We start from the raw sequence: 280,346 nt of genomic DNA on the forward strand, positions 1-280,346 counted from the left end.
AGAGTTCAATGACTTCCCTGGACAAAAATGCACAGGATAGAACCAGAGTTGTTTCTTGGTCTATTCAATATTCTTTCACCTATATTAAAAAGTCACTGCAGCAGCTTTGCCTCCAGTCTTGCTGTGGGCTTGGTAAATTCTAACACGACACAATAGAATTTTAATGCCCTGTAGACCTCTCATTGTTTTGATACAAGGCAAGTGCCACTAGCCAGCTGAGATGAGGGCCCTGGGTAAAGTAGGGGGCCTCTGGGTATTTAGCAAGGTATACTTGCTAGGCATTTATTATAGTAGTAACACAAATAAATACCTTACAGGAAATTTAGAGAATAAGGAGAAAAAAATATCATCTCACATTATATAATCCTTCGTAGTATTTTGGTGTTTTTTTTTCTTTTTAATTTTTAAAACATTTTTATTTATTTTTGAGACAGAGAGACCGAGTGTGAGTGGGGGAGGGACAGAGATAAAGGGAGACACAGTATCTGAAGCAGGCTCTGGGCTCCAAGGTATCAGCACAGAGCCCAAAGCGGGGTTTGAACTCACCAATGGGAAGATCATGACCTGAGCCCAAGTCAGATGCTTAACCAACTGAGTCATCCTGGCGCCCCTTGGTGTTTTTCTTTGAATCTTATTTCATTCTCTTCCTCTCTCTCTCTCCCCCTTCCCGGCCCACAAACTTGAAACAGTCATAACTATAATGTAAATACACTTAGTTTGTTTTTTAAGTCATATATTTTTCCATTTCATTATCCTAACAGACAACATTTTTAGTAGATGTTTAATTTTATTTTGCGAGAGAGAGAGAGAGAGAGCGAGTCTGTGGGGGGCAGGCGATGTTGGGGGGGGAAAGAGACAGAAAGTGAGAATTTCAAGAAGGTTCCATGTACAGTATGGAGCCCCACTTGGGGCTCAATCCCATAACCCTGGGATCATGGCCTGAGCTAAAATCAAGAGCCAGATACTCAACTGACTGAGCCACCCAGGTACCCCAGTAGATGTTTACTTTTATTTTTATTTGTTTAGTAGATGTTAAATTTTAATATTCATGTACTATTAAATAGGATTTGGAAAATACAGGAAAATAAAAAATTTACTCTTATTTCTCTAACCCAACAGTAAAAGCACTTTTGTTAATTCCAGTGTTTATGCATAGGATTTTGGCTCCTACACAGTTGTAATCATAGATATGTGAATATTCTACTTTATGAATGTCTTCCTATGCTGTTGCACAACTTTGTAAAGATTTTTTAACGATTACATAATATTTCTAAGAAAATCCTGTATGGTTTATTTAACTATATTGTGATATATTCAGCTTGTTTCCAATTCCTTATTTCATGCTTTTTAAAGCTATCGCAAAGCTTTTTATATGTTTGAATCATTTTGTTACAGTGAAATTGCAGAAATAGAAACAGCAGGTCAAAGAGGTTTTCTTGTTTTTGTTATTACAAAAATTTTTTTAAACCTCTTGCTAGGGGTGCCTGGGTGGCTCAGTTGATTGAGCATCTGACTTCTCTCAGGTCATGATCTCACAGTTCGTGAGTTCAAGTCCTGTTTGGGACTCTGTCCTGACAGCTCAGAGCTTGGAGCCTGCTTCAGATTCTGTGTCTCCCTTGCTCTCTGCCCCTCCCCTGCTCACACTCTATCTCTCTAAAAAATAAATAAACATTAAAAAAAAATTTTAATGGAATGCAAGCTGGTGCAGCCACTCTGGAAAACAGTATGGAGGTTCCTCAAAAAACTAAAAATAGAACTACCCTATGACCCAGTAATTGCATGACTAGGCATTTATCCAAGGGATAAAGGTGTGCTATTTTGAAGGGACACATGCACCCCCCTGTTTATAGCAGCACTATCAACAATAGCCAAAGTATGGAAAGAGCCCAAATGTCCATCAATAGATGAATGGATAAAGAAGATGTGATATATATATAAATATATAAATATATATATATTTATATATATATAAATATATTTATATATATATATACATACAATGGAGTATTACTCAGCAATCAGAAAGAATGATTGCCATTTGCAACTATGTGGATGAACTGGAGGGTATTATGCTAAGTGAAATTAGAGAAACACAAAAATCATATGACCTCAATCATATGAGGACTTTAAGAGACAAAGCAGATAAACATAAGGGAAAGGAAACAAAAAGAATATAAAAACAGGGAGGGGGCCAAAACAGAAGAGACTCATAAATATGGAGAACAAACTGAGGGTTACTGGAGGCGTCGTGGGAGGGGGGGATGGGCTAAATGAGTAAGGGGCACTAAGGAATCTACTCCTGAAATCATTGTTGCACTATATGCTAACTAATTTGGTTGTAAACTTTAAAAAATAAAAATTAAAACAAGTTAAAATAAAAAAAAAATTTTAAGCTCTTGCTAAGTTACTTTCCAAAAGTGTTAACCAATTATATTGCCACCTCCAATTTTTGTAGTAATGATGCATCATTGAGAACATTAGATTTTTTTCTTGAGAAGCATGGCATACTTATGACCTTTAAAATTCTAACTTCTTCATTTATAAATGCAAAGTTTCCTGTCAAATTTTATAACTTACCTGCATTGGATATTATGAAAAGTAATGAAAACATAAATATTTGGGATGTTTGAATCTCAATAAATGTCCCTGATCTCTAAGTAAGGATAAAGTTACAGATAAAATATTTAAATCATAGAAACCCTAAAATAAAGCCAAAGTCTATATACTCATGATAAAAAATATCTTTGAAATGTCTTCAGAGCTCTCTTTAGGGATATTATAGAAAGAGATGTTTATTGTTATATGAAACAATCTTAGCTAAATTGCTAGGTTCACCCTAAGACAAAGTTTGATAAATTCTTTTCCATATTCTCTTAGGATTTGAGCCGGATTTGAGCCAGTGACTCTACAATTTAATAGACCTCCTCAAACAGGAAGAGTTGTCAAACTGTAATCAGGGCATAATCAGCAATCTGATCTTAACATAAGTCATTGCAAAAAGAAAAAAGTCTAGACTATGCTTCAATTTAGTCATGAGTAGCATTTCTTAAACAATGAGACGGAATAGAAAATATCAGAGTGTACTGCACATAGTAAGGGAAAATATTGTTTTGTGAAACTCTTTTTCTTGGTTGTATGCCTGGGGTAAGTGTGCGTCTATTGCTGGTTGCAGTAAAACAAACAAAAACAAAACTATTAAAGATAAGCACAGAAGGAAATTTATATCTTTTTTTTAAAATTTTTAAGTTTATTTATTTATTTTGAGAGAGATAGAGACAGCATAAGTGGGGAAGGGGCAGAGAGAGAGGGAGACCAAAAATCCCAAGCAGGCTCTGCACTGTCAACATGGAGCCTGATGCAGGACTCGAATTCATGAAACCATGAGATCATGAGCTAAAACCAAGAGTTTGGACGCTTAACCAACTGAGCCACCCAGGCGCCCTGGAAATTTATATCTTTATTTACCTAGTAAACATGGAAGATCTTAAGTCAATGATCTCAGCTTCTATCTTAAACTGAAAAAAGATTAGTAAACATGAGGTAAGTAGAGGATAAAATGAGTAATGTTAAGAGTAGAAATCAATACAATTAAAAGTAGACAGAAAAATCAATAAAACCAACACCTAATTGGTTGAAAATATCAATAAAATTGCTCGACTGTTAACTATATTGACCAAGATAAAAAATGAAACAAAACAAAAACACAAATCACCAATATCAGGAATGAAAGAGAGGTCATCAGTATAGATCATACATATATTAAAAGGATAACAGTGGACTACTGTGGACAGTTCTGTGCCCTCAAATTGAACAATTAGTCGAAATGGGCAAATTCACTGAAAAACACAAACCACCAAAATTCAGTGAAAAGCACAAATCATTGAAAAACATAAATCACCACATAGAAAACCTTAAAAGAATGTTTGTAAAATTTTGTTTTAAAGATTTTATTTGAAGTTGGTTTTGCAAGATTGTTATATTTCTGTATGAATGTATTTTTGAAATGTTTATTTAGAGAAAGAGGGGAAGAGAGTGCACGTGTGAGTGGGGAAGGGGCAGAGAGAGGAAAAGAGAGAGAATTCCAAGCAGGCTCAACACCGACAGCGCAGAGCCCAACGCAGGGCCCAAAGTCATAAATTGTGAGATCTTGACCTGAGCTGAAATCAAAAGGTGGTTGCTTAAGTGAACGAGCCACCCAGGTGCCCCTGTATGAATGTATTTTTTATTGGAATAATATAAAAGAATTTTTATTTAAAAAAAAAGACAATGGGGTGCCTGGGTGGCTCAGTCGGTTGAGCGACCGACTACAGCTCAGGTCATGATCTCACGGTTTTCGAGTTCAAGCCCCGTGTGGGGCTCTGGGCTCTGTGCTAACAACTCAGAGCCTGGAGCCTGCTTCTGATTCTGTGCCTCCCTCTCTCTCTGCCGCTCCCCCTCTCATGCTGTCTCTCTCTGTCTCAGAAATAAACATTAAAAAAAATTTTTTTAATAAAAATAAAAAAAGACAAGAAATAGAAAACCTGAACAGGTCTAAGTCAGTTAAACAAATTTTATTCATAATTTGAAACTTTCCCTAGAGCAAACTTTGTACCCAGTTAGCTTCACTGGTGAATATCTAAGGAAGCAATAATAGCAATACTTACAGGATATAAAGAAGGAGGAGTCACTTCCCACTTCATTTTATGAGGCCATAAATAATGATATTACTCTGATACCAAAACTAGACTAATATTGCAAGGAAAGAAAACTATACTCCAATATTCCTCACAAACATATATGTAAAAATCCTTAACAAAATATTAGCAAATAGAATCTAGAAATATATAAAAAGGATAATACATCATGACCATTTGGGGTTTATTCCAGGGACACAAATATAGTTTAACATGAAAATATAATCCATGATATTAACAGAATAAAAGAGAAGGACCATATGATTGTCTCAATAACTACTGAAAAATACTTTGGATAAAAATATACATCAATTCATGGTAAAACAAAACAAAACAAAAAACAAACAAACAAACAAACAAACAAAAAACCTCTCAGCAGACTAGAATTAGGTGAGTACTCCTTTTACCTAATAAAGTGCTTTTAAAAAGCCAAAGGACTAGGCAACAAAAGAAAAAAAAATAGACAAATTGGGCTTTGTGATAATTTTTAAAATTTGTACATCAAAAGACACTGAAGAGAGTAAAAAGGCAACCCACAGAATGGGAGAATAGATTTAAAAATCATATCTGATAATGGATTCATATCCAGAATATATAGAGAACTCCTAAAATTCAACAATGAAAAAAGCCTGACTCAAAAATAGGAAACAAGCTTGAATAGACATTTCTCCAAAGAATATATATAAATTTCCAATAAATACATGAAAAGATGCTCAATATTGCTAATCATTGAGAAATGCAAGTCAAAACTACACTGAGATGCCACTTAATTCCCGTTAGGATGGCTACTATCAAAACCCAGAAAATAGGGGTGCCTGGGTGGCTCAGTCGATAGAGTATGCAACTCTTGATCTTGGGGTTGTGAGTTTGAACCCCACAAAGAGGTAGAGTTTACTTAATAAGAAAGAAATAAGGAAAAGAAAAGAAAAAGAAAGAAAAGAAAGGAAAATATCAAGTGTTGGTGAAGATGTAGAGGAATTGGAACCCTTGTGCACTATTGGTGGGAATGTAAAATTGTATAGTTGCTGTGGAAAACATTATGGTGTTCTCAAAAATTTAAAAATAGAATATCAAATCTCCTTCAATTTTACTTCTAGGTATATACCCAAAAGAATGGAAAACAGGGTTTTGAGAAGATATTTGTGCCCCATGTTCATACCAATATTGTTCACAATAGCTTTAACTTTAGTTTTAACATGGAAACAACCCAAGTGTCCATTGACAGATGAATGGATAAGTAAAATGTGATATATTATACAATGGAATAAGATTTAGCTTTAAAAAAAAAAAAAAAGAAATTCTAATACATGTCACCCATGGATGAATCTTGAGGACATTATGCTAAGTGAAATAAGCCAATCACAAAAAACAAATATGCGCTATCTAAAGTAGTCAGAATCATAGAATCAGAAAGTAGATGGTGGTTGCTAGGGGCTGGGGAGAAGAAGGCATGGGGAGTTACTGTTTATAGCTATAGAGTTTCAGTTTTCCAAGATGAAAAGAATTCTAGAGACTGATGGTAGTCATGTTTCTACAACAATATGAATGTATTTAATACCAGTCCCCTGAACATGTAAAATGAACAAGGTGGTAAATTATATATGTATTTTATCACATTTCTTAAAATTGGGGGGAAAACCCTATTACTAACATCACATGTATAATGTTGAAAGCCTGAATGTTTTCCACATATCATTGAGAGCAAAGAAAGAATATATGCTGTCACTACTTTGACATGTAGTTACTAAGTAGTGAAATAAGGCAAGAAAAACAAAAGCATATAGATTAGAAATTGAAAAAGTAAAATTGTATTATTACATGATATGATCAGGTGCATATAAAATACTAAAGAATCTACAAAACGCTACTAGAACCCATAAGTTAATTTAGCAATGTCACAGATACACTGTCAATATACAGAAATGTGAATATACAAAAAATACTATCAAAGAACAATCAGAAATTGAAAATTTAAAAATAGTACCATTTATTACAATGTCCAAAAGCGTGATATCCTTGATATGTTTAATAAAATATGTTCAAGACCAGTGCATATTGAAAACCACAAAATGTTGCTGAGAGAAATTAAAGAAAATGTAAATAATATTTTTTTTCCCTTTTTTCAGGGGGGGATGTTATTCCTTTATTTAGGTCTTAACTTCATACAAGAATATTTTGTAATTTTCAGTATATAAATCTTGTATTTCTTTTGTTAAATTTATATCTAAGTATTTTATTCCTTATACTATCATAGATGGAATTCTTTCTTTTTATTAATCTATTTTTTAAGTTAGTTAACACACTGTAGTCTTGGCTTCAGGAGTAGAACCCAGTGATTCATCCCTTACATATGATAGCCAGTGCTTATCCTGAAAAGTGCCCTCCTTAATGCCTGTCACCCATTTAAGCCACCCCCTCCAGCAACCCTCAGTTCTTTCTTTGTTATTTAAGAGTTTCTTATGGTTTGCCTCTCTCTCTGTTTTTATCTTATTTTCCCTCCCTTCCCCTATGTTCATCTACTGAGTTTCTCAAATTCCACATATGAGTGAAATCATAGGATATTTGCCTTTCTCTGACTGACTTATTTTGCTTAGCATAATACACTATAGTTCCATCCATGTTGTTGCAAATGGCAAAATTTCATTCTTTATCATCACCAAGTAGTATTCCATTGTGTGTGTGGTTTATATCTATAGGTATAGGTATAGTTTATAGATATAGATATAGATATAGATATAGATATAGATATAGATATAGATAGATATACACCACATCTTCTTTATCCATTCATCAGTTGGTGGCCATTTGGGCTCTTTCCATAATTGGCTATTGTTGATAGCACTGCTATAAATATTGGGATGCATGTACCCCTTCAAATCAACATTTTTGTATTCTTTGGATAAAATCCTAGCAGTGCAATTGCTGGGTCATAGGGTAGTTCTATTTTGCTTTTTTGAGGAACTTCCATACTGTTTTCCAGATTGGCTGCACCACTTTGCATTCCCACCAACAGTGCTAAAGGGTTCCTCTTTCTCCATATCCTCACCAACATCTGTTGTTTCCTGAGTTTTTAATTTTAACCATTCTGACTGGTGTGAGGTGGTATCTCCTTGTGGTTTTGATTTGTATTTCTCTGATGATGAGCGATGTTGAGCATCTGTTCATGTGTCTTTTGGCCATCTGGATGTCTTCTTTGGAAAAGTGTCTATTCATGTCTTCTGCTGTTTTCTTCACTGGATTATTTGTTTTTCATGTATTGAGTTTGTTAAGTTCTTTAAAGATTTTGGATACTAATCAGCAAAACAAAAAAGCAACCAATGGAATGGGAGAAGATATTTGCAAATGACACATCACACTTTTTTGTTTCGTTGATTGTTTCCTTTGCTGTGCAGAAGATTTTTGTGTTAATGAGGCCCCAATAGTTCATTTTTGCTTATATTTCCCTTGCTTCCTGAGCAAGATCCAATTTTATTCTCATGCATGTTGCTGTCCAGTTCTCCTAGCACCATTTGCTAAAGAGACTGTCTTTTTTCCATTGGATACTCTTTCCTGCTTTGTTGAAGATTAGTTGGCCATATATTTGTGGATCCATTTCTGGGTTCTCTATTCTATCACATTGATCTGTGTATCTGTTTGTGTGCCAACACCATACTGTCTTGATGATTACAGCTTTGTAATACAGGTTAAAGTCTGGGACTGTGATGTCTTCATCTTTGGTTTTCTTTTTCAACATTACTTTGGCTACTCAGGGTCTTTGGTGGTTGCATACAATTTCAAGATTGTGTGTTCTAGCTCTGTGAAGAATGCTGGTGTTATTTTGATAGGGATTGCATTGGATGTGTAGATTGCTTTGGGTAGTATTGATGTTTTAACAGTATTTGTTCTTCAAATCCACGAGCATGGAATGTTTTTCCATTTCTTTGTGTCTTCTTCAATTTCTTTCAAAAGCTTTGTATGGTTTTCAGCATACAGATCTTTTACCTCTTTGGTTAGGTTTATTTCTAGGTATTTTATGGTTTTTGGTGAAATAGTAAATGAAATCAATTGCTTGATATCTCTTTGTATTGCTTCATTATTGGTATATATCCTGCGACTTTGCTGAATTCAGGTATCAGCTCTAGCAGTTTTTTGGTGGACTTTTGGGTTTTCCATGTAGAGATACTTTCATGTCATCTGTGAACAATGAAAGTTTGACTTCTTTTCCAATCTGGATGCCTTTTATTTTGTTTTGCTGTCTCATTGCTGAGGCTAGGACTTCCAACACTATGTTGAACAACAGTGGTGAGAATGGACATCCCTGTCATGTTCCTGATCTTAGGGGGAAAGCTCTCAGTTTTTCCCCATTGTGAATGATATTAGTTGTGGGCCTTTCATGTATGGCTTTTTATGATATTAGGATATGTTGCTTCATATCCCGGCTTTCTTGAGGGTTTTTATCAATAAAAGACGCTATATTTTGTCAAATGCTTTTTCTGCATCTATTGACAGCATCATGTGGGTCTTCTCTTTTCCTTTTTTTTTTTTAATGTTTATTTATTTATTTATTTATTTATTTATTTATTTAGAGAGCATGAGCACACATGCTCAAGCAAGGGAGGGCGAGAGAGAGAGAGAGAGAGAGAGAGAGAGAGAGAGAATCCCAAGTAGGCTCCACTCTGTCCACCCAGATTCCCATGCAGAGCTTGATTCCATGAACTACAAGATCATGACTTGAGCCCAAATCAAGAGTAGGATGCTTGGGGCACCTGGGTGGCTCAGTTGGTTGAGCCTCCGACTTTGGCTCAGGACATGTTCTCATGGTTTGTGGCTTGAAGCCCTGTGTTGGGCTCCATTCTGACAGTGTGGAACCTGCTTGGGATTCTCTTTCTCCCTCTCTCTCTGCCCCTTCCCTGATCACACTCTCTCTCTCAAAAATAAATGAACATTAAAAAAAAAAGAGTAGGATGCTGAACCTACTAAGCCACTCGGGTGTCCATAAGATGTAAATTAATGGAAAATATACCATGGCAGGCTTAGTATTATTAAGATATCAGTTATTTCCATATTGATCTATAGGTTTATTACAATCACAGTCAAAATCCAAGCAAATTTTTATTTGGAAATTGACAAGGTGATTCCAAAATTTATACGGAAATGCAAAGGACTTAGATTAGCTAAAACAACTTAGAAAAGGAAAAATAAAGGTGGAGGATTTGCACTACATCATTAAAAACATCATCATAACAGTGTGGTCTTGGTTTTAGGTAGTCATAAAATCAATGAAAGAGAATATTGAGCCCAGAAATAGAGCACCACATATAAGCTATTTATTTTTGACAAAGGTGCCATAGTAAATTCAATAGGGGAAAGAACTGTCTTTTGAACAAAATTTTGTAAAAACAACTAGGTATCTATATGAAAAGAGGAAGCCAGTCCTTATCTCATAACACACAAAAACAACTCAAAATGAATCACAGACCTAAATGTAAAAGCTAAAATGATAGGGGTGCCTAGCTGGCTCATTTGGGAGAGTATGTGATTCTTGATCTCAGGATCATGAGTTTGAGCCCCCCATTGCGTATAGAGTTTACTTAAATATAAACTTTTAAAAAGAGCTAAAATTTAAAAAACGACAAAGGAATCATAGAGAATCCTCATGACACTGAGACAGACAAGAATTTCTTAGGAAACAAAATGCCCGAACCATAAAGAAAGAAAACAAAACAAACATGACTTGGATATCATTTAAAATCTAAAAGTTCTGCTCTTTGAAAGATACTTCAGGGGCCCCTGAGTGGCTCAGTTGGCCAAGTGACCGACTCTTGATTTCAGCTCAGGTCATGATCTCAGGCCTAATATTCCCACCAGCGATGTATGAGAGCTCTGGTTGCTCTATATCCTCACCTGTATTTAGTGGTGTTAGTTTTTGTTTGTTTGTTTGTTTGTTTTGTTTTTTAATTTTAGCCACTGCAGTGAGTGTGTGGTGGTATCTTGTGAGCTTAATTTGTAATGAGATTGAGTCATGCATCAGGCTCCCTGCAGGGCATGGAGCCTGCTGAAGATTTTCTCTCTCCCTCTCTCTCTGTCTCACCCCTGCTCATACTCTCTCTCTCTCCCCAATTTTTTAAAAATATAAATAAAGATACTTCAAAGAAAATGAAAAAGCAAGCCACGGACTGGGAAAAAGTATTTGCCATACATATATTTTGACAAAGGATTTGCATTTAGTATATATACAAAAATCTTATAAGTCAGTGAGACAATCTAACTTAAAAATGGACAAAAGATTTGAACAGAAACATCACAAAAGAAGATAATGAATGGCCAGTAAGCACTGTATTATATTATTTATTTATTTATTTATTTATTTATTTATTTATTTATTTCTGAGAGATAGATGGGCTGCGAGGGGGGCGGGGGGAGAGGCAGAGAGAGAGGGAGACCCAAAATCCAAAGCAGGCTCCAGGCTCTGAGCTGTCAGCACAGATCCTGACGCGGGGCTCGAAACCATGAACTGTGAGACCATGACCTGAGCTGAGGTCGGAAGTTTAACTTACTGAGCCACCCAGGCACCCCAGTACCATATATTATTCATTCAGTATTAATTATCAGAGGATACAAATTAAGCTCACAAGATACCATCACACACCCACTGCAGTGGCTAAAATCAAAAACAAAAAAACCCCACAAAAAACCCTAACACTACCAAATATAGGTGAGGATGTGAAGCAACCAGAACTCTCATACATTGCTGACGGGAACGTCAAATGGTACAAACATTTTCAAAAAAGTTCTGGCTATTTCTTCAAAGTTTAATATTCATTTACCATACAATCTAGAAATTCAACTCCTGGGTATTTATGCATCAATAAAGTTGATTTTTTTTCAGTTCTAAGAAAGGCTGACAACATCAAGTGTTGTAGGATATGGAACAACCAGAACTATAAAATGCTTGTAACCACTTTCGACAATGGCTGTCAATTTCTTATAAAGTTATTACCTGCTTCTAGAGATTTATTCCAAGAGTAGTGAAAGCATATACCTACACAAAGACTCAGACACAAATGCTCATGATAGCCTTATTTTTTTAAGGTTTATTAAAAAAATTTTTTTTAATGTTTATTCATTTTTGAGAGAGAGAGAGAGAGAGAGAGAGAGAGAGAGAGAATCCCAAGCAGGTTCCACACCATCAGCACAGAGGTGGATGCAGGGCTTGATCCCAGGAACCGTGAGATCATCATCTGAGCTGAAATCAAGAGTCAGATGCTTAACTGACTGAGTCACCCAGACACCCTGATAGCCTTATTCTTAATAGCCCTAAACTGGAATCCAAAATTCCAACCATAGGCACTTGGATTAAAAAAAAAAAATAGTGGTATATCCTTATAGTGGACTAGTACTTAGCAATAAAAAGGGACAAGCTACAATGTACACAACCTGAACAACTTTCAAATATTTTTGCTGAGCAAAAGAAGCCAGATGCAAGAGTGCATACTGTGTCATTCAACTGAATGAAGCTCTGGTAAAAACAAAACTAATCTATGGTAACACAAAACCGATCAGTGATTGCCTGGGAGTAGAGGTAGGAGTTGAGGATTGACTACAAAGAGGCATAGGGAATTTTTTTCAGGTGAATGGGTGTTCTATATCTTTATTGTGATGGTGGTTATACCAGTGTATACATTTATTGAAACTCACTGAGCTGTACATGCATAAATATTATTGTATATAAACTGTGCCTCAATAATTTATTTTAAAACATTTGGAAGCCACTGTTCTAGTGGGTATAGGGGAAATAATCGTTAGGATTACAATAGTCTGTTAAATGATACCAAAGAACAGAAGCAAATATATGTTGCTAATTGTGAGAAATAAGGGCGATGATTCATTTTCAGAAATACCAAATAAAAGCAGTGCTGTCTAGTTAACAATAGGTTTACAACCTGTTGGGAAATATGTACGAACATACTGATCAATTAATCAACGTTATTGATTGAGTCCCAAACCCTTACACTTCACTTCCTAGTTCTTCTTCCGCTCTCAGTTTCTCATGCTAGGAGATTTGCTTGCTAGAAGATAAATTGTCTGCTTAACTGCCCCAAGTGTACCTATCCATCTGACACCAGCTCTTGCAAGAACATTGATTAAAGCCTCACTTCACTGTGCTCAGAGTCTCGGCATCCTTCCTTTGATTAGGTCGATGGGCCTATTTCTAACACTAATGAAATCAGATAAAATTCAAACAAAATTTAAAAAGAAATAGTAATATATGCACATAGTTATAAAATAAACAGTACAGAAGGGCTTATAATGAAAATGAATATCCCCCTGCCTCATCCTTGACCAGCCTCAGCACTTTTCCCCAGAGGCATGCACTTTTAATATTTTCGTTTCCCATCCCCTTTTTCCTCAATGAACTAGAGAGTAAACTGGTAGATATGATCAGTTCATGAAATGCACTTGTGATGTAAACCAGAAGGGCCAATAACTTACACAGATGCTCCTCATCTCTACATTGCATCAGTAGCCTCTCTGATTTATATGAGAGACTTCCACATTCTGGAGTTCTCGAATTCCCCAGAGTGCGAATTGTTTATAGCTTGAAAGCCACCTGATGGCTAAACCCTTAATGTTCTAAATAAAAGCTTTGTAATGGAAACAAATTCTAATGAAAACATTCCTTAGGAAGAGCCAAAACTGCAAGTTCCAGGAATGAGGGAGATCAGGGAAAAGGCTCTCCTCATTATTGTGTAACTTGTTGAGATGCCATCCATAGTTTGCTTTTTAAGAAGCCATTGAAATAGCAAACTTTGGATAGAGTCAAGAAAACTCTTCCTCAGCCCTTCTTTATGAGAAGTCATAGGTACATAAAAGAAGTAAAACATAAATGAAAAGATTACATGTGTGAGTAGCTCATATTCATACTTGCCTCTAAAATATTGAACACTGCACTGTGGCTGTGAGGCTCACTTACTTCAGTGTTCAACATAGAAGGCTTTATTTCTGCATTCATTAGCGAACATTTTGGAGTACATTTTTAGAGCCAGCCACTGAACTGGCTTTATCTCTTTTAACAGAGATAAAAAGACACATGGGGCACTTGTGTGGCTCAGTCAGTTAAGCGTCGGACTTTGGCTCAAGTCATGAGCTTGCAGTTGGTGAGTTCGGGCCACGCATCAGGCTCTGTGCTGACAGCCCAGAGCCTGGAACCTGCTTCAGATTCTGTGTCTTCCTCTCTCTCTCTGCCCCCCTCGTGCTCTGTCTCTCTCTTTCTCTCTCTCTCAAAACTAAATAATCATGAAAAAAGACACAGTCCCTAGTCTCAAAGGACAAAGTCTAGTGGGAGACATGTACAAATATTATGATTGAAATAATCGTTATGTTCAAGGTGTGCCAGTGCATTGGTGGTGGGGATGGGAGTAGGGGAGACAGAAGAGCCTTGGAGAGGAGATAGCACTTGCCCTGGAACTGAGATGTGTGACAACAGGCTTCTTAAGAGTTAGGGGAAATACGCATTTTGGATAAGAGAACTAAAAGGAACTCACTATTGCAGAGGGGAAAACACATAGGGTATGATAGTGACAGGTAAGGCTGGGAAACAGGGTCTGTGTATCTGTTAAGTTTTTTTGCTCATAAGCAAAAAACCGGACTTGGCTAATGTGAACAAAAAGAGAATTTATTGGAAAGATCCGTGGCTCACAGAATTGACGGGAAAGCGGGCGAAACAGGGTTGGAAATAAGATCAAGAGCAGCTGCAGAACTCTGGGCAGCAGGAACCACTCAACTGTCTGAGTGAATGAGTGCCAGTACATTTTTTCCCCTTCCCTGCATAATTTGACTCAGGACTCAAAATCCTGAGAGAGAATATAATTGACTATATCATACACCCACCCATTTACGTTACCTAGACTTATTGTCCCAGTCAACATTGCCAACACTGGGGAAAAGGTAATTCTCAAAAGAAATCTTAAAAAAAAATTTTTTTAATATATATTTTTGAGAGAGAGGGACAGAGTGCAAGTGGCGGGGGTGGGGGGCAGAGAGAGGGAGACACTGAATCAGAAGCAGGCTCCAGGCTCTGAGCTGTCAGCACAGAGCCCAACGCAGAGCTGTAACTCACAGAGTGAGATCATGACCTGAGCCGAGGTCGGAAGCTTAACCAACTGAGCCACCCAGGCACCCCATTTCCCAAAAGAAATCTTAAGTGCACTGCCAAAGAAAGGGGGAATTGAGGATATATGTTGTTGAATTTAGGTTTTATCCTGTAGAAAATCATTTTATCCCATAGAAAATGGGTTTTATGCCATAGAAAATAGGTTTTATCACATAGAAAACCACTGAGGAATTATGAACAAGAAACTAAATGATCAGGAAAGTAGATTTTAGAACATCCTGGTTTAAATTGGAGGATGGACCGTCACTCTTTATTTCTCTCTTGTACCTCTCCTCAGACGTAAGCAATCACCAGTCTGAATATTTCAAATAAATGTAATCATACACATTGTGGTATTTTGTGACTGGCTTCTTCCATTTAGCGTAATATTCCTAAGGGTCATATATGTTTGTATCATATAGATGTACTATTTATTATTTATTTATTTATTTATTTATTTATTTATTTATTTATAAAGTAAGCTCTAGGCCCAACGTGGGGCTTGAACTTACCACCCCAAGATCAAGAAGTGCATGATGTACTGACTGAGTCAATCAGGTGTCCTGTACCATGTTTTATTTATCCAATCATCAGTTGATGGATATATGGGTTGTTTTTACATTTTGGCTATTGTGAATAATGCTACTATGAACATTTGTATGTAAGGTTTCATGTGGACAGTTTTCATTTCTGATAGGTATGTATACCTAAGGAGTGGAGTTGCTAGATCATATGGTAAGTATATGTTTAAGTTTTTAAGGAACTTTCAGAGTGTTTTTCAAAGTACACCGTTAGCCTCAAATTATTTTAAACATTGCTTTCACTAATATTTTGGATGTATAATTGCTTTTAGGAGATATGCATTTTACAAAAGATTTAATTTTTAAGGAACTTCTACACCCATTGTTGGGCTCGAACTTATAACCCCTGGATCAAGAGTCACAGGCTCTTCCGACTGAGCCAGCCAGATGCCCTAGGAGATACGCATTTTTATAGCATAGTAAAATAAGGTGAACATTCTTGTAGCAACAACCCACATCATGCAAGAGAACTTTGTTAGACATCTCAGAAGATGCCCAACATGTGGCAACTCAATCACAGTCCCTAGCTTCTCTCCAAAAGTAAGGGCCATCCTGATAATTATATTACATCTGTGTCTTTTCCACATAAAGAATTCGGGTTCCTAAGGGCATGAGGGTTGTTAGAATTAGACTATCCTATAACTACTCATTTGCTTTATCAACTTTACACAGGCAGAGGTTTCATAATAGTAATACTAGTACCACTACCACCACCAAATTGTGATTACTAAAATCAAAGAACATTTTTCTGCATGTATTCTCCCTATCTCCCTATTCTTTCTGATAGTGGCATTATATCTACATTTTCCAATCATGTAGCTGTTACATACTATAATCTAACTCTTTCACTTTCCTTTAGTCTTAGTTCTGTAAGAAACCATATGATTAATGTTTACTACCAGCTCTTGTGTCCATGACTCTCTAGTCATTTTGATTGTCTGAAGCTCCTCTAGTAGATTCACTAACAGGAGCTCATGGAAGCAAACTTCCCTGAGTTCGTCCATGATGTAATAGATTTATCTGCCCTTTATATTTACAGCTCAGTTTTCCTGGACATAAAGTCCTTGATTCTTAGTTTCTTTCTCCTAGTGTCTTAATTATGTTATTCCATTTTATTCTGGCACACCATGTTGCTATTAAAATCTAGGTATACTAATCTAATGCTATTTCTAATTTTATGTCACGAGGTCTTCTTGGCTGGCTGCCTAAAGGAATTTTTTTCTCTTTATTTAAAGCTAAATAATTTTACTTGATTATATGTTGATATTGGTTATCCTGGATGACCATTTTGAGATACACAGTGTGCTATTTTTTTTAAGATTTTATTTTTTTATTTTAACGTAATCTCGTCTCCCAATGTGGGGCTTGAACTCATGACCCTGAGATCGAGTTGCATGTTCCACTGACTGAGCCAGTCAGGCTCACCTACAGCATGCTTTTTTTTTTTTTTTTTAAGTAGGCTTCAAGCCCAGGGTGGAGCCCACAGCATGCTTTTTATATATGCGGTTTTAGCTTATTTGTTTTTTTTTATATTTTTTTTAACGTTTATTTATTTTTGAGACAGAGAGAGACAGAGTATGAACGAGGGAGGGTCAGAAAGAGGGAGACACAGAATCTGAAACAGGCTCCAGGCTCTGAGCTGTCAGCACAGAGCCCGACGCGGGGCTCGAACTCACGGACCGCAAGATCATGACCTGAGCTGAAGTCGGCCACTTAACCGACTGAGCCACCCAGGCGCCCCTTATTTGTTTTTTAAATTTCAGGAGTGCTTTCTTGAATTATATTTTTAGTATTTATTCTCTTCCCTTGCTTTGTTTTTATTCTTTAAAGGCTTCTATTTTCTCGGGGCACCTAGATGGCTCATTCAGTTAAGCATCTGACTTTTGGTTTCCACTCAGGTCCTGATCTCATGGTTGTGGGATGGATGGAGCCCCACATCTGTGCTGTCAGCACAGAGACTGCTTAGGATTCCCTCTCTTCCTCTCTCTTTGCCCCTCCACTGTGTGTGCATGTGCATGCACACTCTCTCAAAAATAAATAAACTTCAAAAAAGGCTTCTATTTTCCATGTGTTGGATATTCTTTGCCTGTTGTCGGTATTTGTCATTTTCTCTCAAATCCTTATATTTTCTTCATTTCTTTTTTATTGAAAGACTGTTCCTCCTTTTCACCCTCTTTTTCTTAATACATCACTTGTGTTTATTTGCTTATGTGTTACTTCTACTTTAGTCTTTATTTTTAAAATGATTTATTAAATTGTATTTTTAATTCTCGGGTTCTGTCACCTCATTTCTGAATATTTCTAATTCTTATGTTCTTTATTATCTTGCATAATACTTTCAATGCCTTTTAGCTTGTTATGCAATAGCACTTTTGAGTGTTGATCTGTTTTTGAGTATGTCTCATTGGCATGATTTCATTCAGAGATTATTCTGCTTTTCATTCTCTTTTTTCCTTATAATAAACTTGTATGGGATTTGAGTGGCATGCTTTTTTTTTTTTGCCTATATTTATGTGAAAGTAATTTTCTTAAAATTTTGGTAGGATGCTTGATTCATTTTGTTTTTTAACTTCACAGAGCTCCCTGTTTTCTTGTTTTTGTGTAATGTTAAAACTATTTTGATTTGCTTTCTGAGATTTCCTGGCTCTATTTTCCTGCCCCACTTTTATCTTGACTCCTGTTTTCCCTGTTGACTCCATTTCTAGCAGTTTCTACTCAGGCAGGATGCTGTCCTGGAAGGGAGCCATGGTTGCTTATTTTCTGGAGTATAGGGTCTAGGCTGTTCCAGCCAATATAGACCTTCATATTGTGGGACCCTTACACTCATTTGCTATTGGGTTGGGCAAAACCCTCCTGGTTTCAGCCATTTTTCTCAAATTGCCCCTTACTTTTTTTTTCCTTTTTGAGAGAGAGAGAGGGAGAGAGAGAGAGAAGGAAAGGGAAAAAGAGAATCTTAAGCAGGCTCCACATCCAGAGCAGATTTCAACACTGGCTCGATCCCACAACCATGAGATCATGACCTGAGCTGAAATCAAGAGTTGGATGCTTAACTGACCTAGCCACTCAGGTGCCCCAAGGCCCTTACTTTCTAATGAATAATATTGGCTATTTTAGGGGTTTCTTTTTAGGTCTGTCAGATGTCCCATTGTTCCTTTTTTTTTTTTTTTTTTTTTTTTTTTATGGATCCCAATAGCTCTTGGTGGTTTGTCCTCACCTGCTTGTACAGTTTATAGATACTTTATCGCCAACTTTTGTTGTAAAAATTGCTCAAGGGTTTGAGATTTTGATATTTAATTATTCTGTTTTTTCTGTGGGAATTTAAAACTGTGCCACCACAACCACTGCTGCCACCTTCCCAGAATCTTGGTATATGCTTCTGTCTTCACTGAAAATTCTAATATTGTGGCTTCCTTCATGGGTGCACTCTCTCTCAAATCACTCGCTCTGAGGTTAAGTCAGTTGTCATGTCAGTAGAACCCTCAGGCAGCCCTTTAGAGAGGTCAACCTGACAAAAAAAACTTAGAACTCTGGCCAATAACCTATGGGGGACTGTGTCTTGCCACCAACCACATGAGTAACCTTGGAAGTACATCCTCCCCAGTCAGGCCTTGAGATAACTGCAGCCCCAGTCAAAAGCTTGACTAAAACCTCAGGAGAAACTCTGAACCATAGCTACTCAGCCAAATGGATCCTGGTTTCCTGATCCTCAGAAATTGTAAAATAATAAATGTTTGCTGTTTTAAGCTGCTAAGTTTTGGGGTAATTTGTAATCCAATAATGGGTAACAAATATATTTATGAACAGATGATTCCACTTTGTGGGCTTAGATGTCTCGATGAATTCAGTGATGTTTTTCTAACATCTTACTTTTTTAAAGTTTGTTTATTTGTTTTTGAGAGAGAGAATGTGAGTATGAAAGAGAGCAGAGGAGGGGTAGAGAGACAGGGAGAGAGAGAATCCCAGGCAGGCTCTGTTCATAGTGCAGAGCCCAATGTGGGGCTCAAACTCATGTACGGTGAGATCATGACCTAAGCTGAAACCAGGAATAAGACACTTACCTAACTGAGCCACCTAGGCACCCCTTCTAACATCTTATTATAGACAATTTCAAACATACAGCTGAGTCAAAAGATTTTACGGTAAATACCCATAGACCTACCACCTAGAGTCTATCAACATTTTTTTGTGGCTTTTAATGACATCATATAGAACTTGTAGAGCAGATATTCCATTTATATTTGTTCAAATATTTACAGAATTATGGATTCCAAGTTTGCCACTTTTCTTTTTAAAGCCTTTTTTCTGTTTTTACTTTATTTTTGAGAGAGAGACAAAGTGTGAGCAAGGGAGGGGCAGAGAGAGAGGGAGACACAGAATCTGAAGCAGCCTCCAGGCTCTGAGCTGTCAGCACAGAGTCCAACACGGGGCTCAAACTCACAAACTGTGAGATCATGACCTGAGCCGAAGTCGGACGCTTAACGAATTGAGCCACCCAGGCACCCCCAAGTTTGCCACTTTTCAAGGCAAACTGTTCCCCTTTTTAGACGGTTCTGTTTATTTAAATGTTTTTCCTTATTTTGAGTTGAAATTCACTTTACTGAATTTTTCATCTGTTTATCCTCCCATGGTACAATGGAGAATAAATCCTTTCCTTTTTCCAAGTGGTAGCTCTTTGTTCCTCCAACCTAGGTGTAGTAGAGCATTCTTGCTGTTGATAATCTCTGGACCGCCTCTTAATCCACTGTTAACTTCCCCTCTTCTCCATCAGCTGTGTAATTAATTTCCTGTGTTAAATTTCCTCTGTTTCAAATACTTAGGGTGTTTTCTGTTTACCAGTTAATCCTCACTGATATAGGGTTATACCACATAATTTTTGAAATATGTCATAAGAGGGTACCTGTAGTGCTTGCCACAAGCATGTGTGATTTCTCCCAGAGACAGGAAATGGTATCGTATGGATATATGTTGTCTTATCTGTGCCCTGCCAGCCATGTCATGACTGAGGATATAAAGACACTTTATTTTCAGAGATGCAGCTGGAATTAAATGAGGAAAGCTTGAAATGATGATATTTTAGAAAATGGTTTATTAATGAGTTCTAACTGTTGGAAAGGAAGTGGTCTTGGGGTGATATCCTGTAAATGAGATTAGAAGAAATTTGATAACCAGAGAGGAATTACGAAGTGAAAGTCAGGTAGATGACTGAAAAGCTGAATGTACATTGAAAATCTGCCATCAGTAAGAAGAAAAAAGGGCCCAATCATGATGGAAGGTACACACTAGTAATATCCTATGACTCATTGTTCATATTTAAAGAACAACGGGGAAATCAAAGCATCGTCCATTAGTAGCTCTTCTTATCATGTGACATCAGTTAAGTATAAAATTGTAATTTTCAGGGGTGCCTGGGTGGCTCAGTTCGTTAAGCATCCTACTTTGACTAAGGTCATGATCTTACAGTTCATGGGTTCCATGAACCCGTGTTGGGCTCTGTGCTGTCAGCTCAGAGCTTGGAGCCTGCTTCACATTGTGTGTCTCCCTCTCTCTCTGCCTCTCCCCCATTCACACTCTGTCTCTCTCTGTCTCTCAAAAATGAATACACAGTAAAAAAGTTAAAAAAATAAAAGTTGTAATTTTTCTAAAATCTTAACAATATATCATTTTAATTTTCATTCATCTCTATACTACAGGTGCTGAATGAATAAGAGGAATCAGGGAAGAATGAGGAATAAATACATGAATTTCAAAATGTGTTTCTGGGAATTACCATCATGCAACTATGATCTCAACACTACATAAAATAGTGGAATAAATATTTTAAAAGAAAAATATGTAGCCTCTAAAGGATGAAGGAATTCTGACTAATCAACAGTGAGGAATTATAAATAGTGGACCTTGCCAGATTGATGTGAGTGGTTTTCTGGGGGGTTTTTGGATTATTAATTCCAGGAATAAGAGAAGAGAAGTGGTAGATATTCTAGATTAGGCTATCAGTAAAGCATTTTGATCTAGCATCTTGTGAAATCTCAATTACGAAATTAACTTATAGTGATTTCCAGGTGAGAGGGGTAACTGGAAAATTTCAAAGAAGACTTAGAGGAACAAATGAGCAATGACAGGGAATTTTTAAAAACTTTTTTGTTGTGAAATATACATAGAAGTTTACATAATGAAAACTCACCATTTAAAGAAAAACCTAAAATGAACACCCAGTTCGAGAACTAGAACATTTTCAGTACCATAGAATATTACCTTGTATTCCTTTTCTATCACAATGCCCTCTACATACCCACCTCCAGAGGTTACCGTTATCTTGACCTTTATGGCAAACATGTTCTTGCTTTTCTTTACAGGTTCACTGTCCGACTATGAATTCCCTAATAGGCACGTAGCTTTGCCTGGTTTTGAACTTAATATGCATAGAATCATAAAGTATATGTTCTTTTGTATTGGCCTCTTTTCGTGCAATATTTTTCTGTTGTTATATGTTGTCCGTGGCCATGTCTCATTAGTTTTCACTGCTGTACAGTATTTCATTTTTAATGTATACCACAATTTATCTATTGTTGTGTCTGGAAGGAACAACAGGAATTTCTATGGGTGAAAAGATGATTTCTCAAGTCAATGTTTTTCAGAGTCTGTCTCAGACCTGCCAGCATCACAACCACTGTGTGCTGATTTATAATCCAGATTCTGGGGGTCCTCTCAAGCCCTTCTGAATCAGTCTCTGGAGCGGGGCTCAAGGAATCTGCCCTTGAAGAGCTGAAGTGAGCCTCCTGTAGCAATTTGCTCCACAAACCTAGCATTGTGTGAAGTTTCAACCCACTACAACAAATAGACTTGTGGCTCTATTCTCAGATACTGGTGTTCAGTAAATTTAGGGTGAATCCTGAGAATATATATAGTTAAAAGGTAGGTGCAAATCCTGCAAGCGCAGGGTATATTTGGACATACCATGTTGTCCAGTGTGACCGGCAATGAGAATTTTTTCCCCCAGCAATTTATGAAAATATTCATGGAACCCTTTCATTTACTCTATATCTGACCAGTCTATTATTTATTTACTCTATGCAAGCAGTATGCTCAGTATTGTGAGAGTGGGAAGATAAATTAGACATAGCTTTATGTTTAAAGCTTAAACTAAAAAAAAAATTTTTTTTAACGTTTATTTATTTTTGAGACAGAGAGAGACAGAGCATGAACGGGGGAGGGGCAGAGAGAGAGGGAGACACAGAATCGGAAGCAGGCTCCAGGCTCTGAGCCATCAGCCCAGAGCCCGACGCGGGGCTCGAACTCACGGACCGCGAGATCGTGACCTGAGCCGAAGTCGGACGCTTAACCGACTGAGCCACCCAGGCACCCCTAAAGCTTAAATTTTTAATTAATTATTAATCTCTGTACCCAACTTGGGGCTTGAACTCACAACTTGGAGATTAAGAGTCGCATCCTCTTCCAAGTGAGACAGCCAGGCACCCCTATGTTTATGGCTCTTACAATTGGAAAAATAAGATGTGTGGAAATAATTGTTGTAATGACATGGTCTCAGATTCACATGCTGGGACCTTCTAGAAAGGCCTTAGAATAGGGGAGAGCAGGATGAAGCATGGTGGGCTAGGATGAAGTCCCATCATTGAGTCCAAATAAAATCATTTTGCGGTCAGTCTCTGAAGGTCCCAAAGCAAAGGTTTCAGGACATGGTTACAGGATTTCTCATGAGCAGATACTGGCCAACAAGTAGAAGAGAAAGAATCATATGAGTCAGTGTAAGTAATGCTGCATAAAGGGATAGTTAGAAACTTTGTAAGGGGTCAGAGTGTTGACTGAAAAATAGGTTCCTGGGGCAGGATGCAACCCTGGAAGGAAACTGGAGTGAGAACCAGGGACCCAGGCCAGAGTCTTTGTCTAGACTGGTCATGCACATTGGAGGGGTAAACAGGAAGACTCAATTCAGTGTTCCTGCAGACATCCAAGACTATTCACACCAGGTCAAGGACAACAGACTATATCCTTACTAGAGGAAAAGGAACAGGAACTGTGCCAGGCAAGGTCCTCATTAGTTTGGGGCTGATGGTGCAGAATCTCTAGGTAGCAGACTCTGAGTGCCTACAAATGTCTGGGGCAGGGGCTGGAATAAGCAGGAAACAGTTCATAAGAATGTGATTTGATCCAATTTGACTAGAGTCAATAAGAGAAAAGAAGGAATCGGGAACAGTTTCATGGAGGAGTGAGAATTGGAAAAGAACTTGAGAAATCAATGCTAAGTAGGGAAAATGAAATTTACTGGTCAGGGTTGGTGAGGTCACTTCTGGAGCCCTTCTCAGGATTAGGAATATGTAGCAATTCATCAAAATCTTGGCTCAGTGACAAAGTTAAATATTTTCAATATTTGTATGCAGTTGAATCCTAGAATTTTTTCAGAAATCTGGAACATATGCCATTTGATTCCTGTGACTTTTCCCCTGGTATCTTATTATAAACATGTCAAACATACACACAAACTATTTTACAGTGAACACTGCATCCACCATCTAGATTCTACAATTGCCATCTTATTGTTTGACGTTTTTCAGAGTAAGTTAGAGACAATAGAACACTTTGCCCAAACACTTGAGCATACATAATATTAAGTAGCATTTGGTATTTATGGGGTTTTTTTTTAGATAAAATTTACACACCATGAAATGTATAATCATAAATGTACCATTCAATGAGTTATGACAAATGTTCGTAACTGTGTAACATCAAACTTCTATGAAGGTTCAGAAGATCCTGAACAATTTAGAAAGTTCTCTCATGTCCTTTCTAAGAAACATTACCCCAACTTCCAGAGGAAATCCCTGTTCTGATTTTTTCCATCATAGATTAATTTTGCCTATCCTAGAACTTCATATAAACATATTGTACAACAGGTACTCTTTTGAATAAGTCTTCTTTCATTCAGTATAATGTTTATGAGATTTATCCATGTTGTTCCATGTAGTTCTTTTTTGTTGAAGAATAGCATTTCATTGTATGGTTATACCATAGTTTATGTTTTTTGATTTGAATGGCTTTTGACATAATATCAGATTATAGAAAAGTTAAAAGAATAGCACAGAGAATTCTGGATAGCCTTCACACAGGTTCTCCAAATGTTAACATTTACCTACATTTGCTTTATCTCTTTTCCCCTCCCTGATTTTTTTCTGAATTATGTCAAGTGGTATTTTTGATGCCCCTTTCCTCCTTAATACTTCAGTGTCTATTACCTAAAACAAACAAGAAATTCTCTCATACTAACAGAACATTTAACAACTGAAACTTTATATTTCTTTTCTTTTTTTTTTTTTTTGAGAACATATTCATTCACTTAATCCATAACAGCCTTGTAGGTCGAGTACAATTTTATTATTATTAAAAAAATGTTTTTTTAATGTTTATTTTTGAGAGAGAGGTAGACAGACAGAGTGTGAGCCAGGGAGGGGCAGAGAGAGAGGGAGACAAAATCTGAAGCAGGATCCAGGCTCTGAGCTGTCAGCACAGAGCCGGACGCGGGGCTGGAACCCACAAAGTGCGAGATCATGACCTGAGCCGAAGTTGGATGCTCAACCAACTGAGCCACCCAGGCGCCCCTATTATTATTTTTTTTAAGTTTATGTACTTATTGGGGTGCCTGGGTGTCTTGGTCAGTTGGGCGTCCGACTTTGGCTCAGGTCAGGATCTCACGGTCCGTGCGTTCGAGCCCCACGTCAGGCTCTGTGCTGACAGCTCAGAGCCTGGAGCCTGCTTCGGATTCTGTGTCTCGCTCTCTCTCTGCCCCTCCCCCACTCAAGCTCTGTCTTTGTCTCTCTCAAAAATGTTAAAAAATTAAAAAAAAATGTTTCTGTACTTATTTTTTTTTAGTGTCCTCTGTACCTAACGTGGGGCTCAAACCCATGAGCCTGAGATCAAGAGCTTCATGCTTTTCTGACTGAGCCAGCCAGGAACCCCTGTTTATATTCCATAACATGACTTTCTTTAAGAATATGGGCAAGTTATTTATTTGTTTGTTTATATTTTTATTTTTAAAAATATTTTATTTTTAAGTATTCTATATATCCAACATAGGGCTCAAACTCACAACTCTGAGATCAAGAGTTTCATGCTTTACTGACATAGCCAGCCAGGCACCCCTTTTTATTTATTTATTTATTTATTTATTTTTAAGTAGGCTCAGTGCCCAACGGGGGTTTGAACTCATGACTCCAAGATTAAGAGTCACATACTCTATCAACAGAGCCAGCCAGGTGCCCCTAGGCAAGTTATTATTTTTTTAAGTTTATTTATTTATTTTGAGAGAGAGAGAGAGAGAGACAGCACGCCAGTGTGTGTGTGTGCACCACGTGAGTGGGGGAGGGGCACAGAGAGAGAGAGAGAGAGAGAGAGAGAGAGAGAATCCCAAGCAGGGCTTGTGCTATCAGTGCAGAGCCCGAGGCTCGAACTCACAAACTCTGACATCATGACCTGAGCCAAAGTCAGACACTTAATTTATTGAGCCACCCATGCATCCCCTAGGCAAGTTACTTCTTAATTAAGCTTTTAATGTGAGATAATTATAGAGTTGCATGCGGTTGTAAGGAATAATACAGAGAAATCTTACTCTTTACCCAGTTTGTCCCATTGGTAACATCTTGCAAAACTATAGCATAATATCAAAACGAGGATATTGACATTGATACAGTCAAGATAAGGAATATTTCCATCACCAGAAGGATCCTTCATGTTGCCCTTTTATAGCCACCTTAATTTCATTCCCACCCCTATCTTTTCCTGGAAAGCAGTAATCTGTTCTCTATTTCTATAATTTTGTCATTTCAAGAAATTATATAAATAGAACCATACATTATGTAACCTTTTGGATTAGCTTTTTTTTCACTCAACATAGTTCTCTGGAGATTCATCTAGGTTGTTGCATGCAGCCATAGTTCCTTTTTGCTCAGTAGTATTTCATGGTATGGATCTGTTGAAAGGCATCTGGGTTGTGTTAATTTTTTACTGTTATGCATAAAGCCACTATAAACATTTGTATACAGTTTTCCTGTAATTATAAATCTTTATTTCTCTGGGAGAAATGCCCAGGAGTGCAACTGCGGGGTCTTATGATAGTTACATGTTTAGTTTTTAAAGAAACTGTCATATTATTTTCCAAAGTTGTTATACCATTTTGCATTCCCAGCAGCAATGTATGAGTAATCCATTTTCTTCAAATCTTCAGTATTGCTTGATGTTGTATTTTTTATTTTAGCAGTGTGAGTTGGGTGAGGTGGTATCTCATTATGATTTTATTTTGCACTTCCCTAATGGCTAATGATACTGGATATCTTTTCATGTGTTGTTTGCCATCTGTATATCTTCCTTGTGCAAATGTCTCTTTTGTACACGGATTCTTTGCTTTTGTATTGCTTGCTATTTATATTGTTTCCTACTTAGGGGCGCCTGGCTGGCTTAGTTGGAAGAGCATGCTACTCTTGATCTTGGAGTCATGAGTTCAAGCCCTATGTTGGGTGTAGAGATTACTTAGATAAATAAAAAAAAAAAAGATTGTTTCCTATTTACTGTTTAGTTTGTTGTTCTTATTGTTGTCTCTGTTGTTTAAAGTACGAAGAGCTGGCATTGTTTTTCTGTTTGTTTTGGCACTAGATGTCTTGGATGAGTCATTCAAGGAATATCACGTAGTCCAACCTGATGTAACCTATCCCTTTGTGCACTGATGCAAACACTGGTGGCGCTTAACTGAGGCCTTATATCCAGATCAGATCATGCAGATTTGAACAAAGGTGGCAAGAGTAAGAACCTCGACTGAATATTCATTAGTGTCTTCAATAGAACTGCTGGTGACCCATCTTGCTTTCATAGATGCGACAAGGCAAAAGGCTACTATTGAGTTTTGAGAATTGTTAATGTATTTTAGATACTTGTCCTTTGTCAGATATGTGGTTTGCAAATAAATTCTTCCAGTCTGTAGTATCTTTTTATCCTCTCAACAGGTCTTTCACAGTTTATTTCATCAGTTTATTTTTTTTCATGTTTATTTATTTTTTTAGAGAGATAGAGCAAGCAGGGAGGGGCAGAGAGAGAGGGAGACAGAGAATTCATAGCAGGCTCCACGATGTCATCCTGGAATCTGATGCGGAATCTGATGATATCATGACCTGAGCCAGAGTCAGATGCCTAACCAACTGGGCCACCCAGGCACTCCTCATCAGTTTATTTTTATGGATAATCCTTTTGGTTTCAAGTCTGAAAATTCTTTGCCCAGTCATATATCCCAAAGATTTTCTGCTATAGTTTTCCCTGAGAGTTTTGTAGTTTTACCATTTATTTACATTCAAGTCCACGATCCACTTTGAGTTATTTCATTATGTAATGTGAGACTTAGGTCAAGGTTCATTCTTCTGGCTACGGGCATCCAGTTACTCTAGTTGATTCAAAAGGTTACTTTCTTATATTGATTTGCTTTTGTAATTCAGCTGTTCTTTGTTACCTTGGATTAAGCAATGGTTGCCTAGATATCACATCAAAAGCACAAACCACAAAAGAAAAAATATATATGAATTGGACTTCATCAAAATTAAAACATTTTGTGCTTCATAGGGCATAATGCTAGGTTTATACCTAAGTATTTTTTTTTTCCTTGAGTGATTTAAATGGTATTATATTAAAATTTTTTTAATGTTTATTTTTGAGAGAGAGAGAGAGAGAGAGAGAGAGAGACAGAGAGAGGGAGACAGAGTGTGAGCAGGGGAAGGGCAGAAAGAGAGGGAGACACAGAATTCGAAGCAGGTTCCAGGCTCTGAGCTGTCAGCACAGAGCCCAATGTGGGGCTTGGACCCACAAACTGTGAGATCATGACCTGAGCTGAAGTAGGAAGCTTAACTGACTGAGCCACCCAGGCACCCCCAAATGGTATTGTATTTTAACTTCAGTGTCTACATGGCCATTGCTAGTATATAAAAATGCAGTTTGTTTTTATATGGTTATCTTATATCCTAAGATCTTGCTGACTTCCCATATTGTTTCTTAGGTTTTCTTTGGTAGATTTTTTTTTTTTTTATGCAGACAATCATGTAATCTTGTCATCTGAATATAGGGCAGTTTTCTTTCTTCCTTTACAATTGAAATGCTTCTATTTTTTTTAATGTTTAATTTTGAGAAAGAGAGAGAAAGAGTGAGAGAGAGGGAGGGAGGGTGGGGGAGGGACAGAGAGAGGGAGACAGAGGATCTGAAGTGGGCTCTGTGATGACAGCAGAGAGCCGGATGCAGAGCTTGAGATCTGCGAACCCTGAGATCATGACCTGAGTCAAAGTCAGACATTTAACCTACTGAGCCACCCAGACGTCCCTGGAATGCCTTTTATTTTCCTTACTTGCCTTAGAGTAATTCTAGAACTTCCAGCATTCTGCTGTCTCAAATATTTCCTCTCTATATATTTGGAACATCAGGCAGTGATTGTCTTAGTCCATTTGGACTGCTAATACAAAATACCACAGAGTGGGTGGCTTCTGAACAACAGAAATTTATTTCTCATAGTTCTGGAGAATGGAAGTCCAAGATCAGGGTGCCAGCTTTGTCAAGTTCTCATGAAGATCCTCTTCTTGGGTGCAGATTACTGACTTCTCAATCTGTCTCACATGGTGGAAGAGCTCACATGGCTAGGGAGCTCTGTGGGGTCTTTTTTTTAAGTTTATTTATTTATTTTGAGAGAGTTAGGGAGAGAAAGAGTGGGGAATGGGCAGAGAGACAGGGAGAGAGAGAGGATCCCAAGCAGGCTTCTCGCTGTCAGCAGAGAGCCCAACATGGGGCTCAGACTCACCAACCCTGAGATCATGACCTGAGCCTAAGAGTCAGAGGCTCCACTGACTGAGCTGCCCAGGCACCCCGTGGGGTCTTTTTTTAAAAAGGTACTAATTCCATTCATAGGAGTTATGACCTCACGACCCAATCACCTCCCCAACCCGCCACCTGCTAATACCATTACCATGTGCCTTAGGTTTTCAACATATGAATTTGTAGGGACACAACGTTCAGCCCATAGTAGTAATATAATATAATTTTTGCTTCAACTGTCAAACATAATCATGAGGAATGTACATGACAAACATACCACAAACACTAAATCAAACAAAATCAAGAGGAGAAATAAAGCCTAATGTTATTTACCTGTATTTTTACTTAGCATGTTCTTTTTTCTTTCCTGATGTTCCAAGGTTCCTTCTTCTATAATTTCTTTTCTGTTTAGAGAACTCCTTTAGCCATTCTTTTAGCAGAGGCCTGATGACTACATAGTCTCCTAGTTTTTCTTCATCTGACAATATCTTGATTTCCTCTTCAACCCTGGAAAATATTTTCATGGAGTATGGAATTCTGAGTTGCCACTTCTTTCATCATTAGAAAAATATTGTGCCACTTTCTTCTGGCCTTCATGGTTTCTGATAAGAAATTCACTGTTATTTAGGGGTGCTTGTGTGGCTCAGTGAGTAGACATGTGACTCTTAATCTCAGGGTTGTGAATTTGAGCCCCATGTTGGGTGTAGAGTTTACTTAAAATAAATAAATAAAATTAAAAAAAAAAAACAAAACAGAAATTCACTGTCATTTGAATTATTTTTCCTGAACAGGTAATGTGTCATCTCTGTCATTTTAGTGTTGGCTCTGTCGATTGTCTTTTTTTCATTCAGTTTGAGTTCTTGACTCTTGGTGACTCTCACTTGAGACCTGGACATTTTCATATTATGTCTTTGAGTATGATTCTGGGTCTTATGGCTTCCTTTGACACCACTCCAATAGGAGAAGGGGGCAGTGTCATCTTATTACTGTCAGGGGGAGATAGAAATCCAGGTTCTTCACTTGGTTTCCATTGATATCTGAATGTGGGGACTCCCTGTTATGCTGGTGGGAGGTTTGAGTTCCATATCTCCACGTGGTCTCCACTGATGCCATGGGGTAGGAGTCCTTGCTACCCCTAGATGGGATGAAAGCCCTAGCTCCCTACTTGGCTTTCTTTGCTGCTACCTCAAAGGAGTGTTAGGGCACCTTGTTATAGGCTGTAAGAGTGAAAGTCTAGACAGGCTCCCCAGTCAGCCTTTGCTGGTGTGGATGTGGGTGCTGGGCCATAGTTTTGTTTTTTGTTTTGTGTTTTTTCCTGTGTTATTTGGCTGGAGTAAAGTGGTATTGTGTAAAAATGTTTTGTCTTGCTAGGTGGCCCTTTTTCTGCTTCTTTGGCTAAAAGATTGGGGCTTTTGTTGGGGTTTTTTGGTTTGTACCCATTATTTTCAAGGTTACCAGGGACTTCAGATCCAAATCTGATACACGAGACAAAAAGAAATCCCAGGGATCTGCTACCATGTTGTTCCTGGGGTCCTGGGGTTCCTTGCTGGTTAATCTTCTCTCTACCATTCAGATTCTTATGTTTGTTTTTTATACAGTGTTTAGGGGTTTTAGTTTGTTTTTTATACAGTGTTTAGGGGTTTTAGTTGTAATGAGTAGGAGGAATAGGGAAGTTTGTCTACTCCACCTTCCTGTAAACCCAGTTATTTTTTTGAGCTAATGTCTCTCAATTTTACTTTCTCTGATATTAGATTTAGGTTATGTTAGTTTAGCTGTAGTTCCACAGAAGTGATGCTGAGTTCTTTTCCGTGCATATCATAGCAGAAGGCTCATGCTGTCAATTAACATCACTACCAGTGATGTTATTTTCCCTTGCTTTTGTTCACTTGGCTAAGGTGATGTTTGCCAGACTCCTCCACTCTGAAGTTACTTTTTTGTAGTATTTTCTAGGGACATACTTTGAGACTGTATAAATATCCTCTTACTCTTCAAACTTTCACCTGCTAGTTTTTGCCACATACAGTGATGATACTTGTCTGAATCAATTATTATGATGATTTTCCAATGATGATTTTCTAATCTTATCATTCCTTCCTCATTTATTAATTTACATTTAACCAAAAGAAGAGCTCTCCCTTCTCTACCATTCATTCACTAATTCATTCATTTATCTTTATCTATTCATATCAGCTTATGGAGTCTTATAAATAATAATTCTTTACTATCAGTATTTATTTTGATGCTCAAATTGTCCCAGATTCGGCCCGTGGAATCCCCCTTTAGTTATTCTTAAGTCTCTGTGACATGTCTTTATCCAAAGACAAGATTGGGGCATCTGACTGGTAGAGCATGCAATTCTTGATCTTGGGGTTGGGAGTTGAAGTCCCACATTGGGCAAAAGATTACTTTTAAAAAAGCTAAAAAATTAGGGCACCTGGGTGGCTCAGATGGTTAGGTGTCCAACTTTGGCTCAGGTCATGATGTCACAGTTTGTGGGTTTGAGCCTAGCATTGAGCTCTGTGCTGACAGCTCAGAGCCTGGAGCCTGCTTCAGATTCTGTGTCTCCCTCTTTCTCTGCCCCTCCCCCACTCATACTCTGTCTCTCTCTCTCTGAAAAATAAACATTAAAATTTTTAAAAAGCTAAAAAATTAAATTAAAAAGAACCCCAAAGACAACATGATCACCTACACAGAAAATTCTAGAGAATCTATAAAAAAGCTACTAGAACTGTGAGAATAACAATGTTGTAGGACACAGATTAATATATACTAATCACATTTCTTTTATTTATGTTTATTTATTTTAAGACACAGAGAGAGAGGTAGGGGCAGAGAGAAAGGGAGCAGGAGAACAGAGAATCCCAAGTAGGCTCCACACTGAGAGTGCATGCCAGACACAGGGCTTGGACCCACTAACCATGAGATCTTGACCAGAGCTGAAACCAAGAGTTGGACACTTAACTGACTGATCCACCCAGGTGCTCCCATATTTCTATGTAATAGCAACAAGTAACTGGAAATTAAAGTGTTAAAAATGCCATTTACAAGAGAAAAAATAACATGAAATACTTAGGGATAAATCTAACAGATTTGTATTTTGAAACTACAGTTGATGACAGAAATTAAGGAAGACTTAAATAAATGGAGAGACCTTGTTTATGTGTTGAAGAGTCACTATTGTTAAACTATTAATTCTTCCCAAATTTGGGGGTAGAAATTGGTCAGCTGATTCTAAAATGTATATGAAAAAACAAAGGCTCTCGAATAGCCAAAACAACTGTGAAAAAGAACATAGTTGGACGATTTTACTATCTAATTGTAACATTTATTCTGAAGCTATAATAATCAAGACTGTGTGGTATTGGGGTGCCTGGGAGACTCAGTCAGTTAAGCTTCCAACTTCAGCTCAGGTCATGATCTCACTGTTCGTGGGTTCAAGCCCCATGTCGGGCTCTGCGCTGATGGCTTGGAGCCTGGAGTCTGCTTCAGATTCTGTGTCTCCCTCTCTCTCTGACCCTCCCCTGCTCATACTCTGTCTCTCTCTCAAAAAAATAAATGAACATTAAAAAAAATAAGACTGTGTGGTATTGGTATAAATATATATATCAATGGAAAAAATTGAGTCCAGATACAGACTCACATATACATGGTCAATTCATTGTCAACAAAGATTCTAAGACGATTCAATGGAGAAAGGATAATCTTTTCAGAAAATGGTTGTGAGAACAATTGGACATCCATATGTAAAAAAAAAAAAATGAACCTTGACACTTGCCTTGCAACAGATTATAAAAAGTAACTTAAAAAGGATCACAGACCTAAATCCTTAAAACCTAAGATATAACTTCTATAAGAAAACACAGGAGAAAAATCTTTGTGACATTAAGAAGATATCATAAGGAGGACACAAAAATGCAACTCAGTAGCAAAAGACCTCCAAATAATTCCATTAAAAATGAGTAGGGTTGGGGCGCCTGGGTGGTTAAGTGTCTGATGCCTCACCAACTGCGCCAGCCAGGTCCCCTTCCAGTAGCATTTCTGGTTGAATTGGGGATAAGTGCCAGAGCCAAACTCTAACATGACCTGGATCAAGGCATAGTAGGTCACCTGCAAGGAGTTTCCACTGAAGCAAACATGCTTTGAAGCCTTGGATTGCCTCTACATCCAACTAGTCAAATTGACAATCCTTGTGTCTTTTTTTTCCAGGGGAAGGGCAGATTGTTTTTATCACCGAGTTTGAGTGAAGATTGAGTTTCTAAGTTCGGTCAATATTATAACTAGAGTGTGCTGAAATATACTAGCCAGAATTTTTCCCTTAAAAAAACATTTTCTTACAGAAATGTCTAATATATTTAAAACTATGTAAAATAGGGGTGCCTAGATGCCTGAGTGAGTTAAGCATCTGACTCTTGATTTCGGCTCTTGATATCATGGTTCGTGAGTTTGAGCCCCACATACAGCTCTGCACTGACAGTGCAGGGCCTGCTCCAGATTCTCTCTCTATTCCTCTCTCTCTGTCCCTCCCCTGCTCGTGCTCTCTCTTTCTCTCAAAATAAATAAACAAACAAACTTAAAAAATTATGAAAGATAAAAAACATTGGAAAAAATTTAATAGTATGTAAAATGGTATAATAAACTCCCAGGTACCCATAATTATACTTGCAGAACGTTCTATCATTCTTGTTTCATCTTTTCACTTTTTTCTGAATCTTTTTATTTATTTATTTTTTTTTTTGAGAGAGAGAGACAGAGAGAGTGAGCAGGGGAGGGGCAGAGAGAGAGAGAGAGAGGGAGAGAGAGAATCCCAAGCAGTCTCCATACTGTCATCATGGAGTCCAATGCAGGGCTTGAATTCACGAACCATGAGATCATGACCTGAGCCAAAACCAAGAGTCGGACACTTAACCGACTGAGCCACCCAGGTGCCCCTGAATCATTTTAACACAAATCCTAGGTTAGATAATTTCTCCTGTAAATATTTCAGTATATACCTCTAACAAATAAGGCCTTAAAAATAATCACACAAATTCTTTCATAGAACAAAGACACTTACAAATTAGTTTGTGAGGCCAACATTGCCTTGATATGAAAATCTGAAAAGGACATTGCAAGGAAAGAAAAATACAGACTGATATTCCAAGCTCACCAGTCTGCCTATTCCTTGAGAGAGTAGCCTGGTATTTTATCAGTAGCAATAATCAGAACAGCAATGTCAGCCTGATATGTTCCTGTAATGATGTTTTCTATGAGGATCTTTTGACCTGGGTTATTAAATAAAGTTCAAAATTTCATGAGGGAGATATTGATGATGGTGTCATGTTCATGCTCAGCCTTCAGTGTCTACACCAAGGTGTCTCCACATCACCAGCCTCCTTCTCCAACTCTCAATGGTTCCTTTCTTTCATCACATTTGTAATTGAAGAGATGGTCGCCATATCTAAATCTACCTTCCTGATGACTTTGATATTGATGTGGTTCTTCTAATTTCCCACTTGTTTATTGGATGGCAAACCCATGGCAAAAAACCACTCCTCTTCTGTCATGAATTGGCTCAGTTACCTCCTCTGAAAACTCTTCTGATAAGTCTGTTGGCAGTTACTGATGCCTCCTCTCAGCTTCCCAAATACAAACTTCTTATACTGTACTCGTCATGTTATGCTGTGATTATTTAATCTGATGTTCCCTTATTAGACTATATACCCAGTGTTTGGCACACTGCTTGGCCTACAGCAATTAGCTCAGTAAATATTTGCTGAATGAATAATAAGAATACAAAGCTAGAGGGGTGCCTGTTGGTTAAACCTCTGACTTCAGCTAAGGTCATGATCTCGCAGTTCAAGAGTTTGAGCCCCGCATCAGGCTCTGTGCTGACAGCTCAGAACCTGGAGCCCGCTTCAGATTCTGTGTCTCCCTCTCTCTCTACCCTTTTCCTGATCATGCTCTGTCTCTCTCCCTCTTTCTCAAAAATAAATAAGCATTAAAAAAATAAATTAAGCACAGTAAGAGATTAACAACAACAATAATGATAAAATAGGACAATTATAACAATATACTGTAAAAAAAGTTATTTGAATTTGGTCTCTCTCTAAATACTATACTGTCCTCACCCTCTTGTGATGATGTGAGATGACAAAATGCCTATCTAATGAGATGAAGTGAGGTGAATGACATAGGCATTGTGAAGTATGTAGTTAGGCTACTATTAACCTTCCGAGAATGTGTTAGGAAGATCATTGGCTTCTGGATTGCAGTTGACCTCGGGTAACAAAAACAACAAAGTGAAACCATGGACAAAGTGGGACTATTGTATAATCATTTTTTGAATTATAAAGAGTAAATAATAGATACTTAATCAAACCTCAAACACACCGGACGTGTTAAAGTAATAAATAAGAGTCCTTTAAAAAGATGCTGACAAAGGGAACCTGGGTGGCTCAGTTGAGCATCTGACCCTTGATTTCCACTTAGGTCATGATCTCTCTGTGAGTTTGAGCCCCGCACTGGGCTCCGTGCTGATGGTGTGGAGCCTGCTCGAGATTCTCTCTCTCCCTCTTTCTTTCTGTTCCTCCACTGCTTGTGCTCTCTCTCTCTCAAAAAAATAAATGATGCTGCCTATTTAGACTTCTTTAGTGTATAGTGGTGCCTATATCCCCTTGGCCTTACCTGTACTAAGCTTAATCTTTGGTAATTAGGTAAGTGAAAAATAGTATCTCAATTTAAAAGAAAGTATTTACTTGCTTTTAAGTGAGGTTGAGAATCTTTTCATATATTTATCAACCTTTGATATTTATTTTTCTTTGTCGTTGTTTTTTAAAGATTTTATTTTATTATTATTTTTTTTACATTTATGTATTTTTGATAGAGAGAGACACAAGTCGGGGAGGGGCAGAGAGAGAGGGAGACACAGAATCCGAAGAAGGCTCCAGGCTCCGAGCTGTCAGCACAGAGCTCAACACGGGGCTCAAACTCACAAACTGCAAGATCATGACCTGAGCCAAAGTGGGATGCTTAACCGACTGAGCCACCCAGGTGCTCCCCTAAAGATTTTACTTTTAAGTAATCTCTATATCCAATGTGGTGCTTGAACTCACAACCCCAAGGTCAAGAGTTGCATGCTCTACTGAGTGAGCCAACCAGTCTCCCCTTCTTTTTCTTTTTTAATTACTTCTTTTTAAAGTGTATTCATGTATTTTGAGAGAGAGAGTGCGTGTGTGAGTGAGCACAGGAGGCACAGATAGAGAGGTAGAGAGAGAGAATCTCAAGCAGGCTCCACACTGTCAGCATGGAGCCTGATGTGGGGCTCGATCTCATGACCCATGAGAACATGACCTGAGCTGAAATCAAGAGTCAGATGCTTAACTGACTGAGCCACCCAGACTCTCCTTTAATTGCTATTTTTAAAATTATAGATGTATATTTTTAGGTGGGCTGCATGCTAGGTGTGGAGGCTTGAACCAACATGGGGCTTGAACCAAGTCCCTGAGATCAAGACCTACATTGAGATCTAGAGACAGATGCTTACTGACTGAGCCACCCAGATGCCCCATTAATTATTTTTTTAATTGTGTGTGTGTGCACGTGTAAGTAGGATCTATACCCAGTGTGAAGCTTGAACTCAGGGCCCTGAGATCAAGAGTTGCATGCTCTATGGATTGAGACAATAAGGCACTCCTTTTTGTTGTTTTTTGCAAAGCCACATCTCCAGTGCTAGAACCATGCCTTGCAAATATTAAGCATTCAGCAAACACTTACTGAACAAATGAATGAATTGTGTGTTTTCTTCGTCTCTTCTCCTATTAGGCTGTTACTTTCTAAAATTTGGTACATAAATGCTCCTTGTATATTAAAGAAATTGGCTTCTTTTTGTGACTTATGGTGATTTTTAGGTTAGGTTATATTGTTTTTGTTATATTTATCAGCATTTTTATTTTCTGACTTCTCTATGTCATCCTTTTATGGCAGGCTTAAAAGGGATCCTTCACTCCAAGGTTAAAAATATTAATCAGTGCTTTCTTCTAGCACCTTTATGGTTTTATTTTACCATTTGACACTTATTGTTTTGGCTACCTAGAGGAGCACCCTACATTTTTGGATACTTGTTTTCCCCCTCTACAATCCGATGGTTCTGGAAGTGCCTGTCTGTTTTAACCCACTGCTCCAGTTCAGCCCCTTGGGGATTAGAAGGTCCTTGTACATGTATAGGAATCTTACCCATCATACCATATGTCTTATTATGTTCAGATCGATCACTTGGTTAAGGTGGTTCTGCCAAGCTTCACCATTGTAAATTTACCACCTTTCTCTTTTGTGCTAAAATGTATCTTGGGTGAGACACTTTGAATCTACGTAAATCCTTAAATTTTCACCCACGAATTTAGCATCCATCAGTGGATTTTGTCTGCAAGAGTCACTACTGTAGTGTTTGCTTAATGGCAATTTTTGTTATCTCTCTTACCTTCTACACTTAGTAAATGGAATTCTACTCTAAGAAAGAGTTGTCTTGGGGTGCCTTACTGGCTCAGTCAGAAGATTGTGTGACCCTTGATCTCGAGCCCCGCATTGGGTGTAGAAATTACTAAATAAATATGAAAGACCTATCTCTTCTCCCTCATTCATTTAAATAACCAATTATTGGGGTGCTTGGATAGCTCAGTTAGTTCAGCATCCAAGTCTTGATTTCAGCTCAGGATTGTGGAATTGGGCCCCCTGTCATGCTCTGCAGTAAGTGTGGAGCCTGCTTGGGCTTCTCTTTCTCTCTCTTTCTTTCTCCTCTGTCCCTGTCTGCCCCTCTCCTCCACTCATGCTCTAAAAATGATAAACAAAAAAACCTCAATTACTGTATCAGTATAGATGCACATTAAAAATAATTATCTATAGGTCAGAATGCAATATTATCATTACGTATCTTCTGTTTTGGCTAGTAAGAGCCCTTTCAGGTTGGCTCCTGTTTTTGTGATGTCCTTTTTTGAACATTGTTTTCTGGCACCACAAGATATTCTAGGCTCATCTTGAATCAATCATTTCTCCAAGGTTCTCCTTGTTCTTTTTATTGGAGAATGGTGTTTAGAAATAAGTACCTGTGTACTAGGTATTCTTATTGCTTGTAGATACCTATAGCAGACAGAACTAGCAAATATATTTATTAAATTTTTTTCAAATATATTTATATTAATCCACACATACCCACCAATCCATATTTCTGTACCTGTACATAAATTAAAACCATAAACTTATACTAATACCTCAGATTCCAACAATCTAGCACCACAAGCTTAATTTTAGCTTTGCCCTTTTACTTAGTTAATAACTTTTTTTTCTAACATTGAGGCATTCAGCTCATGATCTACAATCTATTTGTTTAATTCTAGCGTACACATTAGTTTCAAATTGCTAACCTACCCCCCACACCTCTGTGAAAAATAGTACGTGGACCACAGCATTTATGTACAGTTCATTTGGTCTTTTTCTTTTTTAAATGTTTTGTTTGAGGCGCCTGGGTGGCTCCATTGGTTAAAGTGTCCATTTGTTAAGTGCAAAATGATCATTAAAAAATATTATGGGGGTGTCTGGGTGGCTCAGTTGGTTGGGCGTCCGACTTCAGCTGGGGTCATTATCTTGTGGTTCGAGTGTACGAGCCCCATGTCAGGCTCTGTGCTGCCAGTTTGGAGCCTGGAGCTTGTTTCGGATTCTGTGTCTCCCTCTCTGTCTTCCCCTCCCCCACCCGTGCTGTTTCTCTCTCAAAAATAAAATAAAAATAAAACATTAAAAAAATATTCTGTATGTTTTGGGGCACCTGACTTGTTCAGTTGGTAGAACATGTGACCCTTAATCTCAGGGTCATGAGTTCAAGCCCTACATTGGGCATAGAGCCTACTTACTTAAAAAAAATTCTGTATTTTTTATTTTCTAATGTATTTTATTTTTGAATTTTTTAATGTTTATTTATTCTTGTGAGAGAGAGACAGAGCTTGAGCAGCACAGGGGCTGAGAGAGAGGGAGACACAGAATCTCAAGAAGGATCCAGGTTCTGAGCTGTCAGCAGAGAGCAGGACGTGGGGTTCAAACTCACCAACTGTGAGATCATGACCTGAGCCGAAGTCAGACACTTAACCAAATGAGCCACCCAAATGCCCCTCTAATGTATTTTAAACATTACCCTGATAAAATTAAATACTGCATATTGAATGGTTGTGAAAACATTCAAGCCAAAGAGACTCTTCCATTTGTATAGTAAACAAAATGTTACAATGAACTTTAATGTAAAATCATATTTCTGAAAAATATTAAATCTCAATTTAAATCCAAATTACCAAGAAATCGTGGATTAAATTTTATATGATGTACTAAATCTCTGAGGCAAAGAATGTACATACTTTTATTTAAATTTCTTAGTGTTGGGGCGCCTGGGTGGCACAGTCGGTTAAGCGTCCGACTTCAGCCAGGTCACTATCTCGCGGTCCGTGAGTTCGAGCCCCGCGACAGGCTCTGGGCTGATGGCTCGGAGCCTGGAGCCTGTTTCCGATTCTGTGTCTCCCTCTCTCTCTGCCCCTCCCCGGTTCATGCTCTGTCTCTCTCTGTCCCAAAAATAAATAAACGTTGAAAAAAAAATTAAAAAAAAAATTTCTTAGTGTTTATTTATTTTTGAGGAAGAGACAGAGTGTGAGCAAGAGACGGGCAGAGAGAGAAGGAGACACAGATTCCGAAGCAGGCTCCAGGCTCTGAGCTGTCAGCACAGAGCCCCGTGTGGGCTCGAACTTACCAACCACAAGATCATGACCTGAGCTAAAGTTGGACACTTAACCGACTGAGCCACACAGGCACCCCAAGAATGTACATACTTTTAATCAAGAATGTAAGATTGTAGGGATGCCTGGCTGGCTCAGTTGGAAGAGTATGCAACTCTTGATCTTGGGGTTGTGAATTTGAGCCACAAGTTGGGTGTAGAGATTACTAAAAAAAACAAAGTTTTAAAAAATGTAAGACTGCATTAGAGATTGGAAAAAGCTGGACTTTAGTGTGAGAATCACAGATGAAAACAGAGTTGTACTTCAGAGGTTTTAGCACAGATGCAGGGAACAAAATAATGCCCTCTCCCTCAGGATGTCCACAGAACCTGCGAATGTTAGGTTATATTGCAAAGGGTAATTAAGGTTTCAGGTGAATTTAAGGTTGCTAATCAGTTGATTTTATTTTATTTTATTTTTTTAATTTTTTTTTCAACGTTTATTTATTTTTGGGACAGAGAGAGACAGAGCATGAACGGGGGAGGGGCAGAGAGAGAGGGAGACACAGAATCGGAAACAGGCTCCAGGCTCCGAGCCATCAGCCCAGAGCCTGACGCGGGGCTCCAACTCACGGACCGCGAGATCGTGACCTGGCTGAAGTCGGACGCTTAACCGACTGCGCCACCCAGGCGCCCCCAATCAGTTGATTTTAAAACAGGGAGATTAACCTGGATTATCTTGGTGGGCCTGATATAATCACGAGGGTGCTGAAAAAGGGTAAGAGTTGGCTGGATACAATGTGAGAAGAACCCAACCTGCCATTGCTGGCTCTGCAAATGGAGGCTTTGGAACTGCAAGCCAAAGAATGGGAGCAGCCTCTAGAAGGTAGAAAAGGAAGTAATTCTCCCAAAGAGCTTCCAGGAAGTAAGGCAGCCCTGCCAACACCTTGAGATTTTAGCCCATTTTGAGACCTCTATCAGTCTTCTGATCTATAGCACTGTAAGATACTAAGTTCGTGTTATTTTAAGCCACGGCATTTGTGGTAATTAGCACAGCAATAGAAAAGAAATAAAACAGTCAACCCACACTTGAACTTTAAGACTCTACTACCTGCATTTTGGTCCCTCTAGGGGATTACTGACTTTATCCCCTTTATTCTTTTCCTTTTGGTCTATACTACAGTCAGCTCATTGTTACTCAAATATTATCTTAGTTGGTTTTAGGTGTTTAATTTTGGGAGTATGTGAAACATAACTATGGTTTTAAGAATCAGTCCTTTACTGGGGCGCTTGGGTGGCTCAGTTGGTTGAGCGTCTGACTTCAGCTCACGTCCTGATCTCACAGTCTGAGTTTGAGCCCCGCGTCGGGCTCTGTGCTGACAGCTCAGAGCCTGGAGCCTGCTTCGGATTCTGTGTCCCCCTTCCCCCCTCTCTGCCCCTCCTCGGCTCATACTCTGTCTTTCTCTGTCTCAAAAATAAGTAAAAACATTAAAAAAAAAAAAATCAGTCCTTTACAACAGTATTTGCCACTCCCTCCTCAATCCTGCTGCCTTGTTTCCACTCCTCCCCTTATTCCCACCCTCCTCTCCTGCCAGACACCAATTACTTTAGTTTATTAGCCCCACCCCCCCACCCCGCCAATGAGCAAATACTTGCGTTTCCCTACGTCTCCTTCTTTCTTACGGAAAGTACCATACTTTTGCCTTTAAGCAAAATTAACTTTTTTCAAAATTCACTTTTTAAAAGTGCAGTGAATTTAGCACATGTAGAAGTCTACTTAATGACCTTAAGGAAATGCTGTTCTGCTTAAATGCTAAGGGCCAGATCTAAAGGATTTAAAGCATTAAATGTGAGGAAACTGAAATACTGCAGCATAGTTCACTTGTAGGAAAATCTAATCCTTATGTTCAGTTAGGCTTCACTAGGTACTTCTAATCACAGATCCTGTTAACTGAATCTCACTAACTCTAGTAAACGTGGCCAGCACGGGGCTTGCACTGTGGAGCTGGCACAGACATCAGGCTCATTCGGTGGGTGTGAGAACAGAAAGACATTTCCGGTGACAGTTTTATGTGTTCCCAAGTCCTTGATTCCTAAAGATCCACCTAGGCATTTACCTAACGAGGCCACAGCATCGTGATCTTGGTCCCTAAGCCTTAAAGGGAAGCCCAAACCTGTACCGTATTTAAAGAGTGGCTCTACACAGCAGGTACTTTCCCAACCCGCCTACAGTGGCTGCAAACAGGATAAACTATCACACCAGAGCCTAACCCTTCCCTCAAGTGATCTCAGAGTTCGGTGGCCTCTAACAAACTAATCATAAGCACCCTCCCAACTCCTGCCTGCGGAAACAAATACTCCCAGGATCCCAGGCCGTTTCGATTGACGTTACTTCCGGGGAAAGTAACCTTTCTCCGGCGGTTGCAGGACTGGAGAGGTCTCGCGACATTTGCTCCCGCGAGATCTGCTTGCTCACTCTAGCGATGACATCCTCCTCCTCCTCCCCGCCGCCTTTCGGCAATCTTCGCCAGTCCCAGCCCCGACCAATCTGCACTCAGATGGCATGGATCAGGGTCTCCCCCCGAACCCCAGTCCGCTCTGGGCGTCAGGCGGCAGCGGCGGGGTGCGAGCTGCACGAGGCCGACGGCAGCGGCACTGCGAGAGGCCACGGGCTGGCGAAGAACAGTGAGCGTGGGCGGGGCGGGGGTAAGCTAGCTGAGTAGCGGCTCGATTGTTCTGGCCTGGCTATGGCGCCTCTCCTCCCCCCCGCCATGGCTCCCCGTGTCCCTGCTCCGCTCCTCTCAGTGAGTGAAAGTGGCCGCCGCCGCCGCCGGCCCAGCGCCCGCAGCCGCCTCAGCGCCGCCGCCATCTTGGGGTCCCAGGAGCCGCCGAGGGAGCGAGCTAGGAGCGTCCACGCCCAACGCAGTCACCGTCCCACAGCCTCAGAGAGCGAACCGCGGCTCCACCGTCGGCGGGGCGACCCCCCCCTTCGGACCCCGCCCGCACCCCGCCCCCCCTCCGCCGCCGCCGCGGCGGCGGGGCCCGGCGGCCCGAGGTGAGGCGACTTGACGTGGGCGGGCGAACGGAGGGGGATTTGTGTAGGCCCCGTTGCGCCCCTCTCTGCGGGCGACGACTGGGCCGCGTCTTAAAGGGGCCGTCGCCCCCGGCCCTTGGATTTGTTGGGGTTAATAGGGAGGATGGGTGTGGACACTCCCCGTAGGGTTGGGACCTCAGGGACCTGGGCCTCGTCCTTCCCCCTTTTATACCTCTAGAGGCCTGGGGTCACGCGGTGACCTCAGATAGCCGAGGAAGCCCGTGGGGCGCCCACACGTGGGGAGTGTGTTAGACCAGGTGCACGTGGGACCCGGTGGGGCGGTGTCGGGCTAACACGTGTGTGGGTTTGGGGGTGGGGTGGGTCAGGGCGGGGGCTAGGCTCGAGTGGGGACTCCGTGAGGTCTTTATCTGTTCTCTTAAACAAATGAGATCTAAGAGCTTGATAGTGTGTCAGTTTATGGGGAGCAAGTTGGGATGTGGGTGAATGGTGCGTGCTGCTTGTTGGTGTTAGGTGGGGACAGCCTAACACGTGCACATACTTAGGAGTGCGTAGGGGACACCCATTGTGGTCTTTTAGGCTTTTGTAGGGTGTCCAGGCAAGTGTCATCCTATTTTGACATTCCTTCTTGAGCTAGCTGATGAAAACTACTACTTCCGTAATCATCGAGGGTGGAAGCCCCCTACAGTTTAGGAGTGATAGAGCCTAAGAATGCACTCACTATTTTAGTTTGCAGCCAACTGTTCGCAAATTCTTTGATTCATAGATACACTGCCTAGTTTTATGTTCGGGTACTTGTTGGTAGGAATGGGAGATGGAATTAGCAGGTTACTTGTTGGGAGGAATGGGAGAAAATTAGGAGGTTCACTTTGCTAAAATCACAGGTAACCGCTTACTTTTCCAGTCAGTGACTTTCATGATTGCCTTTCCCAAGGAGATTTTCATTCTGGTTTGCTAGTGGTGGCGTTTTATTTTCAGGCAACAGCTTTATTGCAATATAATTCACATATCAAAAGACTCAACCTTTTTAAGTGTACACTTCGGTGATTTTTAATATATTCAGAGTTAATTGTACATCTTTCAACTCTATGTAATTCATCACCCCAAAAAGCCACCTTAGTAGTCACTACCCCATCACCCCTTCCCGCAGCCCTTAGGAGCCACTAATGTATTTTCTGTCGTTGTAGATTTCTCTATTCTGGATACTGGGTATAAAGGGAATCATACAATATGTGTCTTTTTGTGAGTGGCTTCTTTCACTTAACATGCTCTCAATGTTCATCCATGTGGTAGCATGTGTCAGGACTTTATTCCCTTTTGCTGCCAGTAATAATCCATTCCCTTTGTGTTTTATGCTTGAAATTCTCAAGCTCTTCCTATAAATCAACAATTTGAGGTTATTAAATGTGGTAAAAGTCACATACCTTACTAGATAATAAAGCAAATTTGTGTTTTTAAGGGTTAAATTCTATTATTTTAGTTTACTGTGTTCTTTTCCTCTTTATTTTGTTTCAGAAGAATCCAAACTAATTTTCAAAGATCCGTGTCTTTTAATAGGTAACTGTAAAGAGCACAAACGTGATTAGAAAAGCTTATGACTGATAAAAAACAGTTTTGAGTACATCAAGGTGAACATCTGATTACGTCTAAGCAACAGACAATAAACTATGGTGTTATGATTTCACGTAATAAGAGTTTGTCATGGTACTATCAAGGAAAGTTATCATAACAGCTTTTGACCGCTGTTGCTTATGTAGACATGGGGCTAGAGAGGCAATAATAGACATCTTGCTGCCCTCAAGAAGATTAAAACTGGCTTCGAGGTTTAACGTGTCAATATACAAGTTCACACAAAATGTAAATGCTGGGGTACAATGAATTTTCGAGAGTTCAGAATGGGATAGGTTTAATAGGAAATTGAATTTGTGTGGGAAAATGACGTTTTAAAGTTGGCAAATTTTAAAGTTGAATCTTAAGCATAAACATTTTGACATGATAGGCTGTAGCATACAGAGAATGGGAAGAGTTGGTAATACTAAATACTATTATGGGTACTAATCCTAATCTTGAGGGCTCTGGTCCCACCTAATACTATCATCTTTGGAGTTAGGATTTAAACGTATGATGGTCGGGAGAGGGTCACAAACATTCAGACTATGGCTTACATGAAGTTAGAAATTCACTTATAGAAGCATTCGATTCATTTGCTAATCATGATGTGGTAGGTTTGTTAGGGTTGAAAAGATCACAAAGCATAATGCCTGGACTTAATAAGTACATAAGAGAGATTTCCATATATGTTAGGTCAGAAGTAGGAGATCAGTAATTATAAATGTAATTGACAGATATTAAAAAATCATTGGGGGAGTGCCTGGCTGTTTCAGTTGGTTGAGTGTCCAACTTCGGCTCAGGTCAATGATCTTGCGGTTGGGGGTTCAAGCCCCATGTTGGGCTCACTCTTGTCAGCACAGAGTCCACTTTGGATCCTCTGTCCCCCACTCTCTCTCTCTCAAAAACAAACATTTAAAAAAAGTAAAAGTAAATAAATCATTGGAACTAAATGCTATTCATATTTTTAAGGGACTAAAAGACTGTGAATCAGCTGTGTGACGTGATTTTATAAACCTTCACTACCCAAGGATTTGACAGCCTGTGTGACAGTCTATTGAGCAGGGTTCTTAACATTTTTTATGTGCCCTGGACCCCTTTGCAGTCTAAAAAAACCTGTGAACACCTTCTCAGAATATGACATTTAAATGTATAAAATATAGTTCACGTATTTATGATGTAAGAAATATGCTTTTTATTACTGAAACAAATAGTAAAAGTTGGGGTGTGCTGCTTACATTCAGAAATGAAAGAAATGCTATTTTCAGTTACAGTTTAGCAAAAATAAGAATGTGAATTTTTCCCCATCCAAGTTTATGGACCCTAGTTTAAGAAAGCCTTTGTCTTAGAGAGGCCTGGATGCATAGATAAGTGATTTCATGTGGGGCAAACCAGTGGTTTCCATAACAAGAAGTAGGATGCGGACTCTTAAATTCATATTCTCAAGAACATGACTTCTTATGGGAAAAGCAAGTGATAGTTTAGCTAAGGGGAAACCTGGTAACGTGATGGAAAGACATTGTTTTTAGACTAAAAAAAGATTTGGGTTTGAGTCCCACTTAACCACTGGGTAAGCTACTCAACATTTTTGAGTTTCAGTTCTCCTTATCTGTAAAATGGGAATAATAATTTTCACTTCTGAGATTAAATGACATGTTAACTGTAAGACAGCATATTGATGAATGTTGGTTTATTTTTGTCTGTGAGGAAATACGCCAAAAGCTATGACATATTTATTTAAAATTTTTTTTAATGTTTATTTATTTTTGAGAGAGAGAGCATATGCACCAGTGGGGGAGGGACAAAGAGAGAGGGAGACACAGTCCTAAGCAGGCTTCAGTCTCTGAGGGATCAGTACAGAGCCTGATGCGGGACTGGAACTCACGAACTGTGAGATCATGACCTGAGCCGAAATTGGACTCTTAACCCCCTGAGCCACCCAGGTGGCGCATTCATTTAAAAAAATTTTTTTTTTAAGTTTATTTATTTTGAGAGAGAGAGAGCATGAGCACAAGCACGGGAGGGACAAAGAGAAAGAGAGAGAATCCCAAGCAGGCTCCTCCGTGCTGTCAGTGTGGAGCCTGACTTGGGGCTTGAATCCACAAACTGTGATACTGTGACCTGAGCCAAAATCAAGAGTCGGACACTTAACTGACTGAACCACCCTGGCTCCCCTATGATCCCCTATGATACACATTTAGTTTTGATTTGGGAGAAGGGAAACTATGTAGTAGGAACAACCTGTATGGTATATGGGATTGTCTCTGTGTATTCAAGTATAGAGTCATCTTTTGATAATGGTACTAAGGATATTCTTGTAAAAGAACAAATAAGGTACCTTTGGGTTTGTATGTGACAGCTAGCTCTTTTGTGTAAGAGGTTAGTAGCTAAGTAGAATAAACAGGATAAATCTTTCACAGTTTTGTGCAAGAACAGAGAAATGGCTAGTAAACATCAATATGGTAAAAAGGATGTTCAGGTGCTCAGTTTATTCCTGAGAATGTTGCCTGAGTGTTGTCAGAAAGGCCGACAAAATGTTAGTCATTCCCTGGAAAGGCATGAAAAAATAAACGGACTGCGTTATCTTGGTACAAAACCACAGTTACGTCTACTCTTAGACTATAGAATGGATTTCAATTACTGCACTTCAGGAAATAATAAATCAAGGGGTGCCTAACTGGCCCAGTTGGAGGAGCATGTGACTCTTGATCTCAGGGTCGTGAGTTCAAGTCCCACATTGGGTTTAGAGATTACTGAAAAATAAAATGTCAAAATAAACAGGAGGGAAGTTTCCAGAAAATGGCAGTATAAATGATGAAGGCAGTGGTAGGGCTTACATGTGAAGATAAAGAAATTTGACTCCATATTGAAATGATGAAGACTGGGATGGACTATGATTAAATTAAATTGAATTAGATAAAAACATGCATTATAATCCTGGAAAATTAGAATCAGTTTGAAGGATGAATATTGTTTGACAGGTGTATAATGAGTGGTTTGTTTATGAAACTTACTAGCAAGGAAGATGGTTAAGGTTCAAGAACAAACCAGACACAATGTTATGGTTATAAAGCCAGAGACTTTTATGATCCAGTCCTAGTTCATTTCAGGTCAGCAAGCCATTTGATGATGCTTGTACCTAATGGTTTATGTAACTCCTTATTTTATTCATTAGATAAATATTCATTGAACACCTAATGAGTGCTTTTTGATTTTCCCAACAACAATTTGTTGAGCATCTGCCACACTTAAGGGACTGTGGTAGATTCTGGGGATGTACAAGAGAATTAATCCACTTGTATGTGTATGTGTGGAGAGTACAGAGGGGCTCTGCAAAGATAAACACAGGGTTATGCAAACTCTAGGTGCCGTGGGGAAGTATAAACCTACATATTTCTTTTGAGTTGTTGATAGGAATTAGTAGTAGTTTTTTGTCTTTTTTAAAAAAAATACATTCTTTTCATATGTTTAAAGGCCCTGTTCTACCTTGTTAACAGAAGCATTGTAATCCAGTGGCAGTATATTACACCGAGCCCCTTCTAGATCCTAGAGCCAGGTAACCTGAGTTCGAATTTTAACTCTCTTATTAACTGTATGATCTCTGGAAAGCTATTTAAGCCTCACTGTCTTCATCTGTTAAATTAGGAGAGTAATAGTATCTACTTCATAGAGGGTAATTGTGAGAAATAAATGCGTAAATTGCTTAGAATGGTCTCTGGCACATAGTTTCTCCACAAGTGTTAGCTGTAATTACAAGTAACATTCTTTTTTGACAGTTTAATTAGCTTAATCTAAAATTTTAGTTTGTAAAGTGTTGAAATCAGAACTTTTTTGAGTAGGAAGAGTCTCAAATCTTTTTTAAGATAAGGCAGGGAAAAAATACACCAATAAAGAAAATAGTTACAATGCACTAACCTTTGTGTTTATGTAATGAATACCACTAGATGTCAATATTTAAGATAACTCAGAGATGTGGTATTTTGCAACATGACATATTTTAGTTCAGGGTCTAAAATATTTCTGTCCTGCATGTTATTCTAATGTTAGTAATAGTTTGCCTTTTTTAGAATCATTCTTAGAATATAACAGAAGACCAGGCTCTGGGGTAGGGCTCAGGAAAGTTTTTCTGTAAAGGGTCAAATAAATCATATGCTTTGCTGGTCATACCTTCTCTGTTGGAGCCATTCAACTCTGCCCTTCATTTATGGGCACTGACATTTTAATTTCATAGAATTTTCATGTGTCATGAAATAATGATTTTCTTCCCTCACTTATTTAAAAATGTAAAAAACATTCTTATCTATCAGGAATAAGAAAAGGGCAGTGGGCTGGATTTGGTATGCAAGCCATACTGTCCTGACTCCTGCTCTAGAGTCTTTACAACTCTGGCTAGGAGATCTTGTGCAAGTTAGTATAAAGCCTAATGCCATCTATTAAATGGGGATAATAATAGTATCTACTTGATATGGTTCTTAGAAATAAATAAGATAACCTGTTAAGTGCTTAGCACCATCCTTGACACATAGTGTTAATAAATGTTATATATTATTACTTTTTATTAAAAAACTTTTTAAATTTTTATTTATTTTTGAGATATAGATAGCGTGTGAGTGGGGAGGGGCAGAGAGAGACAGCGTGTGAGTGGGGAGGGGCAGAGAGAGAGAGGGAGACACAGAATCCGAAGCAGCTCCAGGCTGTGAGCTGTCAGCACAGAGCCTGATGCGGGGCTCGAACCCGAAACCACAAGATCATGACCTGAGCTGAAGTTGGACTGAGCCACCCAGGTGCCCCTATAAATGTTATATATTATTATCATCTCAGTGAACTCCTCATTTTATAATGAAGCTGTTGGAACCTTGAGAGGATAGCTGATAGTCCTGAAGTCTATCTGTGGCTTGTTGATAGCATTAAACTTACAGTTTTTGACTTCAGCTTCTCTGCCCAACCATGCTGCTTCCTTAGAAGATTGTAGTACTTTGTAATTTATTTTTAAAGTAGGCTCCATACCCTGTGTGGGGCTTGAACTCACTACCCTGACATCAGCAGTTGCATATTCTGACTAAGCCAGCCAGGTGCCCCTGTAGTTAAAGTGCTGCTTGATAAAACTATTATTTTGGATACTGTAATGGTGGATACATGACATTATGCATTTTTCAAATCCCATAGGGCTTTACAGCGCAAAATAAACTTTAATGTGTACAAATAAAACAAAAATCATTTTGGAGGTAGAGAGATCCCAGGAAGGAGTGCAGACTGTGACAAGAGAATTTAATTGTGTTAGAAATATATGAAACAGCCTCACTGAAAATGGAAGGGAGGTGCTGATCTAAGTAAACTTGGAAGTGAGTGGAATCTAAGACAAAAGGAATTGCACATAAGCACTGTAGTCTAATTGATAAAAGTTGTATCCCATGAAGGTGCAGGTTAATTCTGATACTGATATACATGTATATTGCAATTGAACAATTAAGTAAATGGATGGCAAGAGACAGGTTTCTTCTCACTGTTACAGTGTGAATTTACAGATAAGCAAGGGACGGAGGCTAGAATGATTCACGTGGTAATAGATTGGAGTTGGGGACATCAGCATGAACTCATATTTTTAGCTTAACACAGATGGTTACAAATAGTCATGTATGTGTATGTATACATGCTTGGATTTATACCCACATATATTTCTGTGCTGTGTCCGCTGAGAAGGTTGAAGGAAACCCAGTAGCAACACCTAGTACCTAGATCTTCATTTCCAATGCATTTTTTTAAAGATTTTTTTAAAAGTTTATTTTTGAAGGAGAGGGAGGGAGGCAGAGAGAGAGAGAGAGAGAGAGAGAGAGAGAGAGAGAGAGAACAAGTGGGGGAAGGGCAGAGAGAGGAAAACAGGATCTGAAACAGGTTCTGTGCTGACAGCAGACAGGAGCTTAAACTCTTGAACCATGAGATCATAACCTGAGCTGAAGTTGGATGCTTAACTGACTGAGCCAACTAGGTGCCCCGAAATTTTAATTGGTATTTTAATTGGAATTGCATTGACTCCATAGATCAGTTGTGAATAATGTCGTTATTTAATACAAGGAACAAGAGCTCCTTGGAGAAATGACTGATTATAGGACTGGGCAGGAAATATACAAGATGAGCCTGGAACATCTTGTAGTGCCAGAAAGTAGGGAAGTACTCTAACACCCATCACCACAACAACACAATTGCATGATAAGGATAAGTCCCAGGAGCACAGGAGCCTGCTGAGAACTCTCAATGGCCAAAACTGGTACGATTTGAGCAGCAAAGTAAACAAAGCAGCATTGGATTATAACTCATAATATAAAATCAGTATTTCCAAGTCTGTAATGTTGTAAGTAAATGAATAAATGAATATCCTGCTTAGAATACTCCATTAACATAGTGTTATGCCCCAGGAGCCTCTGGTTTGCTTGAGGTCCTTGCGACAATACTGGAGTTTAAGTATGTGAGACTTTGGAGTCAGACTTCTTGGATTTCAGACCTGGCTCTGCCACTTCTGGCTGTGTAAAATGGAAGTTATAATAGTGCCTGTGTCATAAAAGGATTAAATGAATTCATGCAAATATAAAGCGCATGTACGTATAAAATATTTGGCACATAGCTCTCAAAAGAATGTGTATATAGCCTCTTTATTACAGTAGTATTTGATACAAGGTCATAAAATTTGGAATCCCACTTGGAATTGTTTGTAATCAAGTCTCCCTTCCCACCCCCCCAGGCTTCTGTTGAAGAGAGGAAAAAGTCTAACTTCAATTTAACAAGTGTTTTATTGAGCACATAGTTTGATGTAAACATACCTACCTTGTTCTAATTGACTGTAGACTGTATAGTGACTGTGTATACTGTATAATGACTGTATAATGAAGAGAGTGAGAGTAAATGTATTTAGTGTTAATAAAATCATTACACACCTAAGTGACTTAAATGTTTAACGGTTGAAAAGCAAAATTAATTTATAATTTAGTATATATTTCAACTCGTGCTTATTTACAGATGTTTGTCCCTAAGATGAATTACCTGAACTTAGGTTTCTCAGGCTTCTTTGGAGAACATAGTTCCACAGAATTTCTCTGTTAGTGTGTCACTTCCAAAATGAAAATTGACTTTTAGTATAAGAAAACTAAATATTGTGAATTTTGGAAATATTGGCTGTTTATGGACGATGTCTCTTACTTAAAAACAATTTTTTTTTTTTTACATTTATTTGTTTTTGAGAGACAAAGCACAAGCTCGGGAGGGGCAGAGAGAGAAGGAGACACAGAATCCGAAGCAGGCTCCAGGCTCTTAGCTGTCAGCACAGAGCCCGACATGGGCCTTGAACTCACAAACTGTGAGATCATGACCTGAGCCAAAGTCAGACGCTCAACCAACTGAGCCACCCAGGCGCCCCTGGATGTCTTTTACTTTTTATTCTCAATAATGACCTTTTACCATCTCTCCTATGATAATGAAGAATTAACTGTATGGAATCGATAGCTAAATTTTCCCAGCACTTTGTCAGGGATCCCTCTTTTTCATGAGTAACTATTAAGCTAATGCTGTCTTCCCTTTGCTGAGGAATGAACTGAGTTTGTTAAGATTTCTGGGTTGTCGATCTCTGTCCTTTAATTTCTCTCATATGGAAGCATCTTTTTCTCATCTATCTCATTTCTGGAAAAGTAAGTGTCTTCATGGATCTAACTGTAAAAGTTGTTGAAATCACTGGTTCTTCAGTAAGATCTCTTCAGTTTTGTTTTCAAAAAAATTGCTTTTGAGTTTATTTATTTTGGTGGGGAGGGGCAGAGAGCGAGAGAGGGAGGGAGAGAATCTCAAGCAGGCTTTGTGCTGTCAGTATAGAGCCTGACACAGGGCTTGAACACATGAACTGTCAGATCATGACCTGAGCTGAAATCAAGAGTTGGACACTCAACTGACTAAGCCACCCAGGTGCCCCTGTTTTCAAATTTTTAAAGTGATGAATTGTTATTAGTTCAGATTGGGTGTTTTTCACTAGAAGAAAAAAAGAATGCGACTCCTGAGGGACTCAGTCAGTTAAGCATCTGACTTCAGCTCAGTTCATGATCTCATAGTTCCTGAGTTTGAGCTCTGTATTGGGCTCTCTGCTGTCAGCGTGGAGCGTGCTTTGGATCCTCTCTCTCTTTCTCTCTCTCTCAAAATAAACATTAGAAAAAAAAATTTTTTTTAATGTTTTATTTATTTTTTTTTAAGACAGAGAGAGACAGAGCAGTTTAGGGGTGGGGCAGAGAGAGAATGAGACACAGAATTGGAATAGGCTCCAGTCTCTGAGCTGTCAGCGCAGAGCCTGATGCGGGGCTCAAACTCACAAACCGTGAGATCATGACCTGAGCTGAAGTGGGACACTCAACTGACTGAGCCACCCAGGCACCCCAGAAAAAAATTTATTAAGTTACCATGTGGAAAGGTCCATCTGATACCTCAGGAAACATTTCCTCCCTTTTGGATTTTTTGATTAGTAATATATAAACCCTAAATGCTTAATAAATAGGGGTTGAGCTTGTTTGACTAAAGATTCTATTATTTATACTATGGAACTCCATAGAGGCAGTTGCAGTAATAGGCTTTTTTTTTGTTTGTTTTTTTTGTTTTCATTCTGATAAGGTGTTTATTCCCTATCTTGGTGAAGATACTCTTCTAGGAAGTTGAAATCATACTTTTCTAGAAGAAATCAAATGCATTTTAAATTTTTTCTTTTTGGTAACATACTTCATTTTGGCATAATAGTAGTCCAATTTCATTAATGAAGAACACTAGGAAAGGGAAAATGTGGGTAAGCATTTTTCCTTACACTAGACCTGTAGGGTAGGCCAAAATATTTTTTTTGTCTTTTTGGAGATTTATGAAAGGTCTTTCCTTTTTTGGCCAGGGGTTTTTCATTCTATTTAAAATGGAGGTGTTGGGCGCTTGGGTGGCTCAGTCAGTTGACTGACTCTTGATTTCGACTCAGGTCATGATCCTAGGGTTGTGGGATTGAGCCCCACGTTTTCTCTGTGCTGCGTGTGGAGCCTGCTTATGATTCTCTCCCTCCCTCTGCCCCTCACCCTGCTCATGCCGTCTCCCTCTTTACAAAAAAAGTTTAAAATGCAGGTGTTAATTATTTCTGTAACTTTGTGCTTTGGGTAAACTCTGGGCTTGTTAAATTGCTAGACTGTTCTTAGGCTCTTGCAGTGATCCCTTTGAGCAGATTGTTTCTGGCCTGCTTGTAGAGGGCTCTGTCTGCCTCTGTTCCTTGAGGACAAGTCTTCTCATTCAGTTTCTGGTATATGATAACCTCTTAGTGAATATTTGATGGTCTGAAAGGAAAGTTTTGGTTCAACTAGGATTTTATTTAAAAGATTGCTCTGTGATTGATTTACTTCTCATCTGCCATGTGTTAGGGTGACTCAAAATTTATTGTTTAAAGGTGGATACTTGTGAAAGTGAAAGGAGAGGGATTATTAGTAATTTTGCTTAGGGACAAACAGTAGGCATGAACTTCTGTCTTGGACAAACCAGCTAGGAGGTATGGTCACCCAAATCATGAGGCTTCTTTTCTTTGTTTTTGTTATAGCAGTCTCGTGGTGAAGAGTTGGGAATTTGGTGTTAACCAATAATAGATCTGAGTTCTTATTCTAGCTTGGGCAAATTACTTGGCTTAACTAAAATGAGAGTAAGTTTTGGGGAGTGTGAGTGGCTCAGTTGATTGTCTACTTTGGCTCAGGTCATGATCTCTTGGTTTGTGGGTTTGAGCCCGGAGTTGGGCTCTGTGCTGACAGTGTGGAGGCTGCTTGGGATTCTCTCTCTTCCTCTCTCTCTGCCCCTCCCCCACTCACGTTTTGTCGCTGTGTCAAAAATGAACTTAAAAAGTAAAAAAATATTAAAATGAGAATAAGATTTGAATTACTGTGAGGATTAAATGGGCTAGTATTAGGAAAGCATCTGAGACAGAAAAGCCCCCCCATGCTAGTGTGCTCTTATTCAGTGTAGGTCCCTCGTCCTCTCTTCCCATCATTCTGTAACTAGAGTTTTTGCTTTCAACTGAGGCTGGTTTTGAGAGTTTTTGTTTGTTTGTTTGTTTTATATAAATGTTTATTTATTTTTGAGACAGAGACAGAGCATGAACAGGGTTGGGTCAGAGAGAGAGGGAGACACAGAATCCGAAGCAGACTCCAGGCTCCGAGTTGTCAGCACAGAGCCGGACGCGGGGCTGGAACTCAAGGACCGTGAGATCATGACCTGAGCCGAAGTCCGACGCTCAACTGACTGAGCCACCCGGGCTCCCCAAGAGCTTTTATAATGGTTACGATTAACTGGAACATTTCACTGAAACATTTTAGTGAATGCAGAAATGTTTTTCAGTTGAGCCATTGAGCTTATTTTTTGTTGAAATGTATAATATGGTGGGCAGGAAATGACTACCCTACAAAACCGGATTACTCTTTCTCAAAGTGTTCATGAAAAACTTTTTTTTACCAATTATTTTTTTGCAGAATTGCTGAAAGATATTTTAATAGTTTTGATTTAGCAAAATAGTCACTTGGAACCTTTATTTCAGCTTAATGGATTGATACAAATTTTACTGGATAGGTAAAAACTGATTTAAATGAGAATTTCATTCAGTTTCTTATCAATATTTATCCTGTGCAGACTTATGTTTTCTCTTTTGGTATTTGAATTATTTCCCCCCCCGTATTTCTTGATATTTTGCTAATTTTGTCAATTTTACTTGTTTGTGGCTTTTAAAAAAGGAAACCAAAGAGGAGCAGTTTTCATGGACTTTGTGCATTAGTACAGGCATCCACACATTTTAACTCTAAAAACTCAGTAATAAAATGGCAAGTAACCTAAATTAAAAAAATTTTTTTAATGCTTATTTATTTATTTATTAAAAAAAAATTTTTTTTTTCAACGTTTATTTATTTTTGGGACAGAGAGAGAAACAGAGCATGAACGGGGGAGGGGCAGAGAGAGAGGGAGACACAGAATCGGAAACAGGCTCCAGGCTCTGAGCCATCAGCCCAGAGCCCGACGCGGGGCTCGAACTCACGGACTGCGAGATCGTGACCTGGCTGAAGTCGGATGCTTAACCGACTGCGCCACCCAGGCGCCCCAATGCTTATTTATTTTTGAGAGAGAGACAAAGCACAGGCAGGGGAGGGGCAGAGAGAGTGGAAGACACTGAATCAGAAGCAGGCTTCAGGCTCTGAGCTGTCAGCACAGAGCCTGCTGCGAGGCTCGAACACACAAGCCTTGAGATCATGACCTGAGCTGAAGTCAGACGCTCAACCAGCTGAGTCACCACACCCCAACAAGTAACCCAATTTAAGCGTGGAGCCTGTTTAAGATTCTCTGTCTCTCCCTCTGCCCCTCTCCCACACTCTCTCTAAAATTAAAAAAAAAAAAAAAAAAAAATCACCTTGGAGTAGGTAAAAATTTCTTAGGAAACAAAAAGCACTAACCATAAAAGAAAATATTGATAAAGTGACTTCATGAAAATTAAAAACTTCTAAAATTGTTAATCATTCCTTGGTTTTATTGTTTATCAGTTTACAAGAATATTTTTTAAAAAATCAGTCTGTAGAAGGCATTGCAAATACTGTAATATGTAATCAGGCTTAAGGGCCCCATTTGCAACTCCATGCCAAATAAATATACAAATTCCCTTTCACACAAATGTCATAACCTTAATCAGGATTCTCATGGAAGTCTGAGAAGTTCCAAGCCCATCCAGAATTACTCCAAAAGATCCTAGTACATGTTCTCTTTTGCAGTCAGTTAGGATCCAATTTCTAGCCACGTCCCTTAAAAGTATTTTTTTGTGCTCCTCCAGTCCCAGTCTAAGGTAGATACTAAAAGCTCCCATAACATATGCTGTGCTTAACTAGTATCCCTTACTGATAAAATAAAAAGAATGTCTTTCCTAACTCTCTAGTATTTTACGGGAAGCAACAATTTAATATATTCTAAAAGGAGCAAACTAAGTAATCCCCATTTCTCTTAGTTGGTTATGTCTCATTGTGACTGTTCTTAACCCTAGATCTTTCTACATTATCTTCTCATTTGGTAAGTAAGGAATCATATGCAATACCAGATGCAGCTGGAAGTCTTAGTACCAGAATAGTTCCCTCTGGTTTACAGTGTGGATGCCTGTACTAATGCACAGAGTCTATGAAAATACGTATTTGGGATATCACTCCCTCAGCTGATACATGATTTGGAAATCTTTTCTCCCATTTGTGGGTTTTCAGTTTCTTAATAGTTTTGTTTATAGCACTAAAGTTAATTTTGATGAAATCCAGTTTATCTTTTTTTCCTTTTGTTGCTTTTGCTATTGTAGGATATCTAAGAAACCATTACCTCATTCAGGGTTATGAAGATTTATCCCTATGTTTTCCTTCTGTGATCTCTCCCGGGTTAATTTTTGTGTGTAAAGAGATACAAATTCATTTTTTTGCATGTGACTTTTTAATCATAGCACCATTTGTTGAAAAGGCTGTTGTTTTCCCATTGAATTATCCTGACAGCCTTGTTTGTAATCAGTTAACTCTTAATGTAAGGGTTTATTTCTGGACTCTCAATTCTGTTGCATTGATCTGTATGTCTAGCCTTATGTCATACCACAAATCTTAACTATTGCAGCTACGTAGTAAGTTTTGAAATTGGGAACATGAGCCCTCCAGCTTTGTTCTTTATTGTCAAAATTGTTTTGACTATCTTAGGTCCCTTGTATTTCCATATGAATTTTAGGATCAGCTTATCTATTTCTGCAAAAGAGCCAGCTTGGATTTTGATAGGTGTTATATTTAATCTAGTTACATTACCATCTTCAAAATACCAAATCATTTGATCCAAGAACCATGGGATATCTTTTCATTTATGTAGTTCTTTAATTTTTTTCAATAATATCTTGTTTTCAGTACATATATAAGTCTTGTAGTTCTTTGGTTGAATTTATTCCAAAGTATTTTGGCTTTTTTGTTTTGCTTTTTTTTGTTTGTTTTAGTATTTTTAAAGATTTTATTTTTAAGTAATCTCTACAATCAACATTGGGCTCAAACTCACAACCTTGAGATCAAGAGTCGGGTGCTTTACTGTCCAAGCCAACCAGGCACTCCTGTATTTTGTTCTTTTTGATGCTATTGTAAATAGAATTATTTTCTTTATTTTATTTTATAATTGTTGAATGTTAGTATATAGAAATATTATTGATTTTTGTATATTGATCTTGTACCCTATACGATTACTGAGTTTGTTATAATAATATTTTAGTGCATTTCTTAGGATTATCTATTTAGATAAGATCAGGTCATCTATAAATTTTTTTAATGTTTATTTTATTTTTGAAAGAGAGAGAGAGACAGAACATGAGTAGGGTAGGGGTAGAGAGAGAGGGAGACACAGAATCTGAAGCAGGCTCCAGGCTGAGCTGTCAGCAGAGTCCGATGTGGGGCCCGAACCCACAAACTGTCAGATCATGATCTTTGCTGAAGTGGGAAGCCCAAGTGACTGAGTCACCCAGGTGCCCCCAGGTCATCTATAAATAATAGTTCTGCTTCTTTCCAGTCTGGATGCTATTTGTTTTGTTTTGTTTTCCTAATTACTCTGGGTAGAACTCTAAGTAGAATTTTATTTATTTAATTTGATTTTTACTTTATTAAAAATATTTTTTTAATGTTTTATTTATTTTTGAGAGGCAGATACAGAGCCCAAATGGGGAAGGGGCAGAGAGAGGTAGACACCGAATCTGAAGCAGGCTGCAGGCTCCGAGCTGTCAGCACAGAGCCTGATGAGGGGCTTGAACCCACGAACCGTAAGATCATGACCTGAGCTGAAGTCGGATGCTTAACTGACTGAGCCACCCAGGCACCCCTAATTTTATTTTTAAGTACAGTTTTGAATATGAGTTGTGAGAGTAGGCAATCTTGTCTTATTCCTGATTTTAAGGGAGATAGCATTCTTTCACATTAGAATGATGTGAGCGTTTTGTAAGTGCCTTTTATCAGATTGAGAGAGTTCCTTCTATCTCTAATTTATTGAGTGTTTTTATTTTGAAATGGCATTGGCTTCCGTCAAGTCATTTTTGTGTTAATTGAAATGCTTAGGTGGCTTTTATACTTTGTTCTATTAATGTGGTATATACTGCATTGGTTGATGTGTAAATGTTACAGAAACCTTGCATTTGTAGGATAAATTCTACTTGTTAATTATGTGTAATCCTTTTTATATGTTGCTAGAATCATTTGTCAATATTTTATTGAAGATTTTTGTTTCTATAAGGGATATTAGTCTGTAGTTTTCTTATGTCTTTGGGTGGCTTTGGAATCAGGGTAATGCTGGCCACATAGAGTGACATGGCAATTGTCCTTTACTCTTCAGTGATTGGGAAGAGTTTGTGAAGCATTGATACTAATTGATACTAATAAACAAACATATAAATGTTTGATACAATTCACCATTGGTGCCATTTGACCTGGTTGTTTTTTGTTTTTGGTGGGAAGTTGGAAGTATTAAATTTTATATGATTGTCAAATTACTCATTTTCTGTTCTTTTGGTTGGAAATACATAGAAGGATCTTCCATATCTTAAAAATTTTTTTTGTTTTAAATATTTATTTATTTTTGAGAGAGAGATAAAGTAGGAGCGGGGGAGGGGCAGAGAGTGAGGGAAACACAGAATCCAAAGCAGGCTCCAGGCTCTGAGCTGTCTGCACAGAGCCCCACAAGGGGCTTGACCTCTCCAACCACAAGATCCTGACCTGAGCCAAAGTCAGACGCTTAACTGACTGAGCCACCCAGGTGCCTCAGAATCTTCCATATCTTAATCTGCTGTTCCCTCATCAAAGATATAGATATTAAAATTTTTTTTTTCAACGTTTATTTATTTTTGGGACAGAGAGAGACAGAGCATGAATGGGGGAGGGGCAGAGAGAGAGGGAGACACAGAATCGGAAACAGGCTCCAGGCTCTGAGCCATCAGCCCAGAGCCTGACGTGGGGCTCGAACTCACGGACCGCGAGATCGTGACGTGGCTGAAGTCGGACGCCTAACCGACTGCGCCACCCAGGCGCCCCAAAGATATAGATATTTATAACTAATGACTAATACAGTCAGGAGTGACACATTCCTTTTTTTTTTTTTTTTTTAAGTTTCTTTATTTTGAGTTGGGGGGATGGGCAGGGAGAGAGGGAAAGAGAGAATCCCAAGCAGGCTGCATGCTATAAGTGCAGAGTCTGACACATGGCTTGAACTCAGTAGCAGTGAGATCATGACCTGAGCTGAAATCAAGAGTCAGATGCTTAACTGATTGAGCCACCCATGCACCCCCACCTTTTTTTTGGTTTTGTTTTGTTGTTTTTTTTTATAAAGGAGCCACAATATCGTATATTTATCGAACTCCTCCTTTCCTAAAGGTCTTTAGTTTTTTAAAATGTGTCCTTAAAACATTCCTGGGGAGAGCTTAGGCCAGGACAAGTCTCCCCACATTTGGAATAGGGAGCCTGAAACCCACCAAAGTGCATTAGCTGAAAGTCACGACTGTCGGAAGGCAGAGCCCAGAAGTGAGTCTGTATGTCCCACTTGTCAGAGGTCAACTAGCTAAGCCAGTGATTGGTTCCTAGCAATTTGGATTTCCTGGTCCAGTAAAATTTCCAAATAATTTTAGGGACTGACAGATATGCTGGCCCCCTTTTTGTTTTCTTTTTTTCTAAGTAAGGACATTTAACAAAACAAAACACTAATATCACCATTATGGCTTACAATAAAGACATTTTAACTTCCAAATTTTTAGGAAAACTATCCACCTCAGAATAAAGGACTCTTCTTCCCAAGAATTTATAGTTGGAGACAAATTTATTGTGACACTTAACGTGATCTAACACTCAACAAATAATCATTTTTTCCTAAACTCCAATGGCACATTATCTGTATATCTTTTAAGTGACTTCCCAAGTGTATTTTTTTTATTGTTATTTGAGTCTTATCTCTTCTATTAAACTGAATTCTGAAGGAAACAATTTTTTCTACACTGCACTTTAGAGTTCAGCAATTGAATGCCTGAGTGAAAGAAATGTTACTCTTAATGTTCATATGAAAATTATATCTCACTTCTTTTTGGTCTTATTTCCATTTATGAAAATAATACAAAGTTCATTTACTTGGCCTGGTCCTGCTATTTGTGCCATAGTCCTACAAATTATCAGTATAACCTGTGGATCTGATGTAGTAGATCACTTTCAGTCACAACTAGTTTGGGCTGTAGAGTGTCTGAGTTATAGGGGAGCTGAGGTGGGAAATTCAGTTATTTTGTTCCCTTAATGTTTGGCCTTTTGTATAAGCTACAGCCTGTAACCTACAGGCTGTCTTTAGTCCTGCAAATGCTTCATAGCTATAGTTCTGTTCCAAGAGCTATAACTTTATTTGGCCTTTTCTGTATTAGTTTTGGTAAATTTAAGAATTACTTCTTAAAGGCAGATATAATTGAACTCTTTCTTTAAATATTTGACTGAATCATTGATGCCCTATCTAGTCTTCTCTGAGCTATTTTGATTGGTATTTTGCTAAAAAAGTCAAATAAGTTTGGAATGCCTTTTAGAGAGAGATTATGAGCACATTAGCATATTGAAGACTAAAAAATCTTAGGCCTAACTTTAATGCTTTAATATTTTCAGTATTAATGGACATTTAATATATTTTTTAAAGACTTTATTTAAAATTTTTTTATTATATTATTTTTTTTAAGTTCGTTTTATTTGGGAGAGATAGAGTGTGAGTGGGGGAGGGACAAAGAGAGAGGGAGAATCCCAGGCAGGCTCCGTGCTGTCAGTGTAGAGCCCATGCAGGGTTCAAATCCATGAACAGAGAGATCATGACCTGAACTGAAGTCGGACACTCAACTGACAGCCACCCAGACACTGCTAAAGATTTTATTTTTAGTGATCTCTGTACCCACCATGCAGTTCAAACTTCCAACCCTGAGATCAAGAATCGTGCACTGTACTGACTGAGCCAGCCAGGTGTTCCAATATCTTGATCCTAGTATTCAGAGAAGCAAACTTTGGGAAGTGCTTCTCCAAATGATTGGTATGAAACCAATTTTGGGCATGGTCTATAAAGAGGAAATCAGAGGTGAAAATAGATTTAAGCATGCAAAGTTTAAATGGGTAGGTCTTAAGACAAATAATTGTTAATGGCCATCATTGCAGTTTGTAGTACTTTATGAAGTGGTCATTATATATCACGTTCTTACCATTGCTGTTAGACAAAAAGGTAAAAAGCCAACTCTTCTCTCTTTAAAAATTGAAAGAAAAAATTTTTAAACCAAACTAAAAGCTGTTTAGGCTATCATTTGAACAGTGCTTCTTAGCTCATCTCCATCTAGAGATAGGGTGACTTTCTCTCCAAGTAGTTATCTTTGTCAGGCTTATCATTTGGGAGAAGATAAAAATCCTGTCCTCTGGTTAGCATTGGCATTTGGTGCAGGTATCCTTCAGATTCTTGTCTAGCAGTAACACCTTGCTCTCCTCTTACCTCTTACCTCTTATCTAAAGCTTGTCTGAGATTATTTTTATGTGGAATTGCCTAAAAGATTTTTAGTACATGCATTCTCCTGTTCAGCAAGTGTGGATAATGAAGGTTTGAACCCATTCTGCTTAACTTTCTGTTACTTGACTACTTTCGTATCTTTTCATTTGTTTTATTCAAGCTTTCATCCCCAAGTCATGTGTCCAGGATGGAGTAGAGGCCTCATATGGTCATGGACTGTAGATGATCTTTATGTAGAATGTAGCAGAAACAGAGTTTTGGGGGCTCCTGGGTGGCTCAGTTGGCTAAGCATCCAGTTCTCGATTTCGTCTCCAGTCATGATCTAACAGTTCGTGAGTTTGAGCCCTGTGTCAGGCTTCATGCTCTCAGCACAGAGCATGCTTGAGATTCTCTCTCCCTCTCTCTCTCCCCCTTCCCGCTCACACATGCTTTCCTGCTCAATAAATAAATAACAACAACAAAAAGAACTAGAGTTTTGTAGCTTTGACCTTTGATTTTTAATTTGCATGAAAAAGCAAATTAATGTGGTCATTTGTAAATACTAGAACCAAAATAAATTAATGAGATAGGGACTATTTGCTCAAATAGTTTATAGTTTAGGAAGAGAAATAAGGCATGCATGTATACAGTAAGTAGACTGTATTATCATGTAAGTGCCAGGCTTTCAACCATTTAGAACTTCAGAGAAGAGAGAATAGTCTTACTTGGGAATAATCTATGAGTGTTTCCTGCAATGAGATATTTCATTTTGTCTTTGAAGGATTTTGGTTCAACTTGGTAAGACTTTTCCTAGAAACATAATTTGTAGGACAAACGCAAGGCAGCTTCCATAAAGACATTGCAGTAACTAGACAGTGCAAAGCAGTCATTCTGGGATCACACATGGGTACACAGGTGAGGAAATATGATGTATGTGAGTATGATTTAGGAGTAGACACTTTACCATGGATATCAAACTGTAGTCAGGGCTTCTGAAGTATGATCAGAGTCCAGTTGGAGGATAACCAGGTTTAAAGAGCCAGAGTTCAGGGTATGAAGCAGGCCAATCAATGGTGAATTGGCTCTAACAGCATATATTAATAGTCCTTTCAGTCTTTGAAATGGCAGTATGTGGTCAGATAAATTTTAAAGAACACTTGAAGATTGGGATGGGTCTGACAGGAAGTTAAGAGACATCTTCAGGGTATTCTTAACTTGTCTGGAGTGTAAGAAGGTAGTAAAAGATTAAATTGGAAAGGTAAGTTGGAGCCAGATGATAAAGGTCTTTGAATTTCAGGCAGAGGAATTTAGACTTTATTGAATTTTGGAAAGCTGTTGAGGGATAACAACATAATCAGAGCAATGTTTTGGGAATACTGATCTGGCAGTTGCTGTGAGGGTGGATTAGAGCGAGAAGAACCTGGAGGTGGGATGCCAAATTAGGAAGCAGTAATCTAGGTGTGAGATGATAAGAACCTAAATGAAAACAAGGACAGATTCCAGACATCATCCCTAGAGAAGAATTAAGTAGACATGGAGATTGTAAACAGAGAAGTCGAGAGTGATGTAAAAATGATTAACAGATTTTGAGTCTGAATAGCTCACTGTTGTAGAAATAGGAAAGACAGATGAACTAGCTGGTATAGGGGCAGATGAGAAGTTTTGAGTTTGAAGGGTTCAGTGGTATATCAAGGATAGAATCCAACAAGCATCTAGAAATATGGATTGTGTACTTTGTAAGATGGAAGCCAGAAAGTCAGCCATATACAGCGTTATTAATCCAAATTTGGAAGTAGGTGAGATTTTCTAAAGGATAAGGATAGATGACAGAACTGTAGTAGACTCCACATATAGAATAAAGTTTCCATTAAGGAGGTAAGGAAGGATTAGTCCAAGAAGTTGTCAGAGACCTGGAGAGTATCCAGAAGTAAGTGTTAGCCAACAATATTGACTTCTGTTTATCCATTTTGATAAATAGTGCTTTATCAGAGAGAGTGGGTCTTTCATCCTTTTCAGACCCAACTCTCCCTTTTTATGAAAATGCTTTATAGTATTCTCTTTTCTATCCTGAAATGAAATCTTCAGATAATATTTTGTATAAAAGTGTATATAAATTTATATGTAAATATAAATTAAAAAATTTTTAACATTTATTTATTTTTGAGAGACAGAGCATGAGCAGGGGAGGGGCAGAGAGAGGGAGACACAGAATCCGAAGCAGGCTCCAGGCTCTGAGCTGTCAGCACGGAGCCCAATATGGGGCTCGAACTCATGAACCATGAGATCATGACCTGAGCCGAAGTTGGACACTTAACCGACTGAGCCACCCAGGCGCACCTATGTGTATATAAGTTTAAAAGGCAGTATAATGCTCCAATTATACTACATTGGAAAAAATAAAGTAACTTACAATAATATGTGTATTGTATGTATTTTAAAATGTGACTGCATGGGCATGACCCACAGTGGATGACATAATGAAGTAGTCCTGTCTGTGCATCAGTATGTAGAGTCACCTTGACTGAAGAGTTAACAAATGTAGACTGATAGTCTTTTTTTGTGGCTTTTATTTGTGACTCAAATACTACAAGGAAAAAGTACAGAAAAGAATGAACTACAGTGGAATAGAAAAGATTGGAGAGATTTGCTCCTCAAGGCCTTCCAAGAAAGAGAGACTGAGTTTATAATTTTGAGGAAGAGAGAAACTGCAATAGTCTTTGTAGAGAATGAGAAACAATTGATAAGAGGTGGGTTAAACGGTTGTTGAGAAATGTCTTGTGCTCTGTTGAAGTTGGATAACAGCTGGTGGGTCAGGTTAGCATGGCCCTGTTGTTTCTTTGTGGAGAATAAGAGACAAATGTAGGAGATGAAAGTATAGGTTATTAGAGAAGCAGCTGCTTTTTTTTACCCCCAGATTTTAGTTTTAAGTAATTGCTGTACCCAGTGTGGGGCTTGAACTTAACAACCCTGACATCAAGAGTTGCAGGCTCTACTGACTGAGCAAGCCAGGTGCCTCAGAGAAGCCCCTTTTAACAGATGGCCAAGGCATTTGGGTTGAATAGAGAGGCCACCAATCTTAAAGGCGATTAAAAAATAATGGAGGATGGTGTTGATGGATGATTGGCACCACTCTGTGAATGTACTTGATGCCACTGAACACTTAAAAATGATTAAAGTGGTAAATTTTAGGTTATGTATATATATATTTTTTTATTTTTTATTTTTTCAACGTTTATTTATTTTTGGGACAGAGAGAGACAGAGCATGAACGGGGGAGGGGCAGAGAGAGAGGAGACACAGAATCGGAAATAGGCTCCAGGCTCTGAGCCATCAGCCCAGAGCCCGACGCGGGGCTCGAACTCACGGACCGCGAGATTGTGACCTGGCTGAAGTCGGACGCTTAACCGACTGCACCACCCAGGCGCCCCATAGGTTATGTATATTTTACCACAATAAAAGGAATCTAATTGAACACTTTAAAAATATTCCCTTACTTTCCAGGTATCATGATAAGACTACTACTTGTGGAGATGTCAGAAATTTCATACTTGTAGCAACTTCTCTTTTTTAGACTTGTGGAAATAAGAGAGTGCATCATGCTTGATATTTCTGCCATCAATGGTGATATTTTACAAAGTCATTCTGGGAGAATCAGACTACAGGATTGATGCATACTGGGAGTCACATGGGGCCACATATTATTGAGCATTGTAATAGAAGTAACTTTGGTCTTTCTTGGACAAATTGGTTTTGATTCCATGTTCGTGTACAGCTTAGTTACTGAGGAATTTTATTTGAAAATAGTTCTTTTTGAATCACCCAGTATTACTTTGTAGTCATACTTGCAAACCTCCTTAATTAGGACCATTTTCATTATCATAAGGTCAGTTATTTTTTTTAAAGATTTTATTTTTAAGTTATCTCTGTACCCAATGTGGGGCTCCAACTCACAATTCCAAGATCAAGAGTCACATGCTTCAACGACTGAGCTAGCCAGACACAATGAGATCACTTATTTTTTAGTAAAACCTTAGGAAGAGGCCAATTAGCAATTTTATATGCTTTAATTTATAGGTATGTACATCAAGATGAATTACATATATTCTCTTGGAGAATTTTGCTGTATTTTTGAAAGCGTTTCCTTGAAATCTTTTGCAGTGGGTGCATGTTAGTTCCCACAATGAAAAGTAGAACCTATTAAAGCCTTATAAAAAAGAACTTTTAACATTCTTTTCTCTTTGTGTTAACAAAGACTGCTATTTTACATATGAAATTTACCTCATTTAAATGTATAGTTCATTGATTTTAAACAAACTTACAGAATTGTATAACCAACAATACAGCATGTGTTTAGCACATTTCCTCTTTCCCTAAAAAAGAAGTCTCATATCCATTTGCAATCAGTCTCCTTATGCATACACAGCCAACCACTAATGTACTTCCAGACTCCATAGATTTCCTTTGGTGGTTATTTCATGTAAGTGGAATTCTATAATATGTGGTCTTTTCTGTCTGGCCTTTTTTTTTTTTTTTTTTTTAACTCCACATAATGTTTTTGAGGTCCATTCATGTTGTTGTATGTATCAATTGTTCATTCCTTTTTATTGCTGATAATACTCCATTGTGTGGATATGTATTTTGTTTATACACTGGTTGATAAACATTTGGATTGTTTTGCTTTTTGACTATTAGGAATAATGCCACTGAACGTTCACATTAAAAGCTGTGGGTAGACACGTGGTTTTATTTTTCTTGAGTAAATAACTAGGAGTAGAAGTGCTAGGTCATATGGGTAGCTCTATGTTTAAAATTTTAAGAAAGTGCCCAACTGTTTTCTATAGTGGTTATAGTATTTTACTTTAAAAAAAAATGTTTATTTTGAGGGAGAGAGAGCGCAAGTGGTGAAGGGGCAGAGAGAAAGAGAGACAGAGAATCCCAAGCAGGCTCCGCAGTGTCAGCACAGAGTCTGATGCAGGGCTCGAACCCACGAACTGTGAGATCATGACCAGAACCGAAATCAAGGGGCAGATGTTCAACTGACTGAGCCACCCAAGTGCCCCTGTAGTATTACATATTTTAACCAGCAGTGTATGAAGACTTTAGTTTTTCCATATCCTCCCAAACAGTTGTTATAATCTATCTTTTTTATTATAGCCATTCTGGTGAGTATAGTGTTGTTCACTGCCATTTTGATTTGCATTTTTTTGATGTTGAGCATCTTTATGTGCTATTAGCCATTTGTGTATCTTTCTTCGTGAAATGTGTATTCAAAGACTTTTGCCCATTTTTTAGTTGTCTTCTTACTGAGTTGTTGTAGGAGTTCTTTATATATTGTGGCTACAAGTCCGCCCCCCCCCCATTGAAACCTAGTAACACTTCCTGATGTAATTCACCTGAATACAAAGTTTAGATTAAATAGGTTATATAGTGAAGATTTTTGCTATCAGAACAGTTCAGAATCTTAGCTTTATGAGCTTCAAGCCTTGCCACCCTTGTTATAAATTCTGCCAGTGAGATTCTGTTTTGAGTGAACACACAGTAGTTTCAACCTAGCCTCCAAAATGGTTTTCTTCCAACATGCAAACACTATAAACAAATTAATTTGTTGCCTGCCTATTTCAACTAAAAATTATGACCGTTTCTTTTTTTTTTTTTTATTTAAAAGAAAAATTTGTTTTTACATTTATTTATTTTTGAGAGACAGAGACAGAGCACAAGTTGGGGGAGGGATAGAGATAGAAGGAGACACAGAATCTGAAGCAGGCTGCAGGCTCTGACCTGTCATCACAGAGCCCGATGTGGGTCTCGAACTCGCGAACCATGAAATCATGACCTGAGCCGAAGTCGGACACTTAACCGACGGAGCCACCCAGGCGCCCTATTGACCATTTCTTCTTTAATAATTCTAAGTCTAAATTTTAAAAACAATATTGAATTGAACTTTAGGTAAGGCTATTCTATTAACCTGTTATTCTGTGTTAGTGTCTTTGTAATGAAATCAGCTAAAAAATGGTGGTTATTGACAGCTTATATTGGCCATTTATTGACCTTGAACTAAGGACTAATCTGTTTAGCTTAACATAAATCCTAGTTGTTAATGCTTTTACAAAACCCTGCACCTCAGTGAGCAAGAATGGTTTCTAGAAAGATATTTCAAATAATGCAAGTAAAATTTTAAAGTCACCTGTAATCCTTGTGCATTTTGTTTACATTGTCTTGCTTTTTCAAAACGTGTTTATTTATTTTTATACTCTGAAGAATTGGTGCTTTGAAAATATTTGGTTCTTGGGATTGTGTTCTTTTTAACACCAAAGTATAAACCTGAGCAAACTGAGTGGTAGATCCTGTCTGGAGAGACAGTTTGCTGAGATTAAAAAAAGACCGGTTTAGGAACCAGGAAACCTGGCTCTGCAAAAGAGCTCAGTGATTGTGAACAAATTATTTAATCTTTATGGTTTTAGTTTCCTCATCTGTAAAATGACCCAGTTGGACTACATAATCTCTATGATCCCTTCCAACTCTGAATATTTGAACATACACTGTTTGAAAATACTCTGGCGTTTTTAAAAAATTTTAATTTAATTTACTTAGGGCACCAGCAGGGGAGGGGCTGAGAGAGAGAGAGAGAGAGAGAGAGAGAGAGAGAGGAGAGAGAATCCCAAACAGGCTCCATGGTGTCAGTGCAGAGCCCGACATGGGGCTTGATCTCCTGAAAGCAAGATCGCGACCTGAGCCGTGATCAAGAGTTGCACACTTAACTGAGTGAGCCACCCAGGTGCCCCAATACGCTGGTATTTCTTATAAAGCCTTTTCACATATACTTACTGTTTTATTCTTAAAAGATTCCCTGAAGTAGAGAAGGCAGATCTTTAGAGGATACATAGAAAAGTTAGATATCATCTTAAAATTATTATTACTTCTTTTGGATTTCCACAGCAATTTATTGTTCATTAGTTTTACAGCCTTTTCATGAATATTCATGTAATTATTTTTTATATTGAAGTATAGTTGATATACAATGTTATATTAGCGTCAGGTATGCAACATAGTGATTTGACAGTTCTACACGTTACTTAGTGCTCACTCTGTTGGCTGTAGTCACTATCTGTTACTGTTACTAAGTTATTATTGACTGTATTCTCTATGTTATACTTTGCATTTCCATGACTTTATAACTAGATATTTGTATACAAGTCCTTTATCAGATACACAGCTTGCAGATATTTTCTTCTCCTGTGGCTTGTTTTTATCTTTTTGCTAATACTGCTTGAATTCCAAAAGTTTTAAATTTTCGTGGCCTAATTATCAGCATTTTTTTTTTAATGGATTGTGCTTTTGATGTCATATCCAAAGACTTTTTTTTTTTTTATTTTTTTCAACGTTTATTTTTTTGGGGACAGAGAGAGACAGAGCATGAACGGGGGAGGGGCAGAGAGAGAGGGAGACACAGAATCGGAAACAGGCTCCAGGCTCTGAGCCATCAGCCCAGAGCCCGACGCAGGGCTCGAACTCACGGACTGCGAGATCATGACCTGGCTGAAGTTGGACGCTCAACCGACTGCGCCACCCAGGCGCCCCATATCCAAAGACTTTTTGATTAACCAAGATCATGAAGATTTTCTCCTGGTGTTTTTTGGTAGAAAATTTATAGTTTGGGGTTTACTAGGTCTCTGATACATTTGAGTTAATTTTTATGCATAGTGTAAGGTAAAGGTTTAAATTAATCTTTTTGTAAGTGGATATCCAGTTGAAAAGACTGTCTGTTCTTCCATTCAACCACCTTATCACCTTCACTGAAAATTGATTGTAAATGTATAGGTTTATTTCTGGATTTTCAGGTTTGTTCTGTTGGTCTATGTGATATCTTTATGCCATTATCACACTGACCTGATTATTGTGGCTTTTTAATATGTTTTTTTTTAATTTGTTTTTAATCTTTATTTTTGAGAGAGTGAGAGAGAGAGACAGAGTGTGAGCAGGGGAGGAACAGAGAGAGAGGGAGACACAGAATCCGAAGCAGGCTCCAGGCTCCGAGCTGTCAGCACAGAGCTCGACGCAGGGCTCAAACCCACGAACTGTGAGATTATGACCTGAACCGAAGTCACACTTAACCAACTGAACCACCCAGGCACCCTTAATATGTTTTAAAGTCAAGAAGCATAAGTTGTTCAACCCAGTACTTTTTCAAAATTACTCTGGTTATTTTGGTTTCTTTGCATTTCTATATAAATTTAAGAATTATCTTGTCAGGTTCTGAAAAAGAAAAGTGTGATTTTGTTGGAGATTATGTTCAATCTATAGATTAGCTGGGGGAATTTTTTAACATTTCTTCAAGAAGAAAGATTATATTAGGAAACTTCTAAGAACTATAATAAAAAGAGAAGACAACTGCAAGATGTTATGGTTTCCTTTAACACCGTAAGGTAGCAAAAAAAAAAAATGCACAGGCTTTACCTTTGTTTTTCACTCTTATACTCTCTTCCATTTTTCTAAATCATTTCTAACACTTTCAAGAATGTTTATAAGTGTGTAAAATACTCTGCTAATGTATCTGTTCCCTTGTGAATGGAATACCTCACACATGTACAAGTGTAAATAAAAAACGAAAAAGGGAACAGCTGTTTTGAAGGTGATGCTGAGAACAAGTGTCCTCTATGAGGTGTACAGAGAGAGCTTGTGGAGTAGATTTTAGATAATTGTGAATGATTGTTAATTGTAGGACAGAAGTGAAGTAGGTGTAAATTTTAAGGTACTGTTTGAAAGAAGTATATGAATTTTTGTTGTGACACATGACAATATTTCTATACTTTGATGTTCTTATTCTTTAAAAAAATTTTTTTCAATGTTTATTTATTTTTGGGAGACAGAGAGAGTGCAAGCAGGGGAGGGGCAGACAGAGAGGGAGACATGGCTCCAGGCTCCAAGCTGTCAGCACAGAGCCCGACGCGGGGCTTGAACCCATGAAGCTCAGGATCATGACCTGGGTCGAAGTTGGACGTTTAACCAACTGATATGCCGAAGTGCCCCTTGATGTTCTCATTCTTTTCACTTCTGCCTTTGTATTAGGAAACAGTGCGTACTGAGAAACTTTATTAAGATCTTTCTGTAGACTACTATTTTCTTGTCATGTGTTCTAGAAGGTCTGGTTTCTCTTCACATTGATGGCATGTAAGGAAAATAAAAAGAGAATAAACAGTATTCTTATTTTATTGCTTCTGTAGCCGTGAAGTCGGAGACCCTTGTGCATGAAGACAGATTTGTTCTATGGCCTCGGAGTTGGGTGCCGGGGACGATGGCGGCTGCACTGAGCTGGCAAAGCCCCTCTATCTTCAGTACCTGGAGAGGGCCCTCCGGTTGGACCATTTCTTGCGACAGACATCAGCCATCTTCAACAGGAATATTTCTAGGTATGCCATTACATGTTCCCAATGTTTGACCACATTTCTGATTCCCATTATCTCTTTAGTTTTAGCATTTATGTATTTTATGGTTTTTGGTATGTGTGATATTTTTTTCTTCCTTCTTTCAAATAGAACACAATTAACTTATTTAAAGGATCCATTTCTTCTGTCTACTAACCATAAATGAAAATATTCTGCTGGGTCAGCTGTGATTGTAGATTTATCATTCTTTAATTTATAGTGATGAAAGTGAAGATGGACTGGATGACAGTAATCCTTTATTGCCCCAGTCCGGGGATCCCTTAATACAAGTTAAGGAAGAACCTCCAAATTCATTGCTTGGTGAAACTTCTGGAGCAGGCAATTCTGGAATGTTAAACACATACTCACTGAATGGAGTTCTGCAGTCAGGTCAGTGTGGTATGAGGTCCCTCTTTGGACTATCCGTTCTCTTGGGGCAGTCGTCCTTTCATTTTTTGTTGTTCTTTATGTTTCTTCACACAGAATCAAAATCTGACAAAGGGAATTTATATAACTTCTCTAAGTTGAAGAAAAGCAGAAAGTGGCTAAAGGTAAGAGATAAGGCAAATATTTATAATTCAAATAACCTAGTAAAATTACAGATAGAAAGGAAAGTTCTTGACTCATTCTGGCACATTGGCAGAGATTTTTCTAGAGAAGAGTCTTCTATTCTGGGTGTAGTTTTTTGAAGAGATCATGGAGAAAAATGTAGAGGCCTCAATGAAGTTCACTTTAGCAATCATTTCTGAGTATAGAGTACTGTGAAGAGCAAGGAGTAAAAAAAACATGAGATCTTTGCTCTCACTGGCTCACAGTGTCATCAGGGTTATTAATGTCCTTTTCATTAGTTACTGAGTAGTTCAACAAATGGTGATTGAATACATCGTATCTGTCTGATACTGTTGTAGACAGACAGCATTCCTGCCCTGTAGAGCTTACATTCAGATGGGGGGAGGTAGTGAGTAATGTCTGTAAACAAAGAAATAGAAATGGCTTTTTTAAAGAGGTAACATTTCAGGTGATTTCTGAATTATCAGGACTACGTGAATGTTTTACATAAGAGCATTTTTTAAAATTGTTTGAGAGAGAGTGCGGGAGTGGGGAGAGAGAATCCCAAACAAGCTACACATGGTCAGTGCAGAGCCTGACCTGGGGCTCGAACTCATGAACTGTGAGATCATGACCTGCGCTGAAATCAAGAGTCAGATACTTAACCCACTGAACCACCCAGGCACCCCTCAGATAAGAGCATTTCAGTCAGAAGGAACACAATTGCAAACTTCCTGACACAGGATGCAACACAGTATGTTTGGGGGAGAATGAAGGCTAGTATGGCTGGAGCACAATGAGAGGGGATGATAGAAGATGAGGTTCAAGAACCTGATTGTGTAGGGTCTTGTATAACAAACATGTTAAGGAATTTGTATTTTAGTCTGGTAAATTTCTGTGAGTGTTCATAGGCAAGGAAATGGTATAATCTTGTTGATATTCTTACAAGATAACAGTCATTGGCCCAACTGAGTTAGCATTTCTTCTGTTGAAACCAATATTTTCTCTATTGCTTAATTTTCCTGTGAATAGCTCAAAGTAATTTAAAGGTACTCTTTTATTGTTATCACTAAGTCCTTTAAAAGGTTCTAATTTGCTTCATATCAGCGTGGCTCTCGGGAATGCAGAAATCTTTGTTTAGCTTATCACATTTGTAAAAATCGAAATATAATTGATATGCCATAAAATCTACCCATTTAAAGTATATAATTTAGTAATTTTTAGTGTATTCGTAAAGTTTTGTGTAGCCCTTACCCCTAATTCCAGAATATTTTCATCATTCCAAAAAGAAACTGCACTTATTAGCAGTCACTTCCCATTCTCTACTTCCCCCACCCCTGGCAGCCACTAATCTGTTTTCTTTCCCTATGGATTTGCCTATTCTGGACATTTCATATAAGTGAAGTCCATATCATACACAGTCCTTTGTACTTAGCTTATTTCACTTAGCATAGTTTTCAGGGTTCATTCATGTTGTGGCACAGATCAGAACTACTTTCCTTTTCATGGCTGAATAACATTTCATTATCTGGATAATATCAAAATCAATTAATATTTTTTGGGTTGTTTCTCCTTAATTAGCCATCACAGCTTGCTTTCTATATTCCTTTATACCCAATAGATTGTTTCTTTGTTTTTAGTTTTTTTGCCTTCGTATTTGACAGCTAAAATATCTTATGTTAAGTGTAAGTACTTAGTGATATCAAGCTTTGTTGCTGTTTACAGCATTTCCATGTGTTACTGCTCTCGAATTCATGCATACTAGGTTCAGTTGGTACCTTTTTCTTTTCCACTTAGATTGGTAAAGGATAATGTAAGGGAAACTGGAATGACTGTCTTCCAGCTATTTCTGTCCTTGTGTTGGGGAAAAATGCTTGGATTATAAACGGAATTACTTCATAGCGAGAGATTCCATTTCCATTTCCTCCCATTTGCAGAGCATTCTGCTAAGTGATGAGTCCAGTGAGGCAGATTCTCAGAGTGAAGACAATGAAGAAGAAGAAGAAGAGGAAGAACTCAACCTCAGCAGAGAAGAACTTCATAACATGTTGCGGCTGCACAAATATAAGAAACTTCACCAGAATAAGTATAGTAAAGACAAGGAGGTAAAGGTTTCAGGAGAAATCTCAGACCTTCATGTCGGGTATTTAGCCTCTGGTTAACATTCATTGAAGATATGTCAGTATCCATTTTTTTTTTTAATGTTTATTTATTTTTGAGAGAGAACAAGCAGGGGAAGCGTAGAGAGAAGGATCCCAAGTAGGCTCCATGCTGACCATAGAGAGCTCAATATGGGGCTCAAACTCAAACTGAGATTGTGACCTAAGCTGACACTTAACCAACTGAGCTACCCCAGGCGCCCCATACATCATTTTACTTTTATCTATCTATCTATCTATCTATCTATCTATCTATTTTTGTGTTTATTTATTTTTGAGGGAGAGGGAGGCAGACTGCAAGTGGGAGAGGGGCAGAGAGAGAGAGGGAGACACAGAATTGGAAGCAGGCTCCAGTCTCTGAGCTGTCAGCACAGAGCCCGATGCGGGGCCTGAACCCACAAAATGTGAGATCATGACCTGAGCCAAAATCGGCCACCAGGTACCCCTTACTTTTATGTTTAGATCTTGATGGTGATGGTTGTAATAAAAGCTTTATTGAAATGTATTTCATATACTAAAAATATTTACCCTTTTAAAGTGTATAATTCAGTGGTTTTTAGTATATTGATAGAGATGTGTAACTGTTGTCACTATATAATTCCAGAATGTTTTCTCCAGAAAGAAACCCCAATCCCCTTAACTGTTTCCTCTCATTTTCTCCATTCCCCTCAGCCCCAGGCAGCTACTTGTCACTATAAATGTGCCTGTTCTAGACATTTCATGCATATGGAACGATATGTGATCCTTTGTGTCTAGCTTCTTGCTTAGCATGTTTTCAGAGTTCATTCAGTAGCATGTACCTGTACTTTATTCCTTTTTATGGCCAAATAAGATTCCATAGTATGAACGTACTGCATTTACTTATCCACGTATCACTTAATGAATTAATTGGATTGTTTCTACTTTTTGGCTTTTATGAATGATAACTATGAAAAATGAGTTGTTTCCACTTTTGGCTGTTATAAATAATGCTGCCAAGAAGATTTGTATACACGTTTTTGGTGTGGACATATGTTTTCATTTCTCTTGGGTATATACCTAGAAGAGGAATTGCTGGGTTATATGATATGATAACTCTGTGCTTATTTACCCTTTTGAGGAACTGGCAAACTATTTTCCAGAGTGGCTGCACCATTTTAAATTCTTGTGGTTCCTTTTATAATGCAGTTGCTCTTTGGAAGTGTTCCTATCTTTAAAAACTCCCTTTCTTTGCATACTAACATTAGATTAATAATAGTTTTAAGTGGCAACTATTTGAGTGCTGTTACTTTTGATTTTTGTCAGAAGTGTGGCACTTTGTACATAATAAGCAATAGCATATTTGAGGCCCTGAAAGCATTCCAGCAATTATTTACCATCCAAAGTACGTTCAGAAAACTGAATAACATGCTCAAGGTTATAAACCTGCAGAAGTAATAAATAGTAAGATATCTGGCTTTTAGACTTCTTTCTTACTCTCTCTGTCCCTCCCCTGCTCTCTCGCTTTCTGTCTCTTAAAAAAAAAAATGAATAAACGTAGAGTTCCTTCATAAAGTACAGTGCTAGGCATTTGGTGCTTGAAATAGTTTGTCTTTTTTTTTTTTTTTTGTATAGCTGACATACAGTATTATATTTCAGGTGTACAACATAGTGATTCAACGTGTCTATACATTATATTATGGCCACAAGTGTAGCTACCATCTGTTACTGGATAACGGTATTACAATATCATTGACTGATTCCCTGTGTTGGACCTATTATTTCTGTGATTTACTCATTCCATAACTGGAAGCCTATACTTCCCACTCCCTTTTACCCATTTTGCCCAACCCCCATCACCCTCCCCTCTGACAACCATCAGTCTTTTCTCTTTACAAGTCTGATTCTGCTTTTTGTTTTTCAGATTGCAGTTATGAATGAAATCATGTGATATTTGTCTTTTTCAGTCTGACTTAATTCACTGAACATAATGACCTCTAGGTCCATCTATGTTGTCACAGATGGGAAGAGTTTATATATATATCCGCACATACACATACATGCACACATATACATATACATACATACACACACATGTACATATACATATAAATATATATGCCACATTTTTATTTATTCACCTATCAGTGAACACTTAGGTTGCTTCTGTATCTTGGCTACTATAAATAATGCTGCAGTAAACATAGGAATGCATGTATCTTTTTGAATTAGTGTTTTATTTTCTTTGGGTAAATACCCAGTAGTGGAATTATTGGATCGTATGATTCTTGTTTTTATTTTTTTTGAGGACCCTCCATACTGTTTTCCATTGGATGACCAATTTGCATTCCTACCAACAGTTCACAAAGATTCCTTTTTCTCCATGTTCTTGCCAATGCCTATGTCTTGTCTTTTTTAAATTGTTTTTTATATTTTATTTATATTTGATAGAGCACAAGTTGGGGAGGGGCAGAGAGAGAGAGACACAGAATCTGAATCAGGCTCCAGGCTCCAAGCTGTCAGCACAGAGCCTGACGCGGGGCTCGAACTCACAAACCGCAAGATCATGACCTGATGAGCCGAAGTCGGACGCTTAAGCGACTGAGCCACCCAAGCGCCCCCTGTCTTGTCTTTTTGATACTAGCCACTAGCCATTCTGACAGGTGTAGGGTGATAATCTCATTGTGGTTTTGATTTGCATTTCCCTGATGAGTGATGTTGATCTCTCCATATGTCTGTTGGCCATCTGTATGTCTTTCGGTAATTGTTCAAGTTCTGTGCTTATTTTTTAATCATATTGATTGGTTTGGGTTGAGTTGTACAAGTTTTTTATGTATTTTGAATATTAACCCCTTATTGCATATATAATTTGCAAAAATCTTTTCTGACTCATTAGGTTGTCTTTTTGTTTTGTTGATGGTTTCCTTCACTGTGAAAACCTTTTTATTTTGAAGTAGTCCCAATAGTTTATTTCTGCTTTTGTTTTCCTTGTGTTGGGAGGCACATCTAGAAAAATGTTGCTATGGCTGATGTCAAACTACTATGTTTTCCTCTAAGATTTTTATGGTTTTAGGTCTCAAATTTAGGGTTTTTAATCCGTTTTGAGTTTAATTTTGTTTGGAGTGGTAGAGAGTGGTCCAGTTTCATTCTTGTGCATGTAGCTGTCCAGTTTTCCCAGCACCATTTATTGAAGAGACTGTCTTTTCCACACTGTATATTCTTGCCTCCTTCGACATAGATTAGTTGGCCACATAAGGATGGGTTTCTTTCTTAGTTCTCTCTTCTGTATTATTGAAAGTTTTTCTTTAGGTATGCTTTACACCCAACATGGGGCTCCACCTCAGGACCCTGAGATCAAAAGTCATGTGTTCTACCAACTGAACCAGCCAGGCACCTCTTATCTCTGGGTTTTCTATTCTTTTCCATTCGTCTGTATGTCTCTATTTGTGCCAGTACCATACTGTTTTGATTACTAAAGCTTTGTAGTATATCTTGAAATCTGGAATTGTGATACTTCCAACTTTGTTTTTCTTTCTCAAGATTGCTTTGGCTATTTGGGGTGGTTCCGTACAGATTTTAGTGTTATTTTTTCTTTTGTGGAAAACGCTGTTGACATTTTAATAGGGATTGCAGTACTTGGCTTTTTTTTTTTTTTTTTTTTTACTTTATTTATTTATTTTGAGAGAGGGCGAGAGGAAGCAGGATGGGGCAGAGAGAGAGGGAAAGAGAGAATCCCAAGCAGGCTCTGCACTATTCATTGTGGGCCTCGAGCTCATGAACTACAAGATTAGGACCCGAGCTGAAGTCAGATGTTTATCCGACTGAGCTACCTGGCTGCCCCAGATCTTTTTTTTTTTTTTTTTTTTTTAGTTTAATTTAATTATTCTTGAGAGAGAGAGAGAGAGAACGAAAGCGTGAGCAAGGGAGGGGCAGAGAGAGAGAGAAGGAGAGAGAGAATCCCAAGCAGGTTCCACACTATCAGCACACCTGACACGGGGCTTGAACCCACAAACTGAGATCGTGACCTGAGCCAAAATCAAGAGTTGGACACTTAACCAACTGAGCCACCAGGCACCCCTACTTGGTCTTTTTTTAATTGAAGTAAAACATACATATGGGAAACTTTATAGATTTTATTAACTATGCAGTTCTTTTTTTTTTAATTTTTTTTTTTAACGTTTATTTTTGAGACAGAGACAGAGCATGAATGGGGGAGGGTCAGAGAGAGGGAGACACAGAATCCGAAACAGGCTCCAGGCTCTGAGCTGTCAGCACAGAGCCTGACGCGGGGCTTGAACTCACAGACCGCGAGATCATGACCTGAGCCGAAGTCGGCCACTTAACTGACTGAGCCACCCAGGCGCCCCGTTTTTTTTTGTTTTTTTTTTAAATATATGAAATTTATTGTCAAATTGGTTTCCATACAACACCCGGTGCTCATCGCAAAAGATGCCCTCTTCAATACCCATCACCCACCCTCCCCTCCCTCCCACCCCCCATTAGCCTTAACTGTGCAGTTCAATGAATGCTCGTTCAATTTTGACCATTGACAGAGGACCTTGTGATAGTTATCCATGTTACTTTTCTGTCCTAGTTTCAGTTCTTAGACTGGCTGTAATCTAGGAAAGAAATTCAGTAGTGGACTGCTTAATTTTAATTTATATTCATATTTATCCATTGGTAATAGGTAAGACAAAATGAATGTAAGCCTAGCGGGTCAATTGAAATGCAGTGTTTGAAAGAATCTGTCTCTGGAGAGGAAAAAAATTTGATTATTCATGTGTTAGAATTCTGGCAACATAGGCATTATCCATAATATTGGCAGGCTCTCTTAGTGGGAGATAAAGAGTGAAAAGACTTGAAAGAATTGGGATGGTTGGGAATTCTCTGAACCAGATAGTAAACTAAAAGCCAGAATAACAGCTATCAGAACCTTAGTAAATCTTAGGACCTGTTGGTAATAGAAATACAGTTTATTTCTTGTTGATGAATCCATGAGGAGCTCTTTCTGCAGTTAATTGCATCTCTCAAATATGTGTCAGGACCAAATAAATATTCTGGTGGAAATTGAGAAGCATGAAGCGTTTCCCTCTCTTAAGTTATTTTCAGCAACTTGCCATGCACATAGCTGATGAACCCATTTTGTTTTCAAGTAAGGAAATAATTCACTTTGAAGTACTAAATCTTTGTGAGTCTTTTTGTGGGAAGAAGACCATGTTTTAGGAGCTTTGGTTTTTCTCTGGCTCAACTTTTTGTAGTAAAGGTGATTTGAAGGCAGGCTTCGAACACAGACCAACCCTTCTAAGCCTCACCACTGTCTTTGCTTTTGCTTCAGTTGCAGCAGTACCAGTACTACAGTGCAGGCCTCCTGTCCACGTACGACCCTTTCTATGAGCAACAACGGCACCTACTTGGACCCAAAAAAAAGAAATTCAAGGAGGAAAAGAAACTTAAAGGTGAGCATATTGACCTGCCTTCCACATTTACTCTTTAGTTTCAGGGTTGTGTGTAGCCTGTTGGTACATTTGGACTTTGAACATAATGCATGTAGTAGAGACTTGCTGTATCTGAAAAACCCTAGGCTTCCCTATCTAAGTCCTATTATTAACCTTATTTCGTATTTGGTTTATGATCTCTTCTAGAATTATAAAGACATAAAACTACAGATTCCTAGCCAAAGGTTTAAGTCAGTTAGTTTATTCCTTCTTTCTTCTACATACTTTTCCAAATGTTGAAAATGTTCTGGGAGAGGAAGAAGTTGGTTAGGCACAGGGAAGTATGAAGAGCAACCTGAAGTGTTGGGAATAAGTTATGATTGTTGTTGTGTGTGGAAATTCAAAATAGATCACCTCTCTATCTTGTGTAATGCTTATGTGCCTGTTTGCCAGGAAATGTGCTTTCCTCCCTTACTGAGCTCTAAGCAGCTGGAAATCAGAAAGGAGGTAGGAAGGGAAAGTTTTAAACTTTGTGTACAAGTCAGATTTTGTTCACCTAAAGGTATGAACTCTACTCAGAAATTCTTTTAAGCCTTCTCCCCTTTCTCCCACATCCTCCTAGTTTATCTCTGTATTTAAAAAAAAATATTTTGTATGTTTATTTTTGAGAGACAGACCACAAGCAGGGGAGGGGCAGAGAGAGAGGGAGACACAGAATTTGAAGCAGGCTCCAGAGAGCTTAGAGCCTGATGCAGGGCTCGAACCCACGGACCGCGAGATCATGACCTGAACTAAAGTCAAACGCTTAGCCAACTGAGCCACTTACACGCCCCTCTTTGTATTTTCTCATCCTCTGCACCCTCCCCACCCCACCCCACCTCCCAAATTAGTTTTTTGTGCCATGTGTGATTTTCTCTTCACAGGCCATGATGTCCTATCAGTTAGCACATTTTTTCTTTCTTTAGTTTTTTCTTCAATCACTTTACATTGCCACCAAGTAGAAATGTTTCCTTCCTTTTGGCCATTACTTGAGTTCGTGGTACTTTATAAGTCTCCCTTCCTATTGTTGGGTTCAACAGAAATTCAGTTTTTAGGTTTTATTTTGTGTTTCTCTTTCATGTAAACATAGGGAGTATCCAGTATTCTTCCAAGGTAGTGAGATCTTTCTCTTGGAATAGTCATAGGCCCAAATACATAAAGAGGTAAACATTGCCAGCCTCACTTGGAATGAGGAAGGAACCTTGAATTTTTTTAAAGTGATGAGGTTGTTTGTGGCTGTCTTCTGTGGAAGGGCAGAAATGCGACATTCTCAGAGTCTGTTTCCTTTGCAGCCAAGTTAAAAAAAGTGAAGAAAAAAAGGCGAAGGGATGAAGAACTTTCCTCTGAAGAATCTCCTCGTTGCCACCACCACCAGACCAAAGTCTTTGCCAAGTTCTCTCATGATGCACCTCCTCCTGGCACCAAGAAGAAGCACTTATCCATTGAGCAGCTTAATGCTCGTCGTAGAAAAGTATGGCTCAGCATTGTGAAAAAGGAACTACCAAAGGTACGTGAGTGCCTCCAGCATAGATGGCAAGTTTTGTCTCCCTGCCCTCTAAAGAGGAGCTGTTGGAGCTAGATACCTTTACAGTGTTCAGAAAGGAAACTAATCTGATGGAATTAAGATAATGCTGAATAGTACTCTTATTAGTTGACTGTTTTTTTCCAGATTTTGATCAGAATCCACAAGACAATTAGTTGTTCTGTGGTGTTTATTGTCCAAAAAATGGAGGGAAACCTCTCTGAGAAAGGAAAGCAGTTTTCTTACTCATAGCAGTAGAGATTGAACAACAAATTGATAGGTGATAGTAGAGGAAATTAAAATGAAATGGTGGAGTTATGTTTCTTAGAGAATTTATAAATATTTGAATGTTACTGAAGAATCACAGACGTTAGAAAAAATGTGAATGATTCAAGAGAAAGATGTTTAGGCATTCTTTTTGCTATTTTAATTTGGTTTTGGTAATATTTTATTTTGATATAATTTCAAACTTGAAAGTTTCAGGAATCGTACAAGGAATGTCCATATACCCTCGACTCAGTTTGCATTTTACTTAATTAGTTGCCTTATTAATTGAGCGTAGCCTTAATAGAAATATGAGTAAGGTATTTTCTGAATTTAGAAAAACTGATACTAAACTCAAGGAAAAGAATCAATATGCAAGAATTGCCAGAGAACACTGAAAAAGACACATCAATCATTAAAATATACTGTAAAACCTCTATAATTCAACAGTGTAGTACTGCCACATGCATAGGCAAATAGATCAGTGGAATGGTAGACTTAAAAAATTTTTTTTCTAATTTATGTATTTTGAGAGAGAGTGAGCATGTGAGCAAGGGTGGGCAGAGAGAGAGAGAGAGAGAGAGAGAGAGAGAGAATCTCAAGCAGGCTCCACACTGTGTGTGTGTGTGTGTGTGTGTGTGTGTGTGTGTGTGTGTGAGTGAGTGAGAGAGAGAGAGAGAGAGAGAGAGAGAGAGAGAGAACCTCAAGCAGGCTCCACACTGTGTGTGTGTGTGTGTGTGTGTGTGTGTGTGTGTGTGTGTGTGTGTGAAAGAGAGAGAGAGAGAGAGAGAGAGAAAGAATCTCAAGCAGGCTCCACACTGTTAGCACCAAGCCTGACATGGGGCTCGTTCTCATGAACCATGAGATCATGACCTGAGCGCAAAATCAAGAGTCAGACGCTTAACTGACTGAGCCACCCAGGTGCCCCTAGACTAATAGACTTTTTAAAAAATGGTGCTGGAACAACTAGGTAGCCATTTGGAAAAAGATAAAAGTAGATCTGTTTCTCACACATATACTCTGAACATATTAAGGTTCTTAGTATAAAAAATGAAATCATACAAATACTAGAGTAAAAGGATTACATTCCTATTTAACCTTGGCTCAGCAAAAGTATTACTCAACATCCAGAGGCAATGAAAGAAAACATTTGTAAATTTGACTAAATACAAATAAATTTTTTCATGACAAAAGACAGCTGACAAAGTGGGAAAGATTATTTACATTGTTACAAAGGGCTCGTATCTCTAGTATATAAAGAACTTTTGAAAATTGAGAGCCAAAGAACCACAAATTCAGTAGGCAAGTAAAATGACGGGAATAGACAATTCACAAAGAAAGATACAAAAATGGCTCTTAAATATTAAAAAGGTTCAAAGTCTCATAATTAGAGTAGTCTAAAATAACAACCTAGATACCATTTTTCACTTATCACAATGGCAAAAATTGGAAAATATGATAACACATTCTCTCAAGAAGGCTATGGGGAAACAGACACTTTTATACATTGCTGCTAGAAGTGCAAATCAGAGAGCATTATTCTGGAGGGTAAATTGGCAATACCTAATAATCTCCATATGCAGTTACCTTTCAAACCAGCACTTGCACTTCTAGGAATTATCCTGAGGCTAAACCTGCAACTATACAATGTAAACAGAGTTACTCATTACAGCATTATTTTTAATTGCAAAATAAACAACTTTAATGCCTATACATGGGGCTTGAATTGAACTCTGGTAGATATACACAGTGGATTGTTATGCTGCTGTTAAAAAGAAATAATGAGGAAGACCTTTCTGAAGTGACATGGGATAAAGACATAGTGTTAAGTGAGAAAAGCAAAACAAAAACAGGCATCTATAGTATTTACCTCTCATATAAGCAAAAGAGGAATATAAGAAAATACACAAATTCTCATTCATGCAAAAGACATTCAAGAAGGATAAGCCTGAAATTAAAGTGTTGATTTCTTATAGCGGGCAGGTGGTAAAAATGTAGAAAGAAAGGAAGGAATGGGAGCGGATTAGCAGGGATGAGGGGCAGTCTTTGAGTACATTGTTTTGTATGTAGGGCTGACTTTGAAAATTATGGTAATGTTTCATATACTCCTCATATACACTGATAATAAAACAATTGAAACCAGTCAGGGTGTGGGAAGGGAATTAGGTTGAGGGGATATGTGGGCAAAGTGGAATAAAAACAGGAACAAATGGTGTGCTTGGGTAGCTCACTCAGTTGAGTGTCCAACTCTTGGTTTTGGCTCAGGTTCTGGTCTCATGGTTCGTGACTTTGAGCCTAGTGTCCAGGCTCTGTGCTGATACTGTGGAGCCTGCTTTGGATATTCTCTTTCCCAGTTCTCTCTGCCCCTCCCCCACTCGTGCACACACATGGTGTCTCTGAAAATAAATAAAATTAAAAAAAAGTCAAGAACAAATGTTAACTGTATCAGAAATGAGTAATATATAATCAAGTTGCAGAGATTGGGGAAGAAAAGGACTCCCTGAAGTAACTGAGGAAATCAGTATTTTGACTTGATATGTAAGGCTAGAGACCAAAAGAACTGTACGTAAATGCTATGATTGACATAGTAAGTGTTTCTTACAAAAGAATGGGTTAGAATTTTGAAACTACTCTGTGTGTGTACTAGAATTGAACAAATAAGTAAATATGTTGTAGATGACAGCCAGTTTCTCGCTGTTGGAAACATTTAAAGTGAAGCCTTTGAAATATGATTGGAGCCAGAGCTCTCAGTACACACACACACACACACACACACACACACACACACACACACACACACACAGATGGATGTGTACAGAAATATAGTTGTGTGTGTGTGCATAGGTTAGTATGCATATATACTTAATTTCTAGCTAGCTCTTTGCAGAGAGTGCCTAGACGCAGTGATATCCCAGTAACAATTAAGTTATCTAGTTCCCAGATCTTGATTTCTCAATACTTTTTATTCTCTAATAAAGTTAAGGAGGTACTTGAAGAAAGATGGAAGTGGGGGATTGTCAGAAGAACACAGGAGCCAATCTGAAGGGGCTCTTCATCACCAAAGTTAGAATAATTGAGCAATGAAATCGATAATAATAATACTGAATTTTAACACATAGAATAAAAGAAATATCAGTGAGTCCATACTGTTATAAATAATTAAATAAGAAAACAGATAAGGTAGAAGGAACAACTCTTCCTTGCAGTAGAATTCCAGTTAATAGGACAGAAGGAAGTAGAGAATCATCATTAACACAAATACCATGGTAATAATTGTTGCAGACTGGATCCATTGATGAAGGCTAAAATCAGAGGACGAAAGATACAGGAGAACCAGAGCTTGCACATAATGAAAGCATCTCCCCAGCATATACATCTCAGCACAAAAAGAAAGATAGTGATAATCATGGGTAGTTACTACCATGGTAAGGTGGTAGAATCTACTTTAACCAAAAGATCTAAGTAACACTAGTAATAGAAATTTTGATATTGTGAACTTAATTTGATGCCCTGAGAAGAACACGTCGTTTCTGGGGTATTCTTGCCAAAATGTGTAATGTCATTCCAATCATGAGAAAACATCAGAAAATCACAAACTTTGGGGAAATTTTACAAAATAACTGATTAGTGCCTTTCAAAAGTGTCAAGGACATGAGAGAAAGATTGAAGAATGTTATATATGCAGGAAGAGAACTGAGGAGAAAAGCAACTAAATACATTGTGGGATCCTGTTACAGGATCCTGGAACGGGAAAAGGATTTTAGTGGAAAAATTGTTGACGTTCAGATAAGACTTGTAGTTTAATATTTTACCAGTGTTATTTTCCTTTCTTAATAGAGTCAAACCTTGGTTTGCGAGCATAATTTGTTCTGGAAACATGCTTGTAATCCATAGCACTTGTATGTCAAAGTGAATTGCCCCATAAGAAATAATGGTATATGTGCTGCTGAAGCGAGCACAGAAATAACGGAAACTCAGATGATTCGTTCCATAACCCAAAAATATTTGTATAAAATTAACTACAATGCTGTAATATAATACAAAATAATAAAGAAAATACAAAATATAAAGAAAAATAAATTAACCTGCACTTGCCTTTGAAAGCCTTTGTGGCTGGTTTCAGGGAGACAGACAAGGTTATTGTGTAGGACGACTATCACTAATAGAATCACTGCTGTCTCTTGGCTCAGTGGAATCTTTTTCTGCATTGGGGCCATCGTATATGCTTGCATGGATGTTGACTACAGTACAATAATAAACTCATATACTGTATTTAATGTAACTGGCAATTAGACAGCATAGGAAAGGGTCTGTATCTGTAGGCAGCCTGACCTAAAATGAAGCAAAGCATTCCTAAGCGTACTCTTGTTTGGAAAAGCAAAGGACTGTCCATAGGTGCTTTGAAGTGACAAAGAAACTAGTGCCAGGTGTGAGCACCTTCCAGCATTCTAAAAAATTGATGATTTCTGTCAAACACTGTGGCCTGAGACTGAGCATCCGAGAATGGGAGACAATCACCCACAATCCCACAAAGAGAGAGCGAGAGAGAGAAGATCCATTGGCTCACTTATGATCATGTGATGTTCGACATCTCGCACTACTTGTATTGCAAGACATCACTCATTTATCAAGTTAAAATTATTAGAAACGTTTGCTCATTTTTGGCACACTCGTAGAGCAAGTTACTCTCAATCCTGGGTTTTACTGTGATTGTATTCTGTGGGGCACCTGAGTAGTGGCTCATTCAGTTAAGCATCCAACTCTTGTTTGGCTTAGGTCATGATCCTGTATTTCCTGTGGAGCTCCTTGCTGACAGTGGGGAGCCTGCTTGGGATTCTTTGTCTCCCCCTTTGCCCCTCCCCTGCTCATGCTCTCTTTCTCTCAAAATAAATAAATAAATAAACATTTAAAATAATTGTATTCTAGTTATGTAAGATGCTAAATGAGGAAAAGCAGCAGGAGCAATATAAGGGAACTCTGTATTATTTTTTGCTACTTTTCTGTAAGTCTAAAATTGTTTCAAAACAAAATGTTTTAAAATGATATGGCAAGAGTAATGCAAGGAACTGCCATGTATCCTTTACTCATATTTAGCCATGTTTGCTTTGTTTGCTTTTGTTACATAAATGCATACTTTTTTCTCACCCATTTTGAGGGTTAGTTTGACACTTTGTACTGAACTTCGTTGTAATTCAATGTGTGTTTCCTAAGAAAAAAGACATTCTGTCATACAGAACCACAGTACAGTTATAAAGATTATTATCTGATCCACAGACCATATTTAGATTTCATCAGTTGTCTATAAAGGTTGGGGCTTTTTTTTTCCTGATTGAATCCAGGATCCAATCTAGAAGTACATGTTTCATTTAGTTGTCACATCTCTTTAATCTCCTTTAAATCTGACATAGTTTCTCAGCCTTCATTTTTCATAACATTTTTATTTTTGAAGAGTATAGGGCTATTATTTTGTACAGTGTTTCTGAATTTGAGTTATCATTCTTCATGATTAGATTTGGGTTATTCATTTGGGGCAGGATTACCAAAGGAGTGATATATCCTTCTTGGTATGTCACATTGGGAGGCACATGACCCATTGTTCCAATTTGATGGTATTAGCTTCGATCCCTTGGTATGTTTGTGCTTCTTAACAATTACCATCCTCCCCCCCCGTGCCAATTAATATGTATTTTTGGAGAGAAGAACATTCTTGATGAGAGAAGTTATAGGGAAATCCTCTTTGTACCTGGTGAATAGACTTCAAAATGATGCCCATCTAGGGTGCCTGGTTGGCTCAGTGGGTACAGCATGCAACTCTTAATCTCAGGGTCTTGAGTTCAAGCCCTACATTGGGTGTAGAGATTACTTAAAAAAATAAAAATAATTTTTAATTTTTTTAAATGTTTATTTAGTTTTGAAAGAAAGAGAGCACGAGGGGGAGAGGGACAGAGAGAGGGAGACACAGAATCAGAAGTAGGCTCCAGGCTCTGAGCTGTCAGCACAGAGCCCTATGTGGGGCTCAAACTTACGAACTGTGAGATCATGACCTGAGCTGAAGTCGGTCGCTCAACCGACTGAGCCACCCAGGCGCCCCAAATAAAAATAATTTTTAAAACATGATGCCCTTCTTATGATCAAGAATTCCATAGGAATATTTGAGATTCTTGTCTTTTTTTTTTTAATTTTTTAACGTTTTAATTCATTTTTTGAGAGACAGAGAGAAACATTGTGAGCAGAGGAGGAGAGAGAGAAACAGAGACACAGAATCTGAAGCAGGCTCCAGGCTGTCAGCACAGAGCCTGACGCAGGGCTTGAACTCATGGACCATGAGATCATGACCTGAGCCAAAGTTGGCTGCTTAACCGACTGAGCCACCCATGCGCCCCAAGATTCTTGTCTTTTAAGTAGCAATAGCTGCTTAAGCATTAGTAGGAGAAAGTTTTGATAAAGGGTGTAAAAATTCCTGTAAGCAGATCATCTGAGGTGCAAATTTTATAGAAATGGCTTTTAAGCTGTCTAACTTCGTACCCACTGTTTCTTCAGATTTAGTCACTCATGTATGCCTGTGCTATGTCTTCTCCCATGTCAACTGGATGATCATGGGAAATCAGGTTTTTTATTGAGGTTCTTTTGTTTTAACTGAATTGAAAGAATCAGCTCATGACTGGTTTGTTGGGTGCTGAGTCATCTTGTGTTAGGTCTGCCTTAGAATTTTTTGTTAGAGAAGATGAAGCTTAGTGAAGCTTAAGTGTTGGCAGAAATTAATAGTGGCAGCAGATTTGTTTTGGTTGGAGGATAGAAACACAAACTGGAAGGCTAGTTTACCGTTGTAACAATTCCTGTATGTCATTGCCTGCTATCTCAGCTTCTTTGCAGATGGGCTTTGCAAAGCGGTGTGTATTAGTGTGGTGCTAGGGTTTAGGGCATGTTGTTACATTTTCCACTTCAGGCCTGAAATATAACTTAAATTCTTTCTAAAGTATACAGAAGACTCTGTTTAAGGCAGCCACAGCACTAGCTTATTCTTCCTAATGCTGCTTTAGTAGCTTTGTGTGTGGTTCTCAGTTGGTGCATTTGGATGACTTTATTTTTTAACCCTTCAGGAGTTGAATAAAAGACAGTGTCAGTCTACACAATCTTATTTCAAAAGGATTCCTAAATGATATAATTGTTTTTAAATATTTTAGGCCAACAAGCAGAAAGCTTCAGCTCGTAACCTGTTTCTCACCAATAGCCGAAAGGTAAATTGTAGTTTTATATTTCCCGTTTTTTGTTATGTTGGAATATGTCTACGTTTGCTGCTCTTGTCTCTTGTGACCTGGTAGAATACCTTAGGTACTGTAGTAGTACCTAAGAGAACTTCTGAATGTTCTCTGTTTTATAAATAAAATTGCTCTTCCTCACATTTCTGGTATTTGAACCTTTTTGAATGAGACCATAGCCTGCTCTTAATTCCTTCGGCAGTTCATGTGCTCAGTCTCTTTATCTAAGAAATGATGGTTAGTAATATTAATACCTTCCTTTAGAGGGAAGTAACACAACTTCCTTTGAGATCTGTGAGATCAGATGAGGTAATGTTATTGGTTCTGTTTTCCTGGGCTAATCTAATCACCCATCCTCAGTTTCCTCATCTGTAAAATGAGGATGTCTGTACTACCAACTTTGTAGAGTTTATGTGAAGAAATAAATTAGTTTAATGATGTTAGGCTTAGAGTGGTGCCTAGCATATAATAAGCATTAATTGCTACTATTATTAACGTGTATGATAATACTTTGTAGCTTCCCAGCACTTCTCGGGTCATTATACTTTTTTTTTTCTTTCCATCTAAGGTGCCAGTATGTGTATAAATTTTTTATTCCATGTATTACCTCAGGGTCTGTGTCTGGATCTTAGTACTGTGCAGGTACATTAACCACATTGTGGCAAAAGGAGATGTGGTCGTAGAAAGACTGTGTGCACTGAACTGACTGAGGAATGCTGTGGTTTAGAGCTAAGGGAAGACTGGCCGTGGTGTTGGGTCCTTCTCCTTTGTGAGAATGCTGTTGTCATCTGCAGCTCGCCCACCAGTGCATGAAGGAGGTGCGTCGAGCTGCCTTGCAGGCCCAAAAGAACTGTAAGGAGACCTTGCCTCGTGCCCGCCGCCTCACCAAGGAGATGCTTCTGTACTGGAAGAAATACGAGAAGGTGGAGAAGGAACACCGAAAGCGTGCAGAGAAGGAAGCCTTGGAGCAACGCAAGTTGGATGAGGAAATGCGGGAGGTAGGGCAGTAGTATAAAATTTTGAAAACCTTGATTGCTCAGCCATATCAAGGGATTGGTGTATACTACATAAATTGTAAGGTAATGAAATCATTGGAAAAAAACATTTTAAGACATAATTTTGAGGATAGTAATTTTAGTCCACTAAAGCGATTCTGTTTTTATCCCTCAGTAAGGCCCTCTCTCCAGCCTTCACCTCTCTTTGTATGCCAAGTTTTTCTGTTCTTTCTTAGCCTTATTCCTCTTTATATTTCTGGTGGACCAAAAAAAAAGAAAAGAAAAAGGATAGGGATGAACAAAAGAAAACAGCTTACAGCTTATCTTGGCTTGGTTCCAGGTGCTGGCTGCAGTTTCTTCCTTGTTGGAAGAGCGGGGCTGGTTGCCAAATTTAGGGCCAGATAAGAACAATAGACAAACTAGTCCAGTTTGGGGACCCATCCCCCCACTCCTACATGCTTCACTGTTTTAACTTTGAGCCAGTATTCCTCTAAGCCTGATGTTAGTTAATATGTAGGTGAGTAGATTGTTCAGGGAAGCAAGAGGAGAAAGTAGGAGGACAAAGTCATTGTGTTGTCATTGGCAAACCAGTTTGGTTGTGTGCAGGGAAAATTGAGGTCTGAAGAAAGAAGGCAATCAAGGGATGGGAGGATCTTTTCTTTCAGGTATAGGCAGTAAGTACTCGTGTCAAAGCAGAGCTGTGGCCTCTTCTGAGCTCTTGATCTTTTATCTTTTATCTTGTCTTTGAGGGTGAATATGGATTTTGCCAAGTTTCTTAAGTCTCGTGGGTAATTTTTATCTTTGTATGCAAGATAAACATATTAGTGTGTTAGTAAACATTTGATGCTATAGGGAATACTTCCATGTGAATTTATAGGCATTTGAGAGTCATAGGTCTTGAAGTTTTGCAAGCGACCAGACGTATGTATGATCTGAGTTTGTGAAACATTCTCTCAGTTTGGTTGATAATTAACTGATGGGTTTCATTCATGTTTATGTTTTATGTCCTTCTCCGAACCTTTGAAATAAAACTATTTGTGATGGAACTTTATTGTTCCTTTAATTTACTTTGCTCATTTAAACATGTAGTAGTTGACTGTTGTAAAGGAGGTGTTACTCTTTTTTGTTTTAATTTAGAAAGGTTTTCTCGATAGGACTTTAGCTGTAATAAACCTGTATTTATTATGAAAAATAACTCCCATTTTCTCTCAAATTCTCTTTCAGATTTTCTTCTCATTTGAATCTGGCTCAAGTACTATAAAACCTTAAAGAGAAAGTATAGTTTTATATAGCATACCTTAGGACTAGTCTCCTTTCTTGGCTAAATTCCTTGTTATATTTTTGTTTTTCATTTGGGGAGGTGGACCAAGGGTAAATCAACTCTACTTCATATGAATTTTATTATAAAATAGTTAATGCAGAGTAGTGACATGTGCATTTGATCTGTATTCATATTTTATAGATCATCACAGATGAACTATACATTGTTTTTTGGGAGTATTTTCTTCCTTTGTCATCTTATTCTTAAATATCTTCTGGTTGACTTTCAGAATAATTTATAGCCCCTAGTCACTTATTTTCACTTTCGGTGATAAAGAAGATCTTTTGACATGTTTACATTTTTTACAATACTAAAACTGTATACAGGTATCTACCACCTAGGTTATGGAATAAAGCTCATTGGTTGAGTTTAGTTGGTATCTCTGCGCCACTCTAGGAAATTGATATAGTAAAGAAATAAGCATTTTAGAAACAGAAGCTTAATGGAGAAAACATTTCATGTTGTAAATGAGAGCAAAACATATGTTATTAAATATAAGTGAAGACTATTCCTTGCTTTTAGTACCACTGACTTGGTTATAATAAAACTGTGCGTTAACAATTCTTTTCTAAAGGTAAAGAATCTATAAAAGAATTGTGTGCAAACTATATAAGATTTTATGAATTCTGTTGATCACCTCTTGTTGTATGTGATTGATGATTTGACTCTGTTTTCACTTTTAACTTTTTTCCCCTTTAGGCCAAGAGGCAACAACGAAAACTGAACTTCCTAATCACCCAGACAGAGTTGTATGCCCATTTCATGAGTCGTAAACGAGACATGGGTCATGATGGAATCCAGGAAGAAATCTTAAGGAAACTGGAAGACAGTTCTACCCAAAGACAGATTGACATTGGTGGAGGAGTGGTAGTTAACATCACACAGGAGGATTATGGTGAGTCCTGCATCAGGAGGTAGAGGAAGTGGGTACCCTCTATTTTTTCATACCTAAGGTTTCTTGCAAGTTTTGTCTTGATCAGTAAGCAATGATTAGTAAAGGGGAATTTATTGCACTGGAGTAGGGAAAGTATGAATAAAATCAACATACAAAATAACTTTTTTTAATTAAAGAATTTGAAAAGGAAAGGGTGTGTTTATATGATCTTATAAGTTTGGGAATTTTTATATGTTTTGATTTGTTAGTAGGAATGGAGGCTATTGAATCAGAAGAATTCAGTGAACATGTCTCAGCAGAGAAAATCATGTCTCTCTTAACAAGATTCTTGGTGATATAAGTCAAGCATGAGAAAGAGACTGTTCAGTTTTGGTATTTTTGTGTCCACAGGGGGAGGGATGAATTGGGGTGAAGTTTGAGGGTAATTTCACAGAGAATAGTGATAAAGATCATGTTGAGCTCAGAATAAAAAGAATGAGCGTTCCTGTGTGGGTCTTAGGGGTTACACATGTCTTGATTTCTTCTTTGGGGATAATTTCACCCAACAGAAATCTATCACAGTTTTTAATCCCTGTTGTTATGCTTTTCTTTGCTTTGGCATTGCTTTGTGCAAAAAACCGAGGATTGGGAGCCTGGAGTTCAGGTGGTTTCTGTGAGCTGGCTTTAGCTACTGGAGACATGGCACCCCTCTGCCTTCATTGCCACTTCTAAGTCCTAACCTTTGTCATATAATTTGAGCCTTTCTGTTCTCTCACCCTCTGTGAATTTAGGGATGAGTAGGTTGGGGGAGTTAGGGATTGACAGTGTCAATGTGAATTGCATCTTTGAAGGAGATCAGTTAATGACTTGCGATAATCTATAAGTTTTCCTTTTCAGATAGTAACCATTTCAAAGCCCAGGCCCTGAAGAATGCTGAAAATGCTTACCATATTCATCAAGCTCGGGTGAGTCTTACAAGTGAAAAGAACCTATGATGCGCTCTGGAAATACCCCACAACCTTTCATTTGGGTGATTTTCCTTTCGGTTTATTCCTATTTCCAGTGAGAAACACTGGCAGATGTGTGTATATGTATGTGACTATGTGTTGGGTGCGGGCTGTGTCTCCATTTAGAACAATAGGAATAATTGAGGAAGGGTGGAAAATAAGCATTCACTTGTGTGAGCTTTAGGAGTGTGTTGATTGAAGCGAGGATAGTATACCTATTTTTTTGTCCTCTTGAGTAATCATGGGTAATAGAGTGTGAAATGCATCATGGTTGTTTAGTGAAGAAGACCATACTGGTGCTTGTTAAGAGAGCTATACCATTGCCTTAAGAAAACTGCTAAGTTAGGACCTTCTTTCAAACCTTAGTAATAGCTTGCTTATTCATGATGTAGTGATATTTCATGAAATCAGAAGGATATGGCAGTTAGATTGAATTAAAATAAGTAAAGAAAGTAAAGAATATACTGCATAGGAACCCTATTTAACAGGGTCTAGGTCAGGATAGATACAAAGTTGACCTTCTTCCCACCAACCCCAACCAAAGAAATTTTATGTCAGATTTTTAACAAATTCCTTGATGAAGTGAGTAATCATGTAGTATGGCTTAGGTCTGTTCATTATAGGAGAACTTCTAATATAATTGTTAAAATAGTAATGTTTCATATATCATTCTAGATACATAATATATTACGTAATATTATTAGAAATTTTGTTCCAGTTACCACACAATGGATATATTGTCATTATGAATTTGATTTGAATTCCATTTTTCCCTCTTATGTTTTTCTTCTAATATGTTTTTATTTTCCAGACAAGGTCATTTGATGAAGATGCAAAAGAAAGTCGAGCAGCTGCCCTCCGGGCAGCAAACAAGTCTGGTACTGGGTTTGGGGAGAGTTACAGCCTGGCAAACCCATCTATCCGAGCTGGTGAAGATATTCCACAACCTACCATTTTTAATGGCAAATTAAAAGGCTACCAGCTGAAAGGCATGAATTGGTTGGCAAATCTGTATGAGCAGGTGAAGTTTAGAACTGTGTCATACCCACTCTGTTTTGTTACGCGTTTTTCTGATATCATTGGTTCAGAGTATTGCGAAATGAACACAAGATAATGTTTTAAATTTCATCCCTTTTAAAAAGTTTCATTGACTCTGACAAGAGTCAGAAAGATGTTTCTATATTTTTAACCTGCAATTTTGTTTGAGAATATTTGTATCGTGTACATAGTTTGCCTTAAGTGGTCTTGGTAACCTGATTGATTGTGTTTTTTTGCCTGGATTATATTTGCTGGAAAACTGGCTTTGGCCTGTTATTCAACTCATGATATCACCTCAGGTATCATAATTCATAGTTGTAACTGTAGAGTTGACAAAAGGAATCATTACAAGCAGTGGGTAATAGTGCTGAAATGATATTTCTAGTCATTTTTGTTTAAACAAGTCTGATAGTTTGGTTAGTTTTTTGGGACAGTATGTTGAACCCCTGTGTGATGGAATGTAAGAGGTACTGACTATGTGTATTTTTTTTTTCCAGGGCATTAATGGCATTCTTGCAGATGAAATGGGTCTTGGCAAAACAGTACAGAGTATTGCCCTCCTGGCCCATCTGGCTGAGGTGGGTAGATGCAGTCTTTGTCTTCCCCACTCTAGATTCTGGGGTGAGAATCAGCCGTTATCAAGCATTATGTCATGCTCTGTAGCATACCAGGACTATAGGACTTACTCCTTGCCTTCAAGGTCATTACAAGGTGACATAGTATGGTGAAACATTTAGGTTTTCAGCACTGGAACAGTTTTTGAGAGCGTGTGGTTGGAAATAATGCCCCTCACCCCCTGTCCACAATCATTAGAATAATGGCAAAGGAATGGTAGTTAGACCAGAAAACATCTTAACTGTTTACTGAGAATGTAAACTTGAGCATTCACCTCATCTTTTTTGCTTTGACTTCACTTTAATTTTCTGAGGTTTAGTTTCTACTTCTGCAACTTGGGGATAATACCTACTTAGAGGAATTCTATGAGAATTAAGTGAAAATAAGTGTAGAAACATTTTGAGAAAAGCAAAAACTCCAATACTAGTAAAATTGTTATCTAGTATAGGGGAAAGCAGCACATACAAGTCAGGATGTAGTAAGTGCTTTGTCAGTGATATAAATTAGGACCTTTAAGTGGTGGGAGTTGGGAGTAATTGCTTGGTATTTTTTCCCAAGTGTTTTTCTGAGCAGATTCCTTCCATGTGTTGTTATTAACATAGGCTATTACTACTGAATATGCAAATGTGGGATCTAGACACCATTTCTCTTGTTATAAAGTATTATGGATTCTTAAACTGCTCTTGTTAATTATAATTTTGAACTAAATATCTTCAGTTTTTCTGCAGTTAGCTGACCCATTTTTTCTCTTTCAGAGAGAGAACATCTGGGGACCTTTCTTAATAATTTCACCTGCTTCTACACTTAACAATTGGCACCAGGAGTTTACAAGATTTGTTCCTAAATTTAAGGTAAAAATCAATCCAGCAAAAATTTCTTTTGCTCTTTAAACTTTGTGACTTTTCTTTTTCTGCCTTACTTGTTTAAATTGTTTATAAGAATTTTTAGTTTCTTGCATTTTTTTCCAAAATGCTTTGGAATGCATACATTGCATTGTTCCATTTGAAAGTAACTGATGGGAGCAATAAGAGAGCATATTACATCCTTTTGTTTCATAAGTGAGAAAGCCAAAGTCCACTTTGAATGATTTGTTGGTTTAGGCACATGGATTGATGCTCCTGGTCAAACTGCCATAGTAGAAAATATCTACCTTGCTGGTTTAACGTAGATTTTGGCAAATCATACCATCAGGGCACATACCCTATAATTTATGACATTGTCATACCCCCTCCCAATATATGCATAAAGAATGCATTTTCTCATTACTCCAAAGTCAGATCTTTAGCCTGAGTTTAGATAGTAAGAAAAATAGTAAGATCGAGGTCAGAAGTGATCAATAGGGAAGTATGTTGTATCAAGTTGGTTAAGATGTGAACAAGATTTATTAAACAGGTTTTAATTGTGGAAAGTTATTGGGATATAAGAAAGAATGGGTAGAGGTGCCGAGTGGCTCAGTCATGTTCTCAAGGTTTGTGGGTTTGAGCCCTGCATCGGGCTGTGTTCTGACGGCTCAGAGCCTGGAGCCTACTTTGGATTCTGTGTCTCCCTCTTTATCTCTCAGCCCCTCCCCTGCTTGTGCTCGCTTTCTCTCTCTCTCTCTCTCTCAAAAATAAACATTTAAAGAAAAAGAAAGAACAGGTAGGGTTTATTATAGTGTTTGCAAGTAAAAATGGGGAAATTAGGTAACTGTGTGTTCTGTCCCTAAAGTGACATAATGATAATGAAGTTTCATGGTAAAGAGGATTTTATGGAGATTGTATATCAGGAATTATTGAGGGGCACCTGTGTGGCTCAGTCAGTTAACCAGCGGATTCTTGATTTCAGCTCAGGTTATGATCTTGTGGTTCGTGAGATTGAGTCCCACATTGGGCTCCACACTGACAGCGCATGGAGCCTACTTCTGATTCTCTCTCTCCCCCTCTCTGTCCCTCCCCTGCTTGCACTTGCTCTCTCTCAAAATAAGTAAATAAACTTAAAATTTTCTTTAAAAAAAATTATTGATATGATCTGTCTGATTTGGGGTGTCCATAATCATGGGTTCCATTCAATTTAAAGGACACAGGATAGGGTGGATGTGGGAATCTGATGTTTTTCTGGTTTAAGCGTTGCAAGGAATAAGGAGACATGCAGGGTATTCCACTTTGGGATACCTTTGTGGCTATGGCTGCACCTTTTTGCCTCAATTGTAGTTAGAAACTATTTACAAGGCACATTAAGTGTATAGCTTTTAACATGGTAGACTCATTTTTATTTTTAATTTTATTATTTTTTTAAACATTTATTTATTTTTGATAGAAACAGAGAATGAGCGGGGGAGGGGCAGAGAGAGGGAGACACAGAATCTGAAGCAGGCTCCAGGCTCTGAGCTGTCAGCACAGAGCCCGACGCGGGGCTCGAACTCACGGACTGTGAGATCATGACTAGAGCCAAAGTTGGAAGCTTAATTGACTGAGCCACCCAGGTGCCCCGACTCATTTTTATTTCATTTCATTTCACTTATTTTTTAGTTGATTTATTTTGAGAGCCTGTGAGCAGGAGAGGGGCAGAGAGAGAAGGAGAGAGAGAATCAAGCACTGAGAGTGCAGAACCCCATGCCAGGCTCGATTTCACCAACCCCAAGATCATGACCTGAACTAAGATCAAGAGTAGGGTGTCCAACTGACTGACCACCCAGGTACCCCATTGGTTGACTCATTTTTGAATTTGTAAGGAGGAGATGAGATCATTCTAAGGTAGTTTGTTGAATATTTTCTCCAGAGTTGTTTGCTATATGGAATATGGAGCTGCTTTTTTTCTTCATTTATTCATTTTTTTTTTCTTTTCCAGTACATGTTCAACAATCAGGAGTTGAAAAATTCAGTCTTAAAAATTTCTACCAGGGGCGCCTGGGTGGCTCAGTCAGTTAAGCGTCTGACTTCGGCTCAGGTCATGATCCCACAGTCCATGAGTTCGAGCCCTGCATCAGGCTTTGTGCTGACAGCTCAGAGCCTGGAGCCTGCTTCAGATTCTGTGTCTCCCTCTCTCTCTGCCCCTCCCCTGCTCATGCTCTGTCTCAAAAATAAATAAAAACATTAAAAAAAAAAAAATTTCCACCAAACCACTTAAGTTTTCAGTATTAACTTTACTGACCGTTAGATGGCAATGTCAAACTACTTATGTCATTTGATACCTGTCCTTTGATTTTACACCTCTGCCTGGAACCAAGCTTTCATGTTCATGTTGAGCTTATTTTTGAATAAGCCTTTGGGCCTATTTTAGTTGCCACTGTTTTTTTTTTGTCTCATTTTTTAAAAATTGTGATAAAATGCACATATATGGGTGCACCTGGCTCAATCAGTTGCTAAACATCCAACTGGATCTCAGGGTCATGAGTTTGAGCCCCATGTTGGGTGTAAAGTGTGCTGTTTTTTGTTTTTTGTTTCTTTTAATGTTTATTTTTGAGAGAGAGAGCCATAGCGCAAGCAGAGGAGGGTCAGAGAGAGAGAGTCACAGAATCTGAAGCAGGCTCCAGACTAAGCTGTCAGCAGAGTCCAGTGTGGGGCTTAAACTCACGAACTGTGAGATCATGACCTGAGCTGAAGTCGGACGCTTAACCGACTGAGCCACCCAGGCGCCCCTCATCTACAGGTTCTTATTTGAATACCTGTCCTGTTTTCAGTTCTTTTAGTATATATCTAGGAGTGGAATTGCTAATGCATTCTGTATTTTATTGAGAAATCTGGCACCTGTTAATTTTGTTGTTTTTGTTCAGCTTACATGCTAAAAATAGCTTTTCTGTTTTTAAATTGTTGATTTAAAAAGAATATTTCATAACAAATGGGATATGAAATTTAAACACATATAGTTGTTATTTGCTTACAGAAAAGGTTTGATGGTCTCTTCTATATTGATTCATTGCTTCAATTTCCATTGCTCCTTTAGGTTGTCCAGAAATGTGTCCACCTCCCTGCAGAACATAGTTAAATGTAGACTGTACTCAAGTTTATAGTTAGTTTACATTCAAAAGATACTTAGGTGTATGATGATAGCATCTGAATGTTTATTTTACGTGACAGGTATCTGAGCAACACTTGTTTTAAGATTCTAGTATGACCATAGACTTCCTCTTTTTCCCCATGAAATATGATTTATGTTTTTTCTATAATGTACCATTTTCATTCCTGAAAGTGGCTATTTTGTGTGTTTCTGTTTCATTCATTTCTGCTTTTTTTAAAAATTACTTTTGTCTGCTTTTTTGTGAACTTTTTTCTTTTTCTAACATCTTCAGTGGAGCTTAGATGCTTGATTTTCAGCTTTTTCCAGTAAGTGTCCTTAAGAGTATTAATATCTTCTTGTGCATGACTGTAGCTATCCAAAGTTTTGATGTGTCACATTTTCATTAATCTTTAATTCAATATAATTTCTAGCTTATGTTGCAAGTTTTGTTTGATTCATGGCTTAATTAAAAGTAGTTCCTGGGGTGCCTGGGCGGCTGAGTTGGTTAAGCATCCGACTCAGGTCATGATCTCGTGGTTTGTGAGTTCGAGTTGTGCGTCAGGCTCTATGCTGACAGCTCAGAGCTTGGAGCATGCTTCAGATTCTGTCTCCTTCTCTATCTGCCCCTGCCCCTTCTTACACTCCGTCTCTATCTTTCTCAAAAGTAAAAATAAAAAAAATTTTTTTTTTAAAGTGTGGTTCTCAATTTCCAAACAGAGGAATCTTTTTGTTACTAGATATCTTTTTGTTACTAATTTACAGTTTAAACCCACTGTGATAAGAAATTAGGCTTTGTGTGATTTTGATCCATTGAAATCTTTTGAACTTTCCTTTCCCACCATATGGTCAGTGTTTATAAATGTCCTATATCTGTTTGAAAATAATAAGTATTGTGCAGTTGTTGAGTGCAGTGTTCTGTGTGTGTTGGTTAGGTTAGGTTTTTTAAGTTCTTCTGTATCTTTACTGATTTTTTTGGTCTGCCTCTTTAATTACTGACTGAAAGAAGTATGTTAAAATTTGCCACAATTAAGGATTTTTTCATTTCTGTTCTATTTTGCTTCTTTACTTTGAGACTGTGAGTTGTATACAAGTTTACAGTTACTTTGTGTTACTGGTGAATTGAACCTTTTATTATTATGAAATCCCTCTTGTTAAGACTTTTTGCCTTAAATCTGCTCTTCCTGGTATTAAATAGATCAGCTTTCTTCTGGTTTGTATATGGTATCGCTTTTTCATTTAACCATTCTGTTTCCGTTTAAGGTTTTTTCTCCTGCCTTTATTTGGAGCATTTATGCTTTTAATGTAGTTGCTGATACATGGAGTTTAAATCTTCCTTACTGTTTTCTTTCTTCTTCTACAACTTTCCTTTTTATTCTTTCTTGTGTCCTTTGGATTGATTATATTTTACTACTCTTCTCATTCCTTTTTGGAATTACTAATTTCTTTTTGGAATATACTAATTATATATTCATTTTATTCTTTAGTAGATACCCAGGAATCAAGGAACATGTATCCTTGATTAAAAAAGAATTTTTTTTTAACATTTATTTATTGCTGAGAGACCGAGACAGAGCATGAGCAGGGGAGGTGCAGAGAAGGAGGGAGACACAGAAGCAAGCTCCAGGCTCTGAGCTGTCAGCACAGAGCCCGACGTGGGGCTTCAACCCACGAACTGGGAGATGATGACCTGAGCCCAAGTCGGATGCTTAACCAACTGAGCCTCCCAGGTGCCCCGATTTTTTAAAAAGTAGTATAAATTAATACTGTTAACTGCTTTCCAAATAGTAAAAGGGCTTTAGTATACTTTAACTACATTCCCCTTCTCTAGACTTACGTGCTATTGTAAATATTTTATCTTTCAAACCCCACCAAGTATTTTATTATCATCTATACATTTTAAATTTATTTAGATTTATTTATATTACTCACGTATTCAGTGTTTTCGTTGATCTTCATTTCTTCCTGTATATTTTTACTTCGTTGTGGCTGAAAGTTTTCAAAACAACAATAAACATCAAGCTACAGGTCCAAGAAGCACTTTGAAAGGAAATTATACCTAGAGATACAACAGAAAAAGTGAATTTCCCATTCTTTTCTTTCTCCATGCTTTCGTGTAAATATTTCCTTCTGACCTATCATCTATTTCACTGATTCTCTCTTAGATGCATCTAATCTGTTATTAAACCCATAATTGAATTCTTAGTGTTAGTTACTGTATTTTCCAGTTGGGGAAATTCTCTTTGGTATTTATAATTTTTAATACACCACTGAAATTCTCTAGCTTATCTTTTAATTCCAGGAACAAATTAGCATCTTTTTAAAAAGTGTTCTTTTGACATTTCATTGTCAGGATCTCCTCTGTGTTTATTTCTTGTGTCTGTTTCTCATACTGGTTTTTAGTCATATTGTCTAATCTTTCTATATATCTGGGTATATTTTGTAAATTTTGTTTGTTTATGTTTTTATTGTATACCAGACATTATATAGGAATGATTGTAGAGGTCATTGTGGGCTCTGTTTTCTTCTTTCAGATTGTGGATTTATAGGTGTTTGGGGTTGGGCATTTTGTGTTTGTTTTGTTTGTTTTTCCACTAGTAATTGAGGGGGGGAGGCACTAACAATCCAAAAGTCCCCCCTTAAGCTAGTCAGGAATTGAGATGATTCATAGCTGGGATTCAGTACTTGTTAAGGCAAGTCTATATTTAATTGACTTTTACTACCCATGGGTATGTATCCTGTGATTCTTATCTTAAGGCCAGGGAGGTGGGTGGTTATCAGAATCCTTCTTCCTTAAACTACAGTTTTTGTTCTGTAGGCACCGTATCTCTTAAAACAATATTCTGTTTAATTTCTTAGCTTCACAACTGGAACTTCTGGAAATGATCAGCACCTTTTGGAAGGACATGTACCACGTGTTAGGCTTTCCTCTATGGATTTTGTTTCCTGGATCTTGACTCCATAATTCTCCACTGCCTCAGTAGCTTTCTCATGCCTTCAAACCAATGTTTTGTATGTGTGTTTTACTTCAGTCTATAGGAAGAGGGCTAGTGGCAGTGACAGAAGAGGAACTCCTATATTCATTCTTTAGGTTCTTTTTATTTTTATTTATTATTATTATTATTATTATTATTATTTCAGTATATGAAATTTATTGTCAAATTGGTTTCCATACAACACCCAATGCTCATCCCAAAAGGTGCCCTCCTCAATACCCATCACCCACCCTTCCCTCCCTCCCACCCCCCATCAACCCTCAGTTTGTTCTCAGTTTTTAAGAGTCTCTTATGCTTTGGCTCTCTCACACTCTAACCTCTTTTTTTTTTTCCTTCCCCTCCCCCATGGGTTTCTGTTAAAGAGTCTCAGGATCCACATAAGAGTGAAAACATATGGTATCTGTCTTCTCTGTATGGCTTATTTCACTTAGCATAAAACTCTCCAGTTCCATCCACGTTGCTACAAAGGGCCAGATTTCATTCTTTCTCATTGCCACGTAGTACTCCATTGTGTATATAAACCACAATTTTTTTTATCCATTCATCAGTTGATGGACATATAGGCTCTTTCCATAATTTGGCTATTGTTGAGAGTGCTGCTATAAACATTGGGGTACAAGTGCCCCTATGCATCAGTACTCCTGTATCCCTTGGGTAAATTCCTAGCAGTGCTACTGCTGGGTCATAGGGTAGGTGTATTTTTAATTTTTTGAGGAACCTCCACACTGTTTTCCAGAGTGGCTGCACCAATTTGCATTCCCACCAACAGTGCAAGAGGGTTCCCGTTTCTCCACATCCTCTCCAGCATCTATAGTCTCCTGATTTGTTCATTTTGGCCACTCTGACTGGCGTGAGGTGATATCTGCTTTAGGTTCTTTTTAAATCATCTGGGAGCACCCGGCTGGCTCATTCAGAAGAATATAAGACTCTTGATCTTAGAGTCGTGAGTTTGAGCCCAACATTCGGTGTAGACAAAACTTAATAAACTTTAAAAAGTAAAAATAAAAAAAAAATAAAAACATTCTGAATTAACATTTGTGCCGATACTTTTAAGATTATAAGTAGGAAATAATCTGTATAATGGTCCTTTTTCCAGGTGCTACCATACTGGGGAAATCCTCATGATAGAAAAGTTATCAGGAGGTTCTGGAGTCAGGTAACTTTCAGCTTATTATATATATACATACATGCGCCCGTATATACATACATATGCAGTCGTTTCTGCAATTGATCTGAAGAATTTCCTGTGTGTAAAATCTTGCATATAATTCTAGGCACTAAGCCAGTGTACTTTTTTATCTTCTACAACACTTTTCCCATTATATAGACCATTAGCTGGACTTGCAGTCTAGGATTAAGTAAGAACTCTTTAGTAAGCTGAAGACTAATTTTAACATGATCTGTAATTAAGGTGAGTACTTAAAAAAGTTATGGTTTCATTTACTGCACATCTACCATGTAGGAGAAGCACATCTTTAGGACTGTTTTGAACTTCTTAATCTTAAAAATTAGTGTCCATTTCTCATTATCTTATGAATTATTAGGTGTCTATTTTCATTCTTCGCTTCTTGTATTTACAGAAGACCCTCTACACTCAGGATGCCCCTTTCCATGTGGTAATTACCAGCTACCAGCTGGTGGTGCAGGATGTAAAGTATTTCCAGCGGGTCAAGTGGCAGTACATGGTATTGGATGAGGCTCAAGCACTCAAGAGTAGTTCCAGGTAACATGATTAATAGAAACCAAATTCTATAGACTGAGGCCGTACAAATGTATAGATATGTGGTAGAGACATATGATATATACACACATACAGATGAATAAAGGACGGAGAGATTTCAAAACATGGCATGATATGGTCTCTGCATAAGCCATGTATCTGACCAGAAGGCATTTTTCATGGGATGCAAATATTAATGTTTAGAATACAAGGATTTCTCTTCCATTTCTCTATTTAATAATTACTATATCTTAACAAGTCTTTGTTCTTAAGGAACTTTTTTTTTAAGTTTATTAATTTATTTTGAGAGAGAAGGAAAGCATGAGTTAGGGAGGGGCAGAGAGAGAATAAGAGAGAAAGAATCCCAAGCAAGCTTTGCACTATCAGCACAGAGCCCATTGCGGGGCTCAAACCCATGAACAGTGAGATCATTACCTGAGCTGAAGTTGGACACTTAACTGACTGAGCCACCCAGGTGTCTTTTCAAAGGAACTTTTTTGTGGGAGAAGTCTTGTCTGCCCTTTGATTCAGGGATTATTTTAGACAGGACGTCTTAGTAGGAAGTAGAATATTTTATTTTGTAGACTGTAGGTTCTGTCTGTTTTATGCAGGCTGTCCTAGTCCCTGGATGGTTATTAGAGCCACAAGAATCTTTTTCTTGGAAGTTATGTGTTTAAAACATTGTAAGGGTACCTGGGTTTCTCAGTTTGCTAAGCATCAGGTCATGATCTTACAGCTCGTGAGTTCGAGCCCTGCGTTGGGCTCTGTGCTGACAGCTCAGAGCCTGGAGCCTGCTTCGGATTCTGTGTCTCTGTCTCTCTCTGCCCCTCCCCTGCTATTCCCCCCCCCTCAAAAATAAACATTAAAATTTTTTTTTAAATAATAAAAAAAAATACTTTAATACCTTCAAAGTCAAAAGCTGAATAGTAAGTCAGTGCTTGACTTTAAAGCGGTATTACATGTTGCATTTCATGCACTTACTAACTCTTGGTGAGCCCATAAGGCTTTCTTAGAAATCCATGTTAACTGACAGGATGGTACTTCCATTCTCTCATGGGCATTACTTCATATTACACTGTTTTGAAGTAGGATGTGCTTACAGCCAGGAGTGGTAGACTCATTTTGCATTTTCTTCTCACACCTTTCCCCTTTCTCCATTGATCTCTCTAAACTGACGCTGTAAGTGCACAGATTAATAATTATAAAGCTTTTTACTATAGATAAGTACCTTATAAGTAAATGGCTTGTGTCAGCAAACTGACCAAAGATAGTAGAGCACTTTGTCAAGCCAGAAAGGATCCTACCCTGCCTATTTGAGGGCTATTTTTCCTAAACCCTAATACCATGTTTTCAGTATTCAGGAGTTATTTCCTGTCCTCAGCTTTGTTGAATAATATTTTTTAGTATTGTCTAAGGTTGAGTGCTTGATTATTCTGGATGTTCACTAATTTTTTGGAAAGCATTTTTAGAAATACAGGGTCTTCGTAGGGTGAAGAAAGATTTACCGCTCACTTGGAATTTGTAATTCACTTTATTGGACAGTGTTCGTTGGAAGATCCTCTTGCAGTTCCAGTGTCGGAATCGGCTTTTGCTAACTGGGACCCCAATTCAGAACACCATGGCAGAGGTAGGCATTAGTAGAAGCTTCAGTTTTATGTCTGCAATAAACAGAATGGTTCTAAGCACAGAATAGAATTCTTTCCCATGCCCACCTGGAGTGTTACTGCTCTGTACAAATTATAATCCCCACATAAAAGGAAGAATTTGTTGCTTGCCCTAAGTGGGGTTTTTTTGGCATCATTCCTATTTTCTAATTCTCTGGCAGAGGCAGATAATTTATTCTTCTGTAATTATGGAATAAATAATGAACATATTAGGAATGTAGCCCATCTAATGTAGAGATGTTTTTATGATAGAATATTTGAAAAGCTAATATTCTTTGGCACTGAGAGGCACTAAAATTCCTTATTTAGGAAAGGTATATTGATTATCTAGTACAGGGGTTAGAAAACTTTTTGTAAAGAGCCAGATAGTAAATATTTTAAACTTTACAGGCCATATAGTTGCTGTTGCAACTACTTAACTTTGCCATTATAATGTGAAAACAGCCATGGATGATACAGAAATGAATAGGTATGGCTATGTCCCATTAAAACTTTTTATAAAAATAGTTGGCAGGAAAAAAATGTGGTTGGCACAGCGTTGGAACCATAGGCCATTATTTACTGACCCCTGATTAAGAGTTATCTTAAGCAAGTTATGCTACCTCAGATTGTGTTCAGTTGTGAAGTGGATTTTTTAAATACATGAGACTATTTAAAACTTTCCCACTACAAGATCTGAGCAGTACTTGCACTTTTAGACTTTTAGTGTGAAATTAATTGAAAAAATCTCATTTTGCTATAGCATCCTATAGAATTAGGGTTGATTGATGAGGCATGTGCATACATATGCCTTCTTTCTTGCCCACTGACTCACACTTACACCTGCACCTAGACAGACACACACACACACACACACGCAGATTGCACTCTGTCCAAACCCTCATTACATCTTCACCGTCATTTTGTTGTCCTACAGTTAATTTCACTTTTCTTTTGTTTCCAGCTCTGGGCCCTGCTACATTTCATTATGCCAACATTATTTGATTCACATGAGGAATTTAATGAGTGGTTTTCCAAGGACATTGAGAGCCACGCCGAAAACAAATCTGCCATTGATGAGAGTGAGTGCTTTTATGAACTTTCTTTCTATCAGTGTAGGCAACCACATAATTGAATATTTTTTTCTATGCAAAGAATTTTTCTTTCAGTATTCATAGAAGAATCTGAGGAAAAGTTTTTTCTCTTATAAGTTAATTATGTGCTTTGTTCATGTTTAAAAGAGCCAAAAGAACTTATACAGGTGAGGCTGCTGTCCTATTGACTAGGTAGAACAGGCAGAGTTCATAAAATACCACATTTTGGCTTACAGAATCCTCAGTTTCCATATAGATTCTGAAAAATTCATATCGGAATTATATTCTTTATGAAATGAGGTAAGGCTTTTATCCTGTAATAAAAACAGAGGCGTCATTTTTGTTATTTTCTATGTTAGGATTTGTTTCTACTGTTAACATTTTAAACCTTATCTATCGATACTTTTAATCTTGTTGAATAATACCTTTTAAGAGAGTTATGAGGTGTTTATTACATAGATATGAACTGAAATCTACCAAGCATAGAGAAGTCCTAAAGTAATCTCTTACACTACTACTTGATAATTTGCTGACATGCTTTGAAAAAGTTATTTTGGGGAAACACTAGGAGTCCCAGATAGCTTCCATTTGACCTATACGAGAACTCTGTTACTGATAAAATGATCCTAAAACACTCTAAAGGTGAATTCTAGTAAAAATAAAGTATTCCTTGTTGGTCTGAGTAAATGGTAGAAAAATGCATTTGCCCCAATGACTATAGGCAGATGCTGTGAAAATTCAGACCCCTAGGTTTCCCACTTAGGGAAAAGATTAAGTCTCAGTCTCCTTTCAGAGTTTCTTTAAGCTAAAAGGTGTAGGAACAGTTTAGTGAGAGATGATTGTGGTATTTCTTTTGTTTCTGTTAAATCCATATAATGTATTTGTCTGGTGGCCTCCTGGCATTTCAGATCAGCTCTCTCGCTTACACATGATCTTGAAGCCATTTATGCTGAGGAGAATCAAGAAAGATGTGGAAAATGAATTGTCTGACAAGGTAAGAAAAGAAGACTTCATTAGTTTAAGCCTTGACAGGCAACCACCTTAGAGTTCCGGACCAAAAAAAAAAATTCCTTGGTAAATGTTTAGTTGAAGGTAATTAATTTGATTAAGAGAAGACCTTTACACTTGAATGGATCAAGGAATACTTAAAATGAGTCCGACAGCCAAAGCAGGTAATAACTTTTTCTTTTTTTTGTTTCATCTTTTATCGTGGTGAATTTGAAGCATTACAAAAGTAGAAAAACTAGTATAATGAACCTCTGTAACCACCATACAGCTTCAACAATGATCAGCTCATTGCCATTCCCACCTATCTAGATTATTCTGAAACAAGTCCCCCATGTCTTTTATTTCGTTTCAAATATTTTCATATGTGTGTCCAAAAAATTAGTCTTTTTAAAAAACATAACCATATATTATCACCTTTGCTAAAAAAGATAATTATTCCATTATAGTATCATATATCCAGTCATTCCTCAGATATCCCCATTTGTCTTTGTGTATGTGTTTCTCTCCCTCCTTCTCCCTCCAACATCTACTGCTCTCTGTCTCCCACTTTCTCTGGTAAAGAATTAAAGATTTTTGGAATAAGAATCCAAGCAAGGCCCACGCATAGCATTTGGGTGATAGGTGTCTTAAGTAACTTTTAATCCCTCCCTACTTTTTTCCTTTATTGAACTGAGTAACTTATCCTGTAGAATTTTCCACATACAGGATTTTGCTAATTGCATCATTGTGTTGTTGTCTAACATGTTCTGTGGTCTCCTGTATTTCTGCAACCTGAGAGATTTAGAAGTTTCATGTGCTTCAGGTTGTAACATTTTTTCTCATACTAAGCTAACAGTTTTGATTTACTGGGGCACCTGGCTGGCTTATGGCTTAGTCAGTGGAGCATGCGACTCTTGATCTTGAGGTTGTGAGTTTGAGCCCCACGTTGGGTGTAGAGATTACTTAAAAAATGAAATATTAAATTAAAAAAACCTTATTTTGGTTTATATCTTTTTTTGAATCCTTACCAGACTTCTGGTGTGTGTGTGTGTGTGTGTGTGTGTGTGTGTGTGTGTGTGTGTTTAATCTCCTGTGAATTCTTCCCATATTCTCCTTTGTTTTCTTCTCCCAGTTTCCAGTCCATCAGAGTTTTTCCCCATCTTTTATAGATTCCACCTATTCTCATAATTCTACTCTTTATCTACAAGGCATCTTCCAAGGTTCTTGATAACATCAGGTGATTCTCTGTTATTGCCAGAAGTTTGGATTATTTTGAAATTAGTAATGCTCTTTGGAAGATTTTGTGGGGGTGTACACCTTTATTATTATTATTATTATTTTAAGTTTATTTACTTATTTTGAGAGAGTGCAAGCAAGGGAGAGGCAGAGAGAGGGAGAGAAAGAGAATCCTAAGCAGGCTTTTCACCGTTAGTGCAGAGCCCAGTGTGTGGCTTGAACTCACGAACCGTGAGATTATGACCTGAGCTTAAATCAAGAATCGGACGCTTAAGCAGCTGAGCCACCCAGGTGCCTGGGGATGTACACTTTTAAAGACAAATGTATCTTTGTACCTTTGTTTTATTTATTTTTAATAATTCTTGATGTTTGTTTTGTGAAACTGGCTGATTTTAACTAAATAGCAGTGTTGCACAGGTATACCTTATGGAAGGAAAATACTTTTTAAAACAGTGAATCCTTTTATGTATCAGAAAAGGCCTAACAAACTTATAGCAGTGTCATAGTTTCTGTTATTTGGTGGTGAGTAGGGAGGTGATCAGAAGATGTAGTATGGTTCTTAACCACTGTGAATAGTGTTTTTCTCAAAATTTCTTAAATATCAGTATTGTTACTAATCTGTTTTTAGATATTATATTCTTTTATTAAACTCTTAGTGCCTGCTAGCCACTGGTACATAAAGATGTAGTCTCCAGGTTCGATTCAGATTTCCAGGGGAGATGAGCACATAAATAAGTAATATTATGTCTTAAGAGGAACAATGATTGTCTATGTGAAGTATAATGGGAACACAGATAAGGGAGTAGTTCTGTTAGGGAAAGTTAGAGAAGGCATCAGAGTACAGATGACATGTGAGCTAGGTCTGAAATAATGAATTGGCATTTACTAGGAAAATATGGTGAGAAGGAGGGTGCTAGGCCACAGGAGCAATGTGAACAAAGGTAGAATAACATTCAAATATGCAACATGTTTAGCAGACATTATTCAGAGCAGTGTTGCTAAGGTATATAGGAAGACATGGTGATGAGACTGGGACAGGAGGGTTAAGAGTATGGGAGACCTTCTTTGCCTAGTGGCCACTGGAGAATGTTTAATATTTTCATATAGGCAGTAATGTACGTTGAAGGATATCCAGCAGTTGGAATTACCTTACAAGATTCGTATGGAAAGTTTCTTAGAACCAGTAAAGACTGTAGGCAGGAAGATTAGATATGATGAGATTATGCAGTAAGACATTGGGAATGGTCAGAATGGGGGATTTGAGGTTAATTTCCTGTTGGAGTTGAGGGACTTCGGAAATGACAGAACATGAGCATGAGAGAGAGAAAAATCAGAGCTGATTAAAGTTTCTTTTTGGGCAGCTAAGTGAATGATAATGCTGCTAATCAGTTTAATAAATTATGGTAAAGATTTTTTTTTCCTGCCCCCTCTGAGTGGTACTAGTATAGTAGGTAGTTGAAAATATGGGGCTGAAGGGGCGCCTGGGTGGCTCAGTCGGTTAAGCGTCCGACTTCGGCTCAGGTCATGACCTCGCGGTTTGTGAGTACAAGCCCCGCGTCAGGCTCTGTGCTGACCGCTCAGAACCTGGAGCCTGTTTCAGATTCTGTGTCTCCCTCTCTCTCTGACCCTCCCCCATTCATGCTCTGTCTGTCTCTGTCCCAAAAATAAATAAACGTTAAAGAAAATTTTTTTAAAAAAAAAGAAAATATGGGGCTGGGGATGTTTGGAAATATGTTTTTGCAAGTCACTGCAGTGGTCAGAGTTGGTGCTATTTGGAAATGGAAGAGATTGCCCAGGGACAACATGTAGAGTGAGTGACAGGGAAAAGTGTCAAAGAAAGAATATTTTTCTGGATAATTAGCCACATGACAGGCTCATAGAGAGATACTCAGTTTATAGAGGTATGTATATTATCTTTTCAGCCATAATATGGCTTGTATGTGTTTTCAACTTTATGCTGATACTGAATTTTCTTATAGTTTTTCAATATATATATGTCCTTATTGATTTTCAGATTGAGATTCTAATGTATTGCCAACTAACCAGCCGACAGAAGCTGCTATATCAGGCACTCAAGAACAAAATTTCTATTGAAGACTTATTGCAGTCTTCTATGGGCTCTACCCAGCAAGCACAGACCACCACCAGCAGCCTCATGAATCTGGTCATGCAGTTTAGGAAGGTAAGATTTTAGGTCAGCTGCCTTGGAGTTGTCTTCATTAACTCATTTCAAGAAAAAGGCTCTAACTTTGATGCCAAATAAACAAAGCCTGTTAAAAAGAGATGAAATGAGAAAGCATATATTCATAAAGGTAAACATTCAGGCTTTGGGATTCCCCTTGATTCCTAGAGTGATGTGTGTACATGACAGTGGTGTCTTATCGCTTCCCTTCCTCTTAGGTGTGTAATCACCCAGAGTTATTTGAACGACAAGAAACTTGGTCTCCATTTCATATTTCCCTAAAGCCATACCAGATTTCAAAGTTTATCTACCGTCATGGACAGATCAGGGTTTTCAACCATTCACGAGACAGGTGAGCAAAAATACTAATATTAAGGGTGCTTAAGGGTGTTTTTGTAAGTTGGGGTTTTGTGGCTTAGTGCTTTTGGGTTTTACTGGAGAGTGTTTGAGTTCCCTAACAATGAGGTATTTAAGCAAACGGTGGACAGCTATTTATTGATGGATACTGTGATAGTAATCTGTACAATATCAAGGGTTTAACTGGTTGACCTAATGTCTCTAGACACTTCGAGATGCCTTTCTGAATGTGGAACGTGTGTGTGTGTGTGTGTGTGTGTGTGTGTGTGTGTGTGTGTGTGTGTGAATATGTACTTGAACCAAGAGAGGTCACCAAAGTTCTCTGCCTCAGTACTGAGATTATTTTGTGTGTTTTATTTTACACTTGGTGTGGGAAAACTGATTGGATTTCAGATTAATTTACCTTCCTCCCGGAATCAGCAATGACAAATTTGGTAAGGGTGAAGTGGTTGTTAATATAATATGCCAGTTCTATTCAGAAAATACTTGCATGGGTCAGTTCTACACCTGTGAGTGAGAGTAGCCTTAGCTTCTGGATTTTTTAACAAGCTCCCAATGGATGCTTAAGCACATCCACATTTAAGAAGCATGGTTTTAGAAAGTTCATTCTGTAGAAGAACAATATAAGCAGCATTATCAAAATAATTATCAACAATATTTAGTCTAATGAAACTGAAGTTGAGGCACATTTCTTGGGTTTAATTTTTTTTTAATGTTTGTTTATTTTTGAGAGAGTGTGAGTGAGGAGGGTCAGAAGGGAGGGAGACAGAGGATCTGAAATGGGCTCTACGCTGACAGCAGCGATTCCAGTGCAGGGCTCAAACTCAAACCACAAGGTCATGACCTGGGGCGAAGTTGGACGCTTAACTGACTGAATCGCCCAGGCACCCCATCTTGGGTTTAGAATTCTTTGTGTTAACTCCAGGCTTTTTATTCAACTAGATAGGTGGGGAGAAACGGGAAACATAGCAGAACTGTAGCACTGTTTTGTGTAGTATGTGGTAACTTACAGCTTTGAATTGTGATTCCCTGAAATAAAATGAGACGACTTTGAACTTGTATTACCTTTTTATATGAATATTAATTACTTAGTACTTTCTGACATTTATGCCATGATTTCTGTCTGGTAATATGGCAACAAACCTCTTAAAAGTAGAAGCAGTTTCAAATCTAAAAGATTCTCTTTAGTTTTGAACCTCTAGTTAACTTCCCAGTATTTATATTGAGTTTGGATTCATTTTATTTTACTTCACAGGTGGTTAAGGGTTCTTCTTTCTCCATTTGCACCAGACTATATCCAACAGTCTCTCTTTCACAGAAAAGGTGGGTATTTTAATATTTGGGCAGGAAAATATACCAGGGATTTGCCAGAATGCTCTTTGATTTGCTGAGTGACTGATTTGCAACTAGTAATGGTTTTGCCTACTTGCTGGGTCTGTATTTATGAAGTCTTGATAAACTTTAAGTAAATTAGTTGTCTTCATCTGTAGATGCTATGATTTGTGGCTATAACAGGAAGCAATAAAAAATTATTACATTAACCTTCCACCTTTATTTTTTACCTGCCTCTTAAAGACTTTCTTAAACCCTTGAAACTTGACAGAGACAATGCAGGACTATCATTAATGTGACTTAGTTCCTTCCTGCTTAGTCTAAGGGAAAGGAGCAGCTCAGCTTTGAGCATTATCTAGAGTATTAAGGCAAAGGTTCAGAATCTTCAGCTCTGTACTTCTCTTTCTCCTGCCATGATAAAAAGAGAAAAGCAATTAGACAAGCTACCAAAAAGCCGAAAGGTAGCCAGTGAGCCAGCTCCATTCTGCCCCATTGTATGCCATATCTCATAGGTCTGCCTCTCCCACTTGTGATTGTAATACAAAAATATGATGCTGTGACTTACATCGTAGTGGCTGAGACAAAACCTTTGGATATCTTTTCGTTCTTAAATAAAAACTCAGCAGTTCAGTAGGCTTTAGTTGACTTGCTCGCTATTGGGTTTAACTTTGTCCTTTGATATTCCAGGTGTTAATGAAGAAAGCTGTTTCTCCTTCCTTCGCTTTATCGATGTATCGCCAGCAGAAATGGCAAACCTTATGCTTCAGGGACTTTTGGCCAGGTGAGAAGTTTGCTTAATTTGATGACAGGGCAGTTGGGGATAAATAGGGAGAGAGGTTGGAGTGTGAAATTAAACATTTACTATTATATCATCTTAACGAGGCTTTTTTTTTTCTTGTTAAGGGTAAAAATTGTTATAAGGGAGTTCTAATTTTCTTTGGTCATTTAATAATTGCATGATACTTCATAATATACCTTATATAAAAATTATTTAGGCTTCCCCCTCCCCCAAATGCTACCAGAACTTTTTTAAGTCGTCTTAATTTCTAGTTAGTTTAGTATGTTGTATTTGCTTCCACAGGGCAAATAATGGCCATTGAGTCCTTTAGTTAGTAGTGATTGCAGCATAGCCTACCTTAAGTCTTCTGGGAAATTTAGTTCTATATTTTTTTTCTCTGGAATAATGGCTTTCACTTAATGTTATTATTTTGTATTTACATAATAAATAGTGACCTTGTTAGAAAAGACTATTTCCCTGATATGAGGATGTTTTTATAATAGAATTTTTGTGATAAAGTTAAATATTCTTTAAGCGAGGAGCTTTACGGAGGATTTTAGTTTTCATAGTAGCAAACCAAGTTATGCCAAAGATAGAATTTATGGAAGAAAAGTACGAAACAGCTTTATCTGAAAGAAGGAAAGAACTGTTTGTAAATGTTGAAGATTTACAAAAGAGACATGTGAATGAAAGACAAGGTTCCTCGCTGCTATGAACTACCCTCAAACCTCCATGGAGCACTGAATAAGCATGTCTGCTGTGGTTTGTTTCAGATGGTTAGCTCTTTTCCTGTCTCTGAAAGCCTCCTACAGGCTCCATCAGCTGCGCTCCTGGGGAGAGCCAGAAGGGGAAAGCCAGCAGAGATATCTGAGAAACAAGGATTTCCTTCTTGGGGTTAATTTTCCACTCTCCTTTCCCAACCTTTGCAGCTGCCCTTTGTTAAAGGTAAGCACTTATTTCACCATCACTTATCCATGTTAGTACTCCCCTTTCCTTTGCATCACTAAAAGTAATAATAAAGTAAGTGAGGGCCTGATGAACCCAAAATTTCCAGAGGAAGCAGTGTACTGAGTTATAATTTAATATATTGATGGTGTGTGTGTGTGTGTGTGTGTATCATGTGTCTATGCATATGTGTATATTTAATGTGTATTTTGTATATAATTTTATTATAAAGCGCACAGATATTAAATATACAAGTCTTTAAATTTATTCATGTGTATACACTTGTGTAACTACTAAATTATACCTAGATTAAGGTATAGAACATTTCCAGCACCCAGAAGTCTGCCTCAGACATCTTCCCATTTGATACCTCTAGTTCAGAACAAACCAACTATTCTTTCATCATAGGTTATTTTTACCTGTGTTCTTGACCTTAATGTAAATGGAATTACCCAGTATGTGCACTTTTATGTCTAGCTGCTTTCCCTTAATATTGTGTGATTCATCCATGTTGTATTATAGCATTTCTTTTTAATACCATGAAGCATTTTATTGTCTGAATAGACCACAATTTATTAACCTGTACTACTGTTGGTGGATATTTAGGTTGCTTCCATTTTGGGGCTATTGTAAATAAAAGTGCAATGCATATTCTTGTACATGTCTTTTGATAAATGTAAGCACTCATTTCTTTGGGGTTTATATCCAGGAATGAGATTGCTATATCATCAGGTACATATAGGTTTAGATTTAGTAGCCACTGCTAAACAGCAAAATGGTTTTAGAAATTTTTCAAAATGGTTTTAGGAATTTATACTCCCACAAGCAATGTGAGAAGTGTGCTACTGTTCATCATCCTTGCCTGTACCTGATATTGTCAGTCCATTTTGTTCAATTTGCAGTGTGATCTTGTTGTGATTTTAAGTTCCATTTCCATGAAAAATAATGATGTTGAATACCTTTTCATATAATTGTTTTGGCCATTGTAGAATAGTAAGGGAGAAAGTGACAGAACATAAGGGTATACATGTAGGTCCATATCATAAGGGACACCATCAGTTACTGCAAGGATTTGGATTTTATTTTGAATGAAATGGGTAACACTGGAGAATTTTGAGAAGAGATTTATATATTTATATGTTACAGTCCTTCAACAGAAGTAAAAGTTTAGAAGGCATGGCATTATCCTTGTGTCCTCTAGAAAATTTAATGGGTCATTAGTCTTATAGTTAATTGCTACTGAATGCCCGATATTCTTTGGTTGAATATGGTATTTGCCCCCTGTACACTGAAGAACCCATATGATCTCTGTTTCCCCAATTGGTTTCTCAAGCATTGCTCCATGTGCTTTTTTGGACTCTGGAGATAAGACTGGTAATGTAAAACAGACAGTAGAATTAGATTCCGGTCCTACTGGAATAATGTAGTCAGTGGTGGCAGGGTGACTTCTATTAGTGAGATACTGTCTGATAAAGAGTTGCTTAACTTCCTATTGACTGATTTCACCTACGTTTGGTAGTTTTTTATTACTCTAGTTATAAATAGTTGCTAGTTTTATTTTTGGTACAGAAAGCACCATTTTCTTAAGAGTTTATTATGTATTCTTACGTAGATACTTGCATCTTACTTAACACTCACATATGCCTTCCCATATGTGTATTCAAACACACCATAGTGTGTTCAGTGCATGTGTTCATTGAGGTCCTTGTATCAATTAATTTCCTGAGGGGCACCTAGGTCAGTTAAGCATTGAACTCTTGATTTTTGTTCAGGTCATGATCTCATGGTTTGTGAGTTCAAGCTCTGTGTCAGGCTCTGTGCTAAGAGTGTAGAGCCTGCACACGTGCTTTCTCTCTCAAAATAAATAAACTTAAAAACAAAATGTATATTCTGAGAAATTCAGATGTGGGCAGTATGCCTTATGGGAAATTGGTAGTGAAATCTTTAAGTTTATCTAATTGAAGTTAGATTTGCTTTCATTTCCTCTTTAATTTCATGTTGTAAATGAATACTTGCTGCCATAGTGGCTTACTGTGTATACTAACTTGCTGAACCCCAGTAGGTTGCAGGTAGCTGAAAGCTAATTCTTTATGTGTAGAAACACTGTTCTGCTTTCGGTCTCATCATCCTTATCTCCAACACGTATATATTGATATATCAGCCAGGCAGTCTGTTTTGCCAGAGTTTGTTGATCTATTCTAAGAAATTACTGCTTTCAACTAAGCAGAATTATCTTTACGTGGTATCTAGCCTTAAAGGTTAACATAACTTCTGAATTAATTATTTTGTTGAGATTCCATATGTAACAATTAATAAAAATATAATAAAGCTCATTATATCTGTGGCCTTTGAAGTGTGACCACAACTCTGTATTTTTTCTTAATATTTTATATCACCACCTGATAAGCGTATAGATATACAAAATATTACATACACATACATAACTCTTTGTAACGGTATTCACAAAACAATACTTAGCCTTCATGTACAATGTACTGATTTTTTTCTCGTTTTTTTTTTTTTTTAACGTTAGTTAAACCTACTAAAAAATGACATCATGACTCTCACTGCTCACAGTTTGAAAACTACAGCATTACACGGCTCCATAATATTAGAATAGCCAGAGGACTAAGTAAAGAGAGTCACCATGTAGAAGATTCTGGATCATTCTTTTTAATAGTAAGAAAAGAAAGAAACTAACATTTGGAGCTTATGAAGAGTCTCACTTTCTGAATATGGAAGAGAAGACCAGAGGTTGCTCAGAAAGCAGTATGCACATTTCACTGTGTAGTTACCCTGACCTGTAGTTAGCAGTCAAGGTCCATCTCTTGGTATATTCTGGTACGTACCTGTTATATCCCTGGTATTCAAAGATTATATAAATAAAGATAAGTAATTTTTTAAAAGTTTTTAAAATTAAAAATTTTTTAGTGTTTATTTTTGAGAGAGAGAGAGGGAGACAGGATCCCAGGCAGGCTCCACACTGTTAGCACAGAGCCCATTGTGGGGCTCGATCCCACGAACCATGAGATGAGATCATGACCTGAGCTGAAATCAGTAGTCAGATGCTTAACTGACTGAGCCACCTAAGCGCCCCAAAGATAAGTAATTTTGAATGAACCCAGCTGATTCAAACTTGAACAAAGTAGTTCATTATGGGAACTATCCCCCAAGAATGACTTTGTTAGAATATGTCTATTACTACTACTTTCCTGTTTCTCACACTGGCTTCTGTGAACAGATTTTTTTTTATTCAGGAAGCATTTATCTAGAGAACATTGGTTTTGTCTGTTTTGCAAAGCAGAGTAGAGAAGGAAATTTAGGACGCCTAATCTTTTATTTTTATTTAATTATTTTATGTTTAAAAAAAAATTTTTTTTTTTAACGTTTATTTATTTTTGAGACAGCATGAATGGGGGAGGGGCAGAGAGAGAGGGAGACACAGAATCTGAAGCAAGCTCCAGGCTCTGAGCTGTCAGCACAGAGCCCAACACAGGGCTCGAACTCACGGACCGTGAGATCATGACCTGAGCCGAAGTCAGATGCTTAAATGACCGAGCCACCCAGGCGCCCCAATTTTATGTTTATTTTTGAGAGAGAGAGAGAGAGAGAGACCGGAAGAGAGAGAGCGTGAGTTGGGGAGGGGCAGAGAGAAAGGGAGACACAGAATCTGAAGCAGGCTCCAGGCTCTGAGCTGTCAGTGCAGAGTGCACCACGGAGATCAGACTCATGATTTTTGAGATCATGACCCCAGCTGAAGTCAGATGCTCAACCTACTGAGCCTCCCAGGGACCCTGGATGCCTAATCCTTTAGAACAGATGTCCAAAATTCATAAGTTAAGAATATAAAAGTTAAAACTTAAGATGCATAATATTTTAGCATACATACACACACCTACATACACTTTGAGGGGCGCATAGATGGCTTAGTTAAGCGTCTGACTCTTGATTTTTAGCTCAGGTCATGATGTCATGGTTCATGGGATTGAGTCCTGCGTTTGGCTCTGCAGTGACACCATGGCACCTGCTTAGGATCCCCCCCCCCCCCCCAATCTCTGCCTCTCCCTCACTCATGCACATGCTGTCTCTCTCTCAAAATAAATAAACTTTAGGGAAAAAAAATACTTTGAAATTTCATAGTCTACTCTGATCCTGGCAGTTTTCCATTAAAAAAAAAAAAAAGATTGACAAAAATGAGTCTCTTTTCAAAAGATAGCTCATCAAATATTGGATAACAGCATTGAGGTTTAAATGTAATGATTATCTATTGTGCTGATGTTTGAATTTATCAATTGATTTTTAAATACAAAGTCTTGGGCTCTTCTGTGTGGGATAAATACATCATGTGTGGTTTGTGCCTTTCATTCATGATATGACTTGTTTGCTGTTCTTGAGGTTTAAAAAAATACTTCTGGCACGATGGATATAATTTACAAATCTTGTGGAAGATGACTTTATTTAAATAGGGATCTTACTATGGAATCTCAGAATTTTTTATTTTCACAGAAAATAGACTTACAACTGTGTTTACTATTTTCAGTAAATGTCCTAATAGTATAACGTGCGAGGTATTTGCTATAATTCAGATGGTGAATTACAAACTTAGGAAGGGCAAGAAAAGTTTTGAAAGATTATAAAAAGACTGACATAAATGTGGAGTCCATCTTTAAAAGTCGGAGTGGGAGGAAGAAAATTTGGGAGTGACACGCAGTACCCTAACAAAGTTATTAGGGAAGTTAAATTTTTTTTCTAACAAAATTAGTGACTCTTGAACTCAACAATTCTAAGAAAAGCTAACTTGATTCTGAAAAGAGCATTTGCTTTGCTTTAGTAGATAATAAGCCAAATGGATTAGAGAGACAGAAGTAATAGGTGTTGTATGTATAATAAAACTTTTTATGTCTTCTTTTTTGTTGCCTTGGCTGTCCTTCTAGAGATATTAACATGCATATGGGGAAGTGCATAAATCTTAAGTGTACATACAGCTGGATTACTTCACAAAATACTATTGGAACTCTACTCCAGAAGTCTCTTGTGCCTACTTCCTTCCATTCACTCTTCCTCTCCACTGCCTTGACCTCCCCACAAGAGTCACTGTAGGGAAATATTTGGTTGTTATAACTCCTTTTGTGAATATTACTCTATGCAACTTTTAGTGAAAATTCATATGTATTTTGTGGGATATATATCTAGTAGTCAAATTGCTAAATCATGGAGTATGCATATGGTCATCTTTAATAGATAATGTCGAACAATTTTCTAAAACAATTGCACCAATGTTTTCGTTCTCATTAACATTATATGAGAGTTTCTAGTTGCTCCACATCCTTGCCAAAATGTATTAGTTATTGTTTGTTCATTTTAGCTCTTCTTTGTGGTGGTATCTCATTGTGGCTTTAAATTACATTTTTCTTATGAATAATGATATTGAGTATTTTTTCTACTGCTTATTGGCCATTTGGATAACCTCGTTTATGAAATTCTTATTCAAGACATTGCTTATTTTTCTATTAGGGTATCTGTATTTTCTTAGTGACTTGTAGTTCTTTATGTATTGCAGATTTCTTCTCCCCTGCAGCTAACTTTTGCAAACTCAACAGTGTCTTTTGTTAAATAGTTAGCATTTTTGTGTCGTGTTGAAGAAATCTTTGCCTATACAAAGGTCATGAAGATAATCCTGTATGTTTTTCTTCAAAAGTTTTTTCGATGTACCTTTCACATTCAAATCTACAAGGAATTTTGGTAGTTTTTTAGTCTGGTAAAGGTTATCTTTTTTTTTTTTTTTTACATATAGATATCCATATTCATTTGACCCAACTCTATTTTTGAAAAGACCATCCTTACTGCACTCAGCATCGTTTTTGCCAAATCAGTGGCTGTATCTATATGGGTCATTGTTCCATTAGTCCATTTGTCTATCCTTGAACCAGTACCACTCTTTTTTTTTTTTTTTAATTTATTTACTTTTGAGAGAAACAGAGACAGCTTGAGTAGGGGAGGGGCAGAAAGAGAAAGAGAGAGAAAGAATCCCAAGCAGGTTCCATGCTGTCAGCACAGAGTCTGATGCGGGACTCGAAGTCACAAAACCATGAGATCATGACCTGAGCCAAAATCAAGAGTCAGACGCTTAACGGACTGAACCACCCAGGTGCCCCAAACCAGTACCACTCTTTCTTAACCTATAGCTTCATAATAAGTCTTAATAACTGGTAGCACAGATCCTCTAGCTTCGTTTTTCTTCAGTATTGGCTTTGGCTGATCTTGGCTCTTTGCATTTTTATGTAAATGTTATCTTTGTATTATTATTTGTTTACATTGTTATGTAAATTTTAGAATCAGCTCATAAACCTTATTTTTTTGTTTAATGTTTATTTTGAGAGAGAGAGAGAGAACATGAGCAGGGGAGGGGCAGAGTGAGAGGGACAGAGAGAATTCCAAGCAGGCTTTGTGCTGTCAGCTCAAGGCCATCGCGACCACAAGATCACAGCCTGAGCTGAAATCAAGTCGGTTGCTCAACCGACTGAGCCACCCAGGTGCTCCTAGAATCAGCTCATAAATCTTATTTTAAACTCTTTAGCATTGTAGATACACAGGCCACTGTTCTCCAAATGTTTTTTTATTATGTCCCCCTGTTAATTAAACAGACTTAACGCATTTTGCCAATACCTATATATTATTTAAAATGTTATACATGTACCAACATGTTACTGTTATTTACATTGTGAATTTTACATTTGAAGTTTTTTTGGAGACTATTTGGACAGTAAAAGAAGCCTAATTGAGTAAGGAATGGTGATGGAGGGGAAGACCCAGTATTTCCTTGAGGAAATACTCCCTTTTCTTCACAAACCCTTCTCTCTTTCTCTTCATGCTATTTTTAATTGTAGGATACCACGAGCCAATTGGATTGAGTGAAAAGTGTGCATTGATTTGTGTCAGAAGAACTTACTGATTGAATGAATCTCTAGTGGTAGAATGTGATCTTGGCTTAATGGTTAATGCTCCTTTTTTCTGCTGATTCAGGCTACCTTCAGAGTAGCCTCCTCTCAGTGTTAGTCTACACCCGCAGAGATCGCATGTAATCAGTGTTGTTTACCACCCTGTTAGCTCACCTGCTGTGAGCAAGGTGTGTTAACAAGGTTAAAACCTGTTTTCGGGTTTGAAAAATTATTCAGGTATGTAATAAAAACACACACAAACTTAAGGACTTTAAAAACACAAATGAGGGGCGCCTGGGTGGCTCAGTCGGTTGAGCGTCTGACTTCAGCTCAGGTCACTATCTCGCGGTTTGTGAGTTCGAGCCCTGAGTCAGGCTCTGGGCTGATGGCTCAGAGCCTAGAGCCTGCGTCTGATTCTGTGTCTCCCTCTCTCTCTGCCCCTCCCCCATTCATGCTCTGTCTCTCTCTGTCTCAAAAATAAACAGACATTAAAAAAAAAATAAAAATAAAAACAAAACAAATGATTCACTTTAAGAGTGGAAAGAAGACAATTAACTGCCAGATTGATGGTAGATGATTAGTGGTAAAGTTTAGAATGGGAAATCACCTTAGATTGAAATGGACAAAAAGTCGTTATAGAAATTGTATTGTTTTAATTGGATTTTGAGTGATAAGGATCTGGGTGGGAGGAAGAATATTACAAGTTAAAGACTGGAACTAAAATAAAAGACAGTAGTGAGAGAAAGGGCCAGAAAGGTAAATTGTACGAATCTTTGAATGCCAGTCTATTGGGTGTAGATATTAACCTAGGAGACTCAGCCTTTTCTTGGCTTACTTTCTTGATGCTACAGTTATAGCCTAGGGGAAATTAACTTTTGGTGGCTGCTATCAAGCAATGGGAGGGAGTACTCTAATAGCCAGTTTCATGAAGGCCACTTAATCACTCAGATCACTAAGCACACCAGTGAGGGATCTCTGTCATTGGTATTTGATGAAAATTAATCTCAAGAGTGTGGTGTCAAGAAATATTGGACACAGGAGTCCATGTTAAGGAGAATGTTGAACAAAAGTTGTGAGTATCAAGTACTAAGGACTCAACAGAAATGGTTGTAACTAAAAGATTATGAAGCAGGGGTCAAGGGATTCTGATTTATTTCAATATGGAGGAGCATTGTCAGTGAAGGAATCATTTCCAAAACCAGAGTTCAAGAGAAGATCCAGAGAGAATGATAAATTCTATATTAAATGTAAAGCAAACACACAGGAGTAAGATTAGTAAGTCTTTGTTGTTATGAGTGCAGATTGAACACAGAAGCCCGTAGGGATTTACAGGGAGAAAGATGCTGGTTAGGAATTGTGGAAAGTAGGTAATGAAGTGTGACAGTCAAAAAGAAGAATAGGAAGGTATTTCAGGAAGGACACTTGGGTTTAAGGCAGAGTTGCATTGTAGGAGAGAGGAGACTCAGATTTGAAGACTAAAATAGAAAAAGGCAGCAAAGGGAGAGATTGAACATGCAAGAGAGACAATTGATGGGGATGCAAAGTAGTTAAGTATCCTTTTTGTATGGCAGAAAACTCCAGTGAATACTGTTAGGAGCTCTGTAGTTAATAGGAAGGTACTCTCTACCACAAAGAATATTTTACTCTGAAACTAAGCTTAACATGAAAAAAGAAAGTGTTGTTAAGCAGCAGTTCTATCCTTTTATTTTTCATCATTCCTTTTCCTTGCCCAAGTGAGAATGCAGTTTAGCTGTTTGGACATTTTATATAGTAGCCCCTCTTGTGTTTGGGGCCTTGCATTTACGAAGTTAAATGAATGTTTCCTGAATGACTTAGTATTGGTGTGTTGTGTTTGTATTAGTTTTTCCTTTGGAACTTGGTGTGTATTCTCATCTAAGGGAATGTCCTCCAGCCTGAAATTAAGTATGATCTTAACTTCAGTACTTAAAATAGAATTTTGTGAAGAGTTATAACATTTCCTTGGAGGTTGAGAAATGTGGTAGGATTGGTAACTTGTTTGATCATCCATTGATTTTATCAGTGGATACATTGATTGTACATCAGTTATTTTCACCTGCAGTTGTTTTTGATCAGGAGCTTGGGAGCAACTTGGGTTGGTGGTTCTGGCTCAGAAAATCTTAGAAAGTTAAAGTCAAGATGTCAGCTAAGGTTACAGTTATTTGAAAGATTGACTATAGCCATAGGAGCTACTTCCAAGGTAGCTCACTTACATGCCTAGCAAGTTGGTGTTGGCTGTTGGCTCAAGGCCTCAGTTCCTTTCTGTGTCGACTTTTACATGGGGCTGCTTGAGTATCCACATCCCAGATAAGTGATTTCAGAGAGAGAAAGTGCAAGAAGGAGCCACACTGCCTTTTATGACCTAGTTTTGGGAGTTCTGCAAGGAGAGTAAAGTAGGCTTTACCTTTTGAAGAGAAAGATACCAAAGAATTTGTGGACATATCTTAAAATGACCAGAGCCTGTTACTGCTGGGCTGATGCCTTTATATTACTTTTTTCATGATAAAGTTTGTTTTGGTATTCCCAGTTCTGAGATTTTGGCCTGGGCTATTGATGGGTTCAGACTGTGATGTGACATCACGAAAGTTCTTAAATTGTGTTGCTAAGGATGTTGGTTTCGGGCGCCTGGGTGGCTCAGTTTTTTAAACGTCCGACTTTGGCTCAGGTCGTGATCTCGCAGTTTGTGAGTTCAAGCCCCGCATTGGGCTCTGTGCTGACGGCTCAGAGCCTGGAGCCTGCTTCAGATTCTGTGTCTCCCTCTCTCTCTGCCCCTTACCCACTCATGGTCTGTCTCTCTCTCTCTCTCTCTCTCTCTCTCTCTCAGTAATAAATAAATGTTAAGGAAAATTAAAAAAAAAAAATGTTGGTATCTCTCCCTGCTCTCTGTATCACTCATCTTGTCTACAGTTTTATTAGCCACAACAAATGTCAGCTGGGGAAGATACTAAATACATAATGGTATCTGGCTTTCATTTTCAGCAGGAATTCATAGCTCAAATGCCCTAAGTCCTTGTAAGCAAAATTTTTTTTATTGCAAGCTCTGTGTATTCTGTATCTTGCATTTTCATATGATTTGCCAAGTTCTGATTATGGAACTTTATTTGTAAACATAATGGAAAGATGATATTTTTCCAACTCTTCGTTTTGCCTTCGTTTATGGTACTAGAAAATGGAATAAATAGCTTTGTTTCACTATGCAAAGTAAACACAAATTATGTTTTAAAATTTTGATGGAAGTGGGGTGCCTGGCTTGCTCAGTCAGTGAAGTATGTGATCTTGATCTCGGGGTTTTGAGTTCATGCTGCACATTGAGTGTGGAGATTACTTAAATAAAATATTTAAAAACAACAACAGTAAAGTTTTGATAGGAAACATGCAACTTGAATCCAGATTCCATGTTCAAGATCAATTTTAAAGATGAATTTTGGGGTGATTCATTTTTTTTTTTCTTATGTAATCTTTATGCCCACTGTGGGGTTCAAACTCATGACCCTGAGATCAAGGGTTGTGTGCTGTACCAACTGAGCCAGCCAGGCACCCTTGGGATTATTCTTAAGTGGACAGACCTGAAAGAAAAGAGGAGGGAAAATGGTAAAATTGGAAACACGTGTCAGAATTCTTTTTCTTGTGCTCTTCAAATAATTTTACATAAAATTCCTTTGGAGCTACCAAATTAGCTTTGAATTAATTTTCCAACATTCAGCTTTGTCCTCTTAATGCAGAATATTCTTCATTCTCTTTGGTGCCTTCATTTGTTTTATAAAGAGTAGTAATTATTGTTCCAGCAGCCTGTCCTCTGAATATAGCTTCTTGTCATCAGATCCAGGTAAAGGCTTTGTTCTTATTCCTCTAAGGAGACAGATAATGAGCGTTGACTTAGCTACATGTTGTCATCTTGTTCCTAGTAAGCTACATCAGATCCCATACTACTTAGTCATTTAGCAGTCTAACCCAGTCCTTGCCTCTTTCTTTTCCATCATGGATGTGAATGAATCTACATGGTGAGAAGCTCCCCCCCCGCCCCCAGTATGCCTGTAAAACCCTTGTTCTCACTCTGCAGTGAATGTTAAGTTTGAATTCTGTGTTGCAGAGTTCAAGGAAATACCGTTCTCATAATACTGGCTTTGGGATAATATATAAACATGAAGAAACTAAGAACTAGGCTAAGCACACAGATCAGATGACACTTAGGGGTGTTTTAAACAAAGTTTAGGGCCTTTTAAACTCTAACTTGACGCGAATGCTTGTCTGGTATTTCTTTCTCTTGTGATGCTTGTGCAGCAAAAGTCAGCATGGTTCTCTGTGTTCCACTTGATTTTTTTTTTATTTTATTTTTTTAACGTTTATTTATTTTTGAGACAGAGAGAGAGCATGAACGGGAGAGGGTCAGAGAGAGAGGGAGACACGGAATCTGAAACAGGCTCCAGGCTCTGAGCGGTCAGCACAGAGCCCGACGCGGGGCTCGAACTCACGGAGTGTGAGATCGTGACCTGAGCCGAAGTCGGCCGCTTAACCGACTGAGCCACCCAGGCGCCCCCCACTTGATTTTTTTTTATGCACTGCCCTGCTTTACTGGTGAGAATTTTAAGAAGGAATAGTAAGTAATTAGTTCATATTTTTCATAAATTCATTCTCACACACCTCCCTCCTGTGGGCTCTGGCCAGATCTCTTTTCTTGTACAGTTTTGTAGGGTTTAAAGAGTACAAGTCTCACACATATGAGTCTTTTCTCTTTTTAATATTGTTTTGCTTAGAAGAATAAGGACATGGCAGTCATCTTTTGCGGGGGGCAAAATGGATTTTATGCTGTATCCAGTTAAAAGTGATGACTGGCAGAAGTAGAGTACAAGGTATCCCCCGCTTTTCAAAAGCTCAAGCTTATGCCACTTCACTTTTAAGAAAGACCTGCATTCATACCTGTTTCACTTACTAAAAGAAATTGGAAAAGGATTTTTGCTTTTACAAAAAAAGGGCAAAAAGCGGAAATAGCGTTCAGCATTTATTTCACATTACAGAGGTGGTATGCACAGGAGCAGAGTGTGTCACTGCCAGTCTCCTTTCCCGGGAATGATACTCAGCATCAAACCTCCATAGCTCTGAACTGTGTCTATGAGCATCTGTGCTTTATCTCAATTTATTTTGTGCATCTGTTAGCAAGATGTGTTCTAAGGTATCAGAAAAGCTTAATTAAGAGAGGTTATTTTTTGGGCCTGGGAATGCTCAAAAATTTTTCCATAGAGAGTAATGGTAATTGCTTCTTGACTTTATGCCATTTCAACTTGTGAAAGGTTTCACAGGAAGTCTCTTTCGGGTGGCAGGGGAAAACCTGCACCAGTCTTGATTCCATCTCCTATATCAGTTTCAGTGAAACTGTTGTCATGGTAATGGTCTACATAGGCATCATGTGTGTTGGAAGCTTTACATACTCCACAGCTCTGTGAACTAGCTCATCAAACTTAAAGGGCATTTCAGATTTTGCGATTTAAAGTACGTAAAAAAATAAAATATGCGAGAGGATCTAAACATAAAGAATTGTTTTTGAAAAGAGTGGTGTTTAAGTTTTAAACACTGTTCTCTATTAAATGCTTGGAGAGCTTTGACTGCCTATTAAAGAAGAATCCCCCAAACAGGACATTTTCAAAAACTCATCTGCTAAATGTTAATTTGCAGCTACAGTATTTATATCTGTCATTATTTCTTGTATCCTGAAAGCTGCCAGTGCCTCTTGTGGAAAGCCCTGGGAAGCTGTTATATTCACCCTTTTTCTGTACTTTATTTTCTCCCGTTTTGTTTGGTCACTTAAAATATCTGAAAATAGAATCCATGTAGTCTAGCAGTTGATCTATAAACACTACACCCTTTCATTTAAAGTGAGACCTTTTCTCACAGACTCTTAATTATAGAGAATAAACTGATGGTTACCAGCAGGGAGGGAGGCTGGGGGAGGGATGATGGGGATTAAGGAGTTCACTTGTCATAATGAGCTTCCAGTGATTTATGGAATTGTTGAATCACTGTATTGTATCTCTGAATCTAATATAACACTGTATATTAACTAACTGGAATTAAAATAAAAACTTAAAAAGCAAAGAATAAAAAAGTGAGACCTTTTCCTCTGTATGTTTGATGTATTCTTCAAAAACAAAAGCAGAAAATTAAGTTCTGAGTCATGAGGAGCTAATGTTAACATAAATCTTCCTTTTAACTTTAAACAAGAGGTGGAGAATAAAGTATGGCCCCTTGTTAAATGGGTAAGTCTGTATCTGAGGGAAAAGCATCTTTATGTTTTGTGTGCTACACTGTGGCAAGAAGCGTACAGCTGTGGGGTCTTTCTGCCCTACTTATTTCCACTTGAGACTTTTTCACGGTACCAAAAGACTCTACAAAAGCCTGACTTCTCTGCTATGTGCATACTGTGGTTCTGATAGCAAGACACACACAGCTGCTAGTGCCTACAGGTTAATGAAGACACTCAAGAGCATGAGGAAGAGACAACAGCAAAACCTGTGACCACATCATAACCAAATCATGTCTCCCATAGTGTGACATTGTTTCTTTTTATTTGTTTTTGGCCAAAACAGACTAAAGAAGAGATGAACCTTCTTTTTTGTCCCTCTTTCACCTACTCGCCCAAGCATCTTATGCAATGATGTTTAAGGTGTCCTTCGTGTTCTTTGTTAAGCATTAAATTATTTTTGTAGGTGGCAGTGTTTAAGCAGCTGATGTTGTTCTGTGAAGGGAATGTGGGTAATGTGGTTAAGGACTACCTGTGCTAAGAGAGAATTGATGGAACCAGTGTTAAGAGAAAATAACCTGAGTAAAATATACTAGGAGTCGTCAGGTTTCTCTAAAGCTAAGGTTGTGAACGAGCATTTTGAACTAGTTAATTTTTTTTTTAATCTAGAATCAGAAAGCTAAAAATCATCTTACCTTAGTGAATTCCAATGAGAATACCATCTTAACCTAGCTCATATAAGACAAGTAGACATGTTCTAATTTGGGAATGAGCACTCCCAGGAGTAGAATTATCATTAGACTTTTTCCAGAAATATATCACAGATAACATATTGTGTTGAAAGGACTCCCTACAGTGAATGCTGTAACCCTAATAAATAACTACAATGTTGAAGAGAAAATAGTTGAAGGAAATGTTCATTCTTTCATCTTTTACTTTTATATTCTAGGAATGAAGTAAGAAACAGGCTTTGTTGAATTTTGCCATTTGAGAATACTTCAAACGAGGGTGACTTTAAGAGATACCTGACATGGGGTGCCGGGTGGCTCAGTCAGTTAAGCATCTGACTTCAGGTCAGGTCATGATCTCACAGTTTGTGAGTTCCAGCCCCACATCAGGCTCTCTGCGGACAGCTCAGAGCCTGGAACCTGCTTCAGATTCTGTGTCTCCCTCCCTCTGTCTCTCTCTGCCCCTCCCCTGCTTGCTATCTCTCTGTCAAAAATAAACATAGAGAAAGAGAGATCCCTGACACATTGTTTAGTTACTGCTCTGTATTTTTTTTTTTAAGTTTATTTATTTTGAGAGCAAGAATGCACACTCATGGGCCAGTGGCGGGGGGGTGGGGGGAGCGGTGGTGGGACACAGAAGGAGAGCGAATACCAGGCAGGCTCCATGCTGTCAGTGCATAGCCCGACGCAGGGCTCGATCTCATGAACTGTGAGATCATGACCTGTGCCCAAATCAAGAGTCAGATGCTTAACCAACTGAAGCCACCCAGGTGCCTTTAGTTACTGCTCTTTAGAAGTTAGTAAACAATTCAGAAGACTTAAGGTCAGCTACTGCTGCTACCTCAGCCACCTGGGTGGCAGTAGACACCATATCTAGCAACCCTGAACTACTATTGTATTTCGTCGATGTGAACACTAATTACTAGAGTCTTAACCACTTCTCTTCACCCCCTAGGAAGGGCAAGAGGGCTTACCACCAATAATAAAAAATGTGCTTGCAGAAAACAAAATTCAGTACCTTTGTCTATGCATTAGGAATTGGGTTTGTTTTTTGTAAGTGCATGTTCTTAACTATCCAGTGTTTCATATTGGAAGAACAGGGTGATACTCGACATAATAATCTTTGTAATGATCCTCACCCTAGGCATTCAGAAGATAATGGACATAAATATGTAGCAAAGTGGATGAACTTAAAAGATGCTAGCCAACATAAAGCTGAGAACACAGATACTGTTGAAAAACTATCAGAAGGTTAAAATTCTTTTCCGGGTAATGACAGAAACATGAACATCTAGAGAAAAATATCAAATACATCAAAACTGTGTAGGCCCATTGTTATAAAGTATTGTAAAGGCTTCCATACATTGTGGTTAGAAACCACTGGAGATGTCCCAGCTGTACTGAAAACAGTTAAAGCCTTTCAGTTTGTTCAGACCATTATTCTGAAAGTGCTGATTGGTTCATGGAAGCAGATTATGATACACATATCCTGCTAGACAACTTGAGATGATTTCCCTCATACTGATCCTGAAGAGCGCATTTATTTTGACAAAAATTATGAACAAACGTAACTGAGGAAAGAAGCCTTGAAGAGATTTGGTTTTGAAAGCTTTTAGTACTGAAATTATAACTATTATTCTTCTGTAGAGGGTCCTAGTTACTGTTCATCTTGCAGTTTGTTTTCTTGACCTTGTAACAGTGTATAAATTTGACGACTTTGTATATGTATTATCTTCATCTATATGGTTATTTAGGTTACCAACCTGCCTTATCTAAGAAAACTATAAAGAAAAAAAGTGAAGTCATCAAGAATGAAGATCCAAAGATAAAATGTCTAACATTGCACTGAAGATTTGCATCTGCAATAAAGAACACTGAATCCCACTGACACATTCTTTTATGTGAATGTACCAGACTTTTAAAAAGTCTTTCACAGGAATGGCTATAAACTGAAACTTTAACATGAGCTTTTAGTCTGATTAAAGTGTATTGTTATAGTAATATATATGAAGAATTTATGTTTTTAAAATGATGATCTGGTAAAGGTAGTAAAAAATTATTTCCTTTTCCTGAGCACTTGTATTGGTGTCCCCAAATAAAACAGCTCACCTTGCTGGAACTATAATTGACCCTTGAACAGCACGGGTTACAGTTGCTGATCCCCTGCAGTCAAAAATATGCATATAACTTTGGACTCCCCCAAAACTTAACCACTGATAGCCTGCTGTTGACAGGAAGCCTTACCAGTAACACATAATTTGTATGTAATATATGTTATATACCGTATCGTTAAAATAAAGTAAGCTAGAGAAAAGAATGTTAAAATCATAAGGAAGGGTCGCCTGGGTGACCCAGTCAGTTAAGCAACCGACTCAGTGTCAGCTCAGGTCATGATCTCAAGGTTCGGGAGATAGATCCCCATATCATTCTCCATGCTGACAGCACAGAGCCTGCTTGGGATTCTCTCTCTCTGCTCCTCCCCCACTTGCTTGCGTGTTCTCTCTCTCTCTCTCTCTCTCTCTCAAAATAAACTTAAAAAAATTGTAGGAAGGAGAAAATACATTTACAGTACTGTTCTGTTACTGCTGAAAAAAAAATCCATGTATAAGTGGACCCACACAGTTCAAACCCATGTTGTTCAAGGGTCAGCTGTACACTGCATTGTTAGTATACACACATGATGCTAAGCAGATGTACCTTAAAATTTTGGGAAGAAACGTTGGTCATCGTGTGTTTTTTTTTTTAATAATTTTTTTTTTTTAATGTCTGTTTTTGAGAGAACATGAGCTGGGGAGGGACAGAGAGAAAGAGAGAAACAGGATCCGCAGTAGGCTCTGTGCTGAGAACGAAGAGCCTGATGTGGCGCTGGGACTCACGAACTGTGAGATCATGACCTGACCTGAAGTCGGACACTTAACTGCCTGAGCCACCCACACGCCCTGGTCATCATGTTTAACTTAAGACATGAGTTTGCATCCATGGTATAACAAATGAACCAGACTTCCCCCTACATATGCATTGTGTCATCTAATGAACGTTATGTTCTTAACTATTTTATAATTAATAGTATCTTTCCCAGGAAAAGGTAGAATCAGAAGTGCCACTTGCTTATGGTATATTAATAAAGCCATGTTTTAAAATTAGCATGGACTCTGACTATATTATACATTTGGTTCTAAATACTGGTTGTTTATTAGGATTCATAATATTTACTAGAAGAATGTCTTTTAAGTCAGATGTTTAATATGTGACATTTTTTTCCGTTTTGCTTACATTAAACATAATTTGCATTATGGTACTAATTTGCATTTTTGTTTTGTAGTCTCTGGTTTTCAGCAGCCACTGCAAAGCAGTAAGTGGCTACTCAGACCAGGTCATCCATCAGCGGAGATCAGCTACCTCCTCACTTCGTTGCTGCCTGCTCACTGAACTGCCATCTTTTTTGTGTGTGGCCAGTCCACGAGTAAGTGCCACAAGAGGGAAGAAACAAAATAGATGATACTTGAAGAAATAAACCAACTTTTAAGAGATCCATTTCTTAAACACAAGTGTTTAAGCTGTTTGGACCTTGAGAAACATTAATCCTCAGTATTTAGAAAGCATACATGGTCCTGGCTTTGCCAAGGCAACACTCCTCCCTTTAAATTTTGTTGGTTAGAGAACTATTGTATGGTAAATAGGAATGGCTTCTTTGCCTGACCAAGTCTCTCCTGTGTAGTTCCTCTCATTTAGTCAGGAAGGAGCTCTGAACTATCATGGGAGCAAGCCATCTGTCACGTAGGTTATCACCAAACAGCAGGGTCAAGGACAGTGGAATATTTGATAAGGAGAGGGAGCTGTTTGTTACCTGCATTGAGGTTTTTGACGGTTTTTCAAGGGAGGGGGCTACATTGGGAGGGAGATTTGATCTGGCCTTATCGCTTCAGTGCAGTCTCCAAATAACAAAAGGAAACCTAACACTCCAGCATCACGAAACTTCTTCATCTGGTGTCCTCTCACTTTCCTTAGCAGCCCTGCTGAGACTGGTTCACAAGTATGTTCGCCCTAAAAAGTAACTGTTGTGCTGTGTTCACCATTCAGCAGTCCTAGTCTTATTTGCAGATTGGGAGCAGTGTCTGTTATGGTTTCAACATTGATCAACTGTTAGATGCCTCTTAACACCCCATTTATCAAAACTGGGCACTCTGGTGATATCTGACAGCATCACTGCAAAGGCTCCTCTTGGCCCAGTGCAGTGTTTTACTCTGCTTACCTCTTGTGCTCTTTCTTGTCCTTATTTTTTTTTTTTATTTTTTTTAACTTTTTTAATTTATTTTTGAGACAGGGAGAGACAGAGCATGAACAGGGGAAGGTCAGAGAAAGTGAGACACAGAATCTGAAACAGGCTCCAGGCTCTGAGCTGTCAGCACAGAGCCCGACGCAGGGCTCAAACTCACGGACCGCGAGATCATGACCTGAGCCGAAGTCAGCCGCTTAACCAACTGAGCCACCCAGGCGCCCCTTTCTTGTCCTTATTGATCAGAGCCAGACAGAAGCGCTCTTACAACACCAGAAGAAGTATATGAAGGGAGAGGGACAGAGTAGAGATGCACTAGACTCTGGTTAGAGCAGAGGACAAGTATCTGTCTTCCTGGCTCATTTCCTTTTGCTCTGGGGCATCTTCCAGTTAGCACGAAGACTCTTTAAGAGGCTGACATTCATTCATTCTTTATTTCCTCCTTTCTTTCTCTCTCTCTCTCTCTTTCTTCCTTCCTGCCTTCCTTCCTTCCTTCCTCCCTCCCTCCCTCCCTCCCTCTCAGAGCACGAGTCCGGGGGAGGGGCAGAGAGGGGCCTCCAAAGCGGGACGGGCAGCAAGCCCCGCTGGGGGGCTCAGACTCTTAAATGATGAAATCCTCGCCTGAGTCGAAGTCCGACTCTCGACTGACTGAGCCACCCAGGTGCACCAAGAGGCTGACATTTCTTACCCTTCTGTGTTTTCTCTTGTTTTCTGCACTCATCCTAGAAGGCCTACTGGTTTCACAGGCTCTTTAAAGAACGTGGAGCCTTTTGAATCTTCCTTAGTGATATTTTTCTGTCAGTATTTACGTCTGCTTGCATCCTTTATTAAGTTATCAAAGGTCAGAATCTGGCAGAGGGTCCCAAGAAAGTTGATGAGTGGAAACAAGATGGTAGTACTGAGTCGCACTGACTCCTGCCTGCCTTAACTTCTTCCTACTGATCCTGTACTACATGAACTTGATTCCTAGGCCACCGTTAACTTTGATTTATATTGGCTATCTAAATAGAAAATATTTAGATTTTATATGTATCCAGTTCTTCAAAGCATTTTTGGTCTTTGAAGCTTAAGTTGATGTAGGGAAATTCACTTTTTCTACAAAACATCCAAGGTCTGGTGTTTCTATAGAAAGCAGTCTTTAGACTTCATAGTTGTGTAGTTCGTTGCCTTCTCACTCTCCCAATATGATGTATATACTTAGAGACCTAATAAGAGGAAGTCTGGATTTCTGAGAGGGATCTCTAGACATTTTCACTTCTCATATCCCCAATGTTTTATAGAGCCAATTAAAAAGTGAAATGCCTTGGACCATCATTGCATTTATAGGCATGAAGATTCCTCATTTGTTCCACTCAGAGCTGTATAGCTAACTACTCTGAAGAACAACTCCACTCTCCCAACATACTCAAACACGCATACCCAAACTGTACTACTAGAGACTTGTTTTCTGAGGAGCCCAAAATCTAAACTATCATGCCAGATGCTTTTTCCCTAAAGAACAATAAATAATGAGTAGCTTAGAGAAGACCATAGTAGCATAAAGGTGTGGTGGCAGGCAGGGAACAGAAGGAAATTTTTTTTTTTTTATCATTTGGCTGAAGGGCTCCTCCCCAGCACCCTCCTTTCTAGCTCAGCGCCTTTATCTATAATTGTGTGTAGAGTTTCTTCATAAAGTATGTGCTGAACTTGAAATGAGAATAAGTAACACCATGGTTATGAGGACAGGAAGAAGAGTTTTAAATATGTCTGAATATTTTATAAAGTCATACACAAGCTTTTACCTTGATCAGGCCTAGAGTGAATAATCGTGTGATTCCTTAATTATATTGATTTTTAACCCATCTGGGGTAGGGACAGACTGATTTCCTTTGAAGTCTTAACCTTGGCCTTGAGCTTAAACAAATTAATGTCCTTGGCATGTGCTGTGGAAACTTTAGGGTCGGTTCAGGAAGAATTGTGCCATTAAGGAAGGAGTTATAGGATTTCTTTTCTCATTAGCTAAGGAAATAATTCTGCAACGTTAATAAACTAAGACCCTGGAAATCCATCTTACCAAAAAAAAAACTGAAGCGCTTGGAGTGGTCACGCTTCTTAGAGCTAGAGCAGGAATATACATGTCATCAGGAAGGACGCGCTAAATGCTTGAGGAGACAGCCCTTGAAGATCCTATAGTTTAGGAAGTTAATGAAGCAAGAAACAGAGGTTAGCTCATGTGAGACTAAAGGGAGTATGCATTTCCATTTGTGGGGAGTTAAGAATGGTATGTCATGCTTCATCTCCCCCTGTTTCTCAACAGTCAGGAAGGCCACTGGGGTTAGCAGAATGGGTGGAGGCTGTCTAGGATAGAGCTGACTAGGGAAGCACAATTTAATTAGAAGTGGACTTGTTTGCCTCTTTTTGTGCCTCATGAGTTCACGGCTTACGTACTTACAACATGACATTCTGTGATTCTGCATATATCTTGATCCAGGGCTCCTGCCAAAGAAGCTTATTAAAACATTAAAAAATATTTCACTAAGAACTGGGCCCCGCAAACCTCCTAGTTTTCAATCCTGGACTTGGAAGGATGTCAGCAAAATGAAATTGGAAAATAGGTGAAAGTTTATAACTGGAAAAAGTTGTTTTGGTTTTAAACTATAAGAGTGCTGGGTCACCTGAGTAGCTCAGGCAGTTAAGCGTTTGACTTCGACTCAGGTGATGATCTCACGGTCCGTAGGTTCGAGCCCCACATTGGGCTTTGCACCCACAGTGCAGAGCCTGCTTAGGACTCTGTCTCCCTCTCTCTCTGACTCTCACCTGCTTATTCATATTCTCTCTTTCTCTCAAAAATAAACATTTTAAAAAATAATAAACTATAAGAGTGCCAAGGAGTGAGTTCTAGACAGGAAAAACATTCTCCCTGTGTCCTGTTCTCCCCCCATTCCTTCATGCTGAGTTTCTGGCTTTTGAGTTTTCATCTGGAGCATTTGGGCCTGACGTCTTATATATAGTTCCAGTATAAGTCCTGCTTTTCTATAAAATAAACAATAATGATAAAACCAAAAACAGTTATATTTGAGCATAAAATTGGACTGTATGAGTCTCTCATTAGAAAAGACTAAATATGCTCTACTCATCCAAGAGTGTATATAGTATAGAGAATTGGTCATACTTCTGTAGTTCATCCACTGCTGCTTGTACCATTGTTATGAAAGTACAGCTACTACTGATTGTGAGGTTCTGAGACTCATACCCTAGATGGTAGATACCTGCTCTGGTCCAGGATCTGCTGAGCTGCAGCCAGGACAGACCATCGTGGGAGAGATCCAATTTTTATCCACCTGCGTTTTACTCTGTCTTTATTTACCTGTGCTCAGCTTTAGGTGGGAAAAAGGAATAACTTGAACGTAAAAATACCCCTTTTTGAGTGGGCAAAGGTAGTATGAGATTACCAAAACCTGCTCCTAGTACTGTGTGTGAAAGTGATTTATGTGTGAAGTTATCTGGGTTTTGGAGCAGTAGGGGCCCTTCTTGCTCTGACCTTCCCTGTAGTTTGATATGTGGACTGTAGATGGCACTGCTTGCTAGCAAACTCAGTTCAGCTTCATCTGTAAGCCAGAGTAGAGCACTCCTGTGGCTATTAGTAAATGATGCGCTTTCTCTTGTTTATGGTATTCTGTAGTCTTCAGCAGAGGCACCTGCAGCCTCATAGTCAGCTAGCTGACTGTTAATGTAAACCAAGGCAGTATATCTTTTTTGGGTTTTTTTGATGTTTATTTTTTAGAGACCTAGAGTATGAGCAGGGGAGGGGCAGAGAGAGAGAGGGAGTCACAGAACCTGAAGCAGGCTCTAGGCTCTAAGCTGTCAACACAGAGCCCGACATGAGGCTCGAACCCATGAACCATGAGATCATGACCTGAGCCGAAGTTGGACACTTAACTAACTGAGCCACCCAGGCACCCTGGCAGTAGTTCTTAAGGCTTAGCCTGAGGTTCTGTAGTGCTCGTTAGAAACCTAGAGCTTTTGGCTTTTTCCTTAGGTCTTCTGGATTAATATCTGTGCTTTAGATAAACTCCCAAGAAGGTTCTTAGGCATACAAAAACTTGACAACCATTCCATTGCCCTAAAGATTGATGGGCGTGAAAATAGAAAAGTTAATAGTAAGATATATATTTCCTAAATGTCTAACTTCTTGGAAATAATAGCAACAATAGCAACAATGAAAGTAGCTACCTAGGTACAACCAGCGTTTTATGTTCTGGTCTCTCCTATACCTCTGCCCTTGCTTTTTATACCCAGTTTTCCCTCATCTTTTGGTCTAGTTCCAGGGTTTTTCTGAGCAATTTACTGCATATAATGGGGCTTTAGCATTATTTTCAACCTGAACTTGCAGATAATCAGAGCCTCCAAATTTTAACAGACGGTAACTTGGGCTCCTATCGGATGATTTCACAGCTATCTGAATACACAGATGCTTATTAGCAGTGGGAATAGACCCAGATCGCTAAAGGATTATTAAAAAGCTTGTTTCTAAATTAACAGGAGCCTTCTATTCCATTGGGGGGCAGCATTTCAGTGTGGTTGCACCTTGTGGTGTGATAAGATTTTGTGCCTAGCCTCTGTCCTAGCCAAGAAATGAATCCACTACTCTTTGGCAGTTGCTTTCTCCACCTGCCTCTACCGTGTCCCAGCTTATGGCCTAAAAGAAAGGTTCTTTTATTTTCCATTAGGTTTGTCAATTAACAACCTGGTCAGGGAAGAGAGAAAGAAGTATTGGTAAATACAGGAGCTTTGCCACAAAAGCATTAAAGATAACTTCATATGCACTGGGCCCATAACTCTTTAGTTCTTTAGTAATGACTGCGGAGCTCCAGCTCCCTTTCTGATCTCACCATTTTGTGGATGGCTAATAGAACTTCACTGAAAACACTATCCAGCAATGAGGGGAGGTGGCAGAGTAATCAGATCTATACATACACCTGTGATAGAATTATTCCTGACTTGGTATCCCAGTTTTTCTGCAAACTCCAGCACTCTTTGGATCTTTAGTTTGCTGCAGGTTCATGTTGAAGAGGTTGACCTTTTACGTGGACCAGCTCACTAGGTCATTATTAACGGCAGCTTATTTGTCAGAACAAAGAAGTTCAAACCACTAGCCTAAAAATTATCCACATTTGTCTGATTTCAGAGTTGAAGTGTAGGAAATGTGAAAGGTATCTCATGTGGATCTTTCACTGTAGGTTACCGCAGTGCCATTGGATTCTTACTGCAATGACCGAAGTGCAGAATATGAGCGGCGAGTGCTGAAGGAAGGAGGGAGTCTGGCAGCCAAGCAGTGTTTGTTAAATGGGGCCCCTGAACTGGCAACAGATTGGCTAAATCGACGATCCCAGTTCTTCCCAGAGCCAGCTGGAGGACTGTGGAGCATCAGGCCTCAGAATGGCTGGTCTTTCATCAGGATTCCAGGTAAGTTCTCTGTTCTCTTGGAATGTATTCCCAGTTCTGGCAAGTGGGGGAACCAGAGACATACTCCATGTGGTAGTTTCAGATATTTGAAATTCAAAGTTTTGGGCTTGTTTCCTGTTTTGCCTTTAGTAATTTTATAGATAAAAATACTTAAGTAATTTATGACTGAAGAGAGAAATGTTTTCTCGATTTGTGCTTACGTACTCTCCTTTGACAAGCTTGCAACTGAGATAGGAATGCCACCCTTTAAAAGGGGGAGGGGGATAGAAATAAACTTGGTAGGAAAGGTTCCAGGTTGAGTACAGTTGTCTTGTGCTATTGCCAGTAGAGTGAATGAGAATGTCGTCACTCACAGAAAGCCTCGTTGAAGTAGCATAAACAGTGTCCTGCACGGAGCACTAGAGATCTGAATGATAACCAGAAGAAAAACAGTGTGTTCTGTGCCAAAATGCTAGCGGATTCCCAGACCTCCTAGAGTCAAGGTCGAGGGTTGAAAGGAAACTAGGTTTTCATCTTTGCTTTAGTGAGACTACTGTTAAGGAAACTGAACACAGAGTTCATAGGCTTATGTTCTTTGCTTACACCTGCTGGCAAACTGGAATGGTAGTTGAGAGCTACCGTGTTAGTTTTGGTTGTCCAGATTCTCTGATATTTTGAATGTATTCTTCTTACTGGATATGATGGAAGTGAACTAGAGCTAAGCATTCAAAAAGAATCTTCCAAGTGTCAAAGGACTTAGGGTCAGCCTGGTAGGAGCTGTGGGGGTGCTTTGAACTAGAAGATGCCATTTTGAGTTTATGAGAGCAGCATTGTATGTGTCCTCGTAGCAGTCTTAGAACACCTGAAAGCATTGGGTGAAGGTGTACTGTAGGAAAACAAAGGGAAAGCCCAATTGTAAAACAGGCCTGGTTTGTAGTGGGAATAGAGGAATAAAATCTACCGGGTCTGGAAACCATAGAATCCCAGGCAGAAGATGAGCACAGGTGTTGAAAGAAGCAAGACAACACCTTGTTTCTTCTTTCTCCTTCCTTCACTGTGGCTCCTAAGTTCCCAGTACAGGAGTAGAAGGCTTATTGCTGGCGCTGTGGGAATCTCTTGTGGCTTTTCCTGTTCTTTGAAAGAAAAATGGACCTTGTTTAAATTGCAGGAAGTGTCTGAGTTCTTTTCGCATCGATAAAAAGCGCCAGCCTCACTGGCTGTTTACTGTGAGAACCAACCAGCTCCTCACTGACCCCATTGTGCTCTGTAGACTGGCTGGGGCAGGGCAGTGAGGGGTGGGGGTGCAGGGTCACTGAAACCTGTATTTTATCTCTTTTTTCTCTATACTTTTACATTTTCTGTTTCCTTAGGAAGGGTTGGTTCCATTATAGTCCCCGAGAGACCAAAATCTCCTGGATTTCTTTCACACCTTGAATGCATCTCCCTGTTTCACCTGGAGAAAGATGCACAGTCCTTTAAAAATTCTCTCTTGGAAAAAGGAGATATTATTTCATCTGTTACCCTAATTTTACTGCCATGGGATATATTCATTTTCTAAGTAGGCTCTTACACAGCTGTGGTCAGTAAGAACTTGTGTCTAAGTGAATACTATAAGACTGTACTGCAAGATTGTAGAAAATACTGCAGGAAGGTAGGATAGGTCTGTTCAACATGTTTTGAGATCCTGTTTTAAGAGAGGTTTGCCTTGGCACAGTCAGCCTAATTTCTAGGGAATCGTGCTCTTCTTGGCTCTGTGCCCTACTTAGTAACAGGTGGTGCTGTTGTCTAGTGCAGCTTTGGTAGCTTCTAAAAAATTGGGTAATGGATGTCAGGCCCAGAAGGTACCAATGTTTGCAGGGAAAAAAACCCATTTTTTCTGCTTATCTTCTAAGGACAAGTACTGGGGGCTGACTTCTCTGTCTAGGATGCTTAACAGAGAAGGAGAAATATTGTTCATTGCTTAAGTATTTTAAGACTATTGCTGCAGTGTCTTTCTTCTTAGGCCTTTTCTTTCAGAGTGGTCCAAAGAAATCCAGCCCATCTATTTTCAGTCCCCACGTACACAGTAATAGCTAACAACAGGTGCCACTCTTAATTCTTTTGGGTGCATCAGAGTTCTGTCCTTCAGAGTCTGTATACATCTTCATCTCTGAGGCTTCCTAATCTTAGCATCAGTTTGCTCTAGTTAGCAAAGTAAAGTAGATGTAGGAAGCAGGAATGTGTGAGAACCATTGAATCATGATTTTGAGATGAAGCTTCTCAGTATGCAGTCACAAGAGATTTATATATGCTTAAATATTTTGGTTGAGGGAGTGGATGTGAATGGAGAGAGAAGATAAGCAGGCTGCAGAAATCTGATGAGCTTAGCTTGCCCACTCTACTCAATGACTGAAAAATATATGGACTTTGTTTTTTCACCTTCCTGTGCTTTTAATGAAAAAAGAAAAAAAAAAAGAAAGAAAGAAACTATTGTCGAAAGCTGATTGGTAGCTCTGTGGGGAATGTTTAGGAGCTATCAAAATTGAGGGATCCCACGAAATCCAATTAAATGAGAAAGGTAAGGTAATCGTGACAAGAAAACCTTGAGGTTGTTAGGAAAGCGTTGCCGCTTGGTCAGATTTGGAATTTGTACAGGCCTCCTTGTCTGGTGCCAGGGAGAGGGCTTAGCATTCGGCTCTGTCCCAGCTGCAGTCATTTGATTGTGTTGGTAAGGAGACCAACAAAAAGAAGAGCATTTCAATAATCTAAACAGGACCAAACAAAGAGGCTGAACAAAGGTGTGTGCCATAGCTTGGGGGGGAGGGGGGGCGGGGGCGGTGGAGGGAGAGATGTGGCCTGGCAGCATTCCGAAGGTGGGAAAAGGCAAGCTGCAGTGCTGAGGAGTAAACATCCAGGGCCTGTGGCTTTGTAGCAAAAACAGAGTGGTTGATGATTTGTTATGGTGCTGTCAGCACATCCGCTCTTGTTCGGTTTATACAATAATTGTGCACTTGGCAAATAGTGGCGAGAACAGAGAAATCTCCATTCAGAACTCTTGGATTGCTCTCAACAGTCAGCCTCTGCAGTTCTGAGAGGAAAAAACCATGGATTCAAACCCAGAAACTAGGGGTAGACAGCATGTTTTTTTAATAGTTTCCTTTTTTACTTCTGTTGCTTAGTTGTCTATGTAATATGTCTATCCTTGGTCTCTCTCTTGTTGCATCCCAGAGCCACTTCCACATGTACTCTTAACTCTCCCAGCCTCTTAAGCCTCATTTCTTCCCCTCTTACTAGCAGTGATTGTTCGGGGCATGTTTATGGACCAGTCTGCAAACAGGAAATTTTACTTCCTGAAATGTGATGGGAGTTGAATGATACTGAATGGATAAGATGAATATTTGGGAGTTAAGTGTTCTGTAAGGATCTCTGGCTAAAATACTCTTTTTTTTTTTTTTTTTAATGGGAAGAGGAGAGAGAAAGCGCAAGTTAGTGAATAAAAGCAGTTTCTATTTCACAGAAACCCAGTCTTTATTAAATTACAGTTTAGGATAATGACATTTACCAACCAACCTATTTGAAATCATCGAGGAGAAGGAGTTTGGATTTAAACAAAGGGACAGAAGTGGATATGTTTATTTGCATTTCTCAATATTTAAGTGTCTCTGGGGATAGGCAAGAGTAGCCCTTGTTTCTGTACATTCTCATGCTTTTAGGGGGTGTAAACCATATAGCTGTAGAACTAGCAGAAACAGACATCTAGAGATAGGATGAACAAGGAGAAACAGGTCACTTACAGCATGTATGACGTGGGCCTCTTGGATGTCCATGTGTACCCGCTATCCCCTGAATAAGGACATGGAGCAGGGAAGCTTTTGAATGCCTTAGGAGCAGATGTCTGTCAATTGCAAGGGAACCTACACCTCCCTCTTTCAGGATACTGCTTCCCAGAGCACTACTGGATCATGATGTAACAGTGCTTTGGATTCTTCTCTAGAGTACTTTTCTGCTCTCATGGTGATAAGCATCCTGGTTGTAATTTTGGCTGCATACAGCTTTGCAGTGAGTGATTTTGCTGCCTGAATTAAATACAGTTTCCCCCCTCCTCCCTCCCTTTTCTTCTCCCCAGGCAAGGAGAGCCTCATCACTGACAGTGGAAAGCTGTATGCCCTTGATGTCCTCCTGACTCGGCTCAAGTCTCAAGGACATAGGGTCCTTATCTACTCCCAGATGACCAGGATGATAGACCTGCTGGAGGTAGGAGAAGGAACCTTGGGGACCTAGGACACCTTGACATTTCACTTGCAGGAATCACATATCAATGACTCATGTCAGTCCTGCCTGATAGGAACCTAGAATTTGTCTTTGTGATTTTAGTGTCTATAAAGGGAGAAGAAGCAGCTCCTGGCAGATGTGAGAATATACAAAGGACTTTTACCTCCTTCCCTACACAAGTGAAATAGAACACCCCCTACTCCTTCCTTTATTGGGGGACAAATTTCCTAATGTTAAAGTAGATCAGAGCCTAGGAATTACTTAAAAAGTCCTCTGATGGGGAGCCTGGGTGGCTCAGTCAGTTAAGCTTCTGACTTCAGCTCAGGTCATGATCTTGCCTTTTCCGAGTTTGAGCCCCGCATTGGGCTCTGTGCTGACAGCTTGGAGCCTGGAGCCTGCTTTAGATTCTGTGTCTCCCTCTCTCTTTCTGCTCCTTCCTTGATGGTGTGCGCGCTCTGTCTCTCTCTTTCTTTCTGAAAAATGAATAAACATTAAAAAAAAAAAAAAGTCCTCTGAAATTCTATATGGAAAATAAGATTTAGGATTAGTTTTCTAAGTAAAAAGCCAGAGAACAGCAATTCAATCTGAGTTAATGTAGTGGTCTCAACTTGGATACATACTTCATTCTCTTGGAGGAGCTTTAACAAATAGTGATGCCTTGTCCCATCCTCAGAGATTCTTATTTAATAAGTTTGGAATGAGGCCTAGGCATCAGGATATTTCAAAGCTTATGAGGTGATTCTGGTATGCAACCAAAGTTGACAACTGTAGGGTTATGGTGAAAGATACAGCTTGTCTTACTGTATATGGCGGCTTCTGTTTCTTTAGGCTTCCAGGTTGACATTCTCTCTCTGCTTTTTGTCTCAGTGGAGACTAATTACTTAAGAGAGAGGAAGTCATGGAGATCAAACAGGAGAGTGAAAGTGAGGACAAATAATCACAAACTACCAGGATTAGTGTTTAGAGCCAGAAAGTTGGATAGCCACTGGCCAGGAGGCTAAAGCACCTGGATGTAAGTAGTGTATAAATTTTCTCATGTTTTTCCATGGGCTTTACATTGCTAAGGCTGCATATTCTAACCCTGCTACCCCAGGGAGTATTGGACCATGATAATCCCTATCTAGGAATAAGGGACTAGGGAACATATCAGCACAGATGGAATGAAAGGTAGCATAGGGAAGAAGTTTTAGGTTCTTTGGAAGCCAGACCTGGCTTGCTGAATTTTGTCGTAGTATTTTTGTGGTCTTTTTAATAATCTGGCAACATCATTTAACAAGAGACCTAACAAATGATAATTCGAGGTAACTTGAATCACTAAGTCTGGCATTTAATACAGTGTTCAGCCCCTTCATTGCTGTCAACCGGTTGAACTTTCTGGTTTGTCCTATGGAATAGGTCACCTATTTCTATATGATGGAAAAATGTTGGTGGGTGTAAGTCAGTATAACAGAAGTAATTAAGCAGTTGTTTGATGCAGATCTTAACTTATGTTAAGGGTCCTAACAGCAGTAATCCAAAATAAAAGGACTACCTGTATCTTTAATGTTCTGTTCAAAATGATGCCAATAGCCAAAATAAGATGAGTAACTTTACTTTTTTGGGGCTCTTTTAGATAAAGTGCACTTGCCTTCTCCTGAAGAGTCAGGGAAACATAGATGAGGTGTGGTGATACTGTACTGCCGTGAATTATAGAAAAAGTAATATGCTAAAGATTTTTTAGGGAAAATGATGATCTTTTTTCCCCAAGGTTATGCCAGTATGTTATAGAGTCCTAAAAGTTGCTTTTAGGAAAGTGCCAAGGGTAAGTGGGGTAAGCTACCAAAAAATAAGCTAGCTCTAGTAGATGAAGATGATTTAAATGTGGTACAGTCCTATATTGTAGTTCCTCATTCTGTATATTATACACTTATAGGTATTCATAAATATTACTAAAATAAGTGATTCAGAGTATGATAGTGAGTTTTGTTAAGGATGAGTGCTATAAACCCTACCCAATAGAGTCACTTCCTATCTCTCTGTAATGCAGCAGGGCTTTGGGAGTGGTTGGGGGGATGTGGGTATTGTGGGTAGGTTTTGCAAACATGGCAGCTTGAGAACCTCTTCTAAATGTAGTTGCATCTCTGTTTGGGGAATTCTGAATTAGGGAAAACCAAGTTCAAAGCCTGAACTTCATAACTGCTAACATTCCTTAGCTGTATGGGTAACATGCCTCTAGGATGATGAAGCCAGAAAATGTTGCGACTGTTTACATGTTTTACTGAAAAACTAAAATGAAACTCTTATCTGACTTCCTTAATACTATATTATCCTTTTTTCTGTTTATTTGTTTTTATATTATTTTACTCCAGTGAACCACATTCTGTATTTCAGGAGGTTAATCTTCTAAATCTATTTTGTGGGCATAGAACTAAAATGTCCACGATGTTTTATATATGTCTAACCATTTATTGAAATATAATCCTATTGTGAAAAATATATATGATTCTATTGTGGATCTTGGGACAATGCAGGATTAGGTCTATATTTCTTTACCTTTTCAAAGAGTATCATGGGTTTTTAAGTCATTGTCATAATAAAAGTTTCCACTGTAGGGGCTCCTGTGTGGTTCAGCTGGGTAAATGTCCAACTTCAGCTCAGGTCATGGTCTCATGGATTGTGGGTTCCAGCCCCATGTCGGGCTCTGTGCTGATAGCTCAGAGCCTAGAACCAGCTTCAGATTCTGTGTCTCCCTCTCTTCTCCACTCATGTTCTGTCTGTCTCTCAAAAATAAATAAACGTTAAAAAAAAAAAAAAAGGCTTTCACTGTAAACATTAGTTAGAACCACGGATCAGCTTTTTTTTTTAAGTTTATTTATTTATTTTGAGAGAATGCAAGTGGAGGAGGGATAAAGAGAGAGAATCTCAAGTGGGCTCCGCACCGTCACTGCAGAGCCCAATGCAGGCTCGAACGCATGAACCATGAGATCATTACCTGAGCTGAAGTCGGTTGCTTAAACTTAACCGAGTCATCCAGGTGCCCCATAGCCATGTATCAGCTTTAAAACGTGACCTGGCAGGGGCGCCTGGGTGGCTCAGTCGGTTAAGCGTCTGACTTCGGCTCAGGTCATGATCTCACGGTCTGTGAGTTCGAGCCCCGCGTCAGGCTCTGTGCTGACAGCTCAGAGCCTGGAGCCTGCTTCAGATTCTGTGTCTCCCTCTCTCTGACCCTCCCCCGTTCATGCTCTGTCTCTCTCTGTCTCAAAAATAAATAAACATTAAAAAAAAAAAGTTTTAAAAAACGTGACCTGGCACATGAACGCTGAGGATCATATTATAGAAAGGCCCTTCCGATCTTCATAAATGCTTTTTCCCCTTGAGTACACTTGACCTTTTCTCTAAAAAAAAAAAAAGTACCTTGACCTTTGCCTTCCTTCTTCATTCTCAATGTGTTGTAGGTTTTGTTTGGTTAGTTTTAGATTAAACCCCCCCCTCCCCCAGCGTTTTCTTTTTACCATAGCATGTTACACCTTGTATATAAGAGGGAAAGAAAAGCTTTCAGTAGAGCAAGACATGGAAACTCACATTGGGGACATTGAAGCCCTGTTTTCTAACTGTGGAGCACATCAGCATCTCTTTCATCCAACAGCCTCTTTGGGCTTTTTGTTCTGTGCCTTAGCCTTGGCTATCTTTTTTACTGTTTCTAGGACTCAGAAGAACCAAAAGACAGTAAAAATCCACATACTTCTGTATGACCAGGTTTGTATTTTGTGAGAAATACTAGTTCTGGGCACTTAGTATTTGCTCAGTATTTTTTGAAGTGACTGATAGACTCTTTCTCTTGCTCAAAAATCTGACTTTAAGTTTCTTGTGAATATATCAGATCTTATTCCAAGGAGAATTCTATATTCACAAATGTTTTATTCTTTCCCATGGTATCCAAATACCATTTCTGAATAGGGGATAAAAAAGCAGGCTGCTAAATTTCCGGGGCCAGAAGTTTTTAGTGTGCCACAGGCAAAAGTCAAAGCTTTGGATAGGGGAGAATATTTTAGATCACTAAATATTGTGCTATGGATTTATTTTATATTTACTGAATCACCTGTAAGGTCTTTGCTGGTGAGGGTACTGGGGGGAAACAGACATGGCCCCTTTGCAGTTAGGATGATGGCATCCACCTGTATGTCAAACAAAACTTTTCCTGCCACCACCATTTTTACCCTAGTTTGGAAACTTCCCGACCCCCACCACCATATTCTGATAGTTGCCAAAAGCTTTTAACTCACTACAGATGACTTACATCATCTTTGGGTTGTCTCATTTTGAGGTTCATTCCTGTTACATCAAGCAACTGAGTCTGTACTTTAAGGAAATAAGCTTCAGTATTTTCTATGCAATACAAAAGTATTTGGAACGGGTCAGCCAGCTGGTGCTGTATGTGGTGTGATTGTTAAGTATTGTAACCCAGACAAATCTTGAACTGTACCAATACATTAAAATAGTGCAATACAGTATTAAATCCAGATAATCTATAGCTAATGATGACATTTGAGACACTAGGTTGTGTAACTTGCCCAGTCAGCAAGTACCTCCTAGAGGAGGATTCATCCTTGATAAATGTTCTGTCATTTATGAGCTGGCTTCTCTTAGAAGTCCCAAATTACCTTTGGGAGCTGTGATTCTAAACATACTGGGAAGCTGGGTATTCTAAAGCTGCTCCATGGAATGAAAAGCAAATTGGGATCAAGCATTCTGATTACGTTTTAGGAATGATGGAAGGAAATGTGTCAGCTTACAACCACACTATGTTTATTCTGCTTCATTCATTCATTTCTTTTCCGTGCTGACTATGAGCAAGGCATCATGCTAGGCAGATGTGAATGTAAGTTAAATGTGATCTTTGATTTCGAGGAGTGTATCTAGTGGAGGATATATACCACATACAACACACACACACAACTATCAAGTGTACCCTGATACCAGTGGCCAAAATGAAGCATAAGCAGAGCTGAAGATAGCAAAAGGGATACATTTATTTCTAACTGGGTCACTTGAAGAAGGGTTCACATAGATAGTGACATCCGAACTGAACTTAAATAGAATTTCAACCATCAGGGAGAAGGACATTCCAGACTAAGGAAGCCAGGTGTACAAAGGCACAGAGATGGGAAGGCACAAGACATTTGTGGGGACTAGCTCAGTGCGATTGGATCATATGGTGTAGGAGAAAAGGGAATAACACAAGTATTATGAAAGCAGATTATGGTGGGCCTATGTGTCCCTTGTGATTAGTCTTGCTCCAAAAGACTCTTTGTATTAGCTAAGGGAAGGATGGCTGCCATATTTCACTCATTTTGCAATTTGCTTGGACAGTAGAGAGGTTGTAATAGACATTGAGATGAGCCTTACTTTTTGCTGGTGCTAGGCCCCAAAGATGGAAAGGGGCGTGTTCAGAAAAATAAAGTTAGGCCAGGTCTGCAGGTTTGTGAATCATACCAAGTCTTTCCCCCAAATTGTTTTGGGAAAGTGAAATTGGGTTTAAATGAACAGCAGAGGCAACTTTGAAATAGAAAAGACTCAGAATGGAAGATTCATGTTAGGGATATATAAACATTTGCCTTTAGTTTTTCAAATGCCCAGTTATCCTTTCTTTATGATGATAATGGATGGAGGTTATGGACAACATGTTTGAGAACCATATAGAGGCACCTGGGTGGCTCGGTTAAGCATCCGACTTTTTGTTTCAGCTCAGGTCATGATCACACGTTTCCTGGGATTAAGCCCTGCATCAGGCTCTCTGCTGAGAGGCTCTCCCTCAAAAAAAATAAAAACTTTAAAAAAAAAAAAAAAGAACCTTACATGGCTTCTCCCTCACACACCACCACCACCTTTTTCCCCCCTACTGTTCCATGTGAGAAGCAGTACAGGGGTTAAGCCAGAGGCTCTGGCACCAATTAACTTGAGTTCCATTACCCACTGCCTGTGTAACTTTAGAGACTTAACATCTGTAAAATGGGAGGGACGATAATAACACCTACCTTAAAGGCTACTGTAGTGAGAATTAGATACGCAAAACCAGGTAAAATGTATAGCATAGTGATTGTCACTTAGTAAACGTTCGTTAAGTGCTAGCCATCATCATTACCACTACTGCTTCAGGATGAACCTAGTCCCTTTGTGATACTTCTTTGGGTGTGTGAAAGTTTGCTTTTATTTAGTATAGTTTAAAGGAGAGGTACTTGCTGAAGCTATTTTGAGTTATGCCGATACCTCCGCAGCTACTGTTTTATTTTCTTATTTAAAAAAAATTTTTTTAATGTTTATTTATTTTTGACAGAGAGAGAGAGACAGAGCATGAGGGGGGGGGGGGGGGCAGAGAGAAAGGGAGATCCGAATCTGAAGCAGGCTCCAGGCTCTAAGCTGTCAGCACAGAGCCCGACGCGGGGCTCAAACTCATGGACCATGAGATCATGACCTGAGCCGAAGTTGGACGCTCAACCTACTGAGCCACCCAGGTGCCCCTGTAGCCACTGTTTTCAATGTGGCTTTATAGATATGATCCAGAACTGACCTGTCTTCTCGATGTGTATTCTAAGAGTGGTTTTAAAATGGGTGGGGTCGGGTAGAGGACAGAATTCCTAGGTAGAGATGAAGCAGGTGGGGCCCTAGACTCCCCCTTCTTCATCAACCAGAAAAATAATGCATTTTATCTATTTTATATTAGGAGGTTTTCATACAAGATTTTGCTTGGAAAAAACAGTTCCAGGGTTTTTAAGATAGTATAGGATATGATCCACAACAGTGTTTCTCAAACTTAAATGTAATTACAAATAACATATTTAAAAAAATTTTTTAATGTTTATTTTTGAGAGAGAGAGACAGAGAGTGTGAGCAGGGGAAGGGCAGAGAGAGGAAGACACAGAATCCAAAGCAGGCTCCAGGCTCTGAGCTGTCAGCACAGAGCCTAATGTGGGACTCAAACTCCCAAACCGCAAGATCATGGCTTAGGCCAAGGGCGGACGCTTAACCACCTGAGTCACCCAGGCTCCCCAGGTAATACATGTTAAAATACAAATTCTGATTCATTAGTTATAGGATGGATCTCTCAATTCTGCACTTTTTTAAAAGTTTATTTATTTTTGAGAGAGGTGGGGGAGACGGAGGGAGAGAGAATCCTAACCAGGCTCTGCGCAGTCAGCACAGAACTGGATGCAGGACTCAAACTCACAAACCATGAGATCATGACCTGAGCTGAAATTAAGAGGTTGGGTGCTTAACTGACTGAACCACCCAGGCGCCCCCCTCAATTCTGCATTTTTTGTTTGTTTTTTAATGTTTATTTATGGGGGGGGGGGCGAGGTACAGAGAGATAAGAAAGAGAGAATCCCAAGCAGGCTGTGCACTCTGTGCACAGAGCCAGACACAGGACTTGATCCCACAAACTGCAAGATCATGACCTCATCAGAAGAGTGGACACTTAACTGACTGAGCCACCCAGGCACTCCCCTCAATTCTGCATTTTTAACAAACTGCTGGTGTTTCCAAGTGCTGCTTCTCTGAGGACCATGCTGCAATAGCAAGATTCTAAGGGACCATGTTCTGCCTTCTTTTTGTAGTGGTGGTTCTCAGCTGCAGATATAGGTTATCTATTGCACTCATCTTTGGAGCTTTAAAACAAACAAACAAACAAAAAAACCACTCCGGGCCCTAGCCCAGACCTACAGAGTCTGAATTTCTGGGGTGGTTCCAGGCACATGTATTTTTAATCCTGGTTGAGAATCACTGCTCAGATACCAAAAGTACATCTTGTCCATAACCCCTTTGGCTTCTTCAATAGTTTTTAAAAATAGTATCTGCTAGGGGCGCCTGGGTGGCGCAGTCGGTTAAGCGTCCTACTTCAGCCAGGTCACGATCTCGCGGTCCGTGAGTTCGAGCCCCGCGTCGGGCTCTGGGCTGATGGCTCAGAGCCTGGAGCCTGTTTCTGATTCTGTGTCTCCCTCTCTGCCCCTCCCCCCTTCATGCTCTGTCTCTCTCTGTCCCAAAAATAAATAAACGTTGAAAAAAAAAATTAAAAAAAAAAATAGTATCTGCTAGAATTGTATAGCTCTCGAGACTTCCTAAATGTTAAAAGCCATATTTTTTATTTTATTAGTTTAAGCAGTATTAGAATTTACTTTGGTTGGTAGTTAGTGATCCACAAGAATCCACTTGAGAGTACTAATGTTCGTATTTGTTTATAAAGGAGGATACTAAATTATGAGACCTCTGGAAGAGAAAGAAGGTCTATATTTGGTTTCCCTTCTGTCTTTGCTTCTTTTAGTGGAACAAAAAGAATTGCTTTACAAGGCTCTAGGAAATCTAATCATTCTGGTGGATCATTTTCTAAGTCTTTCCTAAATACCAAAAGGAACTTGAGTGAGAGATACCTTGGTGTATACAGAGTACCATGTATAAGGAAGGACTGGATAATGGTTGGTCTTTCTGTCCTGTAGCCCTCTTTAATGCACAGGAGTGCTAAGCATGACATAGTTCCTACAAACCACAACAGTCATCCAACAAGTGGAAATCAGCCAGCAGTGGCCCTCAGACATGGGCATAAAGTACAAAGAGTTGGGGCATGACTGGGAATGTTTAAAATGAATCTTAGAAAACATTGTGATGGGAGTACGTAGGCGGCTCAGTTGATTGAGCATCTGACTCTTGATTTTGGCTTCGGTCATGATCCCAGGGTCATGGGATCGAGCCCCATGTCAGGCTCTACTTGGAGCCTGCTTGAGATTCTCTTTCTCCTCTCCCTCTGCCCCTCTCCCCTGCTCGCATTCTGTCTGTCTGTCTCTCTCTCTCAAATTAAAAAAGAAAAAGAAGAAAACATTTTGATGTAGAGATTGTTAAATGGAAATAGATATATAGCGTGCCTATATATTTTTTGGACGTAGATTTTTTTTTCAAGTAGGCTCCATGCTCAGCACAGAGCCCAGTGTGGGACTTGAACTCACAACTGTGAGATAAAGACTTGAGCTGAGATCAAGAGTCGGTTGCTCAACTAACTGAGCCACTGTGGTGCCCTTGGAGATAGATTTTTTTTAAATAAATTTTCAAAAGTGCTGGAGTTACTTATCAAACCATTTATTGTTAGAATTTGTATTTTGATTTAACAAAATAGAATTCAATTTTATACTAAATCATTAGATGTTGTTAAGATCATAGAAAAACTAACTAAGAATAGAAGTGGGCACAGGTCTTGAAATTAGTGGTTGGAAGAAATGAGGCATTTCTTTCCAGATTATGGATCTTTTCTAAACCACCTAGAATTTTAGACATCTAAAATGGCTTTGGTATAGCCAGAATTCTTGAATGAAGAAAATACTGAATTGCTTTTTTATCTCCGCCTTTATCTTTTAGCTGTTTTTCTGTGGTATAAGGATGTAGACATTCCTGTATTCTTCATTTAACTGCTTTTTCCATGTCCATTTACTTGTTTTGAAGCTGCTTACTGAAATCAGATCTAAACTCATCTAAGCCTTCTGAAATCCCACTGCTCCCCTGGGTGGGAGAGCAAAGGCTTAAAGCAGTAAATGGAAAAGATTCACTTTTTTTGCCTCAGTAACAAGCTCTGTAGTCAGTGTTGGTTTGAATATGGTCTAGGATTAATATCTCTGGTGTTGTGTTGAACTTGATACATAACTGATGTCAACAGCAAGATCTATAAGAATATTTCATTCATCAGTGCTCTCACTGAGGTTAGAAGTTCTGGTTCAGAAGGCAAGATTGCCTGTGCAGAAAGCCTACCTTGTGGTTAAAGTCCAACCTGTGGGATATATGTGTGTATAATCTAGTTATTTGGTTGTTCTGGATGGCAGCATCCCCTGACTGTATTAGCTGCCAAGGTATAGTGAGCCTCTAAAGACTATCATCGTGCTCTCATTTTTTCCTGAATCCCTCCTTATCTAAAACACCCACTACTCTTCTGCCATTAATCCAGTTCCAACAGGGCCGTACCACTAAATATGAACTTGAAGCTCTTCTTTGACTGAATATGTTCTATCCCTCTTTGATTATCAAAGCCCTTGAAGAATCACTTGAGACAAAGAAATAGTAAAAATATATGCAAAGCACAATGAAGATGTGTGCCTCAGTGAGCTTGTCTACTTTGTTGACCAGCCTCACCTCATAGGTACCATAGCCAGAGTCCTCTGCCAAGCCAATACGAAAAAGCCAAGGTTTTTTGTATTCACTTGCTCTAAGAGTAGACTACCACATTCACTACATGAACTGCACCCAACTGTAGCAACCTTGTGTGCTGCAATACCCAGCCAGGTATGATATGAGTTACCTATGAGAATATTGAAATAAAAGAACATTTAACCATAGGAAAGTAATTAATACAGACATCTTCCAAATGTAGAAATAACTAGTCTTTTTCAGTAGGGAAAGTTACTTTAGAACTGATCATTGTTTCATGGTATTTCTTACAAATAAGCAGCTGTGTTGAGTTTTTGATAATGGTTCTTCTACAGATGGACTTTCTGAAGTGTAATCCATATTATTAGGGGTGAAGAAAGAGGAAATCAGTGCTCATTTGGCCATCATCTGTAAGAAGAATTGCAGCTTCTAAGAATGGCAATATGTTCTCTCCATTGCATCTCTTGAAGTTTCTTCTCTATTCTTAAAAGTTGTAATTCCTTTTCTAGATGATGTTAAGAACATTCTCTGCCATGGAAGGTTACCTTGTCTTCTGTTCACTCTGATGCTTAGGCCTCCCTTAACAATGATGCATGCTCTGCTGGGAGAAGGAAACTTAGGCTGTAAATTCAAGGATATTGGTCAGCAAGGATATGTTGGGGAGAAAAGCACTAGGGTGAGTGTTACTTATGGAAAGAAAACTGGATATTCTATAGCTGTGAGAAACATCTGGCTGCTGACTGAAAGGCCATTTTTGTTTGGAAATTTCATTTTGTTTTGTTTTCATGAAACGTACTGAAATCTGCAGGAACAAGATTAGTTTCCAAGTTGAAGCTGAGGGTGGCTGTACTCTTCATGTTACCCTCAATTTTCACATATTGGCAATAAATTCATTTACAAATTAAATTCTTGTACTTTTAAGATTAGTCTCTCATTTTGGATATGATGACTTGCCCCCAGTATGGATGAGGTGGTAGGTAGGTAGATGTTGTGGGAATTAGAATACAGTAATTTGCCTCAGACTTACATGTTTTCACTCTGATTGGCAGGAATACATGGTTTACAAGAAGCATACCTACATGAGGCTTGATGGTTCCTCCAAGATCTCAGAGAGGCGGGACATGGTTGCTGATTTTCAGAACAGGTAATGTTAAGGGGAATTACAGAAATTCGCGTTTGATTTACCTCTAATGCTTAAGATGATGAGTTTAAAAGAAATGTCAGCATATCTCAGGTTGTTAAGCAGTTGTGTTCTGCCATTTTAAGAGGTAGCTTAATCTGTTTATAGTGGTTCAGATCTGTATGTGCGGGAGAGAGAAAAATGAATACTCTAATTCCTTTATTCAAAATATACCTTCTTACCAAATCAGCACCCTTTTCTTTGGTCAATAAAAGAAATGATTTCTGAGTGTAAACCAAGATCCTCCTTTATGTGGAAAATGTATGTGTAGAAAGAAGTCCACAAGGCTATATTCTAAATGTTAACAATGGCTATCAATGGATATTGACTTACAGTTGATTATTAGTTTGTTTTGCTTACCTCTTTTGTGTAAATTTAAAGAAAAATACCTTCCTTTTTCCTGCTTTCCCTCTAGCATTGTAGTAATACATAATACAGTGCAGTATGACAAATTGCAGTGATGTGCAATCTATTCAGCTGGCAGCTCTCAGTTACAGTACTTCTCCCACCTGATAATGAGCCTATGAAATTTCAAGTACTGCCTGCTGGATGCTGATGGCTTACAGAGCCATAATTATCCTAAGTGCAGGTTCTCATGTAATAAGCAGAGTCTGGTTACTGCTCCCTAAAAGCGAAGCTCCACTAGCTACTCATAGGGCTGCTAAACTCCACCCTTATATTTTCTTCCCTAGACCTGGATAACTAAAGAATAGAGTAGATCTTAATGTGCTGCTGTAAATCACAACAGTTGTGCATTTCTGGGCTTTAATTGTTGTAGTCTATTAATACCTAACTTTTGAATTCTTGGGGAAAAAATTAGGCACATAGCCATTTGTATTTAGGTTACTATTTTTAATTTCTTTCATTTCACTTTTAAAGCATGGTTTACTGGGGCGCCTGGGTGGCTCAGTCGGTTGAGCGGCCGACTTCAGCTCAGGTCATGATCTCGCAGCCCGTGAGTTCGAGCCCCGCGTCAGGCTCTGTGCTGACAGCTCAGAGCCTGGAGCCTGTTTCAGATTCTGTCTCTCCCTCTCTCTGACCCTCCCCCGTTCATGCTCTGTCTCTCTCTGTCCCAAAAATAAATAAATGTTAAAAAAAAAAATTTTTTTTTTTAAAAATAAAGCATGGTTTACTTCAAATGTAAAACAATTTTGGGGTGTCTGGGTGGCTCAGTCAGTTGGGAGTCTGACTTCGGCTCGGGTCATGATCTCACAGTTCGTGGGTTCGAGCCCTACATTGGGCTCTGTGCTGACAGCTCAGAGCCTGGAGCCTGCTTTGGTTTCTGTGTCTCCCTCTCTCTCTGCCCCTCCCCTGCTCATGCTCTGTCTCTCTCTCTCAAAAATAAAATAAACATTAAAAAAAGAAATTTTTTTTTAATGTAAAACAACTTAGCATAAAACAAATTCATAGTTCAGCATAGAGTGCCCTGTGATTGAAAATTTTGCTCCTTTATAATGAAGCACAGGTAAGATAAACCCTGTTTTGGTTTACAGTCTGTACTCAGGCCAGTAACTCCTAAATTGAAATTATACATGTGAATTGAAGTGGCTGTTTGGCCGACAGTGGAGGGGAAGATCTGCTTTGGACCTATTTGAGTTTGTTACCTTGGAGCAACTGTGTGTGGCTGGCCTAACCTAGCTTCTTACCTAGCAGAAGCTATGGGCAGATTTTTAAATTGATTATTTGAGACATGTATATCCATAGTACAGCTGACTCTCAAATAACATGGGTTTTAACTCCATAGGTCCACTTATACATGGATTTTTTTGATAAATATGAAACACTACTGTGAATGTATTTTCTCTACCTTATGATTTTCTTAATAACATTTTCTTTTCTCTAGCTTACTTTATTAAGTAAGATTACAAGGTGTAATACACATAACATACAAAATGTGTATTAATCAACTGCTTATATTATCGGTAAGCTTCCAGTCCACAGTAGGCAATTCGTAGTTAATTTTGGGGGGAGTCAAAAGTTATACCCAGATTTTTTACTGTGCCAGGAGGTTGGTGCCCCTAAACCCCCTGCATTGTTCAAGGGTCAACCGTAGTGCCTCTCAACCCCATCATATTGTTAATCGTCCTGTCCTAGAAAAAATTTTTTGCCAGCTAATCTTCATCTTTTCTTGATTCTGAAATCAAATGAAACATACTTTACTTTGTTCTTGCCTACTCCAACGTAAAAGCTTCAACTCTTAGATATATCCCTCTAGTCTTTAATATGTATGTGGTTATATTCACGTTTGGTAACCATATTATAGATATGATTGTGTTCCCCTTAACATTATATCATAAACATCTTTATGTATCATTTAAAAAATCTTTGTAATAAATTTCAGTGACTAATATTTCATTACACTGGATATTTATACTGTATTTCTGTTGTTAAAATGTTGAGTGAGTATCTTTGTTTACAAAACTTTGTCATTTTAGTTTTCTTAATACAAATTCAAACAAGGGAAATTACTGACCATAAGACTATGCTGATTGTTATATTGCCTTGTACAGAGTTCTGATTTAGAGTCCAACCAGAGCTGTAGTATGTTAACATGTAATGATTTGGTCTTCTGAGTTGTAGAGGTACAGCTCTTCTAGCGGACCCAGTGGACGTGAGATCCCAGACACTGTATATTTTATAGTGACCTTCTAGTGAAAAAAATCAGTAGATGTATCTAATTTATTACTTCTAAAATCTTTTATTGAACTTGTGGACAGTTGTTTTAGCACTCGCAGTATCGTGTGATAGTTTTGGAAACCTTAGCTCTAAAAGAAGGGTATTTTCACCATTAACTACTAGATGTGCTTAATAAATACATGACTTTCTTTGGGGAACGTTCCTTGAATTTCCAGACCCTACAACTGTGAGCCAGTAGGAAGCAGTGAGTTTTATTTAGGTTCAACATTTGAGTAACCATCATTTTTAACACCTGCGTCTAATATTAGGCAAAATGAAACAAACAGACGAATGTGTCTTTCCCTGCCTACATTATGAGCTAGACAGATGACAGAGTTGGGATTGCAGCTAGAATATAATCTCCTGCTTCTTGTATATGGAGTCCGAACTGTGCCAATGCTATCAGAAGCTTATCAGACAGACCCCTTCAAATGGGAAAAAATTCTCAACTTGTAAATTTGAGTGGCTGAGGTAGCCCAATATAGAGAAAAAGACAGGTGTTTTTGAAAATGAAGAAGTCTGCCTTGCCAAATATTTTCATTATTATTAATGAAAAGACATCAAAAGAAAAAAAAAAAGTAGTTTCAGCTAGAGAGCCCTGTGGCTCAAAGGTCAGCCAGAGTAAACAAGAACTCCTATAAAAAGCCATTTACATTCCCTTCATACAAGATTTATTTATGAGGGATCCTTCCAGGAAAGAGTCTGACTGAGACTAAAGACTGTTTGGCCAGGATGTCCTGACTGGGCAACATTCAGAACATGTGATCAGTGCATGATCCTAGAAGCCATTCACAAGGTCTTTGCTCTGGAGTGCCTTGGCCTTTGCTTCCCTTCCTCCTACCCCATGACATTTACCAAATAGACCCCCCCATTATCTGATCACTTGGGGTGACCCTTTGGAAAATATGAGAAAAAGTGAGTGTAGCATCAAGTTTTCTTGGTGAGAGTGTTGTAGACTTCCAGTGTTGTCTTTCATTCTGGTTCTTTTTTCATTCAGCAAGTCTTCACTGCAGTCAGTCAGACTACATACCCAGCACTGTTTGGGTATTCTGGTGCAGAGTAGCCTCAGTGGGTCATTAAATGAGAATAAGAGTGAGACCTGAGCATATCTTTGCTACATGATTTCATAGGGTCCTTCACAGACCACCCAAAAGCCTGGTCTCAAAGGCATGTTCCAACAACAGAAACCCTGAGTTGAAATTCTTTTTCAGCCCCCCTAGAGGGCACCCAAACCATCATGATGCTTCAGGGATTCTGTTTTCTTCTGTTTAGTCAGAGTCCCCAAAACGTTAATTCACATTATCAATACTAGATTGTTAAGTTGAAAAGAACTTCTCAGCAGTTTAATTTAGGTGTTTTTGTTTATAAATGATCCAATACTGTTATCCAGAATGAACAATAATTTAACAACCCAAGGTTTCCATAATCCTTATTTTTCCATTACTGTGTGATAAAATGATATTGAATACAGCCAAAAAGTTACCATCTGTGTTATCATTAAAAGGCATCTTATGTTTTCTTTTTTTGAGGTGTCTTTTCCATATATAGTTAATATCCCCCAAAAAAGTGTCTTTTAGCATTATATTTCTAAGTTTTGCTGCTGACTTATTTTTACCTACATTTCCTTCACTGTTTTTCTATACATGGTCCTTGTTTATAAATCATTACCATATCTGGGGAATTATCTCTCTGGCTGTCCAGACTATGGAAATGACCCGTCTTTCTGTCTCTACCCTTTCTTTTTTCTTTTTTCTTTTCTTTTTTTTTTCTTTAATGTTTGTTTATTTTTGAGAGAGAGAGCAAGCAGGGGAGGGACAGAGAGAGGAGAGAGAGAATCCCAAGCAGGCTCCTTGCTGTCAGCACAGAGCCCAACATGGTGCTTGAGCTCATGAGCTGTGAGATCATGACCCCCTGAGTCAAAATCAAAAGTCAGGACGCTTAACTGACTAAGCCACCCAAGTACCCCTTTGCCTCTGCCCTTCCTTATATTGCAGTTCCCAATTGCTTTCTACCTCCCTCCCTGTCTCATCCCTCTTCCTCTGCTTGCTCCCCTTGCTCAGGGTCTGGACTTCTTTAGGAATAACCAAAAGAGTCCTAGCTGTTGGGTGCTTCTATCAGCTCTCACAAGGGTGTTGGAGAGAACCTTCTGACCCCTGCTTCTGTATCCACCAAAGCAGGAGAGAGAAGTATGTGGAAGAGCAGTCCTCTCAGGGCCAGAGGTGGGAAGGACTTTTCTGTAGAGATTAGTACAGCCCTGGAAAGCTCTATCAGTTTTTATTTGCAGCCTCATGGTTATTTTCCTGTGGGCTGTAAGGTGTCAAGCTTCCATTTGTATCATCTCATATCTGTAAGAAAATATGTTTGCAAACTAGCGTGTGCCTTTTAAGTTTTTGATTTGCCCTATATGTGTTAACTATAAAAGAGAACTTCTGGAGCACCTAGGTGCCTCAGTCGGTTAAGCATCCCACTTCAGCTCAGGTCATGATCTTGCAGGTTGTGGGTTCAGACTCCGTGTTGGGCTCTGTGCTGACAGCTCGGAACCTAGAGCCTGCTTCAGATTCTGTGTCTCCCTCTGTCTCTGCCCCTCCCCCACGCTCACTTGCTCACTCTATTTCTCTCTCTCTCTCTCTCTCTCTGTTTCTCAAAAATAACATTAAAAAAAATTTTAAAGAGGACTTTTGTAAATTAAATAAATAAAATTATGAAATAATTAACTTGATAACATAATTCAAGGATAAACTAGTAGAACATTAGTGAGAGTATAGAACTTTTGGAATCCTGCCTTATAACAGGCCTGCAGACATACTTTATTATTATGCCTGCCTCTAGGAACCTTGTATTTACCTAAATACAAATAGTGGACAGATTTCTACTAGGACCAGCACAGCTTAGTGATTAACAAGAAGGCTTATTTCAAAATAGTTCCTTCATTGATACTCATGTTTACTGTTGATATGTCATCACTTAGTCACTTCACCTATATTCAGAGCATCCTCATTTTATAGTCCAGGAAACAGACCTTCAGCAGTTAAATGACTTTACCAAGAAAGAAGAGCCCTTGAGAACATCCTGGTATCACTGTTTGCTTTTTTTTTTTTTTTTGAACCAACAGAATAAAAATTCATTTTATGTTGGAATTTAGTACCTCTATGCCATATCTGAAATTTGAGTCATCTGCTCTTCAGACTGAGCCAGCCAGGCACCCCTATATTACAATATTTTTAATCTGTTCTGTTCCTTTATTTCTTTAATGCGGTCCGATCCACCAAACTGATTTCATGACCACTAATAGGTGTGACCTGCGATTTGAATAACACTTGGTATAAATGAATTTCTAGTTGCACTCTTCATTTTAGTCATGAAGAAAAGGGATTAGCAGCTTGATTTGAAGGACTGGAAAGTTCGCTTACCAGTATAATGCCGTCCTTTTCCCTCAGAAATTTTCTAGAAAATAACTTCGTATGGCAGGAACATGAAAATGCAAGATAATCCTAAAATATATGCAAGAATTGGGTTCAAACTGAGCCCCTAATTGTATGTGCCTACAGAGATAAATCTTGTAGTCCAAGCCTGCTCACTGTGATCTGGCACAGTCCTTGGTCCTAGAAGGTATTCAGTAAATATTTGTTGCGTGAGTGACAGTGGCACCTATTGGTTTATTTGTAATTCTGGGTTTCTTTAAAAGGATGAAGGAGGGGCACCTGGGTGGCTCAGTCGGTTAAGTGTCCGGCTTCGGCTCAGGTCATGATCTCATGGTCCGTGGGTTCGAGCCCTGCGTCGGACTCTGTGCTGACAGCTCAGAGCCTGGAGCCTGCTTCGGATTCTGTGCCTCCCTCTCTCTCTGACCCTCCCCCGTTCATGCTCTGTCTCTCTCTGTCTCAAAAATAAACACTTTGAAAAATAAAATAAAATAAAATAAAATAGAAGGATGAAGGATGTAAAGAAAAACTGAGCAACTACATCTGATGATTTCTGTGTAAGGGCTATGTTGCCATTCATTAAAAAGTGCTTTAATTCTAGCCTGTCTTCATAGATCGATCATAAATTCAGCTTAATACAGAGAAGGCATGACCTGGGTCTTAGTCCTGACCTCAGGTCATTTTTCTGGGACTGACTTTATTCATCTGAAAGTGAGTGCTTTGGGAATTATAATCATTAGTTCCCAAATTACTGGAAGTCATGATTCTCTGGGGAAGCACCAGGGAATGTTGATTTATTTGTCCCCTCTGTATGAACTAGGAATGGTTTGACTTGTTTAAAACACGACTATTACATGACTACTTCCATGATAACTTGTATGTCTGTTACATTTGTTACATCTTTATAAGTATATTGCCTATCATTATTAGTGGGCAGCAGAAGTATATCTGCAGATTGGAAGATGACAACCTCGGTTTGATTTTTATGTTAGAGCACCTTGATACAATGTGTCAAAAAATGTGGGTCAGGCATCAGGCGTAGGTAACCCTTTCTAGCCCTAGATACTGGTCTGTATTCAGAAATCCCTGTCTTTTGTCACATGCCATTTTTCTTTTTCAGTTTTCCCTTTTAACCTGTCTTCTTCCCTTTTCTGCAGGAATGACATCTTTGTGTTCCTGCTGAGCACTCGAGCTGGAGGACTGGGTATCAATCTCACTGCTGCAGATACAGTAAGTAACGAGAGCACAATATATCAGACAGCAGGTTGTCTACTATAAATATGTTGTTCAGTTGGTGTTATTCTTTGCTTTGTGTCACACTTTCTCTTTGCCTCATTATGTTAAAAGACAGTTGCATTTTGCCTAGAACTAGGACATTTTAGCTTTCCTTCTGGACTTTTCTCTCCATTCTCTTAAATTTCTTACACATTCATTCAACAAATATTTAGTGAATGCCAACTATGTGTCCAATACTGTCCTAAACACTTAGAGTATATTAGTGAATAAACAGAGTAAAAAAAAAAAAAAAAAATCTGTCAATCCAGCCAAATTGTTTTAGAAACTATAGCAGCAAATCAGAAATAATTGTTTTGTTACTCTTATGCATTGATTCCACCATGGGAAAAACTCATACTTTTGTATCCCAAACTTTAAAAGAGGGTTGGAAAGCAATGAAATTGGTAATTTAAAAAATAAAGACATTCTATCAAATTATCTATCCTTTCATATCCAGTCTCTTTGGAAGAATACTTCAGTGACTGAAAAGGAAAAAAGCATTGGGGCGCCTGGGTAGCTCAGTTGGTTGAGCATCCGACTTTGGCTCAGGTCATGATCTCACCGTTTTGAGTTTGAGCCCTGCGTCGGGCTGTGTGCTGACAGCTCAGAGCCTGGAGCCTGCTTCAAATTCTGTGTCTCCCTCTCTCTCTGCTCCTCCCCCAACTTGTGCTCTGACTCTCTCTCAAAAATAGATAAAATGTAAATAAATAAATAAAAAGGAAAAGAGCATTCATTTTGAATCTCAGAATTATTCCCAGGATTCAAATATATATATATATATATATATCTACATATATTTTTTTAAATTTTCACTTATTTATTTTTTGAGAATGAGAGAAAGAGAGTACAAGTATGGGGGAGGGCCAGAGAGAGAGGAGAGAGAATCCCAAGCAGACTCTCTTCTATCAGCGCAGAGCCTGACATGGGGCTTGATCTTACGAACTATGAGATCGTGACCTAAGCCAAAATCAGGAGTCAGACACTTAACTGACTGAGCCATCCAGGCACCCCCAAACATATTTTAAAACACTTTCAGTAACCCTGAGACATAAAAATGCATAAATGGGAAATTGTTTTGTAGAAGGCATGACTATAAAAATGTCATTTTATGTGGCTGTGATGCCTCTCTGTGAAATACAGAGCATGAAAATTCCCAGGAATAGAAGGAAGATGCAAACCCTAGAGAGTCCTGGAGAAATGAGGTGTGTGGGGGAAGAGGCTTGAATAGACTCATAAGTTGTAGAACTAGAAGCAGAGCCTGTGTTTCCTAGTCTCCATTCCTAGGCTCTGTCTGCTTTCTCCTTATTAACTATTATACCGTAAAACTGCCTGGCCTCAAGAATGAAAAACAGATTCTGTAACAACACTAAGTAGAATATCAACCATAGGACTCAACTGTACCATCCTTGGCATGTAAACCTTAGCCATTTTACCAAGTTTGGACAAGGCTCCAGGACCAGAGGACCACTGAAAGCCTCGTAGGGTAGATGCTGTATCTAATATGCACATCATCAGCCTCAGTTTTCCTAAAGGAAGGCTGTCGATGGTGGTAGGTGTGTTCTTATGGGTTCTCTGAGGTGGTGGCTCACGTGTGTCATATCAGATAGCAGAAATTTGGCTTTCTCTTTACTCCTTGGTTTTCTGCTCTACCTTGTAAGCATTCCATACAGCCCCAGGTTAGTCATACTTCAATGTAAATGCAGGAGTCACCACTTTCTCCTAGTGGATCTTTTGGACTCCAGTCTCAGCCCTTAGCCCCATATTTATTCTCTTGGTTTATTTATACCCTTCTTGATTAGTCGTGCCACTCCCTTTGCCTAGAACTCTTGAGGGAATCTCCATCATCTACAAGATAAAGGATAAACTCCTTTACGTGGCTTACAAGGCCCTTCATTTTGTGGCTTTTATCTTCCTTTCCAGTCTAATTGCTACATTACTTCCACCTTCCAAAATTTATGTTCCAGAAATAATGATTGACTTGTTTCCTAAACATACCATACTGTATCACACTGATGCATGAACTGGTTCCTCAGCGCCTCATCTTCCACCTGGTAAACTTCTGTTTGTTCTTCAAAACCCCTTTCATGATCAGAGGTTGTTTTATATGCACTGGTATAGCTTCTCTGATAAGGTGATACTTGAACTGAGATCTGAAGAAAGTAAGGAAGCAAGCCAAGTATATATCTGGCAGAAAGAAGAGCATTCCAGGCAGAAGAGATAAGTGCAAAGCCCTGAGGTGAGAACGTGCTTGGCATGATTAGGCAATAGCAAGCGGCCCTTTGTAGATGGGACAGAGCAAATGAGAAGGAGAGGTTGTGAGATAGGTGTTGTGGAGCAGATCCTGTAAGGCACGGTGGGCTGTAGTAAGAATTTTGAGATGGGAGGCCACTGGGAGAATTTGAACAGAGGGGTAACAGGATTTGGCTTGGGTTTTAAATGTGTCCCCCCAACTTTGGGGTTGTGAGGTGGGAAGAGCTATAGGGAGAAAGGTAGAAGCAGGGAATTCAGTTAGGAGTTAGACACAAGATGATGATGACTTGGACAAGGATTAAAGCAGTAGAGATGGGGAAAAATAATAGGAATCTGCATGTATTTTGAAGGCACAGCCGTTGGGGTTGACTCTTACACTGGATGTGGGATGTATAGGAGGTGTCATGGAAAACTCCAGGGGGTTTGACCTAGGCACCTGGAACGATGAAGACACCAATTACTTATTAAGGGAAAGGTGAGAAGGAACAGGTTTGAGTGGGGAAATTAAGAGTTTGGTTTGGGGTATATTCAGGTCAAGATTCTTAACAGACATTAAGGGGCAAAGGCACCCAGGCAGCAGGGTCTGGAGTTCAGTAGAAAGATTGAGGCTAAAGATGTAGTTTTTAAATCATCAGATCCTAGATGATATTTAAGGTAATGACGTTGGATGAGGTCACCTGGGAAGTCTGGTATAAGTTCATGTGATTAAAATGCATTTCCCTTCTCAGCCTGCCGATCTGAGGTTTGGTCTATGGTTTTTAAGGAATAGTTCTTCTAGTTATTTATTTGCATGGTCAGAAAAAACAAAGCAGATTTGAGCGGGGAGATCTGCATTATGCTTCCAGTATTTACACTTTACCCTGTGGAGGTAAGGAGCTCCTGCCGGCCTCAAAGAGCCAAAGTAGGCCTAACCCATAGCTAGAGGAGCAGAAGTAGGAATTCTCTTTTCATCCTAGCAGCCTAGAGAAAAGCTCTGTATATTGAGTTCCCAATTCCAAAATAATTTACATTTAAATTTGAGGGGAGGGCTTGGGGACTCCCTTGTAAACTAGAACCTCCTGTAATACTTCTCAGTAAAATGAGACAAGATTGAAATGAATTTCTAGTTATGCTTTGGGAGCAGTCAAGGTGTGTGTGTGTGTGTGTGTGTGTGTGTGATTAGACAAACAATAGGTTAACTGCTTGCCTGGCATTCTTCCTTTGTCCTGAGATTTATTTAGCTTTGGAAGATCCCCAGAACCATTTATGGACAAGGAAGAGGTTAGTCAGCCTAAAATGTCAGGAAAAACTTAATGTCTTATGATTGAGAATGCATATATAAACATGTTTTTGTAAACAATGGGACTCTGGCCCACTCTGTTAGTAAAAACATGATTTTAGCATGTGATTAATGGCCCTTTAACTGTCTATGTTCTTCGTGTATTCTTTCTGAAGTAGGTGTATCTTTACATTTGACTTTCTTTAGTGAGGAGTTGTTATAAACTGTACTATTTGTTTTGTTCCTGTGTAAGACCTGTTTTAAAGGCTCACATGTAGAGAGAGAAGGGGGAGCTTTTCTCCCTTGGTAGCAGTGTGAGAATTCCTATATGTCCCGTGGGACAAGATGGGACTTCTTTCAGCCCTCCCATTCTCTTGGGTCAGAGTTTCACCCTCCGAGTGTTGGTCCAACTTTTTCTAGTTGTTTCTCTCAGATTTTTCCTGTTTTCTGTTTCACTCCATCATCCCCTGAAACTCCCTGTCATTGACCTATAAAGCCAGGCGCCTCCACCCTCTCTCAGCTCTGACCTTGCCCCTCCCCCATACCTGTCCAGCTTGGAGTGTACAACTTCGTGAAGGTGCTGTCTAGTAATGTATTTCCCCTTAGTCATTGCTGGGTCATGCTTTGTGGCCGTGCATAGACTTGCTTTAATTTTCCCTGGCTAAGTTAGTTCTTATCCTTTAATTGTTGTTTGTTTTTCTCTGGAATGTCTCACTGAGCTCCATAAACCTAATTACCAAATATCGGTGTCATCTTTTTCCCACTCTGGGGGGTATTGTCTCCCCCCCAGCACCCCTCCCTATCACCCCTAGTTCATGTCATGGTTGATTCAGTGTTCATTTTATTGTCAGGTTAGACAATAACCATATTATTGGCTTTGTTTTTAGTTCTCTCATTCTTGTTCTAACCTTAGAGCTTATACATACTTCATACTCTTTTTTTCCTGGGTATTTTTCTTAACAGAATCTTAACTTTATTCTTGTCCTCCCAAATTCCCCACCTCTTTTAACCTATTTAAATGATAATTAGCCACTAAATGTGTAGGGGTTGTTTTGAAGTTAAATTTCAGACCTGTCTCCCATGCTTTAATGTTTTTACTGTTTATGAGTTAAAAAAAAAACAACACAAGTTGAATCAGGTTTGGTTGCCACTGAGACTTCTAGGAAAAAATGTAAATGTGTAAGGAAGCACCTATAAAATGATTCATAAGATTGAATTTCCCATTGTGAATTGATGCTGTACCATTGCCTCAGGCTTAGGTAACTAACTAAAAGTATTATCTTTTGGATGTGACATCAGCTGTCATTTTCCACATATGTAGATATTTTAGGTATGTTGGGCAAGTAGTGTTTCCCCCGAGTCCACTTGGAGTCCTCCTTTTCATTTAACTCTGTCTTCTCTTCCTTATTCTCTCTGAAAGTTTAAAGTAGATTTTCTAGAATTTTGCATATCCTATTGAATCTCTAAAATATCCTGTGATCAGGTTTGCTATGCTCCTTCCTTTACAAATGGCAAGCATTGTGCACTTTGAAATCCTAGGTCTGTGGACACTATGGATTAACAGTAAGTTTTCACACTGATTTTTTTTTTCTTTGGCACACAGTTTGTAGTTTCTCCCCAAGGATTCTTAATGCTAAAAATTACGGGATTATACCTTATGTAAAACCCAGACAAAAGGAGCAGCATAAGAAAGAGCCACAGGAGGTTTTATTATTATAAGCGAGAGCTTTGAAAATGCCAGTGCCTTTTGTCTATCTTCACTCAAAGTCTTAATTCTGCAGAGAATGGCAGAATTGCCTCGTATTTTAAATGAGAGAACAAATAAATTCATTTGGAGTGAATCACTCTTCAGTTTACATTTTTAGGCTTAATCTAGTGTTGATCAGTCCCCTTAGAGATTAGTCTAGTATTCATTGACTAGTATTTGTGGAATTCTACTTGGCAGTGATGGATGGTATCTGTTCTACAGTAAGACTAGATAGGGAGTTTTTTTTGTTTGTTTTTTTAAATAGGCTCCATACCCAGCGTGGGGCTTGAACGCATGACCCTGGGATCAAGAGTCAGATGTTCTACCCACTGAGCCAGCCAGGTGCCCCTAGATACGGAGATTTTTTTACATAATACACATGAAATAATTAGTTACCCATGGAAAATAGTAAATAAGTGGGAACTTGGACCAGGATAGGCAATGCAAGGTATTCTTAATAATGCAAGTTGTGGAAGCAGACTGTTAAGACTGTGAGCTCAGGCTACTCTCTTCCTGATTTATAAGATGAAGGAAACATACAGGTTTTTGTGAAAATTGAGTGAAATATGTATGCACCCTAGTGCCAGATATGTTGTAAGTGCTGAACAGATTTTAGCCATTATTATGTCTACTTGGAATCCATGAGAAATAGGAAAAAGGGACATTGTTACAGGCAAGAGAAATCAGGGAGGCCAGGATGCCTGGCTGACTTATTTAGTAGAGCATGCGATTCTTGATCTCAGGGTTGTGAGTTCAAGCCCCACATTGGGCATGGAGCCTACTTTTAAAAAAAAGGAAAGAAAGAAAGAAATCAGGCCTTCCTGACAGTGGAAAACTTGAACTGAACCTATAAAGGACCAATTCAGAAGTGAGGGATTCCGGGTCAGAAAAGCAACTTGAGCAAAAAGTGGTGCAAACAAACATAAGTGAGGAATGCTGAAGAGACCTGACAAAAGGGAAGGAGCGTGTTTATTTCAGAGAAGAATGGTGATGAAGTTGGCTCAGTATAGCAGGGTCTGACTATTGAGGGGAGTTTGGACTTGGTGTGTTATCACATAACTGGCACAGAGGTAGAGTGGCCTACAGTGGTATCCAAAGTAGACTGAAGAAGAGAGAGACTGAGCCCTAGAAAGCCTGCCGGTCTGACTGCCGCAGTGAGCCAGGCACAGGTGGTGAGGGCCATTGCATGATAGGGACAGTGAACTCTAAAAAGGATTAGTTCATTTCTCAAGAAGCAGGGGCTAGATTTGGTGACTTGCTTCTATATAGATGAGGGCACATGGGAGAGACTAAGGATAATTTGGAACTGGCTTTCTTTCAGGATGCCCCCTGTATTCGATAGTAGCCTTAGGGCTAAGAATTTAGGAGTCTGTTAATTGTAGGGTTACTCATAGGATAGAGGAGAGGGGAGTACATTTTGTTGTCATTTGTGTTTGTTGTTTAGCAAACTAAAAGTAGCTGCCAGGGATCCCTTTTTTTAAACTTTTCTTTGCTGAATTCAAGGGACAGGAAATAGGAGCTAGAGAATGCCAGGAAATCCATGCCTGTCTTTCTTACCATGGTAAGCTTAGTGTTAAAAAGAAGGCTTTCAGGAGCATCTGGCTGGCTTAGTCGGAAGAGCATGGGACTCTTGATCTCAGGGTTGTGAGTTTGAGCCCCACGTTGGGGTTAGAGATTACTTAAATAAAAACTATAAAAAAGGGGGGCAGGGGTGGGCCAGAGAGAGAAGGCTTTCATATCCCTCACCTCCCAGGCCTACCACTTACTTAGGCTATGTGATCTTGGATAAATTCTGTAATTCCTATGTGCCTCAGATTCTTCATCTATAAAATGGGAGTCTTAGTAGTACCTAAGTCATAGTGATTATGGGATTTAAATGAGTTAACACACATAAAGCACCTAGAACAGTGACTGGCAAATGGTAAGCACTAAGGGTTAACTATTAATAGTATCTCTGTTCCCTTTTTTTAAATGTGAAAACCCTGAAAAAAAAGCTAGAGTGTATCTATTTTGCCCCGGGCAAGTGAAGGGATGGCTTGGTTTTATGAGTGGATATTGGCTCATCTTACTATCATAGAAAAATATCTGGCATCAAACTATTGCAGATGACGAGCGAGTGGGTTGCTCTCAGAATCCATGGTTTTTCTGTGAGAATGCCTCAGTCTTTGCTGTATTTTTGTCCTGCCTGTGCAGGTGATTTTTTATGATAGTGACTGGAACCCCACTGTGGACCAACAGGCCATGGACAGGGCCCACCGCTTGGGGCAGACAAAACAGGTTACTGTGTACCGGCTCATCTGTAAAGGCACCATTGAAGAACGCATTCTACAGCGAGCCAAGGAGAAGAGTGAGGTAAGCACAAGGTAGAGGGAGTACTGTACTGGTGAAGAAATTGGAAAGTCCAGTCACATTTACCGGGCTAAGATGCTTGCCTTTCGTTCATCACGAAGGGGCGAAAATTTCTTCTGAATAGAAAATAAAATCAGGGCCGGTACTGCTCTGGCTATTCATTCCTCATTCCTTTCCTATCTAAATGGCTTCTACAGCCTAGATAGGGCTATTGTTCATGTGGCAGCGACATCAGTCATAGCCCTTGTGTTTCACATACTTTCACATTCAGGGGAAGAAGGAGCTCTCATCATAGGACTCCCGATTTGACAGCCTCTAATTTGTATGCCAGATTTGTTAGTTTCCAAAGAAATGATTATTTGGGGTTTGTGTATTTTTTTTTTAATCTTGATTTCAGTATTGGATCTTCTAGCTCTCAATTAGCAGTCCCAAGCAAAAGAAGTTCTCATTGTTCTTTGTGTTGGACAAATAATCTGGATGATCCAGTGAGATGAATGAGAGGAAATGGGGAATCTAAGTGCCAGAGGAGCAGATTGAGAAAGATGTTGCCTTCTTTCTGAATATTTGCCATAAGGGAGTGGGTGCCTGGTAGTGATGTTTCGATCTGCTTTGGTATAGATTCAGCGGATGGTGATTTCTGGTGGGAACTTCAAACCAGATACCTTGAAACCCAAAGAGGTGGTTAGTCTTCTTCTAGATGATGAAGAACTGGAGAAGAAATGTACGTACTCTAAACTAAAGCTCTTTCCTCCCTGCAAAAGATGTTTCTCTATACCCACATATCTGAAAATGGTAGAGGCCCTTGGCTATGCGCCATGGGTAAGCAAAGCCAAAGACTGTATTTGGGGAGAAACATTTTTTATGTTAATAACTTGTATTAAAACCCAAACAAGAATGTGTTATGGAGTAGAAGGCAAAATTTGCATGTATTTTAAAAGTAATGTGACTTTGAATTCATTTACATCAAGGAAGCTGTATCCCTAGACTCCTCAGCAGTGACGAATTTACTCTGTTCTGCCCAAAGAAATGTTTTTGTTTTTGTTTTTGTTTGATGTCTGAAAGAGAATTTATTTCTTCATATTATTTTTGATTTAAATTCAACTTAGTTAACATATGGTATACTGTTGGTTTCAGGAGTAGAATTTAATGATTCATCACTTACATATAACAGTGCTCATCCCAAAAAACTCCCTCCTTAATGGCCATCACCCATTTAGCCCATCCCCCCCACCTCCACTCCTACAATCCTCAGATTTCAGTCTGTGTTTAAGAAACCCTATGTTTTCCCTCCCTTTTGGTTTTTACCTTATTTTTTCTTCCTTCCCATATGTTCATCTGTTTTGTTTCTTAATTCAACATGAGTGAAATCATGATACTTGTTTTTCTGACTGACTTATTTTACATAACAAAATACACTCTACTTACATTCACATGGTTGCCAGTGGCAATATTTCATTCTTTTTCATCGCCAAGTAATATTCCATTGTGTGTATACCATATATAGGTATACCTGTATACATACATACAGGCTTTTTCCATAATTCGGCTATTACTGATAGAGCTGTTATGAACATTGGGGTGCATGTGACCCTTCAAATCAGAATTTTGGTATCCTTTGAATAAATAACTAATAGTGCAATTGCTGAGTCACAGGGTAGTTCTATTTAAATTTTTTTTTTTAATTTTTTTTTTTTTTTAATTTACATCCAAATTAGTTAGCATATACCAAAGAAATGTTTTCATGGAGAAGTTTGAGAACCATACTTCTATAACACTTCTTCCATGTATCTCTGGCTTTGGAGAACAATTGGTTTCAGAATTACCTTATGAGCCCCTGAGTATTTCATAGCATCATACAAGAAAGCATGATGAGGTTCCTTTCTTACAGTGCTCACATTTACCACCACCTTCTAAAAACCTTTCAGTACTCTCCAACCATACTTGATCTGTACAGTGCAGAGATCTTAAAAGTCTGAAAAGAAAAAGAAGAAAGGCAAGGAAAGGCCCACAACATTGAAACCAAATAGTAGTTGGAACCCAAAAAACTGTTAAGAATCCAAGAACTCTGTTCCTTCTCCAAGTTAAAAAAAAAAACCCGTTATCTGTCTTAGAAGTCATACCCTGGAACACAAATATCAGGGGGTATGGCCACCTTAATTTCAGAGAATGAGGATTACAGTTAACACAGGTACTTCATCAGATCTTTACAATTTTCTTGATAGTGAGGCTGCGGCAAGAAGAGAAACGGCAGCAGGAGGAAACCAACCGAGTCAAAGAGCGCAAGCGCAAGCGGGAAAAGTATGCAGAGAAGGTATCTCAAGTTTGAGGTGGCCAACAGGGACCGGTGTGGGGCAGAGTGGTGCTTACAAAAAGGCTTTGGGTACATGGCTTGTCATCTTGGTTACTAGTTGGTATCCAGCTCCAGCAGCTATATGTGATAAGTAACAACAGTTCTATGCTGATTGACATTTGATCCACAGAAATGAAGCCTTGTTAGACCAGTACCCCCTACACAGACCTGCTGTCTCTGTGGTCACATGTAATTATGGAAATCATTTGTTGAGACTGTTACAGAGCAGAAGGCTAAATGTGGGTAAGATGGATCGATCTTACATTATCAGATTCCATAGAATCTTAGGGCCTAAGATGTCATTATGTCCAATCCTACCATAATTCTGCTAGTGTTCCATTCAATGTCATCTGCTGTTAGCAAAATAAATCACTGCCCGATCTGTTCATCTCTTTTTGTCCAATTTATGCCAAAAATTCAGGCTGTGTTTTGTCTCCCTTTTGACATTTCCCACTTGAGCCCACTAGGCTAGCTGCTAACTGGGATGTAGTTCCCCTACATTTCTCCCAATCTTGCTGTTTCTACCAGAATATTATTTCAGTGATCTTTTTTTTCTTAATATTTTATTTATTTTTTGAGAGAGCATAAGTGGGGCAGGGGCAGAGAATATGAAGTGGGCTCTGCACTGGCAGGCTAACAGCAGCAAGCTGTCTGTGGGGCTCAGACTCATGAACCATGAGATCATTACCTGAGCCAAAATCAGATGCTTAACCAACTGAGCCACCCAGGTGCCCCTGTTTCAGTGATCTTTATTCCTGGTCTTTATTGACAAGTAAATCGAAGTGAGGCCTTCAGGATTTATTCTAGTTGCAGGAGTCAGCCCATTGGTTCTGACTAGGTTCTCAGAGTTACACCAAGGATTGTTGGTTCGGAACCACTTTGCTACCTTCCAGAAAGTGCTTCCTAATTTTTTCTAGTGGGCCTGGCTTACCATTGGGTAAGCCCTTCATCAGCCCTTGTTGAGCCCCTTGTCTTGAGCAAGATAGCTGCCATGAGCTTCAGACATCTTGATAGCTCTGGGCCCTCAAGTCCAACAGTTGTCCATGCTTCATTTCCCTGAACTGTTTGGTTTGTCTGAAGCATATTGTCTGGCCACATGTTTAAATTCGTTCTGTCTTAAGTGGAGGTTGACTTCTTCCCCTTATCCAAGCTTGTATTGGGCCTTAGGTCCCTTTTCCTTCTTTTGTAAAATCTACACCCTCAGTTGTACCTTCTGCTAAGCAGAACTATTTTTTTTATTTAAAACAATTTTTTTAAGTTTATTCATTTTTGAGAGAGAGAGACAGAGCATGAGCAGGGGAGGGGCAGAGAGAGAAAGGGAGACATAGAATCTGAGCTGTCAGCACAGAGCCTGATGCAGGGCTTGAACTCATGAACTGCAAGATCATGGCCTGAGCCAAAGTAGGACGCTTAACTGATTGAGCTACCCAGGCACCCCTAAGCAAAACTATTTCTAACCTGAAGGTTAGAAAGTACTTACTAAATATAGTATTCACTATATTTACAAAGTTGAAAAATCCAAGAACTATGTATGACTCCACTCTCAAATCTCTAACCCATTACTTACTACTGTTTAGAATTTAAATAGCTTTAACATTCAGAAACAACATCAAAGAAGAAAAGGTGGCTTTCTAATATAAGAGATTGTAGGGTTTTCTGAGTTTGCATCAGAAGCCATCCCCACTCTGAGCACAGAAGTTTCAGATAAACCCCCAGTGGTAGTATAAACTACGCAATGACATTAACCCTAATATAGATGTAGATACAAATGTAGTTAGATGCAGTGGGTGAATGTGATTCCAGAATTTTCCAAGCACATTCAATGATTTCAGGTCCCTAATCTGTGACAGCACCCTACTGAACTTGGTTCTAGAACTGCTTAATGTAGCTCAACCCATAAGCAATTACATGTAAACTGAGAAAATGACAAAAAAAAAACCAGTTTCTTGGATATGATAACTTTCATTCTCCTTATGCATATTTAAAAAGAAGGCAGAGTAAAAACAGATGTGCAGAAAATACACTAAAGGCACTGGCCTCCCTCTTGTAGGACTGAATCTGTTCAACCCCTCTAAGTGCTACAGCTTGGACATGCCAGAAGCTGACCGTGGAGCTCACCCCCATGGGTGAGGCTTAGTGCGGCTCTGATTCAGTGTAACTGGCCTACTTCTCAACTCCGTATTATTGGGGTAGAATATACATAAACTCTTCTTGAGCTATTCTTTCCTCCTTCCATAGGAGTTTTTTCTTTCCTTAAAAGTATGCTAATTGAAAACAAAAAACAAAACCTGGAAGTTTACAGAGAGGTTTCTATCCTCACTTTCTTTTCCAACTCAGCTTTTCTTTTTGATGCCTGTCTTCATGCTTTTTCCATATTTCATTTGTGTGTTCCCAGAAGAAAAAGGAAGATGAATTGGATGGGAAAAGGAGAAAAGAGGGTGTGAACCTAGTAATTCCATTTGTTCCCTCGGCTGATAACTCCAACCTTTCTGCTGACGGGGACGACTCCTTCATTAGTGTGGACTCGGCCATGCCCAGCCCTTTCAGTGAGGTGAGGCTCCTTTTAGATGCCTTCACAGCAGTAGAGACTGCATCCTGACATTGTAGCCTTTGCTTCTCCTGGAGTTCTCCTGCCTTGGGGAAGGGGGCTGCACATGGAATCCGTAAGGAGGAAAGGAAATGAGGACAAGCTGGCTTCTCTGGAGCCAAGGCAGGGGATTTCACCCTCTGGAGTGAAGCCAGGAAGGAGAGAAATAGCCTAAGAATCACATCCTCACGTGGGTACAAGGGCCATGGGCTGTGGGTACCAGGAATGGTGGTGATCTCAATCCTTCTTCCTCCAGATCTCCATCAGCAGTGAACTGCACACTGGCTCTATCCCCCCCGATGAGAGCAGCAGTGATATGCTGGTGATCGTGGATGACCCAGCCTCTTCAGCCCCCCAGTCTCGAGCCACCAACTCTCCCGCTTCCATAACGGGCTCCGTTTCAGACACCGTGAATGGTGAGTGATCCTGCTGTCTTATATAGCTTGGGCCTGGTCCTCTGCCTCAGGAGAAGCATTGGTTTGGTGCTGGCCAAAGTCCCAGTTCTGTCTGAGATCATGGCATTTTCTACTGTGTAAAGAAGAGTCAAGTGGAGTAAAACCAAAAACTTACAGGCTCATTCTTTCAGTAGCCCTGTCAACTGAAAGTGAGAAAGAACTTGATAAAGATTTCAGACTTGTTTGTTTTCTAGTCAGCCCTGTCTTTCATATTTCACCTTCATTTTTGTTAGTTTTTAATTAAAGTTTGCTTTTCTGGGCCTTTCCAGTGTTGGTTCTGTGGGGCCCAGTGTTGTTGCTGTTTCTCGAGGAGTTCTAGATTTAAATCTTAGGAGTAAAAATTGACTCTCCAGGGCAGGAGCATGTTGAGGTGTGCACATGAATCACAGAGAGCACGCCCCTGAGGTTCATTTAGTAATGAACTAGTTTTAGCTGTTTAGAATTCTTACTAACTCTGTGACTCCTTGGCCCAGCCACTAAATGGGGACAGAGACCTCCCTGGAAGTCCTGAGATACCCTGAGAGCCAGCCCTCCCTGTTAGGGGAAAATTCTGTTAACATCACATGTTGACTTTTTTACCTCTTGGTCCATTTGTTCCCACAGGAATTTCCATTCAGGAAATGCCAGCCGCAGGACGTGGTCACTCAGCGCGAAGCCGAGGCCGCCCCAAAGGTTCAGGAAGCACAGCCAAAGGAGCAGGGAAAGGCCGGAGCCGGAAGTCCACTGCAGGCAGTGCTGCCGCTATGGCAGGAGCCAAAGCAGGGGCTGCGGCAGCATCCGCAGCCGCCTATGCTGCATACGGGTACAACGTGTCTAAAGGTGCGGAGGCCTCAGGGGACAAGGGTGAGCTGCAGGCTCCATTCTGGTGAGGGCCAGTCTGGAGGGTCTATTAAGCATTCTGCTGGGAGAGCAGGTAGGGCACTCCCAGGCCAGAAAGCTCCTTCCCAAAGGCCACCTTGGGTTCTGCTTCTGCACTGAGCAGTCCTGACTCTCCCCTTGCCCTCGTGACTTAGTACAGTTTCACCTTTGAAGTGGAAGTAACTATGAAAGGAGAGAGTTGTATTTCTGGACTATACTATTTTAAACCATCAGAATTCTTCCTGCTTTGAGAACTCATTTTTTTCCCCAAGACCAGCATTTCACGTTTCAGTAGTCCAGGCCAGCATAGTTAACATTTACCTAAGTATGTGTGCTCCATCACTCGTGCTTCGTGTGCATGGACCCCACTCTGGAGTCTACGGTAGAAGTGAGAAGGGAAGTTTTCCATGGAATACATTTAAACAGCAGTGCACAGCAGTATGCTTGTACTGAGTGACAAAAGAGGGGAGGCCTTCATTGTAGTTGTAGCCCGGAAAAAGGAGGAGCCATGGGCCTGAATATGAAGTTGCCAATCTGTAATTCAGAAAGAAGGATGACAAAGATTTGGGCCTATCAGGGGTCACAAAGCAGGTCAGTCAGGCTGTGCTTAAGAGGAGCAGTAGCAGTCAAGAGTGGAAAAACAGGGCAAGACCTGGTGGGGATGGGCTTATGAAGTGTGTGATGAGGGGCTCTGGAAAGAGTGAGAAAGAAAGTGGCTGTGGTGAGCATGACACGTGGAGGATGATTATAACCATAGCTGGTAGGACATCTCTGACTGACTGCTTGACCTCTCTCCCCAGTCACAACCTAGGCTTCATGTTTAGCTGATAGTGTTGTTGTAGCAGATATGGGCATTAGCTTATTAGTGAGTGTTAGCTGCCCTCCCCCACTTCTTCCTCCTGCAGGAATCTCTGCTTTCACGTATTTTCTTCATTCAACAAATATGAAGTATAATAGGCTGGTCCAGCAGTTCTTAACCTTTTGCCAGCTCATCACATCCTTGAAAAACAACAGTCATACCAGCAGCCAAGGCTGCCATGGCAGGCTGTCTCACCCACAGATGGGCAGAGCATAACACCCATCAGACTTTCTTCTGGAGACCTGGTCTGAGAAGAGGCAGGAGGGGTAAATGAGGCAGCAGGGGTAGAGTTCACAAGAAAAACAACAGTGCTTGGTAACTGGGAATGGACTGATTCACAGATCTCCTGCAGCTCCACTGTGGATAGGAAGAGACAGCCGTCTGCCCACCGAGTGCTTAATACGCTTTTTTAGGAAAGTAAAATCAGTCCACAAGAAACAATTGACACATATTAGACACTGTGTTATCAGGTGTAAGTGGATTTGGCTCATATGAAGGAAAAAGAGTTGTCACCCACGGAACCATCACTGAAGAGGAGCAGTTTCAACTGGGTCCTTGAAACTGCAGGTCTTGGGGGAGTAGAGGACATCTTGTGAAGTTAAGAAAGAAGTAGCTATTCACAAGCGGTGTCCCAAGAAGGAAGAAGGAATGTGTAAGAGAATACATTAGCACCTAGGAAGTTACATACCATCCTGTAGCCTTGGTTTGCCCACATTGTGTAACGTGTGCTGTGTCCTTGAGCACCAAGGAGACATCTTGTCCTTGTGGATGAGATGATGTGGAGAAGGCTGGGTAGGTATCATTTTTCTCTTAAAAACACATCCCTCTTACTGAAAAGACAGTTGACAGGAATGCAAGTAAGAGGTTGTGCTAAGAAGAGGTTGGCAAGGAGTGGCAGGGAGAGGAGTCCTCCACAGCCTCACCTCCAGCCCAGACTAACCAAGGTCAGGCTCCAAGGCAGCTCAGACAGGCCAGCTATCTATACACTACTTGTCTCTTTCTCCATTCCCACAGGAATCTCGGCCAGCAGTCCTCTGCAGACGTCCCTTGTTCGGCCTGCTGGCCTTGCTGACTTTGGACCTTCAAGCGCCTCTTCTCCCTTGAGTTCCCCTTTAAGCAAAGGAAATAATGTTCCCGGGACTCCCAAGAGCCTCCACTTGACCAGCAGCCTAGCCCCAGATTCCCTGGTCCGGAAACAGGGCAAAGGCACCAACCCCTCTGGAGGACGGTAACTACCTGAACCCTCTAGCTTCTTTCAACCAAACGAGGGGCTAGAGTCCTGGCCCGCAAGTGGTCTTTAGATGGCTTGCCCAGTGCAGCATCTTACATCCCAGGTCAGAGGGCAGAGATGACCAGTTGCAGCAAGGGAAGGACAGGCAGGTGCTTGGTGTGAGCACTTTTCTCACCTGTGTCTCAAGAGGAGTGCTATGGGGTGGCCTATAGGAAGAAGGCCCAAGGACAGAGATCGGCCCTGCAGCATCTCAAATGAACTTTACAGCCACGTCTTAAACCTCGCACTGGGGAAGAGCCTGACATAGATCCCCTTTAGATGCTCAGGCACACAGTCTCCATCCCCATTCACTCTTGGGCTCTGGCCATATCCCTTGCAAAAGCTGTGCAAGTGCTGTGAAGAACCTTCCATAGTGGAGACCACTCTTAGGGCTGTGATTTCCTGTAGGGCTAAGAAGGGAGGAAATCCTGTATCTGGCATCCTCAGTCTTTGGGCAGCTCCCCATGTCTCCAGACCCCATTTGCCAGAGTGTCAGCACTGAAGAGAACATTGAGTGTGAGAAGGTAGTGGCTTGTGAGGGTGACAGAGGCTAGAGGAGGCATGCCGGAGGCACTTGTTTTCCCAGCATTTCCTCCCCTGTCCTGCATGGTTCACGCCAGAGAACCTTCAGGTCCCACCAGCAACCGTAGCAGCAGCTTCCACCCCAGGACTCCCAGAAGCCAGTAAAGAGACCAGGAGCCACCTCAATCAGCAGGACATCCTCACTGCCCCTCTTGCAACTCCCTTTGCCCTTCCTGAATGCACAGTCTCCCCACCCCTGCCCTTCAGCCCCCTGCTTGGCTGTATGCACTGTCTGTATTGCACTGAGAAAGGAAGGGACAGCAGGAGTGAGGTGGAGAGGATGGAGAAAGGGCAAAGCTCAGCACCAACCCTCCCGGCCCTAGCCCCACCCGCCTGAGCTTGCTTCCCCCCAGAGAGGCAAAGGGGTGGTGTTTGCATGGGAGGTGTTCCTGCCTGCCCCCAGCCTGATGTCCCTGGTGGAGCGGGTGCTTCCGGGAGGGCCAGCCTCTAATTTGCACACCTGAAAATCGCGGAATTGAGTTTAGACAGATTGATTTTTAAAACTTTTTTTTGGAGTAGGGTTGGTAGGGGAATCATTTAATTTAAATCATTGAGATTCCCCTGCCCAAACCCAGACTCTTGTGTACAGAAGCTATTTAGAGGGAATCAGAAAAATGCCAAGCCTTTTTTCTCTTTGAATGTGCTGTCTATTTTTATAACTGAACTTGTATATATGTACAAAGAGAGACACATCTTTCTTTTACTAACTGGAGAAAAAAAATCTTAAATAAAATGGAGTGAGATAATTTTATGTAAATCAGGATGTCTGTGGTCTTTGCAGCTGCCTCGGGGCACAGTAGGGTTCTTAGAGGAATGTGACTGGGTAAGGGGGACACAGAGCCCCAACATCCTTCCTGTGGTTGGAGAGGACAGGTCGTCATTGGGACAATTTAAAAAAATTTTTTTTTTTACACATATTTATTTTTGAGAAACAGAGCACAAGTGGGGGAGGGGCAGAGAGAGAAGGAGACACAGAATCCGAAGCAGGCTCCAGGCTCTGAGCTGTCAGTACAGAGCCTGATGCGGGGCTCGAACCCACAAACCGCGAGATCATGACCTGAGCTGAAGTCGGACGCTCAACCGACTGAGCCACCCAGGTGCCCCATCACCAGTGGCATTTTTAATCAGGCTTAGGAATTTGCCTCCAGCCATCAGAGAGGAGGCTTGACCAGTGCCTGGCATGCTGAGGCCCTTGGAGGGTGAACTCATTATGACTCAGGACCTAGACTCTAAGACTCAGGTGTGGACAGCTTGGCCTGGTTCACCATCAGGTAGTTTCGTGGTGGCAATCTTAATACCGACAGGTTCTTGCTCCAAAATCCGCAAGTGAGAGATGATCCTGGCAGTGTGTAATGTGTAAAATATCCAGCTAATAGGAACAAGTTTATGGTCCCAATATCCAAAACTGTGGCATGTGTACAAAAATACGTATATAAACCCCAGAAACCAGCCCATTGGCAGTTCCAGTACACAATCTATAGATCTGTTAGAAATACTAACAGACTGTGAATACTGACAAACTGTGAATGGAATTCCCATGTTCTCAGAGTTAGCCGTATTTGTAAGAATCATGAAAGAAAATAGAGTGAAATATGTTTCAATGATTCCAAAGACATCCAGGCTTTGAAAACTTACTTCTCTCATCAGTTGGTAAAAGAGCAAGTTCCCAGCCTCGACTGGCAGTTGGTGTTTCTCTGACTGAGCTAAAACACTGATATGCTCTTGCATCACCTCTGAGCAGGGCTCGTGCTGTTCCCAAGTGTGCTGGCCGTGTGGCCTCCCGAGCCTTGGCTCACCCTGCACACCCTTGATCGCAGAGGGCTGGGTACTGAGCAGCTGCTGCTCACCCAGTTACAGGATCAGCTTTTTCGTTTTGTTGATCTCAAGTAGCACTGTTGTGTATGCTCCCTCTTGTTTTCCCTGCTGGTAACTTTGACCAAGGCTTCACACAGAACAAACCAGCATCAGTTTCCCAATTAACCGGTGGTCTCTTGTTGTCACCGCTGTGGCTTCTGGTCAACAAGCCCACTAGGATGGTCCTCTCCAGTTCTCAGCAAGGCCCCCAATGACATTCCTGCTGGAGCCTTGCCAAGGTTGGCAGTGGCCACCTCTCTGGAGACATGACAACTCAGATTCTCTCACAGCTTCGTCCAGATGTGGTAGGCTAGTTGCCCTTGCCTGAAAAAACATGTAAGATTTGGATTAGAGACCTCTAATCTTCTCGATTCCCAAACATGCTGCCATACTCCCCTTTCACCCATTTTTAATCCAGTCCCTAAAGAAACACAGCTAACATTTCATAATGAGAAACACTCACAGCCCTAATGTTCCTCCTCACCTGTCTCTCCCTTCCCTGAGGATAGATGGATGAAACTGGAACCTAAAAAGTGAAGACTCCAAGCTCATTAACCAGTCCCCAAGTTATGACTCATGCTCTGTCTACCCACTTTCTGAAGACTTGTACATCTTCCATGTGAGATAGCCCAGCTCTCAGGAACCCAGGGAGCCAGTACCCTAAAATGGAAAAAGGCTGGGGGAGGGCTCTTGCCTGCTAAAAGAAACATCCCTCAGGAAGCCTAGAAGCCCAGGCCTTAGAGTGCAGATCTGGTGTGGATCACAGTGAGGGCTGTCTCTTTGGCCGAGGTCACTTTGCCACATGAGCCAGCTCTGAGGACCCCAGGTGAGTGAATTTTAAGATCGTGAGTCTGTATGAACAGCCCTGGAAATGGAGGGTGTGCAGTGGGCTTACTATCCCTGTTTCTGTGTGTAGGGACTTGTTGAGGCACCCAGGACTCTGGAGACACACCCAAGGCTTGTTTGTGTCTGTGGTCCTGAGGTTGGGCTGGGCAGGAGGCAGGGCAATGCCGACTGAGCAGTGAGCGGGGTTCTTCACAGCCTTGCCCTGATGTCTGGCAGCATGTTCCATCAGAAAGCCATGCTGGCTTGCAAGTACAGTCCACATGCCCTCACTTGTGCCCCTTGCACCAGACCATCTGTTATTAGAGATCTCTTTAGCTCCTGTCAATGCCAAACAGGGAGCTGAGGTGAGATAGTAGGTTTTAGCGGGTCTCAAAGTTTTAGAGATCCCCAGATGTGCCTCAAGGGCTGCTGTGAGTGAGGAGTAAAGCAGCATGGCCACCCAAATTAACCAGTACAGTGTGGAGTTCAACTATTAGGGAAAGAAAAGGATTTGAAACCTGGATCATCCCTTAAGGCAGTTTTTCCTCAAACTTAATATGCATGAATCACCTTGGGATCTTGAAACGCAGATTGAGTTTTAGAAAGTCCAAGATGAGACCTACAGTCGACTGCATTTCTACTACATCCCAGGTGATGGCCATGCCACCAGTCCTTGGACCACACCTGGAATAACGGGCATTAGAGCACGTTCCACCTCTGCCAGTCCCAAGTAAGCCACCTCTGTGTGTTGCCACCCCAGCCAGGAAACCTTGTGAAGGAAATAACAGCTTTGTTTTTCTCTTACTCCGCCTCATCCACCTAATGACAGAAAATGAAATCCTAATATTTCTAGGAAAATTCAGTCTCATATGAGTTTTCTCCAGTGTTTTGTTTTTTTTAACTGTTAATTCATGATCTTCTCTAACACACTTCCCCTCTGGGTAGCACCTCTGTTAAACATGTTAGGTATGAGAGGTCTCATCTGCTGCTGTTCCTCTGTCTGGTGTGGCTTCCAGCCAGAGGTAGCCTCTTTATTTAAAAAACAAAAATTTTTTGGGGAGCCTGGTGGCGCAGTCGGTTAAGCGTCCGACTTCAGCCAGGTCACGATCTCGCGGTCCGTGAGTTCGAGCCCCACGTCAGGCTCTGGGCTGATGGCTCAGAGCCTGGAGCCTGTTTCCGATTCTGTGTCTCCCTCTCTCTCTGCCCCTCCCCTGTTCATGCTCTGTCTCTCTCTGTCCCAAAAATAAAAAAAAAAAAAGTTGAAAAAAAAATTTTTTTAATACTTATTTTTGAGAGAGAGACAGAATGCGAGTAGGGGAGGGGCAGAGAGAGAGGGAGACAAAGAATCCGAAGCAGCCTCCAGACTCGAAGCTGTCAGCACAGAGCCCGAGGCAGGGCTCGAACCCACAAGCCGTGAGCTCATGACCTGAGCCGAAGTTGGTTGCTTAACCGACTGAACCACCCAGGCGCCCCAAGATATAGCCTCTTTAGTTGCTGGCAGCTGCTGGAGTGTCTGTGATCCCTAGGCTCACTTTCTGCTGCCTTTCTTGTCATGGCCACCAGACTCCTCAGGGTCAGTTAGCTTTCTTAGCTCATTGCTAAACCCTTCTCAAGGATGTGGGGAAATTTGGCCGCTCCCCCAAGCTTCTTAGAGACCGGACCCCTGGCTTTTGGTGAAGCCGTGTGATTTGGGAGGCAGCTGTGGTCAGTGCTGGCTGCCCACGAGCATCTTCACAATGCTCGTTTAGACAACTTAGATGGGGCAGGTGTGCGGAGGGCAGAGTCTGTTGCAGAAAACTCAGGGCCTCTGGCTGCCTTGAAACTGTGTGCGTGGGCACTTGCTCTATCTATGGTGGCAAATGGTGATCAGAAGGACCCCTATGTGGAGGCTTCTGAGGGCTGGGGTGGTAGGAGCTTGGGCTGTTTCAGCCCTCATGGAAACGACCCACCCATTTGTCACCCCACAAGCATCTGGGCCAAATAGTGCTATGGAGATGCCAGTCTCAGGTGACAGTCACCAGGGATGGGTATAAATGGTGGAAGGAAAAGGGAGGAGAGAGGACATGCCTGAGGCCCACTTCCTGGGTGTTGAGGACTGGATGTCTCACTAATCACCAGGCTCCCAGCCTCTTCCTGTGTTCCCATTTCTACTTTGCTTCCGGTCCACAGACTTGGTGGTTCCCCTTTCCTCTCTGAAACTGCCACCTTGGGGGTGCCTGGCTGGCTCAGTCAGTAGAGCATGCAACTCTTGATCTCGGGATTGTGAGTTTGAGCCCCATGTTGGATATGGAAATTAAAATTTGAAATTTTAAACTGCTACCACCCACTCTCTCATTCCACCACCACCCGCTCCCCATAATGGCAAGAGGATGTACCCCTGGTTTTCTCCTAGAAATACTGCCAAAGATAAACCTCTTGCTTTTTTCTATGTTAAGGGTTTTCTTGGTCATCAAAACAAGGACACCAGGTAAAAGCAGAACTGGACATAGGAAGTCACAAAGCTCAAGATGTCTCTCGCAGTTCTCATGGAGCCTTTGGTTCCTAGTTCCTGGCACCTGGGGGAGAGAGACCAGGATTCCAGAGAGAGAGGCCCCCCAACTCTTTCCTTCCTCATAGGTAAGAGTTCCTTCCCAAAAGGCAGGAGAATGTGCTCCTGTGAGCACCCCTGCAGGGCCCATGCCTCTGCTGTCCCATGGGATTTCTGTGTCCTGGGACCCAAAGCTCAAGAATGAAGGCCTGGCCCCAGGGGCTAGAGTGGCCTCTCTGGGTCCAACCTGGACTGGGGATTGGGCCATAGCAATTGGGGATTCCATAGCCTTGGGGATTCCCAAGGCAAAAAGGAAGCTCCTGTGAAAGTTATAGGAGACCATCGCAGTTTTTCTAAGCTCCCCCATTCCCAGCTGGTGATCCCCCAGAGAGCAGCTCTGTGAGAGAATAGCCAGGAGCATTCCAAATGTTTTACCTCCTCCTCCACCATCACAAACCACAAACCCCACCCTAAATCAGGCCTACCTATGGCTGTTCCTTCTACCAGAGAAGAGAGAAGGGGCTTCCTTCCCATTTCCCAGGTATGGGAAGCACCTCGTTTAAAACAAGATAAAAAAAAAAATTTTTAATGTTTGTTTATTTTTAAGAGAGAGGGGGAGACAGGATCCCAAGCAGGCTCTGCACAATAGCGCAGAGCCCAGTGCAGGACTTGAACCCATGAACTGAGATCATAACTTAAGCTGAAGTCGGATGCTTAACCAACTCAGCCACCCAGGCATCCCTAGAACTGTTTTTAAAAGGTTTTATTAATGTCACTGCTTAAAAACACCGTATCTAGTAAACCTGTCTTAACATTTCCCGAGGCCCTGGGTCATGTGAGGATCTTGGTGCCCAGGCTCACTGCAAAGTGACTAATATGTGCACAACATTAAATAGCACCAACAGCTACACTGGCACAATTCTTAAGTCTACTTTGAAGATGGCCTCTGCCCCCTCACTGTTTTTGTGCCCATATGAGGTAGCCCTCTCTCTTCTAACTTTTTCCAAATTCTGGAGGGCTTGAAACCATTTTACCGGATTTGGAACTTCTGAACCAATGAAAAGTACTCTGAAGGAGGAATTGTGGGGTCTTCTAGGAATGATGTAATTGAGCTTCAGTACATGCCTCCTGTTTGGCCTGTTTTCTGGCCCTCCCGAGGGCCTCTAGTAACTGAGCTCTGGATAAGACAAGTGTCTTAGATAAGCATGTTCTGGTTTTTAACCAGTTCACTAAAGCTTGCTGTCTGTATTTTTTCTCTCCTTTTTTTTTTTTTTTTTTAATGTTTATTTATTTTGAGAGAGAGTGGAGAGGAGCAGAGAGAAGAAAGAGAATCTCATGCAGGCTCTGTGCTGTCAGCGCAGAGCCTGACCCCAGGGCTCAATCTCAGGAACTGTGAGATCATGATCTGAGCCGAGATCAAGAGTCAGATGTTTAACCGACTGAGCCATCCAGGCACCCCCTCCCCCTTTTTTTTAATTACCCTTAAAAAGCAAAAAAAAAAAAAAAAAAAAAGTACTGATTAACTTAAATGACAAGGAACGGCTCTGCCAAGGGGTCTAGGCAATAGATTGATGCAGCTCACTCTCAGAAGGCAATGTGAGGAAATACAGTCCGTCATCCTAGGTTAGGAAGAGCAGGGAAAATGAAATGGGTGATCTCAAAGGCCAGTGTCATTGAACCTGATCTTATCTCCTCCTCTCTCCTGTGCCTCATCTTTATGGGAACAGGCTGGTCATCCCTAGGGACTAATTGCAGATGTCCACTGGTTCGGCCATAAATCCTCTGACCAAATAGTATTGTTGCTTATGTTAGTTAGGGTAGCACACACTGCTATAACAGATCCCACATGCAATTGTTCAAGTTAGTTATAAATCCATAGTTTTCTCACAGAAGAGTTTCGATCTGTTGTACACACTAAGGTCCCACGTTCTTTTCATTCTGTTTCTTGCCATCTCCATGCATTGTCCTCATCTTCATGGTCAGTCAGTGCTGGTTTGCAAACACATATGACGGGGAAAGACTGGGGAGGAAGTTAACCTGCTGTCTTAAGGGTTAGACCCGTAAGTGGCTTCTAGCACTTTGTCTAACATTCTCAGAACAAGCTTTAGACCCAAAGACCCACCTAACTGCAAAGGAGGCTGCCATACAATTTAAGAAGAAGAGAACAGATTTGAATGGACAGCTGTTAGTCCTCCAAACGAACACTCCAAAGGAACACTCCAAAGGAAAATGGGCAAAACCATTTATTAAAGATTTATTTATTAAGCACCTTCTATGTGCTGGACCCTGTACATGCATAGAAAATGTACACACACATGTGCAAATGTTAATAATCATACAGGGAAATTTTCAACCTCATTAATCAGCAAAGAAATACAAAATAAAACAATGAGATTCTAAGCTTTTCCTATCAGATTGAGATTTATTAATTTTTTTTATAAATCTTTTTTTAAGTTTATTTACTTATTTTGAGAGCGACCGAGACAGCACAAGCCAGGGAGGGGCAGAGAAATAGGGAGAGAGAAACCCAAGCAGGCTCTGTGCTGTCAGCTTAGAGCCCCATGTGGGGCTCCAGCTCACGAAACGTGAGATCATGACCTGAGCTGAAACCGAGAGTCAGATGCTCAACTGACTGAGCCACCCAGGCGCCCCGGCTGAGATTTATTTTTAAATGGCAGTTGCAGGAGTTGGGGGAGGTTACAAGGAAATGTGCCTTGTTACAAATCCTGGTAGAATCAGAAGCTCATTTACTGTGAGATTCTGTAGTGTAAGCCTCAGGTCACCTCACTTTGTGTGGGCCTTTTTTGCACAGATGGCATGGGGCACTGCTTCAGCCTAGGAGAACCCCTCTGCCTTGGAAGAGGTGGTCCTGGAACTGTTCTTCAACCTCCAATAAAACTCTGCCATTGGTCTTCATCTAGTGTTCAGATCCCACTGTTAACTCCAAGGAGAATGATCTGAACAAGACACTGTTCCACCTTGATCTCGGCTTCTCAGCCAACAAGCCCCCCCAAGGACAGGCATGGTGGGTGGCACCAGAACAGTAAGGCCCTGGCTGACTGGACCATGGGAAACCATGTTTATTGAGATCAGTGAGCAATGCCTAGACTGAACAGGCATCTCTGAGAAAGTTACAGAGGTAGCAATAGGACACCCAAAACTATAAAAAAAAAAAAAAAAGTATATTAAACATGCCATAAAAAAGACATTTCCTTCCTATTTTTTCTATAGAAACTGCAATTGCAATATCATTATTGCTTGAAAAGGCAAAGAATATGCAGCCCTTCATACCCAATGACTATAATAAAACCGATAATAATAAGTGATGAGAATATGGAGAAATCGGAATCATTCATTGTTGGTGGTAAAGTAAAATGCTACAGGTACTTTGGAAAACAGTTTGGCAATTCCTGAAAAAGTTAAACATAGTTACTATGATGGTTGATTTTATGTATCAGTTTGGGCCACAGAATACCCTGACATTTGGGTGTTCCTGTGAGGGTGTTTTTGGATGAGATTAACATTTAAGTCAATAGACTGTGTAAAGCAGACTGCCCTTGCTCAGTAGGTGGGCTTCATTCAATCAGCTGCAGGCCTGCATAGAATAAGGCTCACCCTCCCTCCAGTAAGTGAGAATTCATCCTGACTGACTGCCTTTGAACTGGAATGTTGGCTTTCTCCTGCCTTCAGACTGGAACTGAAATGTTCACTCTTGCTGCTATCTCTTGCACCTGACTCCACCATTGGCTGTCCTGGGTTTTAGCTTGCTGGCTTATCCTGCAGATCTTGGGACTTGTCAGCTTTCATAATCACACGAGCCAATTATGCTAGATCTATCTTATTTATCTCTGTGTAGGTTAGTCAACTAGATAGATAGACAGATAAACCTATTGGTTCTGTATCTCTGGAGAGCCCTAATAATATACTTGGGAATTCCATTCCCAGGTATAAACCCAAGAGAAATGAAAAAATTCACACAAAACCGATACACAAAGGTTCACAGCAGCATTATTCTTAAATAGCAAAAAAGTAGAAGAAACCCAAATGTCCATCAACTGATGAATGGATAAATACAATGTGGTATGTCCATACAGTGCATTATTACCCAGCAATAAAAAAGAGTGAAGTGTTGACACATGCTACAACATGGATGAAGCTTGAAAACGTTATGTCAAGTGAAAGAACCTAAATACCAAAGATCATGTATTACATGATTGTGAAATTTCCAGAATAGGCAAATCTGTAGAGACAGATTTAGCGGTTGCCTAAGGCTGGGGGATTGGGTGGTAACAGGTAAAGGGTGTGAGGTTTCTTTTTGGGCTAATGAAAGTGTTCCAGAGGTGACTGTGATGGTAATTGCATACCTCTGTGAGCCATTGAATTCTACACTTTAAAGGGTGAGTTGTGTGGTTTGTGAATTACATTTCAATAAAGCTTTAAAGTAGGGCAGGGGAGGGGGTGGGGGGGGATGCAGCCAAAAATATAGGGAAAAAGTGAAATTGCTTGTTAACCATTTGTGACTTTTTTACCTACAAATATGGCGGTTTCATATGTTTCAAGCTATTGATAAGTTTAACTATTATAATTTTGAAGTATTTTTCAGGATTTTTTTATTCTTAACATTTACTTTTGTACTTTTTTTTTTTTCCTAATGTTTATTTTTGAGAGAGAAGAGAGTGCAAGCAGGGGAGGGGCAGAGAGTTAGGGAGACGCAGATTCTGAGGCAGGTTCCAGGCTCTGAACTGTCAGCACAGAGCCCTAGGTGGGGCCCAAATTCACAGAACTCTGAGATCATGACTGAGCTGAAGTCGGACACCCAACCAACTGAGCCACCTAGGCACCCCTGTATTCTTTTTCTTAAAGAGAGGTTTTCCCAAATTGCTTAAGCTTTAGGACTCACATACCCAGATCCCAGAGTAGGAATGTAAAGTGATAGAGCCTTATTTATAAGGGACAGTTTGACCATATGTACCATGACTTTTAGAAATATCCATCCTTTGACCCAGCCACTCCACTTTTAGAGATCTATTTTCAGGGGATAATCAAGTTTGCTGTAGGGCAGGGCTCTTCAGTCTTAATGAGCAGTCTCCTGAGTGGGGCTCTTATTAAAATGCAGACTGCCATTCAGTAGGTGTGGGGAGGTCCCTAAGATTTTTGCATTTCCAATTAGTTCCAGATGATGTGGAGCCTGCTGGTTCACAGACCCCAATCTGAGTAGCCAGTCTGCAGAGGACATTTTTTGGCTGCCTAGCCAGCATTTTCCCTTCCTGCTTTTGTGCCAAAACCACAGGGGTAGGCCTAACCCCCACAAACATACCCTGCCACCATGACCCAGGCAAGGATGGGCCAGACCCCAGCCCCAGGGCAATCAGCCTATTTCCCTCCTGCCTAGCTATCTTGTCATAAATTGGCCAGAGGGAAACAGGACCTGAGCCCTCACTCCGCTCTCCCACCTCCTCAGGTGTGAACTTGAAAGCCTATTGCCCCAGGAGCTAAGAAGAAGCCAACCTGAAGGAGAGGCCAGAAATGAAGCAGAAACCCTGAGAGAGCCTTTCCCTGATGCTCCTTTTAATTCTGGATTTTGCCAGTAACTCCTCTTAGGCTAAATTAAGCCCACTTGACTGGATTTTCTGCTATATGCAATTAAAATAAGAGGTTCATAGCAGCATAATCAAACCTTGCAAAAGGTTGGAAACAACTCGAACGGAAACTATAGGATTGGTTATATAAATGTTTGTACATTGATATGGTGGAATATTAGCCATCAGCAATCATATTTTCAAAAATATTTGAGGACATAGGAAAATCCTCACAATTTAATGTTAATTAGGCAAAAAGGTGTAGACACAAGGTAGTAGAACATGATCAATTTTGTCTTTTCACTTACCTATATATATAATAAAGGTTTTTAATAGAGTAGTAAGAGGTTAGACTAGAAGGAAGTAAACTTCCCTGGATGGCAGAATTATGAATTTTTAATGCTTCCTCCCATTCTATATTCCAAACTTCCACTGTGATTATGTGTTCTTTTTATATATAATTATAAGTGCTATTAATAAAAGAAGCAAATGTTTCTTAGGGAAATTCAGGGAAAAAACTCAAAAGCAGTAAGAAATACTTCCCAGAAATGAAAGCTTTCTTACAAGATGTCCCCCTCTTTCATTTGGTTCACGTGATAAAGTGATAAGTACGGTAACGCCCCTGCACATACAATAATGTTTTCAAGGGGACTTTAGAGAAACTGTACTTCACGCAAAGGCATGCGCTATTTCAAATACCATGGGGAAATGGTTTAAGGCAGGTATGTCCTTCTTCATGCCTCAAATTAGATTCTGAGCATTGATAGGGCCCCTATTTCTGTTTGCAAGGCTGATGTTCTGGTTTACCTGGGCATAGGGCCAGCTTTTCCTCTGGGTAGGAAAAGGAGCCCACCACCCAGACAAGTGCTCTTAACCTCTCAGGGCTGTTTCACCACGTCTTAATGCATAGACACCCCCACCCCTTTTTTTTTTCAAATCTGCATTTTATTATCTATTTGAGTTATTTACTTATGAATAAGTAATGAATTTGCATCGTTCAAAATCAAAAACATACAAAAGGGTGTAAGAAGTCTTTCTCATCCCATCCCCTGGCCTCCAGTTCCCCTCCTGGGAGGCAAACTGCGTTGACAGTTTTTGGTGATTCCTTCCAGATATTTCTATGCTTTTTAAAAGACATGATTGTATTCATACTATGTATCTAACTTTGTATGCTTTTTTTCTCACTTAACATTATACGGTAATGTTGAGAGAGTAGTGTAAAGAAAGTAACAGTAGTAAATACTTTTCCTAGATATTCACAGTGACTGCAAATATGCCGTTGAAGAGGGTGAGTCTTCTGGTTGTCCTACTGCTGGACGGTTAGGGGTTTCCCCCCTGAAAGTTCTCTGATTCTGTCCATATGAATCTACCCACCTGGGTTCAGCCAGTAATTGTATTTGGTTTGGACAATGATTGGCTTTTGGCCCCCCTGGGACACAGGGCTCTGGGGTGAGGAGGAGACCCAGGGCCCAACCCAAAGGGATGAGCGGAGTGGTCCCTGGCCTTCAGAGGCTGACTGTGTGGTCCTGGCCAACAGAGGAGATATATTTAGCTGAGTCAGAGGCTGTTGACTGTGTCATGACCCAAGAGGATTGTGCTGTTGGTAAACAAACCAAAATGGAGTGACCTCAGCCAGCCCTCCTTCCTCCTTCCTCTCCCCAACTTGCTGGCAAGGCAGGGCCTGAGAGAGGTAGAGGAGGGCCCTGACCAGGGAGAGGGCTTGTTCAGGGGGGCCTCCTGCCAGGCACCCAGCAGCAAAGTGGCCTGTCTCACTGCCCCAAGTTTGTTTTTGTCATTTCCCTCCTTGTCTTTCTTCACCTGCCTTCCCCAATTCAGCAGAGCCTGGACAGCCCCAGCAGCACTCCATTCCTCCTCTGCCTCCTCCCCCTTTTCCCTTTCTCCCTCCACCTGGTCACCCTGATTTGTCCTCAGTGCTCTGCAAAGTAGCCGAGTTCATTCACGTAGTCATTCATCCATGTCAGCTCATTTATCTGTTTATTTGTCCAGCAACTGTTTTTTTGAGGGCCTGAGAATAAGCCAGGCTCTGTGCTAAGCACCAAGGACATAGCAATGAACAGGAAGGTGCCAGCAATGACCTTTATGGAGCTTACACTCTAGTGGTTAGAGACAATCCAGTACCTAATTAGGTATTGGTGGAAAATAATAGCGTCAAATAGTGAATTAGTTTAACATTAAGAGGATTAAGTAATAAGCAACATTCACAGAGTGCTTTAAAGGGTACAGGTTTTCACCAATAACACACCTAGTCCCAAGAATGTGAAAGGTAGTTATGATTATCCATCCCACTTTAGAGATGAAGAAATGGCAGCTCAGAGATATTCAGTAACCTGGTCAGGGACTCACAAGATACATGGAATCCAGTCCCTCTGACCCCAAGCCCATGTCTGTCCTGAAAAAGGGGAGCCACTGGAACTGGATGGGAATTGGCAGCTCTTGATTTTGCATTTGCTAAGACAGAGGCCCAGAGAGAAGGAAAATGCCTTGGCTAAGACACAGTTTAAAACAGGGATTAGAGGGGTACCTGGGTGGCTCAGTCAAGTTAAGCTCTGGACTTCAGCGCAAGTTGTGAACTTGCAGTTTATGGGTTTGAGCCCTGCATTGGGCTCTCTGCTGTCAGTATGGAGCCTGCTTCAAATCCTTTGGCCCCCTCTTTCTCCGGCCCTCCCCTGCTTGTGCTCTCTGTCTCTCTCAAAAATAAATAAAGAAACTTTGAAAAAATAAGGGGCGCCTGGGTGGCTCATTTGGTTAAGTGTCCGACTTCTGCTCAGGCCATGATCTTGCGGTTAGTGAGTTTGAGCCGTGCATCGGGCTCTGTGCTGACAGCTCGGAGCCTGGAGCCTGCTTCAGATTCTGTGTCTCCCTTTCTCCCTGCCCATCCCCCGCTTGTGCACACATGCACATTTTCTCTCTCTCTCTCCCTCTCTCTCTCAGAAATAATATATGAATAAACTTAAAAAAAAAATTAAAACAGGGACTAGAACCTCTGGATCCCAGGTCAGTGCTTGTTCTTTGCCTCTGAAGAGCTAGCTCTTCAATGCCCTGACCAGGCCCTGGCATTTTCAGGGTAGGGAGTGTCATAGTAGGTCTGTCCCCTTCCCTCCCTTGCACTCCTACCCAGCTCACCCCCTCTTGTGAGGAGACACCCCAAGAGTGCCTTCCCCAGCCCCATCCTCCCCTCACCAGTGCCTGCCCGTCAAGGCTTTTGCTTAACAAATGCAGTGTAAGCACCTACTGTCAGGCTCTGTGGGGTGCTGGAAGGTAGGCAAGAAACAGTGCTATCAAAGCTGCAGGAGAAAAAGTGTCTCTGACACCTGACAGGGACCCACAGTCAGGTCTTGGCAGTTAGGTAGAGGAGGGTCAGGGAAGGCTTCCCAGAGAATGTGACATCTCATGAGCCCTGAAGTCTGAGTGACAATTCCCCAGGCCAGAGCTAGCAGCGCAGGGACTTCCAGGGTGAGGGAACAGAAGGTGCAGGACAAGGTCAGAAATCACCCCTCATGTCACAGGCATGTTGCAGGTTTCTTTCGGGTCAGCTCCCATCTGTTCAGTGTGTGTTGTGCTCCCGGGGCTGCAAGTGGCCTGTGAGCAGGAACTGGGGCTCCCTTCCTGTGGAAACCCCCATGGGCGAGGGCCTGCTCCTGTGGACAGATGACTCAGGCACCCCACGTAAGCAGCTCATCAGCTTTCACCCCCAAGGACTCACCATTCCTCCCAGCCAGAGCCATCAGCATATCTGACACTCCCCACTCCCCGTGTCCTGCACTTCCGACCTGGCGCAGGAGTATGACTAGGCCCAGGAGGGGCTTGCCAGGCTGAAGGCTTTGACTGCAGTGGGTGGGGAGGAGCCCCAGGTGAATATAGTACTGTCCGTTTTCTCCCTGCCCCCACCCATCACCAGTACCCTCAGGCTGTGCCTGTGAAGCAAAGCTCCCCCTCCTGTGGGGACTGGGAACAGCACCCCATGAGCAGCACAAACAGCCCTCTGGCTTAGCGCCCAGAGCAGGGAGGAGGAAGCAAGGGCATAGAAGTTGCCCCCTACCGTGAATGCCCAAGGCTAGCCCTTCTCCTCTTACGTGTTTAGGGTCTGACCTCTCTCAGACAGAGGAAGGGAGAGGGAGAGTGGCCAGGCCAGTATGGCAGCCACCAGCGTGTGGGTCAGCACTGCCCCAGTCAGGTACGTACTAGGCTGACCATGCCCAGCTGGTCTGCCCTTGTCCTTGTGGTTCCCTGTCCCACATTCCTGGGCTGTGCACATAAATATCCAGGTGGAATATTAGTTAGGGGAGGCAGCTTGGCACTTCCCCTTGGTTATGACGGAGGCTTTCACGGGTCTTTCTCTCCAAAAGGACATGTGACATTGCTTTCAGAAGGGTGTCACATTAAACTCCCTTCCCACGTAGGTCCCCTGAGCTCCTATGGGACTGTGTGCTGTGCTGTGTGCTAGGATGCGCAGTTAGAGGGGGCAGACCTGCGAGCAGGGCACACCAATACAACGTGTTGGGTGCAAAACAGAGGTTGTGGGGGGCCCAAGGAGGGGCACCAGCCGCAGCTTCTGGAGGCATGATGCTGGGACTGAATTCTGAAGGATATGAGAAGCATGGGCAAAGTTGTCAGGCAAGGAAAGCAGTGGGAGCAAAGGCTTGGTAGCCACAAATACCATGAAGTGGGGGTGGTGTTGCTGGGGGGGGGGGGGGGGTAGTGCCAAGGCTGCAGAGAAGTTTATCCTGAGGGCCAGGAAGGACTGCTGAGGTTTGTTAGTGCAGAAGGTTGTGGCCAGGGTTGCATTTTACATTATGGAAAATGAATATCCAAGGAGAAAGTGGGAAGGTAGATCAGTTTGGACATAAAAAACAATCATCTAGGGAAGGAGGGCACACATTAGGGCAGTGGTGGTGGGGCGAACATAAGAAGCCCTTAGATCCCAGACAATGGGAAGGTTTGAGGAAGAGGGCTGGGCCCCACATTTAAGTTTGGATGAGAGGGAAACATTCACCCTGGGCTACACCTTACTGTTGGGCCAGTGGCCCAAGGAGGGGCTGAGCAAAGGATCCATAACAAAGCCCAAGAGGACTGAAGCGCCAGGGGAAGGAGCAGAGCATGAGAGGTGAGGGTGCAGTGCTGGGTCCAGGACTAAGGAAGAGAGACGTGCACAGGAGGAAGAGGGTGTGCGGGTGTAGAGCTGCCCTCTCCCTCTTGCAGGGGAAGGACCAGTGACCAGGGAGCAGCTCTGTGGCTGAACCTTCAGGATGTGTCAAGTTCTCTCTCACACCCCAAGAAATGCCCAAGCTGAGGGTAAGGGCAGGTGCAGACCTAAACCAGGAAGGGCAGGCCTGGTGGGGCCTTTGCCTAGGGCAGAGCAGGAAAGGGCATAGGAGAGAGGCCATTCTGGGCTGCTGAGCGAGGGGTGAAGGTCCAGGAATAGGATGAGGAGGGCAAAGGGAAGGCTGATCAGGGGCTTTGGTCAACACCCTCTAACAGCCAGCCAGTAAAGCAAAACTTCTCAGTCCCAGTTTCCACAGCTACCATGCAATTTATTGTCCAAACCTGGATGCTTTTGAGAGTGAAAGTGAATTATTCCAGGACAACAGGAGTAAAGTAGGCCTGGCCTGGGCAGTGGGATGTGTGGTCACCCTAGCCTGGAGCACAAGTCTGGTCCTTGTGCTCCAACTCTGGCCCACAGGGACACCCTCCCTGTGACTGTTGCCTCCCCTAACCTGGCCGGGGCACTGAAGCTGAATTAACACCCTGGAGCACCCCAACCCACCTCGGAGCCAAGCTTGCGGAAAGGCAGGGTCTCCCCCATCCAAGGTCCTTCTCCCCACACCCTCTGCTTTCCTGATGACTCACATGGGTGCCACCACTGTCTGGGGGAAATGGCAACCCCCAGAGGAATGTGGTCCTTCCTGGTGCCCAGTGGGGGACAACCTGGAGAACCCCTAGGAGCCTGTCCACCCTAGAAGGGTGCGTGGAGAGGCCAGAGTGGGGTTCACCCATGTCCCCCTGCCTGTCCATGACCCCCTGGCAAAACCCTGGGATCCCCAGCCTCCTCCCTCCTACTTGTCCCCCATTTCTAACGGGCTGCCAGGAGGTGTCCCCACATTACCAGTTCCTGGTTCTAGCTCAGCCCTCCCCAGCCCCTGCCTGGGTACATAGCAACAGGTACACACCAGGTCTTGCAGCCTTCAAATCATCTTCCCTGACACAACACTTAAACCCAAGCCTGAACACAATACTCCAAGTAGACAAAACAAAAAGAACAAAAAGACCCTTCCGTGGGAGAAAAAACAAAAACATCACTATAGAACTCAACTTCCCTACAAGATAAAGTCTAACACTTCCTCTATGAACTGACTGCAGAGTAGCTCTCAGCCTTGTCGCCAACACTGCAAGGCTTCTTGCACGCGGCCACCTACCAGCTGCTCTCTATCACTTTCCCCTTTGCTTGTGCCATCCCCACACACCCGGAATGCCTCCTCTGCCTGCTGGATTCCTGCAGCTTCTTTAAGGCCCTCCTAGACCTGACCACCTCTGCCCCAACCCAAGTTCCTGGAGTTGCCCTTACCCAGACCAGGTGTGAGGGCACTCCTGTGCCTCCCGTCTTCCACAGCGGGAGCTTGACCTACCATAGACTCAATAAACAGCAGTTGAACTGGCTGATCCTTCCTACTCACTCCTGGTTCTCCAGAAAGGTGCCCTTGGAGATGGACAAGTTGATTCCCGAGTTGCCTGCTAACTCTGAAATCCCTTAATGCTGCAGCCTAGGCCTCGGCACTCAACCATCACTCTGTTTGAATCCCACCAGCAAAAAATAAATAATTTTTTTTTTAATGCCACTATACCAGAAGTCCTAAGAAATGGCCCAGGAATGCCTGTGGATCCCCAAAACCCTCTCAGGGGGACTGCAAGGTCAAAATTATTTTCATAGTCAAACTACGAGGTTATCTGCCTTTTTACTCACATTTCCTCTCAAGTGTAGAGTGGAGTTTTCCATAACTTTATGAAAGGTGGATTTGCAACAAAATGAATGCAGAAACAAATGAGAACCCAGCTGCTTTCATCAAGCAAAAAATTAAGAACATAAAACAGCGCTGTTCTTTTCACTAAATCTGCTTGTTTTGGAAAAGATTCATTTTTCCTTAAAAATGTTAAAGTTTATTTTAAGGAGAGAGTACGCAAGTGGGGGAGGGACAGAGAGGGAGAGAGAATCCCAAGCAGCACCAGAGTTCCAATTCCACAAACTGTGAGATCATGACCTGAGCTGAAATCAAGAGTCAGACCCTTAACAACTAAGCCACCCAGGTGCCCATAAAAATACATTAACATGTAATAGATTGTTTTTATTTTTAGTAATACATTTTACACTTCTCCATTTGAATCTCTAATACACTAAATGTTGCCAAATGTTATATCCCAGGTAAACAACAACCCCTGGGATCCTCAGTTTTTAATTTGTAAAGAAGTCCTGAGACCCTACATCCTCATACCTTCCATCACCCCTCTGTTGCGTCTCTCAGCAATTTCTTTTTTTATTTTTGAGAGAGAGAGACAGAGCGCAAGCAGGGGAGGGTCAGAGAGAGAGGGAGACACAGAATCGCAAGGAGGCTGCAGGCTCCGAGCTGTCAGCACAGAGCCCGATGCGGGGCTCGAACTCACGAACCACAAGATCATGACCTGAGCCCAAGTCAGACACTAACCAGCTGAGCTACCCAGGCACTTTTTTTTTTTTTAATATTTATTTTTGAGAGAGAGCGAGCATGAGTGGAGGAGGGGCAGAGAGAGGGGGGGAAGACAGAGGATCTGAAGTAGGCTCTGTACTGACAGCCCAGAGCCCAATGTGGGGCTCAAACTGAGCCGAAGTCAGACACTTAACTGACTGAGCTACCCAGTGCCCTAGCAATCAATTTCTTCAGTGATCTCCTTCCCCTCCTACAAGGTTCCCCAGCTCTGTGGCTTCATGCCACTCTTCTGAAATTGCTCTGAGGCCACAGAGCACCCTCTGCTATTTCATCTAATGGATGCTCCTCTCTCTTTATTGCCCTGACCATTCAGCAGCATTACCCTGGTTCTTCTATCTCTCCAGCTGCTTGCTCTCCACTTTTCTTGCTTCACTCAAGCCACCAGGGCTGAGCATGGGCCCTGTTCTCTTTTCTCCCCACTTCCAAGGCTTTCAAGTACTGTCTCCGTGTGTATGGCCCCAGATCTCTCACTCCAGCCCATATTTCTCTCTGAATCACAGACCCACATTCCCCAGCTGCCCCCTGAATATCCATGTGGATGCCATTGCCCTACACAGGCACCCCCAGATCAAACACTCATGCAGAGCTGATCTCTACCCCTGCCCTTCCAGACCTACAACTGTACTAGCAGCCCTGGACCTCTACCCCTACCTCGATCTCCCCTTCATCCAGCCACACCCAACCCTGCCAGCCTCATGCCCTGGCGACTGTCAGATCTATCCTTCCTTCTGTCCCCACTGCCTCACCTCAGCTCAGGCCACCTTCATCCTTCCCTAGGCTGTCTTTGGCCTTCCTGCTCCAACCTGACAGAAACCAGGGCTCCTCTTAAGCAGTCTTTTCACTCAGAATTCACAGGAGGCCCCCACCAACCCAGGAGGGATGCCACCTCTACAGCACAGCTAATCAGGCCCAGCCACAGGATGTGGTCCTGCCACCTGTCCAGTCCCGTGTCCAATCCCCCATGCCACTCTGTCCACTCTGTCCCAGCCAGCCTGACCTTTCTTCCTTCTCTTGCACAAGTTGTTCCTTGCCTCTTTTCACCAGAGACCCCTTCTCAGGTTCAGAGCTTGGCCTCATCATTCCCTCCCCCAGAAAGCCTTCCCTGACCACCACCTCCATGTCAGGAGCCCACTCTTGGCCTCCCATCACAGCACATTTCATGCTAAATGGTCCCATTCAGAGTCTCTTAGTACCCTAAGGAGGAAGATTGCTTCACTGCCATATCCCCAGTGCCCAGGTCAGTGTCTGGCATACAGCAGTTTAGTAAATACTTGAATGAATAAGGCTTGAAGAATGGGAGCCCATGTACAGCTGACAGGAAGCCCTCCCCACCCCTGCTCGGTAGAGAGCAGGGCTCTGTTCTGAGCGCCCAAACTGGCTGTCTTGCCCTGCCCTGGCCCAGGAGGCGCTGTCCAAGTCTCCCTGCCACCCGCTGCCCCCTCCTGCTGTGTTGCCCTGACAAACTCCCAGAAGAACTTGGCTGGACTCCACACTTCTCCCATCAATGGTAAGACACGAGGCCACCAACACACCGGGCACAACAGCTGCCCAACTTGGTCAGAGCTGACCCCTCTGGGGACACCCAGACCAATCCAGGGCACCAGCCATAACAGCAGCAGCAGCAAAACATACCACATAGCATCCCAATGTAAACTGATGCTCAGGGGACTGAAGAGTTTTTTGGAGGTCACTAGGCCAGTGAGGCTGGGGTGCAAGCAGGCTCTTCTGCTGCAAGAATGCGGTCACCTGGGCCCTATACCCATTCTGCAGGCCCAGGACTAGAAGCTGAGCCCACTGAGACGTCATTCTGAGACCCTGGGGCTGGGATTTGCACCTGTGGATCAGGGTGGGGAGGAGCAGCCAGGGGCACACAGAGCGGGAACAAGTAGCAGCCAAGAGGGCACCCTGGCAACTCATTCCATTGTGAGCAAGACTCCTGGCAGGTCAAGTTAACAGAGAAAGCACAGATCACACCACAATCCCAGAAGACAACAGTAAACACAATTTTGATCTCAAAATCACAGGGCCACTTAGGTCCTCCAGGCCAGAGTTCTCTGCTATCAGCACTACTCAAGTCATCACCACCCTACTCTAACCCACGTGCTCCTTTAGCAGGAAGCCAGGGGTCCAGTCATGCTGTCACGAAGAGGCAGCAGCTAGAGGAAGACCTGGTGTGACCTCTAAGCCTGCTGGCCTATTTGGGGCAGCTGAGAGCAGGAGCAGGGCACCAGGTCTGTGGGAGGAACACTGCCTACAGGGCTGCCGAGTAGAGCCACATGGGCTGAATTCTGCACGACACTTAGTTGTGAATGGTGCCCGTGAGAGTGCTGTGCCCTGGCTGCTGGTCCTGCCTGCTCAGCCCCCTGGAAGAGAGGGATGGAGACCAAGAGGGAGCCCCTGCCCCTCTCATGAGTCTTCCAGGGCTTTACCGTCTTACTTGCCCCAATGTCCCATCTGAAAAAAGAACCACAATGCAGCACAACACAGATAATAAGAGATCAGTTTATGGGTAACAGTATCGGTCAGACTGAGAAGGTACCAGGCCTTTAGTGAGGAGCTATAGGCCTCAACAGACAAGAAAACAGAGGGACAGGGAAACAAAGCCAGATGGCTAAAAGAGGCCCAGGCAACTGTGCCTGGGCTCCAGATCCAGTTCTGCCCTAGGAATGTGGGAGGAAGAGGAAGAGCAAGACCCGCAGGTGCCTCAGTTCTTGTAAGGCCCCCTTCTCTTCAATCCCTCCTGTCCCTTACCAGCAGGCTGGGACTTTTCACAGGTGGTAGATTTCCAGGGCTAGGAACAGTTGGTCTGGGGATGGGGAGCCAGTGGCCTGGGTGGTATGGGGTTAGCAGCAGCACTGGGGGGAATCTAGTCAGGCACCGCTCAGCAGGGCCCCTATGTCCAGGGCAGGCCCCCCACCCTGCCCACTACACCAACATGGTGCAATAAATAGTTTCAAGTAATAAGTCAGTGTCAGGCAGGAGAACTGGAGACTGCTGGGATAGGCAGGGGCTTAGGGAGAGAAGCTCCCAGCCACCCACCAAGTCCCCTCAGTGACCTCCAGCTGTATCAAGTCCACTGTGTGCCACAGGAGTAGGGATGTGGCCCCATGTCTACGTGGGCACTCCCTGTAGGGGCTCAACCCCTCAGACCAGTGCCAAAGCCTGCTCAGTGGGGCAGAAACAGGGCAGCATGGTGCCCACAGCGTCCACGATGGCTGCCAGGTGCTCATCCTGTGCCTGGGGCCCACAGAGCTGCATGAAGTCTGCCAGGCGTAGCAAGTACTCGAGGTTGTGACCAGAGAAGCCGCGACACGCCAGGATCTGAGTTGCAATGGCCTCTTCAGGCGCAGGGCCCAGGTAACCAGGATTTTGTGGGGTGGCCACATAAGCCAATGCCTTGAGTGGTTGGTCAGGGTTATCTTGGGGGTAGAAGGTGACTTCCTTGGTATCATAGCCACCAAGCACTGCCTCCCGCACGTTCAGGTACTTCAGGGCCTCGCTCACCTGCTCACCTTGAACCTGGTATGCCACACCCCAAGTGCAGCCCTAGGAGGAAACACGGACACCGGGGTCAGTCAAAATAGCTCCTGGCTGGTCCCACCTCAGGTCTGCGCTCTATAAGGCAAGTGGGCAGAGGACTGATGAGTCATCTAGTAGCAATACATCAAGCTCATTCTCCCTTTGTTAACAAGGGCTGACAAGGTGGTCTGCCCCAAGGCAGAAGAGGATTCCTACTCAGAGTGTGGCTTGAGAACCAGTGGTATCATCTGTACACTTAAGTCGAATGTGAGGAATTTAAGGCCCCACCCTGGTCCATTTAAATTGAAATCTGCATTTTAACAAGGTCCTCAGAGGGTTCTTGTGAAAAGCACTGAGCTAGACCACCCTTCCGCTCAGCCAGTGTGGCACCTAATCTAGCCTGCAGCCAAGGACACATAAGCTCTCTTAGACCCTCCATGCTAGGCCCTATGGGGTCTCTCTCTTGACTTGGACACTTACCTCGTGATCTTCAAGTAGGGTCACCACACGGCCAGGCTGAGGAGAAAGGAAAGATTTTTAAAAAGATAAGTTAGGAATCAGCTCTGCCACCGGTCCTAAAGGAAACCCTTATTAACACTGCTGGCCCAGGCCTCAGAGAACCCCACGCATCCAGGGGAAAGTGGAGAGAGTGATGCATGACTACAGGAGAAACAGACACATGGCAGTGGCCCAAAGTGATAAATCAGAAACATTCATCAACATTGTGATCCACAGGATCACAGATTCCAGCCATCACAGTGATCTACTGGGCACAGAAATTTAAGCCACAAAGCCCAAGCACAGGTTTATACACTTCCCCCACCAGCACGGAGGCACCGGCTGCCCAGAGAACCCCAGGGCACTGGTGCCCACTACCCTGCCCCCAACTCCTGCATTCCCCTGAGCATAGTCAGATGCTCACCATCTTGTCGCTGCCCCGATGGAAGGTGTCTCCCTGCCAGAAGCGGCGGCTATAGCCGCGCACGAAACCCACACGGCTGTCACTGTAGGCGAAGTCGGGCCTCCACACGAGAGAGCCGTACCCGAATATCCACAGGGCTTGAGGGTCACCGTCATCCCGGGGGTGCTGCACCGGTGACGAAGTGGGCGGCGAGGCGGGAGGGGTGTTCTGGGCTGTGGACTCCTGCTTCATGGTGCCGGGCACAGGGACGAGCCCGGCGGCCTCCGGGGCTGGTCTCCGGCGCGGGCACGGAAGGACCAACGGACGCGCACACCTGGCCTGGCACCGCTTGGTCGCTCCAGCTACGCTGCCCCTTCGGAGGCGCCTTTTAAACCCTCCGGCCAGGAGGGCCCCCGCCCACCGCGCCAGCTGTCGCGGTGATTGGGGCGGGGCAAGTCCCCCTTTTGACCAATCACTTTCGTGTTTTGCTTCCCGGTTAACCGCGCCGCCCTCTGAGTGGGTAACTGAGGGACCTGCCCCAGACCCAGCTCGCCCGCTGATTGGCTCGGTTCCACCTCTGTAGCAAATCTGGCAGGAGTGATGCAACCGCGGGGGAGGTTTTCCCAGCTCCGGCATGCAGCAAGGGCACCTCGGATTGCGTCAGGCGGCGGGCAGTGGGCACCGACGCGGGCACTGGTCGTCTCTCCGGCAGCCCCTCCTTGGCCTGAGCCCTTCAGCAACCAGGACCGGCGGGTCACAGGTGGGCGTCGCCTCAGCATCCCTGCGGGTGCACCTGGTCGGGTCACAGCCCCTAGTTAGCACGGACTCATTACCAGGGTCTGTGCAGGGCACGTCCCGCAGGAGCTCTATGGGAGGCGTAAGCGCCCGTCTCTGGGGCTCCTCCGCCTGGGAGCACGTCACGTACTCTAGAGAAGCAGTTGGAGACACCTTCTGCATTCCACACAGGTGCCTCACGCGGTTGGCCCGCGTGAGCAAATGGAGAAACTGAGTCACGGGGCTGGCAAGTGGTTCTGCAGAAGCTGCGAGGCTGAGTCAGGCCGGGCGCCGGGAACCTGCGGGCCTCACGTGAGGGGTACGCCCAGGGCCAGTTGTGGAACCCTCTGAGCCCAGGTAGGCTTGGGGTGGAGCACTTGCAACCACCTATGTCACTTTGGTGGTGGTGTCCAGACCTGCGGAGAGAGGCCATAAAGACAGGCCTCTGTCCTTCTCTGCCCTGAGGCGAGAAGTTTAGTTCTGCTCAGACCTGAAACTTTTGCAACAATGACTGGGTTCATCCTTAGGCACAGAAGTTCCAGGACCTTCCGTAAGCGGCAGGCAACGCAGCCAAATTGACGCTCCCATACGACGGTGAGCAGCTACCGGCCTTCTCTCTTGGCTGTTGGCCTCCTGACCCACGGAGGGTCTGCAGGCTGTCTGGGTTGAGCCCCCTCAGCAGGGGCAAAAGGCTGCCCCTGGGCATGTCTCTGGCTGGAAAGGGGGAACAGAGGCAGCAGCAGACCTGCCCCGCCCCCCACACTGCAGAACAGCCTCGGGGAAACTGCTAATGAGGTCCAGGGTGAGCCCTCTGGCAGGCGAAATGGGCAATATTGCTTCTCATTATATTCTAATTAGATGTTTAAACTAAAAATCACCTGCAAACTTACAGTAGTCATTCCAGAAGTGTTTAAGATACACACAAAGGTGTGTAAGTTGCACTTCAGTGTGTAGAGTATGAAGCTAGTCTGTAAAAGCAAAATAAATTACACATTAATATTTGTAAAAGAAGTAATCTGGAAGCATATACCTAAACTGTTAACAGAGCCTGTCACCAGAGAAGAACTTGCAATATAAAATGTAAATGTTTATGAAAAAGTTTGCTGGTGGTGGTAGCTGTTGTTTGTTTTGGTTTTGTCTCTTACATGGAGCATGAATTACTTTTCCAATTGGAAAAAAAATACAGGCAAAATGGTTGTTTCTGTCATTTCTTTCCCTCCGTTCTCCATGTTCACTCTCGCCTCTTCTGTACCCCCCATCCTGTCCCCTTTAGTCCATATGGCCGCCTCCTTTGCTACTAGCTTCTTAAGAAGAATATCCCCACCTCCTCTACCACCTTTCAGTAGTGGGATAGGAGGCAGGAAACTGGTACCAACATATTCCTGGAAGCATCTAAATTTGCACAAACAGTGCTTTGAAACAGCAACTTAGTGATACAAATCAAAAGTCAAAATGTCCCTGGCCTTTGACCCAATACTTCCACTCCAGGAAATTATTCAAAATATGGGAAAAGTCATATGCCTAAAGATTTTTCAATGCATGGTTATTTATTATAGCAAAACAAAAGAAGAGAAACTACCTAAATATCCCAAAATAGCTAAACATTTAAGTAACTTACGAGATTACTCCGCGTGGTGGAGAACTACACACAAAGAGAATAACTTAAACATGTAGCAATAGATGATTAAATAAATTTGATATAGACATAAAATTAAAGCTCTGTGGTCATTAAAACAGATGTATGCCTATACTTACTGACATGGGAACCTATCTGTGATGTATGATTCAGGGAAAAAACAAGTTATAAAATAACAAACTGTTTTAAACTTAAAAAGTCTATAGTGTGTATTTGCATAGAAAAAATCCAGAAGAACACATAAAAAGTTCAGTGATTACCTCTGATTAGTAGGACTACATGAGATGTGCACTTTCTTTTTTATGCCAATTCAGATGGTCTGGGATTGTCTAAGAGAACATAAACCACTTCTATTTAGAAAAGAAAAAGTCAAAATAAAAATGCATTATGAGGGGCACCTGAGTGGCTCAGTCAATTCTCACGGTTGTGAGTTCAAGCCCCACATTGGGCTCCGTGCTGGGTGTGAAGCCTACTTAAAAAAAAATCCACTAGGAAAACAATGTAGTAAAAATGCCTAGGACTACATAGTCAGGCAAAAATGCATAATAACCATCACATGCACTATGATTAAAACTATTAAAACAATAACAAGATACATGAGGAAAAAGAGGGGGGCATCATATACTAATGATGGATGTGTTGCAGGTGATTCTTTGTTTTTCAAGGCTTATGAAATGTAATTTTTAATAAAAGTTTAAAGGGTAGGTAAGGTTTTCTGGGCGCTGAGGCAGAGAGTATATTGGAATTACCTGGGGAACATTTTCAAGATCAGACCTCCTCCCAACGGAACAAAGCCGGCTGGTGAGGTCATCAGTAAGAACCACTTGTTCCAGGAAAGTTAGGCACTTCCTCCTCTGTGCTTCCACAACCTCTTACCTCGCTTCTGTTTATCGGTCCCCTCCACCTCATGCCTATAACAGAAATCATTTATTGAATGCTTACCACGAGCTAGGTAGTTTGCTAAATGCTTTACATTCGTTCTAATTACAAACTTCTCTCCTACTTTGTGAGGGAAATATCATTTCACAGGTGAGCAAACTGAGCATAGGGAAGTTAGGTAACCCACTCGTGGTGATGCCACAGCAAGGCAAGTTGTGGAGCCTAGATCTAAAGGCAGGCAGTCCCACCCCAGAGCCTCCTTGCTGGTAAGCTTTGCATATCCTGCTTTCTGAGAACCTGAGAGCTCCCTGAAAGCAGACTTCATCTTTTAAGCCCCCAGGGGACCCACACAGGACTGGCTCATGGAAGGTTCTCCATAAAAGTAGGTAGAAGAAGTGGAGCTTTTACTTTGAAAAGGCCAGGGCAGCCTGGGGTTCAGAGGAGGAGGAATCTTGCAAGACACGGGTTCAACCTTGACCTCTCAAAATAGGAATCCCCACAAAAGTTGGCCCAGGGGTCTTGGCCACCTTCCTGGGAAGAAGTCTTGCCTGTTTCCATTCCTCACTTATCCTTGCCAACACGTGTCTCCTTCCCTTCTAGTGGGACACTCCCAGGCAGTAAATCATCCCACTCAGCAGTGCCTCTGTAACATCTGCAAGCAGCCATCCCCACTTTCTTCTGAAAATCCCCTCAGGAAGGGGCTGCAGATGTCATACCCACAGAAGTACCAGCTCATGAGAGAGGATCACCTCCACCTCGAAGAGTGGCAAATGATTTGCACATGAGGCACCCATGATGGCTTCCTTTTTTAGTCCTTTCCCAACTTAATCTTTCCTTATTGTTCCCCTTCAGGCAATCACTTCTCATTTCCTTATAATCTGTTCCTACTCACTTCTTCAGTCACTGCAATCAACTTCTGGTATCATTGGACACAATCATCTGAAACAAGGGAAGGATGTGTTTGGAAGCTGGGGGAAATCATACTAATTTATTATGCTAACCGATGAGGTTACTTGATAAAGCTGCTGATCCCCAAGGGATGAAAACGCTTCCTAGACATGGGCTCTAAACCCAGCTTGCCCAGATTTGAGCCCAGCTCCATCATTTACCATCAGGCTCACTGTCTCTGGTTCTCAGTTTTCTCAACTGTGAAATGAGGAATAATAGTATCCATCTTGTAGGTTCTGATGAGGATTGAAAGAAATAAAACCTCAGGGGAACCTGGGTGGTTCAGTCGGTTAAGCATCTGACTGGCTCAGGTCATGTTTTCGCAGTTTGTGAGTTCCAGCCCCACATCCGGCTCTGTGCTGACAGCTCGGAACCTGGAGCCTCCTGCAGATTCTGTGTCTCCGTCTCACTCTGTCTCTCTCTCAAAAATAAACATAACAGAGAGAGAGAGAGAGAGAGAAAGAAAGAACACCTCAGCCAGCACCTGGTTCCTTATTTTTACTACAAACTATACACTTTCCATTTTATTCAGGATAGAGCCATAGTCTACTATTGTGATTTATAACAAGAAATATATATTTGGTCTTCATCCTGTTCCTGGCACAGAGCTTCTAAAAGCCTTGGAATTTCCTCAGTGATAAGAGTGAGAAAGGTGATAAACAAGCTCATATCAACCACACCTGAGTTTAGTTTATTTGTGTGTGGGGGGGGGGGGACTTTTGGGAAGTCCCTAAGGATTGGGGGTGGGGGAAAAGGGCTGGTTGCCAGGGAAACCAGCCATGTGATTAGAGGGCTGGAACTCTCAGCCCCAACTTCCATCCTCTGGGTAAGGGAGAGAAGGGCTAGAGATTGAGTTCAGTCACCTGTGGCCAATGATTTGATCAACCAATGATTCAATCAACCACACCTATGTAATGAAGCCTCCATAAAAACCCCAAAGGAAAGGGGTGTGGTCAGCTTCTGGGTTGTTAAATTCACGGGGGTGCTAGAAGGATGGCCTACTGAAAGAGGACCTGAAAGCTCTGGGCCCCTTCCCGCATACCTTGCCCTATGGGTCTCTTCCTTCTGGCTGCTCTTGAGTTCTATCCGCTTATAATAAGCCAGTAATTTAGTAATCTGAGTTCTGTGATCCACTCCAGCAAATTAATCAAACCTAAAGAGGGAGTTGTGGGAACCTCTACCCTATCTATAGTGGTTAGAAGCACAAGTAACCTGGACTTTTCACTGGCATCTGAGGTGGAGGCAGTCTTGTGGGGCTGATGCCGTCACCAGGCAGATGGTGTCAGGACTAAGTTAAATTGCCGCATGTCCAGCTGGGGTGGCAGAATTGCTGGGTATGTGGAAAACCCCCAGGTCTGGTGTCAGAAGTGAAGTATGGTCATAGCAGAGTATTGAGAATAGATGAAAAGCACAGGAAGGGTTTGTTTTTCTTCACTCTACCTCTCGAGTCTGACACAGGTCAGAAGAATTGAGTAGGTCAGGAAAGTGGTCCTGGTATTGTTATTGATTCAATGGAGGAAACCTCCGGTTATCTCACCCTCAGGTCTTGCCATACAATTCACAGATTATTCTAGCAAATAGGGTGCTAAAGGAGTGTTTTTAAAAGGCAGGACGGGTGACAGTCTGCCCCAAGCCCATTATTAATAGAACAGTTGCTTGAGCTGAGATTTTCTGTGCATGCTTGGAGGGGTGGGATGCTAAAATAAATGAGGGGCACCTGGGTGGCTCAGCTGGTTAAGCATTCGACTCTTGGTTTTGGGCTTAGGTCATCATCTCACAGCTCATGGGTTGGAGCCCTGCATCGAGCTCTGCAATGACAGCACAGGGCCTACTTGGGATTCTCTCTCCCTCTCTCTTTATCTCTCCCCTGCTGGTGCATGCACACATGCACCCACACTCTCTCTCTCAAAATAAACTTTAAAAGATAAATGGGGGCACCTGGGTGGCTCAGTCGGTTAAGCGTCCGACTTCGGCTTAGGTCATGATCTCATGGTTTGTGGTCTCGAGCCCCACATTGGGCTCCATGCTGACAGCTCAGAGCCTGGAGCCTGCTTCGGATTCTGTATCTCCCTCTTTCTGCTCCTCCCCCACTCAAGCTCTCTCTCTTGCTGTCTCTCTCTCAAAAATAAACATTAAAAAAATTTTAAAAATTTAATGAATAAAATAAATAATGCACAATCTATGAGGGGCTACACCTCCCACAGACTTCTGGGAGATAAGCGTGTCCTCACTTCCTTGGCCCATGTGCAAGGACATAGGTCCTGTCAACACCGGCAAAAGGATGGGAAGAAGGAATGGCTGAATCCCCCAATACAGTCTGCCTCAGGTGAGGGAGAAAAGACAGCTGTTGTGCTGGTTATGCCGGCTGGATCCAGGGCCAAGGGGGGAAGCTTACTTGGTTCCCTGTCTACAAAAGCAGGGACTGGAAGGATTCTCCCTTCCTGTGTCCTGACAGAAGGGTGCATGGGATAGTGGGAAAAACTGGCTCCACTTCTAGCTTCTAAGGAGCGAGGAAGACACAGCTGATAGGGCACCCTGGTGTGGCCAGCGTTCCAATTACTCAGACCTCAGACCTCGGGCCGTAGACCACCTGGAAGGGGAGGGGCCAGGGCTCCAGCAGAGGGCTGGGATGGCTGAGACTCTTTCCTGATTCTGAGGAGTGAGGAAGGTGCCTTTTGTGGCAGCAGGAAGTGGCTGGATGCAGGGCTGAGGAGACCGGCAATGAGGAGCATGTCAGTGGAGTGGCAGGGATGCTGAGGAGGCCCATGGGACCAGAGCCAAACGTCAGACCCCGCAGAAATGCTACAGTGAGGTAAGACCTGGCTTAAGAGAATCTAGAAAAACAATCTATGTGGAGAAGTATATGACTCAGGCCCACAGAGAGCCAAGAAAGTAAAGCCCCTTAAATGAGAGCAGCTGGGACATCATCCCCCATGAGCCTATTGCAAATGGGAAGGAGATTCTAGAAACTTTTAGATAGAGGAGGAAGCACAGAGTGAATGGAGTCACTGGTGGAGAGGATACCCAACAGACTGGGCCTAAGAGGACGGGCCTGGCCTGATGTTTGCCAGGGTGGGCAAGGGACAGCAATTCTTGGACAAGCCAAGTGGCACGGGCAGTGCTAATGCCCATGGCTTGCTTTGCCTCCAAACTGAGCAAGGAAGCAAGAACACTAGAGACAGACAGGCTGGCCATGCCTGGCAGGGCTTTGGCTCTGCCCTGCAGGGGGTGCCATGACATAGGACAGGCTCCTGCCCAGAGCTGACTTGTGGCTAAATCCAGACTCTGGAGATGCTAGTTACCTTGTGTCTGACGTAGCTTTGACTGTCCTTTTGGATCCTGCATTGTGGACTCAGAGGTCTTTGGGCATGAAGGGAACAGGCTGAGCCCGCTCTTGGCCTGAGTGTTAGAAGGGTACAGTGCCCCAGAGGCCAGGGAAAAGGTGGCAAAAGACACTTGTGACAGATCTCCAAGGGAAAGAGGACTATTGAGGACTTGGGGTCCTGCCATCCCTTCCCAGAGCCAGGGTCCCCTTTCCCCTATTCCCACATCAGAGGCTGACCTAAACAAGTAGTGTTCCTTGAAGACAGGGGCACGTCAGGAAGCAATGGTGGAGACAACCTGGGATCTCAGTCACCTCCTTGATCCTAAGGCTACTGCTGGGACTATCCAGCCAGCCTCCAAGCTCCTTTCTAGCCCACCACCCATCCTGTGGGCTGGGAGAGTAGAAGCTCCAGAAAATGGTTTGTTGGCATAAGCTTGAGAAGGATTAACCACCATTGGGGAACTCATTGCTGACGAATATTTTCATGCACCAACTCATTCCAACCTCACAGTAATGTGCAAGAGGTATTAGCATCCCCTGAGAGGTTAGAGATAATTAACTGGATGGTTAGCCTCCTTGGGCAGAGACCATGTTTTATTGCCAATGACTGGCGTATAAAAGGTGCTCGGTCAGTGTGGAAGGAATGCAGAAATAGATGGACTTGTGTCCCAGGTCACCTGGCAATGAGAAGTGTTGCTGCAAAGGAGCTTCAGTCTCCCAACTCAGACCAGGCGCCCTTTCCAGGGCTGAGGACTGAGGACTGGGAGGTGGTGGGGGGGAGCTGTTTGTATGCGAAAGAATCTCGCTTCTCTGGATACCCTGAGGCGTATTTCCGGGAGGCTTGCGCTGAGCTCTCTTCAGTTTACTCCCTCGGGGTGGGGGCCTGTAGAGAGCTCTGCACCACAGAGACAAAAAACTGAACTCGTGGCCGCCGCCCCGTCCCCCGGCTAGTCTCGTCGGGCCCTAGGATTGAGAAGGGCGGACCCCGGACCCCCGGCGAGAGACTGCGGCCCCCAGCCGTGCGCAGCCCCGCCGGCCGCGCAGCGCCCTCTGGTGCCGGGCAGCGGGGACCCGGCAGTCCGGCCCGCTGGCCCGCCGGCGACACCCGCTTGCCGCGGCCCCGGCCCCGCGTGGGCTCCCAGGCCGGGGGCGGGATTAGGGGAGGCAGGAGGTGGAGACTAGCGAGTGGGGGCGTCTCCGAGAAACTAGCGGCCTTCGGCAGCTTCCCGGCCCGGGAAGTGAGCCGGGGTCGGGAGGCCGCAAACAGGAAGTCGGGCTGTAACAAAGAGCGCGGGGGGCGGGGAGCTGCGGGACCTCCGGGGCGCCCGGCGGCGGCTGCGGCTGCGGCAGGTGGAGTGCCGACACAGCGAGAGCGCCGCACCTGCATTTTCCGCCGCGCGGGGCTCCGGGTCGGCCGGGATACGGCTGGGCCAAGGGGCCGAACCGTGCGCCCTGGGCGCGGCCACCCGGGGAAGTCGCATCCTCTCCCCGGGAAGGGACAGTCACAGTTCCCTGAGTGAATCACTTCCATCCCCTTCCCGGAATGCGGCAGGCCACGTGGGACGGAGGGCTGGGTTCGCCGATCCTGCTTAGGAAGGGCTGGGAGAGATGCAGGGGCAGGAGAGCCTTGTGTGTGGGTCCCCATCACAGATGTAGCATCCATCCATTACTGCCTGAGTGTGATGGCCTTATCTAGCCTAGGATGGAGGGGGCGGATAGGAGCCACTGTCCTTTTTTCCTACCCCTTAACCAGTCTGACCTCGGTGCTAAGGCAGGGGAGGGGGCCCTGGTTTAACAAGTAGGATAAAGGCATTCCTCCCGTCACAGCCTCTTACTGACTCATCTCCCCACAGAGAGATGCAGGTGGTTAGGAGCCAGTGGGCCCTGGAAAAGCAGCTGTCCCAGAGCTGGAGGTCACCATGGGGCCAGATTAGCCTTTGGGCTGGGCACTGCCTCCAGCCTGTTAAGGAACCGCTGAACTCTGATTTCTCTTATGAAATACTCAGGTGAATGAAACGGGCATTTGCTAAACCATGGAGAGCATTTCCCAGTGCTCTGTTTGGCTTTGTTTCTGTCAAGCCTGGGACCTCTCCTGTATACCTGAAGACTCCATCAGGAAAGTCTTGGGTTACCTATGAGAAGGGGCTGGACCCTCAGGGCGTGACCTCCAGGCTAGGGATAGGAGGGCTTCTGCTGTGGCCTGTTCACACCCCAGCTGCTTGGCCCTGCTTCTTCTATGTCACTAGAAGTGGGGATACAGGTTGGAGCTGCTGAATCCGAACATGTGCTTAGATCCCCTTTTTCCCCAGAAAGCCTATGTGGTGGGCTCATCCGGCTCCCTGGCTAGGGTATCAGAGCCGGTGAGTGGGTCTGGCTAGTCAGCTACCCTCCAAGGCTCTTCTCAGAGGGGCTGACTGCTGGTGAAGCTCAGCACAGCCTGGCTGTGTGGACGTGCAGGCTCGCGGGTGTCCTACCTGTCCCCCACATGGGAGCCTCGTCATCTGCCTTGTGTCCCAGCCCAGTTTCCCCAGCCCCCAGGGCCCGGGAGCTGCTTTCCTGTTTCATTTTGGGCAGGAAGAGTGAGGTCGTGTTGTTCTTCCCCCTGCTGCCGGCTCAGGCTGTGGGAACGGTTCCCTGAATGCTTTCCTGTTTGATACCCTGTGTGTGCAATGAGGGGAACAGGGAGCAAGAGTGAGGCTTGGAGCGTGTGGGTGAGTGTGGGTGAGCTGAGGTCCCTTGCTCCCAAGTCTCTGGCATAAGCTCCCAGGTCAGGGAGGTCGAGAGCCCACTGCAAGAGGGCACTGCACACACTTGGACTCCATGGGGAGCATCTGGTAGGCCTATGTTGCTTTACTGTGGACAGGCTGAGCTGGGAGCATCTGCTTGGCTTTTTGCCAGTAGCTCAATTTTTTCGTCATTTATTCTCCATGCCGTATGCCTGTGGCTGTAGAGAGAGGACTGTGGCCCCCTCGGGACCACCCCTAGGACCATCCTGCACCTTAGAGGAAGACAGACATGAAGTAGAGACTGAAACTCGCTCATTAGTGCCTCAGCCAGAGAAACCTGGTCCCAGGGAAGGCTACCTCCTCCTCCTCTCCCTGCAATCTTCAATAAATTCCTGCAGCTCTGGGCGGACCAGGTGTCCAGACTCAGCACCCTTGCCCAGCTGCAAGGAGTGCAGACCTAAGGTAAGGCCCTCCCCACCAAGACCAGTGCCCTACTGGACTGAGAAAAGAGTATGTAGGTGCCAGTCCATCTAAAACCCTGCAATGGCAGGAGAAAGGACCCAGATGTCATTATGGTTCAGAGACCCCATTGTCCAATAAGTGAATCCTTTTGAAAAGGGGAAAACAGGAATTTCCCCAAATTCCTGTATCTCCCAGGCTGACTAGGGAGCCCCACAACTTTCAGGCTTAAGGAAAGAAAGGAGGATAATTCAGGTCAGGGGGCATATCCCTCAAGTTATGGTGGAAGCACAGGGGGAAAGCCAGCAGGCGGGGAAGGCTGGCATAGGCCTCGGACTGGATGGTGAGACGGGGCTCTGCAAGGACTTGGAAGGAGCCCGCCAGGCCAAGCCCAAGTGCATGCACAGGTCCTAGGGGTTCTGGCAGGGCGGCCAGCAGCAATATGAGAAGGGGCGTCAGAGAGGATAGAGAGAGGATTCCCACTCTGCCATCACAAAGACAGGACCCAAGAAGTAATAAACTCCTGTACACGTCTGTTCCATATTATAAATACACATTATATACAAAATAATGTTATAAAATGTAGAAAGGTCAGTGCTTCTGATTCTTAAATTATCGAAATACTAGACTCCAAAATAAACTACAAAAAAACAAAATAAAAACTCATATTATTGATTTCTGAAGATCGGCTTCAAGGGCGGTCTGGGGGCAGTAGTGGGTGTAGGCTCAAGGCTGTAGGAATGGTTTGAGGGACGAAAGGGCCTAGGCGGCAACAGCACCTCACTTCTCCCTCGCTAGAATTTCCAGCATCACTGCCCTGAGCTCCCCAGTTGGGCCTGGTGTCCCTGGCTGACAGATGGGGCATGCCCTCCACCTGTCTGCTCACAGGAACCCAGAGGCACGCAAGGCCGGAGGCTGTGGAAGCCAAATGAGTCTTACCAACAGCCCTTCCCAGAGGGCCCTGGCCAGGGAGAAGCTGGAGTGGAGTTATGAGCAAGGCCCACATGCAGAGGTTGCAGGCACGGGGCAGAAAGTGCTCCTCCCGCTTCAGGCGCTCACCTCACCTGCAGGGCAACTCCTGCCAAGAGCCGCACCTGGTGGTATCCTGGCCCACAGATGGCCCTGCCCATACTGGCCTCCTCTCTCCTCTCTGATTTGGACCCAGCTGTCACCATGGAGCCTGGGCCAAAGGCACTTTTGGAAACACAGATGCCAGTGGAGGCCACAGCAGCTCCAGGCCCCAGGGGACCACAGCCTCTCCCTCTGGAACAGAGGCCAGATCCCCAGAGGAGCCCTCTGAAGGCCACAGCTGGCAGGGCAGGTCCCAGTGGCACCTCTCCTCTCTGTTCCCCTGGCTGGCACGGCCGCCAAGCTGATGCCAGACAGACACCCCAACGCGTGGAAGGGTGCTGCGTCTCTTGGCAAGTTCACAGTCTGTCCAGGTCATGCCATTCCCTCTTCCTCCTGAGAGCAGCACGTTGCATATTAAGAAATGTCCCATCCAGGATGCAATGTAAACAATGCAGAAGGAAGATCCAGCTGCTGGGGCAAAGCTGGGATGTCCTGGGAAGGCTCCTGCCTTATACCTGGGGATCACGTGGAAAGTGGGGAGGTAGGTTACCCTGGAGCACTGGCACTGCCTCCAAGGCTACCCTGGGCCTCCCTGAGAGAAGCCACTCAGCCAGCTGGGGTAAAGAGAAGAAGGTGGGGCAGCCCTTCCCAGACTTCTGCCCTGATACATGCACTGCCTGGGAGCCTGTGTTCGTGAGGTGGGCCGGTGGAGGAAGCAGCAAGAAGGGGCAGGAAGGGCACACTCTCACCAACTGCTTGAAAGCAGTGCCGGGGAGCTGGCCAGGTGCCGTGGTTGCCCAGCCCAGCACTAACATAGCAAGAGGAGCTAGGCCCAGCTCCTGTTTCACACCCTCTGTGGCAACAAGGCCAGCCGAGACCCAAGAGCCACTGAACCTGGCCTGCCAAGGAGGGGTTCTGACCCACCCGGGGATTGAAAGTAACCAGGCCTCTTTCCCATCCCCAAATGGCAGGTGGGGACACGCTGGAAGGGAAGGCGAGCCCAGCACTCACCTCTGTGGCAATGACACATTCGTTCCTCTCTTCTGATATCAAACACACAGACTGGTACATGGATTCCCTGGGGGAGCATATCGCTGATATCCGACACTCTGGCTTTTCACTGAGGGAACACAAGACAGGCCGGTGAGGGAGGGATGGGAGAGGGATGGGGGGGCAGATGGAGCGCTAACTTGGATGATGGAGAGCCAAAGGGCCCTGGCAGGGGTGGCTCTGAGAGGACACAGGGACCAAGGATGCCCAATGCTAGCCTGGGGGAGCAGTTAGGAACAGCCCCTTATGAGAGCCACAAGACCCTCAACCTTACCAAGGTCTCAGGCCTGAAAAAAGCCAGCACTGCCTCTACAGGCAAGCCATGCAGTGGAAAGATGAAGTCAGAAGAGACACAGTGTGGACATTTGACATTTGTGAATGAATGGATGAATGAATGCATGAGGAAGAGGCATGAAGGACCCCTGGCAGAAATCTTGTTGGAGGAGCTTTCTGTCAGTAGCAAAACTCCCTGTTTGTTTAAAAGCAGTCAGGGGCCTGGTGCCAGCCTTCTGCCTGCCCTGGGGAGCCCAGGGAGTACCAGGCAGGGCTCTGTGGCCAGGCCCTGGGCCTCCAGGCGCTGCTCACCTGTGTAACCTCAGTGGCGCCTTCTCCCCTAAGCTCTTATCACTGTGGGAATACTTCCCCGCCATGGTCCCTCGCCCCAGAGGCCCTGGGGCCAGATTATAGTCCAGTGTGTGGTTCTGTTGTTTGCCACAGTTGGACTTGTCCAGGCCACAGTCCACTTCCAGCTCCTTCTTCTGGTTTGTGTTCTTGAGCTGGGCTGCAGGGATCAGGTTGTCCTTCTGGAAGTCTGACAAGTTGTTCATGGCCTCCCTGCCACCATCATCAGGCCGCCGAAGTCGCAGCTGCCGCACTGCCACTGCCACCATGCCCAGCAACACCAGCACCACCACCAGTCCCACGCCCAGAGAGACAGCCACCCAGGGGAAGCTGGGTGGCATGCTCATAGGGAACTCGCAGCGGCTGCCCACAAAGCCATAGGGACAGTTGCAGACGAAGCTGTCCCGGGAGAGGCCAGGGTAGCAGGTGGCCCCATTGAAGCAGGGTCCTGAGACACAGGCGTCACCAGGAATAGGCACCTCGCAGCGCCGGCCAGAGAAACCAGCAGGGCAGGTGCACATGAGCCCATTCTCTAGATCATGGCAAGTGCCACCGTGGGCACAAGGGCTGCGGGCACAGTCGCTGATGGGGAGTTCACAGTGGAGGCCTGTGAATCCAGGACGGCAGCGGCACATGCGGTTCGGACCACGGTTCACGCACTGGCCCCCTGTGGGTATATATGGGGCACAAGTCAGCAATCACCTTGGAACCCCCCTGGTGCAGTGGGTAAGTGCCCTACCCCAGATCCCACTACAGAGAGCACTGTACCAAGGGTCAGGAGACCTGACCTCTGGCTCTGTATGCCTCAGTGAGCTCATGTATAAAAACTACTGGCATCTTACAGAGCTTCACAGTAGAATCGAACAGGTATGCTTGGGTTTGAATCTCAGCTGTCTCCCTCAAGCTGAAGGGAACCTGGCACCTGTTGCTTTGCCTTATTCTAAGCCTCAGTTTCCTCACTTGTTAAATTAAAGTGTAATGCTATCCCCTCCATAGGAGATCTCTGAGGGCTAGGTAGAATGATGCATGAAGGGAGGCGCACATGCCTACTATATAGTAAATGCTCAAATAAATAAATGTAATTATCAGTTAATAGAATTAACACAGTGATTAGCTAGAGAACAGGCTTCATCTCAGCCCTTCCAACTCCTCTCCAGCTCCTGAGGCTTCTTTCCTGCATGGAGCTATCTGCCTGCCTCATGGAAGGTCACCAGGAGGCCAAGGAGACAAAGATAACCAGCATGACTTGCACCCCTAAAAGATGCTGAAGATTTTATTTTTAAAATTTTTTAAGATTTGATTTTTAAGTAATCTCTACACCCAACACCGGGCTCAAACTCAGATCAAACTTGCCCCAAGATGCTGAGCATTTCAGATGTCTTGTGCCATGCCAGGTTCCAAATGGCCACGGGGCAAGGTGACACCTTCAATAGTAGGGCCCTGACTGTGCCAGCCTCCCTCTAGAAGGGACACAAGATCTCACACGTCCCTCTCCCGAGCCCAGGACTTCCTGGGGAGGGCCAGAGGCCACCCAGAGCCAGGAGAGGGCTCTGATGTGAGGATAAGAAGTGAAGCAGGGTACCCATCACTCCTCCTCCTAAAGCTTGCACCCACTGCCCACCTGCTCCTCTTCGAAAGCCACCCAGATGATTACATAGGCTCTTCACTGTCCAGAGCAGGTTGGGACCATCTCAGCCTGCCTAGAGGGACAGACCTGGCCTCGCTCCTCTCTTGACCCTCCCTCACCAGAAGGCGCTCTCAGTCCTAAGACTGGCCCACTAGGTTAGCAAGGCAATAAGACTCACCATTGGCACATGGGTTGCTGGTACACCTGTCCACCTTCTTCTCACAGTTGGAGCCCATGAAGTTGGGGGGGCATTCACAGGCATAGCTGGCCCCCTGGTTGCGCTCCCGGCAAGAGCCCCCATTGAAGCAGGGTGAGTCTGCACAGCTCAAAGTGCTGTGTTCACAGTGCAAGCCATAGTAGCCCGGGGGACACAGGCAGCGGTAGCCATCCTCCTGGTCCTGGAGAGAGACCAAAAAGGGGCAAAAGTCAGACCCTGGGGGGTAAGGATGCTAGGCGCTAGACCCCACCTGCCTACAATGTCTGCCCATGGCTGCACATCCACTGGCCGCCTGGGGTAGGCAAGCCTGGGCACTGCCTGGCCAGATCACCGCCAGCCTGAGGCTCACCTTACAGCTGCCTCCATTGCGACAAGGGTTGCTATCACACTCGCTGAGCTCCAGTTCACAGTCTACACCAGTGTAGCCTGGGCGACAGGTGCAGGTGTAGCTCCGCTGCCCACTGTTGGAGCACGTTGCCCCGTTCTTGCATGGAGAGTGGTGGGTGCAGTAATTGAGATCTGTGGAGGCAGGAACCAGCCAGCTGAGGAGGGCTGTAGGATGTTCCCTACCTCCAGGCTCCATGTAGTGCAGGTTCACTGTCGGTGTTTGGCCCAGAGGCTTCAACTCAAAGTTGTCCTGACCCAACTACCTTCCCTCCTCCTCCAGTCATGTACATCAAGGCACCTTGAACCACATCTGACTGGTGCAAGCAGCCAAAGTTGAAAAAAACCACAGATGGGACAATTGCCTGCTAGGAAGCTTACAACCACTGGCCACCAGGGTAGAATGAAGAGAAAGAAGAGGAGTGGATGGCAAGGCCACATGTTGAGGGGGAAGTCAGAAAAGGTTTCAGGGAGGAGGGGCAGCTGAGATTCACCAGGAAGGAGGGATAAAATTTTAACAGGTAGAAATGGTAGAGAGGGGCCAACGCCACTGTAAGTAGCGGCCAGGTATTTTAAAAAGGGAAATGTGTTACGAGAGTATTTTGAAACATAAGTGTTTGTTTTCTTATTTGAGAAGGACAGGGAGGGAGCAAATGTAGAGCAAATATAGAGACTGTAAGGGCTATGTTTACATATGATGAGTATATGACCGTGTCACCTGGGAGCAAATGTGGGAAGAGGAAAGAGAATGGGCAGGAACCAGGTGTGTATGTGTGTTTGGGGTAGGGGAGAGGAGGGGAGAAAGCAACACACACACACACACACACACACACACACACACACACACACACAATACAGGGGCTGAATTCCAAGCCCCTCATTGCCAGCAAGTCAGAGCCTAGACAAGTTCTTTCTATCCTGGCATGCCCCCTGCCCACCCCTCCCAAGCCTGGTGCTGGTGTCTCCATGGCAGCAGCCACCCTATTTGACCCTGAAAATGGGAGACACATGCTGCAGCTGGCTACCAGGATGAAGGAGAAGAGGCTCCCTCCCCCCCACCCCCCCCCCCGCCCCGCGCACGGTTGGGGCTGGCAGACTCCTGTACAGCCAGAAGAGTGACCAGCCGCCCTCCCCAAACCCAGAACATGACTGTGGGCTCAGGCAGCTGCCTGGCAAGTGCAAATGGGGAAGAACAAGGGAGGCTGTTTCTGCCCACAGCAAGAAGTCGGTTAGATGTCACTCCGCCCAGAGGCGCAGCTCACCCATAGCCTCGGGGCAGCTGGTGGGCACACCCCACCAGACAGCTGTTTGAGGGAGAGCTGCTCAAACAGGGCTGGCAGGTAAGCAAACACTTAGGGGGTTAATAGGTAACTACAAGGTAGAAAGAGGAACTAAGCCCAGCATCCCTCCTCCTTGGCCTTGCTGGAATTTGAGTACAACTTCCAGGCTGCCAACTTGTCATCCTCTGGGCTTCACCAGCCACCCTGCCTCCCCAGCACCTGAGCAAGAAGGACCCACAATCTCATTCTAGGCCAATTGTCAGGATCCTTAAAAGTCCCAAACTCCTTAAAGGATACTGGGAAAGCCAAGTCAGTGGTGGCCACGTAAGAATTGTGACACTTTTGGTTCCCACCCCGTGCCCATCTCTCTCATGCCCTCTGCATCTCTCTTTGCCCTGACTCACCTTGGTCACAGAATAGGCCCCCCCAGCCCTCATCACAGGTGCATTGCCAGGGGATGCTGCAGGTGCCATGGCGACAGCCATTGTGGGGGATGCACTCGTTGCACAGGCGTCCTTGCCAGCCTGGGCGGCAGCTGTTGAGCAAAAAGAAAAGCTGACCATGAGGTGAGGGCTTGGCCAGGAGACAGTTCCCTCCTCACTGCTTCCTGTCCCCTACTCACATGCATTCTGCTGGCTTGCTGCAGTAACCATTCTGTTCATGACAGCCAGAAAGACAGACAGCTGAGGAAAGAAAACAGAGCTGGGTGAGGGTGGAATTCCAAGGACTCTGAAGCCCGACTCTCCCTCTCCTGGCCCTGGGGCTGCCCCCCAGCTCTACTGGGCTCACTTCCCACTCCTGGCCTCCCAGAGGAGCCATGGGGGCATAAAGGGAAACACTGGCACAGGGAAGGAGAATCCAAGCTGGATGGAATGCAGTAACAGGGTCATTTGGACTCTGGCAAGATGGGGAGGAGCACTAAGAAGAGAGAGGTCACAGTCCACACCTGTCCTAAGCATCCCCACCTGTTCCTGAGGCCCAGCTAGTGGGCAGCCCAGACCTGCTCAGTGAGGGAGGTAGGCTGTGGCCGGAGAGAGGCCACTGTGTTTGCTCCAGGGACCCCCCCCCCCAACACACACACACACACCAGGTAGACAGGAGCTTGGTTGCTTACGCTGTTCGCAGTACTCCCCAGTCCAGCCGGGTAGGCAGGACAGGCTGCCATCTGGCTGGCACACGTAGTGGCCGAAGTGGTCATTACGCTTCTTGCACAGGCGTGAGCAGCTGTCCCCATAGTAGTTGTCACTGCAGATGACCCGGTAAGAGTAGCGCAGCCTTGTGGGAGGGCTGGTCTGCTCATCCAATAACCAGTTCTTGCCCACAGCTAGGGAGCCCTGGATGGCGATCTTGCTGATAAGCGCGTCTGGTGGCAAGGCCTCTGAAGGGGCAGAGGGCCAGGTCAAGGAAGGGCAGCCAGTCCCTGAGAGTGCCAGCAACTGCTGGATCAAACCAACAGTCCAGATGATCCCCACCTGCCAGCAAGCACAGGCCAGAGGAACCCAAGCGACCCACTGCTTAGCTTCTAGGTGTGTGTGTGTGTGTGTGTGTGTGTGTGTGTGTGTGTGCACGGCACGAGCGGGTGGGCGCTGAATGCCTGATACCATTCAAAAAAGGGACAATAGAAGGGTGTTAAGATATCCCAGTGTTCTGGAGGCAGACAGACCAAGAAAGAGGAAAAGAGGTCAAAATGAGGAAGGAAAAAAAAAAAGAGAGAGAGAGAAAGAAAGAAAAAGGAAAAAGAAAAGAAAGCCAGGCTGGAAGGACACTGTGAGCAAGGGGTTCTCTGGTGCCCATTCAAGGGTTCTGTCCTCAGAGATGGGTAATGCTTTTCTTTTTCCTTTTCAAAGTGAGAATTGTTGTGCTGCTGAAATATCCTTTTCCTCTGTGTCAGAACAACATCCCAAAGCCATTATTCCCTTTCCAAAGGAGCGGAATTCGCAAAAGGTGTAAAATACAGGAAGGGGCCCGTCAGCGGCGCTGGCAGCTTCGGCCTTTCTCACCGCCGTGCTCCCCGCGTTCCCACGCCAAAAATAACCCGCAGGAAACGCAATTGTGCTCAGAGTCCAGGCAGCGGGCGGAATCCGAGCATCCAGCGCGGGGCGCAGTTCCAGGCTGAGCTTAGCGTCCTGCCCCCCCACCCCCCCACCCCGCACTTCCCCCGCCTTTTACAGGTTAACTCTTTCGGCGCTGCGCTGTGTCGCCCCCCTGTGGCGGCAGAGCGAGCTACTCACCTGGCCTCAGGTCGTCTCCTGGCGCGTGCCAAGCCTCGATGATGAGTGAGAAGGTACCCTGGAGGCCAAAGGAGGGGGCGGGGGAAGACAGAGAGAGCGCGAGATGAGCAAGGGGGGAGATGGGGGTGCCTTGTGGCAGCGGGTTTAATTAATCTAATTGCAGGATACAGTTACGGCTCCCGGGTCAACATAACGTGTCTGAGCGCAGCATCGCGCGACCAGGGAATATGAGAGGAGAACCCTGAGTGGGACAAGGGTTAGGAGATGGGGGAATGTTAGCGAGTCATTCGAAGGTGGGAAACGCGCCGGGGTAGTAGGTAATAAAAATCATCCCAAGAGTTGGGAGAAGAGAGGCCTTAGAACTGGGAAGAGGGAGCCTGGTGAGAGCTTTCCTGAGGATTAGGTCCCAGGAGAGAGTCGGAAGAAAGTATCAAAAGAGAGCGCCCTTTGTTTTTTGTTTTGTTTAGTTGGAAGCGAGGAAATCTGGGGAGAGGGCTTTGGGCCCAGGGAGCCCCCTTCACGTCTTTCGTGACCTCCCAGTGCTCCCAGGCTGTGCTCACCGGCCAGGTGAAATTGAAAGGGAGTTGAAGAGGGTTGCGTCCCCCGCCGCTACTATCGTCCCCGACGGCGAAGGAGTTGGTGCCCAACACAGGCGTCGAGACGCTGCCAAAGGTGCAGGGCCCGGGCGAGACGACCGCCTGGAAGTGCTTAAGGCAGACGCGGAAGAAGGTCCTGCAGCCGGGTTCGCACGGCCGCCCGCTAGCCAGTACGCCGCGCTCGTTGGCAAACTCCTGGAGCTGCAGCTGGAAGACTCCGGAGCCGGCTGCGCGCTATTGCACAGAGACCGAGGGAAGGAAGAAGGGGAGCGGTCAGCTCGGCAGACGCCCAGGGCTCAGGCTCAGGGAGCGGCGGGAGGGGGTGGAGGGGGCGCGGGACGTTACCTGCTGCCAAAGTGTCACCAGCAGCAGTAGCGCCCAGCTAAAGGCGCTACGGGACGCGGCTGCCATCCCCTGGAGCGTGACTCTCTCCCCGCGCCCGCCCTGTAGCTGGCTTCGTTTGGGACGCCGCTTTCCCGCGCGTCTATCCGCCAGAGGGGTCCCTGAGAAGCCAGGCTCTTCTGGGGCTTTCCTCCCGCTTCGCCTTCTCGCTAGCTCTGCTCCAGCTGCGGCGGTAGGTAATCCAGGTGAGGGCGGCTGGGCGGTGGCCGGACTGAGGACGTGTCCTCGGGCTAATCCTGGGGCTGCAAGCGGGCTAGTGCCCGGGTACAGCGCACTGAGGCGGTTCGAGCTGCGGCTCTTGGCCTCGTGTTTCCAGCTTGCGCTCTGAGCCGCTACTGAAACCTGCGCGCTCGGGAGCCTTCCTTATATATATTGGCTCCTCTCTTCGCCGCCTGTCACTCAGAACCCATGGTCACTCTCCCCTCCCCTCCGGGCCTCCAGCGCCACAGCCCCAGCACCGCCTGGAGGGGGCCTCCGCCCCCGCCATCCCCCGTCTCCGTCAGCCAGTCAAACACAGGTCCCCGCCCCTCAGTGGCGCTCTCAGCCCCTAGGTCCCCTAAGTCTGCGCGTGCCAAAGTGACCAGTTCTCCGCGACCAAGGGGTTACGGGTCGAGACCCCGGCGATGGGAGGAGGGAGAGGGCCTGGGGGAATGCGGCGGGAGGTGAGAGAGTGGTTCCCGGATGGTCTTGGAGGCGGAGACACTGGGGAGTCCCGGTAGGCGGTCTGTCAGCAGCCGGAGCTAGTTACCTTCAGCCTTTGAGCAGGTAAAAGAAACTTAAGCTCGCAAAGCGAAAATAGCACGGAAGGACTGGGATCTTCTTCTTCCCGGAACTTCGGAAGCTGTAGTCTCCTCGGCCCGCAACCTGTGAGCGCCCACCCACCTCGCGTCCCCAGCGCAGCAGGGAAGCCAGCGGACGCTTTAACCTCTCAGTGACCACACTGGCCAAGGCGAGGGACTTGAGTCTAAGACTGTGGGGCTCTCAGGGGCTCCCACCCTCCACCTGGTAGGCGTCTCCCTCCCTACTTGCGGGGGGCGTGTCCAGCGCGTGCCTTCTCCCTTCTGCCCCCAGCCTGGGTTCCACTGGTGCCAGCCCCTAGACGCGTGGTCCGGGAGATGAGGGAAGGGGGCGTGGTCCCCGAGGTCTGAGAAGGGGGGGGGCGCGTCCTCAGCTGTATGGTAATGAGAGTCTGACCCCGCCTCCAGCGCCTCGCCTCACCTGGGTTCTGCTTCAATTCCACTGCCCACCGTCTCCCCCCACCCCAGCAGCCCCAAGCCCCTTCCCGCGTCCTGTCGCTCCGTTGGGGCAGGGTGGAACTCCCCCGGCTCCAGCGTTGGCTCAAGCCACTGGAGAGTCCTGGTGAGGGGCTGAGATCGGGCAGACCCGGGTCCTCTCCTCATAGGGGCAAGATGCAGAGTGGAACTGAAAGCGCGCGGACTAATTTGAGTTTCAGGCGGCTTCACCCGTCTCGCCTTCGCGGCTCCCTTGGGTGGCCCCACTTCTCCGAGCGGCGGCAGTGCAGCTGCTTTCCCGGAACCCGGCATGATCCCCGGAGGCCTTAGACCGGGGAGAGCCGCCTTCTCCCAGTCTCGGGGGTGCTGGGGATCTCTCTCTCTCTGCGACGCTGAGGGCAGCGGGGGCCCGGTGGCTTCAGCTGTCAGCCCGCCCGCACAGCGATGGCTGTAGTCTAGCGATAAGATCGGCGCGGGGGTAGGGGGGTGGGGGAGGGGAGAGGCGGTGGGCAGGGACGCGGCGCGGGCCCGGGGGGAAGGCCGTAGTGGGGGGGAGGTACGGCAGTGGAGCACAACAGCTGCCTATGCCTCGCACGGTCTGATTTTTTTGAGTTGTGGGTGGTGTTGGAGGATTGGGGGGAAGGATGAGAAACAAGAGGTTGGGAGCGTGGGTTGGGGGAGGGGAGAGATGAGGAGATGGGCTCCGGGGTCCCCCACGCACGGCCACCCCTCCCAGCCACCATCTGGCGCGAGCGGGTTGGCGTGGGGAACCGAGGTGGGGCGGGGGGCCGGCAGATGGGCCCAGGCTGCGCTCCAGAGTTAATGTAGGTTATGGGCAGGCGGAGTCCCCAGGCCCGAGGGAGGGGGAGCCCAGGGCTTGCCTCCCAGCGATCCTGACAAGTGGGTTCCCCACCCTCTCTCCACCCATACTCTATGATCCCTAGACCTGCCTAGGATGCCAAAGAGTGTTCCTCGCTCTCCTCTGAGCTGGCATCCATCCCTGCCTAGTTCTGTCCGCTTCCACCTCCAAATCCTAGCCTAGGAGTTCAGAAGAACTCACTCCTTTTCTGACTCTGGCGCTTGTCTGACCCTCAAGAGACACATCCAGCCCTATGGGATGCATCTTGCTCAATACTGGTAGATCTGGAACACTCTCTACCCCTGTTACACATCCTGACTAATGTGCCCCAAAGCACTTTGCAAATAGTCAAGGACCAAACAGAGGTATTATTATCCTCAGGGATGCAAAATGCAAGAGATCCCAGAGACCTAGAAATCCTCTTTGAGGAGGAAAGGGTTAAATTCTCCTCGTCATCAAAAGGCATTTATGAAGCATCTATTTGCCACTTGGGCACTGTCCCAAAAGTTCATTATCCTGCTAAGATGCCACCCTTGGCCCTGAAAAGCCACCAGTGCTCCAGTCTGCTGGAGTCCCTCTTTGCCCACATTTGCTGAGCAAGAAAGGGTCCTGCTGCAGGCCCAGAACTGAAATGCAAATATCCACAGCTGGGACTCCTCTCTTTTTCTCCCACTCCAGACCAGAAGAACCCAGCATGTGTCCTGGGGGCCACCAGGAGCAGGAGGCCGTGAGGCCATCGGAGGCTGCAAATCACATGGAGTTGGACCCACCTGGGTGTCTGCTGCCCCTGCCCCTATGCTGATGCTTGGCATGGGTGCAAGCCTCAACTGACGTAGGCTACCCTGGACTGACTGTGGACCTTCTAAAAGTCCACCGGCCCTCATCTGGACTCGCGCTGACAACGTCAGGAGCCGGAGCAGGGTTCAGTCCTGGCATCGTGCAAGGCCCACAGCCTCCCCTGCAGGGCACTTCTGCTTCTGTTACCCTCTCCTTTGGCTGCTGCACACAGCCCCCCAGCAGGCACCACCCGCACCTGGGACTTTGAAGCGCCAAGGTTGCCTTCCAGCCATGCCCCTAAGCTGACCCCGGGTTTTCGGGGTACAACAGGGGCTGTATAGAGCCTCTGGACCCCTCCCCCACTAGGTAGCCTTGCTCGCCCCCCAGCCCCCGAGCCAAGAGCGCAGCTCCGAGGCTTCCAGCGTCTTTTCGCCCTCCCCCTACTCCCGTTCTCCGCCGGGCAAACTGCGCCCAGGTAGGAGCACGGCTGAGGCCTGGCCACAGAGCCCGCTGGGCAGGCCAGGGGCGGGGGAGCGGGCCTGGTTTGGGCGGGGCACTTAAGCCTTGAGGGGCGCCGCTGCGGTCGCAGCAGAGAAGGGGCCACGTGCAGGGAGCCGCGGCCGGGGAGCTGCACAGAAGGCGGGGAGATTTGCAAACTGTTGCTGCCACATGGCTGCTCCTTTCGATCCATTCACATTGAAATGAGGCCGGCGCGTGCCTCATCTGCCGCAGGGCGCTGCCACGCGTCAGCCCGGCCCGCCGCGTGCCAACTGGGGCAGTGGGGCTGGCAGGGCCTGCCAGCCGTGGGGGCACAGCCCGAGCCCTGAGGCCAGGAGGGGGGAGGGGAAGGGAACCGAGTTATCCTAGCCGCTCAGGCGCCGCAGTTTTTCGCGGACCTTGGCCCTGCAATTGGGATCAAGCCGACGAGAAAGGCCCGGGACGGACGGGTTTCGGAGGGGGGCCAGGATCGATGCCGCCGCTCCCCGCAGATGCGCCCCGGCAGCGCTACTCTCCATCTGCCGCTGCTCGCACCTGCCGGTCAATAAATCGATTTTACAATTTAATGCAGCAGCTTCCCGCCCGCCTGGGACAGATGCCGCCGCAGAACCACCTCCGCCCTCACCCCTCCCCTCGAGGGGCGCCAGCGGTTAGGGCAGGGATTCCCGCTCGGCAGGCGGTGCCCCGCGGGGCCTCCTTCACCTTTCTCAAGTCCCTACAAGGAACTGCGCAGGGTCTTTCCCGCGGAACAGAGTGGGTTTCCCATAGGACAGGCCTGAGGCTGATGGAGGAGAAAAGATGATGACATAGCGGTGGCCTTGAGGACTCATTTGGGGGCTTCATGGGGGAACAGGATGCAGTGGCTGATGACAAGATGTGAGAGCCCCTGTAAGGAGAAAGGGGTAGGACCTGGGGCGTGGACGTCAAGAGACACTGAGTCCTGAAGCCTCTCCATGATAGCGATGCGGGGAGGGCTGAGCTGGAATGGGGGCCTCTCCCCAGCGCCCGCTCTGGCTGAGTCTGGTGAATAAGCATAACATGGACCTGGTTTTTGGCACTTCTCAACCATGTAATCTTGGGGCTTGTAATTTATTTTAATTTAATTTAATTTAATTTAATTTTTTAATGTTTATTTTATTTTTGAGAGGGAGGGAGGGGGAGAGAGAGAGAGGGAGAGAGAGAGAGCGCCGGGGAGGGACAGAGAGAAAGGCAGACACAGAATCCAAAGCAGGCTCCAGGCTCTGAGCTGCCAGCACAGAGCCGGACATCGGGCTCGAACCCACGAACTGCTAGATCATGACCTGAGCTGAAGTTGGCTGCTTTACCAACTCAGACACCCAGGCACCCCTTATTTTTTAATGTTTATTTATTTATTTTTGAGAGAGAGAGACAAAGAGAGAGAAAATGAGTGTGAACAGGGAAAGGTCAGAGACAGAGAGAAAATCCTAAGCAGGCTCCACAGTCAGCACAGAGCCTGATGTGGGGCTCGAACTCAACAAACATGAGATCATGACCTGAGCTGAAATCGAGAGTCCAATGCTTAACTGATTAAGCCACCCAGGGGATCTATTTTTATTTTATTTTTTAAAAAGTATTTTTAAATGTTATTTTTAAGTAATCTCTACATCCACCATGTGCTCAAACTCACAATGCCAAGATCAGGAGTCACATGCTCTACTGACTGAGCCAGCCAGGTGCCTCTCTTGGGGCTTGTAATTTAACTCTGACTCAAGCCCCTCAGTTTTCTGTGCAATGGGGTAATAATAATAGTGACTAGGGAGAGTGACTGAGGGACTATATCTGATTACACATTTGCAGGGCTCAATAAACATTAGTTGCCTTTCCCTCAGGTGACATCCTGACAGCCAAGGGCAGACTTGGAGTAGAAGGGAGATCCCTGACATCAAATGAGGTCCAGGAGGAAGGGAAGAAAAAGGGATAGCTGGAGGCAAATAGTCATAAGGGATGAGGCAAGAAAGCAAAGGGCAGAAAAAAAGCAAGGAAAGCCAGGTGGGGCATGGAAAGGAGGTGGACCTAGTAGAAAACCTTGACTGTAAGAGTCTTTTGTGGGAACAGGATATGATAAGGTTCTTGGCTGGAGGGAGAAGACTGAAGCTTGAAGAATGCATTTGGAGAAGAGATGAAGGTTGGAAGAACCAACTGCCCATGGCCTTGACCTTCCAGAGATATTTCTCCTGCTAGGGCCAAGTGTGGGTCTTAAGATGGCAGCCCTCCTCCTTCATAAGGTGTTTTAAAGCAGAGGTGTGTAGGAAGAAGGAGAAGTCAACTTCTGAATTGCCCTGGTCATTGAGGCTCCTGGCAACTCAGGGGACTCAGCCCTCCCCACATCACCGAGAGGGCTGGGTGGTCCAAAGACTGGGCTGGACTGTCCACTGGATGGTGGTTCATGACTGATGACCCAACGTTTCAAAGAATGGATGTCTGAATGGGTAAGATCATTGAGCATGAGGCAGAGTGCCTGCTCTGGCTCCTCGTGAGACCAGGAGGGCCTCCCACCTTCAATCTCCTTGGTTCCCAGGAGCCCAAGGTCTGAGGCTAGCCCCACACTCTGTCTCCTTTGCCTTCTTAGAAGACCAGGGCCGCTGGCACCTGGAGCTGGAGTTATTGGTGTGGACAGGGCCTTCTCCTTCTAGGAGAACATTTTAGCATGCAGAGACAATGGGCTCAAGAGAGGAGAAGCTGAGGCCCCCTGACCTGAGAAGCCCGTCTTCATTGTATAAGAAGGAAGCTCTCCCCAGTCCTCCTGTGTGCTGATCAAGAGAAAAGGAGAGAAAGGAGGAGCAGGGTGGAAACCTCCTAGCTGAAAGCAAGGGTCCTCACTGGTGGTGATCCAGCAGCTGCCCCAGCTTCATTTGCCAAACCCAGGGGATGCCTGGAAAGCTAGGGTCAGGAGCCATGCAGCGGGTATTTCCAGACACAGAGGAGTCCGGGGTTTATGGTAGCCTCCACGGCAACTTTCCCAGAGCCCCTGGCTTCCCCTTCCCTTGCTCCTTCCTGTCCCCACCCTAGTGAATGAACAGGGAGGCTCAGGGCAAGAGAGGGAAGGCTCAGCGAGGCCTCTGCGTGGGGACCCTCAGGCTGCAGGCCAAGCCCCAGCCTACCCTTGACTCCTGCCCAGATCCCTCAGGGTGCAGAGGACCCTGACAGGTGGTTTACAGGCTAGAGAGCAGAGGGTACAGGGCAAAGACACTGCTAAGCATGATGGGACTGAGAGAGAACCTTCTGCCAATTTGTGCTGAAGGATGGAGGGAGTGGGGGCAGCGCCTGAAAGCAAAGGTTCATCTGGGCCCTAGATCTTGGACTGGCTTCCCTAGCTGAGGTTTTTCTTTCCCAGAAGAAGCCTCCTCATGCACTCGCACTCGTCCTCTCTCCCCTGGCTGGCCTGTCTCCACTGTGCTCTCCTCTTGCCCCTCCCCAGCATACAGATCACTTATCTCTGAAACCTCTCTTCTCTGTAAACTTTGATAGGTGGGAAGCTCTCCCCAGCCCCACTCTCCCACTCGGCCTTCACTCCCCTCTTCCGGCTTTGGCATTCCATTACCATCCAGGCTCAGTGTTGTCCCTGACCCCTTGGTGTCCCCAGGTCCTTGTGTGATCTTCACCTTCCTCCACCGAGCAACAATTCATCTCCTGGAAGGAACTCTGACCTCTCATTTCTCCACACAGCCTCTGATCTCTGATCCCAGCTGCTACTCAGGACTTGAAGCAAGCAAGAGATAGGGTACAGGCAGCCCTAGGAACCCGGGAGTGGGGGCTACTCAGACAGCCTCCCTGGAGGGAAGGGTCAGGCCTGAACCAGGAAGTGCTGTGTTTCAAATACTCTCATGGAGAGAGAAAGACATCAGGGACAGGTGCCAACTCCGAACAGCTGCCTGAGCAGGCAGGGCATGGCTCCCTGGAGAAGGCTGAGGAGGAATCTGACTGCCATGGTCAAGTAGGTGATGGGTCTTTAGCAAAGGATGGTGACTGGCTGTCTCCTTCTCCTCCCATGGTCAGAATGAGAGGAAATGGGCTTTAATTATGGCAGGAAGGACTTAGGTTAGACATATGGGAGAACTTCCTATGACAGTGTCTACACTATGTATCCCAGTTATTCATCCAGGTTGAACTCTCCCCTGGAGTTGATGAGAATTGCATGTTGATGCTTGCTAATAAGTAACTTGCCTTGCCTGTGATTAGCAAAGAATCTCCAGCCCATAGAATTCTTGTGTTCAGAATGTCCCCAGGGAAGAAGTCCAGAGAGGCCTGGGAGGCACCAGGACCAGAGCATCCTCTCAGCCCCAAGAAGATTTTTGGACAGTCTTAGGCCACTGTGAGCCAATGCCACTTTGCCTCTCCTGCCCCCAGCCTTCTGGCCACCACTCTCGAAAAACAAGCCTTATGGAGCTGTCCAGCCACACAAATTTTGCAGCAAAGGGGCTGGCTGGATTTAAGGTCTGGGACCTCATAGAGAGTTTCTAGAGCAATGGTGAATACTCAGGGCCTCCAACACCAGGGGTTTCAGTAACAGCCTCAGTTAACTCTATACGTTTAGAAATAGGCTTTGACTCTCTATTGTACCCACTCACCCCAGTCTCCTGAGTCCTGCTTGAGCAGCATGAATACTCCTGTCTTTGGAGCCATTCTGCCACCAAGATCCCTGTGTTGCCTTATGGCCAACTCCCCTCCCCACCCCCACCCCCGCCTCTTGCTTCCCCTCCTCTCCTAGGTGGCCTCATCACTACCACCATTACCATAGCCCTTCTCCAGGTAAAGAGGAAGCTAGGGAAACCCAGGACAAATCATCAAACTGCCATGAAAAGAAGAGAATGCAGGGGTGCCTAGATGGCTTAGTCGGTTAAAGTGTCCGACTCTTGATCTTGGCTCAGGTCTTGATCTCAGGGTTTGTGAGTTCAAGTCCCATGTTGGGCTCCATGGTGGGTGTGGAGCATACTTTAAACTAAAACAGAAGACAGAAGAGAATGCAGGCAAAGATGTGTGCACCCCATGGCTGGCTTTCTCAGGGCCACATGTGTATATGAGTTTGGGTCCATCAGTAAGCTGGTTTTGGAAGAGGTCTACCATGTGCCTAGCACTAGGCTAAGGGCAGTGATGCCAAGAGGAACATGGGAGGTGGAGATGATATCAAGGCCCATGAAAAGAAATGCGATGACCTTTGGAACCAGGATTCAGAGAGGGAGTGGGGCTTCAGGGGTGAAGAGTGGCTTTGTGGGAGAGGAGGATTGCACTGGGGGTGGATGGAAAAAAAAAAAAGAGTGGATCTTAGAGAAAGAGGGGGCATTCCGGGCAGGGAGAATGGAGAGAGGAAAAGTATCAGGGTGGAAATGAAGTAGGTAGAGCGGGAAGAGATTTCACCTGTGGAGGGTGGGACATGAGGTTAGATAGTTAGGGTATGGAAACCTAGCAGACAAATTTAGACTTGACTGAGGGGCACTAGGGAGCCTGTGGGTTCTTGAGCAGAGGAGGGTGGTCAGCCACCACCTGGCAGTGGCATGCAAGGTGGTCTAGAGCAGGGAGGTACGAAGGGAAGGTTAGAGGCAGCTAGGAGACTATCTGCACCTCTGGCTGGTAGTCAGGTGTGCACTGATGCCAGGGTCCTGCCCCTGAGGTGACTGGATACCTGAGAATGCCAGACCCCTGATGACCTGCTGGGATAGACCCCACACTTTTCTTACCAGCATCTGCTTTCTCCTCACAGCCCTCACTTTCCATCCAGATAGAGCCCTGCAAACATGACCAGTATCAGGGCTCCCCGGCTCCGGTACTGAGGGTGGGGGCCACTCTGGCCATGCCACTTTCCCTGAAAGTCCTTCCCCCTTCCTCCTTTTTCTCTCAGAGCCTTGAGGCTCTGCCCAGACTTGCCTGGAAGAGGAGAAAGGGTTGGATCAGGCCTGGGTTCATCCAACCTCTGGCCTGGATCCCACGAAGGAAGTCCATAGGTGTCTCAAGAGGCTCAGGGTGAGGTGAGCTCTCAAGGACATCTAGACCAACCCCATATTCTGTAGCCAAGAGGTTGAGTGTCTCCAGGGATAGGATCCTCACCCCCTCCCAGGCTGATCCTGCTCTTTAGATAGTTCTAGTTATAGAAAGTACATCCACTTATTGACCCAAAAGTCCTGCTGTGGTTGTTGTGGGCTGGTGGTGTGGGAGGACTCTGGGCTGGGCCTCCCTGAGGAGGAAAGACACTGCCACAGGGAGAGTCCACCAGTCTCTTGGATCTGGGGTGGCTCTGCTGTGTCCTGTGAGCCCCCTGCTGCGCCTGCTTGGCGCCCTGGGCTGGAGCAGTTTAAGCGTGAGAAGCCCCGGTCAGTTCCCAGCTCGGCCCAGGGGTGGGGCAGCCAGGGTGAGGCCAGCCCTGGTCAGCCCTTCTCAGCCTCACCGGAGAGGCCAGGCTCAGGTCAGCTTGTCGCAAGGGCCGTCCCTCCCCAAGCTGAGATCATCGCCCTCCGGCCTCCATGGCAGCCCCCACCCCCAGCTGAGCTCACTGCCCTGGCCCGCTGGGGGACATTGTTGTCCCCGGGCCCCTCCCCCGGGCTCAATGAGCTGTTTGTTGGCATGTCCGGCGCGGGCAAGGGGAGGGCGGGCACAGGGCGCCCGCACACAATGGGGATTCCGTCCATTCTGAGGTGGCTGCGGGAACCAGGCTGGCTTTGTCCCTGGGACCCTCATTCCCACCATTTAGCGGAGCCGGAACTCCAGGCGGAAGGCCCCGTATAAGAACAACAATGTCGTCACCCTGTCTGTGGGGGAGGGTGCTGCAGGCCAGGGCTCCTGGGACCCAGAGGATCCACCGTCTGGGGCAGCCTGAGGGGCACTTCGGACAGGCCTTAGGGCTGAGGCTGTGCCTCAGATCTGAGGGAGGCTGAGGCAGATGGGTACTCCCCTACTTGCCTTGCCATTCCATCTGCAGCCTGTGGCAAGCATGGAAGGGGGCTCCCTGGCACCTCCAGCCATGCTCAGCTCCTCCATGTGCAAAGGTGAGCCCTAAGGTGCAGAAGGTACTAATGCATCCTGTAAGCCCTATTGCGTGGTGTGCCATGGAGGGGCTGAGTTAGGGGCAGCCTGACCTGCAGGCCTTTGTGCATCCAACTTGGCCCAAAGGCCTTTGCTCAAAGCTGGGCTCGGGCCCATTTCTGGGCCACTAGCCTGGTTAGCCTGCCCCTTCGGAAGTGGCGCTGGCCGCTCAGACAACAAATGTTTATTTTGTAGTTGCGGGGGGGCGGGTGGACAGGACGTCATGGCGTTTCCCTCCTGCCTAGTTCTGCAGTGGTTCTCACAGTCTGGGCACTGGTGACATCACCAGCCTTTCCTCCTCAGCCCGGGCCTCCTTGCCTCGCCCTCCCACCCTACCCCATGCATGGTCTGGCCAAGCTATACAGTTCTGAAGCTCCTGCTTCCGGTGCAGGCACTTCTGAGCAAGTCCCCATGAAGCGTGTGAGTAGCCAGGAAGTATCAGACCATCCCCTTGTCACTGCCCTTGGCTTTCAGGCTGAGCCTAGAGATAGCCCCTCTGTGTTCACCCTCACTGGAATGGTCGGTGTCCCACCCGGGCACGCGCCTAGTGCGATGCTGGCCCTTTAAGGGTCTTGGGAAGCCAGAACAACAGGAAATCCAAACGGCCTCATTAGGCAGCTCGGAGCTCAGCACAGTAATTAGTGCCCTGAAAACAAAACAAGGAAAAGCAGGTGGTGGTGCCCCCCCTCAATCTCGGCTGCCCCCGGCATGGCCTGTTAGTACCCAGAGCTAGGCAGCTGGGATTGGAGCCCCTCCCTTCTAAGCCCCCTCACCCCAAGCTCCTGAAGCCTGCTGCCCACTGCCCAGGCCAAGGGTCAGAGCCTAAGCTTCTGGGGAGCAGGCAGTGGCTTCTCAGCTAACTGTTTCCCCTGGGGAGATGGAAGCCCCAGGGGCAGGTGGGGCTTCCCCTTTCCAGCAGCCAGGTGGCCACTTGTCCATAGCATCCTCCACCTGTTTGGAAAACGCTGTGGTGGGGGCTGGGAGCTGGGTTGGGCTCCTCCATCGGGAAAGGGGAGACCCCTGGGAATCCCGGGCCAAGAAGGCCCCCTTAGGAGAAGGGAAAAGCCTGTTCTGTGGTCCTGCCTCTCAGCATCTCTGGTGATTCTCCAGGTGGGCAAGACCACTTGGGCAGAGGGGATGGTAACCCACAGTCCCTCTGGACAGACCCTGGGAACTTCCAAGCCCCCTTAGTTGGTAAAAGCCTGGCCAGGAGCACAAAGGGACCTAGTGAGTTCTCTTGAGCCAGGCTGCACGCCTGGCTCATTTTATCCCTTCCCCGCCCCATCTGATACAATGGAGCCTCACACTGTCCCTGACCCCTGAGATATCTCCCTTTATTTGTACAGCTAGGGGAAGGACATACTATGCTCCTTTTCAGGAACAGATATTCATTCAACAAACATTTATGAAGTAGTTGCTATACTCCCTACACTATACTGATAGGGTGTTCCTAAGCCAGTTTCAGAGAACTCATTGTGATAGCTCATTACAGCCCTTCCCTATCTCCCTCCTTCTCTCTCTCTTTTAGTTTTTTTTAATGTTTATTTAGTTTTGAGAGAGAGAGAGACAGAGTGCAAGTGGGGAAGGGGCAGAGACAGAGGGAGACACAGAATCGGAAGCAGGCTCCAGGCCCCAAGCTGTCAGCACAGGGCCCGATGCGGGGCTCAAACTCACAAACCATGAGATCATGACCCGAGCCGAAGTCGGATGCTTAACCAACTGAGCCACTCAGGTGCCCCAGTCCCTCTCTTTTTTTAAAGTAATTTCTGAGCCCAGCATGGAGCTTGAACTCACAACTCTGAGATCAGGAGTTACATTCTTGGGGCCCCTGGGTGACTCAGTGGGTTAAGTGTCTGTTTCGGCTCAGGTCATGATCTCACAGTTTGAGTGAGTTTGAGCCCCACATTGGGCTCTCTGCTGTCAGTGCAGATCCTGCTTTCAGGTCCTCTGTCTCCCTCTCTCTGCCCCTCCTCCCGCTCATTCTCTCTCTCTCCCTCTCTCTCTCTCTCTCTCTGTCTCAAAAATAAACATTAAAAAAAAAGTTTCTGCTTCAGAAAAAAGAGTCACATGCTCTGTTGACTGAGCCAGCCAGTCACCCCAGTTCTTCCTTGTCTTGAGAAGGGCCTTTGAGAGGAGGGACTGTGTCTCTCTCCAGGTGTATATCTCCCCATAGACCTAGCACTTAGGTGATTGGTACATGTTTCTGAACAATCAAAAATGAACCAGGAATGGTCTCTCACTTCAAAGGGTTTACCATGTAAGCCCAGTATTTGGCAGGGCACAACAGCAGTGCCCTGGCAAGGCCCCCAGCCCTTGTTGATAATTACAGCTCCTGTGCTCACAGCCCAGACCGCCAGGAGAGCCCTAGGCTTTGTGCAGAGCAAGGGCTGAGGCATATGGAGGAAGGAACCTCTGGCCTTCCTAAGAATAAAGCTGGCTCTGACCCTGAGATGTGGGGAGGAGTTGCCTGGGCTGCAGGCTATGTGGAGTGGGGGATGCTGAGCACGAGACTCAGAGTCAAGTCGGCAGGTTGAGTGGGGAAGGTAGCCAGCCTACGGCCAGTGAATGGGGCTGTAATTAAGCTGTGGGTAGGTTTCTGGTCACACTGCTGTTGGCTGAGAACAAAGGCTCCAGGCATCATTGCCCAAGGGGGAAGAGAAGGAGCAGAGGGAAGGGGCAGCGGTAACCCAGAACCTTCTATTGGGTTAGGCAGCTGGCCTCCAGCTGGTCAGGGAACTTGGCAGGCACCTCTGGAGGCCATCAGCTAGGTGATGATTTCTGAGGAGCTTCAGTCTGGAACCAAGGGGCCAGTGCTGATGGCAGAGGTGAAGGGGACAAGCTAGCAAGTGACCAAAGGGTCACAGGGTCATGGAACAGGGGTTCTCAGCCCTGACTACACACAAGAATCCCCTGAGCAGCACCCTAGAGATTTTGATATGCTCGTTCAGAAATGAGGCCTAGGAGGCACTGGTATTTTCTAAAAGCTCCCTAAGTGACCCATGTGCATCGCCTCTAGGGTTGAAAACCACCTCTCACAGGGAGCACAGAGCCCTGCTTTAAACAGCCTCATTTGCCTCTCCCCAGAGCCCCTTGTGCTCAGAGGCCACACCCACTGGACCAAACAACCCAAGTGCCCTGGGAAGTGGGCAACAGAGTCCTTTAGGCTTGGGGGTGGAGCCGTTGGAGAAGCCCTCCCCTTCTTGGACCCCCGACCCTGGTGGAAAGTTACCCTGGGAAGCAACCTTGGGGCAGATAAGGTGAGAAGCCTGGGGGGGAGGGGTGTCCGTGGGGTGCCCATAGCCTCTCCAGGCCCCCAAGCAGGGACCCACCTGCTTACCCCTCGAGTTCCCCAGGCCCAGGACAGCACCAGGGAGAATAGACTGGACAAGGAGGGAAGAGAGGTAGACTCTAAGCACCTGTGCTGATGGGGCCTGATCCCGTTTGGGACGTGTGCGCTCCTGAATCATTTCCCGGATATAGCTCAACGGGCCAGACTTCAAGGTTTTGGGGGGGAAATCTTTTTTCCAAGTTCCTCGATCTGTCATCCCCCTCCCCCGCTGGCCGGATAGGCCTGGACCAGTGTCCTCTCTCAGCTCCCCCTCAGCCTCCCAGCTCGGGCTTCTCCACTGAACTCCCTGGACATTGTTTCCCGCCTCAGGAAGTCTCTGATGCCCTGCGCTGGATTTTGTTTTCCTTGTTATCGGGACAACTAATATTTTTTCCTGTGCGGAAAAAAAAAAAAAAAGAGAGAGAGAGAGAGATTTTCCCAAGCAGATTACAGCTGTCAGGGAGGGGGGAGGGGGGTTGGAGGTTGAGCCCTCCCCTCACCCTCCCCTTCTGCCATGCTTACGGGGCTGAAGTCTTAAATGAAGGAGGAAGCCCTGGCCCCAGAGCCTGCCAGGCTCCTTGGAGCAGGGGGCAACTCTGGCCTTGGCAGAAAAGTCAGACCCTGATCCCCTGCCTGTGGGGCGCCTAGTCCATGCTAAGAGGGTAGACTCATGGCTGGGCCTCATTTCCGAGGCCAGGGAGAGGGTCCTGGGCTCATCTTCTCTCTAGGGAACAGAGAACAGCAGGCTACCCCAGGTGCAGGGGGCAGGACTCGAAGAGAGACAACCTGGGAGGAGTGGGAACACACAGGAGACCCAGCTCTGTCAAACTGTGTGATTTTGGGCAATTCCCTTTCCTCCCTGCACCTTGGGCTCCTCCCCTCCATCAGGGACCGATGGATACCCCCCTCACCTGTCTAAATGGTTATGTTGTGAGAATGCAGATGAGATGAGATAAAGTATATGATTCAGTATCAGAGGTTCTTATGACTCAGGTCAGGAGGGTTAATGGCAGGTGTCTCAGTACCTGTGTGACCTGCATGAAGCCCCCACAGTCAGCAGACCAGAAAACAGAGGCTGTCCCTGAACGGGCTCATTTGGATGGGCACACCCCAGATGTGCGTGCACGTGTGCGCACAAACACGAAACACACACATACACAGGCCTATGCATTCTTCCTTGACAAATGCTCACTTTCTGCAATGGGGTGCTGTGGCTAGGGCTAGGGACAGGCTAGCTGGGCCTTTGGGGTAGGGAGCTGAAACATGACTACCACGGTGCCAAAAGAGCCTTACTTGAAGACGACCAAGATTCTTTTCAAGTTAACAACAAATAAAAGAGCCCCAGATGTGGGTTACTCAGTTGTTTGTGATTTCCAAAGTATTAAGAAAATGAGCTGTCCCCCATGACCTGTACCTTCCTGCAAGGTGGGACAGTCTGCTCCAAAAGAGGCCATCCTGCCTTCATCTATCAGTCAGTTTGATGGGCTCTGCAGTGGGCTGAGTGCAGGAGTGGGCAAGGCCATCCATCCAGAGGTGGGAGGAAGTAGGAAGATGTCTACCGAAACATATCTTTTATCTAAAAAATAAATTGGGGGCTCCTGGAAGGCTTAGTGCATTAAGCATCTGACTCTTGATTTTGGCTCAGGTCATGATCTCAGGGTTTGTGAGTTCCAGGCTCCGCCCCTGACAGTGGAGCCTGCTTAGGATTCTCTCTCCTTTTCTTTCTGCTCTTCCCCTGCGTATCCTCACGTTGCACGTACTCCTCTCTCCCTCACTCTCTCAAAAAGAAACTTTAAAAAATAAAAATAAAAAATAAATTGGACTTTATTAATATTTCATGTGTGTTTTGACAGGAGTGTATAATTTATACAGAAATATTCATAAAACAGTTTGGAAACCACTACCATGGGAGGCCAAAGCCCTGTGAAGGCTTCATATCCTATCAGAAGCCCGTTTCAGATCGGGTACTGGATGAGGAAAGGGAGCTGTGGGGGAGGGGCTGGGGAGCTCTGGATACAGAATTGCTTGGGCTCAGTCAGATTACCGGATGCCACCAGCAGTGTGCACCTTCCTGGCCACCCTGTGGCCTCCCTTTCCCTGCCCACCCTTCCAGGCCAGCTTAAACCCCTATAGGGCTCTAGGGGCAGCTTTTCGCTACCATGCTTTCTGCAAGGGAAAGAGTGGTCCTGTGTGATACTCCCCTCACCCCCGGGGCTGGTTGAAGTGTGCCTGGGGTCCCTGTAACTGCCCTGTGTGCTGTGTCACCCCCAGGAGAAAAGTCCCTGGCGGGAGGCAGCCTTTTGCCGGGAGGCTGTTTCCTCAACCAGCCAAGGTAAGAAGTGGGGGATTTCCAGCCCTGTCCATGGGGCTGACTTTAGTACTGGGGGCTCCTCGGCTCCTCTCCTTGCTCATGCAGCCCAGACCAGGGTGAGGACAGAAACTCCAGAGTTAGGCCTGCTTGTTGGCAGGTGGGCATGGGGGCAGCAAAGTCAGCTAAGCCCACAAGCCTCCAGCTTCTGAGGAGTGGAGCCCAGGACAGAACCCCAGGGTTGCACCTGGGACCAACAGGAACCCAACCTTGGAAGACCCCGACAGGCATCTTGCTGGGGAGGGGATGCTGAATATCCAGATCCGCACTTACTCATGGGCCTGTGGGGAATGACTCAAACTGATGAATGCCCCTGCCCAACCCCAGCCCGCCCTGGGTTCTGGTGGTAAGGGGAATGACAGGTCTCAATCTCACCCGTTAAGTCTCCCCTAACTGGCCGGTACTTCCAAGGATGCTGGAGTCAAAGGAGGCAATGTGAGCCCCTCAGGAGCTAGGGGACAGAAGCCTCACATCCCAGACATCCTGCCCTGAAAGCTTGTCCCTTAGGAATGGGGAGCCATACCCTAGCAGCATCCCCTGTATTCCTGCACAGTAGTCAGCTGGGCACAGTGGGTGGGTGCAATCCTGGAGGCTGAGTGGAGGGAGAGGTAGACACTTGTGATGACCTGGTGATGGTGGAACAATGTCCCAGCTCCAACGTTGGCTCACTCAGACCCAGATATGGGCTTAAGAAACTAGATTGGGGTGCCTGGCTGGCTCCATCGGTGGAGTGTGCAACTCTTGATCTCTGGGTTGCAAGTTTAAACCCAAAGTTGGGTGTAGAGGTTATTAAAAAATAAATAGTCTTTAAAAAAAAAAAAAGGAAAGAAAGAACTAGACTCTAACCCCACCTTTATGGAGATTCTCCTGTGCCTCAGACACTTGCGAGTTTCATTTCATTCCTTGGCTTGTATGTGTTTGCTGTGTCCCCAGATGTATATGCTTTGTGCACCCATACACATGCTTGTATCTTGTGTGATTGAGACGTGCCAGGTGGAGAAATAGGTTGGGACTCATGCAAAGTCCCTGAGCAGGAGAGTATCTGAGGGATGAAATAAGAAATCCAGCCACAACCACTGCAGGCTAGCGGCATGTCTGATCTTCTGAGGAAGGCGTTATCATCTCCATTTTACAAATCAATAAACTGAGTGAAGCTTTGAGAAGTTAAATGACCAGACTGAGGTCACACAATGAGCACATCCAGGCCAGGATTTGAACCCAGGTCAGTCTAAGGCCAAGCCAGAGATCTCTCTACTAGGCTCTCTTGGCCTGGTTCTCCTTAATTACACTCCATTGCTCCTTGTCTCTAAGGTCCTGGCTGTGGTCTGAGGTAACAGGCCTTTCCCCTCCCCTTCTTCCTCCCCTCCAGTCTGGGTGGCAAAACAGAAGTTGTTCAAGGCCGCATGGAGCCCAGGACACTGTGCCCGGACCTTCACATCCAGCCTGTCCCCAGTTCAGAGAGGGTCTGGCTGGCCCCGCGCAGGATCAGCTGGGGCTGAGCTAGGGCAGCTGTTTACTGTAAACAGAAAGCTCCTGAGGAAGGAAGGAGGGGAGGGGCTGGGGTCGCCATGGAGACCCGGAGGGAGCAGTAGGGCCTCCCTCAGGCCTGATCCACTAGCATTGCTAACGCATCCCTTCCCCTTCTAGAGTCCCGGGAGGCCCAAAGAAGGTCCAGACAGGGCAGTCTGAGCAGGAGAGGCAGGGGCAAACAGGCTGGACCTCAGAGCTGTACCCTCTGAGAACACATTCCCACCTCATTATGTATTTCTACTTATTATCAACAACAACTAATGTTTATTGAGCTTTCAAAGCATGCCTGAAATTAGGCTCTATAGAACACGTTTTCTTATTTAACCCTAGTAACAACCAGAAGGTAGGTACAACAATAGTGTCTAATTTATAGATGAGGAAATTGAAGTTCAGAAATATTAAACCATCTGTCAAGGTCACAGAGCTTACAAGTGACAGAGCAAAAATTTTAGATCAAAAGCTCTTTTTACCAAAGCAGGTAGGAGATGAGCTAGCCCATAACACTCTGAGTCCCTCAGCCGATGGGGAAACTGAGTCCCTTGGATGCCAAGGGGACTTTCCCAGGCTTCTGGCGTTAGTCAAAGAGATTGCTGGGGACAGAACTGATGTGTTCCAGCCCTAACCACTAGACCACACGGCTTCTCCATGGCTTGAGCTGGGAAGGTCCAAAGAGAAACTCCCTTTCCAGCCCCAGCCTGGAGTGTAGACTCTTCCCCAGCTGACAGGCTGCCCCTGTGAAGGCCAGGCTGGGCCAGGGTGCCGTGGGGGATGCTGGGGGGTTTCTGCCCACACATATGGTTTCCAGATTCTAGGGGATGAAAAGGAGGCCCTTAGAGGCGGAAATGGGGGATGTGTGATGACAAATTTAGACTGATTGCTTAAAAAAAAAAAAAAAAAAGGCCAAGAAACCCTAAAAAATAAAAGCAAAAATTCCACTAGAAAACCAAAGGGAATTATTTGATTGTGAAACTGAGTGCCGTTGCCGTGAGGTGCTGCATGGTTTGGTGTGGAACAGTATCAAGGATCCTTTCAACTTTGCGCAGAGGATGGCAGGAGAGAGGAGGCTCTGTCTGCTGTTCTTGGCTTGGCCCCCTGAGCTTTGGGACAGGGATGGAGTTCAACAAGATGCCTGGGAGGATGTCTGGAGTTGAGGAGTACTCGTGAGGCCACTCTCCTATAAGGCTTGGGCCCTTCAGGTAGCCAGACTCCAAGGGTCCTGCTGGCTTATGGCTCAGGGTCCCCATTGCTCACGTAGGGAGGGTCTAGCTGGTCTGTACCAGACAGCATGTGAAAGGGTGAGCTGTAAGGTGGGAGTTTGGGGTATCTCTGAGTTCCAGCCTTAAAGGGAAATGGCCAGGAACAGAAGGTAAAAGAGAGGACAGCTGCCTGGAATTCTGGCCTACAGCAGGCCCAAGGGGTCAAAGGTCAAGGGGGGGACAAGGGGGACTTCCTGAGGTTCCCAGGGGAGTGCCAGCCCGCCAGCCAGCCAGGCTGTTGTGCAAGCCCTGGGCTGGACCATGAGGGCAGGCTGGCAGAGGAGCCACGCCTGGCCCAGCCTCCTCAGCCTATCCTATCTGTCCCCTGGAGTGACAGTAGTGTCTTCTCTCCTCCAGGAAACCAGGACCCCATCCCCCAAGGCAGCCCTCCTGTCCCACCACAGACACCATATTCTATACGCCTATATTCCTTTCTCACACTCATCCTGAACCTCTTTCCCAGATCTGCCAACTTTTAAGAAACCAGAAAAGCCTTATGAAGCCAGCCTCTTTCTTCCAATTTCACTCTGATTCCTGAAGAGAAGATCAGAGGGGTTTTTTGAGGAAAGAGCCAAGATAGGGCTTACAGGGTCCCAGCTCCAGAGGAATGAGGCACAGAATGAAGTGGAAGAAAAACAAGGCAACAGGAATCGCTCAGGGGCTGGTCCTGGGCTAACCCTGCAGGTGTGCAGCACTGGCGCCCTGTTCTTGTTTCAGCTACACTCCCCCCAAGTGCTGTTACATATATATATTGTTTAATGTTTGTTTATTTATTTTGAGAGAGAGAGAGAAAGAGCTTGAGCAGAAGAGAGGCAGAGAGAGAGAGGGGAGAATCCCAAGCAGGCCCCACACTGCCAGCCCAGAGGCCGATTCAGGGTTCAGACTCACGTACCGTGAGATCATGACCTGAACCAAAATCAAGAGTCGATGCTTCACTGACTGAGTCACCCAGGTGCCCCCAAGTTCTGTTATATTTATTCGCATTTTACAGTGAAGAAATTGAAGTTCTGAGGGCATGATTAAACTGACAGCTGTTAAATGGCAGAGCAGAGACTTACACTTGGCTCTTTCCAGATCACCTTCCTGTCCCTCAGCTCAACGCGCTTTGGCTGGAGATGGAGAGTGAACATAGCGAAGCCTGGAAGCACATTGGCTCCCGATGGGCACAGGGTCATTGTTGACTGATGCTGAATCTCATGGAGAAGAGACAAGATGCTGGCTGGAGCCTCACATCAGCCACCAATTCCTCCTCTTACATTCAGCATCTGTAAAATCAGGAGGTGGGATTGGCACCTCAAGGGTTTTCAAACTAGGTTCCTCAGCATCCTGGCATCCCATAGAGATTGGGGTGGGTGGGGGGGAAAGGACAGTAAATAGAGGTGTGGGCTTCCCAGCCCAGCTTCTACCAGGGAAACATAGCATATCAATTTCAGGACATCCATGAAGACTTTTATTTGAACAGGAGCATCTGAGGTCTCTGCAGCTCTCACCTTCCAGGAGGCATGGTCTAGGTCGTCCAGGTCCTCAGCTGGCGGGAAGCCAGAGGATCTGGTAAGGGAAGTAGGGTAGACCATGTCTGGGCTTCTAGCCCTGTGGGAGGAAGCAGGTTGAAGTCAGAGCTGTGAGATCAGGGAGAGGAGGTGAGTTGCAGGGATACACAGCACCTGCCTCCACACCTGGGAAACACAAACACACTTTTGGCCAAGGCAGACTGGGAGCCAAGAGCAGCACCCATTTTCCCGGGGCCACAGACCAATGCCCCTTTCTCTTCTTCTGCTGGGCCTGCCTGGGCTTGTTCTCAGTGGACACCTGTTGCTGGTCACCAACCTAGGGCCACCCTAACCTCCCGGTGACCTCATGGTTCCTGACTACTCAGCTCAAGAGCTATTTCAAGGCGAAAGCTGAGAAAAGGTAAAGCAGCTCAAGGAGAGGAAAGCACCCAATCAGAGGGCATTCATCGAGAAGCACTGATCCCCTTAAGAGAAGAACCCTACTTTGTGCCCCCTTTATCGGCCTTCTGAGACCAAAGTTTGCCCCTCTGCCTCAGTTTCCCTTTTGGAAACTGGGCATAAGAATGGTGTCTGTCTCCTGGTGGCATCAGCAGGTACAGCTCCCTGAATATCATCATCTCTGTACTCCAGGTGGGGGAGAAAGCTGAGGGCTCTGGCTGCCCACTAAATAGAACCGCCTCACATCCTCCATCTATCCCACTGCCCACCCCAGGACTGCCTCTGACCACCATTCACCCTCAACCTGCTGCGGGGCCCAGCCTCACTCCACATAATCAAAGCTGCCAGCAGGGTCCTTTGTGGTGCTGCTCCCGTGTGGCACTGCCTAGGGGCCCCACCATGGGGCAACAGATGGACCTATGGTCTCTACAGAACAATGGTGGGGGAGGGGCTCTGGCATCGCCTGCCCCAAACAGGAAGCACTGCATGAGCTTCAAAGAACTGGCAGGGCCAAGGGGCTGAGTGGCTGGAGCCAGTGCCAGGACTGGCGGCTGCCTAAAGAGATGCCTGCCAGCCTCAGGATGCCCAGCCTGCGGTGGGGGTGGGGCTGCAGTGGCAAGGGCAGCTGGGTCTTGGACAGAGGATGCCTTGCACCCTCCTGGCAGTAGCCTCTGCCCTAGGAGCATGTTGAGAGAAGGGGGCTCCAAGCTAGGCTGTTTCCCGGCTCTGCTGCCACTCACCAGCAGGGCTGCAGGTTCTTTCCCAGGCCACAGTGGCTCTGGCCCTCCAGCAAGCAACCATGAGGGGCAGGGCTGGCACCAAGCCTGCCGCCCACTCCCTGCCTCCTGCTCCCAGCTGCTCTGCTTGGAGCCTTTTCCTCTCCACTTCCTGTTCACACAGGGGGGGGGCGGGAAGTGGAGGGAGGAAGCTGGGGGGAGGCGTGTAGGGGGGACCCATTGAATAAAAGGAATTAACCGTTTCCCTCCTCTGACCTCTGGGAATTTCCGCCTGTGAAAGTGTCTCGAAGAATCTGCAGAGCTGGGGGAGTGGGAAGGAGGTATGCCCCTCTTGGCCCCCTCCCCCTCCCCTGGTGGTGGTGGGGCCAGATAACTCCCTCTAGGCCCCCTAACCTTTTGTTTCCCTGGCGCCAGGGGGGCAGCGCCAAGGGCAGCTTGCAGTCTGGTGGCCTCCAAGCCCCCTCCCATCCAACGGGGTTGATGAGGGCCCAGCCTGCAACCTGAGCCCTGGGGTGGGAGAAGGGGGAATTCAAGACTTGGTGGTCCTGGGGGAATAAGCTCACACCCATGCTGGCCAGGCCTGGAGCCCTGTGCCCTCCCTTCCAGGCTGGTGCTCTTGGCCAGTCTGCACTGGGGACAGGAGAAGGGAGGGCTGTCTGGTGGGAAAGCCAGGCCTCAGACGCTAGGCTGTCACACCCTCCGACAGCCACTCCCCATGGAGCTGTGGAAAGGAGCTGGTGGTTTCAGGAAGCCAGTCGACAGCGCCCCCTCGTGCCAGCTGACGACTTGGCCAGGCAGCCCCCCAGGGCCCTCTCAAGGGCGGGCCTCAGGAAGCACCTGCTCCCCAGGACCAGTGACCGCCCTGAGTCTCCCCCAGGTGGCTTCCTTGTTTACAGGCCTCCTGCCCTGATCTCAGCGTCACTGCTGTGGCCACTCCTCCTATTTCCAGTGACAGCTCCAGGAGCAGCTCATTCATCTTGGCCCCTGCCCACGCAGCTGCTCCCCCACTCCACCCCCTTCTGGCCCTCCCCAGGCTTAGGGCCAAGGCCCTGAGGGCCTCCTCTCTCCCCTCCATTCCAGGCCTTGCTTGGTTTCCAGGGATCTAAGGGCTGTAGCTTCCCGTTGCCCTGACTCAACGGAACCCCATTCTGTCAGTGCCAGGGAAGCCTGTGGCCTTTTTTTTCCAGGAAAGAGGAAGCAGCCTAGGACCAGATGGGCAGGCTCAGAAGACAGAAGGGGGCAGGGGCATCCCAGGCTGTCTTAGCCAAGTCCACTGGGAAGAGGGAGCAATAGGGCAGTGTTTGTTTAACTAACATGTATTAGGCACCCATTATGTGCAGAGACAGAAGACCCAAGCTGTTCTAAGTAAGCAAGTGACCATGCAAGTGGCAGGTCAAAATTTAGACCTAATATTCACTGACAGTGGGAAATGGTAGGCCACATGGGGAAAGGAAGGGAGCAATAGCCTCCAAATCTTCGAACAGAGGGAACAGGATTAGGATGCTCTCTGCCCACCCAGGGATTACCAACCCCTCCCTATTTGCTCCCTCTTGCTTTTGGGAGAAGACGGAGTCTGAGACTCATCAAAGACGGACAGCTTCTAGCCTGTCCGTTGGCAGAGGCCATGAGGAGACAGGGTTGTTCTAGTGGTTGGGGGGACTTGGCAGGGCAAGACTCCACCAGGACTGCAGGAGATAAAAGTCTTGGAAAGGGTTAGGCGGCAGGAGAGAGAAAAGCATGTAGTCACCAGCCAGGTGGCTTGACCCCAGCCTGATTCCAGGAAGACACACTTGTTATTTTGTTTCAGTCTGAGCAGCTGATGGACCACACCTATAGAGCTGAACAGTGGACTGTGAACCCCAGTCCACAGGGCAAAGGGTGCTCGCTGATGTCACGGGAAGGCCCTGATCCAGACTCCTTAGGGTAGCCACAACTAAAAGTGTATGTAGTCCAGAGGGGAAGGGTGGGTCACAGAAGTTAGATGAGGAAAAAAATCTATCTGCCAAATGCCATGGATGGTGGCAGGGGCAGTCCCACCTCCACACTGGATCTGAACATCATGGTCAAATACCAGACAGTGGGAGGGCAGTATCAAAGCTGGCAGAAGCCGGGAATGCAAGGATCCAGGTTGGCAAAGAGAAGAGCAAGCAAAATCTCACATGTATAAGGGCTAGTGAAGGGAGGAAGAATGAGGGCTTAGATTCACGGTGAGGCAGTGCAGATTCCCAGAACATAGTAGAAAGGAACAGACTGAGGAAGCACTAGTGGAGAAAGGGACAAGAAATTAGTGCCTCAGCTGCCCGTGTGAAGGATTCTATGGGGAGCAGTACCACCTGCTGGCCAAAGGGAAGAACAGTGCTTGGTCTGAGGATGGTGGGCCACCATTCCCAGTTGGAGCCTGGAGAGGGAGAGGATGGAGCAGAGGGACAAGGAAGCAAACAGACAGAAAATATGTCAAAATCAGTCACATCACCAGGTGAAGAAGCGAGGTCCAAGGCTGGAAAGTGTTCAGGGTCCCAGCAGCATCCCTGTGGCATCCTATGCCCCTGGAGATCACTCACGTGCCACTGAGGCATCAACAAAGCCATCAACTCCAGGACCACCAGCGCAGCGCAGGCAGTTTAATGTTCCCCACTCCATCATCATCTCCCACTGTCCTCCATGAGGCCCTGTCCCCCAGGGCACGCCCACACACCAGAGCCCTAGAAAGTGTACACAAGACACGCCCACCACCAGCACCACCTTTCCCCACCCTCCATGCCCAGGACTTGGAGGGGCTGCCTTTTCTCTCTGGGACCTAGGGACAGACACAGGAGAGGCCTTCCTCTGAAGGGGAAGAGCCACGCAGTGAAAAGGGAGGATGGTACTCTCGCTCTAGAAGGTGAACAGGATGTCTGTGGGGAGTAAAAAGGAAAACAGGACCGTTAGAGGGGAGAGGGTGATGGGGTCAGAATTCTGACTTCTCCAGGCTAAGGCCCCCTGTTGGGAGGCAGGCAGATGGCCTGGCATAACAGTGGCCCTGAGGCCGCTCTGAAGAACTGGATAGCGGCAGATGATACCTCTCGGTGACAGCTATAATTCCACTCTTCCCAACAATGGGGCAAGTCTCCAGATGACGGAGCGCGGACCAGGGTGTAGCCTTCCCAAGAAGGGGCACGTGCCCCCGACGGCCTGCCCACCCAGCACAACATCCTCCTACAGCCAACTGAGGTGCTCCTCCTCATAGCGCTGGGGGTCGATGAAGGGCCGGTCAATAGAGCGGATCATCAGCTCCCCACAGTACACACACTCAGCGGCCACCAGTTCATCTAGGTCAGCCTTGAGCTGTTCCCGACTGGGCCCCCCAGCGGCAGCCCCACCCTCGGCCTCCTTTGCGCGGGCAGAGCCCTTGGTAGGGGCTGGAGCAGCCCCCAACTTTCGCTGCAGCTCCTCGAGCCGGGCCTGCTTGTAGGCCGGCAGGCCAGGCCGCACGGCCTGCAGCAAGCAGTCAGCGTGGAACATGTGGCCACAGAGGAAAAGGTAAAAAGGGCGGTTGAGCAGGGGGAAGTCGCAGGTAGCGCATTTGTCCTGGGGCTCCACTGTGCCGTAGCGGCCCCGCAGCTCCTGCAGATCTCGCCGGATGCGCTGGGCGCTGGCTGTGGCCTCTTCCATCTCCCGCTGCAGCTCCTGGATGTGGTGGTTGTAGGCCTTGAGCGAGCTGCAGATCGCCTCCTTGAAGTGGTCGATGGTGACGAAGTCAGGAAAGAAGGGCAGCACGTCCTCAATCTTGAGCAAGGGGCAGCTGGCCAGGCAGGCCATGGCCGTCTGCACATCTTCCTCCTCCTGCACTACGTGTCGTGCAATCTTCAGCCACAGTTTCTTGCGCAGTTCCTCGTCTTCCTCAGGCAAGTCAGCACACTGTTTGGCTAGGTCCACATCCACCTGTGGGGAGACCACGAGTGTTAAGGTCAAGCCCCCTGCCCTCTACGATACAGATTACGGGAGAGACAGGTGCCCTGGGAGAAGCTGGGCCCGAGGAGAGGCCCCAAGGCAGGATTCCCAGCATTCTGGGAGCAAGCAAGGTGAGGGCTTCTGGAGGCCGGGACAGAAACCTGTCTCAATAATGGGTATGTCCCTGTCACAGCTTTGTAAAAGCTAATTACGACAGTTGGGGCTTTGATTTTAGCAAATTTAAAAATCACCCTGGAGTATATTCAAAATACAGATTTTTGGGGGGCACCCGGGTGGCTCAGTCAGTGAAGCGTCCGACTCTTGATCTCGGCTCAGGTCATGATCTCACAGTACGTGGGATTGAGCCCCGTGTCGGGCTTTGAGCTGACATCACGGAACCTGCTTGGGATTCTCTTTCTCCCTCTCTGCTCCTCCCCTGCTCACTCTCGCTCTCTCTCAAAATAAAGAAATGATCTTAAAAAAAAAATTTTTTTTAAATACAAATTTTTTGGGTCTCACCTCAGACTTTCTGATTCAGTAAGTCCTGGGTTCAGACCCGGGAATTTGTATTTTAAATAGCACTTCGTGTGATCCTAAGGCAAGTGATGACTCAGGATTGAGAAGTGTAACTCGGCACCTTCCCCTTCTGCAGTCGTGGCTGTAACGCAATAGCTAGCATGAATGTAGAACTTACTGTAGAGGAGGCACTGTTGCGAGTGCTTTTCATACACACTACTTTAATCAACTCTAGGAGCTAAGTACCATTACCATTTGTGGCCGAATCCTCTGAGGCAAAAACAGGGTCAGAAATCAGCCTGAGGTCACACAGCTTACTAAGTGGCAGAACCAGACTTCAAACCCTGACCTTAGAGTCCACATTCTTAACCTCTACACTAAAGTACCTCTCTGCAAGAAATGCCAGCACCCTCTAGCCACAGCCCCCCACTCCAAACCCTCAGCATCTGAAGCAACTGCTCTCCAGGTCCTTCTACTGGATGGGGTCAAAACGCATTGGCTCACCTGCAGGGCCAGGTCCACAGCCTCCTCATACAGTTCTAGGACCTTGTAGACATGGACACAAGCACGGTGGTGGCCGTGCTCAGCACAGAGCCGCAGCGCATACTTGAGGTCATAATGCACACGGTGCGGGCTGGCCCCGGCCTGCTCGAGGTAGGCCAGCAGTGAGGCGGGCTGGCCTCGGGCATACAGCGACAGCAGGTAGTTATGAATGGCCTGCTCAGTCTCGCCCAGCTCATTCACGCAGAACTCCATGTAGCGGATGGCCTGGCTCACCTGCTGGGCCTCGCCACCCTGGCTATAATTCACCAGGGCAGGAATGAGCTGCCGGGCATCTAGCCGGCTGCCCAGCTCGATCCAAGCATCCACCAGCTGGCGGGGGATGTGGCGAATGAGGATCGGTGAGAACTTATAGAAAAGCTGAGGGTCACGGTGGCGAGCAAGCACGGCCAGGGCTTCCTCGTAGGCCTCGTGCTGGCAGTGGTATGCCACCACTCGCTCATAGTCCTGCATGATCACGGCAAAGTACACCATGTGTTCTGTGTCTCCATGGCTGGCAAGCAGTTCATGGATGGAGGCCCGGCTGGCAAAGAGCCACTCCTTGTGGCGGGGGCTGCTGAGGAAGGCCCGGAAGCGCTCCCGTGTTTCCCGGTAGAAGTTCAGGGCCTCAGGATCACCCTGCAGAGCCCCAAGCCGGCTCAAGTAAAGCTCCGTCAGCCAGGTGGTAAGCAGTGTGGCCTGGGTACGCTCGGCTGGCTTCAAACTGGCCAATTTTCGCTGCAGGAACTCGGCCAGAGCCTCCTCCTGTCGGGCCTCCAAGAACTTGAGGGCAATCTCCTCAAAGTAGCTCTGGGTCAGGGCGTAGCAGCGGGCACTCTCCAGGTAACGACGCTGGCGAAAGCAGTAATCAGCTTCCCGGGCCAGGACTGTGTCCAGGCAGTCAGGCCGCTCTCGACAATACTCTTTGGCCAGGTCAAAGCGGTTCATGTCCAGGTAGGTGCGCCACACATCCCGGGCCTCCCGCTGCACATGGTAGCGGAAGACGGCCCGCTCAGTGTAGGCCCACAGGTGGCCCGTGGAGGAGTCCTTCACCATGTGCTTCAGCGGCCCAAACTTCTCTAGGAAGTGATCCCGCAGCACCACCTGCCCTGTCAGCGTGCACACTGCCTCCACCCGGTCCGCCAACAGCAGCAGGAAGTGGAACTGGGTCAAGACGACAGCCAGAGGTGGGCTGGCCCCAGGACCTACCCCCTCTGGGTACTCCCAGACTCGCTCCTCACTCAGCAGGGAATCGGGGCGCCCACAGTCCAATGCTCCATACAACACGCCATCCCCCATCATCCAGGCGAAGGCCCGAGGTGCAGAGCGCAACTTGGGGGTATAGAACGCCAACTCACTGTAGCCCAGACTGCTGGGGAACTCACGGAATGGGGGTGGGTGGTCAGCGTAGGCAGCGAAGAGTCCTGAGAAGCCCTGGGCTTCAGTCCCCTCTGCTGCTCGACCTATGAACTGGAAGAGGCGCTGCCGAGTTGTGGCGATAACAAAGCCGCGCCCATCGGGACCCCGCTCAGCCTCAAGGGAGCATACAGGCGCTGGACCCCCTTCTTCATTTAGTACGTACAATGGACGGAAGTAAAGATCTGGGGCAGGACCGAAAAGTCCACCCTCGCTGGCTGAGAGCTCTGCTTCGAAGATCTGGCCTTGGGCAGTGCCAACCAGGATGGGGCCTGTGCTGCTCTCGGTGCCCAGTGCCTTGTTCCAGCCCACACTCTCCACCAGCTGTCCTTTCCAGCGTGCCAGTGGCCGTACCTTCTGTCCATTACGGTTCACATAGAGGACCTCAGTGCTGCTCAGAGCAATCAGCAGGTGACAGCCTGGAGTGGGGAAGAGTATGGCACTCTACAGAATGCTGCCATTCCCACCCTCAGCCTCCTCCTTATCCCCACCACTCTCAGATCCCATCCACCCAGGCAATGACTTACCCTCCGCTCAACCAGTCTCCCCGCCCCCCGCCCCACCAATCTCAGACCTCCACCACCAGTTACCAGTGTGGTCCAGAAACATCTTGTGAACTCTGGCATCATCCTTGCGTCCCAGCTCCACATGGTTGGGTTCGTTGGCCTTGCCCAAGTCAATGCTGTCAGGACAAGAGTCACAGCATCACTCCAGAGAAGGGCAGATCCTTTTTTGGAATCACAGACCTCTTTATAATCTGATGAAAGCCACAGGCTCTCTTCCCTGAAATCTATACACACATATAAAATTCTGCACACAATCTCAAGGGAACTCTGAAATACACACAGGATCCTACTTAAGAACCTTCAGCTCTGAGGGGTGCCTGGGTGGCTCAGTCGGTTGAACGTCCGACTTCGCTCAGGTCACGATCTCACGGTCCGTGAGTTCGAGCCCCGCATCAGGCTCTGTGCTGACAGCTCAGAGCCTGGAGCCTGCTTCCGGTTCTGTGTCTCCCTCTCTCTCTGGCCCTCCCCCCGTTCATGCTCTCTCTGTCTCAAAAATAAATAAATGTTAAAAAAAAAAAAATTAAAAAAAAAAAAAAAAAAAGAACCTTCAGCTCTGAGAATTCCCCTACCTCATTTTGAGAAGTCACTAAATAGAAGCCTTTTCCCTCTGCTCAGAAGATCTACAGTGCATCTGGGAAGACAATGCAGGGGTATCCCAGATTGCTGGGGTGAAAAAAGAACAAATACTAGCTAATGGTTACTGAGTACTTTCTATATACCAAGCACCACACCAAGACCTTAACCAAGTATATCTCAATCTTCACAATAACCCTGAGGGGTGCTCCTGTTTAAATTATACTTCCCTTATTAAAACCATTTTCAAATTATATACCCATTTTTAACTAAAGAATCAAAGCAAAGATGTATAAAGAGTTAACAGTTTTCTTCTTAAACCCATCACTCTCCATAGACAAAACTGATTTTAAGGTCTTTCTCCATCCTTACAACATAAACTTGTTTTGTCACTGTCTTCATATTTTTACAAAAATCACTTCATGTTGTGTACATACGTGTGTATACATATAAATTTTTAACTTGCTTTTCTCACTTAATGATATTTCATGAACATTCCACAGTATCAACAGATACAGCTCTAATTCATTGTTTCAATAACTGCATAATTTTCCCCTTCATGGCTCAACCATAATTTTATCATCATTTTCCTGTTGATGGGCATTCAGTTTGGGTCCAGTTTTTCCGACCATAAATAACTCTGCCATCAACATCCTTGTATCCATACCCTTGCAAAGTGGTACTTTTCTTTCTAAGATTACGTATTCTCCAAAGTGGGATTGTTGGGTCCAACTTATAGACATTTTAAACTTTAACAGGCATTTCCAGAACACTTTTCCAAAAGACAGTGGCAAGTTATACTCTCACCAGCGGCGTGTGAGAGTCCATTTCTGTGTGTCTTCACCAGCACAATCTATTACTATTTTTAATTTTTGTCAATCTGATAGGTTAAAAAAAAACGGCACCTTACCTTTATTTCCCAAAGGTTGAAAATATTTTTAGATGTTTACTGGCAATGTAGAGTTCCTCTTCTGTAAACTGCTTGTTTATATTCTTTGCCCTCCCCTTTCTACTTAAGTGTCTTTTTCTTATTAATTTGTAAGGGCTTTTTAAAGAATAGGGATGGAAATCCTTAGTCATATGTGGAAACACATCATTTTCCCACCATCTTTGGTCATGACCAGATTCAAATGCTTTTTTTCTTTATTATTATTTTGAGTAATCCCCACACCCAATGTGGGGCTCAAACTCACGATTCCAAGATCGAGAGTCACATGCTCTACCAACTGAGCCAGCCAAGCACCCCTCAAAGGCTTTTTTGTTTTTATTTTGTCATTACTATGCAGTCAAATATACCTGTCCTTTCTAGCTTGAGTAAGAAGGTCTCCCTTCTGCCCAAGAACACAGACATTTATTAAATATTCTTTTGATATTCAGTTTGTTTTTCATATTTAAATAATTATCCCACCTAGAATTTATTTTTGTGATACAGAGCCTTAGCTGTTTTATTCCAGATGGTTATTCTAGATAAGCATTTTTTTCTGACACCCTTGTTATATAGTATTCCCACTTATGTATGTATGTATGTGTTTATTTCTAATTTTATTGAGATATATTATTTCCATTTATAGTGGATTTACTTCAGGACTCTAGATGGTTCCCCTGATCAATGTGACTAACTTGTGAGTTAGAACTATCTTTAACAGATGACGGGACACAGTTAGAGAGACTGGGTGACTTGTTCAACATTCCCCTGGCTGGTACATAGGAGAGCTGAGCTCTGATCCAGATCTACCTGATTTTAACTACTATACTACATTAGTTCTTTGGTAATGGATGTTTCCTGAAAATTCCAAATCTACTGTAGTTTCACCTGCCCAGAATGAAAGAAAGGCCCCAGTCAGTTAATAGTCCCCAAATACCACTAATCCACTCCCTACTAAGTCTTTCGAGCCCTCACTTACCGGAGCAGTGTATCCTTGCCCAGGCTCATGCAGAGCTGATTGCAGGAGACAACAAGACTGGTGATACGCTCAGAAGGGGTAAAGTCAATGCGCTGCTTTGTGAAGATGGGCACTTCCTTCTCTAGCTGGGCATTCACATACCCTACAGGAAAGGAGGGAATTAAAGGTGAGCTATGGAAGAGATGGAGGAAGAAAAAGGAGAGGCAACAAAAAAATTGTTTTCCTCTCCACCTTCCCAACATACTCCTACCCCAAGCCCTCAGTTAAAAGTTTGCTATCAACATATCAAGTAGTTTGCTAATCATCTCTACATGAGGGCTCTGGGCTCCTTCTGACAGCTGTGAGGGGTGGGTTCTTTGAACCCTTATAATGCTGTTGCACCCTCATGTACCCTTCTCAGTAGAAAGGGTTGGGCATTCTCCCTTATCAATCTCGGGCCTAGCAATCTCAGCTCAACTAAAGTAGTCTAGATCCACTCTCTCCCCTCCTCCCTACCCATGTAGTAATGCTCTGAGTGAGTCTCCAGAAGAATGAAGGCAGAGGAAGCCCTGGGGAACAGTCCCAATCAAGCTGTAGCTTCTTTCTCTAGCCTTTATTCTCATTTCTTTACCACTGCATACCTAGCACTTCAGACCCCTCTGCCAACTCTGTCCTACTTTCTACAAAAATTTCCCCTCAAGGCCAGCCTGCACCCAGATCTAGCAAAGCCTAAAATAACTTCATTTTTCCCTGTTCAGTGAAAAAGTTCCCTCTAGGACCAGCCCTCCTACCCCTACAACATTCCCCTTCCACCATTTTCTTTGCCCACTCTCTTCCTCCCACCTCCAGAAAGGGCCTGGTAGGCAAAGCACAGGCTCTGGCTGAAGCCTGGAGCCTATTCTCACTTCTCTCAACCGGGGCCCTGTAAGCAAGTCACTTCCTTATGTGGGTCCCACTTTCCTTGTAGAACCCGAGTGGCAGGGCCTAGATCACGAGACTGCTCTTGCTGTTCTTTTAAACTTCGACCATCCACCAGCTGGGGGCCAAGAGAGCCTGAGGAGAATCAGGGGCCTAGGTCTGGACTGTATGTCCAGGCGGTGAACCGGACCCTTGGAGCTACTCTCCCCGATCCTCCCCCACAGGTGCCAGGTGTGCGGATAGTGTGAGCGGCTCCCTCCCCTCCCTTACCCGAGTGGGGGATGCCCACGCTGGGGCAGCCGGGCTGCAAGACGGCTGAGCGGGACAGGGAGTCCTCGTATTCATCCAGGATGGACGCCATGGTGCCTCTGGGCCCTCCGTTCCGGGCCCAGGGATTCCAACAGCGCTCCCCCCAGGGATCCCCGTCGCCTTAGATTGGAAACTGCGTCTCCGCAGCCTCGACAAGTCTCTGACAGATCCTGCAATCCGCCGCCCCCTTCTCCTCTTTAAGATCCTGAGGATTTTCTCGCTCTTGCCTTGTAATGAGCGAGAAGACTTCGGAGCCCTCTCCCTTGAATCTGGTGCAGTCCTGCACCCCGCTCCCACCCCCAAAAGATCACTGGTTTCCTTTTGCAGACCCCAGAAGATCCCAACCTCGCCCCAGCGGCTCAGCTGACTCCCGCCCCCGGGACGCGCGCCTATAACGTAACTTCCGGGCTCTCAGAAACCCGCGTTTGCTCGCGTAGGAACTTATCCCGACCCGCCACTGGGAGGCGCAGCGAGGGCTGCCGGGGCCAAGGCGGGGCCAAGGCGGGGGGCGGGACAGGGACAGGGACCTGGCCCAGTCCACTCTTGAGGGAGGGAGCCGGAAGTGCTGTGGCAGCTTTCGGTTTGGGGCGGAGCCATAGACGCGTCACAGCTGCAGTCCAGCTAGGTGGTGAGCTGGCGCTGCTGAATACAGGCGCTCCCCTCCAGGACCCTGCTGCAGTTCTGAATTTTGACACAAGGAGGCAATCCCAGTGTTTTTAGGCCCTTCACCATCCGCGCAGCGCATTCCAGCCCCAGGCTCGGAGCCATTCCTCAGTTCCTTTTTTGCCCAGGCATTCCTCTCTCAGACGGTCTCAGCCTCCGTGTCCAGCTCTCACTCCGACCTCTCCAAACAGGCCGCTACCCTAGGCCCTCAGGAGAACCTCCCGTTCTTCAATCGAATCGCTCTCTTGATCCTACCTTCACAAGACATAGGCAAGCAGTCCTAGCCTCTCTTCTCCTACATTTAGGGGACCACCAGCTTTCAGGAAGTGACAGAGCTGGTGACCTGGCCGACGGATGCCAAGTGCTACCTAACCTGCCTCTAAGCGACTCCGTAAAGGCTCTTCGGTGTGGGGAGAGACAAAAGGGGCGGAAGAAAAGACCAAGCACAGCCAAGAGGTGCCGGACTGCTTCCATTCAGAATAGTGTTGAGCACTTACTTTGTGCTTAGACTTGGGCTAGGTGCTGGAGTCACAGAGATAAGTAGGATACCGTCCTTGAAGGTCATAAACCAGCAGGGGCAATGGACCAGTAAACAGATAATTAATGCTAGAAAAGCGATGGATGGATTTGTTCAGAAGCTCACTCATTCCACAAGTGAGCGTACACTCTCTGCCAGGCACTTTTCCAGGCTTTTGGGGGCACTACAGAGATCAAAATGGACAAAAAGTTTCAGCGCTCGTGAGGCTTACCCAGACACATGGCCACAACGCTGTGGGAGCACAGAGGAGCAAATACCTGCAACACCTGGCAAGAACGTGGGACAGGTGACCTTGAAGGCAGGTGGGGAGTCCAAAGCGACCGAACTTCGAGGCTAAGAGTGCGGCTCCAATTCAGTTTCCCTCTTCCACCCGCCTAGCCCATCCAGACGGATTCTGTTCCCTTCTGGGGCACAAGGACTGAATCTTGTTAAAGTGGAAGGCTATTGGCCGGGGTCACCACTATCCTGGCTTTAGCGGGTAGCCTACGTGAAATGACTAAAAGCGCCCCTTTTACTCTCGAAAGCGTCCAGGTTTGAAGCGTTTATTGCGTGGTCACGCTACTCTCCGAACTTCCCTGCCAGGTGCACAGAACTGAACCCTCACCAGCTTCCACCGAGTGCTTTCTGGACCTGAGTGGACCCCGCCCAGGAGGGGGCGACAAATTACGCCTTCCGAAATAACTTTCTGTGGCTCCTAAGTCCCGCTTTTCCCGCCCAGAACCTACGGGAGCGATGCCGCTCTCCCAGCCAGGGGCACTGCCCTTCTGGCTAGGTCCGAGGAGGGAAAGTGCCAGAGCTGAGGCGCGGACAAGAGGTTACCGCCCTGGGGAAAATGAGCCCGGCTCGGGAGAAGCCCTGCTCGGTGCGTAAGGCTCCATCCCACATCACCTGCCGAATGCATTAGGGAAATACAAACAGGTCCAGCCAAAGGTCAGATAATAAATAATAAAAGGCACATTTACTGAGTACCAACAATGTGCCAAGCGCTACCCTAAGATCATAACAGTCAATGCTATTTCATTTTACCCTTCCCCTAATGCTATGCAGCAGGCACTGCTCTTTCTCCCGCATTGCAAAAGCAGAAACTGACATTCAGAATGGTGAAGCAATTTGTCCAGGATTCATGTGGTTAGGAAATGGGGAAACCAGGAGGCAGTATTCAAGTAAGAGCAGATGCTGAGGAGCTAACCACCACACTGTCCATTTCTCCAATGCAAGCTGAAGGGAAGAGGGTATAGCTGATTCCCCAGGACGGGACTGTGCAGAGGAAATGACCCCCTTGCATGGAGCCAGCCAGCATAGGAGGGATGTGTCAGGGATACAGAGTCCATACAGCCACCTCCTCACCGTCCCCAAAGCCTCCCTCCTGAGTTTCACTGCTCTCCAGTATGTATAGGGTGGGCCTAAGTGGGCTTTGCTTACTACAGACTCAGTACACACTCCCTGTTGAGTTGATGACAGCAGTATTCATTCTCCCACCTTATGTTGAACTTTGGAGTAAGAGCAAGACCAGCATTCTTATTTCTGCCCAATCACTCATTAGATGGACCCTGTGCGCAGGTGATGCACTTAGTTTCAGTTTCCTCATCTACAGAAATACTGTAGTTATAATAATAATTACCTAGTAGGTCTGTGTCGAAAATAAATGAGGTGATCCAGGGGAAAGCTCATTGCTATAGCATAGCATAATGTCCAACAAAGGGAATATGCTCAGGAAACTAAAAATGTGGCTTTAATCTGACAGCCGCTCTCAAGTCCACCTACTCCATGAAGCCTCCCTGGACCCCAATTTCCCCATCAGAACTGCTATGGCGTTTCTTGTCCTGGCCATTTACTGGCCATTAACTAAGAAGCATGGGCATTTTGCTTAGATATAACAGAAGCTGATTATGGAGAATAACCCAAACAAACCTGAGTACAGGAATACTAAAATGTCTTAGGGAACTCACAACTGGGGATACAGATCCACCAGCTCCTACCCCTCACAATCTGTGTGCTAGTTGCCACAAGATACGTAAGGGCTGACTGCTGGGCTAGGGAGAGAGAGGAATAGTGTATGAAAGCAGGTGAATTTGAGCTAAGACCTGAAGTGCTTGCATGATTTTCAAGGGCAAAAACGAGTAGGCATTAGGCAGATGTCAAGAAAACCAAGAGAACAGGCCTGCAAACATTGTCAAGTTTGGAGGGCTGGGGAGCTAGAGCATCAGGGAGTAGGGCAGTGCAGGAAATGGGACCAGTTGTGGCCAGATTATGAAAGCTATTGAAAAGGCCATCAGAAGGCTTTGGTTGGAGATGAGATCATCTGATGTGGGTTCTAGAAAAATGGGTGGTGGCTTGGGTGTAGTCCACATCAGAAGAATGAGACCTGAGGCAGAAGCAGGCTGGTGAGGGCCCAGCCTAGAGTGAGAGTAGACTGGGGAGACATTTTTGAGGAAGAGCCCACTGGACTTAGTGACAAGTTAGATGTCACTAACATCTGGGGATGAAGGAAGGGTGCAAGACAGCTTCTGGGGAAACCTGGCCAGTGGTGCAGTGTCACCACTGTCCAGGAGGAGGAAGAGCTGGATGGAGGTGTGGCAGAGGTCACATGATTGAGCTACATCTGGACAGTTGCACATGCGACCCCTGCAGGGCATTCACTTGAAGAGGCCCAGAATCATGAGGCAGTCATAACTTACTAATAAATATTCATTAAACAATTGCATGGATGACCTTTCTCATGCTTTGGTTTCTACATTTGTAAAATGAGAAAAATCTACCTTATGGCATTGTGATTATAGGATATTATGCAAATCACTCAACACTGTGCCTATACCAAGAAAATGTTCAATACAAGTTAACTATGAGTAGTAATTATTGAATGAATGAAGACCCAAACCAAAAAGAGTGATATAACTGACTTAAGTGAGTAATTTTTAAAGAAATTTTTTAATGTTTATTTATTTTTGAGAGAGAGAGAGACAGAGCATGAGCAGGGGAGGGCCAGAGAGAGAGAGGGAGACACAGAATCTGACGCAGGCTCCAGGCTCTGAGCTGTCAGCACAGAGCCTGGTGTGGGGCTCAAACTCATGAGCTGTGAGATGATGACCTGGGCCGAAGTCAGATGCTTAACTGACTGAGCCACCCAGGCACCCCAATTTGTTTTTTTTTTAAGTTTGTTTATTAATTTTTTTAGTAATCTCTACACCCAATGTGGGATTTGAACTCATAACCCTGAGATCAAGTGTCACATGCTCTTCCGACTGAGCCAGCCAGCCACTCCAAATTTGTTTTTTTTTAAATACACATTCTTTTTTAGAAGTTTTACATTGATGGAAAAAGTAAGAAGATAGCAGAGGGTTTCCCTCTACTTCAAATCCAGTTTCCCTTACTATGAATATCTTACATTAATATGGCATATTTGTTAACATTAGTAAATCAATACTATACATAATTATTTTTTATTAAAAATTATTTAATGTTTTTATTTATTTTTGAGACAGAGAGAGACAGAGCATGAGCAGGGGAGGGGCAGAGAGAGGGAGAGACACAGAATCTGAAGCGGGTTCTAGGCTCTGAGCTGTCAGCACAGAGCCTGATGCGGGGCTTGAACTCACGGAGTGTGAGATCATGACCTGAGCTGAAGTCGGACGCTCAACCGACTGAGCCACCCAGGTACCCCAATACTGATACATAATTATTAACTATAGTCCATACTTTATTCAGATTTTTACCTACTGCCCTCTTTCTGTTCCAGGATTACATCCAGGATAACACCTTACATTTAATTGTAATGTCTCCCTAGGCACCTCTTGACTGTGGCAGTTTTTCAGATTTCCCTTGGTTTTTTAATGTTTTTATTTTATTTTATTTTATTTTATTTTATTTTATTTTATTTTATTTTATTATTTCATTTTAAGTAGGCTCCATGCCCAGCATAGTACCAGAGCCTTCCAGGTACCCTTAGACTTAACTTGTTTTTGATGACCTTGACAATTTGAGGAGTACTAAGCAGGTATTTTGTAGGATGCTTTCTATTGGAATTTGTCTGATATCTTTTTTTTGTAATTAGATTGGGGTTATGAGCTTAGGGGAGGTAAAGTACCATTATCATCACATCATATCAAGGGTATATACCATCAGCATGACTCATCACTGTTGATGTTGACCTTGGTCACCTGGCTGAGTTAGCGCTTGTCAGATTTCTCCACTGTAAAGTTACTCTTCCTCCTCACCGTTCAGTACTGTCTTTTAGGAAGGAAGTCGCTACACAGAGCCCACACTTAAGGTACTGGGGTTTATGCTTCCTTGAGGGTGAAGTATAAGTCATTTGGAATTCATCTGCATGGGAGATTTAGGAATTTGTCTTTAAATTTAATTTTTGTTTTAATCACCATAATATATGTATTCATTTTATTTATTTATTTTCAATTTGTTTAATGTTTGTTTATTTTTGAGAGAGAGAGAGAGAGCACAAGCAGGGGAGGGACAGAGAGAGAGGAGGACAGAGGATCAGAAGCAGGCTCTGCAATGACAGCAGAGAGCCCAATGTCGGGCTTGAACTCATTAACAGTAAAATCATGACCCGAGCCAAAGTTGGATGCTCAACCAACTAAGCCACCCAAGTGCCCTTATCTATACATTTTATTTTATATTTTATTTTAAATGTTTATTTATTTATTTTGAGAGAAAGAGAGAGCATAAGCATGAGCTGGGGAGGGGCAGAGAGAGAAGGAGAGAGAGAATCCCAAGCAGGCTCTTCTCTGTCAGTGAGAAGACCCCGATGTGGGACTAGAACTCACAAACCGTGACATCTTGACCTGAACTGAAGTCAGACACTTAACCTACAGAGCCATCCAGACGCCCCCTGTGTATACATGTTAAAACAGAGCCATAAGATTTATTAAGGAAACCCATGAGTTCTTTCTCATCCTCAGTTAAACTCCATCTAGTCTGTTTACTCATCTCTCAGTGCTCCAGATGTGCTGATCTAGGGTTGTTCCCAAAATGTACTAGACCTCTGCAGACATTTGAGTATCTGCTCTTGGGGTTTGAGCCCTCTGGAAAGGGATCTGCTGATATTCCCCCCCTTGTCAGGATCAGGGCCCCTCCTAGGTGCTCCTCCAGCCCCCTGTACTGATTGCCCACGTTATGATCACCCTGCATTACAATTGTCTGGTAGTCTCTCTCTATCCCTCTCCTCTCCAGGCCCTTCACTCCCTGTTGCCCTTCCCTTCCTTCTCTCCACTTTCCCTTTCTCTCTTCTTCCTCCTCTCCCTCCTCCACTTCTCACCTCTCCCCCACCTGCCTCCCCCTCCCCTTCTGGGGGGTAACTCTCTATAAGTTTCCCAAGGCCAGGGACAGGTGTCATATACACCTTCTCCTAGGGTGTGGCCTGGCACACTGTTAAAATATGTTGAAGGCAAAAATGCCCTAGCTGGGGTGCCTGGGTGGCTCAGTAGGTAAAGCATCTGACTCTTGATTTGGCTCAGGTCACGATCTCACAGTTGTGAGTCCCTCCTTGGACTTGTGCTGATAGCAAGGACCCTGCTTGGGATTCTCTCTCTCCCTTTCTCTCTGCCCCTCCTCCCACTGGCCTTCACCTGCATTCTCTCTCTCTCTCTCTCAAAGTAAATAAAGAAACATTTAAAAAAACAAAAAGGCCCCAGGCACCTGGGTGGCTCAGTTGGTTAAGCTCTCACTCTTGGTTTCAGCTCAGGGCATGATCTCACGGGTTTGTGAGTTCAAGTCCTGCTTTGGGCTCTGCACTGACAGAATGGATCCTGCTTGGGATATTCTCTCTCTCCTCCCTTTCTCTCTGCCCCTCCCTTGCTTGTACTCTTTCTCAAAATAAACAAATAAACATTAAAATTTTCTTTTTTTTTATTTTTTTTTTCAACGTTTATTTATTTTTGGGACAGAGAGAGACAGAGCATGAATGGGCGAGGGGCAGAGAGAGAGGGAGACACAGAATCGGAAACAGGCTCCAGGCTCTGAGCCATCAGCCCAGAGCCCGACGCGGGGCTCGAACTCACAGACCGCGAGATCGTGACCTGGCTGAAGTCGGACGCTTAACCGACTGCGCCACCCAGGCGCCCCTAAAATTTTCTTAAATAAGTAATTAAATTTTTTTAAAAAAAGGTCCTAGCTAATGCAGAACATCTCTTCTCAACCCTTTACAAGAGATTGTAAATCTCTTCTCCTTCCTATATGGTTCCCTTCCAGATGTTTCCAAACCTACCTGAATGGTCCCAATTTTCAAAAAGCCTTCTCCCATCCCTGCTACTGCCATCCCCTTCTTTCACCGAGTGAATCTCAAAGCCCCACCCAAGGAATATATGGATCCAACCAGCCTTCTTTCTTTCCTGCCACCGTCTAGGATTATAGGTTCAGTGGTCCCAGAGAAGACATTGGAGGGGAGGGAATAGAGACACTTGTTCCATTTATCTAGGTGGGAAATGGAAGCATCATCAGGTCATTGGTTCTAAAACTGGGGTTCACAAGTCCTTAGAGGTATGAATGGCTCTCCCTAAGAAACACAGAGCTTCAGTGTCTTCAGCTTCTCTCATCTCTTTCCTAAAACTGATGAGCAGAAGGAGGTACCTGGGAGGAAGAGATAGGTTCTCTTCCACTTCCCTTGATCCTCTTTTTCTTTTTTTTCTTTAATTTTTTTAACATTTATTAATTTTTGAGACAGACAGAGATGGAGTGCGAGCTGGAAAGGTCAGGGAGAGAGGGAGACACAGAATTCAAAGCAGGCTCCAGGCTCTGAGCTGTCAGTACAGGGCCCGAAGTGGGACTCAAACGCACGAGGGGTGAGATCATGACCTGAGCCGAAGTCAGAGGCCCAACAGACAGAGCCACCCAGGCACCACTTCCCTGCTTCTCTTTTGCAAAGAAGAACACACTACTCACCCAATGGGACGATAAAAACCAAAACCCTTCACATTATGGTGCTTCCTTCAGGGCGTTAAAATCGTTGCCGGTAGCCCAGCAAAGAGACCTGTGGAATTATTGTTGGTATACCTACAAAGAACAGGTAACAAATCCTTTGCACATCAAATGATTTCTAGGTCTTTAATCTGAATATAACTTGAGAACCTGATCAGGTTTTAGCTTCATTGAAAACAAAAATCACTAACATTTTTGGCATTTAATTTGGAAAGTGGTCACATAATCAAGTGACATTGCTATTTCAAACCTCCTTCCGTTCCCATCTAATATTTATGTGAACAAGCTTTTGTCACATCAACACAAACCAAAAAAAATGTAGGAAGATAACTGATGCTGAACTTTGTCTCATTCAAGCATTCTATCTACAAATACATGAAGTAATTGAAAACAAAAACAAAAAAAGCCCTATGCATCTCATCAAGAGATGTATTCCTAATGCAATTTTACTTTTTATGTGTAATTATTTTTTATCAAAATGTATAATATATTTATGTTTTGATCAGTTGAATGATAATTGTAATGATAACTTCATTAGAAAGAAAACAATGTAAGGCCTTACAGTAACAAAAAGTATAACAATATAATGTTCAAAAACATGAATCTCAAGCTCCATGCTCAGCATGGAGCCCGACTTGGGGCTTGATCCCACAACCCTGAGATCATGACCTGAGCTGAAACTAAGAGTCAGATGCTCAACCAACTGAGCCACCCACGTGCTCCTGTAGCCCACAATTCTTTAAAAAAAATTTTTTTAATGTTTATTTATTTTTGAGAGAGTGCAAGTGGGGGAGGGTCAGAGAGAGAGGGAGAAGAGAATCCGCTGTTAGCACAGAGCCTGATGCAGGGCTCAAACCCACAAAGCCATGAGACCATGACCTGAGCCAAAGTTGGATACTCAATCAACTGAGCCACCAGGTGCCCCCTCTGTAGCCCATAATTCTTTTTTTTTTTTAATTTTTTTTTAACGTTTATTTATTTTTGAGACAGAGAGAGACAGAGCATGAACGGGGGAGGGTCAGAGAGAGGGAGACACAGAATCTGAAACAGGCTCCAGGCTCCGAGCTGTCAGCAGAGCCCGACGCGGGGCTCGAATTCACGGACCGCGAGATCTTGACCTGAGCCAAAGTCCACCGCCCAACCGACTGAGCCACCCAGGCACCACTGTAGCCCATAATACTTTAAACAAAAAAAAATTTTTTTAAACGTTTATTTATTTTTGAGACAGAGCATGAACAGGGGAGGGGCAGAGAGAGAGGGAGACACAGAATCTGAAACAGGCTCCAGGCTCTGAGCTGTCAGCACAGAGCCCGATGCGGGGCTTGAACTCACGGACCGTGAGATCATGATCTGAGCCGAAGTCGGCCGCTTAACCGACTGAGCCACCCAGGCACCCCTGTAGCCCATAATTCTTAAGGGGAGGACTGAAAAGAGGGTGGTGTTGGAGCGCAGACCAGGGCTCCACAGATCTGGATTTCTCTTAGCCTTGAGGCCTTGGGCAAGTCACTTCACCTCTATGGAGACTCAATTTCCTCATGTGTAAAATAAAAGTAATAATACCAGTATATTAGGATGATGACTTTAATAAAGGCTAATTTCCTTTTCTGTTCCCTATCTGGGTCACAGAAGATAAAATTATGAACCTTACCTGACCTGACAAATCTGTATTGTTCATTCTCAGGCAGGGCCATGACTTCATCTGAAAAAATTGCCCTACCCAGGGAGAAGATAATTATAATAATAAAGCACCCTTGCAGAGCACTCTCTATGGGCACTATTCTAAATATTCTCGACAATTCATTTAATCCCCACAATATTCTGTGAGTTAGGTACTGTTCGAATCCCATTTTACAGACAGGAAACTGATGCCCAGAGAAGACAACAGCTAGTAAGTAACACAACCTGGGTACTAATCCAGGCACTGTGGCCCAGAGTCCATGCTCTTGACCATCAAGTAAATTTGTCTCTTGTTGACAAAACTGTAATTTGAGATAAAAGAGGAGAAAGAAATTTGATTTGCAAATACGAGCATTATATGAATTTATTTTTTAAACATTTTTAACGTTTATTCATTTTTTTTGAGAGAGAGAGCACAAGCAGGGGAGGGGCAGGGAAAGAGAGAGACATAGAAGTTGAAGCAGGCTCCAGGCTCTGAGCTGTCAGTACAGAACCCAACGCGGGGCTCGAACTCACGAACTGTGAGATCATGACCTGAGCTGAAGTCAGACACTTAACCAACTGAGCTACCCAGGCGCCCCTATACAAATTTAAATGTGAACAAAACCCCATACCTTTCATATTAGTACTTTCACAAAATAGTAAATGCTGATTTAGTGTTGGTCTGGAAAAGCCTGCTCTGTTTCTAGTTTCAGGCATTGTGGTCTTTCTGAAGAGCATGCTGGAAGGGCCAACAGGAGCAAGAACGGATCCAGTTGGGGTGACTGACCTTCTCAATTTTAGCACTCAAAGTTCTGCACTCCAAGACCCCCCCCCCAGTCCTGGTCATTCTAGGCCTAGCTGCTCCCCCTTGAAATAAATCCAAAGGACAAGAGCAGCTCTGGTGCGACCTGATTGGGCTCCTGCTTCCCTTGCCAGTTCATTGCTCATTAGTCTCCTCCCTAGCCAGGCTAAGCTAGTTTTAGTTCCAAAATGGACCATGCTCTTTATCCCCTGAGACTAATTCCTGCTGTTTCTTCAAGCTGTTTCCAAGCCCCTTTTGCTTGGTTTACACTCATTCCAAATCCAAACAGACCCATGAAGTTCAACAGGTACACACTAGTATGAGCACACCAGTTGTTAAGATACCCACTTCCCTGAGTGTGCCCCACCCTGTCACTCCTGTCCAGGATCCAGCCACTAAGGGGTTAATGTCAGGCATAACCAAGTCTTCTAAGAAGCTACTACAGCACAAAGACTAGCATCTTTCTGAGACCATAGCAGTTGCTAAATAATTTAAATATCCCCATTTACAAGTGTGTAAAATGTTAGTTTATATAAGCTTTGCAAAGTTGCTGATGTTCATCATTATCATCATCATCATCATCAAAGGAGAACACATCCTTTAGGGCTCTAGGGTTAACCACAGCAATGTGAGTAGACCTCACTGATATCAGACCTCAGCTTCAGTTCAAGAAGAGGCTTTGGGTAGTGGAGCCAATCTTTGGGGAGAAGAAACCAAGGATTTGGCTGTGCCTGGGGCTCAGCCATTTGGACAAGTGCTGTGGCCCCAGGGAAGGAAGGTGGTGCTGCCCATCAGTCTTTTTATCATTCGGCAAGCCGTGCCTCACCATCCATTTATTCATTCCACAAATAGGTAAGTGGGGTGCCACTGGGCTGGGGCAGTAGGAGCCAGACATTGTATAAGTACTTCCCTGTCTTCTAGGTGCTTGAAGTGTGAGATAGGCACAGAGGAAACATGGAGTGTTCTCAAAATTAGTGAAACAGACAATGGCTTCAGGGAAGGGGAAAGTTAGTGTAGGGTAGAGCAAAGTGGGGAAACAAAGAAGCCCTGTTTTGATCACTGCTGTGCACTCAGCACTTTTCACAGTGCCTGGCCCACAGTGGGTTCTCAAAGAACCTTATGGAATGAATGAATGAAGGGAACAGACTATTCATCATCCTGCCATTCAGAGGTAATCATTGTTTACTTGTTGGTACATTTCCTCTTTTTTTCCCTAAATACACAATAAATATATATTTTAAATTTCAATAACTATTTCTGTGCAAAAGTAACATGTTCATTGCAGAAAAAGGAGCAGATGATGCTAAGCAACATAATATTATTAATGGCTAATATGTGCTTGGTGATTGTTATATGCCAGGCAAAATAAGCTTCTCACCTAGTGGTAATGACTCCATATTTTAACATACACCCTTCATATAGTACTCTCTTTTAAAAATTTTTCTATTTATTTATTTATTTGAGAGAGAGAGAGAGAGAGAGAACAAGGAGAGGGGCAGAGAGAAAGAGAGAGAATCTTAAATGTTTCGTGCTCAGTGTAGAGCCCAACGTGGGGCTTGACCTGAGCCGAAATCAAGAGTTAGACGCTCAAATGACTGAGCCACCCAGGCACCCCAGGACTCCCTTCTATTCTAACTGTATACTTTTTTTTTTAATAATTGGGTTCAAACAGTTTATATAATTCTGTGTCATTTATTTTATCTTTCAACATTTCCCCATGTCAATGAAAATTCTTTTAAGGATCATTTGCTGGGGGTTGGGGGTATACTCTAACTGGAGGATGTGGGATGCCAGGTCGAGACTCAGACACTATCCAGTGATTAACAGGGACTCATTGTAGATTTCAGTAGGAGAATGACCGAGTACATTTGTTGTCTTAGGAAGCTTGGGTACACTAGAAATGAACAAAGCAAAGACGGAAGGCAAGCAGGAGGTGATTATTGTGGCAAAAAGGATGCCAGGAGGAAGAGGGGAGTCCAGTACTGCAAAGAAAAGACTAAGGACTAAAGATGAAGGAGAGAAAGAAGTCTAAGTGCATTGTGAGGTTTGGAGACAATTTAGTTCCACTCCTTCCAATTCATTAGCTTGAAAGAATCATGCTGCCATTGTCAGAAATAAGAAAGTTAGGAGGGGAGTCCATTTACATTTTTTTTTAAGGTTTTTTTTTTGTTCTTTTTTTTTTTTTTTCAATAATCTCTACACCTAACTTGGGCTCGAACACTCATGACCCTGCAATCAAGAGACTCATGCTTTTCCAGCTGAGCCATCCAGATGCCCCAAGAGGGGAGTCTTTTTAGATAAACTTTTTAGGTGTCAACTCCTGCAGGCCTTTAAAAATACTGGCCAGTGGGGTATCTCGGCGGCTCAGTCAGTTAAGCGTCCAACTCTTGGTTCCCACCCAGGTCATGATCTCACTGTTCGTGGGTTTGAGCCCCATATCCGCTTCTGCACTGACAGTGCGGAGCCTGCCTGGGATTCTCTCTCTTTCCCTCTCTCTGCCCCTCCCCCACTTGCAGTGTCTCTGTCTCTCTCAAAATAAATCAATAAACTTAAAAAAAAAAAAAATACCGGCCAGGGCTTGAGTGCAAGGTCTGGGCAGGAAAGAGAGGTTTGAGTGGGGGGCAGTAGCAGTTGAGATTAGCTAGGTGGAGAGTTTGTGGAGAGAAAGACAAGGAGAAGCAGGAGCTAAGGCTGAGTTAAGGGGAGGATGCAGGGCAGGAGGAAGCTCTGGAGGCAGCCTGAGCCTTGGGACACAGATGGCATGGACAACATAGATGGGGTTGGTCTGGAGGCTTGGCTAGCAAGATCTGGTTCCAGGGTACACCATGAGGCCAGTTCAGCCCAGGCTGCTGAGTTTGCCACCAACTCCTTCCCGGGACACAAGCACACCAAGGAGAGAAACCAGTAACCCGATTAACTGGAAAGCTCAGATAGTGTGCAGTCTACTTATTGTAGTAGCAGCAGCAGCAGTAATATTTTGGTAAATAAATGGTGTTTTTCCCAGCTCTACTGAGGTATGATTGACAAAGAAATCGAGTGTTAAATATACAATTCTTTTCCTGGGCTTCTTCCGCGGGGCAGGCCTGACATGGGGACCTTGGAGCAGAGTGTGCCACAGAAATGGAGAAGGACTGCATGAGGTGTGTTTCTCTCACAAAGAGCCTGAACGCTGACCTGGTTGAGCAAATGCTACCCCACAACCAGTGTATTGTTTTGTTGTTGTTAACCCCTTTTTTAGCAGTAGGAAAATCATGATGGTAGGGTAGGGATAGATTTATTTTGGTTTATTCTTATTGAGGTTCTGCTATAGAGGTCCCAGTGTATGCAGTAATTTAAAATTTTTTAAAATATTTATCTATTTTTTGAGAGAGAGAGAGAGAGAGAGAGAGAGAACGTGAGTGGGGGAGGGGCAGAGAGAGGAAGACAGAATCTGAAGCAGGTTCCAGGCTCTGAGAACTCACAGACTGTGAGATCATGACCTGAGCCAAAGTCAGATGCTTAACCGACTGAGACACCCAGGCACCCCAGTAATTTTAAATAAGGTAAGGAAATAACAGAAATGCTTAAGAACTTGACCACACCTGAGGACAAACCTGTGACGTGTCCACCACTTACACTTACTGGCTTCTTTAGTTTTTAGTTTTTTTTTTTTTCCAGAATCAAGTTTCTTTTTTTTTTTTTTAATTTATTTTTGACAGAGAGAGAGAGACAGAGAGAGGGCAAGAGAACACGAGTGGGGGAGGGGCAGAGGGAGGGAGACAAGATCTGAAGCGGGCTCTGCACTGACAGCAAAGAGCATGAGGTGGGGCTCAAACTCACAAATGGCGAGATAGTGACCTGAGCCGAAGTAGGCCACCTAATTGACTGAGCCACCCAGGAGCCCACTAGCTTCTTTAATGTTGGGCGAGTCCCCTAGCTCCTCTGGGCCCCAGTATACTTACCCTCTTCCCCGGTAGGCTTACTTGGCTTCCTATGAGACAGGGAAATGAAAGGACTTTTACAAGTCTAAAGCCGCATACAACTGTGTTGGACATTTTGGAAACAAAATGTTATTACCGCCATGACTCAATGTCAGGGCCATGTTTTAGCTTTGGGGGAGTTTTCTTTTCTTTTTTAAATTTTAGAACAGTTTAAATTTACAGAAAAATTGAGAAGATAGTTTCCATATACCTCCAACCTAGGTTCCCCCATTATGAATGTCTTACATACAAGGTACATTTGTCACAATTAATGAACCAGCATTGATACATTATTATTGGGGCGCCTGGGTGGCTCAGTCGGTTGAGCGTCCGACTTCAGCTCAGCTCATGATTTCATGTCTTATGGGTTCCAGCCCCACATCAGGCTCTGTGCTGACAGCTCAGAGCCTGGAGCCTGCTTTGGATTCTGTGTCTCCCTCACTCTCTGTCCCTCCTCTGCTCACACTTTATCTCTCTCAAAATAAATAAACATTAAAAAAATGTTTTTTAAAGATACATTATTATTAACTACATTCATATCTTATTCAGAATTTCTTAGTTTTTCCCTAATGTCCTCTTTCCGTTTCAGAACCCCATCCAGCCAAATTCTGGAACTTCAACCATGTTACATTCAGTTGCCATTCTCCTTAGGCTCCTCTTGACTGTGGCAGTTTTTCAGATTTTCCTTATTCCTGATGACCTTGACAGTTTGGAGGAGTACTGGACAGGCAATTTGTAGAATGTCTCCCAGGTGGAACTTTTTGGATGTTTTCCCCATGATTAGACTGGGGGTTCTTGTAGGGAAGACCACAGAGGAAAAATGCTGTTCTCATTACATCATATCAAGGGTACCTACAATCAACTTGACTTATCAATGTGGATCTTAATCTTGATCACCTGGTTGAGGGAGTGTTTGTCCGGATTCTCCACTGGAAAGTTACTCTTCCCTCCCCCCACCCCCACCTTTTTTCATACTTACTGTCTTCTTTGGAAGGAAGTCGCTATGCATAGCTCACACTTAAGGAGTGGAGGGGTATGTTCCTCCTCAAGGTTTGAGTATCTACGTACATTTTTTGGAGCTCTCCACAGGAGATTTGTCTATTATTGTCCACTTATTTATGTATGCAATCATTTATTTATATCAGAATAGACTTGTGGATATTTACTTTATACTTTGGGTTATAATCTAATGCTCCTTTATTTTGTTGCTCAAATCGTCCCAGATTTGCCCTTTTGAAGCTCTTTCAATTGGCTCTGTGTCCATTTGATGTACCTCCATCTTCCTGTTGTTTTGTTTGTTTAGGATTTCCTTACTTTCTGTACCACAGAGCTCCAGGCTCATCTTGTATATTTCCTGCCCCAGGCCTCAAATCAATCATTTCTCCAAAGATAATGTTAGGGCCAAGTTTTTGGTTTTTTTTTTTTAATGCTTATTTTTGAGAGAGAGAGAGAGAGAGAGACAGACAGAGCACAAACAGGGGAGGGACAGGGAGAGAGGAAGACACAGAATCCAAAACAGGCTCCAGGCTCTGAGCTGTCAGCACAGAGCACAACTCTGGGCTGGAACCCACGAACTACAAAATCATGACCTAAGCCAGAGTTGGACGCTTAACTGACTGAGCCACTCAGGCACCCCAAGTTTTTTTTTTAATGTTTATTTATTTTTGAGAGAGAGAGAGGAAGAGGGAGCAGGGAAGGGGCAGAGAGAGAGGGACAGAGGATTTGAAGCAGAGTTGGCGCTGATAGCAGAGAGCCTGACATGGGGCTTGAACCAATGAACCCACGAATCCACGTACGCTGAGATCATGACCCCTGCCAAAGTCAGACGCCTAACCGACTCTGCTACCCAGGCAACCCAATGTTAGAGCCAAGTTTTAATCTTAGCAAATGTGTGTCTGGCTGGAAGTTGGGACAGATGATCTGTCAGGTGGACAGGAAAAAGACACAACCCACCATTAGGAGGGGACTTTCCCAGCAGTAGCAGCTACAATTGCAAGTCCTTAGCTGAGAAACAGGTGACTCACCAGCTCTCAGGGTTGTCTCCACCCTCCCCCTCTTGCTGGCAAGACTGTCCCTAAACCAGCTCAGACAGAGGGACCTAGGTCAGAAAGTGTCCCCACCCTTGGGGCCTGTCGCAGGCCAAGTCAGGGCTTTTCTCCATGCCAGACAGACACCTCCCCCCATTTGTGTATTATTTATATATATCCTTCCTATCTGCAGAAAGGATTAAACAGGATTACCATCAAATTTACAGCTATAATAAAACTGTTATTAAAACTTGGGTAAAAGGATAAGACTTCTGTGAAGAAGAGCCTCTATGTGTAGTAATTTTGTCCCCGACACCTGGTTCTTTGAATCACAGATTGCTAGCACCGGAAGTGCTTTCAGAAATAAACACACTTCACCTGTCATTTTATAACTCTGAGATGGATCAAGTAATATTTTAAGAGTCACACACCTAATGAGCTGAAGAACTAGGAATACTAGGACAGATCTCCTGATGTACATATCTTTTCAAATCCTCATTCTTGCCTCCCTTTCCAGGAGAGAAAAAAAAAGAACAGCTTTTGGACTTCTTCGGGGATGTGATGGCAAGACAAAATTGTGGGGCCTCTTTCACTTGCTGGATGAATAAACTTATGTGGATGTGTCTGAGAAGTCTTTGGTGCTATAATTAGGGATTATTAGCACCCCCAGTTTTTTAATCTTAGTAAATGTAGGATGTAGACTTTGGGATATATAAGTGGAAATTGGGGAGGATCCTACCATTTCCCACACAGTCAAGATTTTTTTTACCTATTTTTTTTTTGAGAGACAGAGAGAGGCAGAGCGGGAGGGGGGAGGGGTGGGGGGCAGAGAGAGGGAGACACAGACTCTGAAGCAGTCTCCAGGCTCTGAGCTGTCAGCACAGATCCCAATTCAGGGCTTGAGCCCACCAACCATGAGATCATGACCTGAGCCAAAGTTGGATGCTTAACCACTATGCCACCCAGGTACCCCGAACCCCAGTCAAGATTTTAATGGTTAAGTCAGCAACTTTCTCACTGTTGTCCTTAACTTTTTTTTTCAAGTTTATTTGTTTATTTTGAGAGAGAGAGAGAGAGAGTGCTCACGTGAGAGGGGCAGAAAGGGAGAGAGAGAATCCCAAGCAGGCTCCACACTGTCAGTGAAGAGCCCGAGGTGGGGCTCAATCCCAGGAACCATGAGATTATACCTGAGCCAAAATCAAGGATAGGACGTTCAGCTGAGCCACCCAGGTGCCCCTGTCCTCAACTTTTGACAAGGGAGGAAGGAAGGGAGCCAGGAAGGAAGGGAAAAAGGAAGGAAGGAACAATAAAAATCTTCAGGGATCCTGAGACTTTTTTTCAAGAATTTTAGAGGTTTGGATTTATGGATTTTTATACTACCAACTATTTAAGAAACAGGATTATCTCTTGTCTTTAATATTCACTGTCCCCTCCCTTCCCAACACTCTCCCTGCAGCAATTCACGAATGAGGTGTTTTCAATGATCTTTGCACACAGGCTGAGATGAAAGATTGCCTTGGAATTCAAAGAAAGGATTTGGGGCCTTGTGTCACTTGTGTGGCTGCAACAAAGAGATGAAATTAGCTCTCTTGGTGACCTTCCTAGAACTACCTGGGATTATCTTGTCTCAATCTGTAAACTCCTTCTGGGGTAAGGACAGTGGGTGGCCCAGAACAGCATCAGCATATAAGTAATTACTATGTACTTTTTTGATGATGATGATGATGATGATGAAGATAGTATTAGGCACTTTGGAGATTTAGAAAATATTCAAATGTTTAATTGTCCTTGGAGATCCTCCCCAGCTAGCTTCTCCAGCACCCTGAATTCCTTTAGCAGAGCAGAGTGAAGGTGTTTAAAGCCTGTCTTCAAACCCAATCAAGAGCAAGTTTTTCCCTGGGAGTGTGGTAAGTTCCCACCTGGTGTGTTCATGCTTGAGTTTATCTTCTGGCTTTTTATCATCTGTGTGTGTGTGTGTGTGTGTGTGTGTGTGTGTGTTTTAAAGATTTTTTTAAGTAATCTCTACATGGAATGTGGAGCTAGAATTTACAACTCTGAGATTAACAGTCTCATGCTCTACTGACTGAACCAGCCAGGCACTCCCATGATCTGTATATTTTTAAAAATCATTCTTTAATAAGAAAATTATTATCCAGACTTTTATACTCGTGCAAACATATATCTAGGTTTTTGTTTTAATCTGAACAAAGGTTGAATTTGAACATGCTGTATTGTGTGTTCTGCAACTCGCTTCTTCTTCCTAACAATAAATCCTGGATATTTTTCTCTGCCAAGATACCTAGATCTGCCTCATGTTGGCGATTCTTTGTCCTTGTACCTGCGTGATTCTCTGAGCGCCAGTTTTCGGCCTGGCTCTCTTCCTACCCGGGGTATGCGACCGCCGGACCTCATGGGGTGCGTTGCCCCGGGAGGCCCCGACAGGGTTTGGCGGGTGGGCGGAGTCCCGGGCCGCACGGGACATGCAGATGAGGTGGGCGGAGCCCCCACATATACCCTGGGTTAGCTGCTGGCCGGCGCGCCGGGCTTTGGCGGACTCAGAGGCACCCTGCAGAACCTGCTTCCCGGAGCGCAGCGGAGCCTGGTCCCGGGCTGTCCCCGGAGCGGGCCATGCCCCCGCGGGAGCTGAGCGAGGCCGAGTCGTCCCCGCTCCGGGCCCCGACCCCTCCCCCGCGGCGGGGCAGCGCGTCCCCGGAGCTGGGCATCAAGTGCGTGCTGGTGGGCGACGGCGCCGTGGGCAAGAGCAGCCTCATCGTCAGCTACACCTGCAATGGGTACCCCGCGCGCTACCGGCCCACAGCGCTGGACACCTTCTCTGGTACGTTCAACGGCCCCGGCGGCCGCGTGGCTGGGGGTGGGGTTGTGCATCCAGGGGCTGCGGCAGGCGCGGGGACTGGAGGGCAAGGAAGCGCCACGGGAGGGGGACGGAAGCAGGCCCCGAGGTGGCGCTGGTGAGGTCTAGTAGGGCCCAAGATGCTCTTCCTGACTCGCTGTCTCCCGCCCTGACCCTGCAGTGCAAGTCCTGGTGGATGGAGCCCCGGTGCGCATTGAGCTCTGGGACACAGCGGGACAGGTGAGAAGTTGGGCGCGGCCTCTAATGGTCTGGGAGAAGGTGGGCTGGAGGGTGGATAAGAAATGGAGATGGTCTTGGGCCTTTGGAGTCTCAGGTCGGCAACCTCAGGTGACGAGCAGATTCCTGTTCCCTGCGGCAGGGAATAATCCTACTAATGATCTGGCCTTACCATCCTAGGAAGATTTTGACCGCCTTCGCTCCCTTTGCTACCCGGATACTGATGTCTTCCTGGCCTGCTTCAGCGTAGTGCAGCCCAGCTCTTTCCAGAACATCACAGAGAAATGGCTGCCCGAGATCCGCACTCACAACCCCCAAGCTCCTGTGCTGCTGGTAGGCACCCAGGCCGACCTGAGGGACGATGTCAATGTATTGATTCAGCTGGACCAGGGGGGCCGGGAGGGCCCAGTGCCCCAACCCCAGGCTCAGGGTCTAGCGGAGAAGATCCGGGCCTCCTGCTACCTTGAGTGCTCTGCCTTGACGCAGAAGAACTTGAAGGAGGTGTTTGACTCAGCTATTCTCAGTGCCATTGAACACAAAGCCCGGCTGGAGAAGAAATTGAACGCCAAAGGTGTGCGAACCCTCTCTCGCTGCCGATGGAAGAAGTTCTTCTGCTTTGTTTGAACAGCCACAGCAGCTAGGGAGTAATAGGCATAAGACCACAGACTTCTGGAAACTGGGGTACTGGGGCCTTTGAGGGGGATACTGGCAGGGCCAGGCCACCTCATGGGACTTAGTTCCACCTGAACACTGTGAGGACACAGGCCTCTAATTGCCCACTGTAATATGCAAGGGTGGGCCCAGGGCCTGGAGGAGGCAAGGCTCTGAGTTGGATTTCTGTGGTCAAAGATCACAGAGAAATCCCAGCACTTTGATTTCGTGGGGTGGTCCTAGCAGTGTCATCCACCGCTAAGCAGTTTGGGATCCAGCTCCCAGTTTCTTACCAGGAGACCTCAGGTCAGCCTGGCTGAATTAGGACCCCTTGTGGTGGTCCCCACCCCTTCCTTGGCACAGGGGTGAGGAAGAGCCTGGCAAGAGCAGGAGGGTGGAGAACTTAGAGAGCCGTTTGGGATGGACTGGATAAGACAGAGGTCAATGAGAGATTGAAAGGGAGCAGAAAGTGAGGCCTTGGAGCCTTGGGGCTGGAGGGAGGCTGGTGAGGAGGCAGGTCAGAGGGCTAAGCTTGGAAGGAGGAAGAGCAAGGAGAGCAGAGAAGTGGGGCAGCTGAGGAGCAAGGCTGACACCTGGGCTGCCCTCAGGCCCCAGGGCCACGGTGGGCGGGGCTGGTCCCTGGGAAGAACTGGGACTCAGGGCTCCCTAGGCACTGCCCAAACTGGCTGGGCCAGGAGCAGGGCAGGAAGTGAGAGGCAAGGCCCAGCAAGAGGAGGGGGAGGAGCTGCAAACTAGAGCCTGAAGGAGGAAGGGGCTGGGGTCGCCCCTTCCTCCAAGGCCACAGCCTAGAAGGTAGAGAGCAGTACAGAGTCTGCCAATAAAGCCTTAAGTTTCTGAAGCTGCTGTCTCTGTGTCATTTCCTGGAGCTGTCTGCCCATTGCTCTCTCAGAGTCCTCTTCAGGACCCAATAGCCAGGATAGATAGGTTGGGTACTGAAGGACTGAGGCTAGACTGAGAGGTGGGGCTGCACTAGATGAGACAGTGTGATGGGAACTGGACTGGGGGGGGGACAGGTCTGGGGCTCCCCACTTGGAGCTTAGCTGGTTCCCAGGAGAGCTAGCGTGGGAAGCAGCCTAGGAACGGGTTTCCCCAGGTGTCAGCGCCAGAGCTACTTTCCCATGACCTCACCAGGCGGGTAGTGCCCCTCCCCTCTCCCCCTCCTTTCTAGAGCACCTCGCTCATCACTGGGGCTCTGGGCAGTGCTAGGCCCTCTAAGCTTCCTGCCCTGATCCTTCTAACTGTCCACAGGGTCTCGGGGTAGGGGGCCACTTGGCTCAGAGCCTGAGAATGACATAACTCCATACAGCCTAAACCTCAACCACTGGCCAAACTTCTGGGTCAAGTTGGTTGGACCTAGTCTTCAGTCTTGGCACTCAAAGTCCACATAAGGACCGACTAAAGGTCAAGGTGCGTGTCTTCAGTAATTTAAATAGCAGTTTAGACCCAGAAATCCTGGGGAGTGAGGGTTTATTGGGTGATGACTTGGAGAGGAGCAGGGATCCAGAGAAGATTCCCTGGAATTGGAGCTAGAAGAAACTTTAAAGGGTACCTTGGGGGAAACACACACTTTCTTTACCCACAAAGAAAGTGAGCCCTGGAGAAAAAAGGTAATACCTCAAGTGCAAACTAGAGTTCCATACATGGGTAAGTGTTATTCCTATGGAGAGGTATTTCTAAGGCACACCTGCTAAGCAACTGCTGGGCTAGGTGAGTGTGCACTCTTGTCCCAACCCGGCTCCCTCTGCAGGAAGTAACAGCTGCCTGTGTAAAGAGCAGGGCTGAGGGACAGAAATCCTAGTCAAGTGAAATCTTAGATAATCTCCCAATTTAGTTTTAGCCAAGACTGTCCAGCTCCTGTCCTACCAGGGCCCATCCTCAAGAGCTCCAGCCATCCCATCTGCCCTTGTCCCCTTGCCCCTCAGGTAGAGGTGCTGGGGCTGTACTATTGCAGCCAGGTTCTGACTGGCTCCCAGCTAAACAGCCTCTGTTACCTCAACCCAGCCTAACTCACATCCCTCTAGGGCAGAGACCTGGGTTCAAGTTCAGGCTGTGACATCAACCATGACCTTAAGCAAATCATTTCCCTTCTGTGTGCCTCAAAGTCCTCATTTGCAACATGAAGGACTCAGGATTCTGGGGATGCCTGGCTGGCTCATTCAGTAGAGCATGTGATTCTCAATCTTAGGGTTGTGAGTTCAAGTCCATGTTGGCCAATGAGTCTACTTAAAAAAAAAAAAAATACTCAGGATTCTGGAATAAAGGTTTTCAAACTGCTCCAAGGGGACTCAGAGGTGCCATGAAATGGGGGAGTAAGTCTAATCAGGTGATCTCTGGCCCCCCCCCCCCACCTCCAGCTTCTTCCCTAACTCTCTGATGGTACCAGCACATCCATGGCACTATGTCTCTTCTGCTGGGTCACTGAGCCTGGTCGGCACCTCTGTCAGCCTTGCCCTCTCCATCCCTGCCACTGCTGCTCTCCATCTAGGTCCTCCAGTGTTGCTGCCTTCACTTTGGCAGCTCTCTGACTCAGGACTGTTACCAGCCCTCGTTGCCTGCAGTGAACTCCCAGGCCCTCATTTAGCATTCAAGGCCTTTTCAAATCTGACACCAACCCGGACCAGGCCAGCTGGTCCCAGTGATCCCATTCCCTGATCCCCAATTATTTTTTGACTTCTGATGCCCAAGTCTTTGCTTTTGCCAAATCCTTTAGTTTGCAAAGTACACCCACCCCACCACCCTGTGTCCTGTTTCTCTTCTGACCATCCAATACTCCCCTTTTCCAGGAAGTGTCTCTTACTGGTATTAGTGTCTGCGCTGCTCTCTTGGCATTTCAAGGGCATTCTGAATTTGGTTACTCAGGCTGCATCTTCCCAGCGAAATAGAAAGTCCTCTCATGCCTCTGTGCTCCCATGGGGTCTTGGACTCAGGCAATGTTTGCTGCTGGCCCTTAAGTGCTTATGATAAAAAGCCAACCAGTGAGCCATGGAAGGGACTCTGAGGTTCAAGTTCAGCTCCAGATATGTGTTACTGAAGCCTGGAGGTAGGCCTAAGAGCAATGGCTTGCTGGAAAGGCCCTCAGAGACTCAGGGACCAACCCCATGCAGGACAGGTGGGATTTACCTCTGGTTCCAAACCCACCAATCACTCTGCTTCTGTTTCTCTCTATAATATCTATTTTTATCTCTTTCCTTTGCCCTTTTCCTCTCTCTTTCCAGTCTTGAATCTAAATTTAAAAGTATTAATTATATTAATCAGATAAAATTGTGTGTTTCTTACATCTACATTCTTCCATGGCCTTATGGATGTAAATTGTTGTTGTTTTTTTTTAAGTTTATTTATTTTGAGAAAGCCAGAGACCGTGTGAGGCAAGGGGCAGGGACAGAGGGAGACAGAGAATCCCTAGCAGGTTCTGTGCTGTCAGCACAGAGACTGATGCATGGCTCAGACCCATGAACCATGAGATCATGACCTGAGCTGAAACCAAGAGTCAGATGCCTGACCGACTGAGCCATCCAGGTGCCCCAAATGTAAATTATTTTTAAGGTCTATGTAACCAACCCTTAGCTGATTTTTAAATGTTTATTCTCCCATAATAAATACTCATAGGAAAATTAGAAAATCCTAAGAACTAGAAGATTAAAACTTTAGTAATATTCTTAATTCCTAAAGATCATCAGTAGTAACATTTTGATGTACTTCCTTCCAGCCTATTCTGTGCATATTTTTGAAATACTTATTTTCTGGTCATGCTGTATATACAATTTTGTATTTTTGGGGTTTTTTTTTTCATTTAAAAATTTAACAGGGGTGCCTGACTGGCTCAGTCAGTGGAGCAGAGCATGAAGCTCTTGGTCTCGGAGTCATGAGTTCAAGCTTCACACTGGGGGTAGAGCTTATTTAAAAGAATAGAAGCACCTGAGCGGCTCAGTTGGTTAAGCATCCAACTTCAGCTCAGGTCATGATCTCATAGCCTGTGAGTTCGAGCCCCATATAGGAGTCTCTGTTGACAGCTCAGAGCCTGGATCCTTCTTTGGATTCTATGTCTCCCTCTATCTCTGCCCCTCCCCCACTCACACTCTGTCTCTCAAAAATGAGTAAACATTAAAAAAATAAAAAAAAAATAGGGGTGCTTGGCTGGCTTAGTTGGTAGAACATGTGACTCTTGATTTTGGAATTGTGAGTTTGAGTCCCATGTTGGGTGTAGAGATTACTTAAAAATATATATATATTAAAAAAAGAGTAAAGGGGCGCCTGGGTGGCACAGTTGGTTGGGCGTCCGACTTCAGCCAGGTCACGATCTCCCAGTCCGGGAGTTCGAGCCCCGCGTCAGGCTCTGGGCTGATGGCTCAGAGCCTGGAGCCTGTTTCCGATTCTGTGTCTCCCTCTTTCTCTGCCCCTCCCCCGTTCATGCTCTGTCTCTCTCTGTCCCGAAAATAAATAAACGTTGAAAAAAAAATTATTTAAAAAAAAAAGAGTAAAAATACTTTCTAATACTTAAAAAATATATACCCAATGTGGGCCTGGAACTCACAGCCCCAAGACCAAGAGTTGCATGCTCTACCAACTGAGTCAGTCAGGTGCTCCAATATATAGAATTTTAACAGTGTTTTTCATGTTATAAACTCTGACCAGAGGCTGTACCCATATTTGTATATTTGCTTACTGTTTCACCCTGACCATACTTTCTTCGACTAGATCCCGATTTGGGAGCACTTAGGTTGTTTTCCTTTAATTTTTTTTTTAACATTTATTTATTTTTGAAACACAGAGAGAGACAGAGCACGAGCAGGGGGAGAGGTAGACAGAATCCGAAGCAGGCTCTAGGCTCTGAGCTGTCAGCACAGAGCCCGAAGCAGGGCTAGAACTCACGAATCATGAGATCATGACCTAGGCCGAAGTCAGACGCTTAACTGACTGAGCCACCCAGGAGCCCCTAATTTTTTTCCTATTATAAATGATACTACATCGACATTTGATTATTTTTTCCACCATGGGTTGGTGACCATTTACAGAAAAAAAGTTCGTTTTTGGTTTGGAGACTGGATCTCATATAATCCCAAGTGACTCTTACGAGAGAGCTTGGGTTTCTGTGTATGTATGACTCGGGTGGTGGTGGGGGGGTTGCTCTTTTTGTTGGAGCATGACTAGCAGATTGTGGGTGTTCAATAAATACTAAATGATGACAAGTTGCATGTATATTATGTATTTGTGTTCACGTACATTTCTGTGTGTCCCTGTTTTTGTTCGTGCATATTTAAAGTGGGTATTGTCTTTGTGCAAAACTCAGATAATGCCATATATGTGCAAGTCTGTGTATCTATGTCTGTAAATGTAGTGTCTGTCTTTAGGCAAGATGTGTACATCCCTGCATTGTATGTCTGTGTACCTACATGAGGTCTGCCCCTAGATGAGTGTGTATTATACACAAATCTATGTGTGTGTCTGGATGTGTATGTTGATCTCTGCGCCTGTGTGTGCACATGTAGGTTGGGCCTAGTGTCTATGTGTTCGTGTGTGCCTGGGCCCAGTTCTGTGTGGATCTGTGAGTGGGGTCTCTCTCCATAGGCATCCTTGTTCTGCGTGTGAGTGTGTGTGCACCCGAAGGAGGGGTGTCTTGCTTGCTTTCCCCCTGGGAGCAGAGTGGTGCCCAGGGCGGGCGTGACGCACCCTCCCTGAGCTCCCCATTCTCCTGGGAACCAGCTTGGGAGAGTGAGCGAGACCGAGAGCAGGCTGCGTCAGGAGCACCAGCCCCTTTTGCAACCAGCCCAGGCCCCAGGCGGTAACCGCGGCTCTCACAGGTCAGACCTGCCCACTGTACCTGGCTGCCAGGAACCCAGCTCCCACAGGGCTGCACCGTCAGCTCCCTCCTTGGGCCTGTGCCAGATCCTCCAGGGTGAGCAGGACTCAGCCAGCCGAGGGGCCACATTAGTCACCCTGTGACAACAGCAGGGAGTGACTTCCTGGGCCTGGGCAGCACTGGCTGTCCCAGGGAATCACTGCTTTCTGCCCCTGATTGCAGCAGCGATGAGGCAGCCTTATCACCTTCTGTTCTTACACCTGAACTTCAGGATAGGCCTGGCGGCTCTCATCAGCTCTAATTTTTAGATGAAAAGACCGAAGCACAGAGTCCCCTGACCAAGGTGCAGGCCAAGCTGGGCCTCGGATGTGAGTTTCCTGACTCTGGGACCAGGCCTCTTTCTGGTGAGCCACCCAGAGCTCTAGGTTGCTGCCGCCTAGAAGTGATTCTCTTAGAGGGCAGGGCTGGCAGTCATGGGACAGATTTGGTTTTTCTAGGCTGAGGAGTGGGGCAGAGAGAGACAGGGCTGGAGGTGAGTTGTGGGGAGAGATGTCGGCACTGAACTAGGACTGCCCTCCTAGTGGAACATTTTCAAGGCTTTCTCCACTGAACAGAGGATTTGTCCCACAACTGGGATGGCCGTGAAAATCATTGTCAGATTCAGGATATATATTTTTTAATTTTTAAATGTTTTTACTTACTTTTGAGAGAGAGAAAGAGAGAGCACAAGTGGAGGAGGGGCAGAGAGAATCTGAAGCAGGCTCCAGGCTCTGAGCTGTTAGCAGAGAGTCCGATGGAGGGCCTGAACTTGTAAACCACGAGATCATGACCTGAGCTGAAGTCGGATGCTCAATCGACTGAGCCACCCAGGCGCCCAGATTCAGGATATTTTTAAGATTGGGGGGCGCCTGGGTGGCGCAGTCAGTTGAGCGTCCGACTTCAGCCAGGTCACGATCTCGTGGTCCGTGAGTTCGAGCCCCGCGTCGGGCTCTGGGCTGATGGCTCAGAGCCTGGAGCCTGTTTCTGATTCTGTGTCTCCCTCCCTCTCTGCCCCTCCCCCGTTCATGCTCTGTCTCTCTCTGTCCTAAAAATAAGTAAACGTTGAAAAAAAAAATTTAAGATTGAATAGGACCTATATTAATACCCATCCTTGGGGCACCTGGGTGGCTCAGTCGGTTGAGCATCCGACTTTGGCTCAGGTCATGATCTCATTCGTGGTTTGTGGCTTCGAACCCCACATCAGGCTTGCTGCTGTCAGCACAGAGCCTTCTTCAGATTCTCTGTCCCCCTCTATCTCTGTCCCTCCCCTGCTCATACTCTCTCTCCCAAAAATAAATAAAACATTACAAAAAAAATACCTGTCCTGTGTTCACCCTACTTGTAACCCCTTTGGAAGACAGAGTCAGTCATTGTCACCAGCAATATGGCCTCCTTGACCCTCACCTGTACCAATCTGCCTCTCTCTCCAGGTGTCCAGATGACTCGCTGGCCCCTTGGCAGTGAAGGGCAGCAGGGGAGCCTTTGCGCCAAGTGGGGGCAGATAGGTTCCCTCGGGCCCCCTTGAAGCTGGCAGAAAATCAGGCAGCACAGACCCCATCCAGGGACACCTGATCCATGATGGCTTCCTCCCTCAGACCTGTGGCCATGTTCTGCTGCCTCTGCCCATATGCTCCCCCTCTCCAGTACCCTGCACCAGTTGGGGAGCAAGCAGAGCCTGTCCCCAGGGGTCTCCCTCTGGGCACAGTGAGATCACTGTCCTGGTGAGACAGGGGATACTTCATTCCTGGAGCACCACTGCCCAATAGACCATGT

General features: G+C 43.5%; 5 protein-coding genes and 1 long non-coding RNA gene across 10 annotated transcripts; 3 read left to right on the forward strand and 3 right to left on the reverse strand.

Annotated features, from left to right (window-relative positions):
* Positions 1 to 42,868: 42,868 nt before the first annotated feature.
* INO80 (INO80 complex ATPase subunit) lies at positions 42,869 to 183,736 on the forward strand. Of its 4 annotated transcripts, none has more exons than XR_008299228.1 (38): positions 42,869 to 43,009; positions 71,371 to 71,556; positions 71,792 to 71,961; positions 72,055 to 72,122; positions 74,058 to 74,225; positions 79,573 to 79,693; positions 81,004 to 81,218; positions 88,682 to 88,735; positions 89,551 to 89,754; positions 91,772 to 91,967; positions 92,844 to 92,911; positions 93,765 to 93,974; positions 94,489 to 94,569; positions 95,362 to 95,457; positions 102,671 to 102,730; positions 103,155 to 103,297; positions 104,837 to 104,921; positions 105,902 to 106,019; positions 106,940 to 107,025; positions 110,269 to 110,436; positions 110,655 to 110,788; positions 112,049 to 112,116; positions 112,813 to 112,906; positions 113,677 to 113,848; positions 131,090 to 131,230; positions 137,263 to 137,488; positions 141,573 to 141,700; positions 152,926 to 153,020; positions 160,309 to 160,381; positions 167,875 to 168,033; positions 168,649 to 168,751; positions 170,253 to 170,341; positions 172,776 to 172,931; positions 173,224 to 173,383; positions 174,026 to 174,241; positions 176,154 to 176,367; positions 179,355 to 179,671; positions 182,106 to 183,736. XR_008299228.1 is itself a non-coding variant. In XM_027066971.2 (36 exons), the coding sequence occupies exons 2-36, from the start codon at positions 71,414 to 71,416 to the stop codon at positions 176,369 to 176,371; spliced, it is 4,686 nt and encodes a 1,561-aa protein (XP_026922772.1). In that variant the 5' UTR covers positions 42,869 to 43,009; positions 71,371 to 71,413; the 3' UTR covers positions 176,372 to 177,748. The 4 variants fall into 4 exon arrangements, 1 of the variants encoding a protein (XP_026922772.1); XR_008299230.1 differs by having other exon boundaries at positions 172,779 to 172,931; XR_008299229.1 differs by lacking the exon at positions 42,869 to 43,009 and adding an exon at positions 46,599 to 48,170.
* Positions 183,737 to 198,021: 14,285 nt separating this feature from the next.
* On the reverse strand, positions 198,022 to 200,349 carry CHAC1 (ChaC glutathione specific gamma-glutamylcyclotransferase 1). Its single transcript, XM_015064958.3, has 3 exons — positions 199,975 to 200,349; positions 199,533 to 199,568; positions 198,022 to 199,079 (listed from the first exon to the last, which is right to left on the reverse strand). The coding sequence occupies exons 1-3, from the start codon at positions 200,203 to 200,205 to the stop codon at positions 198,678 to 198,680; spliced, it is 669 nt and encodes a 222-aa protein (XP_014920444.2). The 5' UTR covers positions 200,206 to 200,349; the 3' UTR covers positions 198,022 to 198,677.
* Positions 200,350 to 211,213: 10,864 nt separating this feature from the next.
* On the reverse strand, positions 211,214 to 220,838 carry DLL4 (delta like canonical Notch ligand 4). Its single transcript, XM_027066969.2, has 11 exons — positions 220,123 to 220,838; positions 219,742 to 220,011; positions 219,182 to 219,239; positions 218,065 to 218,328; positions 217,573 to 217,633; positions 217,355 to 217,485; positions 215,636 to 215,805; positions 215,248 to 215,467; positions 213,407 to 214,109; positions 212,783 to 212,891; positions 211,214 to 212,286 (listed from the first exon to the last, which is right to left on the reverse strand). Exons 1-11 carry the CDS (start codon positions 220,186 to 220,188, stop codon positions 212,281 to 212,283), a joined length of 2,058 nt encoding a protein of 685 aa, XP_026922770.1. The 5' UTR covers positions 220,189 to 220,838; the 3' UTR covers positions 211,214 to 212,280.
* LOC113601788 (uncharacterized) lies at positions 220,515 to 225,099 on the forward strand. Its single transcript, XR_003423052.2, has 2 exons — positions 220,515 to 221,184; positions 222,949 to 225,099. It is a non-coding gene; the product is annotated as an uncharacterized LOC113601788 (long non-coding RNA).
* A 19,241-nt stretch (positions 225,100 to 244,340) lies between these two features.
* Positions 244,341 to 252,781, reverse strand: VPS18 (VPS18 core subunit of CORVET and HOPS complexes). 2 transcript variants are annotated; one of them, XM_015064914.3, is made up of 5 exons: positions 252,361 to 252,781; positions 251,194 to 251,335; positions 248,741 to 248,832; positions 246,699 to 248,569; positions 244,341 to 245,669 (listed from the first exon to the last, which is right to left on the reverse strand). In XM_015064914.3, exons 1-5 carry the CDS (start codon positions 252,449 to 252,451, stop codon positions 244,944 to 244,946), a joined length of 2,922 nt encoding a protein of 973 aa, XP_014920400.1. In that variant the 5' UTR covers positions 252,452 to 252,781; the 3' UTR covers positions 244,341 to 244,943. The 2 variants fall into 2 exon arrangements, with proteins under 2 accessions (XP_014920400.1, XP_026922769.1); XM_027066968.2 differs by lacking the exon at positions 252,361 to 252,781 and adding an exon at positions 250,200 to 251,102 and having other exon boundaries at positions 251,194 to 251,328.
* Positions 252,782 to 270,961: 18,180 nt separating this feature from the next.
* RHOV (ras homolog family member V) lies at positions 270,962 to 273,575 on the forward strand. Its single transcript, XM_027066967.2, has 3 exons — positions 270,962 to 271,813; positions 272,010 to 272,068; positions 272,246 to 273,575. Exons 1-3 carry the CDS (start codon positions 271,606 to 271,608, stop codon positions 272,687 to 272,689), a joined length of 711 nt encoding a protein of 236 aa, XP_026922768.1. The 5' UTR covers positions 270,962 to 271,605; the 3' UTR covers positions 272,690 to 273,575.
* Positions 273,576 to 280,346: the final 6,771 nt, after the last annotated feature.

The sequence above is a fragment of the Acinonyx jubatus genome, chromosome B3, assembly GCF_027475565.1.
Source record: "Acinonyx jubatus isolate Ajub_Pintada_27869175 chromosome B3, VMU_Ajub_asm_v1.0, whole genome shotgun sequence".
Taxonomy (NCBI): Eukaryota; Metazoa; Chordata; class Mammalia; order Carnivora; family Felidae; genus Acinonyx; species Acinonyx jubatus.

Excerpts from the sequence above, each read along its gene's own strand:
- INO80 (XM_027066971.2), top strand. The coding sequence starts at position 71,414 with ATGGCCTCGGAGTTGGGTGCCGGGGACGATGGCGGCTGCACTGAGCTG. Across the intron at positions 94,570-95,361 it reads TCCTGGCCCATCTGGCTGAG|AGAGAGAACATCTGGGGACC; the intron begins GTGGGTAGATGC and ends TTTCTCTTTCAG. Across the intron at positions 112,117-112,812 it reads GTCTCTCTTTCACAGAAAAG|GTGTTAATGAAGAAAGCTGT; the intron begins GTGGGTATTTTA and ends TTGATATTCCAG.
- CHAC1 (XM_015064958.3), bottom strand. The coding sequence starts at position 200,205 with ATGAAGCAGGAGTCCACAGCCCAGAACACCCCTCCCGCCTCGCCGCCC. Across the intron at positions 199,569-199,974 it reads ATCGGGGCAGCGACAAGATG|CCTGGCCGTGTGGTGACCCT; the intron begins GTGAGCATCTGA and ends CTTTCTCCTCAG. Across the intron at positions 199,080-199,532 it reads CCCTACTTGAAGATCACGAG|GGCTGCACTTGGGGTGTGGC; the intron begins GTAAGTGTCCAA and ends GTTTCCTCCTAG.
- DLL4 (XM_027066969.2), bottom strand. The coding sequence starts at position 220,188 with ATGGCAGCCGCGTCCCGTAGCGCCTTTAGCTGGGCGCTACTGCTGCTG. Across the intron at positions 218,329-219,181 it reads AGGAGACGACCTGAGGCCAG|AGGCCTTGCCACCAGACGCG; the intron begins GTGAGTAGCTCG and ends CTGCCCCTTCAG. Across the intron at positions 215,468-215,635 it reads GCAATGGAGGCAGCTGTAAG|GACCAGGAGGATGGCTACCG; the intron begins GTGAGCCTCAGG and ends GTCTCTCTCCAG.
- VPS18 (XM_015064914.3), bottom strand. The coding sequence starts at position 252,451 with ATGGCGTCCATCCTGGATGAATACGAGGACTCCCTGTCCCGCTCAGCC. Across the intron at positions 248,833-251,193 it reads GGCAAGGATACACTGCTCCG|CATTGACTTGGGCAAGGCCA; the intron begins GTAAGTGAGGGC and ends TTGTCCTGACAG. Across the intron at positions 248,570-248,740 it reads GATGTTTCTGGACCACACTG|GCTGTCACCTGCTGATTGCT; the intron begins GTAACTGGTGGT and ends TCCCCACTCCAG.
- RHOV (XM_027066967.2), top strand. The coding sequence starts at position 271,606 with ATGCCCCCGCGGGAGCTGAGCGAGGCCGAGTCGTCCCCGCTCCGGGCC. Across the intron at positions 271,814-272,009 it reads AGCGCTGGACACCTTCTCTG|TGCAAGTCCTGGTGGATGGA; the intron begins GTACGTTCAACG and ends CTGACCCTGCAG. Across the intron at positions 272,069-272,245 it reads TCTGGGACACAGCGGGACAG|GAAGATTTTGACCGCCTTCG; the intron begins GTGAGAAGTTGG and ends TTACCATCCTAG.